This window comes from Ciconia boyciana, chromosome 3 (assembly GCF_034638445.1).
Source record: "Ciconia boyciana chromosome 3, ASM3463844v1, whole genome shotgun sequence".
Taxonomy (NCBI): domain Eukaryota; kingdom Metazoa; phylum Chordata; class Aves; order Ciconiiformes; family Ciconiidae; genus Ciconia; species Ciconia boyciana.
In genome coordinates this window covers 56,953,213-57,241,570 of record NC_132936.1, presented here as the reverse complement: position 1 = coordinate 57,241,570, position 288,358 = coordinate 56,953,213, and the positions used below count along the sequence as shown (strand labels likewise).

At 40.1% G+C, this 288,358-nt stretch overlaps 1 protein-coding gene across 1 annotated transcript; it reads left to right on the top strand.

The window, feature by feature from the left end:
* The first annotated feature begins 62,318 nt into the window (after positions 1-62,318).
* Positions 62,319-218,582, top strand: MAN1A1 (mannosidase alpha class 1A member 1). Its single transcript, XM_072855762.1, has 12 exons — positions 62,319-63,209; positions 102,037-102,133; positions 112,676-112,791; positions 124,669-124,749; positions 150,774-150,868; positions 184,418-184,541; positions 186,897-186,990; positions 191,138-191,253; positions 207,840-208,059; positions 208,866-209,038; positions 214,522-214,637; positions 215,595-218,582. The coding sequence occupies exons 1-12, from the start codon at positions 62,610-62,612 to the stop codon at positions 215,719-215,721; spliced, it is 1,959 nt and encodes a 652-aa protein (XP_072711863.1). The 5' UTR covers positions 62,319-62,609; the 3' UTR covers positions 215,722-218,582.
* The last annotated feature ends 69,776 nt before the right edge of the window (positions 218,583-288,358 follow it).

Sequence of the window (288,358 nt, the reverse complement as noted above, 5' to 3'; positions counted from 1 at the left end):
AACTCATGGGTTGAGATAAAGACAGTTTAATAGGAGAGCAAAAGCCGTGCATGCAAGCAAAGCAAAACAAGGAATTCATTCCCTACTTCCCATGGGCAGGCAGGTGTTCAGCCATCTCCAGGAAAGCAAGGCTCCATCACGCATAACGGTTACTTGGGAAGACAAAATGCCATCACTCCGAAAGTCCCCCCCTTCCTTCTTCTTCCCCCAGCTTTCTATGCTGAGCATGACGCCATATGGTATGGAATAGCCCTTTGGTCAGTTGGGGTCAGCTGTCCCAGCTGTGTCCCCTCCCAGCTTCTTGTGCCCCCCAGCCTACTCACTGGTGGGGTGGGGTGAGAAGCAGAAAAGGCCTTGACTCTGTGTAAGCACTGCTCAGCAATAACGAAAACATCCCTGAATTACCAACACTGTTTCCAGCAGAAATACAAAACATAGCCCCATACTAGCTACTATGAAGAAAATTAACTCTACCCCAGCCAAAACCAGCACATCCAGTCTACATCCAAACATTTAATCAAATGCTGAGCAAAAGATCAAAGGGAATTAGAGATGTATAGCTCTGAAAGGAAGACTGGATTTCTTTCCTCTTTGCCTCCTGTGATCCCCAATTCCTTTTAAACCAGTAGGAATTCCAGAAGACTCTTACCAGCAACAAGAGCTGGTTCTGTCTGTGCTCCTGAGCTTCAAAAAGAAGCCACTCTCAAAGTTCAAAACCTACACAGTCCTCAGAAATCTGTATATTCACTGTGTTCTTAAACTTAAACCTACTAAATGAGCAAAGCACTTTACTTGGCTACTCAAGAGAAAAGCAACTCACACGAGGTAAGTAACCAGGAGCAAAGTGAACGGTGGAGCATGGCAGCTGCTAAGCGTAGTCCCAGTCAGGATGCCAGATTGTTTTGTCTCTCCCAAGCCCTGTGGCTCCCCTTAATTCCAGGGAGGCGGCTACAACTCATATTGCTCCCACAGCTGTTGCAGTCATGGGCATCATCCCTGCAACTCCTTCTACTTCTGCAAAAGGTTATGCATGAGCAAAGGACTGCAAGGTGATCTGTTTCTCCCTTGGGAAGAATGCAATCTCACTTCTCCTTAATGCAATAGCATTAGCATAATCTTTTAGAGAGAACTATCAATAAGGTTAGGAGCAAGCACCCTGCCCAAGCCAGTCCTATGCAAGGTAAAAGTATTGTCCGAGCGATAAAAAGCCCAGAGGCAGAATGCTGGCTGAAGGACGGACCAACGTCTCAAAAGCACAGCAGTTGGAAAGCTTAGGAGAAGTCTTATGAAAGTTCTTCTCATTCACTGGGATATCTGAATTAGGGACACATTGCCTGGCTTGTTTTTCCTCTCTGCCTATTTGCACTATAAATCTAAGGTCTGAAATTTAAATGGCTACTTGACATGTCTGTTTTAAGCAATTTCACCTCAATGGACTTCCTTCGGCTTTGGTTGTTTACCAAAGCTCTGACCCTTGAACTTTATTTCCTTACTAATCTTATCTTTTACAGAACTCTAGGAGGCTGACTTATGGATCAGTGTCACCAGAGTGACTGAACAAGGTAAACTTAATAATCCAGTCTGTGTTTTTACATATTTACATAGGAGGGTGAAGCAAATGCAGGAGACTAATCTATGTTTGATCTTAAAGGACAGGAGAACATGCTGTCCTGATTTTGCTCGATGGAGTCCTTCTACTTTCTCTGTCTCCTTATTGCAAAATCCTAGAAGCGATATAATAAACATTATTTGAAAGATAAATGAGTAGTCTGTTTCAAGGCAATAGCTGTATCCTTGTCTAAATAGAAATTCGGTAACAAAAGGCTGAGAAGTTATTTACTCAAAAGTTACCGGCAGGTTAAAGCAAGTATCTTTAAGCTTCTTTTTCTTTATTCTGAAATATTTCTGCCTCTGAATATGCCTCCTCTGCTTCTGCTTCACAAACATTGAAATAATCTTGTTTCTGCTCCTGATCACAGCTGATATAAGCAGTGGAAAGAGAGAAAATGTTAGGACGGGTAGTACAGAGGAATAAGGCAAGATTATGCCTCCTTCCTGTCCCTGTTCCTATAGACCTAACTTCTGTTCTCTTCCCATTTACTGAAGGTTAAAAGGAGAAAAGTCAACACCTATCACCAAAAATAAAGTGTCAAGAAAACAGTGGAAGCTCTCTCTACATTTGTAAGAAATTCAGATTAAGAAGTCAAGGTGGGAGGGCAAGGAGGTACTTTCCTCCAAGGCAAAACTTAAATGTCAGTATAGATTATCAGTTAAAGCTGTGTTATTTTGTGCTCATTCCTATGCCAAAAAATCCAAGCACAAGCTTAATTATAGTAACAAAAACATGGATACAGGATAGGTTGCCAGTGTTATTTTCTTCAGGGAATTGGTATAAACAGTATAAGAAATCTCCCTTTGCTGATAAATCTGCACCTACATTAGAACATTTTGTCAATATAGTTATAACAGCAAACCTTTCCCCGTGTTGGGTAAGACCTAGTTTGGAAATCAGAGGACAGAGAAATCCTTATTTATTTGCCAATGAAAGGGCAGAGAAAATACTTACATTGATCCCTGCTTTTAAGAAATGTTCAGCCCTTACACCATGTACATGAGTTATATCTGCAACCATTATTTACATATGTTAACACACAGCCTCTGCCTTTTTTCCTGTAGCCATATTCTCTAAATTCAAGGATAGTCCTGTAATCAGGGAGACACCAAGGCCCAGGTTGCGCAGCTCAGAGTTTGCATGTTATGCTATAGGCTCATACTGGAGAACAATCTGGTAATTTTATAAGCGTCCCTAATTTGCAATAGACAAAAGTAAGGCTAAAACTTATTAACCGGTTGTGCAATGCCAAGGCAACTGAGCTGGCCATGCTGGTGTCCATCTGCTCTGGGCATGCTGCTGTAGGTACAAGGGACTGCTGTGGAACACTGTGTCACAAAATTACAGACAAGAATGTCCTAGCGCTTCATGTCCTCTAATGACTGACATTTCCTGAACCAGGCAGCATGGAGGGACTTGATACCATGTCTAAATCACAACTGGGCACTTATTTTTCTAAAGTATGTCATTCCCTATAGTCTCATTGAGAAGTATTATCAAAACAGAAATAAAGGACTTGCATAGTCACTACCCAGTTATTTCCAAATAAGCATATAACGATTGTGCAAATCATTACTATACACTGTTTTTTATCATTTCTTTCCTACAGAATTTCCCCATATCCACTAATATCTCTTTCTGATTGCTATCAGAAACAGTGCTTCCACTGTCCACCTCCCCAGTTTGTCTCCATTTTTCTCACCATGTGAGAAAATGTCTCCCAGCCCCAAAACCCACAAACGACTTCCTTGTAAATCTTCTCTGATTTCATGAGAGCAAAACATTGTGACAGCATAGGAAAGGGAGATAGAAACTGGGAGCATGCAAAATGCCAAGCTTAAGTCTTCATCCAAAACTAAAAAAAGAGCTTTGGGTTTGGGTTCTATTTTTCAAAAAGCTCCCACTTTCAGCTTTTCATTTCCATTTGATTTCTAGTATTTTCTGGTGGAAAAATACACAAGATCAGAGCCAAAATAAAGCAAGAGCTGATCCTAATGGCATGCTCAGCGCTTTTGGAAACAGGAAGTCCCAAGAATTTGGGTTTGCAGTCAGCTTAGGTGGTTGGAAAACATATTCATATTCTTTAGGTGTTTTTTCAAACAACTTTCAATGCCTTTGACATGTAAGCTTTACCGAAATAGGTACCTTCATGTTTAACTGGAACCCTAATCAACTCAATGCAGCTTTTTTAATCATTACGCAGTATTGTGGTATTCACACCACTTTTGCCTTTAGAGACACACAGTCCTCCTACACTTCCATAACAGAGATTAATGTAAGCGTAAAATTAAATGCCCAGTTCTACCAATTTAACACACATCCCATACAATAAACTGTTGGGCTTCAATCCCAGAAACTTTTACACAGCTAAGTAAACCAGTTTCCTTGAATTATATGGAAGAAATGAGATACTTAAAAGCTTCCCCCTGCATGTTTTCAGAACCAGGTTGTTAGCCACATGCTCTTTATAGATTTTATAGGTAAGGAGATGGCCATTTATCACTGACTTTTGCAGTGACAGGATGTCACTCATACTATTTCATTTGCAGTAATATCTCTTTTCACAATCTGCTCTCCTCAGGGAGGCTTGTTTTGAATCTCTTATTAGTTTTAAACTAAAGCTCATGTGTTTTAAACAAAATAACATCTTCCACTGCACTTCCAGCCCCTCCTTGGCATGTCCCTGCCCTCGGTGGGGCACGAAGGAGCCCAATGCCTCCCCTGCCTGGCTGCAGCTGAGACTGACGTGCCAGTGCAAACTTGTCCCTCCTGGGATGTGAACAGTGACAGCCAGGTGCCATCACATATCCATCCTGGTGCTTGGCCACTGCTGATAGTGGGTTGTGGAGACAGCCAGACCTCTAGACAGGCACAGAGCGACTGTTTTTACCTACGTTTGGTGCTCCCACACCTCAGACGGGCAAGGAACAGCTCGCAGAGGAGTGGAGGGCTTGGCAACAGTGATGTCTTAAACCACTGCAATTAGGTCTGCCCCAGCCAATCCGTCACAGCACTGAGCTCCCTGTTTGACAGAATATCACTGTTCTGGAGAGTAAAATAAAAGCAAGCCACACAAACCAAGCCATTAGAGCTAAAGTTTTCACATTTGCATGAATCTCAAAGCAACATCTATCAAGGATTATTAGTGCCACAGTGAAGAATTAAAAACCTTACCATTAGGATTTCTCAGTCACTGCTGTCCTACTTCCTCCTATCCATTGCCCTGTCCTAATATTTTAGTTTTGCAATTATAAAGCCTTACCTCATTAACCACATCCCACTTACTAAATCATTTTACCTTCCTAGTACAGTATTTTATCATCCTATTTCTATTGTCCTGTGTTATATTGCTTACCATCTTTTATCAGATTTGATGGTTTTTATCCTAGTTCCCTGCCTTTCATTTCTATTATGTCACACTGTTTATGCACTGTGCATGTATTTGCATTGTCCTCTGTAGACTGTCTTGCATACACAGAATATTTAAATGAGAAAAAATTCAAGGACGAGTAGAGTTTACACCAAGTTATTCTACAGATTCAGTCATTTTTACTGAGCTAACTGAACAGTTGTTAATAGTTTACAGCATCAATACAATTCCCATAGAAAACACAAAGGAAGACTTGTTCCTTGCCCTGCCAAGTTTTCTTTTAAATTATTAATCAACAATGTAGTTAGGATATACTAAGGATATATTATAATGAGACATAGTAAAAAAATTGCACTTAAATCAGGTGGTTTCTTAGGAGCCTCTTACCCAGTTGTGCCACTCATATTTCATTCTTCAGTTTTTCTTTTATAATTTTTTTTATGATTAGCAAGAGAATGATTCTTTCTGGAAACATCTAAGATGTTTCCATACTGCAATGAAATTACCTGGTTTTATATTATTATCTAAACTAATTTATTGATGTTGTGGTACAGACCACCTGATGCTAAAGAAGTAGTAGATGAGGCCTTATTCAGGCTACTGGACGAAGTCTCACACTCACAGGCCCTTGTCCTCATGGGGGACTTGATCCACCCCAACATCTGCTGGAGGGACAGTACAGCAGGAAACAAGCAGTCCAAGAGGTTTCTGGAGTGCATCGATGATAACTTCCTGACACAGAAGAGGGGCTTTGCTGGACCCTGTGCATCAGTACATGATGGGGACCAACTGACTGGAAAGCAGCTTTGCAGAGAAGGACCTTGGTCCTGGTGGACAACAAGCCAAATATGATCTAACAAAGTCCCCTTACAGCAAAGAAGGCCAAAGTCCTCCTGGGCTGCATGAGGAAGAGCATAAGCAGCTGGTTGAGGGAGGTGATCCTTCCCCTCTACTCAGCACTGGTGAGACAAATCTGGAGTGCTGGGACCTGTTCTGGGCTCCCCAGTACAAGAGAGACAGGGACATGCAAGTCCAGTGAAGGGTGACAAAGGTGACTAAATGACTGGAGCATGTGTCATACAAGAAGAGGCTGAGAGAGCTGGGACTGTTTAGCCTGGAGAAGAGAAGGCTCAGGGGGATCTTATGAATTAGGTGTATAAATACCTGATGGGGGGCAGTAAAGAAAACAGAGCCAGACTCTTCTCAGTGGTGCCCGGTAAAAGGACATGAGGCAATGGGCACACACTGAAATACAAGAAAGCCTATTTAAAAATAAGAGAAAACTTCTTAATTGTAAGAGTGATTGAACACTGGAACAGCTTACACAGAGAAGTTGTAGACTCACCATCCTTGGAGATATTCCAAACCTGACTGGGCACAGCCTTGACCTGCTCTAGGTGACCCTGCCCTGAGCAGCAATTTTGGACTAAGGAATCTCCAGAGGTGCCTTCCAACCTCAGCCTTTCTCTGTTTCTGTGAACTATCTTTATTTGAATGCTCAATGACTAGGATCCAGTCACCCAGCCTTAGGCATCCAATTTGCACTTCCTCCAGTGCTCCAGAGGTAAAGGTCAAAGTTCCTTCTCTAATCAATGGAAACAGGCTAATGTCTCCAGTGACAAATTTTATCTGACTAAGCATGAGGGGCATCTAAGTTAAAGAGGTTGTTAGCCAAATTACATAGACTGGAATTCTTCCATTGATTTTTCTGCTGACCAAAGGCTACAACTCCAAATAACCTACTGAACAAGGGAATTTGACCAAAGTTCAAGTGTTGCGTTTATCAGAGAGTTATTATTCAAATAACTGGAGCTAGTACAAAGGTCTCATCCATGGCTGAGTTTATTGTATATTACTGCCATTCAGCTGATGCACTGTAATGTCTTACCCTTAGGTAAATTGTGCATGTGTCTGAGTCAGTTCTGAGTATGCGGTTACATGATGCAGATGAGCCCATTTAATATTTGCTGTGATCAAAAAGGAAGTCCAAGTCCCCATGCAAACCCACATTTCTGCCTACGTCACCTTTCCTGCCCCCACCGGGCTATCTCTAGAGCACATCTGAACAAGCAGTAACCAACTCACTAACACAGAAGAAAAATATGCTTTTTTTTTCACTAGATTGATTTTCTACTAGTTGAGCAAGTTTGCATTGGCTTGGAGCAAGATCAGAGGAAGCACAGAGAGGTCAGGATTGCAAGGCGAGGAGCTGTAGCTAAAAGGGAGGAAAATGGAACAGAGAGTGAAGGGGTCGAACTGCCCTGGAGGCACCACTGAACCTCCAGACTGGTACAAGCCCCCTCATATAGCTTTACCCTTAGCAACCGGCAATTGTAATTCATAATGCCCCCAGGCATAATCAGGTGACAAAAATTAGATTCTCAGTCACAGACGAAGGAGAATATGGCATTGGAAAAATGAAACCACAATGTGAGTTTTCTTCTTTAAGCACACGGACAGTGCAGCACAATGCGCACAGGTATTGTCACATCCAGGGGATGCAGGAGAGCAGATGATCAAGGCTAACATCGCTAACAGAACAAGGCAGGGCCCCATGTCATGTTGACAGGAGAAAAAGGCTGAGCAGGACCAAACAGGAGAGAACTTTTCTGATCTACACAAATGGGTTGGCTTGATATACCACAAGAGAAAAAGCCAAAGCTGGGGAAGAAGTTGCTCTAATGGCTGGTGCTTCATTTCAGGCTTGCACTCATTTCCACCAATATTGTTAAGCTTTAGACAAAGTCTCACATAATCAAAACAACTGCTGAGAACAGAATGCTGTACCAGGCAGTACGTAGCTCTGGTCTATATCTCCCAGGTCCTCCTGCAACAAAAAAATTGTCCTTCTCAGTGGTATCATGGCAAAAACATAAATTTGTTCAAGGTAAAAATATGAAATGCTAAATGAATTTTTTAAAATCCAGAAAAATACCATGTCTGTTCATTTAATTCTACACATAAACTTTTTTATCCCAAATCTGAGAGGTTTAACTCAGGTTAAAGAGATAGAAATGTAAAATCTAATATGTCATTTTTGTTTCACTGCCCTGCATAAACAGAACTGTATATTTTTTAGTGTTTTGTCTATTCTCATTTAAAACACAGCCTGGGAAGAAGCTGACAGCTCTCTCCATTTTTCTCTTGATATTCAGCTGTTGTTCTAAACATAAATTGTTCTTTGAACACTTATTTGTCCACTGTGATGAAATACACAGCTGTTACTGTTGAATTTTATTTAAAAAATAGCAACTTGTCATTAAATTTTTCACTCTTCTAGGAAAAACATTGTCTTCCAATTATGTGTTAGGTAAAACTTTTGGAAAACCAGAGCTTTGGAAGTTATTTAAAATGAAGTTTTCATTTGTAACAATGAAAGCAGCTTTCCCATTCAGCAAGGATGTCCCTGAATAACTAACAGCAGGTACATTTTCTTGGATTTGTATATGCAAAAAAGCAGTGGGTGTAGAAGTAGTTTCCTAGCCCACGTGTCTGTTTTGTTTAACTATTTGAGTGCCCCGGGCATGGCTTTGTCTCATGCCAGCCAGTACTCTCCTAGGTAATACACAGGCATGATTTGGATTTGGCAGATGGTACATGCTTGGGACTAGTCTACATAGATACTTTGAACACCACAAGCTCATCCTGGGGCAGAAGTGAGCTTAAATATGGCGAGAAGAACCACGCTGTGAGGGACAGAGAACAGTCCTTGGCCTGTTTCATTAAATATATTACAAGTGGCCATAGCGTCCCTGGAAAGTATTTTGAAAAACTACCAGCCTGCTCAGTGATAGTTGTTTGAAACCTACATAAAACAAAAAACTTCACTATAGTGGCCCTTGCAGATCAGCCAGTGCCTGTGCCCTGTGGCAGATAGTGCAGACATATAACATAAAGACGATCTCCAGCTAAAAATTATGAGGTTTTTGGTCTTGATCTTCCTGTTGTTATAATTTACTTGTTTTAAGCATTTAGTCCAGCATCTGTTGGGGAGAGGGGGTTCCAGCTAAAGTTCACTTTCCTGAATTTATGATTAGCAAACAAGAAAATAATCAAGGCAAAGACAGATAAGACAACTGCAAGTAACAAAACACCAGATAGCTATAATTATATTTGTTTGCTTGATTAGATTGCAAATAGGTGTTTTTCTCTCACCCAGTAATTCTGTGAAGCGAGTGAATCAATAAAAATAAATAAATGATGGTAAGGTAGAAAGGCATTATCTGCAGCATGAGCCTGGGAGGGGTGAAATGAACTTATTTAGATAGATCACATCAAACAAGTGTTAACAAAACTTTTAATACCTTTCCTGCCTCTTTAACTATTAGTAATTATGTGCTGCTAGACAGCAGAATCTCAGGATTTTAAAAACATGTTCACGGTTTTTAGGATCCTTTGGCAATTTATGTTTTAGTTTTCTATATTCGTAAACCTAGGTACTCTCATCACAGCCTCAGAGAGCCACTGAGATCCCTGAGTTCAACGCAGTTCTCACCAGGATAGCATGTTTCTTAGAGCCTTGGTCGTGACATTTCATGGAAATAGCACCTTGCATTAGCAAAAAGGCTCTAGGATTCACATTTGTGAAGAGCATAGAAACACTGTGCCATGCTCCTTTCCAAAGAAAAGGAGGCAAGAAGAAAGGACTTCACAGCTGCAACGACGCTTATCAGCAAGTACTTCATAAAGTAATCAGGGGAAGGGCTCATGATTTAGGGAATAGGTTTATTCATAATGAAGCTACAAGGAATGAGTTTTGATGTCCATACAGTAATACAAGAAATGTAGTCAATAGTCAGGAGAAGGAAGTCTTAAAGTGATTACACTTCTGATTTAATTGCTGCAAAAGACCAAGTGAACTGGTGCACTTGCCTAGAACATAAGCATTGACAAGTGACTGAGAGCAGCCCTGCGGAAAAGGACTTGGGGGTACTGGTTGATGAAAAACTGGACATGAGCCGGCAATGTGCACTCGCAGTCCAGAAACCAACCATATCTTGGGCTGCATCAAAAGCAGCGTGGCCAGCAGGTTGAGGGAGGTGATTCTGCCCCTCTACTCCATTCTGGTGAGACCCCACCTGGAGTGCTGCATCCAGCTCTGGAGCCCTCAGCACAGGAAAGACATGGACCTGTTGGAGCGGGTCCAGAGGAGGGCCACGAAAATGATCAGAGGGCTGGAACACCTGTCCTATGAGGAAAGGCTGAAAGAGTTGGAGAAGAGAAGGCTTTGAGGAGACCTTATTGCAGCCTTTCAGTACTTAAAAGGGGCTTATAAGAAAGACGGGGACAAACTTTTTAGCAGGGCCTGTTGCAATAGGACAGGGGTAATAGCTTTAAACTAAAAGAGGGTAGATTCTGACTAGATATAAGGAAGAAATATTTTACAATGAGGGTGGTGAAACACTGGAACAGGTTGCCCAGAGAGCTGGTAGATGCCCCATCCCTGGAAACATTCAAGGTCAGGTTGGACAGGGGTCTGAGCAACCTGATCTAGTTGAAGACATCCCTGCTTGTTGCAGGAGGGTTGGACTAGATGACCTTTAAAGGCCCCTTCCAACCCAAACCATTCTATGATTGTAAGTACAGCTTCTACAGGAGAAGTGTGCAGGGAAAAAGAGCAGTAGATATTACCTTACATTTGAAATGTAAGTTGGGTGACTGCATATGCAAAATAATAGATAAGCAGAACTGTCTGGCTAATTAAGGACAACAGACTTGAAAAAGGCAAATTTTAAGAAATTCTGAGAACTGATAGCTAAGATCCAATAAATCTAAAGTTCCTCAAAGAAAAGGAAACTATCTCAGTGCAGAAAACATAATAAACTGAACAAGGGTAGGTGGGTAAATGATCAGTCCTTCAGTGATCTTAAAATCAAATCACATAGAAACTGTATATTAGACAGAACTAATACAGAGGCATTTGAAAGAGCATACACAGACAAAAGGAAAAAAGTGCAAAGACCAAGGTCCAAAATGAGATATCACAAGCAAGAGAAAACAAGCATATTAAAATGGAAGCCCAGGGAACAGTTTCCTGCTCTGTGGTAAGTAGGCACTTATGGTCCAATGTTGCCAACAAAGAAAAAAATGCCACTGTCATGTCAGGCAGTTAGTGTAAGTAGCACCAGTGAGAAAGGAGTAAGAACTCAGATGCAGCAGGGGAAGAACAGACTAGAAAATGCTTTGATAAATTAGCTGTTTTCACATCAGTTGGGTCTAATGAATTTCACTCTCATGTGAAAAAGAAGTATCTGAAGTATTAGCAGTTGTCACTGAGAGCTCATGGAGGACGGAGAGGTATTCCAGGAAATAAGGCAAATGCAATGCTGACATTCTTCTGTCTTATAAAAAAAACTGAAGGGAAGAATCGGTGTGTAAGCCCCTAGAAAATAACAATGAGATAAATAGCAGTCAAGAACAAATCAAGTCAAGATAATCTCCTCTCTTCCTGTGACAGCGTAATGGTTCTCACAGACAGGGGAGAAGCACTACCTTTGAAATACTTTTATTTCAGTACGGCTTTTGACATTGCCTCACATGATTCTCATAAGCAAATGCGGATTAGAAGGTGCGCTACTGCACTGAAGAGGTGCATCTAATGGATTCCCTAGGGGTCTGCCCTGGGTCTTATGCTTGCACAACTTAATGCTTGCACCGATGGTTTGGATGAAGGAATACATACTAGATGTGCTGCAGGAAAGGTTGCAAACACACCAGAAGACAGGATTAGAATTCTAAAGCCTCTTACCAAATACGAAAATTTGGTCAGGAAGAAAAAAGATGCACTGCAGTCAGGAGAAATAAATAAAGGTCTGTGCTTAAGTAGGAATAATCCACTATATAAATACAGAGTGTACAATAACCACTTCAGCAGCGACCATGGAGAAAAGGATTTGGCACTATGAATTACCATCTGAACTTGAGTCAACAATGTCACAAAGTTGCAAAAAAAGGCAAATAGCATGTATAAACTAAAGGCAAATAAGATCTATAAGCATGCGTATCAGCCATCAGCACAGCCAAATGCTTCTGTTAAGCCACAGTAGTATATTAAAGCACAAGTACAGGACAGGGGAGGACCTTGTCATATCGTCCCATTGGAGGCTTTAAGCGTAAGTTAGACAAGCACCTGTCAGGAACTGTACAGCTATGGTTGATCCTGCCTTTGGGCAGGTGATTGGACTCCATGGCCCTTCAAGGTCCTCTCAGCCTTATTACTTATGAGTTCTGTCATCAGTGAAACTCTCCAGAACAGCTTAACATTGCAGTGGCAGCACTGCTCTCACCAATGCTGTCCTGGCATTAGGGCAGCGGTGAGTGCTGAGTGCTGTCCTCCAAACAGCACACACAGTGAAATGATCCCTTTTCTCCTCTCCCTGCAGGCTCTGGTTTTAGAAGGGAACTCCACTCAAATACTGAACCTATGGCGTAGTGTTTTGACACTTTGAAACTGAGTGATAGGCATACATACAAGGCAAAAAACATTTGCCTTGCATTTTTGTCTCAGGATTTGGGAGGGAGGAGGGAGAAAGCAGAGCAGCCTGGCATCCAATCAGAGACACCAGTGAAACACCTGCACAGATGAGGTGGTTAAAGCAAGCAGAGTCAAATCAGGACTTGTAGGCTGTGTGGACAAATTTGACTTCCATCCCCCAAAGAAATGACAAAATAAATTCAAAATTCAATTCAAAAATAGTGACAGAATGAGTTGGGTAGATAGATTTTGGAGACTCTGGACAAAAGAGGTCATGAGAGTTGTGGGAAGTCCCAGGGCACTGCAGGTGAAGGCTTTTCTCTTTCTCTCTCTGCCTCCCCTACTTCCCACCCCAGCCCAGCAGACCCCCCTCTTCCTTTCCCAGAAGGGACTGAACCTCAGCATCACCTACATTTCACCCACCCTTCAAAATCCAGTCATGCCCAAATGACTCTTTATCTTCCTCCCCCCCCAGGAGCTTCCTTCCTGCTCCCACTATGCAGCCCTTCTACCTCCACCCCCAGCTTTTCGGATGGGTGGCCCTTGCACCTCTCCTGGCGGGGCTGGGCAGGGGCTGGCATGGCCCCTCTTGGAAGCAGGAGGCAGGGAAGGGAGTGGGGCATCAGGACAATCTGTGCTGCCCGCAGTGGCCTCTCCCTTGCACCACCCCAGCAGCAGCAGCAACGGCAGCAGCGGCGGTGTTTTCAGGTGAGGAAAGAAATGAGGAAAGAAGTTGCTACCTTCAGCCCTCTGCTCCTGCAGGCAGTCTACAGGTGCCTACATTGAATTTATAGAAAGCCCGTCCTGGCTTGTCTGGTGACATACAGCAGTGCCTGCTGCCTACAGCCTGTGTGGTAACAGCTTTGCACCCTTCCCTTTGTTCTCAGGGAGCAGCTCATCCCTGTCATGCCCAGACCTCTTGGTTTGGGTTGGTTTGGTTTTTTACCATGAAAGAGTTTCAGTCTGTAGCAAAGCCTGTATAATGGACCTCCTGATGCTGTAGACAACTTCATCATACAAAGCAAAACAAACAAAGAATTTGAACAAAATCATCAAGAAGAATATGATGCTTCTTTGAAATTATTACTGAAGAAAATCCCAAGGAAAATAAATTAAAACTTCCCAAACTCCTACTTACTGAATGAAATTACATAAATAGTACCTGAAGCAACAGGTACTGGAACAGAGCTGTTACAGCTAAAACAAACAGCTTACATGCATTTTATATATAGAAATTAGAATTCTTTCCATCATTGCATTCTTGAGTCTTACACACTAATTTAGCTACAATGCAGCAGAGCTCGTGCTGCAGTAATAGAATATTGATTGTACAATGTTCAGAGACAAAGAACTCATGTTGCTGAACTTTATACACATGCATGTTGTTGCAGCAAGAAATCTGCATCAGTATTCCTTGCCAAATATATCCAACCACCACTGTGCCTGCTGGTGCTTTAATTACAAAATATAGAATTTTTGGTGGGACACAGTCAATTTCACATTAAACTAAAATGTCAGTAATGGAAATGACCTTGAGAAAAGAAAAAGATTAAATGTTCAAACCCGGGAAAGTGTGATGTTCATTTAGTTCTACTTCTTTGCTAGTTTATTAATATATAGGAATATACTTCAGAGTTGCCAGGAATTTCTGTAAAGATGAATAATGTCGCTGTAGTGCAGATTTCACATCCTAATTCAAAATAGTTTGCTTTTTTGTAGGTCTTCGCTGGTTTGAAGCCCACTGTTAAATGAGGGATAATGAACCAGTGGTCACTATGCATGCATTATTTCTCAGAACAGCTTCCCAATACACTTCTTCAAAACAAATCAATCATAATACAGCAGTAATTTGAGAGTAATGCAGGCTACTTGCCTCACTCTCCTTGATCCTACCTCTCCTACAGGTCACACATCCCACCCCACAGCTGGGGGGCAGCTCCAGCATCCACCACTGCTCCGTTCCTTGCATCTGTTTCACCACTGAATTTAATCATCCTCCAAAAGATCCTCTCTTAACTCCTCTGTGGGATTTCCTGACAGTGCCATAAATGTAGGGCCAATTTTACATACATTTTAAGGCAATTTCTATGTAATGGTAGTTACACAAAAATATATGCATAGTCAAGTTTTTCTTTGAGGTTTTGTTTCATTGTTGTTGGTGGAGAGAGGATTAGGCATTTAATCAGCTAGCACTGACAACTCCTAGACAAAATACTGGACTGATGGTCTGATCCCCTAAGGCAATTTCCATATTTCTGTTTTCTCATTTGGAAGAGAATAACATTATTCTATTTTGTTCACTGAGCAATATCCTATCAATGATGTATTATGAACATACATATCCATTGAGCATATTCTGGGATTGTAAGTTCCTTTAAAAAGTCTTTACACTGTTAAAATCACCGGAAATAACTTCAAGACACTCAGAACACTTGCAGTAATTTTTTAACTGTGCAATGCACAGAACTTTATAAGCAACTTGCATATTGCCACGGTTTTGGCTCCAGATGTATTTCAGTACGCCATGGATGCAGTCTACTGGTAAAATAATAGTACAGAAATAGAGTGAGATCCTGCCCCTATCCATTTGCTTCTCCTCTCTCATTATGCTTTTAATGCCCTTTCATCCTGCAGAGACAAATGTTGTTGACTTCTAGGTCATGTGTACTGCTCCCCACCAATTACCATTTCCCACTACAATATACAGCGGGGGAGCAAAAAATATTACAACCTATGTATTTGTAGTCTCCCCTGTGTTCCCATTAACTGTTAACCACAAAATTTGATTTATGATTAATTTTAATCCTTTAGAGGAGGAGAGCTCAGTACCACTAGTTGTTCAACTTCAACCTTCCACCAATAAAAAATATTTCCTTTAAAATGCTTATAATTATTTAGAGCCTAAACGCGTCTTAATCTTACCTAAGAGGAAAAACATAGTATCTGTCTTTTTGATTGGTATTTATTATGGTCTACTATGTAATTACCTTAAAAATGTTTACAGAAGATACTGCTTGCAACCAGCTTTGTATCCCTTTGTATTGTCCCTTCAAGGCATTAGTTTCATATACTATAAAGCACAAGAAAGATGCCTTTATTACCACAATTCATTAGAATGTGCTAAACAGTGCCAAATGAAGAAGCATTTTTTCATAGACAATTATTGTTATTACCTAGTGCAATTTACGTTTTGCTGAATAGAAAAAAAAGAAAGTTATCTTTTAAAATTAAGCTTTTGTGAAAAATAAGTTTGATTCTAAACCACAGAGCAGAAAAAGCCTGAAGGCTCTCTAAATTTGCTACTTTGTATCTGAAATCCATTAACCTGCACCAGACCCAGCTTAACTAATCTTGAACATTTTTGCAGAAGTGTGCCAGCCTTATCTACCATCTAAGACACCTGCATACAAGAATAAAAGGACTTCTGCTGCAGGAGCTGATTTCCAAAAAATAATCTTCCCGCATATGGAAATATTTTTTTAGTGGATGGACAAAGGACACTATTTAATAGAGTTTTCATTTTGCATCCCACATTTTAATAGCTGTCAGGATTCAAAAGGTAAATGGACGAACTCCCTCCTAAATTGTAGTTGAGCTATTTCTGAGGGAAGAAAATGCTGTAGAAGGGCCTATCTGGAGTAGTCCCCTTAGGATTTTGGCTAGTGGAAGAGGAAGTCCTCCACAGAGGGGCAAGGAGGCTTCATACAGGGTGGTGTTCTTAAACCATTTGGCTAGGTGAGGGGATACCTTCTTTCGCTGGTCCAAACCCTGGTACCAGAGGAAAATTACTGCTGGTAAACAGCAGGCTACCTCCTTTTATTTCTCCCTGGGGGGAGTACAGAAGGAAGAAGTTGTAGGACAAGAGATTTAGTCCCAATTACCCAACATGGCCAGCTTTCTGGGCAATTTCCCCCACATGCACACGGTCTGCTGAGCCCAGCATTTGTTGCCAGGCCTCTTCTCCAGCACAGAGAAGAGGTCTGTCTGAAAGACTCTGTGTTTGTACAGGCAGAGTTCAGGGGTTAAGAGATGAGCATCATAAGACTTCAGTAAAAGGAACAGAGCAAAGTCACCACCCTCGCATATTGCGTGTAAAATCAATAAACTTTGTCCCAGTAAGAATGACAAAAGCTGGAGAAGGCTCTGGGGAGACTCTGAGTCAAGGAGTTCTGCAAAAATATAAAACAAATTATGAAAACAGCTTTCTGTGTCTCGGAAACAGCAGCTGCAGTATAGGTGATGGAAGAACCACACAGAACGAATTTCGGAGCTCTTTAGGTTCAGTGAACAACAGCAATTCACAAATAAAAATAGCACATACCCAAGGAGCTGAGATGCTGTGGCATGATGCTTCTTGAGGACTTCCAAAGCAGAGAGCTGTTATTCACACTGGGAAACAATCAGTTGCTTTTAGCTACATCTCAAACAAAATAAATGAAAGTGATGAATCTGCAGTGTTAAATATCAACAGTCAGCTATGATGGCATCACCAGAACTGAAAGCCCAGTGAACTGTAGCACTGACAATATTCTTCAACATATGCTCAGTTGTAAGGGTCTTTTATGGAAAGTCTGAGTTCAAAACCAATGGGGCATGGAAATCACTGGCTCATCCTTACTTATGCTCTTCCTGCACTAAGGTATCTGAGAAGTTGCTTACATTTTCCAGTGTGGTTTCCCCCAGAGCCACATTGATCCTTTGTGTATTGGATGGACATCTGCATCATCTCCAGAAGGTCAGAGAAAGGAGAAACTCTGACATTAGAGGAGACTGCAATTTATGTGAGGGAAGACAGAAAAAGAAGACCAAAGAAACATGCATTAAGAAAGAGATGCCTGTGTCTGGTGAGGTATTACTTTCTTTTCAGTGACAAAGTCTTCTGCAGTTAGTTCACGAATAGAACAAAGGAAGTAATTGAGGCAAACCTAAGAGAAGAGTAGCCTGGACTTAGACCCAAAAGGTGACATGTCAATCACATGTTTGCTCTGAAAATAAATATGAAAGAGACTGTCCAATAGCAAAAACCACCTGCCACAAATGTCAAAGATTTAAAAAAATATTTGGCAGCCTGTGCTGCGATTGACTCTGGACCATCTTAAAGTAAAATGGCGTGCTGATAAAAACAATTACCATCATCAGGGTTTTATGTTAAGGTGCAGTTTGTGTAATCAGAGAAAATACAGACTTGATAATTTTTTAAAATGGTGTCAAATGAGGGTGTGTTTCTGTTTAGCACTGACGCTAGCTGCACTGTTAGAACAAATGTACACAGGGTAGGCAGCTACAACACTGGCACTGCCCATCTTGACTGCACATTGGAAGAATAAGAATTTAAATAAAGACATTGCTCTTCCCAGTATCAGAGGAGCTGATTTGCAAGCTGTGGCCAAAAAAAGATAGGGTTAAAGCTACAACAAAATTTCATTTAAAAGGTGCACAAAGATTCAGAGGAGCACGTTCCCCTCTCCTCTTTCCCTGAGTAGACACTTTGCCAGGGCCCTAATAGTTTAACGCAAATAAGCCTCCTCCCTCCTCACGGCCCAGAAGAGGGCAGCTCCCTCGCTCTCTGAAGTCCCCTCACATGGAAGAGAGGCCTAGTCCTTGCCCAGCTCTTCCTCTCCGACATCCTCCCCCAAGATAAAGTGCTCCATTACGACAAACCCATATAACAGAAGAAATCAGATTACATACTTTGAAAGTGACAGGATTTTTTTTTCCCCAGAAGGGAAAAACATTACTAATTGGTAAGGCCAAACTACAGGCCCTCAATCCTACTTCCAATTTAACATACTGATGTGAAGCCTGGAAATCTACCCGTGCACAAGAAGGCATCAAAATGCCCTCAGAAGCACATAAATCAGGAAAATACCAGGCAAGTAGGAAATTAATTTTTAATGAATGTTATAGCTGGCCAGAGAGTTCAACAGCACTCTATTTCCAAACGTATCTGGAAGGAAAACACCTGGGACATGTCAAAAATGAACGGAGAATCTGTCAACGTCAGTGTATCATTGGGCAGATAAAGGGATGTTGAGGAGGTTGATGGACAGCCATCTGTTAAACAGCGCTTTGAGAGGAAACACTACTGTTTTAACAACAGATAAGAGCAAAAGGATGCAGAAGAGTGAACCAGCCCAGACCATGCAGGCAGAGCTCTGCCTGTGCTTAAAGCAATGTTTGGCCATGCAGGAAAGATTCAGAGCTGCCTATTGGCATTTAGGATAAACGAAGATTTAATTCATCATATTGCAGTAACTGATGCAATACACTGACTTGTAGTCAATTCTAGGAAGCTTCTGGGTGTAGTTTGTAACGAAACCACTGAAAAATCGAGTTCAAGAGTAGTCAAAGGGAGAATACTTGAGCAGACAATCTATTCTTGCATCTGCGGAGATTGGAGCAGACAAATTCCAGCCTCGTGAGATGTAATAGAAATTCCATTAATTTCGAAAGCATCCAATTGTCTTACAGTTGCAAAGCAGACCCTTAGGGACAGAAACAGAAACAGGACTCTGAACAAGAAACTCAAGATCATTTTTCCTTTTTTTTAATTACCAACTCCTTTAGTCATGCAAAAATACCACTTGCAACTTAGCACAATTCCTTGCTAAGGAAAGCAGTCCTCCCTCTTTAAGTATTTACAAAACATAGCATTCTAAAATAATCAAGATTCACTTTGGAAGCAAATCTCTGCATATTATTTGATATGTGCTAACATTAAATTAATGATATTGCAGTTCTTAATTATTTGGAACAATTTTAGAAAAAAATATTTTCTGTGCGATGCTATACTTCCTACTTTTGTGTCTTCTTTTCTATAAGTCTGAATAAACAAGGACTGTAAATAGAACACTGAACTGGCATCTTTACTGAATAATTCTTTTAATGTATTCTTGTGAATGCTGTAGGTGTATATTTTTTCTTATGGATTTCAGTAGGTTTTGATCTCTTTTTATTAGCAACTTATCTGAATGGCACATTCATAAAAAAAGTATTTTTTCTGGTTTTGCAGATTGTGTAAATTTAAAGATAATGTATTCTGTACCAGCTCCCCAATAAGATAAAACATATAATGACATTATACAGTAATTTGAGTATTTTACTGACTTTATATTCTGGCAGTATGTTTCATGCCTCATTTGGTAGAAAACTCATTAGACTAGTGCAAACCATGTTTTAATGCAATAGGTTGAGACTTCTTTCCCAACTAACTTGAGTCCCTGCCTATTTTCTGTACTTTCATGCTCGAGTTAATAAATTGCAAACTCTTAACTCTTCAGTTGGCTCTGGTCTCCTTTACATACCATTTATTGGTAGCTCTATATTTTGAAAGAGAAGGAAGAGATGAAAAGGAAATTATCCCCTTGGGCTCATGGAATAAATTTTGCCTTCATATAATCTGTATTCTTATGGGGCATTATATTTTATTGAGCTCTCAATTTGTGACAAGAGTATTCACTGAAACACAGAAATATCAATAGGGAAGAACACCTAAGAGCAAACAGCTGAGAAGTTTCAAATCCAAACAGTGTTTTAGCCATGGTTTCGGATTTGATAGCTGAAATCAATTGGAAGATCTACTGCTAGGATCTAGTGTATTCTAACATCAGACATAAGTAGTTTGCTAAAGTGCTTATAAATTGTAAAATACCATTACCACTGATTAATTATAAGTAAGTGGTGCATATGCATGCATATAGGTATGCATGTGCAGTGATATGTGTCCTTACACCAGGTTTCTTGGTTAACCGAGTGAGTATCCAACTAGAGGGAACTCGGGAGTGGGTCCTTCAGCGACGCTGTGTTGCAAGCTTCAAGACACCTAAGACAAGAGTGTGCCATGGCCTTGCGTCCAATGTTCAGATAAGTTACTGAGTCTACACCTGAAAGTACATACAGTAACCAGCAGAACAGCACTGAAATCTTATTTAGGTCATCCAACAAGAGTGCAGTCAGCAACATATTATTTGTGATTACAAAGCAAGAGCTGACAGGACTGTGGTTGCATCATGCACATAATAAGAGGTGGAAAACGCCAATTCTAGTCTTGCAATGTAATTACTTGGGAACAAATTTAGAAATTTTTGGAAGAGGATAAATTTACAGCCTCTAGGACCTGGCTACGTTAGAGGATCTAGAACACACAGAATAAAAGCTTCTCTAATATAACATTTTTTCCTAAAATTACATCCCCAGATAGGCTCATAGGATCAGAGAATCACAGAATAGTTGAGATTGGAAGGGACTTCTGGAGGTCATCTGGTCCAACCCCCTGCAAAAGCAGGGTTACCTAGAGCAGGTTGCCTAGATCCATGTCCAGACGGCTTTTGCATACCTCCAAGGAGGGAGACCCCACAACCTTTCTGGGCAACCTGTGCCAGTGCTCAGTCAATTATCATGGGATAACTCAGGAGGGTTGCCCTGCTGGCTCAGTGAGGAAAAGCCTTTTGAATATGATTAAGGGGGTATCCCCTACATAAATTCTGGAGCAGCCGTTGGACCCCCACAGCCACTGGCATCTCTCTTATTGCAACTCTTTGGCAAGGGTGGAGCAAGTAATCCACATCTAAATCCATCCCAGAGAAGTATTGAGAAAGTTTTATGAGGAAAAGTATATGTAATTATCTCAACTGATTTTACCAGGATTTGGTATGTCATCACTTCTGATGCAAGTTGTACTTTTGCCTAGGGTTCACGTGTACAGAGTACACATTACTGTCAGCTATTAGTGAGATTATTGTAACTAAAAAGTGCTGTCACAACAGCACAACTAGAGAAACAAAATTATAGGAGTAATTTATAGGTCAATAAATATCACAGCTGAAGGAAAAGGAAAATGAGCTTGTAGTTACTCAGGATTGTCTACAAAAATTAGAGTTCGAACAATAATGTAAGCATGCATAGAAGTGATAATTTCACTTTGTGCCTGTGATACCACCTGCACTCTTTTTACTAAACATTTCAGAACAAAAGCACACAGCTGTATTAAAAAAATAATTTTTAAATGATCTGACAATTAATTACTTCCTTCTTCTTCCCTCGAAGAATACATGTCTCCCAGGACAGAATCATTCAGTTCTGGACCAGTTACAAATTTCTGAGATATACATATATTTAATGATCCAAAAATCTAGTGGATCTGCTAGACATTGTCTTTCCACCTCACTCCTAGTGAATTCTTCTGGCTCCTTTGGCTTTGAATTCCAATATTCTGGTTCTTCCACATCATGGCATATGGTTTGTTTGGATCTACATCATTGCTTATGTGGATCTAAAAATAATTTCAGGTTCCATAAATCTTATTATACATAAAATACCAACCTTTATGTACAAGTAGAAACAAAAAGTCTCAATAATTAATATAAACAATTTTTGTGTATCACATAACAAAGGACAGTCTCTGCCTAAGGTTTGTTTGGTACATATTGGGACGACCTACATAATTTAGCTTTGGCTTTTGCTTCTCTTGAGTAATGCAAGCATCTCATACTCATGCTGATAAATTCTTTATATTACACCACCATGTCTTCCCTTTACATAATGCATCATGCATGGCTTGGGTTTTTTTGTCATGTGTTTTATACACAGTCCCATGCACTTCTGTTTTCCTGAGAGAGATGGATTGAAGAAAATATGCAAACAGGAAAGAGAAAGTGTGGGCACAGCATAGCACTTACTTAGTTATGCAGGCACACACAGCACATGTTCTCTTTAACTTAAGTTGTGCAACAGTTGAATAACTCTGGCCCAGCACATCTGGCTTAAAACATTGGAACCACTTAAAAAGTTATACATAAAGCAGGAGGGGGAGAAATGAAGACAATATTTACTCCAGGGTCTTCAAACACTGCACATAATTTTTTGAGAAATATGTATTCTGCCAACCTGATTCTCCTTAACTTATTTATTCAAATTCAGAAGTTACAGGTGAAGGTCACATCTGTAAAATCCTATCAGGAGTTTTGAGTGAAAAGTCATTAAAGAGAAATTGTCTCCCCAGAATATGACAATGCAAAGAGCCAAGTTTATTTGCTTTTCTCAGTGTCCCTCCTATATACTCACTTTGCTTCCCCTATCATGGATGATATTTTTCAAGAGCCCTTAAGGTACTGTGACCAAGCTGCAGTATTCTGAAACTAATTAATCTGTGGCGCATTTGTAAGAAGCAACTGCATCTCATTATAGATATATATTGCTGTAGAGAAAGAGCAGCTTAATCTTTCTAATATCTAGTCTTACAGGGTTTATTACACAGCTTCTGGCATGCTAATTTTTCATTGTTTTGACTATTTCTCTAATGATTGATAAACATTCTTGCAAAGGTGCTCAGGTGAACTCATTACTCAGTTTTAAGCTATTTAAATTGTAATTATTAATGCCTGTGAAGCGTAACCGAGACTAATGCGCAGGTGTGAGGCCCGGGTCAGAATCATAGGATGTGGCACTACCTGGTGTCCTGCCACAGTGACCCACGGCTTACTGGGTGCTCACCAGCTATGCTGAAATATTGCAGGTAAGCACACCAAAAATAATAAGAAAGGGAGAAATAGGGCTGTGGTAATAAACATTATGTGACTGCAATAAATATTAAAACAGTATCACAAATTACTCTGATTTAAGGTAAGATAACCAGCCATTTGTGACTTGCACAGATCAGGTGTTAAAATCTGAGGTTACAGAACAATAAAACAGTACTGAGTTGTACTCCATTAATCTCACTGAAGATAAATTCTTCTCCTTCCCATACCCTCTCTTCCATGCGCTAGTATTTTTCCAGTGGTATACATTAGTAGCTACAGAATAGAGTTCTTTGCAGATGAAGTGGAAGTCTTAATTTAAAAAAATGAGAGTCTACAGTTAGGTTCTGAAATTTTTTTTTTTTTTTTAAATGTTGACCTTTCAGTATTGGTGTGAAAACCCAAAGCTCTAATTCTTCAATGCAAGCACCACCTGGATAACTCGGATTTTATATTTGTGTTCATATCTTCATATTTTAAACAGTTTTTATACGTGACTCATGTTACCTATGGTATCATTTTCACAAAAAAGATCCTGAAAATAATTCTTGGTAGACCTGAATGTTTGGAAAGTGGCTGTTTTACACACAAATACCTACAGCTGTCTGCATGAATACTATCAGTATGTGAACAATATTTGTTTTGCACTTCTTATAATCTTGTTGTTTGGTTGGTTTGGGGTTTTTATCCCTCTACTTGTTTTGTTTCAGTTACCCTATTAAGGACCAGATCCAGTACCATATGACAGAAATTTTTGCACATCATAAATATTCATTGAGAGAAATTGCAAACAACCGTAGTACCTAACAACTATTCAACCAATTTGGCAACTGATTATAACTAACAAATACTTTCACAGAAATGAATGCACAAATCATATAGAGAAAAGAAGACCATGTTTAGCCATAACATATTTGCAAGGAGTACAATACCCAGCTCCAATCCCTATACAAATATTTGCCCCAAGTGTAGTTCCCCCAAAATAGTTATTTTTGGTTTGCTATCAGCAATAGCAGTATTCACAGTGCATAGCAGAAAATAGCTAATTTAGGAGAATGAATCACCAAACCGTTTCACAGCCTGTCAATATAATATCAATACTTACAATTGCTATTGTTTATGTCATTAACAACCCATTCAAATAAAGCTGCTTAAAGATACGTTATCAGGTGTGGTATGTTGCCATGACACATTCATTCTCAGTTCCTGAGATGGAGAGATGCAGAATTCAGAGGGAAATCTCTCCTTACTCACTTATCAAGCAGAGTTGTTGAAACCTTGACACTTCCAATTTGCAGAGATCTATGCAAACCTTTCTCTTGGCATGGATTCAAGCCCCCTGAATGTCACTGTGAGCTTTAGGTTTGAATTAGTCCAAACCCCACAGTAACACTCAGCCAAAATTCTTAATTTCTGCCAAATTCAGAGAGCTTTGAATGGTTTCCATTTCTTGTTAAATCAGTGCTGCACAGCTGGCTTAAAAATTGGTTCAGGTTTGGCACTAAACTCTCAAATTAAATCTGACTCAGTTCTGTACCCACACTAAATCATGCCTAGTAAGTGCAAACCCGCACGGGGAAGGGGGAGCAGAGCTCCCACTGTGGGGAAACTCTCCGAGGAGCAGCCCAGGGGCAGGTATGAAGAGCACGCAGCCCCTTCAGCTGCAGCAAGTGTCCCCTTCTAGCCTGCTCTTTGCTGAAATGACTTACTAAGAAGCACTCATCAGGGCAAGCATACCCTGCTGTCTGCCACGGAGATTCCTCCTTCCCAGGCACTGTCACGTTTTCATTTCTTACATTTTGTGTAGCTGTTCTGTCCTCATTATTATAACAATCAATATATCCCTATCATCTAGCACTGACTAAATTTCAAGGACAAAAACCTGCAGATACCATTTTTCATCTGGATTTGAGCTGCCTGAGGCAGATCCATAGCTGTGCCAGCTACCTGGGATTCAGGGCTCTGACTGACAAATGAGGACTGTCTACCTTGGGACAGCGATCGTGGTTCCCACTTCCAGCTCTCTGCTCCCCCTCTGTTCCTCCACTGTACGGGTGACAGAGACGTTCATGTTGAGGCTATGATGTACCACGTATCAAGGTAAGCTGGTACTCATTTCACCTTGCCTCAGAACAACAGGCTACAAGCTATGGGAGCGAAGCAAACAGCGGCGCCATCCAACAGGAGGGGTGATAAGCTCTGAGAAGGAGTGGGCTGCACAGACGGAGCCAGGAGCGACTGTGGCTTTCCCTTGTTGTAAGTCTGCATCATTTCTGAAGGCAGCAAGTCAAGTGTCAGGAATATTAAATCACCCATGCTGGATCTGGATTTTTTCCCACAAAATGGAAGATGGGATTTGCTAAAACTCAGACACACTTTTGGAAAATTAAGATTTTCCAATTTTCCAATAATAGATTTTCCAGTAATATTCTCCAATATAAAACAAAGTACAGCTAACTAACAAATTTAGTTTTCTGATCCAAAATAAAGCCTTTGACTTGCTTTCAGTGGGCTGTGATTGATGTATATAAGTTTCACCACCATGAAGAAAAAAGACATATTAAAATCTTTGCTTGTCAAGAGTGGACTCCTAAAACCATTTCAAAAGCACTCTAATAATTTCTATTTACATTTTATTACAAAAAGAACATTACAATAAATCTACCTCCTATTCTGCCCAAGCTCATTTGTAAAATATTCTCTTATTTGACACCATTCACAACTCCTAAAAAGCAAAGCATATTTAACTGCATCATAAAGTCAGCTGGTTTAGAAAATTCCAGCTAATGCTTAGATTAAAACTAGTGTCAGTGGCAACCAACTTGAACACAGTGTGCACCCAAATCTAAGCTGCAAAATCATTTGACTTAAAACAGCAGCAAAGTAATACGAAAGGAAAATAAACATTAAAAAAACCTTTAATCTTTGAGTTTCCTTTACGGGATTGCCTGGGTAAAGTACACAGCCTCTGTTTCCAGATGTGCTTACAGTAAGCAGTGCACCTGCTCGTTGTTTCAGAGCAGTGCAATGCAGATGAACATCAGCAACTGGTCTGAAAACAGAGGGTCTTCATGTATTTTTTATCATTTTAATAGAAAGAAACCCCATATCTTTGCCTCACAATCAATGTCTTTGCTAGCAAACTCCATAGGCAAATCAGTGAGGAAACAGCCCTGGAAGGAGACCTGCCCCACACCCCAGGAGGAGTGTGCTTTGCCTGGCAGGCCAGACATCCCGAGTGGGGCCGGTGGGGACACCTGCAGGACCAGCCTTGTGTGGCCTCCACACCACATGGTGGTAGTTTCTGGGTGGCAGGTCAATCATCCATGTCACTCACAGGATAACGCTCCGAAAGGGTCACACCCAGAGAGTTGAGTTAGCTTGGCAAAAAAATAAGACACCTGGTGTTTTCCTCTCCTCGTACCACATTAGTCCTCTTTCTGCTTTCCCCACCCTCTTCTGATCTCTCCTTCTTCTCCCCTTCTCCTCAGCTGCCTTTCTGCCTCGGGCAGATGTCAGAGGACAACTTTTACCACACGAGACCTCAACCTGTGTATGGCTGCTAAGTGTCACCTTAGTCAAAATAGGTATTGCTGATAATGCTAGTAGTGATGAGGAGAACAATAGATTTTATAATTGAAAAAGTTGACTACGTTTAGGAAATGGGCAGGGAGAGAAGAAAAGCCATGTGGCAGGGAGCTGATGGAAGACGAGGGATCCCTTCCCAGGGGGGACCATCCCCATCCCTTTGGCAGGAAAACAGGGACCAGTGAAGACCCTCTATTCCCATGCTCCTTTGCTTTATGCTTATCCTCCACCACCTTCCCATTTCTGTCTTACCAGTCCTCTCCCCTTCCTTCCTCTCACGCTCTGCCCTGGTATTTCACACTTCATCCTCACTCTCCTGTCTTCTTGGTTCCTTTTTTCCTTCCCACTTTCTGCATCTTGGCAACCTAATGTTCCTCACTGTGGAAAAGCCCGTCTTCCTCTCCATGCTGAGAATGGATGCAATTTCCCTACCTGAGCTGCCCCATTGCTCCCCCAAACCTGCCTCCCCAGGTCCTGAGGGACCGACTCCTAGCACAGGAGTGTCCTGCTCCCCCAGAAGGGCTCCCCCAGAGACTCCCCCACCGGCGCTGGCAGCAGATGCCTGGCTTGCTGGGGTGCGATGGGCTGCCTGGGAGCTGTGCTCGCAGTCAGCCAGCATGCAGGCAGTTTCACTGGAAGGGTGGGCAGTGGCCCCCAAGGACCCATCAGCTTCTCAGATTTGCAGATGTTAGAGCAAAACACTGATTTGTGTCGCTGCAATGAAAGCTGATGGAGATGCAGTGATGGGCCCTGAAACCAGTGCACATTCCCAGTTACTAGAGATATGTGTTCTCCTTTGCGGTGTCTCCACGCACATCCCCTCAGGGATGGTACCAAAGGAACGTCACAGAGAGAGCCCAGCAGGGCAGCATGGATTACACGGGAACGAGCACCAAGGAGGAAAAGTGTGATGGTTTCTAAAGGCACGCTGTGTGCCTCAGTCTGCCTGCCTTTTGCTGCTTACAAGAAAATACTCCTTAATCAAATTCTTGTATCGAACGGATCCAAATCATCCTAACGGTAAAGTAGTGCATTTAATATGTTCTTGGTATACTAGGACAGTTTCCATTAATCTTTCACATAGTGTTAAGATTTCAGTCAACAGTTATTCATTGTATTAACACATCCTGGATTTTCTAGTCATTACTTTATCTCCTACTGTTTAACACGCCACCAAGCATTTTCCAGTTCTGCCCTAGGATCTATTTCCTGCTTTATGCTAAACTTAAACCTTTTTCACATTCATTTTATAAATTCTTATTTCTTTTATAGAATTATTATGCTAATTCCAAGTCAATTTATGATCATTTAAGGATGCAGTTGTGATAGTATAACAAAATGTTATTGCTTTCACTGAGTTGTAGCATTTACAATACAGCTATTTTTATGAGAGATTAAACACCTCTAAATTTATGAAGGCTATTACATTTTTAACAACAAAATTAAATGATAGTGAGAAGAGATAGAAATCAATACATACAGATCAGGAGTAGATAAAATCTGGAATAATTCAGCTGATCCCTTTTGACAGAGAGAAAGAGGGAACTCATTTTCTACAGTGTTGCACAAGCTTTACATCAGGATAAGCAATGCATGTCATCCAACAGAGACATTTCTGGGTTTCCCTGTCATTAAACTGGAGACAAATTGATGAGAATCCAGACCAAGAATTTTCTTCAAGATTTGAGGACATAGTGTGTAGCTTTGGAAAAAGGACAATTATTCCGTAACACTTTCTGGAAGGCTGTTCAGGCAGGAAGTTATTCCAGAATAGCTTGATTTACTATACATTCGTGTTGGTCAGTTTGTACATGTTGACAGTCTCTTACAAACAGGAAAAAAAATGGGTGGAGAGAAAGAGGAAAAGAGCACAAGGGGAAGAGAGACATGGATCTGTGAAAGTGAGACGTTTTGAAGCACAAAGAGTAAATTTGACATTAAAAATGGTGAGCAAAATAATCTGATCATGCAGGAGACATTATGACCACCTGTGCATATGTGCAAAGGGATGTACTGTTCCATGTATGCTGCAATATGGAAAATCATGGAAAAGGGGAGACTGTAATGTCCTCTAGCAATTTGTAGAAGAAATGAACTAGTGCATTGCTCTTTGCACAGCCACTAATACTAGTATGCTCCCAGCAGGAAAGAGGAAAGGGACCAGTTGAGCAAGAGCTGGGTTACAAGTAAAAATGAAAAACCCTAACTCAAAAACTCAATGGGAGCAGCAAGACCCTGCCACTCGCACAGGTGATGCCTTGCTTTGAGGAGGGGCAAGGGGGCAGCCCCTGAGCTCTGAGCGTGGCCGAGGCCGGGGACCCTGCACACGCAGAGGCCAGGCCAGGCAGCGGGATACCCCGGGGCTTTCGGCCACAAGCCCTGAGGCTTCATGCCTCAACGAGAGAAGAGCACAGAGGATATACTACCCCCAGAGAGCTCTTGGAGGCAGTTGAAGGGGAGTTTCCTTCCTTCCAAAAGGGGAAGAGAGGCCATCCTACAGAAACCAAAGGATTTATTGATTTTTCATACTTCAGCAAGAGACAGTGTGTTTTGCTTTCCCTCTGACATTGGGTGTATGAGCTATCCCAACAGAAATGCCCTTGCACCTCTTCCCTTTTTTTCCTGCTGTTTTTCTTACTCTGGTCACACAAAGGTAAATTAGTATGCAAGGTGGAAGGCAAAGGGGCATGAGGCAGTCATAGCAGATTTATAAGAGGAGACTTTGGCATCTGGGACAATGTGATGCGAACAAGAATTCTGAAGCACAGAAAAGAACTAGACACCCACCCTGCCCAAGAAGAGCACAAAGATAACAAGTCAAAGGGGAAAATTAGTTTCCTCAACACCAACCAAAGGCAGGGATATGGACAAAAAGACCTTTACATCTTGTTACAGATGATACTATGAGTGTACAGTTGAGAATCGTCAGCATTAAAGCATGAGATATGAAGGTCACTTATCTAAACTTCCATCCAGCCCTAAGCAATGTAGATGTTAATATACACTCATTACTTTGAAAGCTCAGATGACTCAGAAAATGGGACCTAAAATCTTCCATTTCCCAGCATCACTGTAGCATTTTATTAGTTAAGACTATAATACGGAGCAAATTCTCCCCATCATCAACATAACTTTTTTTTTCACGCTATTTAAGCAATGAGGAGTTAGCAACAAAAGCTCTATTTCATTATTGTTAATTTTTTTAATTAGCTGCCATGTTTTTAAGCTGCCCCATCATCCTCCCTCTCAATTTCCATCAGTTTATTAACAAGGAGCCACGCTACTGCAGCTGCTTTCTAAAATATCACAACTGTTAGTTGGAACTTCTTAGTAACACCAAGGATCAAGCTTTGATTGCTTTGTCTCAGAGCTGCAGGGGCAGGACTTGTCTCCTGTTATGACTTGTTATGACACCTAAATGTAGCTATTTTACCTACCAAGTTCACATGTTGACATCTTCAGTTAGGTATCTTACTCTGGAGCTGAATCGCACTTTAAACTTTCACTAGTGGGATTACAGGGGACTTTTGTTAATATTCCAACATTATGCATGGCAAATTCCAGCAATTCTTATTTTTTTCTAGGAGAAGACAATCGAACACAAGTGCATATGAGGGTACACATGTTGATTGTGCACAAGTACATATGCATCCTAGAGGGTAGCAGCTCTTTTCCCTGTAATGATAAAACTAATTGAGTTTGTACAAGTGTTTTTCTTATTTATTTCCACCCATGAGAGCAAAATGATAGTAGTAGATACCTTTGCTATGACATTACAGCTTTTTCTCTTCAGTTGCCACATTCTGTCTGTGCTGTTTTATCCTTGTCGTGGACGTCTGTTGCCATCTCTCTTGCAAAAAGCCACTGGCACCACTAGAAGCAAGATGGTAACAGGTTAATTTATCACTGTCAAAGGTATTTTATTTCATTCTATCTAGAATGACTGTTATTATTAAAGCTCTTTTCTGATTACAAACTATTTACATGTTCACTATTTGATACTAAGGAAATCATTTGTGGTTTTGCAAAAGAAAATTACCAGGGTCATGTAACTTTCTCACATCTTATTTTGTATTGTTAGGTGGAAACACAGCACTCTCTTTCTCCATACAGAATAATTGCTGCCTGTAAAAGGGAACATTTGCTGCTCCCACTGCAAAGACCATAGTTTTCATATTGATTTATCATTTTCTGTGGGCCAATTACCTCAGTGACTAGTAACTCCTGTGATTCTTTTAATGTGACCCTACAAAGCAGGTAACGTTCCCACTGAAGGTGCCCTTTCACCGAAAATCCACCAATGCACCTCCATTTCCCTACACTGAACACTCAGTCCTCCTGCAGAAGATCAAATCCTGCAGAAGTCAAATCACTCTGGATCACACTCTCAGCTTACTCTCAAGCTTTTATATCCTCAGAGGATTCCTGTAGTTCCATCTCCCTATATACAATAAAACCTTACCTAAACACAGATCTTTGTGGAACTTCCTTTATATCTCACTTCATCATCAAACATATGAAGTAGGGATATACGAAGTATACCAGAGTTCTCCACGAAGATTGGTTTAAACACAAAACCAAATGAAATAATTTGGCAGCACTGTGAGATCACAGCTTACCTGATCATCCAATGATCATTAACGTCCAAATGATGTTTGTCTGGCTTTGAATGCAAAGTCCTTTGAATGGAGAGAGTCTTTGTGAGTAAGTTAGACTATGTCTTGGGAACAAAGGGATAAAGAAATTTCTTCTGTACTACCAAGATTACAACTGCATAAACCAAACACCAGCCTTCTTGGTGAGCAAACTAGCAGACCTTATTCCCTAGGGCTTTCCACCAAACTGACTTGCTGTTGATGTGCTATGGGAAAGGTTCCCTTGGTCCCCTCTCTTCCTAGACCCCCTGTGCAATGTGAAAGAGATGGGAACACTAACACAACCACGGCAAACATTGAGGAAGTTGAAGTGCACAGCCCCAGCCCCTCCCCATGCCCAGGCAGAGGACTAGCAAGGTCCATAAAATTAAGTCTGGTCTTGACAGTTTTATTGGGTCAGTACTACAGTGCTTCGTGCTGCACTGAATTCAGCTGCAAGCCTGACTGATCTCTCTGGCTTGGCTCTCACCTTCAGCAAGGATGCCTACGGGAAGTTTCAGCTCTAGTTCACACTCACACCAAGGAAATGGGCCGAACATCCAAGATGAATTATTTTGCCTCTACCAATCACTTTCTGACTACAGTGCTGCTTTGGTAGTGTTCTGCTTTTTTCTGATTTGACCCTCCCCCTCAAAAGTAGTCTTCTGCCAGTATATAATCTTGTGCCTGCTGACAACACAACAACAATTAAAGCTGGTTCAGTACTGTCATTAAACTGTCATCTAGTATAGCCAAATTTGAGTACACACTCTTTGCATCTACAATACATTGGCTTATCTGTACCAACCAGAGGCTCCTCATAACACTTTATTCTTCGTATCATGCCTCAGGTGGCAATCCCTCTGCCCCTAACTTCCAACCTGGGCACTCACTGCAAACACAGTGAGTGTCTGTAACACCTGGTATCATAACAAGGGTTCTGAATTTCCGGTTAATTTTTGTTGTTGTTGTTAAACGAAGCCTACACAGGCCTATCAGAAGTAATTTGCAATCTAAGAAAGTATAAGCAGTACAAGAACTCTGATGGAGTAGATCTGCAAGTCAAAGAATTTCTTTGAGCCATATCTGTCTACACTGACAGGTGATGGGAACATTGCACTTACTTGGCACACGTAAGAATAGTGACTGGATCAGTCTCTCAGTGCAGAGGTGGTCTCTCAAGTCCAGAAATTGTGGAGCAATATTTACACCAGCCAAACCAAATAGCATTAAGGTGATGAGTAACGGCAACAAACTAAAAGGAAAGCATTGTGCTCCCTATTCCTTGATGTCTTCTGGAAGTTATGCGTTAATCAAAGAGTTGAGCTTGGCTAAAGAACTGGAAGAAGCTCACACCTTGACTTTCATAAGAGGCAAAACTAAACAACCTACTGATTTATTTTTCACTTTAAGATCTAAGACTACCTGTTCTAAAGCCTTGTATAAGATCAAATTCATATTGAGGGCTTTTTGTATGTGAAGATACAAAAAAAAAAGCAAACTCCTTAACCTGCCCTTGTGCTCTGAAAGAGCAGCAGAGTCCAGCCTGATGCCTCCTAGTAACTCATTGGCGCAGTCTGCAAGTAAAAGTGAAAGCACAAAGCAGACGGGTTTCCTGCCTGCCAGCCCAGCACAATTTTGTCCTTCCATCACACACAGCGGTAGCGATGCAAAGGTTAGCAGGCCAACGTGTGCACATGCAGGAAAAAACAGGATCTGGTCCTTTTGCCAGGTGTCCTGTCACAGCAGGGGAAAACAGATGGGAAAATCAGCAAAATTTGGATGCACAAAAAATCTGCTCCATCGGGCAGCATGCTACCTATTTGAAATTATGACCTTCCAGAAGAGAACTTCCCGCTAAAATCACTAGCTTAACATTGCTTTACATCAAAAGTAAATGTCAATGAAAGAATTTGAGGTAAGCAACAAGTCTGATACTTCTGGGTTTGTACTTGAAAAGGCAAATTTACAAATGAATCAGTCATTATAAAGTCAATTTGCAGCTGTGACAAACAAGCAAAGAGCTATTCAAGTCACGGTATCACCAATAGTATTAATGATCTTGGTAATGAAAAGCTGATGACTTTTAACAAGTGTTATCTGACACACAAGATAAATACTATTAAATATTAAAAGTCTCTTTAATTACATATGCAGTTCAGAGGCTTGTAAAAAACCAAGCAAATTGGTATGCCGTTGTCTCCTTTACCTGTCACTGGGCAAAATAATGCCATTGCTCAACTACTGCCAGCGCCACCGATGCCTGAGCCCTGGCTTCCCGCGACACGTGGAGGCACGGGCTTCTGTTCCAGATCTTTCCATCAGGGGACTGTAGCTTCAAGGCAATTGCATAAATAGTGCTGAGTAGTTCTGTTAGCAGAGGTGGCGCAGGTTCACAGCTAACAAAGATGTCACCGCATTTAAAGGGTTTTAACTGTGTTTTTGTTTTTCCTGTGCAAGAACCTTACAGAGCTGCCTATGTCGTGTTTTTTCGCTGAGACACTGATAGCCACAAAGGCAGACTGTATCTCTTGAAGAAGAGTTAAAAAGGCACAGTCCAACAGTCAATTCCTGACCAGGTTTGTAATTTAGAATTCAGCAGGCTTTTGTTTCAGTGCCCATGATAAACACTCTGCTTAAATGCTTTTAAATGCCCATCCTGCTTTTCACTGAGGTGGTAAATGTCTGTTTAAGAAAAAAAAATCCTTTCCAACCATCACATGTCTTTACACCTGTATTTTTATACCAAAATTTACAACAGCAAATAAAAGATGAGTCTTTTTCATTTTAATAGGTAACGAGCTTAATATTTCTGGTGATTCTATTAAGTTCTTTTGGTGAGTGAAGTTTAACCTACCCTCGTGAATAACAGAGCCACTTCCTACTACTTCTACTCTATATCAGAAGCACAGGAGAGAAATATAATTTTCTAAAATTGCACCTCCAGCTATATATTCTACTCCAACCCATCAACAGACCTGTAAAAGTAGTCTCATTTTGACCTAAAAAAGCTAAGTCGTGTTCACACTAGTCTGGAGGGTAGGCCTGGGCTGCAAGGCTTCTCTCGTGGGGAATGGGAGGAACCCTCCAGCCACACAAGGATTAAAATCTCGAATGAATGATTTTCTGTGCAGTATTTTCTTAAATAAATCAAATTTCAGCTTTGACTAAATTGGACCCTTGGTCCATTTATGTCTCAAAGACATGTATAACAATGTGATTTGTCAAAAATATGGCATATATATAAATTAAATTTTAATAGTATATACACAGTTACCATTGACATACTGAAAACCTCACAGTTTCATTTAACAGAGAACTAAAGTAAAAATACTCCTAAGGCGAGGTCCTCTGAGCACCTGCTATCCAACCTCCTTTTTCTGTTTTCTGAGGAAGAAGAAATGAGCTCCTAGTAGGTATGTATATAAGATGCATATAAAAATATTTGGGGTGAGTCTGTATGTATGCCCTCCCAAAATTCCTGGATCCACTCAAATAGGAAATAATATTTCCCATTTGATTTTTAAAATTTTTTTAAATTAAAATATGACTTCATACTTGATTGAAAACAAATTCTAGCCATGGCTGGAAGAAGCGGGAAAGAGAAGGGAGGGAATGGGGTAGAGAACAAATTCATTAAGTATCTTCACTTCACTTACCAGCTATTTGAAAACAGCAGTAAAACCTGCTTCTCCTCCCTGGCTTCCTGAATGGCAGTTTAGCTGTATTTCTTATCCTGCTCATTTTCACTTCTCTGCCACCGGCATTGGAATGCTTTTGTGGGAATCATGTAGCGGTGCTTTGAGTAGTCATTTGTGTGTCATACGGGTAAGCATCTAAGCTGACAAGCACTACCCATGCAAACTCCAGTAGGGACTGAGGCTGTTGTACCTCACAGGACTGATGTTTTACATTTGGTGCTGCCACTTGCCATGGAGTCACATCTGGTTGCTTTTAATAGGATTATGCAGTACTGTACAACGGACTCTACTCCTAATTGGTAAAAGTTCCACAACCTGACCTTGCAAAATGCAGCATTTTCCTTTGAGATGTTCCTCTCTATTGCTGCTGGGAGCCGAGGACCCTCAGTCCTTCCAGGAGTTACTCAGCTCACTGCAGGATCCAGTCTGTTTGAGCCTGTTACCATTCCCTGTGTATTAATTATCATCGCCATAGAAACAGACATAAAGTGCATTTGACTTAAGAAGGAAGCACGATTAATATTTTGTACTTCCAATTTAAAATGTTATTAACCTTTCATAATCAGAACCAGATACTCTCAAATTTTGAAATGATACAGTATTTTATTAAGTTTTGAAGCTGCCTCCATTAAAATCACTGGAGGTGTTAAAAGTATGCCTTTGACTTTTAATGGGAATGAGGTAAACTCCTAAATACCTGAACTAACCATAGGAATTTTTTATGAATTATGGGGTATGATGCCCCCATGAGAACAGGGAAAGAGTTTCACATCTTTACAATACTAAAGAGCCTTGCCGTATTTATTACTCACTTTCTTCTGGCCTAAGCCAGGAGGCCAAAAGGAGATGCTGAAAAGAGGTGGGTCAGCAAAAACATGCAGCATGAAAATGGTATGAGGAGTGTCAGATTATCAGAAGGAGATTAAAAGTTTAACATATTTAATTCTGGAATGTTCATGGAATTTGTAATCCAAACCATTGGCCACCTTTATTTTGCTGAGCAGAACCAAATGCTGTTAAGCAACTCGTTAAAAACATAGCACATAACAGTGTGTCCAAACTGGTCAAACTGGTCAACTGGTAACTGTATGGTCAAACCTGTCTGCTGATACCCACCTTGGTCTACTGGAGGAAGCAATACACTGTATTACTAGAACTGTCTTTGCACAATGTTTCTGGGTGGGAACACGGATTAAACTTTTTTCATCAACACGCAGCTCCTGGGCAGCTCACAAGCACTGTGGGAAGGAGATGAGCTGCCAAACTGCACGATGAGTAGCTACAGCTATGGAGGCTTTAGCATCTCATTCTGAGCTCACTGTCTTCCTTGGGGAAAACCACAGTGTAAAGACAATATGCTCTGTGGTATGTTACCGTGCACTGGATCTTTGGGTGCCTTCAGCTGCCTGCCAGTGTAAATCACCATTATGAACATACACGTACACATGGGATAGACAATGTGCGAGTTGTCCTGAGACCTCTGCAGCAGCTCAGCTGACATCCTCGATGCAGTAAGTAAAGCCAGGGAAAACTTTATAATATCCCGGCATTTCAGTTCCCTTCGCTTGTTGTAAAGCTACACCCCATGAGTTTAGGAAGCTCTTTGCCCAGAAGGCACAGTCAGAGGACCAGTAGAGCACAGAGCGTGCTTACTGCAACCTCCATGCCTACATTTCTTCAAAGCCAAAACTCCTGCCAACTCCAATGGTGCAGTATTAGGGGGAAGGTTCTCCTCGATATCATCTGGAGATCTGGCCACCCTCGTTAGGTGTAATAGCACAGATGATGCACAGACTCCTGAAACAAAAACATTTTCTCTCTCAGGAAATGGAACTGTAAAAACAAAGTATTAATAAATGGTTCATCTGGTAAAAGCTTCACAGCATGTTTGATCACACAACAGTCAGAAACTGCCTTAAATTTCTCTCTGCTTTTAGTGCGAAGTATAACATAAAGCCTCCAAATGCAATAAAACCCCATGAACAGAGAAATACCTCATGTCCGTATACTTTTACACAGATGCACTGTAATTTAGACAGACTTCATTACGGTTTACTTTTTATACAACCCAGCCTTAAAATCACACCTTAAAGTCGTGTGTAGATTTGTAACTATGAGTAAATGACATGAATACCTGTAAGCTGCATTGCAAACAGAATGTGAAAAAACAACCAAAACTTAATACCTAGAGTTATAAACTGCAGGAATATTAAGACCTTACCTGGTAACAGCTTCATAGTATGCTGTCTGGGAAATAAACACAAATGATTGTGAGTATTTATTTTTCCCAGTCTAAAATAACCCATTGCATTTTTGGGGTGAAAAAACAACTGCTCAAACAAACCCCGCAAGGAATCATCAAAAGTTGAACATACATACAAACACATACGTGACTCTATCTATCTGTCTCTATCTACTCATATGATATATGATGTAGTTTTACCATCTTTACTCCACTATGGAAAGCAAAGTCATGAAAAGCAATAAATACATGCTTATTTAAAATGGAATTACATTCAGCTCAGAACCTGTTGGCATACCTATAGCCATACTCTTCATTTGAGTAATATTTAGCATTCTTCCACCTATTTCCACGTTTACATCAAAATGCAGCTATTACCATCATTCTAAAGCATCCCAGGGAAACTGAGGATGTCTTACCCCTGTTTTATAGGCAGTTGGGCAGCAGAAACAGAAATGTATCAAGCAACAGTCCATAGGCATAGCATGAACCAGCATTAGAGGCAGAAACCAAATTCAGAGACCTGACTGGGGGGAAAATAAAGCATAAAATCTTGATTAATCAAAACTGCATAATTGTTGTAGAAACGTATTGCAAAAGATTTCCCAGTGTCTCCCATGGGGCAGGGCGGGAGTTGGGATTTTTGTTGTCATATTCAGAGATAGAAGAGATGTCTGCTCCAGAATGGCCGAGCAGTTCTGTATTCGTATCAAATGCGGGCAGGAAAGGGTCTTGTCCCTGGGGTAAAGTAGATTATTAGGGTTTTCAGTATCCAGTGGGAATGCCCCAAATACTCAGCTACTACTCACTGCTAGTGTCTTCACTCCATAAATAAATTAAAAAAATGAACACAAAAAGGTCTCATTTTCCTCTCAGTATAAACCAGGAAAAAAGAAGAAATCTCAAAAATTTTCATGGGAGGTAAAATATCCACTGAGCTATATCTGGGAAGTGTGAAATCCCAAACAGGTATTTCTTTCTCCAAACCATGCTACTTCTGTACGCTATTACTTCTACATCTTTCTATCAGAGAAACATGGAAGCAGTAGGGCTGGGAGAATGCAGCCAAGCGCAGCCACCTGCAGATACTAGGAAAACCACACAATATTTCCTGGAGCAGCAGATGCCAATGTTTAACTTGCTACAGAGACTGAGGAGAAACAGGGGAGGGAAGGCTCAAATAGGACAAAAACATAAGAAAAGCTTCTGTGCTTAATTTACTGAAGGATGGAGAGATTAAATTAAGAGATGGCTAAATAAAAATGTAAATCTGGGTTCATATGTCTTTTCTGGGAGGTGTAAAATGTGCAGAATAAGCAGGAATGTATAGATTGTTGTTTTCCCTTGATTCAAGTCCACATTAATATTTCTGGTCTCAGAAATCTTCTCTCTCATTGAAAATGAGGTGCTCCTGACAGAAGGAGTTTCACATTTTAGAACTGTTTAGCCTTAGGGTCTGAGCTGAAGTGAATATGAGTCAATAATGCGAAGTGAAACAAAGTAAATAAATAAATCAATGGAAAACTCCCACCAAGTCTAGCTCCCAGTGGACTACAGATCTGGCTGTAAGGCAGTAGGAATACACACAGCACAACAGAAATCCTGAGAGGAAAATGTATTTAGGAAAAAATGTTTCTACATTTCTTAAAGTGATTAAAAGCCACAGAAGGAATTCAACCATTTGGCATTACAATGTCCCCCGTGATGATGCAATGACCTACCTCAGGCACTGCTGAGGCTAGTAGGAATGTGCTACGCTTGTGCAAGAGAGCAAATTGTTACTGGGGAGAGAAGCTATATTCCTTGATTGTTGTGCATATTGGCAATAAACCCATATTTTCTGTCAATAAAGACTTTTAAATTTAGTTTTCAAGGTAAGAGGAAAAGAAAACATGTTCAGTATGAGAAATACAGTAGGAGGAATGAACAGATAGTACTGTAAATAGGAAGAGGTCAGACCTTTTCTTCTACTTGCTGATTTGTTCTCAACAGTTTCATTAGAGCAATGTCTAAAAAAGCTGAACGATTTGTAAAGGCTGATTAAAAAGCAATACGGAGTCATTTGAGAAAAGTTGGGTTATATATGACCACAGAAAAGGAAATGAAATGTACTAGTAGTGTAAAAATATTTCTGCCTGTCATTTAAAAAAAGACATCTGATTACCTCCTTTTTCATAATTTGCCTTTTCCTGTTTTCCAGTTCAGCAGAGTTAAAGGACCTTAGTGGGTCCCTTCAGCTCCTTCAGCTGTATTTGGCCACAGCTTTTAGAGGATCCAAAATTGCCAGGTATTTTTCTGGACAAGAACTATGAGCTGTGGGCTGCTTACCATCCAGGTGTCTTAGACAAAGAAGTAAAACACAGACTGATTAAATGACTTGCACAAGGCAATATGGGAAATCTGGAGCAGAACTGAGAAAGATACCCATGCCTCCCCAGCCAGGATTCACCACCATAACACCTAGACCACAGTTTTGTCACTACCTCAGTGTTATCACAAAAACAGAACAGGAATTAAATTCTGACATATAATCAATTACGTAAGCAAGGCAATCTGTCCTGAGGAAGATATGTTTTAATCACCAGTTTCCCTCAGTCTCCAGCCAAAGGCCTGATGGCTATCATATTGCAAACCAAGAGCTCAGATCTGGCAGAATAATGCAGAAAAAGATACAAGTTCTTTAGTGTTATGACTTAACCTGTACTTCATTGAGGGTAAAAAAATGCAATAATTGTCCTCTGCGTAACTGAAAGGCTAAGGCTCATTGGAAATTCAGGGGACGAGTTCCGATCTCTAACTGGTTGTTGCTTCCCAGTTCCTGGTATCCTGTTAAGGACAGGAGAAACACTGCCTGCTGGTCACTCTTTTGAAATGATAATGAAAAAGTTAATTCTCTTGGAACTAATCAGATGCTACACACTGTTCTGCAATTATTATATTGAACAAAGGTCTGTCTAAAGCAAAAGTAGTCTAACACCTCTAAATGATGCAGTCACATGTATTTTCAGGTGTCATAAATAAGAGATCTAGTCACCCTCTTAGCATCAATTTTTGCTGCATGGTTTTGTGGAAATAGTTCTCTTCAAAACTCGTAAGATCTCTGTGTTCATTTAATTTCACCTGTTCTGAAGAAAGATATTCATACTTTGGCAAAGATACAGAGCTCATTGTTTGTAATGAGGACTGCCCAATAGCTGGATGAGTTCAAAGGATCCCTGCCTTTTTTAATTCAAGACTGAATAGCACTATATCTTCTTTTGAATGCTTGGCTATAAAACCATCTGCCCGTACAGTTGTTCTAGATTTCTCGTTGTTTTAGACTGCATACTATGTGTTTGTTATTTTACAGTGCTGTAATTCACACCCACTGGCATGAGAGATGGAAACTGAAAAATCTTAATGTCTACTAAAGGCTGATGTGCTCAAGGGAGAGCAAGAAGCATAAACAAGTTGGTATTAATGCCCTTGTCAGTGATTTTTTTATAGCAGGTGGGTTGAAACTTGTGCTTGCTGATGATACATATATTAAATCATCATGTCTGGAAGCCTTGACTCAACACCTCCCGGTTGTAAGGCTCTGCTGGCCCATCTTGTGGCTCTAACACAGCGTGCAGAGTACTTGCACTGTGCTGCAATGCACCCAAAGATGAAGGAGCTGCTACCAGGCACTCTCCTGGTGATGGACACCAGCGTAGCTGCTTTGTGAATCGAGCCCCCAGAATTTTCCAGACTGACCAGAATAATGCAACAACTGATATATATACAAACAAACTGACATCCTGTGATGTTCCTGTTAATATCTCCTTAAGAAAGTCCCACCATATTCATAAACTAATATGAAATGGCCTAGGAAGGAAAGGAAACACATATTAAAAGACAAACAAACTCCTTGAGGGAATCCCAGAGGTCCAGACCTGGTATAGTGATTTTCTCTGAGATTTCCAGCACAGGTGAAGGGACACTGCCTTTTTCTTTCTCACCTGCATCCTACCGAGACCCACGAAAACATCTGCCTACAACCTTGCCACATGTTGCTAAGAATTTTCCATAAATCTAGTGAATTAAGATATCCTGCAGTAGAAACCTGATGGCCTGCTCTAACTTTCTATTGCCCCTTCCTGCAAATAGTGTTGAATGTCCACACAGGGCATCTAGACAAAAATGCAATAGCTATCACATTTTTAAAGGTGCAGCCTAAATTGTTCTATATGTATTTCCTTGTGTGGGCAAGCCTCTAATTCAAGAATGTTTATACAGCCTCCCTAAATAACTTAAAAATTACACTTCTGACGAGTGGCTAATAAGCCACTAGGGTTAGCACAAACTTTTTCCTAACGAGAATAAACTAAGAGTGACAGAGATATGGAAACTGGTTTAATTAAATCATAGAATACCAGCTTTATTTAAACAAAGTTAATGCTGTCTGTAAAAAGTTTTCAGTGTTTAAAAGCTGGAAATATTGGTGAAGGGTTCAGTAAACTACTTGTTGCTTCTGTTACTGGACTCTCAAGGGACAAATCTGGAAAAAAAAATGCACATCTATGCAACACGCCACTACACTTAATCAACAGTACACTCTGCTTTAAAAATGGTATGGAAGAACTCAGCTGGAAATTGAGTGTCGGTGTTCTCCAGCATTGACCACAACAACATATTTGTCTTAGTGCTCTGTCAGTCGAACAAGCAGGCATGCATGAATGATGGTTAGGGATGGCACTTGTGTAGGTAATGTTTCCCAAAACCTGTTCAAGGGTATGTTATCCTTGGAACACACAATTCCTAATTCTGTCAAGTTTGGTGCCTCCGCAGGTTGTCTGCCAAGTAATTGTCAGTTCTTCAACCTAAAAGTGTCTGGGGACAACTTCAGAGACCAAGGGGAACACAGAGATATTTTGGCTTTCTCCTCTCTGCACACTCACCTCCCTTCAGCTGCAGGTTTTCCCCACATCACACCCTGCTTTCATACATCTACGTCCCCATCAAATGGTGATCCAGCCGTAACGTGGAGCAGTACAGGGCAGACCTGAGCTAGCTTACACTGAGCACTGCACAGCCAAGGTGACCGTGGTGCAAGGCCTGTTACAACAAGCAAATGCTGCGAGCACTCCCAGCCCTCGCCCTAGTCGCCTCCGCGCTGCTGCCTCCGTGTCATCACACTTCCACTACTGCTCTCACCTCCAGCTGCAAATAATCTGCCTGCCCTGCTCAGCCTCCTCCATCCTGCTTTGCTTGGAGGGTTCTTGGCTTCACCCCTACGTTGCACTCAATGCTGCACCACAGCTCCCAGCAGCCAGTCCCATGGCCACCTCGCCTAGGGCTCAGACTCAGGTCTCACTACAGCTTTGGGAAGAGGTATGCAAAAAGCACTGATTACATCCTTGGAGTACAGCAGTGCACCTCACTAACTACAGCTTGATCACAGGACTGGACAGACCAGAAAACACCAAGCATGCACACTGAGGGCATGGGAGGCCAATGGCAAAATATGGGGACCCAGAGCTGCCCTGATGTCCATAAACTGACCCTGCTTCTGAGCAATGCCCCGGGCACATGTGCACAAACTCACTGGCAGGGTCAGGAGCACACGTGCAGGCCCCAGGGGTGAGCAGACATGCTTCATCTCCTTTTCGGTCCAGAAAGGGATGACACTCATCTCAGAGGGACCCGTAGCCCTGAATCACCTCCTCTTCTCCTTGCACTGACTGCCTCATAGTACAGCAGGGTGAAGGTGATCTGCATGGGGGAATGAAGGGACAGCTAAGCATATCAGCAGGGTGAGGTATTACTATGAAAGATTTGGGTGAGGTTTTACCCTCTAACTTCAGCTGTGACTTTTCAAGTGGTGAAATGGTAATTGTCAGCTCACTTGAGTTGTCTGCTTCCCTCGCCTCACCCCTGCTTTGAAGATACAGACGAACAGAGGTAAAAATGCCATGCCACAACTGTAGTCTTAAAGTGTTCAGAATATCATTTTTCTTATGGTAGAGAAGTAAAAATAACAAGCTTTATGTTTGTTGTAAAAAATAATATGCCATAAAATGTTATTAAATGCACCTCCACCCAAATAGCATTTCATCTAAGTCTCTCTCTCCCAAAAAAGAAACTGAAGATTAGTTTGATCCATTACTGGAAAGTGATAAAATATCATGTGCTTTGCTCAGTAAAAATTAGAGGTGATCTCTGCAATTTCTTGTGAAGACTAGTCTCCCTGTTCTATCCTTGTAATTTGTTATTTTTACCCTGTCGCTAACCCAGCTATCTGCTAAAGATGCAGAAAAATTCCCTTTACACAAACAGAAAACAGCTTCTCTTCACAGCCCTCGTTCTGCTTCGCTGCCAGGGTGAGAGAAGAAGGGGAATGCCATCCTAGAGATGGAAATCAGGTGGTCCCCAGCCAACTTCTGCACCAGCCTTTCAATGAGGAAGCGGCTGCAGGAGCAAAAGACATACTGCTTTGCCTGCCTCTGGTCACATGGGCAAAGGGGACCTGCTCCTGTCGCACCTTCCTGTTTCCTCCTGCTGCCTGCAAGCACACAGACTAACCCACAGCAGTGCCCACAGCACTGCCTGCAGGCACTGAGTACCACAGGGCAAACCATGGGATGCTCCATACCGTCTATCCCACAATCCTACATGTGATAAGGTGGGGATGGAGAGAGGAAGCAGCCTGCTGACACGATGGGGTAGCTATGCTGTAGTGCACTGACAAATGCGTTCACTACCACGCTGTTGCTGACCTGTGGGCAGACAGGAATTAAGATGTGGCCTTCTGCCTTATTTTCTGATCTGTAGCTATAAGAAAAAAATCATTCTAACAGTTTAGGAAAGGGGATTCTGTTCTTCCCACTGCTGGAAATAAAGCATTTATTGGAAAGTAGTTATGTCTTATAGCTAAAAGCATATGGGGTTTTTTTACAGCAAAAAGGCATAGTGCCCCTTCAACCTGCAAAAATAAAACAATTGCTTTGTAGTCTCAATTATTAAGACCCCTTATATCAAAAACCTTGAAACTCAGGAGTAAGGAACATCACTATGCTCTGTATGGAATGTGCCCACACTGGACACGAGCGTAGCACCTACAAGGCCCTCCAGATTGTGTTCCTTCATACACTGCAGTCAACCTAACAGGAAGGAAAGCTGCTCTGAATGAAAATCTCTCTTAAGTTGCTCCAAAGTTTGGGTTAAAATGTCGACTGAAAATCCAGAGAGCATTATATAATCTCACTCAGGTTTGTTAATAAATGCTATATATTCCAATTTCTGTCTCCTTCCAAGAGAGATATAAGGTCATTCTGCCATCTTCCATTGTTCTCTATGACTTTTACCTTTATATTTATGGCAGATTGGAAAGGTTGAAAAATTAATCTGGCAACAGATTTCACTTTCATAAAAACAAAAAATGCATTCAAAATAAGTTAGGAAAATAGGAAATGTGGGGTTTTTTTCACAGATCAGTATTTTCTGACTTGAGGGGAGTTGTGCTACTACTGGGGTGTTCTGTACAGTGGCAACACAGTAAACAAAATTCATGAAATACAGGCGAAAAAATCTGTAGCTGGGACTGGAATTGTGGTCTCAGATAAAAGGCGTTGACTAACAAAAAGATGAACTCTCATGAGACATTCAGAGAAACACTTTTGTTTATTCCTTTTCTAGAAATATATCAATGCAGATCTCTATTTCACCTGTGTGAAAGGCAGAAAACAATGCTACTCTACTGCTTCCAGATCAGCAAGTGCCTTCTCAGTTCACTTCTGGTGCCATCTTGTTTCCCTTGTGCTCTGCTTCTTTGAAGTATCTCTTTTTTAGCTATCTGGCCAAACATCTTTTTTCCAGTTAAGGAACCCATGTGAAAAAAAAAAAGAATGCCCACTGATTTTAAACTGTGCAAATGAGACATCCATCACTTTATTTTCTGGCTATTCTATATATGCTGACACAAAGTCAGCTCTTGTAGAATATAAGTTATTCATGAAGACAGACTCATTTGCCCTAAACAATGCTCTGCTTTCAATTACACCATCACAGAACAGCTGGACAACTCTCAGGAGTCCATTCCGAAATTCTAAAAAAAATGCCTTGGCTCAGACAGCACTTCTGTTTACTGCAAGGCTGTATTTAAACTCTGTATCTCTATATACAGATACATACGTAGTTAAAGATGCAGATAACAGCTCTGGTAGTGGTGCCACTTCTTGGCTGGTGTTGCATCAAAGATGCAGTTGCCTCTGTGTACTCCTTCCTGGAAAGCAGAAACACAAGAACACGATACAGTTGAATAAAAAAAACCCCAAACTTAGACCTTGCTCCTTCCCATGGTCCTTCCCACTTCAACCCCAAATCCTATTCACTTGGGCCATATAAGCCCCACTGCTATAAAAGGTGTCCAAATCTGCTTCTGTTTGTGTCAGTTTATTTTCTCCCAGATCTTTATTTGGATATGTAAATGATGTACCTTAATGATACAATGATCTGTTCTGGCTCTACCTATATAGTACAGCAGAGGTCTTTGCTCTGTGCTCCATAGTCCTGTTCCCCTAATAATGCAGATATGTTAGAGTGTGATTTCCTTGGAAACTAAACTACAGAAAAGAGGGGTGAAGTGTGTGCACGAGTATCATGTCCCTGCAGCTCACACCTGAATCAGTTAGATGGGAAGAGCCCCTGGGTGGTACACAGGCTTGCTCTTTCCACAGGTTTCACAGTTATTTAGGATAGCAAGGAAAAATAAACAATAATTTATTAGGTAAAGGGTTTTTTAACTTCTGTGAGACTGTGATATTGTTCAGGCTACACTAAGCCTGCCAGTGAAAAATCTGTTCCCTGTAATAGCAGATATGTAAACTGTAAAAGATCTGTAAATTACTTTCCTTAGCTGAAAGCTGTGACCTAAGTCTTACTTAGAATACTTTGATAACAAGAAGCTTCCTTATAACTCATTCAGAATGGTGATGTAACGAACAGTAAATTACAACATATGGAAGACTGAGATGTTGGAGTCTTAAAACACTGTGCTGGTTTTGGCTGGGATGGAGTTAATTTTCTTCACAGTAGCTAGGTTGGGGCTATGTTTTGGATCTGTGCTGAAAACAGTGTTGATAACACAGGGATGTTTTAGTTGTTGCTAAGTAGTGCTTATACTAAATCAAGGACTTTTCAGCTTCCCATGCTCTGCGAGGTGCATAAGAAGCTGGGAGGGGACACAGCTGGGACAGCTGACCCCAGCTGACCAAAGGACTATTCCATACCATATGGCATCATGCTCAGTATATAAAGCTGGGAGAAGAAGAAGGAAGGGGGGGGACGTTCGGAGTGATGGCATTTGTCTTCCCAAGTAACCATTATGCGTGATGGAGCCCTGCTTTCCTGGAGATGGCTGAACACCTGCCTGCCCATGGGAAGTAGGGAATGAATTCCTTGTTTTGCTTTGCTTGTGTGCGCAGCTTTTGCTTTCCCTATTAAACTGTCTTTATCTCAACCCATGACTTTTCTCACTTTTACTCTTCTGATTCTCTCCCCCATCCCACTGGGGGAGAGTGAGCGAGCGGCTGTGTGGGGCTTAGTTGCCGGCTGGGGTTAAACCATGACAAACACCCATTGAAAGCCTTTCAGAAAAAATCTATTTTCTTGCCACAAACCTATAATGCAAGAGAAAAACCAGACTGACCGATTAGTTACAAATTTAAAAACTGGCACTGAAACTGCCCTTAGGTCTTGTTGCTGGAGTATCACCTCAGCTGTAGAATCAGCTCTGCAAAACTGTCTTCTGATTAGAACCTGCCAGGATGAAATTAAGTTACTTTTCACTAGTATAGTGCCTAGAAACTTCACACAAGGCCCAACATTTATTCTTAAAGAATTTTTGAGGTTTAGAAGTCTTATTTTTAAATTGTGTTTTGAAATAAATTGCTTCACAAACATTGTATGCATTGTAATATAAAAAATAAATATTACACCATAAAATAAAGATTTTGTTAAAGAGTGCAATTATGCTGACCTTTGTCAATGAAATGTTTACATGGGATTACATTCAGTCCTCAGAGATTTAGCTGTCTGGTTCTTTCAGTCTCTGTTGATATAGAGAAGAAGGAATTGCGTAGTTCTAGTAATCTACTTTTAACCTCCAAATAATATTTTCTAATTACTTAAGTCACTGACATTCAGATGCCTGAACTTCTTTATTATAGTATAGGTGGGGTTATTTACTCTTAAATCCAATTTTCAGCCCAAACCGCCTTAGTTGTTCACTGGTTTCCAGTGAAACAGCGTCAGATATTCTCACAACTAGCAGTTCCCTGCAGTTTTAATATCTCGTGTTAGAAAAATAATTCCTTCCACTCAAAAACTACGCTTTGTGTTTCATATAAAGCTGTTATAATTACAAATAAGCAAAGATATCTCTTACTAATATCTATTCTACCTTTTCACACCCCATACAAAACCAGCATATAGCACTTCCCCAAGGAGAGACTTGGGAGCTTAGCCTGATATAAATTCCTGCCTCAGTGCAGCCTTTAGGAACATACTTAACTTGACTTAACACAGTTAAGTCAAGAAGAACGTGACTGAAGTTTTGCAGGAATCAGGGCCAAGAAGACTAGTGCCCATCACTGCAAAGTGATGAATAAGCATACTAAATTTGCTCTGCAATAAACAGTAGCTTTCAAATCACAAAAGACATGTGAAAATCACCTTTGTGAAATGAAAGAAAATATCCGGGTACTAAATAAGAAATCCTTCAGGGATTCAAATGACTCCGTTAATTAGTAACGGAGTCTGAAATTTTAATCTCTAGGTCACCCATTCAAATCCAGCTAAATTCAGTAATAAAAGGTTATTGCTGTTTAATGACAGCTTCCTGAACAAGCAAAAAGAGTGTGTTTAAAGGTAGCCTTAAAGGAAGCCCAAGAACAGAGGGAGTCCTTTGATTGCGAATCCACTAATTTGAAAGAAAAGAAACTTGCGTTACACCAGCCACAACACATCACTATTTTTCCCCACACTAATGGGAAAACTACAATAATATTATATTTGAGTAAGCTGGGAAGTTTTTCCCTTTGATTGTGTTAAATTATCTCTGTTCTTCACAGTGATCCATAAGGAAGGAGCTTCCCCACATACAATGCTTCTGTTTGCCTGAGTCACTGCACAGGAGAGGCTTTACATGGAGATGGCTTTTATAAGAGAGAAATTATTTTGTGAGGGCAATATAACAAGCAGTGGCTCGAGGGGAAAGGAAAATATCCAAGGTATCGGGGGGCTGACTCTATTCTTTCTTACATCAGTTTTAAAAAAGCTGAACTGCACAGGCTTTCAGTACTTAGCGTGAACATTTCAGAGCACATGGGCACTGCCAGAACAGACTATGGATATTCTATCACCTCTCCAGAGGGTAAAAAATCCTTGCAAAGGTGAAAGGCAAAGGATGGTCAGAGCTATAGGATTTATCCCCAATAAAGGACAGATGTATATCCTTGGGGGGAAGAAAAAGATGACCTAGCAGCATTAAAGTCAAGAACACTGATAATGAACTGCAGCTCAGTGCATCTCACCACAGCTTTTGAACCAGCTCTGTGATGGGAACCTGTCAGAGTGCAATTCAGTTACTTTTCATTAAAGCAATGACTGGAAACTGCATACAAGACCTAATGTTTTACTCAGTGTTTGTGAGAGGATTGTAAGAGAGGAAAGCCTGTTTTCCCTAACAGTTCATGCTTTATGAACAAGGATACAGAGCTACTAGCACATATTGCTGTCAGGCAAGAGCGGTCTTTCTCTTGATATTATATACCAGCTCATTCACTTGCCTGCTTCCCCCATCTGATTCAGAAAACAAAATCTCCAGAGCTTTCCTACACCTCTGGAAGAAACCACTGGTGCTTGTCTGCTGCTCCTGGGCGATTATCACAGGCATTATTCTGTAAGTTCCAGGAGTTTTCTCTGTTGCTGATGGAGAGAGATCATCTCTTCCGGAAGAGATTCAGAACAAAAGCCCAAAGCAGCTGTACTTTATCACATCTGAAAGGGCTTATCTTTCTCCACTGACTACAGAGGAGTCCATGGAAATGGCCCTTACGGTAGCCTTGCACAATACTCCCCTTCTTCCTCCAGAGTGTATCTTTCCCATTACTTTAATCGTCTTTGTTTATAAGCAGCCAGAAAAGGAAATAGAAAACTTGACTACCTACAATTCATTTTGCTTTGTAGGCTTTTTTTTTTTTTTGGTAATGTTTATTAATAGCAAATTATGTTGACAAAATATTTTTAACATATATTTACTGGACTATTTAATCTCTTGACCTCCTAAATCATAGGCAAGAAGAACAACAAACAGTAACAGAAGAAAAGAAGCATCAACTGATTTTAATGTCCATATTAAAACCTACTAATATTGCCTTTGGAAATAGATTTTTCTAAGACAACAAGACCCAGACCATTTACAGAATCAAGGAGTCTATACCAGTAGTTTACGTTTATTCTAAAAATAGCTAGAAGCTATTTCAGATCATGGAGTATGGCAGAACACTTTCTGATACCTAGATTTGACTGCATCCCACATTGACTGAAGTTTCTCAGTAGCTTTTTAGTGTATTTTAGTCTAACAAGGACAATAATTAGGGTGAGGTAAAAGAGGAGGGAGCAGTGCTCTTGACTACCCATACCTGGGCACAAGGAAGAAACTGGAGATTTAGTGGGATCACAGATCAGGACTTGGTTAAGAACCACTCAAAAAAGGGTCAAGCATAAATTTTCCTCTTCGTGATGTTTCTTCACTTATCAACATTATTTCAGTCCTATACTGCACCACATCCTGAAAATTCATCTTCACCAAGGCCCAAAGAGAGCCAGACCACTCTGACTCAGTACTTGAGATGACTGAGTGAAACCGAGACACATTTCATCAGTCTACAGAGCACTACAGCCTGACCTCATGATCCCTTCTGATGATTACAATCAACCTGAGTATAATTGATTGCAGGATTAGATTTATGTTTGTAAACATCTGAGTTCTGCACTTAAAAAAAAAAAAAGCATATCTGCTTGTCCATTCATTGCTGTTTCATGCCTTTGAATAATGTCCACAGCAGAGGCTTTAGTGACAAGTTATAACTAATAGATTTCTATATAGTGTAAGATAACTTAAATCCTTTATTCATTTTTTTTAATTAAAAGCAAACAAAAACAAATGAAAATCAGTTTTTATGGTTTATTGCTTTATTGTTGGAGATGTGGGAGGAGAAAGGAAAAAAGTGAGTAAAACGAGGTGACCTCTTATGAGGGGCCAGTACCCTACTTGGAGACAAGGCAATCTGGTGTACTTTACCTATGGTTATGCAGGGCTTGTTCATTTAATCCTATAAAGCTCTTTTAAGAAAAAGCCTAAACTGAACCAAAATTCATTCAAGTCTCTTTAGCGATACCTTGCTGAGCAAATAGTTCAGTCAGGGAACTATGTTCTTTCCTACTACTTCTATTTTGTTCCTGTGGGAAATGTTTAGGCAGGACCTATTGTCTCTGTCAGGTTTGTACAGGTAGTGTGAGAGAGAAATTTTAGTACTGGCCAGTTGCCACCTCATGAGTTTCTCACTAGTATCAGTCTAACCTACAGTAATGGAAAACACACTGGCAATGGAGTGGTAAACATTGGAAATATCATATGACTGGGTTCCTAATAGCCCTTCAAGTGAAATTTATCTTTGTAATTTTTTAAAGATTATTCATATATTATTTTATTACTATTATAAAAGTATCTGGCTGGTATTTTTTCATTTTAAAGCTGGTTACTTCCCGTATTCCCAAATGCTTAGACTTGCTTTGGTACCTCATCTAGTTCTCCATCTCAATGATAGGCAGCTCATGATAAATCTCCACAGCTAAAAATGGAAGGAAAGCAAAGGATAAGGAGTACTAGACAGGCCTGACACAGGACGCAACTCAGCAACTTCTATTTATGGATCCACTTTCCATATCCACCCATCCTGTTTTGGGAAGGACAGTGGAGTAACTCATTTTAGGTTAGTGCATTAACCTAAAGCAACCCATTCAGATTTCCTAGTTCTCAGTATTATGTCTGCTTTTCTTATGTATTTAGGCATTCAACTTAGTATTTAGTTCACTGCGTTAACCATTCAAGAGCCATTCACAGACAAGCATGGTAGCAACCCTGGTGGCTTAACCTCCAAGTCATGCTTACAAACAGATTCAGCTGCAGGGAAGAGCACTGCTCCTATGCAGAATTTGTTGGTCAAGGCTTCAGAGCACATGGCTGACACTCATTACACAGATTATTTCCACATCACAGTAAGTAATCCAATTGACTAAACTAGGACGGAATTAGGCAGTATCTAACAGCAGTAATGGTAATAAAACTGGCTCTAAGAAAGACCTTACCCATAATTTTGAAAGGCTTATACCATGGCTGTACTTTCCCTGGTCACTGTGAACCATCCTGGTCAACATCTGGATGATCGCAGGTCAGTAAGGCTAAGAAATGCTCGTGTCCAGAAGAGGTGAGGGATAGCTGTTTCAAGGTCTCCTTCTTGCCTCTGGCTAGTGCAAGAGACAACTATAAAGATATCTTGTCCTGGACAATAACTATGGGTTGTGACTCTAGCTGTCAATAAATAATGTCTCATGACAATGTCTGGTTTCCTGACACAGTGCCTCAGGGACAGACCTTTGTTCCCAATTGCCTGCTTTCTATTCCTTTCTTTTCATTCCACACACATACAGCCCTAAGAATTGCTCTCTACCTTCATCCTTCCAGCAGTCCCTGTGCCAAATGGTCCATATTCCATAGACAAATCATCCATATTTGTGTTGTCGGTCCTGAATTATTCTGGGTCAGGCCTGTAGTTTCCCCTCATGGAAGACAGCTGCTGAATCAGACCCTTGCAGGATGTGCCAATGGGGCCAGCTCCAGGCTGGGGGAGATGTCTTCACAGAATCACAGAATCGTATAGGTTGGAAAAGACCTTTAAGATCATCGAGTCCAACCGTAAACCTAACACTACCAAGACCACCACTATACCATGTCCCTAAGCACCTCATCCAAACATCTTTTAAATACCTCCAGGGATGGCGACTCAACCACTTCCCTGGGCAGCCTGTTCCAATGCTTGATAACCCTTTCAGTGAAGTAAAATTTCCTAATATCCAGTCTAAACCTCCCCTGGCGCAACTTGAGGCCATTTCCTCTTGTCCTATCACTTGTTACCTGGGAGGAGAGACCGACCCCCACCTCTCTACAACCTCCTTTCAGGCAGTTGTAGAGAGCAATAAGGTCTCCCCTCAGCCTCCTTTTCTCCAGACTAAACAACCCCAGATCCCTCAGCCGCTCCTCATAAGACTTCTGCTCTAGACCCCTCACCATCTTCGTTGCCCTTCTCTGGACACGCTCCAGCACCTCAATGTCTCTCTTGTAGCGAGGGGCCCAAAACTGAACACAGTATTCGAGGTGTGGCCTCACCAGTGCTGAGTACAAGGGCACGATCACTTCCCTAGTCCTGCTGGCCACACTATTTTTGATACAAGCCAGGATGCCATTGGCTTTCTTGGCCACCTGGGCACACTGCTGGCTCATATTCAGGCAGCTGTCTTCTTCTGTGCAGGCTAGAAAAGGATGGGAGGGTACCAGCTGGCTGGTCCTTCAGGACAACCAGATATAGGGGCACACAAGGCAAGTCTTTAGCCTGAAAGTCTGGCACCAGCCCATGTTCCTAATCTCCCATTTTTGCTATGAGGTGCTGATAGGCAGTGGCTTAAATGAAGCTATCACCTTTCTACAGGACAACGGGATGGCTACGTGTGGCACAAACACATCAGTGATGGAGTGAATAGCCAGAGGTGCATCTTTACCTTGATGGTAAAGATGTGGTCTCTGAGATGCCTTGTGGAGGCCTCTCTACAGCCCCAGTAGGACTTTTAATAGGACAGGACTGGTGAGAGGGCAAGTCAGCACGAGCCTTCCCCAGTGCAACCATCCTTTTGAGAGACCGAACAAAGCAGCACAGCGTTGGTCAGAAAGTAATTCCTTAACTTTCTTTCCACTGTATTCAGAGTTCTTTGCAATTTTTTCAACTATTCTGATACAACTTTGGCAAATAGGGTGTTACTTTTTAGTAGTGTTGTATAAAAGGTTTTCCATTAACATTCTGGGGCAAACACTTGACTATTAATTTTTCCAGCCACCTGAGTTCTGCACTATCAAATTGAGGAATAAACGTGAGGCAACACAAGACAGAAAATCTTTCTTTGAAGAGAGATGGCAAGGTTGTAGTAAAAGACAGCATGACATGAAACCACTTCTGATAAAGATCTTTAAAGACAACCCCATTTGTTTTTTCAAAAGCAGTATGTTCCAGCTCTCGCAGAAGGCATGGCGTAGGTCATGCCAGCCCAAACTGTTAGAGAAACATGACTTTTCCCTGCTTGCTAGGTAGGATGGATTTATTCTTTCTTCCACTCCAAGTAGAGAGAAGAATAAATTACTTGCAGCTGCTTAAATGCTATGTGGTAAACTTTGTTGTCTATCAATCAGGAAACACTCCATACTGATAAAGAAAAAAAAATATCCTAATTTTAAAGATCTTTTCAGATCTTTTCAGTTTGCAAATCAATGTCTTCCTAATATAGATCAAACAATAGGTGTATGGCCATGAAAAGAAACTGCCTCTGCACTAACCTTTGGGGGAAAAAGGTGGAACAACAAGGTAAACCTATATTTAATGAGCAATTCTAGGAGCATGACAACCTTACCCAGATGCCTCATTCTGCTGTTTGGAATTTGTCCTCTGTGTTCATGTACATACGTTAACAATTAACTTATTTTGCTGTCTCTCATCTGTTGATTCAAATACATAAGGGGAAAGACAAGCCAAATTGTTTTCAGAGCAAAATAGCTGATGCCAATGACAAGCCAAAAATAAGGAACAGACCATGATTACTTTTCAAATGTAGCCAGTTACTGGTTAACTTGAAAAAATACCAGATATTACCTCTTACAGTAGATATATTATCTAAATATATCGATGTTCAACCACTGTTACAAAAACTAATTCACTGTCCTCATTTGCAACTGCCCTGTAGGTTTATCCAAGACAAAGGCAGGTTCCCACCCTGCTGGCAGGGACATTAAAGGAACAGACTGTATAAAAGAGAACTAGAGAAACATACAGAGGCAGGAAACTATGAAAAGCTTAGATGGCCTTCTCCCACTTGTACCCCACTTTGTAGATTTGATTTACATGTAAATATTTACCCTTTTCTCAAGACAATACTCTATATGCCTGAAGACCTTCATGCCACAGATAGATACCAGTCCAAAAGTGAAAAATACATTATTCAGTCTTCATAATCTTCTTTGAGTCAGGAGGGTTTCCTTAAGAAACGCTTGCTTCTGACTCAATAATTATCTTCCCTTTTCAGCCTTGGATATTTTCCTGAGTCTCATCTTAAATAGAAATCTGCCTGTCCGAAAGCTGCTTGATGCTAATTCACTCTTGTCATTCTTGAATCTGGGATCCCATACTGCCTGGTGCTTTGGGGGGACATAAAGCACTCAGGGATTGAATTCAGAAAACCATTACACGCTGCAAGCTCAGGATTGCCGTAATGGACCAGAGATTACACTGAAGCAATACAGCTGTCAATAAAGTAGAATGCTCAGGGACAATTGGACATATGTGGAAGAGAAAGGAGACCTGTTTTTCAGGAAGACAGCCAAAAAAGTGAAATGAACCAGAACTGGTCTAAGATAGATGGTCAGTGGTGTACTACAAGACCTTGGATTAGTAACTGAACATTGAAAACTAAGAAGAATTTAATTTCTAAGGAAAACAAAGCAAAACTTTGCACCCCAAAACAACATTTCATGTAAGGATATCAAAGCAAACTCCATACATTAGGTCTCACTGTGAAATAGGTTAGCTCTTATTTTACAGCTGAGGAAACTAAGGCTCACTATCATACAGACAAAAAACGGCAAAGCCATTTTTCTTATCTAGGTTTTCAATAAGATCCTGGTTTAGCCAAACAGCAAGAGCAAAGGTCAGATTAGCTCCTATTTTTTTCTGCATCATTTAGCCCAAGCAGTAAATCAAACAAGGGAGTTTCAGTAGGATAAAAGATTAGATTTGAACTGAGGCTGAAACTCCTGGATTTCATTTAGAGAAGACAAATAATTCACAACTGTGTAACATCTGAGCAGACACGGGTGTGTTGTGTGCACACACACCAGCTGGCATTATGCAGCTGAGAGACACTACTGTGGGAGTGATTTTACCAGAAAAAAAATTCACACAGCCCGTCAGGTGGTAGCTGGACACATCTGACGCACTATCACTACGTGTCAAGGTGAGTCACAATGCACATAGCACAGACAAGAAAATAAAAAAAAATTAATTCTCTGTCACCAAAAGGCTTCTGTGGCCTGGGGTAAGAGAATCTGTCAACGACTGACGGAACCGGCCACAACAATTTTGAACAAAAGTCTGTGAAGAGGAACCGTGTAGTGGTCCTCATCAGAACCACTGGAAAAAGGTGTACCACTTTTTTTTCCAGATGACAGAGCCAGTAAACAGTGGAATATTTTCAATAGGAAAGATTAACTAAGAAAATAACTAAATACATAACCTCTGCTGCTTATAACCCCAAAGCCATGTAAGACCTACAGAAAGAGAAAGCAGCTTTAAAATAGACTCGAAAATAAAGTTGGAGTAATGCCTCACTCAATCAGGGTACAGTTAGTAAGCCACACCTGTGCTTGTTCTGTTAAAACATGCTGTTGAGCAGAATTAACTCATCTAGTTAGGGAAACAGCCATTGGGAAGAGAGAGGCATGAGGACACCACTTCAACTATTACATGAGGGCAATTTACACAATCCACATGGCATCACATGTGGTTGGGGTGATAAAAGGTCAGGGACATTTTCAGCTTTGTTTTTTATGAAATAGCCGAGGAGCCATTAAATATGGAATTAAAATCTTGTACAAATCAAGCACTCCTTATATAAAGAAATAAATTAATAATTCACAGGGTCCTTTCTTTTTAAGATCTCTTGATACTTTCAATCATCTATTATAATACGCTTTTCTTCCTTAGCTGGGTTATCTGGTTAGTAATCTCCACTCTAACCCTTTTCCTTGGGGCTATATACTAAAAGAGCCAGCTCTGGTTTGCAACCAAGATGTCCAGTTATTCCCATCATCTATCTGCTAAATACAGCTGTTAAATAATGTAAACGGCCATGTGTTCTTTTCTGCCAACACTTTTCCCCTCTGGTTCAGGAAAATGATGCCACCTCAGAGAGGAAAGTAAGTCTGCTTTGCAAGGATCCTCTCACAAATTTTTGCCTCCTTGTCTTGATTTAATCTTTTCAGAATAAACTCCAAGTTCATACCTGTAAATGCAGTATACAAACTTGATGACAGCCAAGAAAGCGCTGCTGGGAGAAAGCAGTTGCTAGGTCATAGTGCTGGCACAAGATATTTTAGTGCTATTAGAGATAATTAAGACTAAAGGAAAGCACAGTAGTAAATTGTTTTCAGTCCCTCACAACCCACTGAGCTTTGTCCCTTAAATATATGCCATATCTGGTGGCCTTGACCTTTGCTGGGGATTGTGGGTACAGAAATGGGAGACTGGAGGTAAAAAAAGATATCAACCACTATGTAACAGCAGTCTTTTCAATTCTGAGGGACAAGGGAAGAGAATAGAGGTACCTGTCATGGCTTTTAATAATCTCTTAAAGATCTAAGGTCCAGATGGAATTTCATGGGATCTCTCAAAACAACTTCATCCTTAATTGCTATGAGAATAATTAATGAGATGCCTATCTGAATCTTAAATGGTGAAATACCATAAACACTAACTTCCATTTCTTAGCTCAGTAGCTAAAATTCTCTTCAAGGATGTGAGCATTGATAAACTATTCTGGAAAGAGGGACGAAAGTTTGTAGCTCTTTTTCTGTCCTTTATTTTCATGCCTCTCCCTTGCACACATAACACCATGGCCTTGTTTGCTTGCTCTGAGGGACTGCCAAGAGTCTATAACAGAAGCAGTAAAAAAAAGATGAAAAGCAAGGAGTAACTTAAGTGAGATATTCTCAAAGATGCCATCTAGGGTTGAGTATGATAGCTTCATGCAAGTACTGAACACGATCCTGTAAGTGGTCAGAGGTCAAATTCTAGACTCAGGCTTCTTGCAATGTTGAAGAAAATGCTTTCAATCTTTCATGGTTTTATAGAATGAAAGTAAGTCAAATATTTTCTTCAGGCAGCATTTCCTGCAGTTCATCTTCTGCGCCTTCTGAAATCATGGAGAAGAGAGAAAGGGCAGAATTTTTCTGCCCTTAGCTGGATGCTTAGCTGGACACTTTCAGCCAATCCTTCCAATAAGCACCGAAAGCTGCATGCACTGCAGAGCTTTCATTTTGAGAAATGAATGATCCCCTCCCTCAGGTGGGGATGGAAGGAGTTATGAAGGATAATTCCAAAGATACTGCTAGAAAAGAGACCTTTCATAGCATTGATGGGCCATGTCAGAAAAGAGTTGAAGGAGTGGAGTAAGAAGTTCTGCGAGCTTACAGCTTCATATTCCCAGTACATTTCTACAGTATTTATAAAGGTTGGATATTAGCCACATTCATCTCGTGTTTAACTTGAGGAAATGTTTGAGAAAGGCTGTCACAGAATTTAATTTTCTTTCTTCTGTTTTTCATCCTCAAATAGGAGAGCAATCTTCAACACCCGTCTCATTGGGAAGGGAATAAACTGGTGCCTCCCATCTCTCAGATTAGTGCCCTAGCTCTTAGGCTGTAGGCTTCTCTGGGAGTGGGGTGTTCTCACTTCAGGGCTGTTGAACAACACTCCTTACGGAAAACTTTTCTCCTCTTTGCCTTCAGAGTCTTGCACTCCTCTCTGAGTCATAGCACTACTTCAAAAGGAAAGGTGATGGGGAATGTACACGTTCTCCAGGATATTACTGCAAGGCAAAAGAGGATAATTTGAATCCCCTGAGACTACAAAATGTGCTGGACACAGATCTCCAACTTCCTGAGCAAGTGCTCTAACCACAGACCTCCTAAATAAGTGGTCAACACTTCTCTCTTCTGAGCTCTTAAAGAAAAGCATGAGGCAGTTTCTTATTCTCAAAGCACTGAAGATCAAGCAAAGTTTTTGCAGCTGTGAATCACGCTTTCCTCACATACTGAACTCAGAACTGAAGCCAAGTGCCAAAATGGGAGAGGCAGAGAGCATTTCATACACATCTGGTCCTCAAATGGCTGAAGCCTCCTTCCAAACAGCATGCTGGGTGTTATGACTCCAGCTTGTGAGCCCTGGGAACCCTAAGTCACGCTACTTACTTACTCTATGAAGAGCTGGATGTCTAACTTGGGTTCATGAATTACATTCCCAAAGGCAAGCCTGTTAAAAGTACCTCCGAAGAGCTGGGTGAAAGAATTGCATTTCAAAAGGAAGGTGTCAAGGAATTTTTTACAGTAGTCTTAACCAGAACACAACACTGGGAACCCCCTGTAAGGGAGCGGTACTGTTACAAACTTGCTATGCAAAAAGATGTGTCAGTCGGTGTCTCTGCTTCAGCTGAATGTGCCTAAAAATGGGCCAACTGTTAATACCCTCCTTATCTGTTACACATATCTTTTAGACCATGCAGGCTAATTCCCTATCACCAAGCAGGATCTAAGGCTAGAACCATGACAAATTAGGTGTAGCTGATTAAAAAAATACGAAAAGAAACGAGTTATTTTTTACCAGGCCTTTCAGTCAATATGCAGCAAATTTGCCCATTCAGAACATTTATTATAGAAAAGTGCCTTGTCCCTTGATTATGCAACTCTCCCTCTCACCACCTCTCATGTATCAGTTCTACCTTTCTATAAATGCCTGACCTGTGCATGATTGCTGGAAAATGATTCCTGATCCTGCAGCTGAACCTGCAGAATAGGCATTTCCCTCTGCAGGAGAGATGCAGTCCAGTGTTTTGTTGGTATAACCAAACTGGATGGGACCCAGCCTTACCCAGCATAGCAAAACAACTGCCTGAAGACTTGGGGTTTTTTTCCCATTTAGCTGATGTCATCCAGGAAGTAATGCAGCTCAATTAGCAAAAAAAAAGATTAAAAAAAGAAAAAAAAACCCAACAAACCAAAGTGTCAGCCAACTCAATGTTTCCACGAGGTGGATATGCTGACAAAGCTGCATTGAAAGAGGCTCTTCCAGTGCAAGCCCTGGTGCAGGCGGGTGGGCTTTCCACTGCTGTCACTAGGTTATTGCAAACACCAGGCTTTATTTGTTCATGCTTTATTTGGGGTTTTTGACACTATTTAAGCACCTATCAATGTGGTTTAACTTTACAGCTCCATTGCCTGTTGGATACAGCCAGTCGAAACTGAGCATGTACAAACCTTTGGTTCTACTACTTGCATTTCAGGTATTTTTTTCTGAGATACTCCCTCTATTTTCACATTCTTTGGAATATCTTGTACAGTTCTGTATTGGGCCTAAAGTAAATTATTGACGAAAAAACAAGGGACTTGTATAGTGATGTTGGGTTGAGGCAGTTTTTTTTCTTTCAGTCTCTATTGCCCTCATCTTGTGAACAGCTCTGTATGCCAGTAACTTTACATGCATCAATAGTCCCACTGAATAGTTCCCACGTGACTTTGCAGGTAACTGTGGCATTAGGTGTTAACAACAGGGAAGCTCTGCATACAAAATTTAGGGTCCTGTTCAGAGGAGGAGTCCCGTTTTAGGGCCTAGATTATCATTGTCCTTGGAATGATCATCTCATCACAGAGGCTAGAGAATTTAACACTTCTGTCTTTGCATAGAAAATACTGGTTGTTGCTTCCCACATGCTCAGGAAATGAGCAGGATGTCCCAAAGACAGTGACAAGGGTGGCAGTGAAACCCCTGGTGTGAATTCACATTTAACCTCTAGCATTAGGAAGAACACCAAAAGAAGGTGAGAGGCTGGTGAGTTCAGAGGGCTTCAGTTCAGGAAGATGAGACACAGGAGCAGAACCCCGTGTGATGGCATTTTCAACTCTTGCATCCGTTCATGAAGTGCTATAGAAATATGGCAACCTAAGGAATTACTTCAGAATACTGAAGAAAGGTACTTCTTCCAGCAATAAATTCTGCCCTCAAATATTATCACATAAGTAGTGATGAGTTTTGAGGGCAATCTGTGAAAAATATTATATGCCCACATAGACGGCGACTGAAACAGAATACGCTCGCTGAAGCTGCAAGTGGTATTTCACCATTTAGGAAGCTTTTCATTAGTCAACTGACTTTCAATAGCTGAACTCCATATTTGCTACTTCACTGTTGCTTTTTTTAAAAAAAAAAAAAAGCAGCATAGATTCTTATCTCCTTTTCCAAGCAGGCTGAATTCTTCAATCCTAAACAGTTTTATCTTGGCACTGCTATCAGGCTACGTTACACATTTCTGGGAAACGCGTGTCAAAATCAGAGTGCTTATTGTTTAGTTTAAGGACTAGTTTCACATCTAAATGTGGGGAAATGCAACTCAGGAAAAAATAGGATTTAAAAGAAAACCAGAGTAAAAACTAAAGGAAATTACTGATTTCGCTGGATGCAAAATTGGGCCCCTGATCCTTCAGTTTCACGTATAATCCTGAAATTTTACAGAAGCATTTGCTCGTGTACTTATGGGAGCTTTGCAGGACTCAGTCCAACATTTCTATGTAACTGTCTTCTCTAAACCTGTTTTTAATTAATGTGTTACATATTCTGACTTCTAAAGAATGGGATTTAGAAAAGCACTGGGCAGCAGCCTTACTTTATTCCTATTAAGTCAATGGTAAAACTCCCCTTAATTCCCCTGGGAGCAGAATTAGGCCCATGCCAAGCCCATTTTCAAACTCGTGTCTCTACAGCTTATGCAATGCCTTCTCCCTGCCCTTGTTTAAAGCACAGACTTCCCTCTACCGTTTTTTTTTTCCCTCGTGCAAAATAAAGTCATGCAAATGCACAAACCAGCCAACCTCAGCATCATAACTTCTGGGAACAACATCTCTCGCTGTTTTCCTCCTGACTCTGTGGTTCACACTTCGGAGGAAACATTTAAGTTTACGGTGCTGAACCGGCTGTGAAAGTCTAGGTGGGCTCCAGGTACGTCCCCAAAAAGTTGGAGATAAGCCTCTGGGTGTTGGCTGGATTCCCTTTGTCAGTTAAAGTGACCCAGCATTTTACCGTGTTTCCCTGCTTCTCACATCCCCACTGTTTATCGCATTGCTCTGTAACGCGAGCAAAATAATAAATCGCTCTTTTTTTTTTTGAAACTTTTCCTCTCACGGAAAGCTTGGGGAGCTCGATGCAGCGATTCGATCAGCTATCAAATACGACGTTTCTTTGCGCCAACACTTGTCGTGTTTTCGCTTGCGCTGGCGTAGCTGAAAAGTCGAATTTTCACACTCACGCGGACATATTCCCCCTACCTCCTCGCAACAGACGTACCTTTCACCTGCAGGACAATGACATTAAACCCCTGTTCTTACAAAGAACACGGCTCCTCCCGCAACAGCGGCACGGAACGGCGCCCAGCGCCGCTCAGCCGCCCGGCCTGCCCCCGGGATAGCCGCGCCGCCGCCGCCCCCCCTCGCACTGCCCCCAGCCGCGTGCGCGTGAGTGTGCGTACACGCGTGTGCGCGTCTGCCCGTGAGCGTGCAACCACCCGCGCGCACCGCTGTGGGGGCACGCGCGCGTCTGCACGTGTGTCGCTGCGCGTGCATGTGTGCCTGAGTGTGCGCGCACAGCCGGGGGGGAGGGGGGGGCACGCGTGTGTGTGCACAAGTGTGCACGTGGGTGCGCGTGTGCGCGCGTGCCTGCCTGCCGGCACGTGCCGGTGCCGCGCGCCCGCCTCGGGCCGCCGCCTGCGGGGACGAAGCGGCCGCAGCCGCTGCCGCGGCGGCAGCCGCTGCCCCTGCCCCGGCCGGGCGGGCCCGGCGGCCCGCCCCCCCCGGAGGGCGGGCGGCTCCTGGGAAGCCCGCCCCGGGGCTGACCCCCGGGACCCGCGGGTCCGGCGGCGCGGGAGGGCGGCGGAGCGGCGGCGCCCGCGCCCCGCCCCCGCCCCGCCCCCCGCCGTTGGGCCGGCGGCGGCCCCGGCCCGCCCCGCCCCGCCCCCGGCTGCCCGGCAGTGCCGCGCGGGCGGAGCGGGGAGCGGCACCCGCGGCGGCGGCCCGGCAGCATGGGCTGGAGCTGACAGCGCCCGCCCCGCAGACGCCGAGCGCTGCCGGCCGGGGAGCGGCGGGAGCGCGGCCGCGGGGAAGGGAAAAGTTGCCGCGTCCGCCCGGAGAAACTTTCTGCCGCCGAGGCGGGGACGGGGCGGCGGAGCCGGGCCGTCCGGTGCGGTGCGGTCCCTGCGCGGCGGCGGCGGCGGGGCGCGGTGCGGTGCGGTGCGCTGAGGCGGCGCGAGGGCCATGCCCGCCGCCAGCCTGCTGCCGCTCTTCGGTAGCGCGGCGGGGCCGGGGGCGCTGGGCGGCCCCGCGGGCGGCGGCGCGGGCGGCGGGGGCAGGAAGGCGGCGGGCCCCGGCGCGTTCCGGCTGACGGAGAAGTTCGTGCTGCTGCTGGTGTTCAGCGCCTTCATCACCCTCTGCTTCGGGGCCATCTTCTTCCTGCCCGACTCCTCCAAGCTCCTCAGCGGCGTCTTCTTCCACTCGGCCGCCCTGCAGCCGCCGCCGCCGCCGCCCGGCGGGCAGCCCCGCGCCCCGCCGCAGCCCGGGGGCGGCCCGGCGGCGGGGGCGGCGGCGGCGGCCGCGGGCGGGGCGGGCAGCCTGGAGCGGATCCGCGCGGACCACGAGCGGGCTCTGCGGGAGGCCAAGGAGACGCTGCAGAAGCTGCCCGAGGAGATCCGCAGGGACATCCGCCAGGACAAGGAGAAACTTCTGCAGGACGCCCGCGGCAGGAAGGAGGCGGGCGCCCCCGGGCTGCCCCAGCGCCTCTTCCGCCAGCCCGTCGGCGCCGTGGGGCAGGAGCCTGCCGACCTCGCCGTCCGGCAGAGGAGGGCGAAAATCAAAGAGGTGAGTGGCGGCGGCCGGTCCCGCTCCCCCTCCCGGGGACGCGCCTCGGCACCCCCGCGCCGGGCAACAGGTCGCTGCCGGGGCTGGCGGCGGGGTGTGGGGGGAGCCCGGAGCCCTCCTGCCTCCTCCTCCTCCTCCCTGCCGGAGGGGGTCTCTCTGGCCGGCCCTCGCTCGGCAGCCGCCGCGCAGGTCAGCTTCGTCGCCCGCGGTTGCACCCTCGCAGCCCGCGGTGCGGCCGCGGAGCGAGCGCTGCCTGCGGGCCCGGCACTGCCGGCGCCGGGCGCGCTCCGTGCCGGCTGCGCCTCCCCCCGACGTTACCGGCCTGCCCGGCTGTTGCACCGAGACCCGGGGAGGAGGCAAAGCCGGGCGAGCGCCGGCAGGCTGCGGGGCGCCTCTGCGGGAGCCGGGGGCCGGGCGAGGGCTGGGGGTAGCGGCGCCGGGGAGGAAAAGCGACGCCCGGCACCCCCATCGCCGCGCGGGTCCGCCTGCGCGCCCGTGGGCCGTGCCGGGCTCGGCCGCCGGTCGGTGAGCGGCGAGCGTCCCCCCGGGTGCGGGGAAAGGCGGCCTCCCGGTGCCGCGCTGGTGGCAGAGGAGGAGCCACCCCGCGCTGTCCTGCGCGGGCCGAGCGGGTGCGCTTGCGAGTGGGAGCTGTGCGTGTTCTGCGGCGCTTCGGAGATGCCGCGGTCTGCCTGGGACGCGTGCGGTTCCCTGTTCTGTGATACCGGCTGTCTAAAGAATTGAGGGTATTTGGCAAAATACAGTCAGTTTAGGTTATAGCGGTAAAGCATCTGAGCTGTAATGTGTTTTGACAAATTCCCTCAACTGTCTTGTTTCTTCGTGCTGCTTGGTTGGTTCAGGTACCGTTTCAAAGTCCTTCCCTACAGAAATTCTCCCAGCTGTGTATAGGTGAGACTGTCGTGAGCGGAGCTTGACAGGATCCTCTGACAGAAGAAGAATTTCCTTGATAATATAGTTCAACTTCCCGTCGTTACTGGCCGGTTTATTTATCGAACTGACAATTTCAGCTGCCTGCAGAGATTAGGGTTTATGAATTAATTAGTAGTATATGTTTCCTGTTCTGTGGTGATGGAAATGAGATAGGAGTGAGACTGTAACTGCTGAGTATTTCTGTGTTTGTGAAACATCGTTAGCCTTATTTGGTCTGATTTATTTCTATTGCGTGTTCATACAGAGCGGACTGAAAAGTGAGCCCTGACATCACACAGAGCACCAGATAATAAGCTCTCACAAATCGCAAGTTGTGTTCTGTGCTCTGGAGTCCTTGCATCAGTTTAACTATTTTAGCAAATTGTGCAGCAGTCATAAGCAGTAAATACCAATGCAAAGGTATTTTGAGGGGAGAAGCTCTAAGGAGTGCACGGTACAGAAGACATCTTGGTGTGCGGAGACTATGTTCTCTTCTGGTTTAGTCATACAGCCTCCCTGAGGCATACAGAACAATTAGAAATACCAGCAAAATCTTTTCCCAGTTATCTTGAAATGCCATGTAGAAGCATTTAGAAGTAATGAGGCTCCAGACCTGATGTACGTGATTCTGTAGTATAGAAGACTGCAACAAGTAAGCAAGCAGGAGGACCAAGATAAAACTTAAGTATACAACTTAAGTATACTGCTTTTGCTGGTCCCGCTCTGTGCCAGCTAGTTCAACTTACCTTTTATTATATATGGATACATGTGTGTATGTGTGCATATATTTGTATGCTTGTGTATATATGTGTGTGTACATACATACGTACCCCAGCGTCTCTTCAATTTTTCTTCCTCTCTTTCCATTCCATCACTCTTCTTTCTCCTCTACTTCTACACAGGAGCCACTGACAACACAGTAACTCCCCAAAATGGATTTTTGGCCATGTAAGCATAGGACATGACAGAGACACTGCACTTAGTTTCCAGATCTTTATTTTTCCTTCATGTCATGGTATAATTGCTCAATACTATGTGTTGTTTCTGGGAGTTTCCTTTCCTCCTGATTCAGTATGTGACTGTAACAAGTTGTTTACTTAATTGCTCTTGCATTTTTGCAGTACCTTGACTGGTTTGATTTTTAATTTTTAAAGAATGTTTTCTTTTTTTTTTTTTTTCCCTCCCTGACTGTAAAACAGTGTTTCCTATTCTGTGTTAACTTGCTTCACATAGTTTCATGTGTTGGCCTTTATGTTGCTTTTCTTTCTGTCTCTCTGTCTTAAGCTCTTATCTACTTTTTTTATGTTGATACTTTACTGTCAAGCTGGAATTCTAATCTGGAGTCTTTTTAGAAATAGTTTTAAATTGTAACTTTTTAAAGTGTGAACTTTTGTATGACACTGTACATGCACAGAAACTGGAATTATCCCTTAAAGCTCCTCTCCTTGTGCCTGGTGATTGCATGCTGGAGCTGCAAACGTAAAGAATCTTTCTGCTTTCATACCTTTTTGAGCCTGGAATTTGAGTCTGCATTGTATGATGTATGTTGTATACCTAAAACTCAAAATTTGAAGCTATTCCTGTGGATGTTTCTAACAGAAGGAAGTGGGCTACTTTAGAGGGAAAGAATGCCAAGAAACAAGGTTGTTCTTCCCTGCATTTCTGTCCTGAAAGAGCTCTGTATCGTTAACATGCTGATACAAAGCTGAGAGGGAGAGAGCTTAGAGATGTTTTGTTCATTTACTGTTTTAAATTTCAAGTTGAAATAAGTGTTTAGAAGTCTAGGCAGTACTAATATGGTTTATGATCACAAAACAATAAAATGCCATGACTTTATAGCACTTCTTAACAAAGTTTTGTTATAGAAATTTTAACCATTTTTTCTATGGCATACTTTTTTGTATTTAAAAAAAAAAACAACTTAAAAAAGGTGGGAATATAAAGACTCTTGAACTTCATTTAGTATCAGAACCAACATAGTATGACAAATAACTAGAAAAATAAGTTGCTAGAAGCTTATCGAGCAAGTAAAAGACTTGTGGAAACACAGAGAAGTGTTGCTGTCACCACCTTCCGCTCCGCCAGAACGGAACAGTGCGGCTGCTCTCAAGGCCTGTGTGGTAACCGTCCCGCCGTGTGACACCCACAGGGCCTGCCTGTGCGAGGTGTGCCCGTACGGGTAAGGGATGTGGGCCAAAGACTAGAGATACTAATGGGTGCTGCGATGTTCCTCTGTTTCTCTTCTGATGATGAGTGATGAGTTACAGGCAAAATCAAAAGAAAGGGTCTGGCAGTATGTTGGCAGTGGGGTTTTCCCAGTACTTCCTCTTGTAAGACCGCTGTCAGTTGCTTGTGGCTGCTGAATTTTTTTACTGGCTGACCTAATGTTGCCTGCTTTGACTGTCTTCCTCATGCCAGTTGCTTCAGGAAGGCTTGAGCAAAGAGGCACAGCTGCTTTTGAGCATACCAGCACACTGGTGTTTTGTCAGAACTTGAATTCTTTGGGCAGTTCCGCTGGTGCTCTGGTGTCTCCGTGACTTGGGGCAGAGTCTGGGTACCTGGTACAGCTCACACTGGTCTCTGTTTTGGTGTCCTGATAGGAGCCCCAGACTGCAAATGAGGAAGCTGTGGTTTGTATTCCTGCTCTTCCACTCATTGATTAGAGAGGTGGCCCCTCTTTTGAGCAAGTACCTCCTGTGATATCTGTTCCCCATCTGTAAAAAAGGGGGAGTGGAAGGCAATGATGCCTCTGTTCCACGCAAACTGAAAGTCTTCCAGTCTCCACTCTTGTCGCTGTTGGTTGTGGCTGGACATCATTATTTCTGATGTCCAGGGAAGACTTGCAGGTGTATAGGCAGTTTGGAAAAGGTGGCAGCTTGATATAACGAAGTGATTAGCAGCGGATGGTGATAGTGGGGACAGGCTATGGAGGCAAGAGATACACTGTTTCAATTAGGGAAATCTGACTTTGAATCTTTTCCAAGTCTCATTCCTCTCTCTTCCACATTAAAAAAAAAAAAAAAAAGATTTAATTATTTAGGTGTGAAGGAAATAGCAAAAACTGAACTCTTTTTTTATTTCGGAGGAAAGGAATAGAAAACGATGAATGAGCTAGCTCAGGTACTAGAAGCAATATAATCACATTAGTGCAGTGCTCTGCCCAGGCTAATTAATCCTGCTGAACAGCAAGCTATTGGTGTTGGTGGAGTACCATACTAATGCAGCTGTGCTGCTCTTGTACAAGGTAGCTAGCTTGGAAACTGTACGCATTATTGTTTGGAGCTGTTTGGGCATGCTTTTGGGATAAAAGCCTCCTTGGTAAACTGGAATCGATGTCCGAAGAGCATGATCATGTGGTGCTCCAAATACTTGCACAGCTCAACTGTTGCAGTCATCTAGAAGAAGTCCTGGAGAGGAGAATTTTATTTACTGATTCTACAGTCATTCCCGAGCACTAGTCCTTTGAGCTCAATGGGGCAATAGTCGCAAGTCAGCAGAATGGGCTCCGCAGCTGAAGATTATGTCACACTGTCTTTCTGTAAGGAACTGAATTGAGGTTGCATTGGCAGTGTGAATTCTGGAGCTTCCTAAGTCCTCAGCATTCATTTTTTTTGTTTAATTGTTTTCTATGGTGGCTTTTATGCAGTTTAGTTGGAAGTCATTAGGTTAAGCAAGAAGTCTCAGTAATGTTGCAGGGAAGTTCAGAAGTGTCTGGAGGAAAGAAAGCTTGTGAGCATGGAAATAAAGCACTAATCAGAGACCTAATATGCACTTGACATAGCAGTACTTGGGCGTAATCAGAACTCTCTGATAACAAGGAGGAGTGATGGCAAAATTATAGGAGGTGGCTTGCTGCTGACAAAGGGCTGTCAGCCCCCTGTGCCTTCCTCATGCTTCCACTGCTTGCTTTCCTACTGCCTGGTATCCTGGTGCTGCTGCTCGGAGGGGGTCCAGTGCTAGGTTGAGGGGAGATTAATTTCATTTTGGTGTTTTTTATGAGACAAGGTGAGCTCACTAATACTTGTTGCTGTCAAAAGAGGCGGGGAAGTCTCTTCTTACCTCTTTTGACTGCCTTCTCCCACTGTCTACTTTGCATTAATTCCACTGTAGCCCTACGCTACTTCAGCTCACTAAACCAGCAGAAAACTGCCAGAGCAAAAAAAGTTGGATAGTTTTCTGCCACGTTGGTGAGTTGAAAGCCTTAATGGAAGGGCTGACTTAGCGCTAGTTTTGACGGTGGTGAGGGAACAGTACTATGTGGATGAAAGAGGTGTGAAACCTCTGTCAGTAGCCTTGTTTCAGGAGTTGGTATCTGATCTGCTGGCCTAGCTTCTCCATTAAAATTGAGTCTCCACAATGTGACATTTGCAGAGCAATGGTTCAATGTACTGTAATAACCTTCTGTTGCAGGCTGAAGTGCTGTGCTTCAGGAGACTCTTACCTCCCAACCCCTTTTCTCAGAACAGAAAAGGGGAAAAGAAACACAGTGGCAGGAATGATTTGAAGCCCCAGCTCCTATAGACCAAAATTCAGAGTGCTCTTACTGGGAGGAAGGTTGTGGGGGCCTTCATGGGAGGGGAAGGGAAAGAGTTAAAATGCAGCTGTAGAAGTATTGAGTGGTTTGGGTTTCAAACAGAAAAAGCCACCTTCCCTGATGGTACATTTCTTTAAGAACAAGATACAGTGAAAGGAAAGGAATTGACATGTAATGAGTAAGCAATGTGGTGATTCCTGGCAACATGCTGATGATTGCAATACATTTCGAAAGAAGTTTTCTTAAAGTACTTCGTGACCCTAGTGCTGACAGCTTGTAGTTGTCATTCAGTTTGTCGAAGGAGTTTAAAATGAATCTTGGTTTTTTATGTTTTTTTTCCCCAAAGCTTTATTTACCTACCTAAAATCTTCAATTTTGTATCTCTAGTTCTTTCTGAGTGTTTTGCAGTGCTTTCCTTCATGATAAATACTGTTGGGGTTTTTTGGTTTTTGGGGTTTTTTTTGGTAATGGTTTTATAAAAGACGCTAAGGAGGTGAATTAAGTGCCTAAATACAGGGAATCAGATACGGTGTATAGGTAGGTACCTTATACCCCTAAGTTAAGGGCATCCTTATAGAGCTCGCAGACATTCTCCCTGGGTTTGTTGGGAGATTCGTGCTCTTGTGAAGTGGCAGCTGGAGGTGGCAGGGGTTATCTTATGGCATCTAAAATGTCACAAAACAGTAAGTTAAATTGCTTGCTTAGGGATAATGGCACTACAAGATGCAGAGAATCACAGAATAGTTGGGGTTGGAAGGGACCATTAAATGTCATCTAGTCCAACCCCCAGAGAAGCTTCGTCTGAGTTACTAAGAGTTCAGTGACTCTATTAAGAAACCTTTTGTTTCTGTCATTTGCCAGACCCTATGCAGAGCCAGTTCAACCTGCCAACCAGACAGAAAGCTACCCCTGCTTTTGTTGTGTTCCTGGCCCGGTGGAGTAGGGAGCCAAAATGGCTTAGTGGAGGTCTGAGCACAGTGGAAGCAGTGGACCCCCACTAAGCCAGTGCATTTGAAAGGAGAGCAAAGTGGAGGAGAATGGGCCTGAGGCATCTTCTTGTCCACAAGACATGAAATAGCGTATGCCTTTTGCCAAATTAATGTTCTTTCTGCTGGGAGCCCTTAAGGTCTTTTTAGGGCAGGACATTATTTCAGGTGGGTTGCTTCAGCTGCCTTTTTTTGAGAACCTGGCAGCCTCTTCTCAGTCAAATGACTTGAAATTTCTGCCATGCAGGCAAATGCCTGTCTGATTTGAACATCAGTCATGAGATGGAGGGATGTCTCGGTGTGTGGCAGTGTGTGTATTTGACCAGAGTAGGGTGTGTTCCCATTGCTAGTTCATGTTTTTTCAGCCTTACCCCTGTTTTCTGTGAGCTAAGAATAATGTTTAATTTTCTTACATTCAGACTTGGTCTACGTTCTCAACAGGTAAAATTACCAATGTAACTGGATCCTCAGAATTGTGGGGAAAATGAAAAAGCTTTAAATATTCAGTGGAAAACATCTGGCTTTCACAAAAAAATCAAGCACATGATTAATTCTTTAACCAAAAAGAATTTTTTGTAAAGGCAAAACCTAAATTCCAGACACACAGGACTATTTTTGTGAAAGCTAAATAAGGTGATGTAAAGGCATGAGGTAAAGCTTAAAATGGAATGTCTCCTGCATTTTGGTAAAAGTTATATTCTCATGGTGATTATTTTGTATTTAATGTTAGTATAGCAGCCTATGGCAGCCATTTAATATAAAGAAATAGAGTAAATCATAATGTTGGTGAGTACAGTTGCTTAAGGCGGTAGTTCTGTGGGCAAACTGAAGCAGAAAAATTCCACCTGTTTATTAAAATCTGCCTTTAAGGCCAAAAAATGTCTTATCTCATTCAGGGGGAAAATAAGAGTGATAGACAGCCAGGCTTTGATAGCTTCTTTGAATGTTAATGAAAGCACAGGACTATGAAAAGGAAATCATGGACAGACAGGAGGCAGCACTTCTTGTGGAAGGTAATTAACGTCGTTACAGAAGCACTTGTATGACTGTTGGATGGACAGACCTTTTCTTAAAGCTATCTGAAAAATGCTGCTGTAAGAATTGTTCAGTGTGTTAAATTTCTGTTTGGTTGGTTTGGTTTTTTTTTTTCCTAGCTTGGGGAGCCAGCATAGGTGTAAATTTCTGGAGTTTTCATCTTAAATAGAGTATGTTAGCAAGTATTTCCTTTATTTAGAAATAATAAATTTTGTCTTCCTAACTTATTTGGCAGAATAAGAGTCTAATACTTCAGGAAAGTGGCTTTGATTCAGTGTTTGCTCCTGTCTAACGGTGCAGCGCTTCTCTGGCAGTAAACTGCTGCCTGAGATGGTACAGAGATGATGAAACACTCTGGTTGTCTGCTTTTCTGGTAACAAACTCAACTATTCAGATGTGTCTCTGTATAAAGTATGTTTTAGACATTCAGTTTTGAAGGATTTTGTGGTCTATTTCCAAGTTATTTCTAGAACTGTCATTTTACAAATGACAAAAATAATTGTTTAGGTGGCCCTATGAATTAAGCAATACAGGCGGTATACCGGATACTCAATATACTGGTTCCTTCTTTTGTGTGAAAATCTCCTTTATCCACAAAATTTGTTTAGGGTTTTTTTTGCCCTTTTTTTTTTTTTTTTAAGTATGTGATATAAAGAAAGACACTTCTAAGAAGCATCTCGGTTTGTCTGTTTTCCATGACTTTTTATAATCAGGTCTGCAAGTCTGTCATGAAAACAAAATTGGTGAGTAATAAAGCGCATGCTTGCCTGAAGCAGATTAAATGAAATCTTTTACAGAATCGTGGTTAAGGTGCTGTTGTATCACAGTGCTCGACAGCCTTGCCTGCAGAGTCCATAAGACTTTTACCATTACGAGAAAGCAGTTTGGTTTTCCAGGAGTGAGAGGGGTCTAGTGACTTGTGCAAGATTGCACAGTCTGATGGTAAAGAGCAGAGCTTGACTACCTGGCTCCGATTTGTTTTTCTCCCACTAAACCAGGGGCTGTTGTTGTGTGCTGTGCGCAGGCTCCTACCCACACTGCAGGTCTCTAGCCTGGGCGTGTCAGCTCACTAGGATCAGTTTAAACCTGGGTTTTGGAGCCTGGTTCATGGCTGCACATGGGCAGCTGTGGTTTGCCACTGAACTGCTGCTAATCACACTGTTTATTACAGGGGGAGGCTAAACCTGAGACTCCTTGGTTCTATGTTTATGTCACTAGCTGTAAGCGTCTTAAGCAATACTTGAAATCAAATGCTCTGGTCCAGTGCTGTTTTGAAGGAAGGCAAGTAGGGTAGTAAAACTCCCAGTTTGCCTTTCTTGCATCTTGAAATCTTCAGTTTGAACACTGTTGTAACCAAGAAATGCTTGTACGAAATAATGTGACAACTTGCTATAACTCTGTGCAGTAAGCTGATTGGATTTTGTAGCTGGTGTTTATGAAGATACAGGTATTGCTCATTCTGATGCCTCTAATTTTAAAAGCTTTTCAGACAGATTGGATGAGCACATAACCTGCTGTTACATTCTTATAACTGTTAAAGTTAAACATTCACAGCCCTTGTGGGAACACTGAGATATGCAGTCTCTTATGCAAAGGTAACTACAAGTGTAAAATCTACTTTCATTTGTCCTCCCACTCCCTCTTGGAAACTGTATGTACCTTGGCTTTTAAATTGGCTTAGGAATAAAAAGCAAGTGAATGGAAGTCTGGCTTTTAAGAAACTTGGGCCCTTTTTTTTTTTTTTTGTAATGCAAATCTCTAATAAGGTAAGAAAAGAAATGAAGATCATAAGAGATGGTAGGCAATATTGAGCAGAGGACCAAAGTGATGTTGTGCAATGGATGAGCTGATGGCTCTGGAACATCTCGCTGTTATAAGACTTCCTGTGCACATCTCAAATTATTTCAGAAGAATCAACTTTTTTCTCTGATGCTAGGCAGAAACAGAAGTTGCAATTTTAATGTAAAAACATGCAGCTTTGCACTTCTCATGTGAAGATATATATTGCTGGCATTTAGGTTAGAGGCAGTACTGTGTATTGTTTATATGAATAAAGTAGAAAGGAAAGAATGTCTGATACTTTTTTCCAGAATTGTACATCATCTGACTTATGTGGGGGTGATCTTACTACTTGGCAACATAAGCCCTCTTTTTCAATTATTTATTCAAAGTCAGTATGTGCTTTTAAAACATTGCAATAAAATTGCATTAGATCAGTTTGGCTTGTTTTTTTAATTAGTATTCAGACCAATGTGAGGCTATTTTTTTTAAGTATCTGCATATTTTTCTTTTGCTTAGTCCACTGCATAATAAACATCTCTGTGCCTTTTGAAATTTCTTTTGTTCAGGGACTGCTTTCTTCCAAGGAAATAGGAAGCAGCTCATGTGAAAGAATACCAAGCTAAAAAATGTTTTGCTTTCAAAGTGTAGTGCTTAAGGAGATAGTAATTTTACTATTCACTGATAGACACACGCAGATGCAGACCCAGCCTTTAACTCCACTGTCAGTTTTCTCACTGCCTTTGAGCATTGGCATCTGTTGGTGCACTGAATGGTGATACTAATGATAAAGCTTTGCCCATACTGCTGTCTGTAGGGAAATCTGCTGCTTGTTATTGTGGTTATAGTTCTCCACCCATCTGTGATTTTGAGAATTGCACTTCAAATTTTGTGTTGGACTTAGGTAGTAATACTAGATTCTTTAAACTAAAGCTTAAAGAAGAGAAGTAGATGTTAATCATTTGCAGTGATGGATTTCTAGCCCCTGCCCCACCATCATGTGACAGAAAACCTAATTACCATTTAGAGAGTAGAAGAGTTATACACTTTACATATTTAAAAAGTCATAATACTTGAAAGCTGCATGCTGCTTTCTTTGTTCTAGTGAGATTGTGTGAAGAATCACCACGGGAAAAACTGTGCTATGTAAAGACAAACTGCAAGTTGACTGATATTTTTATGTCTTACTCTATAAAGCTCTAGAGTAAGCATGGCACTGAACCTGAACTGACTCTTCATAGAAATGCGTGTGATCTTGTCAAGGGCTGAAGTGACATCACAGATCAAGAAGGGCATTTCAAAAAATGACCTTTCTGAAGAAAAGCCCATAAGTCTCTTCATGCAGTTTCTTTAAAAAAAATCACTGTATTCATATATTGAGACAGAGATGTATTCGTATCTCTCTCTGTATATATGTTTTACATAAGAGCCAAATATATTGTACAGTTGGTAAATGATAAATTCTGTTGTCTGTAACTGAAGATGTAGTTTGTTGGGGGCAAGCTCTGCTCTGAATAAACACCGTGAAAAAAGTAAAAGACATGGGTTTTTCTTTTTTTACAAATAGTTACCTAAATTGAAAAGGTAATTATACATATGCTGCAAGCAAAATCCAGAACATTAGGATGGAGCAAAGAAATCCTTGTATTTCAATAATCAGTTGTGCTCAAGTTCTTTTTTATTATAGAAACCTAAACCTTGCAGAAAGTAGATGCTCTGTGAGAAAGTTTTCTGACTTCATGGAAACAGTTTTCATATGCAGCCTGATCATCTGAAAGCATTGTGGAGACATGGTTGGTCTGCATTTATGCACACTGTAGTCCTGTTTGTTCTTTTTCCCAGCCTTCTGCTTACCATATGATTTTGTTGTTGAGAGATTTAGAGAGATTTAGACTCGCCACTGGACCTCTGGAGGCCTGATCTCTTGCTTGGAGCAGGGCTCACTTCAAAATTAAATCGGGTTGCTCAGTCTTGTGCACTGAAGTGTGGAAAATCTCTGCAGAGGGAGATTCTACAGCCCCTCTGGACAAACATATTCCAGTGTTTGAAGACCCTTATTGTAGGGGTTTTAAAATTATTATTGTATCTAGTTAGAATTTCTCTTGCTGCAGCTCATGACCACTCCCTTTTCTCCTTTCATTGTGCACCACTGAGAAGAGCTTGGCTACCTTTTCTCTGTGGGCACCCACTAAGTCATTAAGAAGCTTTCTCTTCTCAAGTCTGATCAAACCCAGCTCCATCTGTCTCTTCTCGTCTGTCATGTGTTCTGCTTTTTTTTTTTAATCAATAATTGGTACAAGGGAGCTGAAAACCAAGAACAGGGCTCCCATTTGAGGCATCAGGAATGTTGCGTAGAAAGTGTTAATTGCTTCCCATCACTAGCAAGCACTCTTGCTAATGCAGCCTGCTATACAGTTAGCCTTCATCACTGCAAGGATGCCTCTCTTACTTGTGTTCAACAGGTTGTTCACCACGACCCCCAGGAAATTTGTTGCAAAGCCTGTAAGTTCCCATCATGTACTGTGGCATGGGATTATTCCACATTAGGTATAAGATGTTTGCATTTTCTTTTATTGGGCTTCAGGAGGCTTGTCAGCTCACTCCTCCAGCTTGTTGAGGTCCTTCAGGTGGGAGCCCTACTCTCCAGCTTCTTAATTGCTGGAGTTTGGTGTTACCCATGAAGTTGGTGAGGGTGTCTTCTGCTCTGTTGTTCAGATTAACCCCAGAGAAATGTCACTCGTAGCTAGCCACTAGTTAGACTTTGACCTGTTTACTGCTGTCTTGAGCTTGTCAGTCCAGCCATGCTTTTCATCAACCTTGTTGACCAGTCATCTAGTCCATGCCTTTTTGGCTGCTGTAGTGCTAAGGGGGACTGCGTCAAAAAGCATGCTAAAGTCAAGGTAAATGATGTCTGCTGCTCTGTCCTCATCCACAGAGCCAGTAGCTTCATCACAATAAGTAACCGGGTTGGTTGAGCACATTTTGCCTTTGGGAAATTATGCTTGCTATTCACAAAGGTGTTTCTGCCCTTCATGTTCCTGGAAATAGATTCAAGGAGGATTTGCTCCATTTTCTTCCCAGGGTTTGGAATAAGGCTGCCTGGCCTATAGTTCCCTGGATCTTCCTTCTTGCTTTTTTCCTCAGTTACCGGCAACCTCCCTTGGTTACTATGGCCTTTCAAATGTGATGTAGAGAGGCCTTGCAATGACATCAGCCAACTCCCTCAGCACTGTCAGAAGCATCTCGTCTGGTCCCATGGACTTGTGTATGTCCGTTTTGCTTAAGTACTCCGTCCCTAACTTTGTCTTCATTTACCTGACACCTTTCCCCAGGCCCTTGCCACTAAGCCCCATGAGTATGCCTGGCCGGTAAAGACCAAAGCAAAAAAGACGGACTGCTTGAGCCTTTTCATGTCCTTTGCCACTGGTTTTCTCAATCTGTTGAGCAGCAGGTCCCTGTTCTGCTTGGTCCTTCTTTTGCTGCTGATGTACCTGTAGAGGCCACTCCTGTCCCATGACAGTTTCCAGCTGAGCTTTGGTCTTCTCTCCACTCATGCCTGGGCAGCACTTCAGTACTGCCGTGGGGCAGCCCCTGCCTGCTCCCACTCCGTGAGCTTCTCTGGGGGCTTGGGCTCAGCTGGGTGCTCCCCATGCAGCCTCCTGCCATGGGCCATTCTCATGCTTGAAGATCAATGAGGTCTCCTGGGTGCCTTTGCCCTACAGGGAGCTCTCCCATGGGATCCTGCAGATCAGGTCCCCGAACAGAATGAGCTTGTTCCCCTTAACTCTGGGGTCTTTATTACTTGTCTTCCTCCGTTCCTTCAGGATCTTAAACTCTTCTGTCTAGCATTTAAATAGGCTTGGGGTTTAGGCATTTCTCATTCGTGCATTAATTGTTTTGAAGTGAGCTTTTACTGTGGGAGGTGGGGTGGTGGAGGAAAAGGATATGTGGCCTTTTCTGACTAATTTGCATCTGTGCTACCTTTCTAGCTCAGCAGGTATTTCAAAACTTTTAAAAATGAGGAAATGTTTACTGGACAAACAGTAATACTGGACAAACAGGTTAATGTAGGGAATTCCAATCTGAATTTTTGAAATACAAGCTATTGATGGAAAACAAAACTTGTAGTTGCAGCTTTTGTCACTTTTGTGGGTGTAAATGGGTTACTAGCATACTGACATGGGCTGGGAGATGGGCCATCAAAGAATCGTACGCTGTTTTGAAGCTTCTTCCCTCTACATACCTCTGATCAAAATATCAATCATCCGATGTTTATACATGGCAAATACGAAACTAAGGATGTGGAAGCTAATATCGTGTCAGTTAATGTTGAGAAGTTCAAAGTTTGAATTGTAACTGAAATGGATACCACTGAATTAGATTTAAATCAGTTCTCTTTGATTTCTTTCTTGAGGGTCTAACTTCATTTGTAAGCACTTAAAATTAGCAAATACTTATTGCTAGCTTACAAACTTGTGGGTTTTGATTAAATTTCAGTCTGTTTTGTGTGACTTACTGTGTGGTTTACAACAGGCACTGTAAATATTTTTACAGTAGGGTTGTACAATTGCATTGCACTACCAATTCATGACAGTCCAACTCTTCAGCATTTGATTTTCTGTCACTTTTGACACCACAAAGAGGTATGGCTTTACAGCACTTGGTTTTGAAAATTAAGTCTTTCTTTATACTGCCTCATGCTCAGCGTCCAAACTCACTAGTCACTTTTAAAAGGGTAGGTTTCCAGCATTATAGCGATACATGAGCATCCCTTCAGCTTGACATGCCTATTCTGATTTTGTGATGTGAGAAGCAAAGTTCTTTCCAGCTATAGCAGGGACTATATAACCTTCCTTTTGCCCCACCTTTATGATCCTTTGTTATGGGAACAGTGATCATCCGTAGTTTTTATTTGGCACTTAAAGCAAAAGTGTGAAAAGGTAGCTGTAAAACCTACATTAGTACTTTTGGTGGGAATAAGTTTGAGGAAAAGGCCTCTGAGTTTTGGAAAGGAGTCAAGCTTGTTTGAACTTTCATCAGACTTTTTTCCCTAAATTATCTACTAAGTCTGTGTATGGAGGTTTCATTTCATCAAGAAAGTAAGTTATTTTGAATCTTGTTTAGCAGTCCAAAGCGTGACCAGTGGCTGCATCTCCACTTTTACATTTTTGATCTGTGACTTGAAGTAAAAATTCAGCATTTCATTTTGGAATGTAAAGCAGGTCCTGTGGTCTAAGCTATTGAAGGTCACACCACTTGGGTCTCTTGCATATGAAAAGAAACTTTAGATGAATGGTCTTCTGGTTGTATGTGCTGGGCATTGAAAAAAATTTTTTTTTTTTGTTATCTTGATCATGAGAACTTAGCAGGACACAACTATTACGAAGTTATTTTAAACACACAATAGTGCACTGCAAGACGTTACACGTGTTCATTTCAGAGTGACTTTATAGTAGCTTCCTGGTGTGCTAGTCTTCTGTCTTCTGTGATGGGGGATTTTGTGGAATTTTTTCTTCCCTTCTGTTTGAACACAGTATTTTTGTGATGTCTGTTTTATTCTTTATTTGCCATGAGGAGTCTTATCAACTTAAAATTCATGCCACTGTTTGAAAAATGCGTATGTTTTATTTTCTGAGGAAGGAACAAGGCCAGCAGCTAATGTCAAAGACAAGTCTCCAAAACAGCTTTAAAAGTCCTCTGTGTTCGTATGAACAATGCAGTGCAAATAAATGGGGATGTGATCTAGTACCTCAATGTGAAACACACCTAGGTCTGTTTTACCAGCCCTACCTTATGTCCACATGGAGAAACATTTCCTAAGAACTTTGTGGCTGGTTTTACTGCAGCTTCACCAATAATGATTCTCTTGTACTTGGTAATTCATGCTGCTGTTAGTCCTGTTATGTGGGGAACTTCTGCAGGCTGTAAAATGAGCTGTGAATGTGCTATAATCAGAAAGAAAATAACTTATTCATATTTTCTCTTGGATATTCCTGCTGTGCTTTAATATTCAGTTTCAAATATGGTGTCTGTAGGAAACATCCTGGGTGGCATTGTATGTGCTGTAATCAAAACAACGGGGAATTTGTTACGTGTTATCTTTTCTACCATCACCATGCCCCCCTCCCCAAAAAAACCCCACTCAAATTTCAACTTCTGTCTTTTCCTTAAAATAGTTAAGGGCTTGACTGAATTCCCCAAAGATGTTACATAGGAGGAGGAGAGAAACTTTGTGGGTTTTCTGACAGCATAAGGAACAAGGAAAGTATGTGAAGAAAATCTTGCTCATCTTTTATTTGAAAACTAGTAACTGGGAACATCACTGATGTGCCACATTTTACCAAAGAAACTAGAGTATAAAAGAGTGTTTGGAGTGAAGTGGAGGGAGCTTTGTGTGTGTATGTATGTGTATGTATATATAAATATGTATGTGTGTTACTGAAAAAAGACCAAAGAAGAAGCTCATACCTTAGTATGTGGAATTATTGCCGAAGAAGTAGAGCCAAACTGTAATATTTACCATCCTTTTAAATGTGGTAGAGATAGGGTTGTAGCACATTTTTCTCTCTGTATTTGCTCTTACTGTAGTTAGCGTGAACGTTTCACAGCCATTACGGCTTGTATGTGAGACTGAAACCTGGGAAAGGCCCTTGTTTTGGCTGGTGAGTAGGGAGGAAGTGTTTGGCAGCTGGGATAATGAGAGGTAGTTCTTGAAGCTTACTGTATAGCTGTATATGAAGGTGTACTCATTACTTTGTTGTATGAAGTGTGATTAAATTTTTTTTATTCATATTTTTTACCTTTTGCCTTTTGGACTGCTGGGGAGAAATAACATTTTTGTTCTTCAAAAGTGCTACTACTAATTAAATATAGACCTCTTTGGGTAAGAACAGTATTTGCTTGCAAATCGCAACATGTTTAAAAATAAATTTTATTCACTATTTTATAGATTACTAAAAATCCTAATCAGCAGTTCTCAATCAGCTTTTTATACAAAGAATTTGATAATTAATTTGTACAGTTAATCCATGTAGTTAATCCCTCTAACTTTGGGACATCACTCAGTTTCATTAATGCTCTCCAGCTTTTGTGATATGGTTAGTGTTACTGAAGTAGCTATGACCTCAGTAATACCTCCAGGGGAATTTAGAAATATTTTGGTTTTTTCTAGCAGAATTTTTGTTTCTTTTAGCATCTGTCACTAAACCTATTTGATTCTGTTTCTACAGACAAATACTAAAAATATGTATTGTGAGGGAAAACAAATAATTTTTACATCTTCACAAACTTTTAACATATATACAGTCAACCACTTTCCCAAAATCAGCATAAACCCATGTTCCTTCTTTCTCCCTTGGGCTTTGGCAGTACGCTTAAAAATATAACCAGCCTTGGCTCCGCCAGATCAGAGCTGGAGGCAAATTAACCACAAACCCAGTGTTTTTTTGGCACACACCTTGCCACTGAAAAACACCTCTTCCCTGAAGGCAGAGTGCACATGCTGGTGTTGATCATAGAAGAGAAATGTGTGCACTTGATGCCAAGCCTTTTGGACTGCAGGGGCCAAATGTATCTGGAAATGCATGCAGATTGTGGACTACTTGTACTTTTTCTTGAAGCTTTGGTCATATGATGAACGTATATTCCTTTATTTGCTTTAGAACTTGGCCGAAAGCCAAACTAACCAAAACTATAGTGCACTTGGAATGATCTGTAAAAACATACGTTGCATGAACAAATTGGTTATAGTAGTTTGCTCCTAAGAGAAATACTAATGTACACATATGGGATCACCAGCACATCCCTCCAGCTGGGGCGAGGGATTAAACTCTCCTGCTGTCTACCTTTTAAGGATACCTGTGGCATGATGGCATGAAACTGTTTTTTCCCAGTGCTTTCTTAAAGCATTCTAATATACCTTCTTCCATTCTAATATACCTTCTTCAATACTGAGAATGGAAACAGATAAGAATTGGGGCACTGCAGTGGATGAGTGCTTCTTTTTTTACGGCCTTATCTGTCAGTTTCAAACAAGGCAAATGCTACTCCACAGGGACTGCCGTTTTCTTCTAGAGAATGAAAGCAGTAAGCAACTTCTCTTAAAATCAATGAAAAAACCACCAGACTGCAAATATTAAACAAGTTTTTCAGGGTGTGTGTTTTGGATGACTGTAATTTTTGAATTTGAGTTTATTTAATACTGTCAGGAAACTTCAAATGCAGATGTATTTCTGATGTGTTGCCTCTCTTGCAGACCCTTCTTTTTCCATTCTGCTTGACACCCGCTTGGGTTCAGTTTGCAGTCTGATTACAGCACTAGCTTGCACCAGCAGGCGTTACTGAGTTTTAGAAGCAGGTATGTACATTTGATGCTGACTTTAAAACTTCCTCAAAAAATGTAAAATACTTGCTCCGTATTTAAACTTGATAGTTTCTTGCTGTGGCTTCTGGTTATTACCTATTAGCAAGTAGCAGTACATCATATATAAGGTAGGCATGGAGTCAGCTAGAGAAATTGAAAGTCTGAGCTGCAGTCTGAGCTGCTGCATATTTTAATTACACTGATGTGTTTGTGGGACCAACAATAGACCTACTCTCTGGTTTTCAGTCGTTGGCCAGAGGCCCTGACACAAGACCAGCTCTAGTAGCACCACACACCAGAGCAAAGCCTTCTCCCCTGTATTACACAGCCAAAAGGCTTTCCTGCCACATCTCGCTGCTCTTGGTTGGGACGTGAAAAGCTCCAGGCTTCGGCACTTCAGCTGTGGGCTCTGAGTGGTATGACACTTCTGGAGGGGTCTGCTTTGATTTAGCTGGAGCAATGGTTAGTGACCTATTTCAGAGTCAAGTAGCAGATGAGCACACTGCCTAGTAGCTTTTGTCAAAGCTACTATGCTAGTACATGTAAAAGGACTAGATTCAAAGCTGATCTCTCCTCAAAGAAATGACAGGCTTAAAAGAATATAGGCTATTAATGGGTACAAGTAGAATACAAGGAAATGAGTCTTTTCTGTTCAGCAGGGTAAGGCAGTGATAGAGTTGGCTTCTTTGTTTTTATGACTGACAGATGGCACAATAAGAGTTCCCCTTCAATATCCACATCAGCACGTCATTGCCTTCCTTACGTAGTGCAGGTAAATTTTTAACTCTCAGTTAACCATGCCAGCTAAAAGTCTGTAAATAGGCTTAGCCTGGCCTGGTTGTAACTACATGTAAATCTTTTTGGGAGACAGCTATTACTGTTAAGAGCTGTTACTGTGGCAGCAAAATCAGTGGTACTACACTAGCATGCGGCACAGTGTTGAGTTTCCAGGTATGGACTTCTGTTGTTGTAGATACAAAGCATCTCTTCCCATCCTTAGGTAGGCCGCTCACTCATTACTTAAAGAAAAGTTTCCACCTTTAGTGAAAGGTTTAACTTTTACTTAACAGATCTCACAGAATTGATTTTTTTTTTTTTAAATGACACTTTAGACCAGTGGCTTTTTATTTTAAGTGACAAGCTAATTCTGTCAAGTCTGAATCTCCTGGCCACGCAGCATCCTGCGTTTTGACTGCTATTTTAGAAGGTAATTTGCTTGTTAGAACAAGTTCCACTTCCCTCTTAGAGAGTAGCATCTTAATTGTATAGAGGAGTCAAATTTTGATTTTGACACACATTTCTTTGTGCTAGCCCTCAGCTCATATTTCAGATACATATGGGTTTGCTATTTCATGAAACACTTATCAGATAAGTGTATGGAAAAGGCAGGAGTGAGAGTCAGTGGACTCTTGAATTAAGTCTCATACTGTCTGTCCATGGTGGACTGTAGGTTGCTTGGGTTCTAAATTAATAGCATACCTTTTAAAGACAAATACTTCCTTTTACTTCTCCAAAATGCTGTATATATAGGTATGTCCCGGCAATACTGCATTGCTAAAAATTAAGAGCAATGAGGTATTTTAAGGTATTCTGCAGTAGCTCCTAAGAACACGCTCCAAATCAAGAAAGAATTGTTACAATGAACTTGTATATGCCTGAACAGAGGTCTCCAGGTTGCCTTTGTAAGCCTTGACAGCCAAAGAAAGAGAGTCCTGAAATATTCCGTGTGCTTGGCAGACCTAAATCACTGGATGCAGAGGGTGATGGGGCTTGCTTTCTATGATTAACAGGAAACAACTAGGATACATTGTGTTCTCCTGTAAACAAGTGATGCCAGGACCTTCCAAAGTGTCCTGGTTTTAACACAAACAAACAAGCAAAGAAATTACTGTTACGGATCCAAGTCATGATGTGCAGATGAGCTCTCTATGTGTGGTCAATCGTCTCTTGTGCATGTGGAAAATATAATTCAGCATTTTGTGAAAGTGGGCAGACAAGACAGACTTATGGATGTATCAGGAGGGTTTTTTTGTGATTGTTTTCTTTTCAGGTGGTCATTACAGGATGGAAACCTTGGAATGAGAAACCGACGTAACTTTTCTGTGTTAGTGTCAAGCATTTGGAAGAAATGAAATGTCTCTCAAATTCTTTGATGTCAGAGTGAAACATTTCACCTTTTTGTGAAAATGTAGTATTAGAATAACAACTATTTCTTCCCCTTTCATTTTTGAAGGGAGACGTTATGAAAGAACAAGTTCTAGCAATGAAACGTATTGCAGTTTTGAGAAGACTGTAAGAAGCTAAATAGCTTGTATGTTCAACTTTTGTGCTCAAAGAGGGAGCTTTGTATAGTTCTGGAGAAAAGTAATATCCTTAAAAGGACTGAAACCTTTGTTGTCCTCAACTGTCATCTCTAAAGTGTGTTAGTTTAATGTGCTAAATATTGTATTTGATCCTTAAAAGTTAAAAGCTCTGGATTTCTGTAATTCGATTCTGAAATCAATAAGTGTATGGAGGCAGTGAGATCATAGGCAGGTAACCTGCACGTCAGTATGAGTTAAAGGGTGCTGCTCATGAACATGGTGTAGAAACTGGATGCTATGATAACACATGGCTATTTTATGTAAGGTTTTTATGGATGGATCTTATGAAGCGTTTCAGAGAAGATCAGAACTGCTTCCCCATTTTAGAATGCAGGAACTAAGGCAGATTTAAAGCACTTTAGCTCCTTCTAATACATAAATAGTAGATGATTAGAAGGAAGCTAAATTACACATCTCTGACAGTCAGTCTATTCTCCACTACAACGATCTTTACCAAAATACCTAATAAAAGCATACTTTGTTTCAAAATTTTAAGATTAAATAGATTCAGTGTTTTCCAGGAAAGTAATGTAATTGGGAGAAAGAGGTAATAATAAGACATTGATTTTTATGGTGTATTCAGTGGTGTTATTTAAGGCTATTCTAAGAAGTATTCCTGTTTGTCGAATATAGGGCACATCAAATTAAACTCCTAGGTTACAAAATCAGAACAAATCTGTTCTTTACACATTATGTCATAGAGCTGTATAGCTCTTTCTGCAGGATGTTGTGAAAATCAAAAATTTACACATGTTCAGAAAACAGCTGAGTCATTTCATGAAAGAAAACTCTACTGGGGATTACTAATCATACAAGCATCACATCTGGCTCTGAAAGTCCCTGACTCTCAAGCTCTGAACACTCCTCTTACTCATAGAAAGTATTTCTGTTTGCTTGTCCTGTTCCTGAACTTTTGTTAGGGATAGGAAGCTGTAGTAGATACGCCTTTTAGACTCTCATCTAGCAGTCATTTTTTGTGTTGGGGATCTTCTGAGAACCAGAGTCGTTGTTGCCTGGCTTGTAGTGAGAGAAATCTTACTTTTGAGAGAGGAACAACAACCAAAAAAAGGCCCTGAAGATAGAAGCTGGAATTATTTTAGAGTGCACAAACAGAATTCCTACCTGTCTTAAATAAAATTACATTAGTATTTCCCAAATGCTCAGTTAATGAGCTATAAACATGGGGAAGGCTCTGTTCCATCCAGTACGTTGTTAGGACATCAGGAGGTCCCCTCTAGCTGTTCCCTCACTGGCAGGAGGGAGAGCACCCAGGTTCCCCCTCACTGCGTAAGTCAGATGCAGATATGACCAGAGCAGCAACAGATTTATTGTCCTGTTCCAAGATGTGTTGATAATGTGCCCTCAAACACCTGATTTGTTTCCCCTTGTATTCCCTTCTCCCATTTTTCACTTTCCATGTTCTTTCCATTTACCATCCTCATCGCTTCCCAGTTAAACATCTCAGCCCTGTTTCTCTTTCCCCACTGGCCGCAGTTCTGTTGACTGGTAAATTCTGTTAAGCTAGCACTCCCCTTCTGTTATCTCTAGTGCCTGCCTGCCCTTTCTCGTGTTCCTGTTTTGTTAGTGGTGCCACAGGACAGGGTGAGCCATCTGCATATATGCTGCTACTCCTCTGTTATCTGTACCGACTCGCACTTGGTGGTGGTGTTATCTTGTCAGAGGCACCACAAGCCTGGGCGTGCCATTCGCATGCTACCCTGACGTACGGAAAGTCTTGTAGTCTGTAATTCTTTGTGTCTGTGCCGCAGAGAAGATTGCAGAATAATATAGTTGACACATACCTCAATATTTACATAACTGTAGATGTGGCTGAGGATTTCTTAAAGTCTTTATATCGGGATAACCATAGCTGTTTGCACTGGAGATTAGGGGACTTGGTAGCTGGAAAAGGGTAGACTTGGAAAAGGGATCAAGCCCAGAGCTGGGTAGAGAACATTTCTTGTGGAAAAAATTGAGATTTAGGGAAGAAATGTGAGACAAAAGAACAATTTATTTATTTTCCAGAAATGTTTCACCCAAAAATAGAATCTTCAGAATTTACAAAATTTGCTCATGGGCAGCCAGTAAACCAGAAATGGAAATTGACAGGACCTGTCAAGCAGGCTCAGTCCCTGCCTGCTCTGCTCCTCACCCATCAGCCTGCCTGGAAGGGACTTGTCGAATTCGGCTTTCTATCCGCAGCAAGCGAAGTTGATGTGGTTTTGCTTTTTTGTTTGGTTGGTTGGTTTTGGTGGGGCAAGGGGGTGCTGGTTTTTAAACATGGACAGTTGGATTTTCAACAGGGAACTTCTCTACCAGCTCTACTCTACCAGACACTTTGTAGCTCAGTGACTTGACATAGGTAGTATGTTTTGGAAATTATTATGATGATTTGGGTGTTTTGTTTTCACTTTTGCCACATAATTGGGCTTATCTTTGAAGTATTTCTTAGAAACAGCTGCAGCAAACTCCCTGGATTATTTTGGATACTTTAGCCTGAACTATCCAAAACAGTTGAGGGAGAGCAAAGACTTTGTCTCTTCTATATTGTAGTTTTAAGTACAATAAATACTTTGATTGATCTCCTTTGGGGAACTTCAAATAAAGTATGGAATCAACAGAGCTGATCTGGGAAAAATGCATGGGTTTACATACCTGCCTGAATAAAGCAAGAGAATTAAAAGAAAGGAGTAGTGTGTGCTGGAAGACAAGTCCCATCCATGGTCTTTCCTTTCTCCAAGCTTGCAGGTCTGTTAACTCTATAGCTGGCTTCCCCATTCCTGCTTAGGAAGGCACAGAAATTTCAGATAGTTGCTTGACTGCTTTGTATTATGGAGGAGCAGCCCATCTTCTGTATTTTTTTATGATACCTCACGTATTTGTATGAGGCACCATATATGCTGAGAAACTGGTAAGTTTAGATGGCGGTGCAAAGCTAAAATTTTTGCCCATTGTGGGAATAAGACTCTACTCTGTTAGGAGGAAGATGTCTCCTCCTAATAACGCTACACTGCATGAAAGTCATCACGCCATTAGCTGTGTTACAGATAGCGCAAACTGGAATTATGCTCCATTTGCACTGTGAAAGCTGTAAGGCATTTGAAGCAGTTTTTGTTAACAGCTTAGGAAATGCAGTATGAAATTTGGGCCACTATGACCCATCTGCTTTCTCAAATCCTTCAGTATCCCATTAAGTTGTCACTGTCTGTATCTTCTGGCAATGATTGCAGAGTGTTTACCTTTTCAGTAACAAACCTAACGTTTGTGTTTCATTTTCTCCTTTTCTCTTGTACAAAGATGTTCAGGAGAAGCCCTTACTTTCTGTATGCCTTTACTTTTATCTTATTCTCTTTTTGTCCATTTACAAATAAGTAGAGCTAATTTTTCAGCCTTTCCATTGAGGAAAATATTTTCATGCCTCTTAATTGAATTCTTTCTATTTCTTCTGTATCCTCTACTGCCAGGAGGTGATTGGAACAGACCACTAGCATTCATCTTGGCTGTTTTAATTGCATATCAGTTTTATGGTTTTCCATTCATTTCCTTGTACAACTGAGCATCTGATTTCTTCTGCCTGTCACGAAAGCATGAGCACAGACATTCTCCATAAGCCTGCGACAGCTCTTCTCAAATCCATGTAGAGCTGATGAAATATTAACAGTGCTATAATTTGCTCTCTCATTTATAAAAGCTTCTTACTGAGCAACATTTGGATATATAAGAAAAATATTGTGTAAAGCATTAATATGCTGTGTACAGCACTGGAAGAGATGCTACCTAAGGGTTAAATTACTTCTAGTACATAAAAGTAGATTTGTATAGATTTTTAAGGTTGTTTTTAAATTGTATCTTTCCACAAAAGGATACACTGCATATATATACTTTTCAGTATAAAGGTGTCATTTCCAAGCTGTCATCCTTAACTCCAGCTTGAATGAAGGAAATTATAGATAGCAGTAAGTACATTTCATGTGTTGGGCATGAGGGCAAGTGTCTTATTACTTTTTTGCAGATGTGTTTATCTGAACTGGAAAGCTAACTTACAAATCTGGTCACTGTTCTGTAACATGTATATACTATGGTAGTGGAATTAAGCAAAAGGTGTAAGGTCTGAGTGTCATGTATTTTTGGAACTTCACCAGCACTGGTTGTGTCAGGATCCACAGGCCAGGTAATCACATAAATGTTTCAAGAGGAAAACAAATGCCACACAAAGAATGGTAATGTTTAGGTTTACAATATCAATTTTGAATGCTGTGATAAAACTGCTACAGGAAAATAACCAATATGCATTTTCTGTTGTGGTAGTTCTTTCCCTGTTCATACAGAAAGCGATGACTAATTTACAACAACAAATTTTCACCTCAGAATATTTGCTACAATACAGCCCATGTTTCCTGGAGATAGTTTGAGGGCTGCAGAAATAAATCTTTCTTAAAATAATTTTCTTCTGAAATCAGATCCGGCCCTGGGTAAGCTGTTTGATCAGTCCTGACCAAGATAAGTAGATGTAAAGGTGAAATGGGCAGAAATCGTTAATTCGTACATGACACTGGATCTTCATCATGTTTCGCCAGGGTCTGATTATCTTAATTGTTCTTCTTGAATCTTTCTGTACTAAGGCAATAAGTAGATAGCTCTTAACTTCCTGTCAGAAATGAGCTGGCAGTATTTTGCATAGCTGAACTAGTTTATTCAATATAGAAATAAGAAAATACCTTGAAATATTTCTGAGGCTGGAAAAAACCTTTAACAACTCATAATGCTCATCTGGAATATTTTATTAAACAGCCACAGTCTTGGGTTGGAATTTGAGTTGTGTCCTTGTTGTCAATGGGGAGAAGCAGGTCAATTTACTTGCTCTGTAAAATGTAGGTAAATATGTGCAATCCATACTGAATTTAATGGGATCGCAGGATGACTCGGTCTGGATGTCTGAGGAGGTCCCTGGCCCGGCCCTGCTGCAGCAGGCTCAGCGCTGAGGTCAGACTGGGCTGCTCAGGGCTGTGCCCCGTCCCAGCTGGAAACCCCCCGGATGGAGATCAATTCAACCCTTCATGGCTGGTCATGGCTCAATTGGACCTTACGTTCAACGCCCCATCTATGGTGCTGATGTTAATGGCACACTTTATGACAAGCATGTAGATGCGTGGAATATTGGCAGATGGAACACGATCCTGGATATTGTGGAGAATGAAAGCGGCATAACCATTGAAGGAGTGAATACTCCTTACCTATATTTTGGCATGTGGAAAACTTCCTTTGCTTGGCATACTGAGGACATGGATCTCTACAGTATTAACTACTTGCATTTTGGGGAACCCAAGTCATGGTACTCTATCCCTCCAGAGCATGGGAAGCGACTGGAGAGACTTGCGAAAGGTTTCTTTCCAGGAAGTGCCCAAAGCTGTGAAGCGTTTCTCCGTCACAAGGTGACCCTCATCTCTCCATCAATTCTGAAGAAATACGGCATCCCATTTGATAAGGTGACACAGGAGGCTGGAGAGTTCATGATAACCTTTCCTTATAGCTATCACGCTGGCTTTAATCCTGGCTTTAACTGTGCTGAGTCTGTGTGGTCAGCCATGACCTTCTCTTCAAGCCATGACCAGCCTGGTCCCCCCTCGCTGGACTCCCACTGGTTTATCGGTATCTTTCCTGTACTGGGAGGTCCAGAACTGGACGCAGGATCTAGATGTGGCCTCCTGAGTGCTGAGAACAGGGGGATAATCCCATCCCTTGATGGATGGGCCATGGACCTGCTGCCTGGGCGCTGCTGGCATGTGCACAGCTCCCTGTGCACCAGAGCCCCAGTGCCTTCCCTGCAGAGCTGCTCCCCGACCCAGCCCTCCCCAGCCTGTACCATCATCAGGAGTTACAGACTTTGCATTTGTCCCCGCTGAATTTCATGAAGTTCCCGTTGGCCTGTTCCTCCAGCCTGTCCTGGCCTCTGTGAATGGCAGCCCTGACTCCCACATGGGATTTCCCTTCCCCACCCCAACTTGGTGTCACCTGCAAACTTGATAAGGGTGCACTGCATCACGTCCTCCAGATCACTGATAAAGATGTCAAAAGGAAGAAAAAAAAAAAGATTAATAAATTAGTGTCATCTGCTTTTGACCTCTGTGTAACTGGTTTTCAGCTGTTGGGAAACAGTCCAATCCTTTTGTTCTAATTTCATGCTATTAGGCTGAAGATACTTCTCTGAGGGTAGTGGTAATGATGCAGACTTAGCCCTTGATCCATGCAGCAACTGCGTATCAGATTAATCTATGTAAATGCTTCTCAGTGAACAGGCTCTCTGACTTCTGAAAGTGCAGTTTCACCATGGCCACAATAATGAGCTCTAGCAGTGGAGTACTTCAGCTGCTTTAACTGGATGCTGGAGAGAGGAGAGGGGAGTGGAAAGGAAGAACTCATTTGGGGCAGGGGAAGAGGAGAAAAATACTTACAGCTGACAGTTAGTGGCACATGGATAAGGATTTGATATGGTCTGGTCTGGCCTCTTGTCAAGCCTGAGGATGGGGAAAGTATTTATTGCCAGTACCCAGTATTTTTGAAAGCTCAAAGTGCCCTGCACTTTGTGAATTCAGTGACAACATCAAGCTTAGTAAGTTTCTCATTAACTGATATCTGATAGTTTTTATAACTGGTTTGTGGTTTTGCTAACTGTTATTAACTACTTTGCTAACTGTTATTAACTACTTAACTAGGTTGGTGATAGTCCCAAATCTACTATAATAATGCATGGCTCACTGTTTAATTTTTTTCCTTAAGAAAAAAACTACTATAAAAATTTTTTAAAAGTAATTGCTTCAAAAGAATGTAATTAAATAAAATAAAATACAGTTAAAGAAAAATTGCACTTGGAAAATATATCTGAAACTTTGCCTTTCAATGCCAGTCTGGAATTCCCATCACAACTAAAACTTCTTACCAGTGAGGATACTCTCTTGTCCCTCTCAATTTCTGACATGTGCCCTGGTAGGGAAGCAGGATTGTGGGATGAATGTAGACTCATTCTACAAGGGGGATAAACTTCTGGTGGGTTGTTGTTGGGTTTTTGGTTGTTGTTCCTGTTTGGTTTTTGTTTTGAGAGACATCCTGGATATACCGATGCTTTCCATATAATGGGGTGGACAAAAGTTTGTTCCTTACTGACTTTAGGCAGTAAAACTGAGTAGCATGGGAGGGAAGATTGTGAGTTCAAAATGTGGGAAAGAAAAATAAACAGGTTCTTTAAATCCACCTTACTTCATTTTTGTGGATTTTAATTGTGCTCTGAAACAGCAACTTGAATCACCTTGATGTTAATCACTTCGCCTGGATGTGTTGTACTGCATAGCACTGTGCTTTTTTTTTTATTTGCATTACCCCTGCTGAGACTGGGAACTTCGGTAGCAGCATGGCTATGTGGTGCGAGGTACCTAACCAACAAGTAGGAGATACAGTCCGTGCCATGAATAATTTATAATTCATTAGAAGCAAACCTTATCAAGTAACTGTTTAAAGAACAGTAGGAAAAAATAGAGAACAAAAGCATGATTGTATCATGTAGTTGCAGGAGCCTACCTGTTCACACACTTCAGCTTGGAAGTTCTTGGAAACTGTCGCAAGTCATAAGTAGACCAGGGAAAAAAAATGACACTGAGTGGGATGAGTCTATGTATACCATTATTCTTCATAAGAGCAGTATTTCCACAAATTGCTTTCTTTTTTCTTTCCTGTTGTCATGGTTTAACCCCAGCCAGCAACTAAGCCCCACACAACTGCTCGCTTGCTCGTTCCCCCCTGGTGGGATGGGGGAGAGAATTGGAAGGGTAAAAGTGAGAAAACTCATGGGCTGAGATAAAGACAGTTTAATAGGTGAAGCAAAAGCCACGCACACAATAAAGCAAAACAAGGAATTCATTCCCTACTTCCCATGGGCAGGCAGGTGTTCAGCCATCCCCAGGAAAGCAGGGCTCCATCACATGCAACAGTTACTTGGGAAGACAAAATGCCATCACTCCAAACATCCCCCCCCTTCCTTCTTCCCCCAGCTGTATATGCTGAGCATGACACCATATGGTATAGAATAACCCTTTGGTCAGCTGGGGTCAGCTGCCCCAGCTGTGTCCCCTCCCAACTTTTTGCCCCCCCCCCCCCGCCTACTTGCTGGTGGGGTGGGGTGGGGTGAGGAGCAGAAAAGGCCTTGACTCTGTGTAAGCACTGCTCAGCAGTAAGGAAAACATCCCTGTGTTATCAACACTGTTTCCAGCACAAATCCAAAACACAGCACCATACTAGCTACTGTGAAGAAAATTAACTCTATCCCAGCCAAAACCAGCACGCCCTTTTATGACATTAGTCAAATTATGCATGAACTTCAGAGGCTGCTACTAATTCTGCATAAGATCAAAGAAATATATTACTTTTGTACAACTCCACAATGCTTTTCTGCTTTAAGTGAAAATACTTTGGCTTTCTTTCTGGTTATTGACAATAACGAACAATGACTTGAGTTCTTGCACATTACCTTATGATGTGATATGTTTCTCTTTTAATGGATGTTTCACTAACGCAAAACATCTGTGTGATTTTATTCTTTAAAAATTAGCCATCAGTGACTCTCATTAGAAAAAAAAACAACATTGGAGCATCACTGATTTGTCCATCACAGAGATTAAAAAAAAAAATAAACCCAAACTGCTGAAATCATAGATGTATGAACATCGTCTACCTCTTACGCTAGTAATAAGGAAAGAATTTTTCAGTCTGTTAAAGAGTCCATCTGATTTTTTTGTTAAGTGTTTGAAGAGGACTTGGCTTCGAAGAAATACAGTGGTCTCGAGTGACAAGCTGTAGGCTTCAATTTTTTTCTGAAATGTAGATCTTGGTAACAGTTGCTAAGTCGTAAGATAGGGGCTGTATGGCTCATTCTTTAGACTGCTCTTTTGTTTGTAACTAGATGACTTGGACGGTTCATTTAAGATTTCCATCTTGTGTATGTATACAGATGTAAATGGCAACTGAAAAGTTGAAAATAGAGCATCTTCAACATTACTGTCAGCTGTGCTCAATTTCATAATGCTACACTTCAATGCTATATTTTAATTTCTTTTTCCACTGGTGTAGTTACTGAGAACATGTCATTGGTTCCCCCACTAGTAATTGAGAGTTGGAGGCCAAAGCAGTTCGAGAGCATCTTAATTGATGCTTTCAAGGCAGATCTTTTCAGGAAAAACTCTGAAATTGCCTACAGAACATATTCAAATCCTAGCTTACCTGGGAGGAGAAACAAACAAATATGTCATCCAAACCCCTCAGTTTTAAAAGGAAAGAGTGATTTCTTTCATATCTCTTTACTTTCTGTACGTTGGACAAAAGATAGCTGAAGTTGAGCAAATGAATCTAAAATTGAGCTAAAACTTTTCTGTTTTGGGTGGTTCAAGGTAGGATGAATGCTATTATAACAGATTTGGGTAACTAAATGGGCAAGATTTTTGGACCACACTATTTTTCTTTCCCTGAAATTGATAATTTCATTTGGCTGAAATTAGACAAACCTTTGGCTTCAGGAAGTGCAAGGACAGCGTTCTTTGTGGGGAGGGTCACGCGTTGCTCTTGCCTTCCTAGTTTTTGTTCAGCCAAGGAAGGGATCTCAGCTAGGATGCTTCTGTGCTGCACCACATAGTTTGTTTTTCTTGTATCTGTGGTGTTGGAATGGCCAGGTAAGAAGCAAACTGTAGATGTCAGCTTGTGCTGAATGTATTTGGAGTATGGACACAACTCTGGTCTTCCTTCAAGTTTCTCTGACTTCTCACCCCGTGACTTCTACTAAAATGAACTGTGCGATAGTTAAAGCACTGTGGCCCAGCTCTCACTTAGAAACTGACTGTAAAGCATTCTGGTACCTCGAGTTTTTCAGTAAACTTGTACTTTTAGAAGTGCTTTACTGTTCAGCAAAGAGATATGCCTGACAAATGAGTGAAACGTAGCTTGTTATCATTGAGTAGTTTGGTATGTTGTACAATCATTTTCAAATGAGCTCCTTTTTTTTTTTTTTTTGATTCAGACATATCAAAGCATCGGGGCTGCAGTTCTTATTAATTATTTCTTACACAAAATAGTCTCATTTTTCCTGTGTGCTTGTGCATTAAATAAAATATGCAGTGATAGAATAAGTGTAGAAAATACCTTACCTGCAAATTTCTTGTTCTCTTTAGTTACCTTTTAATTAGAATTCTTGTTACAGAATTAATAGGATAATTTATTCCTTTTAAAATGTGTAACCGAATGAAGCACTTGAAACATCTGTCCCTGGTTAACAAATGATGCCCAGAACAGCATATGATGAATATTAGTTGGATAGCTTAATACACTACTAAAGAGGCTTACAAGCTACTGTGAGGAGTAGAAAATATAAGAATAGAAGCTTATCTGTAACTTAACATAACACATGTGGGAATAATACTTAGCATTTCTGTCAGGCTTTCTGTTTGAGGATTTTGAAGTGTTTTGCAATACAAATGACGATTTAATCCTCAGAATAGTCCTTAATGTTTTTATTTTCCCTCTTAGTTCCTTTTTTATATGATGCAGATATTAGATTTTTTTTATTCTAATTTGTTTTTGCAGGCAAGAAATGAATTATTTGTAGGATCCCGAAATGCTGAGGAGTAGCAGGAGTTTGCTCACATACTCCTTTAATACAGAGCATTAAATACAGAACCATATAACATATTTCATGATATGATGTGCATGTTTAATGTTAATGGAGAATCCTGTGAATCAGTTTGGCTGCCTGAGCTCTATTGTCATTTTAGGAGTTGTAGGTATTTCCCCCACTCGGTTTGCGGCAATGCCCTACGCTGTGGGTAGCACTCTCGGACGAGCTTCTGAGGGAGCTTGTTAACAGTTCTTCGTTCCTATCACAGTGCAAAACGAAGCTGTGAGCTAAACGGCAAGCACCTAAGTGTTCCCAAAATCCCTAGCTGCTGCTTAGTGGAAAACAGCAACTGGGAATTCTTGTTACTGGCCCATTAACAAATACAAAAGTCTCCATCGGGGGTTTCCTCGGCTAAGTGGAAGTCCCGTCAGGAAGCAGGAACTCCTCCAGCCTGCATGTGCTTCGCAGCATGGTTGTCATCTGCTAAATTAGAAACGGTGACACTTTGGCAGTGACTCTTAAACAAACATTGACAGTGTAGCTGGCTTTTAACTCGGGATGATGCCATTAGGAAATGAGGTTATAAACACCAGAAACCTGTCAAGCTCCTGATTTGCAATAATCTTCCTGCTGACAGATAAGAAGTGGTTATATATATATATGTATGAAGCTTCACAGAGACAGAATTTATTTTACGTGTCTTGAAGGAGAAAAACAAATTTCTGTTGCCAGTAGGGAAAGGGAATATGTTGTCTTTCCTATCTTCTCCTGTCAGATTCAAGGAAAAAAAGTACAGAGTATCCAATGAGATTAACCTTCTTTGAATATTTGAGATTTTTTTGTTTTTTACAGCTTTGTTTCTGGAATAAGAAATAGTGACTAAAAATGAAGAGCTTGGAATAAAATTCAGTCAACTATAATTGCTAATTTTTAATTTGAAATCAAACTCTAGACACAATTCTACCAACAGAAAGCCTGATCTGAGTATAAATCAGTTTTATCTACTTTTCTAGTGAATCTTGGTCTTCGGTCAAGAAGTTAACTTTGAATTTTTGTTTTATGAAAAGTTGCTTAAAACTAATGTTTTCAGCAGTCTAGCATAACAGTAGACAGTGTAACTGAAAAAAACCAAAAGCAGACATGTATCACTCTTAGTCATACCTGCGTTTCTACTTAGATAAGGTTATGAACTAATTAGCAAAGAAGTAACTGCAGTAGAACGCCCTACATCTTCACCTAGAATTTCCACTATAGAGCAAGTCTGAACAGGGTAAAAAGCTGCAAATACTGATAAAAAATACTTTTAAAATCCAATTTAATTTTTTTAAGGCACTTCAAGGCAGTTGTTAGTGATCAAAACACTTCCAGATGGAAGAGACATTGGAATGTTATGATTACATGCAAAACTGCAAGAAAAGATTGAAATAAAGGGTTTGAAGTACTACCAAAGCAATAATAGTAAATAATGACAAAAGTAACAAAGATCATGCTCTGAAACAAGGGAAATTGTCAAATGATTTCACAATGTAGTTGTATTTCCTAATCCTAGAAAAAAAAGTGTTATGTTTTGAGATCTAGAGGAAAATTCACCTATTACTTCGTGTTTCCAAGATGCAAATTATTCAAGACAAGATCAGTAAACTCAGTTAATAACTTATATTTCTTTAGAAGTGCAATGTTACACTAAATACCATTATGAAGATGATGAAACACAAATGTAATACTTATGATAACTAAAATAAAAAAGACAGATTGTGTATAGCCAAAAATTACTCACTATGATAATCAGTAGATTCTGTAAGAGCATATTAGACAAAGCTCTTACATATGCAGCATGATTTTTTGAAAACTGGTATCTGAATCAGTTGAAGGAGATCATACAGTTTTTCACAGAGAAATCCTGATTGGTGACAGTACCTTCAAAGGTACTGTTACATTTACTAATAACAGATTTCTGGAATGACTGTGAAGTTTTTCAGCTGTACTGCAATTTGGCTGGTACTTGGGGACTGTGACAACAGTTGAGAATAGGTCTTTCAATGGGGGTTGGGCAAGATGGCCTCCAGAGTCTCTTCCAGCCTCAACCCTTCTGTGATTCTGACTCCCTGAGTCTCATTTAGGTTCAGTTGTTGGTTAACAGTAACGGGAATGGAAAGTAAGAAAGCAAGGCTTTCTAAAGCTTGAGGTTTTGCTAATGGTTAATATAATACTGTCATCAGAGCGAGGAAACTGGCTGGGGGCTGGGTTGTGGTCACAAACTTCCTGCACTGGAGATACTATATGACTGACACTGTGGTGGGTTCTCCCTGGCCAGCGGCCAAGCACCCACACAGCTGTTGGTCCACCAGGTGGGCTGCAGGAGAGAACAGGACGAATGAAAGCGAGAAAACTGGTGGGTTGAGATAAAGACCGTTTATTAGGTGAAGGAAGGAGGGGGCAGGGACAAGTGATCCACGGGCAGTCGCTCACCACCTCCCACAAGCAGACTGATGCCCAGTCTCTGAGCAACAGCCACCTTGGAAAACCCCTCCTTTTTCTTCCTCTGCCCCAGTTTCTATTGCTGAACATGATGTTAGGTGGTAGGGAATATCCCTTTGGCCAGCTGGGGTCAGCTGTCTCAGCTGCGTCCCCTCCCAGCCTCTTGGCCGCCCCCGCATCCTACTTGTCAGGGGGAGCGGGAAAGGGGCAGGAGTTGGAAAAAGAGAAAGCCTTGATGTAGAAGCACTTGATGTACAACAGTACAAGCACTGTTCAGCAATAGCCAAAACACTGCTGTGGTATCAACATTCTTTCAGCCACAAATTCAGAACATCATATGGGCTGCTGTGAAGGATGCTGACTCCATCCCGGCCAGACCCAGTACAGTCATCAACCATGAAAGTTGATTTGTATGGGAGGAAGGTTTAAGTGGAACGTTTCTTACTATTGCTAGGGACTTCCTTCATTTCCCTTGCTGATACTGTGAAAGAATAAAGTTTTAGTTACATCAACAGGAAGAAGATTCAGGGAGACTAGACTGAGTGAACATGTAATTCTGGTAAGGAGAAGTTTAAAAGGTGAGAATAACTTAAAAAATTCAGCGTAAACTGAGAAAGAGATGGTTATTTAGTCTAGCAATGAGAGTTTAGTAGAGATTAGACAAGCAAACTGTTATGTTTTCTTCAGAGTTTTGTTTTGGTTTGTTTGGTTTTTTTTAACTTGTCTCTTCATTTCTTGGGTTTCCAGTACCATGGTCTTCTGCCTTCCTTCCTTGTCTTGGCATGGTTTAAATGCCTTCTGTTGAAGGTCAGGATGGTACTATTTCATGCAATTAATTTTTTTTTCCTTTAATATCCCAGTTCTAGAAGGTGCATGAATTCTTTTCCTGACGTCCTCTTTGACATCTCCCCAGCTTCTATGTAACTGCTAAAAATAAACCTTATTAAGTTCTTATTGTTTTAACTCTACCTGGTGCTGCAGTAGTTTGCATCTAAATACCACTATTACTGTGCTGATTCAGCATTGCTCTTGTTTTCTGGAAACATTTCGTGCCTGAAATCTTGGGTACTCCTGTTTGAATAGAACTGTATTTTGCACATTTCAGGTGGCTTATGTGTCCTCTGTAGACGTTGTGTTAGAGTGTTTTGGAAGATGGCAGTAACTAAAATGCCAGCAAATGGGAGTGCATTGTCATCATCTTTTGGTTGGCCAGCTGTGGCTGTAGAAAGCTACAGAAGCTGTAGCTGTAGAAAAGGTCTTTGTTTCTGCTTCTGGAGAACAAATTGATTTTCTTTTTTTTTTCTTTTTTTTTTTTTTTAATTTTCAGTGGGTTGAGAAGGATTTTAAAATTATATTTCAAAATGCTTCCTTTAGAGTTAAAGAAAAAAATGCACAGGTTCTTTTGTGCATAATGTCAGACCTTCACCTTTTTCTTCGAAGTGACTTTGCTGATATCAGTTACAATAGCACACTTTGTTATTCCTCAACAGAGGTGGGGTAGTATTTTGGCATTTTCTGACTTCATAAGTAAAAAGCAGTGCCCCATTTTTTTCTGAAGATGTAAAAGCAGCCAGCTTACTAGTGAGACAGTGCTAGCTAGTCAGGCATTCGGCTGCCACTTCTGATTGTGAGTGACCCGAGGTAGAGCTCTGTTGGAAACGGACTTTGCTAATGTAGACACGGGGCTTCCCAGTGAGCTGTCAGGCTCTTCTGGAGTTTGAGGTTCAATGAACATATCTTAGTAAAACTAGAAGGACTGAGGGATACACCTATGCAAATGTAACTCTGCCTATTGACATCCTGGAGGACTGGTAAGGAATTATTTGAAAGCACTCGGGTGAAATAATTTTATTAGTTACACTGTAGAGGAGTTTGAGAGTATCTGGAATCATCTGGACAAAAGCCGTTAGACTCTTCATCATTAGGAATTTATCTTTTTAACAGGATCCATAATGTTATGCTGAAATACAGATGTTCTCAGTAACTGATCTTTATTTAGACATTTCAAGTGATCAACAGTACTTGTACAAGTAGTCAGAGACGTGATCAGAAGGGCCTTTGTGAATTAAAAAAATCTGGAGATACTGATTTGGGGATGTCTCATGCAAACAGAAAGGTGAAGACTGCAAAGATAGATGGATTTCTCCAAAAAACTGTTAAAATTCATTCCTGAACTACCAGTGCTAGGAGTTTTGCCTAAGCAAAGGCTTAATTATCAGTGGGCTGAGTCTATTCAAATTGCTGCTCAATATTTTAGAACTTTTTCATTTGTATGTAGAAAATAAAGCTATTATCAAATAGGAAATTCATTTAGTGGGAAACTTAATACAGTTTTGTAATTTACACAGGGGGAAAAGCATGTGGAATATTTCTGATGTATTGAATTCTAGAAATTTGAGACTTCTTGCTAGGTTAGAAGCACAAACTCACTTGTCCAGCAGGCAGTGTTGATTAAGGTGGGGTTTTCAGGCTACCATATCTATGGGCTATTTGCACAGTAAATACAGTAACACTGAGTCCTAGTAACTTTTTGCTAAATAGCCATTCATGTTTGTGTCTAGTTGGAATAACTCCTGTCCTTTTGAAACACTGTAGGGCTCACTGACTGCTTTTGGAGTTGCATTTTGCTTTCAATGTTATGTCTGTAAACCTCCGAATGTCTAAAGCAAGGATGTTCTAAAGGTGTATTTTCTTAGGAGGTTACTGGCTTATTAAGCTTGGTGTTTTTCTCTAAATCTAGACTTTCTGTAAGAGTTTTAAATTAAAACTTTGATTAGCCAAAAGAGATTAATTAAATCTTTTGCTCAGTAGATTCTGGTGGGTTTTTTCCCCACAGAAGTTTTCTTAAGGTTTCGGGTTTTTTTTTCAAGTGACTGGTTTTGTCTGCTTGGCTTTTTGGATTCATGCATTATAATTTCTTAAGAAGCAGTTAGACAAATGTACGTGAGTAGTTAGACTCAGCAAAATGGGAGGACATTTGGGGGGGGGGCAGGGGGAAGAGTTCTCATTAATATGTAATAATAATTGTTATTAGAAGGTAGTGTCTAGTGTGTGGGTTAGCTTCCTGTCTCACTATCTAGGGGTTGACTAACAGTAAGGTAATTGGAGTGGTCCTTCTTAACAGAAGTTAAGAACACACGCATGCATGTACAATGCAATATGATAAAAATGTCAAGCAGTTAGAAAAACTAAAGGCAACTGAGTACATATGGGATATCTTGTAGTGTGCACTTTATGACTGTTTTGGTTGAACTGAAGTGGGTTTGGAGCTGTTCTGCCATTCCCACTTGGTAACTCTGATACTAAGATTCCTGAACTGATTTGGTGTGGGAATAGATGAGCACTGCATCTCTTATGCAAGAGAAGGAGCAGGGATGTGCTAGGAGAAAAAGGAGGCGAAAAGGGAAGGACCACAGCAGTACTGGCTTGAGCAATTTTAATTTTGTTATAATACCGCATCTTTAGGCACTTTGATTCAGACCATGTAATTACAACTTTGATTTAAAAAAAAAAAAAAAAAAAAAAAAAAGAGCCCTTCTGTGTGGTGTTCCCAGATTAAGATTAAACAAATTAAAAGATTCTGATGTGATTTTATGAGAAAATAAGCTTTGACAAAGCATAGCAAATGTCAGGTTCAGTGCAGGGCAGGATTTAGCCTGCTGAAATCGTTGAGAATTTGTGCTTTAATATCTAAAGCTGAGCTTGCAGGTCTGACACATGACGACAGGGCAGACTAAATCTTTCTTGTATAATACGCAAAATTACTGGAAAACTTCAGTTGGCAAATTAGAAAATATGCTGTGGCCAAATGATCGGTTTCATATGATCTTGATCCCTGTAGCCAGGGATTGGGAATGCCCTATAGACATCAAGTCTACCACTTGACTGCCTCTTACCAGTTCTGCACTGGAACAAAATACCCTGTCCTTGGAGAGCTCCTAAGCCTTTTCACAATGAAGTCAAGCAGGGGACACCTCTCCTGCCATCCGGTGTGTCGATGCCATCTGTGGCCAAAGAGCATTTCCAAACAGCCTCTTACTTGCTGCCTCTCAGCCGAGATCTGACAACAGGCTAACCCTCTGGTTGAAAATGGTCACGTATTAAATGCAGATACCAGATTTTGCATTTGTGAAGCTGGGCCTGTAAGGGCTCTAGAGTAAATTAACATCCCTGAATTTTCCTGCAGGATAGATGTGCATTTATGCTTCTGTAAATAGCAAAGAAACAGTTATTTTCACAAGTGTAGCAGTACTCTAGAAAATCTGTTGTCATTTATTATAGTCTGGCTTAATGCAGATTTTTAATTGACATAATTTCTCTATGTGATTTGAGCAAGGAAAGCGGAAGGAAGAAAGTGCAGGATTACTATTACTATTATCAGCGAGTCCCAAGGCTGTTGCTTTTAAATTTAGGATTATAACTGTTATTTAACAGAATTGTCCTTGACACACATGGCCTCAAGAAGAGGTCTGAAAGCAAGGGCAGAGCAGTGTTGTCAGCTGACAGCCTGAAGCAATATCTTTGAAAAGGTCTGAAATTGTCACTTTTTGTCTCGAAGATGGCCTCTGGCATTCCCAGCGCTGCTCTGCCTTGTGGAAGAGAGGAGGAGGGACAATGCGGAGGCAAAATCTTTCCTCCTGTTACATAAAGTCAGGCTGCTTGTGGTGGCCCTTAAAGAAGTACTCTTCCTGAACAGGCGCTAAAGGTGGTGGTTGGTAAAGGGAGGTGTTGGACCTGCTGGAGTGGCAATGGTTCTTCACCAGGCCTGCAGAGCTGTGTGCATTGTCCTCGCTGCGTGCTTGGGGAGGGACAAGCGTGCTCCTGGCCACGCTCCTGGACCACCCCCAAAAAGGACAGTTTGGGCTAGGTCTGGCTGATGGTGGTGGTAGGGAGTGTGAGGTGTCCTTGAGTCAATCTGCTGCCCCAGCTTCCAACATACATGTCCTCTGCTCTTACCACAGCGCTGCTGCGCTGGGTTCCCCAAGGCAGTTTCCCAAAGCAGTATTTATTTGTGGTGCATCTCTTTATGCAAACCATGTTTTTGTAGTGATATGTTTAGTTGAAAAAGTTCTTGGCTATTTGTGCAAAATGACATGTGAAAGTAGCTACAGATGCATACAGTAGCATTTATAGTCATAGAAGATTATATCATAATAACCTCAAAACCTCTCCTAGGTGTTCTGCCTGCCCACTTTAGCTTCCTTCTTCTGTTATTAGCCATCCAGAGTTTGAACCAGCTAGTTTTATGCAAGAAAGTCCCTGCCAGAATCTGAAAACTACTGTGAGCTTAATTTTGACCTTAAAAGTTCCTGCTCTAGGAGAAAAAACTTCTTTAAAAATGTTTACTTCCTTCGGTTTCAGAGGTGTATGCTTTAGAGAAATAAAATCTTATTTGAACTGATATATAACACAATAAATTCCCTTCCTAAAAATTAATTAATTTTGATTAAATTATTCTTGATCATAAGCATGCAGATAACAGTAGAGGTGGATGGGACAGACATGGAATTCTTACGGTAACCATCCCATTGCCACCTGGAAAACAGTGCCACTGTTATTCTATATTGAGTATTTCATAGTTCTAATGCATACAACATGAATTTAATTAAGCATTGAATTAAATATGTTTAATATTGAGAATATTCTGAAGTCAGTATTTGCTGTGGCTTCTTGCTAAATCAACATTATAATCCTGCTTTCGTTTCCCTACAGATGATGAAACATGCCTGGGATAATTATAAGCGTTACGCATGGGGATTAAATGAACTGAAACCCATATCTAAGCAAGGACATTCAAGCAATTTATTTGGTGAGTAGGTGTATTTTTGTGCTTAGTGACGTTAGCATAAAACAGTAAATCAGCTGAAAAGCTTGTAGGTGATAAACGTGTTCTTTCTACTGTCGTACAGTGTGGTGTTTCTTGCTTATGTTATGTATAAAAAGTAACAGTAAATGAAGGTGATGCTTTCTATGACTTTTATAGATTCTCTTCTGAATGAGAATAAATGAAGCATGTCATAGCTGCATGATAAAGATGTAGTTTTGTTGCATTAAATATTGCCCTGCCTTAAACTTTTCCTGTGAGGTGGAACTCATTGACACCGCATTCAATAAGCAGGAAACAAAAACTATAAGGAGGGGGGGGGATAAATCCTGTACAAGGAGCAAAAGATACTCTCTACATTATGAAGGTAGCTGAAGCTGTCTGCAGTTCTCAGGAGTTTATTTCCGTTTCTTAAAAAAACTTGTTAGTCTGTACCAGTCAGGCTCCATTATCAGGCTTTCTCTTTAATGAATATAACCATTATTTGTACCTCTAAATGTTGCACAGGAGATGCTTAAATAACGCCCAAGCTGTTATCAGTGTAGAACAAATATGGGGCTGAAAAGTTCTAGTAGGAGAGGCACACTGCAGAAATCCAGTGTAATGAGGCAAGACTTTTTCAATGTCCAGGTGGGGCATAAGGCTGGATAGATAGCAGCTGAAGAGCAACAGCATTCTGAGGAAGCGTGCAAAAGCAGTCCTATGAACTGTCATCATCTTCAGTTTTGCAAAAAAATGAAGAATTAAACTGTTTGACAGCAATCTTTGTATTCAAATAGCTTCTGTTTTCCAAACAGAAAGCTGAAAAATGAACTAATTTCTATAGCTTAGACAAAATCAATATATTATTTTGATTTTAACAGGAACTTATTTTGTTGAATGTTTGGAAAAGATAGTTTGAAGTGGAAACAGTTCCTAAAACAGCCTAAATAGAGCACATATCAAATCCTCAACTATATTTGGAAGTTGCTAAGAGACAGCAGTTGTGATTACAAAAATAATTTTGAAAATAACAACATCTACATTGATCTTGCTGCACTGCTTGTCTCCCCAAGGTAACATCAAAAATGTTATGAGGTAATTATTATAGAGTTAGTTAGTGGACTTTAAACATTAATTGGGTGCTTGAAACCGAAGTAGTTTGGGTGAACTTCACAGTTAAGTCGGGCTTCTGTTTTCTTGAAAACTAAAATTTTTTATTATCTTCATTCAGATGAGTGATAGTTGTGCAATTTAATATCATATTTGAAGAACTATTTAATGCAATTTTGTTTGCTTTGTTTTCTTGGAGGACAACAAAATGGCACATGATGTCTTGAAAATTAAAATGCTTAATCTAGTTTCATTTGGAATCAGAAGTGGTATAAAAATTTACGAGGTTTGAGTCCATGTTGCATGGATTTGCAGAAAAAGCTGTAGATGTATTGACTTGTGAAATTCGTAAGCAGGAGTTCTGTGGATGTTGCATAAGAATAAGTCTCTGCAGGCAGTATTCAGTGTGAAACAGGACAAGTGTTGAATTTGAAAATAAAACTGCATGTAAGGGAGTAAGAGCCAGAGTCAGTCTAAATGCAGATCACTTTCTCATCATGGTCATCTAGTATAAGATCTTACTGCTGAGGATATTTCCTTAGAAACATCTTTGCTCTTATTGATCTTGGTGGCAAATCAAAATAAGCATTAGGTCCTTTTCTGCTGAATTGCTTTACAGAATACTAAAGAGCAGCATATCTGCCAGCAGTTCTGTCTCATGAGCTACCCTTTCCTGAATCCATAATCTCCTTTTGTTTTTTAGAAACAAATCCTTGTTTCTGTAATAGTGTCCACAGATCGTTAGATCTGATCTGTATCTTCATGTTTGTATTCAACAAATGCCACCTTTTTCATAAAGCAATAAAAGGATGATCGGGTTTTGCTTTTTTTTTTTTCCTGTCAAATAGTTGAACTTCTTTTTCCTCCTGAAAGGACAAACAAGTTTCCTTATCTTCTTTGTTTCTGGCTCTTATTTTTTTTTAAAAATGCAATGGTTGCATTTTAAAAAAATAGCAAATAGTTGACTACTTTTAAGGTAATTCTGAATTAAATTAGTTGAGAATACATTACCTACATCTCTGTGTCCCACGAATCTCCTTGCAACCTTCAGAAATCAAGTTAGACCTTCAATTCACTGTCATCCATCATAACTATCTCCAATTTGCCACAGTCATCTTTTCTTCTTGATTCCAGGTCTCAATTTTTCAAAAATACAAGTTTCTGATTGTCTTAATAGCGGTAAGATATAGCATATTTCATGAGTCAGGTGTTTCATTTTGAACACTTCCCCTCCTATGAATTGATTGGTGCAGTTATGGTACTTTGCATATATTGGGAGTGTCTGTTATGGGATAGAGACTTTAGTACCTCACTGTGGGGAGCAGCAGGTTCCAATGCTGTGGCTCCCTGGTGCTTAATGTTGTATAGGTTACAGACAGTATAGCTCTCCTGACACAGAAGGGGAGAGTTGTTTTCAAATTATATTGCTTCTGAGCTTAATTTTGAAAGTATAAATGCTTCAGTCCTTGCTAGCATGATAAGACATTTTGTAGATATATTATAATGATAGTTGTGTCTTGATGGCAAAACACAACCATCATGATGTGTTTCTCTGAAACACAAAAATAAGATGGGCTTTTAAGAAGTATACACATAGATGTGACTGTTAGGCAATACCATCATTAATTTGGCAACTATACTGACACTGTTGTTAGGCTAGGGGAAGAGGAATATGGCCAGTGGGATGATGATGGGAGAAAGGATAGTGACGACTGGTGGTTCTGACCTCGGGGGAAGGAAAAGCATCCTGCTTTAGCACCTCATACAAATTAAGAGTAGTAGAGCTCTTCTGTAGCTGAGGACTTCTTGACGAACTTTGAAATGACATTTTATTTGTCCTAAACCCAGGCCATGAAATCAAATTTTGAAGACAAGGACCTGCCTTGATCTTGCTGGTATTCTGTGAGCAGTGTGTGGATGGTGTATTTGCTAAGTTGAGGGAGTCTTTAGACTGGTAGACTGTAGACATATTCATGTTACGAGCAGAAGTTTCTTCCTCTCACATGTGCAAACTAAAAATAATTAACTTTTAGAGAAAGGCTGAAACATAATGTAAACTGAAATACTGCTGTTTCAAGCCAGAGCCACGTACTTGCCTCTGACCACTGCAAAGTCTTTTCAGCACATCCATGTAATGTTTTGATTTCCTTTTTATTTGCCACTTTAGCTTTTACCATGTTGTCTTGGCAAGTAACTAGAATAATTGTGGGGTTTTTATAGTTTACTCCAACGGCAAAGAATTCAGTTACAATAACAACTATTTGAAAAGGCAGATGCAAAAAGTCATCAGTTGTTGTCTCTGTAGCATTCTTATTAGTTGAATTGCATGAAGTGTACAACTATTTCTAGACTAATCAAGTAAATTGGAGTAGCTAAACATCTGTTTGCACCATACCTGTGCATCAGCAAAACGAGGCATGTCTCCTATGCTGGTATGACATCTGCTGTGAGTACTAATCGTTCTCTGCCCATACCTGGTAGAAAGGAGGCCCTGAGTAAGTGCTGTTAATTTTTAATACTTCAGCCTTTAAATTTTCAGATTACTGTTAACAATGTTTGTTAAAATAGAGCTTTATCCATCTACCCTCCTAGTGTGGAAGAAAGTAGCAAAATCACAATTTTGCCAATTTTTTTTCACAGCACCCCACCACCAGCCCCCCAACCCAGGAGCTATTCCTCTCTAAGCCTTCTGTACTGATTTTAAAACTAATGAGCATTGCTGCACTGGTGGAGAGCTTTTTCTAGAAGTGGTTTCTGCACTTAAGTGAGTGTTACTGAAGGGCTTTTTAAATTATCTGTAACTGTATTTCATGTGCAGTATTGCAAGTTTAATAATATTGTAACTTGTGGGCATAGTATAATTAGTCTCTGCAAGTGAAAAAGGACCTTTTCTGGAGGGGAGAAGGGAGGCATTTAATAAATACAATCTGCAAAGCCAAAGTACTATAGTTTAGCAAGATCCTGTTCCTCCTACTTTGAACTGATTTTTGTAGTTTCTTGCATGGAGTATTGAGGTGTATGAAGATTTTTAAAGCCTGACAAAATTCATATTCAAAACTGTCTTGCAGTATACACCAATGTGTATTTTTAAACTGTAAGTTTATTAATGTCATTCTAGAAAATTAATTGTACGAGTATTTAAATAATATGTTAATTTAAATTGAAAAGCTTCACCATCTTCCCTCTCCCTCCCCCCCATCTTGTTTCTCTTCACTTTTGCTGCTGGATTCCTTGGAATTTTGGATTTCAGTATGTGGTCTTAATTTTGGAAGTAATCCTGACATCTTTCCCGACTAAATTAATAGAAACTCATCTAAAGAATAACATTAGCAGATACGTGGATGAATGACAACACAGCACTTGTGAGAGGAGGTCATGCTGCACAACTGCTGTTTTTTCAAAGTTGGTCGGTATGGAGACAAGGAAGTTTATTGTCTTTTTAAATTTCCAAAAAGCATTTTTCGGGGTTATTACTGGCCTCTTGCAGGGATCCATTGCTGCTGAGGCCATGCTCTCAAATTATTTATCACAGCGCTGGAAAATCAAGTGACCAGAGTGACAGTTTGGCAGCGCTAATAAGTTATTCAAGGTGGCTACAGCAATGGCAAAATGCAAGCGATTCCATGAATGCAGAAGGATTCCCCGACAGATGATAATTGCTTTTTAATAGCAAATGGGGTCCAACATACCTAAACTTAAACTGGCACATAGTGGCATGGGAGATACAATTCTAAGTTAATACACAGAACTAGCAGACTTGAACTCAAAGTAGTAAAGATGGAAAACTTTTCAGTATAATATATGGAGATGCATAGAAAGTGGCATAGACTGGGTGAACAAGGATTTATTGTTCCTAGTGGGGAACAATACCCTTTGTAAGGGGTGGAAATATCAAATCAGTAGGCAGCATGTTCAGACAAACAAAAGAAGGTGGTTCATAACGAAATGTGTAGCTGAGCTGCATGGGTGCCAGAAGCGTGGTGGATGCCAAACGCTTCCATGGAAAGCAGAGACAAGCAACGGAGGAAAAATTCATCAAGTTCTATTAAATACAAAGAGATCAGAGCTGGCTCTAACATGCACAAATGTACAAAATATTAGAGATTAGAATAGTATTCTAGAAATATCACAGCATTGTTTCATGTTACACATGAAAAGCTAGATCTGTAAAAAACTGAAAGTATTGTTTCTTTTCCCACTCTTACCAGCTGGTAATAGAGACTGAAATTAAAAATGCTAGTGTTGCTGAGGGTTTGCCGGTACTTGAGTAAGAGTTTCATGTTTTGGCATAGCATGCATTAATAATTAATCACTCTTGACACTTTAAATTGCTAATGATATTGGATAGGAACCTTTTCAGTGAACTTTAAAGGAAAACACTGTTTTAAAGTCTGAGTCAGCTTTTGAAACAATGCTCTAAGAAACCTATAGCTCTGATCAAAATGTTAATTTTGTCAAACCTATATGTATTCTTGAATATGTTGAGAATAATGTAGTTCAGATTCATTACTGTACGCTGTATATGCATATAGAGCTGAAAAAAATTGGATGCTTGATTGATTTTTTAAATTTGCATATTTAATGTTACAAAGTATCTGGTCTTATTCCCCATGTTAAGAAAATCTGAACTGTTCTTAATGGCCAGATTAAGAAAAAAATGTGACAGATTATATTTCTGTATTTTTGGCTGGAATTTTGAGTCTGAAATGACAAACTGGAGGAAGATTTCACACAATACATCTGTTGTGACTGAGCTTCTTCAACTTACAATAACGGAAGGTGACAAAACAAGTTTGCCTCACTGGCTGAAAACAATGAAGAGTCTAAGATGATCAGGGTGGGGCTGACTGCAATTCAAATATAGCTATGTATAAAATTTTCTTTTTCTTTTCCACAGTAGTACAAAGTAGCCCTAAAAAGCAGTTCTTCTGACAATAATAGAGGAAACATCTTTTTGAACATTTGCATGTTTTATTTGTATGTGCTGAATTTCCATCACATTACAAAAATTACAAATATGAGTGTCCTATATTAATTTTCATACTTAGTATCAGAAACACAAAACTGTAACTGGTTTTCTGGAAGAAAAAACAACATTCTACTCATCTTCTACAGTCATGCAAGAACAAGAAATCCTAGTTTATGACACTTGTTGGATGGTGAACTGTTACAGGTGAGGGAGCTGATGTATAGCATGACCTGAGGCCACTTCATAGTTCATCTTTCCTTATCTTCCATTTTTGTCATATGCTTTGCCACAGTTTCCTTCCAGTCAGAATATGACACAGAGTCAGAAAAAGAAAAGCAGTGGAATTTGAGAAGAGTAAGGGGCCTGGCTTTCATCCTGTTATAGGCAGTGCATTAGGACTCATGTCTGAAACTTTTCTCCATGTAATGTTCTGTATGATATGCTTGCAGATAACAAATCTTCGTGTGTTTCACATATATGTATGCATATATATGTGTGTGCGTATGTGCGTATATATCTCTCTCTCTCCAAATATATTTGATGGCGAGGAACATGGATGTTCTGGGGAACCAAACCCCAAACTCACTATACAAGGGATGGGAGGAAAGTTGTGAACAAACTATTAAGTGCATCAGCATGCATTGATTATGGCATCCTGGCTGTATTCTATTTCAGACTCTTTTGGCAAAAATTTAAGCCATGTCTAAAAGCCTGGGCTAGACAAATAAAAGCTTCTTTTGGCTCACCCTCCAAACAGTTTGGCCATAAGCCAGTTGTAGTTCTTAAACCATATGGTCACATAAGCTCAGTCACAGAGCTGTGCTAATAAGCTTGTCATCCATAGCAGTTCTCCCTGCAGTGACAGCCTGGAAACTCATAAAAAGTTATTCATCCTCTGATCAGTTTTTTTATTCTGCTCTGCCCACCCCCCCCGCCCCGCCCCTGAGGCGCTACTCTCTTCTCTAATGTAATCTCCTTTTCTTATTTGTGTGCACATACCTCTGCATTGTTAGATATTAAAAAGCATGCTGATTAAATGGACCCACTGTGTACTACCCAGGGATGATCTAGACTGCTCTGTGCTTTATATCACACTATTCTGAAATGCTGGGTAATCAGTCATCTTCATTAATCATCCACAAATCTTGTTAGAAGTAGGTTATTTTTATTTTCTTCCAGATCATTGCTAAAGATTTCAAGTGTTAACCTGGAAAGGATGCTCTGTAGATGCTGCTAGATAGCCCACTTGAAGTTTCACGTTCACTGATTTCTTTTGCTTTCTCTTCAGATAACTAGTTTGTAGGCTAGTTTACGTGTTCTCTATTAATCATTTACATGGAATAAATGATGCTGTTAGTGAAGAGGAGAGAGAAAAACAGGTTTAATAAAGGAAGTAAAATGGAGCATATATGAGTACTTGGTCTGGAGGTTTTGGTAGAGACAAATAATATTTCACTTTGGTAGGCTTGTACATCTGGTTATCTCTTTTATCATCAAAATTACTCACTTCAAGCTTATGTTTTATGACTTTCAAGTCCTTTTTCTCTACCTTGAGTATACTATTTTTGTATTACCAGCAAAATATATCTGTAATTACCTGAGGTGTATGAATTGGCTCCGAGTATTGCTTGTGATATCTTCCTTCTGCCTAGGGCAACTATGAAACTCTACCATGGTGACTGCAACTTTGCTGGCACTTTTTGTAACCCAATGCTCACTGTTAATCAAATTTATAGCAGTACCTTAGGTGTATAACAAAACAGTCCTCCTGTCCAAATATTCTGTGTCATAAGAGTATGTATTGTAATTGCCTAGCAATAATCTTTGCCTCTTGTAGACCATGATTGCTGTCTAATTCCTTGGGAACGTTGTGTAGGAACTAACATGAATGATTAACTGTATTTAATAATTTATGTGGTGTACTTTGAGAAGCATAGCATATGTAGGTTTGTGAAATATTTGGTCTTCTTCTGTAATAAGAAATGTTCATTTAACTTCTTTGCATTCCTTTTTCTTACACCCCCCCCCCCCCCCCTTGTTTGTCTAACTGGTTATAAATTAGCTGTTCAGCTACACAATTTCCTTAACACTCTTAAGTTTGGATTATCGTGTTGGCTAACTTAGCGTAAACTGCAGTTGTTCACAAGTCATAATTCTGGCCTCCAGACTGACACTTTAAAAATGCATTCTGTGTTCTTTTATCTTTCATCAAGAATTTTGAAGTATAACTGTTAGAGACAAACTTGACTATTTAATTGTCACATTAATTGCTCTATTCTATTTTACGGAGACTTCAGAATAATAGCAAAAGTTGTTTCAAAGATCTACTTGAAATTCTTCCATTTTCTTCTGTCTTCCTGCAGAGAGGTCTATGCTCTAAGCAGGCCATATAGGCCAGATTCAGAAAAAAAGAAAAAATCATAGGAAGTGGCAACTCCGCGGGCGATTTCTCAGTAAGGTTGAATTCTCCTCTTTTTCTTCTGACTCAGTAGTGAGTTGCAGCTCAAGTACTAATCCATAAAATTGAAAGCTCAACTGTTTAGAGGTGGTGTTAGCTGTATTACAAGAGGATTATCACAAAGAATGTCATTGCACGGTGAGCCTATCTCAATCCACTCAAGCAAATCAGGTTATAGATGATTTTTCCCTAAGTAGAGCTCAGTTGTAAAAGTTCACCAGGAGCTGCTTTTGTTGTACAGAGTTACTAAACATCTCCAGAGCCTTTGCAGTAGTGTTCTTGAGCACATGTCCTCCAGCATTTTTCCACAATCGCTCTCACTTTCTCATGAGCTCGGGAAAAATACAAGTTACTTAACCGAGTTTAAAGGAATGCTTTTCCTTTAATATGAGAGAAGGGCAGCCAAGCTGCAAATAAGCTCTGGGAAGATATGATGTCCTTCTTACAAAAGTGTGCTGTAGTTTTATTAGTGGAATATCTGGGGGAAAACATAGATTACTTCCTTCAGAGTAGGAAAGGGACATTCCAAAAAGGATGGTATAAGCAATTAGCAGCTGCTAAAACAGAGAGAGCATCTGGTTTTGTTAAATGTACCAAGTAACTGTTACAATAATCTCAAGTATTATTTTGTTTAAGATGATACAAATGGAAAATTATTTCCTACCTGGAAGCTTAAGTTAAGAAAGTGATGTCAATCCTGCTATATGGAGGTGTCCAATCACTCCTCCATTTCATGAGGAAGCAGAAAACCTTGATGGTAGTAAACACCAGAGTTGACTGAAATAGTGTATTTCCTACTTAAACATGAATAATTAAATTCTTATACTTGATAAGTCTACACAACTAAGTTTACTTTTTCATCAGGTATTTCAGAGGCAAGATGATAATCAAGTTCTGTAAAGTTAGTTGTAGCTACTGTCTTGTTACTCGCCCAGTGCAATCAATTCCTGAATGAGTAGTCAACTATCCACCCCAGTCATTAGCCCTGCTGGGAGAGAGAGAGATTGGACCTAATGAGTTCCTCTGTTCCTTGCAACCTAAATTATTCTGCAATTCTAAATGTTTACTTCTGTATCTGAGGTCTTCTCTGAAGAATATCTTAACAGTAGTTTGCATTCATAATGAAGATTTTCTTAGATGAAAACAGTGTTTTAAAAAGGTCATTGTAAATTTGAAGGAAGCATGGGAAAGTCATTTGAGTGGCTTTATTTTCTCCCCGACCCTCCACATTACCCTTTCAGTACAGGATCGTGAACATTTAATCCATGCCAAAGTGAGCATACTGATGATGTTTCATCTTGCAACACTAGGTGAAGGCTAGTAAACTGACTCTTATCCATCTCGATAAAAGAGGCAGAAGGATGCCACTTCTGCAAACAACCAGCACTTGCTCTGAAAACCGATGTCTGGCAGTCTGTCCCGAGCTGAGAAATTCAGATGTGTGAAAGTTTGCCTTTGCTCCCCCAGTGCTATCTTGTGCAGGGTACATGGTGATGCAAGGTACCAGAAAAATTGTTTTTCAGAGAGGGTACTTCTTAAAGGGCTTGCTTAACTGAAAGGTGATCACTACTTATGAGCTTCTTAGAGCTTTATGTGTGTTACTGAGTATAAAAACAAAAAAGCAACTTATTTTTTTCACTCCAAACTGGAAGAAACAGTCATTTGTCTGTTTATTGAGATTTATTGTCTTCTATGAATTACATTTTACAGTGAACTGTTCCATCAGTGTTTAAAAATGCAAAATCATGGCTGAAAATGCATTACATCAGAACCGCTCTTCAAAACTTCATTACTGGAAGAAATACTTAAACATTATGATGCTGTGTTGTTGCATGGGAATCAAAGTTAAGGCTGTGAATTACTAGTTGCCCACTTGAATGCTGATACACCCAATTTTTAATTGGTTAATTGAAATTGGATTTTGAAATCAGAATTAATTTAAATTCATTAGATCTAACTGAAAAGCTTTCTGTTGGAAAGAAAATCACTGGCTCTTCATGTATTTCAGGTAACATTCAAGGAGCAACAATAGTGGATGCTCTTGATACACTATACATCATGGAAATGAAAGAGGAGTTCAAGGAAGCCAAGGAGTGGGTTGAAAAAAACTTAGATTTCAATGTGGTAAGTAGTGTTGCTGATTAACATGTAATGCTCTGTTTAATCTCCAGGGGCCAATTGAAAACTAATATTGCAAGCATGATACAAGGCTACAGAATTTAGATCATTGATAGATAAAACAAGGCAGGAAGCAGAAACATAATAAACTTACTGCTCTACTCTATAAGCAGTTTTTCAGTCTGAGAGATTTAGGTAGATAGGAGGCAACAACCTGGACTGAAGGAAGGAAAAAGGAATAGAGTATTTACCATTGTAAAGTAAACAAACTTTTCAGCCCTTTTGCATAGAAGAATCGGGACACTTCAAGCATTAATTTTTTAGTTATGTAAACACTTTACATTTTCATTTTGTGAAATCTTCCACAAATTAGATTTGCATTTAAAGAAAGCTGCACGCCATACATACCATTTAAGTTCCTTTGTGTATTCTAATAAAGTTGAATCCCATGAGTTAGGCTGAACTGTTGGCACAGACTGGGCTGCTTTAGTCTTATGAGGCACTGTGAGGCACCTGGTCATCACAACTGCACGTATAAATCATCCTATTAACTGGTAACTGTGCAGCTGAGAGCAAAGTTCATTGTTAAAGTTTTTATTCTAGAAAGGCCCTGAACAGGCAAGAACCTTTGTAAAACTTCAATTAAATTGAGAGGTCCTGGTTTGGGTTTTTGGGGGGTTTTTTTTTGTTTCCGCTGTCCGTCGTGTCCCGTCCCGTCCTGTCCCCCCCCCCTTTTGTGGGCCGGAGTATGTATTGTAATTGCTGGGTACAGAGAGCTAATGGAGTACCTCTGCTGATCGGTGTAGTAAAGTAGGAAAGCATTGTAGGCACAATACACTGAGCACTTAAAAGCTCTTGTAGTTGATGTGCATAATGGTAGAAACACTTTCTGAAAACAAAGTACTTTTTCTAATATGTTATGCAAAAGTCAGGATTAATTAACTTCTCTAACATGCTTGAGAATTAATTATCATTTTAAGAAGGAGGAGTTAATAAGAGTGGATATTATATAGTTTATATAAGCAGCAATTTAGTGTGCATTTATGTTTACATTAATAATGTAAATACAGGATATTAAACTGTGTTCTGAGTAGTGTCAGATGTCTGAATGACATGCTAACTTTATCTTGTGCATAAGATACTTTTTTTCTAAAGGAATTTTTGCAATATTAAATTCCTGTCTTACTAGCTTAGCATTATTAAGATGTTTAAAAATGTAAGAGCAAAACATCATAGAAAACAGCAAACTCCACTTTAAAGGAAGAGCTGAGCTCTGCTTGGAGGAACATCATAAAGCACTGTAGAGTTATTTACATTAATAACACTAAAATCTTTGGGTTTTGTCACGGTTTAACCCCAGCCAGCAACTAAGCCCCACGCAGCCACTCGCTCACTCCCCCCTGGTGGGATGGGGGAGAGAATCAGAAGAGTAAAAGTGAGAAAACTCATGGGCTGAGATAAAGACAGTTTAATAAGTAAAGCAAAAGCCGTGCACGCAAGCAAAGCAAGACAAGGAATTCGTTCACTCCTTCCCATGGGCAGGCAGGTGTTCAGCCATCTCCAGGAAAGCAGGGCTCCATCACGCGTAATGGTTACTTGGGAAGACAAACACCATCATCACTCCAAATGTCCTCCCCTTCCTTATTCTTCCCCAGATTTATATGCTGAGCATGACGCCATATGGTATGGAAAAGCCCTTTGGTCAGTTGGGGTCAGCTGTCCCAGCTGTGTCCCCTCCCAGCTTCTTGTGCAACCCCCCCCCCCCCCCCCCGCCTACTCGCTGGTGGGGTGGGGTGAGGAGCAGAAAAGGCCTCGACTCTGTGTAAGCACTGCTCAGCAGTAAGGAAAACATCCCTGTGTTATCAACACTGTTTCCAGCACAAATCCAGAATATAGCCCCATACTAGCTACTGTGAAGAAAATTAACTCTGTCCCAGACAAAACCGGCACAGGTTTACCTAAATCTTGCTATACTTTGTACTGGAAACTTCTGCTTCTAGGTGGTATTGCCTACAATTTCAGCTCCTCTTGTTAAGTTATGTACTTTTTAAAATTATGTAGCAATTACTTATTTTTTTCTCAGTAATGTTTAAAAGCTATGAAGTCTTTCAAAATGTCGGAAATTTTGTATTGTGTTACTTCGTCAATGCAGCAATCCAGCAGATTTACCGAAACTACTTTACAGATAATACTGATACACATCAGGAACAATGTCTTGTTCCAGATATTCCTGTAAACAGCTTTCTTGAGTTTGCCACCTCACAAAATTATTTTCATAATACTTCATAGTCATATAGAATTGAATTTTACATTGGCATCAGTAATGAGTAGATGAATTTTCCCAAAGTGGAATGGGGAAATGAAAATAAATAACTGCAACACCAACTTTAATAATTGACAGCAGTTTGTTTACTGGATGAATTGTTTGAAGCTATTCAACTTGTACTCTTGTTTAGATTTCCACTTTAAATACAAGTTCTAGTTTCAAATGCTGCTTTGTATTTGTATCTTATAGTTTAAAGTTGGAAATTAGTTAACTCAAAGAACAGCAGGGCCCTCTCTTTTGTGTTTAAGCATTTATCATGTGTCAGGCATTACTTGGCACTTTCTGCATTGATGTTTTGTACACTCGTACTTGCTCCTGTGTTAGAAACCTTTCTCCCATGAAAGTGATTTAGTTTTTAATAACTGACACACTGACATATCCTTAAGTGTTATTTCTTGTGAGTAGCATAAAATGTGTTTCTGTTTGATGTTTCTGGTCATTTCCTGGGCGGTGACTGCTTAATCAGCTTTTGGGGAAGCATGTTTGGCCTTTAATTGTATAAATAAGATTAGTTTTTCTCTCCATTTAATCTTAGAACTATGCTTTTTAAATCTTACATTTTCTTTAAGATGTTCTTTACGAAAATAGCTGTGACTGTATTCTGTGGCAGAATCTTTTCTCTTTATATTCTATGTCAACACAGCTGGATAAAGCAAGTTTTCCTCTCCTGAAGTTTGTAATATGTCAGATACTCATTGTACATGTTGAACTATTTGGCCAGCACTCGATCGTTCTCATCACCTGATCATAAAAGTTTCCAAATGTCACTTTGTAAAGTAGGCACTAGTTTATCTACATAAAAGGATTTATGGAATAAAGATGACTTGATGGGAAACGGCATCATCTCTTCACATGTTAGATTTCAGTCCCTCAATTCAATGAATTAGTTGTCAGGGTTACTCTTGTTTACCTTTCTGAAGAAAGCAAACTGTTTTGATTTTGAAGGAAAATTCTAGATAAGTAAATGCCACCTTTCTTGGCAAACTTGTGAATTTTGGAAAGCTTGTGAGTGGACATGTTCGGAAGCTTCCCCTTTTGGAGTATAACATGCTTAGGCTGCTTTTATTATAGCTGGAGCTGGTAGCCCTGTGATTTTATAACTGATATCTCCACATTGCAATACTTGGAGTTTTTTTCCCTCATAACTGCTGAAATTCCTCGTATTTGATACCTTGCTGGAGTTTCAGCCAAACTGAGTAGTCCTTCAGGAATTAAGTTGCATTTTCTGATTCTGTCAATATTTTAAGAGATTTAGACATACCTTTGGAAAGAGTTGACATTTAGCAGTGGCTAAACCCATGGTCTTGGCACCATGAATGTGTGCTCTGTTTTCCATTAAATCACTTCATCTCTGTGGGGGTGTATCTTTGCTCTTCAGTTAATATAGCTGAGGATTTGGTCCGACCTCCCCATGCATGCTGCTGCCCACACACCCTTTTCGCAGTGCTCGTGGATGGCCCTGCCCAAGGCTGCACTGGGACGGGTTGTGTATCAACACGTTGCAGCAGTGGAAAAAGGAGCCAGTCTTTCATGGGATCACTGGGGAGTTTGGCTGTTTCCTAGCTACAACTACACACTGCTACGTGCTTCTCTGTTTTTATTTTTTCATTATTTGCTTTAGGACCTGCACACACACACAGCATTCATAGCTTTCTGAAAGAGTTTCTGTACCACCACCCAACTTGTGCTTCGCGCTGGGGAGGAAAAAGCTATCGGTCTCTGCAGTGCAAGGGGTGAACCACAATGAATCCATACTTGCGAAGAGAGACTGGAAGATGGATCTTAATGAGACGGATGAAAGGGTCAGGGGTCTTGGTAGTGTTAGGTTTACGGTTGGACTTGATGGTCTTAAAGGTCTTTTCCAACCTATACAATTCTGTGATTCTGTGGATCGGGGAGTAGTGGTGCAGGAGCTGAGCCACTTGGCATAGCAGTGAAGGGTTGGGAGTTGTTAAGTACTGGAATTGATGTTGCTTCGTTTCTACAGCCAGACACACCCCAACTCCTTTAGGATGAGAGACTAACTGATCCGTCCCCCTGTTCTTCAGCCCTGCTAAACTCCTTCCCTGCAAAAGGACAATCTTGCCCATACTGCATACTGGGAACAGTCCTTGGCCTACATGGTGTCCTAAAGCATGCCTGGACGTTGGCTGGAACAACAGGGGCCCAAACCAGACCAGAAGGTGCTAACAATTAAATGGCATGTGAGACAGTGCTTGAATTCATGCCCTGACCCACTGATCAGCCATCTGATGTGGGTGTAATCAGGGAGGACCAGAATGGGAACAAGGTATGGAGCAGGAAGCCATGCGCTTGTTGGGAGAAGAGGAAAATGGTTTCTTCTACCAGAATATTTCTGAAAGGTGAATTCGGATTCAAAGTAAAATACCCTTTCTGTTGGTTATTGGTGGATTTTGCTTTGTTTGCCTCATCCTTCTCTATTTTTGGTCAAAATGGAGGATATTATGATTGCTCGGTCAGATGAAAGTGGCAGTGCTCTGTCCAATAGCTCTATCTATGTGGATATAATTTAGTTGACTTTAGTTGACATTTTGTGCGAGCACTGACTTGTTGTGCATTATCCATCTCCTCACAGATACCTTCCCTTGTGAACTGCACAGGATGGATCAACCTAGGAAAGAGTTGATGTTGTGCTGTGGGGAAAGCATGAAGATCATTTCATTATTTCCTGTCAAAGATAGGTACTAAATGAGTTGAGGAACTGCGTAAAGAGAAGGGAATGAGTAAGATGGCAAGGATATGTTCAGTCTTGTGTCCTGCCAGCACTCTTAAGCAAAGCTGTTTCCAGAGGTCAGTCAGTCACTGTATCTGATTTTATAAGCCACCCTGAAGCTTGAAGGCTTACTTACCAGTTCTGATTTTCACTTTGTACTTTGCTTTGCAAATTTGAATATCTTTTAAAGAAGCTTTGTGTGCAGCTTCACGCAGTGTAGAAGTTTTGCGTGTAATATATCTACTGTTTTGGGAAGTAAAAAAGAGTGGGAAAAGTATAGAAACTTGGGATTATGTTTATCTCTACTGCCATGTATAGATTAATATACCGCTTTTCCAAGATTGCAGAATAGCAAATATTATTTGGATGTAATTATTAGTGCTTCCAGCATTTATCTTTAGCCCAAATCTGTCTGTGGTGTGGCAGTCAGTAACAGGACAGACTTTTAGAATCCAGATTGTTTATTTCAAACTTCAGCATTTACAAATTTAAATCCTACTACTCTCAAACTGTAGGTATTATGATTGACTTGTAATTATATTTAACAGTCCATAACCTAACATTCTGGCTTGGAGGCAGATGGTTTTTTGGTGCTTTATTCTTGGTGTTTTTTTCTCTTTAAGTGAGAAAATCAGAACGTTTCCTAATACAACAATTTGCAACAGGATAGCTTTCCTATTTAAAAAAAAAAAAAGTTGTGTGGGAGGTATGAGTAAATGGACTTCAAGTAAATGTATAATGGGTCTGTGAGGAAGCTTAAGAAAGCCAGCAGTTGAAAATGGTTCTTTAGATTGTGGGACTATTTGTTTACTAGTTTGCCACATAACTTGTTAGTACACTCTAAATGCCAGACTTCAAAGTGACTTGATTTTGTTTTGATTATGAATAAGAAATTATTTTGATGGGCTAAAAGGAGATCCTGCAAATTTATTATTAAATGCAGTTCTTTGCTGCTAGAGTTAGTTAATGCCTTCAGTAAGACTTTATTTTTGTGCCTGTTTAAGATCTTACAGTTTGCCACGTGGGGACTTCAGCAAGGTTAAATAGCATGTTATGCAATAACCAGGCTTTGACACTTGCAATAAAAAGGTTGCTAAAATTGTTTCCTTTGTCTACGGAAACTGAGTATTTTAGCAAGCTGCCACTAAATTTCATTTGTGCAATATGAATGAAACTTTTTCCCCCACAATTGCAAGTAATTAAAATGTTGTTTAATTACACTAGCTTAAAGTGAGCTATTGTAGTGCTCTTCATGTCTCTGTCATACTTCCTGGACTGCTTGAAAATGCTGAGATTTGTTGTTGTTCCCAACCTTTGTGCTTCAACAGGGGGATATTATTATTTAATAGTAATAATAATTACAAATCCCTCTCATTTCACTTGAAATGTGGGCCCTTTGTGTCAATTTTTCAGTCTAGAATTATATACATTGTTCAGCATTGTTTGGTGTAGGGTCCCTGGCGTTCTCTTGCACAGCATGTTAACCTGCAGGGTATGGGCTGTTTGCAATGGTATGGTATGGTACGTGGGCGTGGGGGGAGTCACCATATTCCTTGTACACAGGAGCAATAGATGGAAGTGCAGATGAGGTGACTGAAGTTTTATTACACTCTTGATGAGACAAGAACAGGAGAACTGAAGGAAAGAAAGTTTTGGAAAGAATCTGTGCAATAAAGACTGAAACAAATTGTTTGGTAGGATTTGTGGCCTTATTTGGATCTTTGTAAAAACTAAGAGAGTAAGCTCTTTATCAAATATAAATTAAGGTGGCTTGATTATTGTGAATACATTAATCCATAGAAAGAGCACACAGTATTTTCTCCAATTGAACTATGAATGGCAGAGCAAGTACCAGTGCTGATGAGTGCCAGGTGGAAGCTGATACAAGATAAATAAAACTGGGTTGTATTTGTAAGTGAGGGTGACTTCCCATGAGAAAACATAGACGGAAATTGTTTTGGCCTTGGTCTATGAATTTGTGGAGAGGAAGACTTTCAGGAAAGAGATGCGTTAAGGAAATGATCCAGAAGGATGTGAATACTGATTTTTGGGAAGCTGGAGGAGTCCAACAGGAGAAGGGCTTCAGGAGAGCCCAGCTGACAGTAGTTTTGTTGGCTGAACAGTGCTTTCAACATTAAATTCAACCACAGCTGGCTGAAGCTTCAGCAGTTTACCAGTTGTAGACTTAATCCTCTGGTTTATGGAAGGCTGAGGGAAGTGAAGTGGTGAGGTGCAGCTGAGATCAGACTGGCCCTGTCATAGGTTTGCAAATAAAATACAAACGCAGAGTAACACAAACTAGCTAATGTAACTCTTGGCGCTTTATTTTTTTTCCTCCTGTTGGGCACTATTTGTTGCTTTTTGAAGGTGGGGCTTCCTAAGGTATAGTCAGCCTCCCTTTCTTAAAAATGAGTTAGTTTAATAGGTTTACTAGTTAAACCTGTCACATTCTGCAGCTTCTTGAGTGTTTCTGAGCTAGGGTTCTTCTCTTCCTTAAAAAAGCTTATTTTAGCATTTCTCCTTGTCAAGACAAAATGTGGTAACACTCAGCTGTTCCATCCTTTGATTGTAGAGACTTGCTTATTTGCATAGCCTGAGTTTGAGAAAGAGCAGTCTCCACCATATGTAAATAGGTTCACTTTGGTGTTATGTGTCTAGCCAGCAATGTAAAGGATGCTACATCTGTTTGTCAAAATAATTTTGTTGTTAGAAGCTAATCAAGAAAACCAGATGAAATCCCAGAAGTTGTCACAGTTTTGCTCTTGCAGCACGTAATGGATACATAAATTGCTTTTGGTTTTCTATTTCTCTAAGTGCAGTGAGCAGCAGTCACAATTTCCCTGGATTTCGTATAGTACTTGGACTATCCCATTTATGATTCACTTATCATAAGATCAAATGGTGAATGATAAATTATTGATCAAATGTAAGATGAAAGACCAAATTATTCATATACTGCAATTAACATAAAAGCCCTGGAAGTAAAACAAAAATACGTATCACTTTCCCAAGCATCTACATACTTTCAGAATCCTTTATAAAAGGGAGGCCTCCAAAATTAGCAGCCAGAGCAAGATGATATTGCATAGGAACAATAAGAGCTTAGCACAGGCATGTACTAACAAAGGTGTTTCAGATATTGTCGTACACGGCACATGGCCATGCAGTCTAATTGGGGTACTAATGAAAAGACTGTAAAATTTGAGATTATATCTATCCAGTTGGTCAGAGTCATCTTATATATTTGGGATCTTACAAAAGGAACATCATAGTTATTTTAAAATAAGCACGTCCAGTCACTTCTTACAGAAGTTCCATTAGATAAAAAGGAATTAATTCAATCACCTCTCAGACTTCCTATGTAATGATACAGTGATGGTTTGAAAGAAAAGGCTAAGCTTGAAATAAAAAATAAAGTAAAATAATTCTGGCCTCTTCAGCTTCTGAAGTAGAAACTTTGGGAAGTTCAGATAAAGGTTTTTTCTATATATTTTGGCACTGTTAAATGGAGCAAAATAAAAAATGACATTGCTTACTTAGGATTCAACTGCTGAGTAGAAACATACAGACTTATTTGCAAACTGTATGTGGATGATGATTAAAAATATGAAGAGAGGGTAATGATCAGGGTGTGGCGTCTTAAATGTGTAATACAAAAATTTTTAAAAATCAAACCAGAAAGAAAGGTAAAGTTGGTGTAGCAGAAATCTGCTTCTTTTAGAACAAGTTCACTTTTTTTAACAGATTACTACTACTTCACACAAACTTTCCACGTAGAGATGAATGTTTCTTTGACATGAAATTATAAAACTTCATTAACTCTTTTGCAAATTGCTATAATTCCTGTGCTTTCTGAGAATACTGCTAGCCCGGTATAATGACTTTAAGAATGACTGTGTATTAAGCATACAGCTTTCAAATCTACCATTAGTGAAATGTTTGTCCATTTCATCAATTGCATCCGCTTCAGTGGCTTGTATAAAGATTTTAGTAAGAGATGAGGATTTTGAATAAAGGTTCAGAGATGTATGCAAGTGAAGTATTGGAAATCTGTTAACATTAAAACGATGTTTAGCTTCAAGAAATGTCGTGAAAGATCACCACTTCAGCAAACATTCAGGATTATAGTGCAATTAATCTTTGTGGTTCGACAGTAAAATCTTTATTCACATTACTTCAAAGTCTGCTTTTTGTCTATAACTGAATTCCAGAAGCAGATGTCAGTGCATACATACTGAGCTTTTCTTAAAGGGCCATTGCGTTCCTTGAAAGATAGCAATGGTTTGTGAGTTAAGTGGCCATATTAAATCCAGAAAGGCAAAATATAAGGTTCTGGAGTAAAAATATTCAGCTAACATATCACTCAGTTTACTTCGAGCAATTCAAAATCCAAAAGTAATTTAATTCAATCCTTACAGGAAACACAATTGTCTGGGATATCCGATTAACTCATTTCCTTGTCTAATACCTACCTCCTTACAGCTTCAACTTTTCCACATCAAAGAAAAGTTCTTGGCGTGTGCTGAGGCTCAGGATTGAAATAGAAAGAACCTGAACTTCTGAAGAAGGTTCTCAAGTAAAATAGTATTTCTAGGAGTTTCAGCTAGCTCAAGTTCCAGGGAAGAGAAGCTGCCCCTATCACTCCTTTAATCATCCTTTCTTCAGTCAGATCAGATCAGCCTTTCTTAAGTCAGATCAGTTCCCTACAAGCTGTTTTATGCATTGGATTTAGTTAAGGTCAACTTCTTTATTTAATATAGAGTTCTTACATCGGTAGCCTGCTTAGCAGGTGAACAGCTGTATTGTCTAGTTAGTTCAGATTTCTAGAGGATTTATGTGTTCTAGAGGATTTAAATGTTTTATATCCATCTTCCCAGGTTTACCATATATCATGATATAATAAAAAGAAATGCACAGAAACAGCACTAGTTAAAGTTGAAGTGAATACCTGTTTCCAGTTACTTCATTCTCCTTCTTGGATTTAGTGAGACAATGACTGAACACTTGGAAGCAGAAATATCGGATTAATTTTGGAAACAGAAATTAAGCCTTTTTTTTTTTTTTCCTTTGTAGTTTCTGTCAGAAAGAATAAGAGTAGACCAGTACTGGGGGAGCAGCAAGTGAGGAGAAACTGCAGAGTTTTAGTATACTTAAAATAAACTTGGAAAAATCTTATGTTCTGACCAGTGCAAGACAGCAAGATAACTTTTTCAGTTTGCAGTCTTAACACGTGATGCCAGGTCTGAGTTTTCAATAGGTAGATGTGTGTGATGGCTTTACTTTGCCCCTCTGAATTGTGCTTGTGTATAAAAAAAATACACAGACACACACATGTACAATATATGAATTATATATTAATCTGAGCAGTTCTGTGGATGAAATTATACCCTCCATTTTTAGAGGGGGAGGTGCACAATAGATTTTAGAGGAGAAAAGTTAAATGCCTGAGGGTAAGTGGACAAGCTTGTAGGAATGCAGTGAGTGGTTTTTTTGAAGTCTGTACCTTTACAACTGATGAAACCCTGAACAACTCTTTGCAATGTGTCTAGATACCTTTCCTTAATCAGAGTGCCTTGCAAACTGAAAAGCATGAGGTAATATTTCTAATAAGTAACCTAGTGCTGTTTTCTTCTGCAAAGGCTGTTTACTAGAATTTAAAATCTGTAGAAAACAGGGAGCAACTTCTTGCCTCCTACATAAACTGACATCTGAACGTTTAAACTGGAAAAGTACAAAAACTAGCTGAGTGAGAAAAGCCTGCAAGCCCTTTGGAAGGAAATCCCGCAGCTCCAGCATGCATTGATTTATACTGAATATAGCTATGGTGTATGTCAGCAAATAGAAGATGGAAAAACGACTCAACAGAAGCAAGAGCAACCCAGAACACACGAAAGTCAAACACTTTATTTATGTGCCGAAAAGTTTAGAAGATTGACTGCTAGCTACCATTTTTCTACAGAAATACAAAAATATAAAAAGTAGTATTACAAAAAAAGTTAAAATTAAGAAACTTCAGTAGATCAGCTTTTCAACTGAATGCCTTTTGGATGGATTGGATGCTGTGTGTTGGGGTAAAACTGGAATTGACTTGGTAAACAACAAGAGAAGGTGATCACGAGACTCAGATTCTTCATTTAGGTTGAATTTTAAAAGGCAGAGAAGAATGTGCTTTTAGTTTTGAAATAGGTAATGGCTGTATTTATACTGCTCAATACAACAAACCCTATCTCTGTCATTGGTAAAGACCAGGCCAGCTTGGGAAGGGCTGTCACTGTAATAGGGGAAGATCATCTGCTTCCTAGTGAATACAGACGGTGATTACATTTTTATCATGAACATGTAATTGACTCATTCTAATGTTACCTATCATTTTACAATAACCTGCATTTAGACTTGAGGTAGGAAAATTCTTGCTATGACATTCTGATCAAGAACTTCTTAAAAGGTGCCTGGGAAACGATGGTGTGGGGTGAGGTAATGCAGGACAGAGGATCTGAGAGCACATTTTGTGTGTGAACGCAGAATCTTCTGCAGGGAGGTACTTAGATATGTGGATTTAGAGAATGTCTAGGTGGTAGAGTTGAAAAATTAAACAGGATGAGGATAATGGAGAGGATTTGTTGTTGATGTGAGGAAGAGCAGGAAATACTTTAAAATGCCTGAAGTTCACTTATGTTGGCTTTCCCTACATCATCTGTGTTTTGTCATTTACAGCTGTTGTAGCTTAATACATGCATGTATATATATAAAAAAAAAAACCCAAACAACCAAAACCATACAGGAAAGTATCAGGGAATAAAACTATGTTTGTTTATTTCAACAGAATGCTGAAATTTCGGTATTTGAAGTGAACATTCGTTTTGTCGGTGGATTACTTTCAGCTTACTATCTTTCAGGAGAAGAGGTAAGATATTTTCACATGGCTTATCTGAAATATCATCATCTGGATAAGCAGTTAAGTTCTAGTTTAATAATTTTATTTATCAGAATTAAACTTGTTTAGAACTTTGAAAATGGCTTGTACAGCAGAGACCTGTCCAATACCTTTTCTTGCTTCTACTACTGTTGCTTTGTGTAAGTCTTAAAGTGTTAAATGAATTTTTTTTTTTCCTGAGTTGAAACCATACTCAGTACATTCTTACTGGGCTTCGTGCTGGAGTGTCTAATTACAGAGTTCCTGTGCCATGGTAGTGGTAAATTTGGTGTATCAGGTGCCTGCTTCACAAATTGATTTGGAGCATATTCTTTAACTCCTCTAAACTATACTTCTGTTGGCCTTGCTGAACTCAAAGCTTCAACTCACATGGAAAAGACATGTTGAGAATGAAAGGATAACTGGTAAACCTATACACGTGAATGTCTTTAAAGCATTAATATCCTATTAATCTCTATTGCCTGTCATAGTTTCTGGAGAGGATGAAGAAGCAATTTCATCTAAGAGCTTTGACTAATGCAATTATTTCTGTAATATAGTTAGAGAAGGCTATGCTAAGTCACAGGTACTGTGATATTGTAAATTTTGAGCTTGACACTTGAAAAATCTTTAATCTTACTAGTTTAATTTCTTGTTCCTGTCTCTGGATTATAGTAGTATTTTACTGTAGGATTAACACAAGTTAATACTCTTTCATTGTAAATTGAATTTATCATTGGATTTCTTTAAATCCAAAGCAATTACTGGTGGAAACTATACAAAACCGTAAAGATGTATAATTTTCTGTCATATGGAAATTTCCCAAATACTGGATAAAGCTCTGTTTTGAACCTGTCACTTTAAATTCACTTAAATTCTATGGTGTGTGTGTTGGTTTTTGTTAAAATTTATCATTATGTTAAAGCTGTTTTAGCAGGTATGATTGGGTCATGTACCTGACAAAGCTTTTATAAGGAGACAATGTTTCTCTGACACTTTACGTCTTAAGTAGTAGAGTTACCTGTTTGTTTCCCATGGTCCTGTCCTGGGTGTAGGTAGCATTGAAAAGACATTAATGTTTTAGAATATACAGGTTTTTTGTATTTTAACTGTCTTACAATTTTCTGGGAAAAAAAAATCACTTAGACCCATTTCAAGTTCACACTTAACAGTAATGAAAAAAATTGAGAGGTGCTTGGTAGCTGGCTTCTTCATCTTTACTAAATATTGTTTTACTTAATGTTTCATCTCTAACTCCTGAAGGAAATCACTTGTCCTCCTACAGTAACTCAGCAACTAGAAATAAGCATATCTAAGGATGAATAGAATTGAAAGACCTTCCTTCTGCGATTAAGTAGTTGTACCTTTCCCTGCAGATCTACTACTTGCAAACAGGAATGAACTTTTCCAGTATAACCTATTGCTATGTTTTAATTAACTGGTTCTGACAGAAGCAGAGGATGCTTCTTGGCAGACAGCAAGCTGGTAGAGGACTGCATGTAAGCCTTTACATCAAGCGGCAGTTGTCTGCCAAGAAATGCCTGAACCATTTGTCATCAGTGCTGTTGATTTCATATATATGTTGGTGGTTTATATCTTGTGTCTGTTAATGTGCAGGCTCACTTTCAATCAGTGCATATAGTTCCTCCTAAATAACACCTAGTCATTGCTTCTCAACCATTCTGTCACCTTTAGAGAGGCAGTTTTACCACCGCCTCTTGGACTAGATCAATAGCAACACTGATGTTCAAATAAAACTCAGTTGTACAAATGAAATGAGGAAATATTTAAAACAAAAGAAGGTGTTTCACACTGCATAATTAAGTGGAACTCTTTGCAGTGGAATATTAGTGATACTGGATGCTAATGGCCGTTCTAGAAATGAACAGACTCATTAATGAAAGTAAAATGGGCCCCTAAACACAAAGATGATGTGTATGATTAAGGAGGGTCCTGAGCTCTTGCAGGCTGGGAGAGACACTGTCCGTGCTTGCCACTGGTTTTCATACTCTTCGATAGACATCTGCTATCCAGGACAGAATGATGTTCCTAAACTAACAGTTGTCTCCCAGTGCCTTAGAGAGTGCAGCTCAGCATGCTCTGCCTTTATCAGATTTGGGGAAACTTCCTGATTTGTCTCCTAAATCCAAGGCACTGAAGCAATGGCCAGCTGCTGCCTATGGGAGGAGCGGGATGTGGCCATTCTGAGGACAGAGCAGCCGTGCAGCAGTGTGAGGTTTCCCATGTTGCGTGAGCCAGTCCTTCACTGGTGCTGCTGACAGGTGTGGAGAGGACTGAGGTCCCCAGAGGCTGGCTGCCACCGTAGGAAATATATCTTTCATCATCCTTCAGTCCATTATATTAGTGGGCGTTCCTAAGGAGGCAGAACAACCTGTATGCAGGCTGTTTGGAGTATTAAGCTCTCTCAGTTAAAAGCTCATTTTATTCTTTATCAGATTAACTATTTAAAAATCTTATATTTGCTATACACACTTATCACTATCTTAATTAAAGAAAGCTATGTTTCAGTAAAAGGAGTGACGGAAAGAATTATTGTTTGTACTTCTGAATTACATTCCATGGGTAATGATCCAAAGCTGCAACATATTGTATGTTCCATAATCATTTGTAAGTCTAACTAATCATGATTAAAGAATATCCTGTCATACTGAGTAGTTCCTAAAACATCCTGCTCACATAATAGTTCATTTAGATAAAGGCACCAATGTGAATAATTTTTAAAATGAACGAATTGAATACTTTGCCTCTTGGTAACTGTGTGTGGTGCTTACTTGCAAATAGAGCTATGAGATGCATTATATTAAACTTCCTAGAATTTCTGCCTTACCAGAATTAGTACAAAATGCCTAAAAGTGCTAGAACAGTGTCATATACTTTGTCACATTTTTTCTTATTTTATGATTGCTATTTAAACCCAAGCTAGAAAGAATTCCAGTCAAATATCAAACTTCATTTGTAAAACAGCTACAAATACAAAAAAATTTGATTTCAAGGTAAGTAACTTTTTAAGGATTGCTCTTTTTTTTTTTTTTTTTTTTTTTCTTTGAAGTCCCTTATAGTAATATTACATGTGAATGCTTCCCTGGTATTTTTCCATGAGTCAGTGGCTATAAGGGGTTATTAAAAATAAGCCTGGCTCCTTTAAAGCAGTGCTAGTATTGATTTTGTTTGTTTGTTTCTATGAAAGCATCTGGAGGAGCCTGTAATATGGTAAGTTTAAACCATAGGAACAGGACAGATTTATTTGCAAATTTACTTGATTGTTTTGTTTAAGTTAAGCCTGAATTCATTAGCAGACATGTGATTCCTCTTCTAAGCAACTTGGTATGTGATGTTTTTCGGTTTCGTACTGGAAAATAAGATGTCTATTAAGAGAGAGATTTGTTTTACAAATGCTTTGTGGTACTTACTAGTCTGATGTAAAATTCTGGTATACCAAGGGTCAGGAGTATTGCATGCAATAAGATCCCCTGTTCTGCAGACCCAGATAGTTTGGGGTTTTTTTTCCCTCTTCCTTAAAGCACACTTCCAAATGTAGTCATATAAGGAGATAATTTGTTAACTTTTGGAGGAGGACAACACTGTGTCCTCTAACAGCAGCTAAGACCTTTCTTGGAATTCATGGAGATGACAAACATTATTGCTGAGCACTGTAATCTTCATTGTTGGGAATAACTGTGATACTGGTGCTGAAAGTCATGGTAAGTGTACGGCACTGCTTGTAGAGAATATACGAGCCTAAATACTGATCTGAGTAGCTCTTCTGGTTTACTGATAGCTGGTCCTTGCAGGTACTGCTAAAGCTGTGTAATAAGGGGACTGTTTTACTTGAAGGTGTTTCAAATGAGTGATTTAGATCGCTTTAAAAATCACTGTCAAAGGTATTAGCAAAAGTGGTTTTAATATGATGTTGTAAAACTGCAACTTAAAAAAGTTTGATGGCAAGGTTCACTCTATTAACTACCGCATGGAAGAAACATACACAGGAAGATTGGGCTGCACTCTAGTTAGAATGATTCACAGAGAGACCAGGGATACAAAAGTGTATGGAGGACCCTCCCATTGAGTCACGAGGTTCAGAGTAGACCCCCTTGCTTCCTAAATTCCTGATGGAGCTTAGGCGCGGCTAGGTCCAGTCTTAGTCTCAGACTTGGGCAATGGTTTACGTCTAAGGGATTATATATGCAAAATTTGTCAATTCATCATGCAATCAAGTTACCAAGTTACCAGGTTACAAAGTTACCAAGACAAAATCAAAGTTACCATACTACGAGGTTATGCGTGATATCGGTTGCTTACCAAAGATCTGCCATTGGTAAAAGGTCTCTCTGCCTTGAGGAGCAACCTTGAGAGGTATCCCAACTCAAGGGGAGATCACCGCCATGCAGCCACGCTGCCTAGCAGGGAGAGCTCAAAGAAGGCTCACTTAGGCTGTCATATTTATAGACAAAGTGGCTGGCTCATAGTCAAATTACATGCAATAGGAAAGATATGCATGAGGCTCCTTGTACCCACAACTTTCTTTGTTCCTTGATAAATGAGTCTTGGAAAAGCCATCCGCTATTCATGTGTCAATTGCATGATCGGTGTTCCAAGCTCATATGCATCGATGCTCACTGTTTCACTCAGCTTCTTTGTGGGTTCTCAGAGAACAGATCAGAACCAGAGGAGTTCTTGGCCAGGCCACGGCTCAGGTCTTTACCTCCTTTGGAGCCTGTAACAAACTATTGCTAGTTCGGTTAAGAGGTCGAGTGCATCCATCACAGCAGGTTGGTTCCACAGTCAGGGAACACATTGCATAAGCAGAAACAGAAGGAGCTTTTAATAATCGCTGTTTGTATGAGTAGCAAAAAAGTAAATCTAAAATACTCTGAACTGAATAAGGAGCATGTGAGTTTCAGATCCAGCTGGTAAGTTCCCAGATTCCTTTGAAGCTTTTTGATTTTTTGAATAAGATGAGTATTTCCCCCCCCCCGCCCCAGAGTTAAAATATGTTGGATTCAGCAGCTGTTCTTCCTGCATAATATAACCTTCTCTTTTCTAGGACTAAAGATAGTTATCTTCACTGGAGGAAGACAATATAAAGTTGATAATGATATTCATATTGCCATTTCTCTCCATGGCATGAAACACAAATGTGACAGATTTTTTTTTTTTTCACCCTGGCAGTATATCCTGTTTGAAGGAACACGAATTTATCCTGATCAGGATGAAAGAATAAAAAAAATCACAACAAAGTGTTCTTCATGATGATAAATGTTGGACATTCTGAGTTTCATCTATTACTCTCTACCAACTGTTAATTAGAAGTAAAAAAGAGAAAAAGAAGAAAAAAAAAGTTATGACATCACCTAATTAGTTTATATCTGCATTTAGAATAGGAGTTAGTGCCACTATTCAACCTCACTTGATGATCTTGTCCTCCTGTCTGACTTTAGACCTAATCATTGCCCACTTAAAACAACCATCCATCAGTGATGGTAGTGCTGTCTTATTAATGAGGAGCAGGCGTGAAATAATGATGCAGATGCTATTGATCTAGAGCTGCCTTTGCCAGGCTGACCACAAAACATTGCTGACTTCATATAGTGCTAAGACATTCTCCAGAATTTAGCTGTAGCTATTTTTATCTGGCTCTCCCTCTCTTGTAGAGGTCTCCCTTCATAGAGAATGTTTAAATTCCATAAATATAAAAAATATAATTCATCATTTAGCAATCTTGAATAATAGGAGGATGAAGTTTGTCACCTATACAAAGGTATTGGCCTATGTCTGCAAATCAGGAATGTAAGTTCCAGTATAGATGCCTTGGGGATCTTATCTCACCAGTGTGAGAATTGACAGCATGTTTTATCTCCCACTTCCTTTCACTTAACTTGACACTAATTAACAAGAGGACTTCTGCTTTTATGTCTTGGAAGCTTGATTTCTAATGCTGTTTGAAACTCCAGGCATACTGTATCAGCTTTAACTTCTGTGTGAATGCCACTTAACTCCTCCTTAAGCATCTTCACAGACTAGCAGTAGAATTCCCTGTTCGGTAGAAACTAGAAGACTGCAATTGCCTGTGGTTTTCTGCAGCCCTGTATTCAGATTTGGGTCCTGTTTGCCACCTACCATCCATCTGCTGCCACTTTAAGTGATACATCAGTACTTCAGTGGTGTCATGTTTTAGTTCCTTTAGAGCTCTGAAATGATCTTGATGATTTGTTTCATTTTTATCGATTTATGATTTTTTTAAAAACTTCCGTATTTCATAGAATCTTTGAGTCATTCAGCTTGGAAAGGACCTCAAGAGGTCGTCTAGTCCAGCCTCACTATTGAGACAGTGCATTAGGCTTGTCCTTTTAAGAATCGCCTTGGATGGGAACCTGCCTAGGCTCTTCAAGACTGAACACTGGGGCAAATTTAGCTTTTCTGCAATGGCTTTGTTTCATGCACTGTGCTCTTTTACACATACATCTCTTAATTGTTCCTCCTGGCTCTCTAGCAGGCCTCCTGTTTCTCTTTTTGTTTTTAAACTTTAAAAACTTGTTCTTCAAAAATTACTTTGAGCCTGACTTAATAGTTTTTCATTTAACTTGTCAGACATTATCAGTTTCTGTATTCCTTAATCAGACTTAATATACTTTTGCTTTTAATTACCTTCTTTACAGTCACACCAAAATAAGATAGAAGCCATCTGAGCCTTTTGATTTGAGAATCTTGTGACTCTGAACCTCATCTTTTATCCTGCAAGCATTTATCCTCCAAGCTTTTTACCCATTTGGCTGTTCCTTTCCAAGTTCATTTCAGCTGGTCTTCTTGATTCTCTTTCCAAACTTAAACATTATCAGAGTGAACCTTCTGCTTATAGCAGCACGTTGAATTGGAGCATGTGGCCCCTGTTAGACAGTAATATGTCAAACTAAGTCAAGAGCTACTTTTTCTCTTATAGACTCTGAGTTTCTGCAAGAAGCTATCATTACAGTGTATAAAAGCATGGTTTATATCTGCTCTGATGCAGCACTTAACAGCCTACTCAGGGACAGAGAAGGATTTAAAATCTCCTCTGTTTCCCACAATCACAGTCTGTAATCTCCATTAGTATTTCAGTCTCTTCATCACCTTTAGTAGATCTAACACTGGTCTCTTTCTGTGCTAGCTGCATCAAAATGTACTACAGAATCCCTGTGGATTCACATTGTGGAGATAACCTTGACTCCCAAGATTTCCTATGATGTAGGCTGTTCTTCTGCTGTTCCAAGCAGACTGCCCTTCAGTCTTCTATTTCTGTCTCTTAAGTTCCTGCAGTGCAATTATACTGTCGCTGTTGATGAAACCCATCTCTGTTAAACAGATTCCCTATACTCCAAAAGCTTCCTTCTTCCTAATACTTCTGTCCCCTTTCTCCCAGTGCTACTTGCTCAGCTGCTCTGTGCAACTCTGCCTCTCAAGCTGGCCCCACACATAATGCTGAGGAAACTTCAAAGAATGGTAACAGATGCTGATTTCCAGTCTTGCACTTAATTCGAATTTTGCTTCTTGGTTTTCCTTCTCTTCCCTCTCTGCTTTGGAGTTACTGATACCACGTATACATACCATGACTGGGAACTCTTACTCAGCTCTAAGTACCTGAAGCCTTGTGGAGCCTCTGCCACCTGTACACGAGGCACACAATCAACTGCCATCACCAACAATTTTTGTGCCTCATAATAAAGACCCTCAGGCTACTCTGCTAACGTAAAGTGAAAATAGTGGCAATTTACATTAATTCAGTGAATTGCTGTCTGCTGGAGTTCAGCAGTGGGTACGTTTCTCTTTCAGATGTCTGTCATCAGCGTGAATATCCACAGCAGGGGGACAGAGCAGCTATGGTGATAGCCTGCTGCAGCTGCCATAACTAAGCCTACTAGCCTACTGTGAAACCAGGAGCCAGAGCCCTGATTTTGGTCTGAGAAGCACGAGTTTAGAACTCTGACCTGTACATAACCACATTCTTCACTTCTAGTGGTTTGCCTTTTGCAGTTTGTTTGAGGAATTTTTTCAAAACAACAAACAAAATTGGTTTGTCCCATGGCGAACTTATTTGACATGATTTTGCATTCATGCATTGACTTTAGAAATAACTGAACAGAAATGCTTTATTGTTCATTACATTAAACAAAAATGCCTGCATACCTCCAGACTACTATAGTCTGATGCTAAAGCTGATAAACTGTTAGAAAGGATGATAATGAGAGCTAAATAATATCTGTGTGTGATTGTAACAGCTGGTGTGTTTGACATGAGCTCGTGAGCTATATTATTAAGTAGAATTCAAGCAGCTGAGAGGGAGCGGTTTGTTTGTTCTGAGGATTTGGCTCTCAACCAGCTCCTGCGGTTTCACTTGATTGTGGTTCTACAGAACAGTTGGAGAGGGCATGTCTACCAGAAATACTAGTGTGAGGGTTTCCCTTTGAGTAGCAGCTCTAGATAGACCCAAAAGAAGAATTCTTTGCATGTGGGTTAATACTCTATACAGAAGAAATGATATGCTATTAACAGTCTGTCCAGAGTCACCATGCATCTGCAAAGAAATTCAGTCTCCAAGATGTTTGTCTCTTTCATTTATCTCAGTATTCAGTTCTGTCATTTTGCAGCATCAAATGCAATTGCAATAATAAAGCAGAATAAAAGGAGAGTAAAAACATATTGCCTGAAGAGTTAGTGGGATTGTCCTGTTTCGCAAATTTAATAGACAATGTACAACATATGGTTAAATACATGGTTCTGTGGAACCATTTGCAAGCAGAGTTGAGATTGTTGCAAATATACTATCTGAAGAATAATCCTTATATATAATTTTACGGCCAAGAATCTGCCTTATTTCTGCAAATGAAAGCAACATAAAAATATCTCACTCGGTGCTGACAGTGGGAATAGATCAGCATTAATTTATCCTCCTTTAATTCTAGGCTATATAAAATATTTGGGAAAGTATATTCTCTCTGTGGATGTATTATAAAAGTTCAATTAGCTGATAAGTAGTAAATGTTATTGAATCATTGTACTGAATTTTTTTCCCCCGAAAAGTACAGGTAAAAATAGTATGTACTTGCATTTTACTCTGGGCATGGAGTAACTCTTCATTTCTTCATCTAAATCTTTCACATTTAGCTAGTTTATGTAAGATGCCATTTTGTGCTTTGTCTCCATAGACTCAGTCTGATCCAGAGGTTATTTTTCATTGAGTTGAGAGTTAAGCAGATGATAATGTCCTCTCCTTATTAGCTTAGAGAAGATAAAAGCATAAACCATCCAGTAGAAGAGTCCCATGATTTTCATTTTATTGGCAACTACTAAGGCATTCCATCAGATTCCCAAATCTGACTTTAGCAAAGAATCCTTCTACTTTTGTATCTTTTTGCAAAAATTTAAATTGCTTCCATTAAAGAATATGTAAGCATTAATTAATTCTAAGTATTTTAAATACAAATCAAGTGAATAGACATTTATGATGAAATTGGGAAAGCTCCTCATCCGATTTGCTGTTTGAAGGATCAGATTAGAGATTCATTACAAAACACCACTTTGTGCCACGTACAAGTCCTGCTGCTTCAGGCTAACTGAAAATCATTGAGAAAATTGAATGCCTGAAATCGGAAGCAGACATCATTGCTGTTCTTGCATGCCTTTCATGCCTCCAGCAATAGGTACAGATAATGGCATCTTTGCTGCAGAAGAATCAGATATTCTTAGTATCCTTTGGATTTAGCAATACATCTTGCTCAGCAGATCAAACCTGAAACAGATACAAACAAGGTTCACTGGCTTTAAGTTAGCATGAACTCTTGGGATCAATTTATGGAGACTGCTAATTGGCCTGTGTACTTTTTTGGCAGGATCTATTGTTTGTGCTTTTGAAACAACAGAAATCTGAAAGATTTGAAAGGAAAGATACGAGGAGGGAGCTCTTTACCAAGTCTTTCGGAAATTGCAGGAATCCACATGCTATTTGTTTGCCATTTGTTTTTAAAAAATGCAACAGTTGAATAATGTTGATGAATGTTGTGGTTGATAAATGAGTGCAGTTCCTGTCTCTCCTGTGCCAAAAGCTTCCCTCTGCCATACGCAGACTGTATTTGCACCCTATGTGCAAATGACTGAGAAGGAATTTGGAAAAGATGTTCACATGAAAAATCCTTTGCCACTTCCAGCACAACGGATGCCAATGGGAATTTGGGTTTTTGGCAGGTGATTGCCCCTGAACAGAGCTGTCATGAAGCATTTGAAAGACAAATCTTTGTTTTCCTCCAATCAATGAATATAAGGGCTCATTTTGCATAGGCCTACATGCACAGAAATGGGCAAACTGCAAAGTTTTCTTAAGCCAGTGACTGAGAACAGGATGAACAAAATCACTTCCATGAAGATTTGAAAGATGAGGAAGAGGAGTAGTATGTAGTGCCAGTGTTTCATATAAATGTTACTTATTTTCCTCAAGGAAAAATAGTTTAGGATGTATTTAAACAGCAGAGTCAGTTTCTTAGCTCACTGTTTATATTGCAAGTCTTTTGTCAATGAGTATTATACTTTTGTATTCCCACAGGTGTTAGCTGGTCAGCTATCTCACTGTTTAATTTTTTTAGTAAAGCATAAGATATAAGAGAGGTCAGGAGGTGGTAAGATATTCTGAAGCACTTGGATTTTGTTTGATGTGGTCAGCTCTGATATTCTTCAGTCAACACCTTTGATTGCTTACATTAACCCACCTGACCTTGGTAACTCCTTCAAATAGTAGCTAATTAAGACAGTACAGTATGAGGGGACTCTTGTCATCCAGCTACATGAAGGCTGAAAAGCTTATTTTAACATCCAAAAAAACCCAACCTTATGTAAACTGACAAAACTCTAAAGCAAACAAGGAAGATCATTGCAACAGCGGTGTTACTGGAGTAGAGTCAACCTTCAATTAACAGAAAGCAATCTTCCTTCTGGCACCAAGGGCCAGTTCTGTCGTTTCTTATGATTCAGATGCATTTAACTACCGAAAGGCTCTGTAACGAGTTAATCTGAAGAACTAGATGTGTCTGGTTTGTTTCTTTCCTTCAGCCTTTAGGCAGTAATCTGTTTTTGCAGGCTAAGCAAAATAACCACACTAGTTGTTTTTGGAAGCTGGTTCAGTCTAGTTAGTGCTTTAAAGTCATGTTGTGCCTTGGGGGGCAAGTTGTCCTTAATTTTTGCAAGCATGACTAGATAATTTTACAGTCCAGTAGATCCTCAGGATCATCATGTGAAAAGGATATGCTGTGAAATTCATTCTCTTCCATTTTTCTTTGAAAACTCTTTTTTGTTTTCTTCAAACCAACAGCTGCAGAATAAAGTCAGCAGCTCACAATGCCGTTTCTTAAAGGATGCTATTTTCCCCAACTTGTTCTTAAAAACACTATTCATAGTATACAGACAATTTCAATCTTTTTCCTTTTATCATGCAAAACCAGTGAATAACTCAAACCTTCTCATCAGCATTTGCTGCTTGTAGGGTATCTCTTACAAACATCATTCAGTCTGTGCTCAGTCTTTTCTCTCCAGAGTTGCTTTTATTTCCATTTATATTCTGGAGGGAAGAACAAACAGTCTTCCTGATTCCAGGCAAGATCAATAACTGCTATGATGCTCTGGGCAAACATTGCCACACTGCTGCAGGAGACTATGGGGATGGTACTCCGCAATCTGGGCAGACTTACTCCGATGTTAAATGCCATCAGCCTTTCTGATTTGGTTGAAGGTTGTGTGTTAAGTTAATATGGTTAGTAACTGACCCAAGGCCAAAAGTAAAGACTTACTGAGATACCAAGAACTCCTTGCTCAACCAGTTTTTTCTTGATGGACTACGACAGTTGGTGATAGAAGTAATGAGTGTAGCTGGTGCTAAGATGCCCCTTTTCTAAATCATACTTTTTAGACTTTTTTTATATCTAGTTCCAACTTGAAATTACAGTTAAGGTACTGTAATGTTTTAATTTACATACCATCAAATGTAAAAATAATTTAGTGAAACCTGCAAAGTATTCTCTCTAGGAATGGCTGTATGAAGTGTTTGGTCAAACAGTAAAATAAAACACTAAAGCCATGTCATGAGTTTTGGTAAAAACAGAGAGAGTTTACATGACTGTCATGTCTTTTTTTCTTTCCCCTTGCTTCAAGTGGGGGATGGAAAGCAATGTAATGATACCTATATATGCTAATATGCATACTTGAACTCTTTATGAATACTTCTAACCATGATTTCCTACAAATATACACAACATTAAAAAATAATGTTAATCTTTGGAGAGAGCACCTTATGGCTGTTTAATTATAGGAATGATTTTGAGGTTTAACTGTAAAAAAAGTTTTGACTGCAGGGAATTCAGAGAAGCAGTTGAATTGCTCATAAATTTATGACTTGCTGGCAGCACTGCTCTTCAGTCAGAGCACTTGTTTCTGACTCTTAAGAATTGGCAATGTCTGCTTGCTTCCTTATATTTTAGTCACTTCAGTTTTATGGCTTGTCCAGTAAGAGCAATAGTCTTACAGTAAACAGAAAGGAATTGAATTAGTCTGTCTGATGATTTAACTTACAACATAAAAGCAGCTTCTTAAATCATAGTTCTTTCTTGAGCCCTCCTGTTTGGCTTACATAAAAAGAACTACAAGAGAGTACACATTTCTTATATTTAATTTAAGGAAAATACACAAGCACTTTATTTAGGGTCATTTTGGATGTGCCTGTTATTCATCAGACAATCCAATGACTATTGTCTTTCAGAGAAATCTCAACAATAAGAAAGAAAGCACTGAGTCAAGAAACCATCATCTGCTTTTCCTGCTATACAAAAGAAGTGTTTTCTTGTTACATACTTATATAAAAAGCCAGCTAGACGGTGTGTTAGAGGTCTTGTGGAGAAAGGAACCTGTAGAGTATGCTAAATTTTAACATGTTGCTCTCCCCTAAAAAATAACTTCTTAGGAACGCATCATCAGTGCAACTGCTAGTGTTACAAAACTCACCTGTCACCGAGTCAAGCAAAGCTGTTTGCATAGTTGCAAATCCAGGCTGAATTTACCCAAATGGCACCTTCTCAATCCCATTGTTTTTAATGGAATTTACCAAAACAAATGAAAGAAGTAGTTTCTATGATGTTAGTGGTTGTGACAGTCATCATAATTTATTTGTAATCTGAGAAACCACTGAGACATTAGGGCCAGAACAGATAAAACTCTTGGTTCCTTTTCCATATATATGAAAGTGAAACAGAAGTAGTCTGTAACTGCTGGTGGCAGAGAAAGATCAATGAGAGATTTTTATGATCAAATGTCTTGTTCCTAAGTGATCCATGCTGTAAATCTAACAGAGTGACAGCTGGCACTGTCCTTGTACTTGTGATTATTTTACTTTTTAAGATATTTATGATGTTTCCAGTATCTGAGATCACAAAATCTGGAAATGCCTGTGTCAGCTTCAATCCTAGTATAAGCATCAAAAGAAGCGCTTTACTGTTTAAACATGGGACAGCCTTAATATACAACATTAATTTTCAGCAAATGCTCATTATATTTGATATATGTTTAAAGAGTAAAAGAAGCACTCTAAAAGAGTAGGTTTTAATTTATTCTTTTTGTATCCATGAACACATCAAATTAATGGTCAGTGGAATTGCCCATGCTTGAAGAGGAACAGAGGGTCTCTGGTGAAGGACATTAGAGTAAACTTTAATGCAAATGAGACTTCTTAAGCTTTTTGTGTTTAATGAAGACTGTGTAAAGCCTGGAACTCTCTAACTCTGTGCCCAACATCATGACTTGTTTTTAAAACTTCGGTATTCAAACTTGTCAGTTTGGATTTGCATCCTGCTTTGTTCCTTGCCCTAATCCTTTTGTCACCTGCCTTGCACGTAGTTTGCTAGTTATTAGTTGTTCTTATTATTGTTATTATTATTAGTTTACTGCTTGCTTCTTTCTAAAGCAAGCCACTACTACCTTACAAGAGGATACTCTTGTTGATAAATAATTTGTTCCAGTGTCTACTGAAGCTATAGCTTGGACAGAAGTCACTTAGGACTATACTGTGGTACTGCCCTGTACATGCCATAATGCTGTACCACAATATATGTATAACATTTATATATAACTTTCAGTAGAAACTGAAACACAGGAGGTTCCCTGTGAACATCAGGAAACACGTTTTTACTGTGAGGGTGACCGAGCACTGCACAGGTTGCCCAGAAAGATTGCGGAGTCTCCATCCTTGGAGATACTCAAAAGCCATCTGGAACAGTCCTGGGCAGCTGGCTCTAGGTGGCCCTGCTTGAGCAGAGGGGTTGGACCAGATGACCTCCAGAGGTCCCTTCTAACCTCAGCCATTCTGTGATTCTGTGAATTTTCACTCACAGCTTCATGAAAACACAGCCTCTTGGCTATCTGGAGCACTTTGCGTGAAAACAACTGGGAAAAGGAAAACTCCTTTCTCAGGGCTATGGCAGTACCACTGCAGACCCAGGACAATTGCTCTACAGCAATAGGAGTAACTCTCTCCAGAAGGGACAAACCCTGAGCTGGCTGGAGAAGAGCTACTCTGTGCTACCTGGTCTGAGGACATTGTCAGTATAAATTTTAAACCATTTGAGGACTGGCCTCTGAGTGATATATATATAAATACCTGACTTAAAATACCTGTGATCGTGTCAGATTGAGACTATGTGGTGATTCAGGAAGACCGCCCTTTTGAGGGGGACCAGAGCAAAAAGATGGAGTAGTTATTTTTTTCCACTGGCTCAGTGGGCTGACCAGGTTTGCTCTGCAGGTACACATGAGCTGGTGGTCGGTTCAAGGAAGATGGCAGAATATGGTAGATCCTGAGCCTTGGACCCTTTTGTCCAAGGACTCTTGATTCCAACTGTTGAGAGTCATTTCGTTAAGCTATTATTCTGTCATTGGAGTAAAATATTAAAGTGAGGAAGTGAAGTTAGAAAAAAATGAGCGGAAGAACAATTAAAGTAGGCATACTTGGTATCCTGTTCACGTTGTTATACTTGTATATTTGAGAAGGATAATTTAAAACTCTTTCCATTAACAGCTGGAACAAACTTACAAGTATCATGTAACACTGGCTGAAACAAACAGCTCTCCATTTGCTGTTGAGTTAACATTAAAAAGCAAATAGAATGTCCTTTACCTATGCAGGGTGATTTTAGCCTTTTCTGTGCCTGCCACCATGGTGTAAGCACGTACTTTAGACTGAAGGCATCACTCTAAATCACTTAATGGTATCGGAATTAAAAGATACAGTTGAATTTACAAGGCCAAGAATGAATCTTCTGTTAGCACTTTATGCTGCCTTAAGTATGTAATCATCGATTCACCATGCAAAGTTTAATAGGCTCCTCCACCCCACCCCCTGCTTTCACACAGATGGTGCTGCAAATCACCTCTCAACGGTCACCTGCTTGAAAGGAGAGTTTCATATGCAAAGTGCTATTCTTTGTTTAGATATGAAAGCTTGCAAGATATAGAATGAGGCAGCTATTTAAATTTGTTGTTACAGCACTTGGGCTGGGTACACAAGATTAAATAAAAAGAAAATTAGGAAGCAGATGCTTGTGGCTTAACAGAGGAGTTGTGCTAAAAGATACTCTTCATTACTGGTGGATATGAGTAATTTTACTAAGGCAGCTGTTTCCTTAACCAGGAAAAACACAAACCTCTAAGATGACATCCAGATGTTTTCCGTATCGCTTCACAATATAATGAGTTTCCATTGTGTATGCCATATTTTTAATTCCATTCGTATTTACTTACAACCAATATATTTTTCAAATACATGTATCATCTTCCTTAACTGTAGAAGACCTGAGCGCTTAATACATGACATATTTTGTGCTCTTGGCATCCTTGCCTGGTGTTAGTCTACGAGTTGCTTCTAGGGATGACAGTGTCTCTCACCAGCATCCAAGCATGTGAATATTGGACTTCTGCAGGTTTTAGGGGGGTTTGTTTTGTTGCAGATGGAGGAGTCTTGGGAAGGAGTTTTTTAGTGATAGTGTCTGTTCATCCTTTAGTTGTACGGTTGTATGGTGCCTCTTACAGTGCTGCCTGTTGTTCAGAGCAGGACATACCATAGTGTTAATACATACATGGTGGGTTAATATCCTGTTCCAGTTATATGGATATCAGGTAAAAACAGAGATTTAAAACTTCCACTAGCTCTTAGGTGTAGGCTCAGTCCTCCATCATGGGTTGCTGACAGTTTTAATGCCTGCTAGCTTGCCATCTGCTTTCGCTAGAAACACATGCTTTATTTGACTGGAGACCTGGGATTCCAAGCTTTCTATTGCTGACAGGATGCAAGACGGGCATCCCAAATCTTTGACACTGATTTACTGACACTGAGCTGTTTCATAATTTATTTATCTGGGGTGGTGTGGGATTTCAGAACCTTAAGATTTGAGCGCAGCTTTTGTAGGCATGAGTCTTGTTACCTGTGGTTTGGGCCTCAGGAGCCAGCTGCCAGCACACAGATGATCTGCACATATGCAGCAAATCCAACTCATTACTCATTGTGAATGCTGTGTATTGCACCTTTGAAAAATGAAGGCTGCCCTGAGTTTGGGGTGAGGAATTCTCAAAGGCTTTTATACCTAACAAATTCCTTTTATTACAGGCAATCTGTAAAGTTTGTTTACTACATTCATTACCACCTTTTCTTGAATTATCACAACAGAGATATTATAAAGTGGTTGGTTCATGAGCTTTCCAGGTACTAATGGGTGGTAGCTAAGCTTTTAGTTGTGCAAGTATACCTAAGCTTTAAAAAAAACTAATGCTTTCTTGACATTAGTAGATAATTTAGCAGTTACTTTTTCTCTTGTGGTCTAAAAGTTCTTCCTGTTAAATAGTTCTTGGAGTTTATGTCTGTGTAAGCAATCTTAAATACATACGAATAGCACAAAAGGAAATAATTAAATATAACTGAAACAAACTCTTCCTTTATGATTTTTTAATTCTGCAGTTATTTAGCAAAGCCTGCCTTCATTCTAATTTTAAAGTCCAAGTCAGATATGTGTAAGTTATTGTACATTAATATTTCTTTGTTTTATGCCTTGCCTTCTTTCTGCCGGTTTGTACCATTTATTACTGCCCTTCCTAAAATAAGATTTTCAAACACAATATATCTACTTAGAAATTCCTTAGTTAAAAAACAACTGAAGTAATTACATGTGTTAAGCTACTGCTGATAACTTGAGGGGTTTTGTGCTTGTTGCTATGTACATTTGGATTAAATCTGGAAATCTCTCACTAATCCAGTTACTTCCATTTGATTAAGTTTTCTACAGTCTTTTCTACAGGGGAGGACTCTTCATGGTACTATGTGACTTCTTTGGTACAATAATCAGCTAGAAAAGGAAATTAATTTTCTTGCCATCAGTGAAACCATAACAAAAAAGGCTAATTGAATAAAAGAAGGGATTTTTTTTTTTTTTCCCAAAAATGTAATCTAATTTTTGTAATAAGCATCTTTTTAAAGTGGATTTGCTTCTACAAGCTGGTGACCAGCATACTGGAGTATTGTGGAAAATGCAATACAAATCTAAAAGCTTACCCGTGTTTGTTATTTTCTCCAGTTGTGAAAAAGACACGTATTGCTCTAGCAGTTTGCAGGTGAGATCGAGTTGTTGCTCACAGGTACCACAAGCTGCCTGAGTCTCTCCCGTAAGGTTATTCGCATACTTCTACAATAACAATTTTCAAAAGCTGGAGACTTATGCGCACCTTCCTGAATCGCCACGTCATCTTGGGTGCCAAGAGCTTTCGCAAAGTTTGAGCGCTCTGATGCCTGCTGCTCTCACAGATCTGTCACATATAAGCTTTGGATTCCTGTACTGAAGATCTCATTATAAATACTACCCTGTGGCTGTTTCAGCCTTAAATTGGGATAGAAAGTACCCTTTTACTACAGGATCTATATTTTCCAGGCTGTCTCCACTGAAAACCATTTGTCTTTTAACACATTCCAACCCAGCACTGTATGATGGTAGGTGCTGAGCAGGATTGTGGGAATGGCTGCAGATTGCCATTGTTTTTAAATGAAACATTCCTCCTGCTGTATACATCTGTGATATTGTTTATATGTGTGAGGGAGAGATTTGTATGAAAACTAGTGCTGCTTTGAGAATTTTAATGAGAGAGGAGCATCTGAGATTATTTACCAAACTAATTCTTTTTTCTTTAATTTAGTCCTTTTCCTGGAATTTCTGACATCTCCAACCCCAAGGTGCCCCTGTGCTGTGTAACAGCTTAACTTATGCTCCCTCTGCCGGCATCCCGATGGGATAGAAACCCGGGTTTGCTAATCTCCAGGGAGGGGGTGACTTGTTTAAATTCTCAGTAAAATAAAATGCTGCTCTGTCTGGTCAAAATTCTCGGGTGAAGGTGTAGCAAACCATGCTTTGTAAAGGAGCTAAAGCACACTTTGTTTCCTTCACTGTGCATTTATGGAAATGGTGCTGATTTAAATTTCCAGTGCATAGTCAGCTCTTCACTGCCCAGGCTGGATGTGCCTGGGATGCCCCGTTGGTGGGTTTGGCTCGGGCAGCACAGGCAGGGTGGGATGCTTTAGGGTGTTTAGTGCAGAAGCACCCCATTTCCTCTGTAGGGAAACTTCTTGCATCCAGCCAAGCCTCTGAGCTCCAGGTTGGTGCAACCCCAGGAGAGCCAGGCCTGCTCCTCTCGGCCATCAGTGACCCTCTGAGGGGAGGCTTATTAGCTCTGAGCAAAGTGGGTACAGATGGGCAAAGGTGCTTTGGGTCTGACGCTACGCTTACAAACCAGAAAGCTTTCCCAAAACTCATAGAGTGCTGAAGAGCATGGTGCTCGCTCTGGTGTCAGCATGTGCAGTCGTGCTGATTAGCTCTGGCTTGTCTTTGACCACTGTAGGTGCAGCCTCAAGCAGAGCCACTCGTTCTTAATGCACTGTCCTCTTCTGTATCCTGGTAGGAAGACATGAGGTTGGGTGCAGCCCTGGGCTGGAGGTGCTGTCACGTGTTGGTGTGGCATTTCACCTGTGCTCCACTCAGGTCCAGCAGGACCAGGGCTGGCCCAGAGCTAGCAAGTTGGTCTTGGACCCAGTCTGTTTCCTGGAGAAAATGCTCAAAACACACTCTCGGCACTTCTGGATCTGGGTGTACAATAAATACTACTACAGCTGTGAAGGTCCTAAATGAAGTCCATTGGGCTCCTTCTGTTGGTACTGGTTACCACACTGACGTGACCCATTACAACACTTGTTTCCAGGAATGTTATTAACTATCTCCTCACCTTGTAGCACAGATAATTCATAACTGACTTGGCTCAGCCAGGAGTAAGTGAGGACTGAGTGAAATTAAACTCAAAACCACCTGCTAGTATCAAGGTGACAGTAATTGTAAAAGCAGTAATTGCTGCTGAATTAATGCTAGCAGCTGGGTAACTTATCCAGGTGTCTTAAACACTGAAAATATGTTAGAGGAAATGGTTTTAAATAATATGACACTCAAGTGTGGTATCGCTTGGCATTGAAGGTAGTGGAAGAATTCAGCTTACACTATTGCAAGCATTCTGGTATGTCAGGTGGAGTGCCACAATTTTTGTAGCATTTCTAATCTTTTATTGTAAAAATAAAACAAATGCAAACATAGCAAAAATCCTGGATTGTCTTTCAGTGAAGAAGGTATTGGAACAAGTTCTTCTAAGACAGTTCTCTTTTGTTAGCAGATCGCTTTAAACCTAAATCAACATTTGTTACGCTGAAAGGATTTCTATTCAGTGTTCTGAAGGGCAGCAAAGCGGCCTGTCCCTGTTCATTTTTCTGCTCTCGTTTCCTGTTTTTGCGCTGAAATATTCGTTCCTTACCCTACTGGGAAAGGCAGTCAGGTGCAGGAAAGCAAGCAATAAATCTTACTTAGTGGCTTGTCAGTTTCTGTCTGTAAATATAAAACAAAAATGAAAAATGCTTAATTTGACAGAATTAGAAATGTGGAGAAAATGTCTTTGTCAATTGGAAAAAAAAAAAAAAAGGATTGTTTCCTCTGGTGTTAAAATTTAACTTCTGGTTTCCCTTGTCTGGAGGACTTTTTAAGGCAGAACTCTGGCTGTTCTTTAATTCATGTTATTGTACCATGTTATGCTCTTTTTTAATTATACGTGCCTTGTATGCAATTCTAAGATATTTATTTGTTTCCTGTGTTTTCTTTTCTTCCTGATTAGCTACAGCAATTAAATCTATGATGAGGTAATCTAACATTTTCAAAGGGGTTTGTCATTCCAGCTAGAGGAAATGTTTTTGTTTATCCGGAGGAGATAACGTTCTTGCACTATAATGAAAGCCAGTGCTCATCAAATGACAGCTCTGGTCTTAGCCCTGCGGTTGCATCTTTGCAGGCAGATCCTCATTTCTCTGTGGGAACACTGTTTTCCCTAATAAGATTTGATAATGGACACGAGAGTCTGCAAAATCTGATTGATTGTGGAATTGGGTCTTCTAATATAAGCAACGCAGTTCTGAATGTATGACCTCTTTTACCAATCTCTCTTAAAAGAAAAAGAATTTTTCTCTAAATCTATTAAAAAAGATCACAAAACACATTTTGATATCTGCATGCCACAAGATTGTGTAGAGAATGTAACTGCTTTAAATTAAGTGAGTATTTGGAAAACTTAGTTTATTCAGTTCACAACTTCTTTTCATCTAAAGTTTGTCTCTGTCCTAATTCATGCCCCAAACCTCTGCATTTGCATCACTGGCACAAAGTAAGCAGAACCAAAAAAACCCCACGCCCAAACTGCTTTTCTAAGCAAGAGTGCCTCACTGAATTAAGGTCACATTTGAGAGAAATAAGGAAATTTTTATGAGAAAACAATTACTGTGGGAAAACTGCTGATGGAAGTACTGTATATGTAAATGTGGTTACTTTCCTTACCTTTTTTAGTAATAGTGCTAGCAGTCCTACTAGAATGAAAGGTGCAAATTATAGTTGCTGAGGAAGTGGATTAGTCTTGGCATTGGGAATCACGACGTGCGCAGGTACGGTGTTGTGCAAAAGCATACCTCCTAGCAGCTTGTGTGGTGGTGGTGTGGTAGGGGAAGTTCCCAAAGTAGTTTGTTCTCTCTTACAAAAACCAAAAAATATTTATGTGTATTTCAAAAATAATTAGGAACATCTAGTGGAGTGAGAAAATAACGTTTTCCTCCCTGGCGTGGTATGTGCGTTGCCTGTGGAATGAACAGACAGTAACAGGAAAGCTGCATGTGCACAGCAGTGAGGTGGATTTCTTGTTTACATGTTACTGCATACAAAGAATTGCTGGCTTGGAGTAATGGTGATAGGGTTTGATGTGACTGTTGTGTTTGTAAGGCACTTGAGATTGGCAACTCAAAGAACAACAAAGGTGCTGCTTTACTGAGCATTGAGCTTATTTTAACTAAGAATTCGTAGCCTACTAATATAAACAGAGTTCTCAATAGAAAATGCAGTAACTCTATCTTCTGTATAATCTATTATATGACTATAGTAAGTACCTGATTTGCTTTAGTGCTAGTTTTGAGTAGGACTGCAGAGTGTGAAGGAGTCTGTGTATTTATTCCACGGAGGAGACTTTCTTACACAAGACCTTCACACAGTGAGAATCGATATCATACAAGTTTGTTGGAGATCTTATATAAACCTTTTTTAAAATGTTAATAATACTTTGAGTTTAAAAAGAAGGATTACCTTGCATACAAAATCTGCCTTCTGGCAAAAATTAGGTTAGAGAGAAATGCTTGAGAAAGCTTTTAATATCCTGCCTAACTTTATAGTGTTACATACTGATCATGTATTTCTGACTGGTTTCAATTATCATTTTCTTTCCTGAATCACAGTGCTTCACTTAGAATAATTTTCTTTGTTGTAGTATAGTATCTAGCTGAGTTAAATGTCAGTGCAATTTTTAGTGGTTTGGTTGCTTTTTAAAGGTAGCCACAATACTTTCCTCTGAATCCTCAATTTAAAAGAAGGGATTGATGGTGGTGTGACTTACTCATTGCATCACCTGATGAAGGGACAGCTGATATGTCAGGGAAAGAACTCCACAGTCCCTCTTCCTTAAAAAGTATGCAGTCTAGAAATGATAGAGCAGTGGAGCAAGTCATGGAGGTCTTGGGAGTGGTTTGTAGACTTTTAGACTTCTAGGTAAATATTTAAACCATGAGAACTAAGTGTGGGGTGAAGGGTGGGTGCAGGCGTGGGACCGTGACAGCTTCTGCCAGGTCTGATCCAGTTGGAGTACTTCGTGCAAGTAAGCCTTCATTCCTGCTGGCTGAGCATCCATGAGGAGGGGCCAGGAAAAGTCCTCGAGCCTCTAAAGATAACTACTGGGATGGGAAATTTTGCTGTAGATCTTTTCCTTTATTATATATAATGTCTCTTGTTTTTGTGCTCTGTCATTTCTGCCTTTACTCTGTGCATCTCAGTAATGGCTGTCATACTTTTTGCTTACCAAAAAATGACTTTACTGAGTGATAGTGGGGAGAGATTAGGGCTTGGCAAAAAGTTGAAATTCATGTCAGCAATAGAGATATTAAGTAGAAGTTTCTATTGTTTATTTACTTTTATTATCTCAAAAAATATCTTGCCCTCTACAATATTTATTTTTTGTCCAATATTGGAAGTTTCTGCAAAATAAAAATATGCTGAACATTGTGGACAGTATGTAATAATTACAATACCCACTTTTCCTATTATTATTTTTTTAACCGTTGAAGCCGCAAATTGAAAAATAAAGCAGTTCCTTTATTAATCTTCACCCTTTTATCCTTGCTGAAAGAGCATAATTTTGCTGCGCGAAGTTGATATTTATTGTGTTCAGTCATTCAGAGTGGTGTTGTATTCTTGTCATTCTTGCCTATACTGTTCTACTTAATAGGTAGTGATTTAGCAGTCAGTTGTTCAGCCATGTTAAATTAGCCCTAGAGATAAAATTGGATAATGCCCATAGTTGATTTTTTTTTTAACTTTGGAAAGGGAACGAAAATCACTAGCATGCATTAGTAGTAACCTGTTGAAATTCTCTTGTAAACAAGAAGTGCATCTTCACCTTGACTTGTTCCAAAATTGTATGATGGTTTAAAAATCATTTTTAAATTCTCTTTTCCTAGTTGCCTACTAGGAAAATTCTTTGCTACATTGGAAGAGGTCCATTTTGGACAGGAAAGAAGTTAGAACGCCTGGCTTCACTGTGTGTTCTAACATTGGTGTTCAGAGCACTGTCCTTATCAGGAGTGAATTACATTTTCCTTGCATATCCATATGTGGAACAGTATTTCCTTACTGCTTTGTACTGGATGTGTTTATTTTTTGATAATCATTATTTTTGACATTTCCATTAAGTATGCAATTTTATTTTGAAAGAAATTGGGTTGTTAATTTATAAAAGAAATAAAATAAATAGAAGTGAAAAAATATGAGAGTTGGTAGAAATATTTGAAAGTAAAGCATTATTGCTGTACATCAAACCTTTAATTAAGATACTAAAATGTTACATTTTTGTCCAGAAGTAATTATTGTAACAGACCTCTTTCTGAGCTTTAATGATGAAGGATTCATACGGCCTGTAAGGTACAGCAGTTACTGAGCCTTGCTGCCACTGCTATGGTTAAATATGTATGTGCTTTTTGAAAGGGAGATCTCTTCTTGTCCTTAAATACACATCTAAAAAGAGTACCTATGGCACCTTTAGCCACATTCCATAAAATAAAATATCCACCCCCTTTACATGTGGCAAAAGGTAGGGTTTTACGCTGCGCAGCAAATGCTTCTACAGAAATTCGGGGTCCTTGTGTGCCCATTGCTTGGGAGGGTCATCGTAACCGCTCTCCTGTTAATACTTCAGTGTTTCAGGGCAGAGATGCTAAGGTAAGCTGATGTTGTGTCACACCATATGTTGTGAAAGGCTGAGGACACCTCTCTTGTGCTGAAAGAGCAAAGCATAGGTTTGGGTTCAACAGACCAAGGTGAAAAAATGTGGCTGCGTAGTGTAACAAGGGGAGAGCTTGTGTGCTCTTGGTGGGATTACTGTCGCTGGCTCCTTTCAAGGAAATCTAACAGATAATTATGTTCTGCACCAACTGTTTCTGAGTGTCCCTCAAGGTTTTAACTCTTCGGGAGACTGAATTATGTGCTGGATGAAGATCACAAATCCATAACTAATTCTCAGCAGAATCCACACAATGGGTAAACCAGGAAGTCAGAATTAATGTGGATTATGAAGGGATTTCCCAGCAAATTGTTTTCCCTACTGCCTGCCTTCAAGTTTCTCCCAGCACTTACATGCAATCCACTTGAAAAAGTTTTCTGACTCCAGCCATCATTTGGCTTCAAATTACTTAACCTCCCTCAAACTGTCTTGTACTGTAATTCTAAATCTTGGACTGTTGTCACAGAAATCTTGAGATCTGTGTCATATGAAGAGACCATGGGGTAGTCTGGACCTTCTTTATGGTAATGTGATTATCCCAGAGTTTTATATTGTCTCCTGATGACGTATTTTTCAATAATAAAAACCTTTACTAAAAGTGAGATTTTATAAATAGTATTTTATTCATATGGAAAGAAATTTCTTCATTACCTTGTTTTGACCAGCAAATGTCTTTATTTATGTATTCATATAAACATATATGCATTTTTTTTTCCTTGTGCAAAAATTTGCTGTACTGTACTTGGCTACACCGTGAGATGCATCAGATGTACAAGCTGATTTCTAATACATAAATAACTAAAAATTCATCATAAATATGTCCTGAGAGGGGAAAAAATGAATTGAAGGGAGCCATTATTAGAAAGAGAGAACGATGAAGGTGACTTTGCTATTTTGGCTACTACACCTGGGATAATCCCTTTCAGTGTTGTGCATGATCCCAGTGTAATTCCAAGCAAATAGGCCTTGAACATCCACATATTGAAATCACTAAATAGGTTTCTATATTTAAGTTGGAACAATGTTGCTTCTAATGAAAAACTGTCTTACTAGAGCACTCAGTGCTCAAAAAGTCAAGTTAATGTAACCTGAGTTGAGCTGGCAGTTGAAGGAGAGCAAAATCCTCATTGATCTAGCTTTGTAACTGTTACTCTGAACATAAAAGTTCTTGATGTTAAATTGCTTGTCATTCTTGTGGGCACATGTTAAGCAATTGGGGTCTTTCCGCTTCTTGTTTTTAAGATGAAATCTGAAACTCTTTACATGCTAACGACCACTTAAGTCTCAGTTATCCATAGGGGTATATTCCAATTTTTTGATTAATCATGGCATTGATACCCATCTGGGTATGAGCCAGCTGAGTCCATAAGACTGTGGTGCTGCAAAAATATCATTTTTCTTTTTTTTCGGGGGGGTGGGGTGTGCTTGTTTTTGCCGCAGACTGCCCATGCAGCACATTTGCGGTACAGCAGGTATACAGTGATCCAGCTCGGGTTCCCACGGCACGCTGAGCCACCGTTAATAAACCTCACACAGAGCAAAGGCGGCGTTTGTGCAGCCGCATCCCCGCTGCTCTGGGAGGAGGTGTTGCTGGGGGCAGGGAGCTGCCTGCGAGCCAGCCTGGATCCAGCAGCGTGCCTGGCTAATGGCCCCCCTTCCCAGCCCCCCAGCACCTGGCAGGCACGGCGGGGAGCACGCAAGCAGCTCTGCGCAAACCAGAGCGGGTCTGACCACGCTGATGTCTCTGGCTTGATGCTGGTCATGCCAGATGCAGGTCTTCTGGGCATCGGCACCGTATGATCCTGCTGTGTGAGTTCTCCCATTACTGTGTGTAATGGAAAACAGGTTGTGCTGCTTCGTTCCTTTGATGTCACTAAAAATACCAGGGACAGTTCATTGTGCTGAGATGACTTAGACTATATGCTCAATAACGGTATTATCTAAATTAATTCAGTGGGAGCAACAATGCATTTTCCAACACTTTGTTTCTTCTTAACTTCCAGGTTTTCCGAAAAAAGGCAGTGGAGCTTGGAGAGAAATTGTTAGCTGCTTTCAACACTCCCACTGGGATACCTTGGGCACTGCTTAATATTAAGAGGTAAAACAACTGCTTTTTGGTGACTAGACCATATAAAAAAGTTATGTTGAAATATCTTCATCGCAGAACTATTACCATTGCTGCAGAGTTTTTGTCTTTCCAGCTAGGTAAAAGTTGACATAAAATCCTTGGTTCTACAGTTTAAATTAGGAAATTTAAGTAGATATACATTGTACACACAATAATGCGTATAGAAATAGATTTATGCACCTCAGAACTGGCTGCTTTTTTGTCAGTTAATATGTTGCCCATCACTTTTCCTGAAGTCCTCCATTGCTTTTAGCGTTGTTATATGTAGGGTAAGGGCCAAAGGACATGTGCTACTCTGAAAGGGTAAAGTTTCCAGCCACTTTGTACTCATATTTTTACCTGTTCTCAAACGTAGTATCAGTGTGTCCTTCAGTAGCATATCAAGAAACAAGAGTAATACCTGCTACAAGTGACTCACTGTTTTGCACCCTCTCCCAAGGAGTGGTTTTGCTTTGGCCAGCTGTGCTTTGAAGACAGCTGCACGTTTGCTGTAGGAGACACATGCTCTCCTGAAGTCACTCTGGCCTCCAGTATCTGATTCAACAGATGTCAGCAATTCCTTGGTCTGCCTCAGGCCTGCTAGCAGTGATACTGTGCTGGTAAAGAAAATGTTTTCTTTGCACTGCCTGGGGAAGAATATTGAAAGTTACACCTGTGGGGTATATTTGTGTATTCATAAGGACACATCAGCTTTCTTCATACTGCGGATAAACCCCAGCACACCCGCCACAAGAAAGTGAATCAAGGAGAATTTCACATGTGCATGTGTTGTGTTTTTTTGCGTGATTCCCTCCTTGACAGTCAGCATCTTCCACTGTTCTCTGCTTGATCTGTATTTATGGGTACACCTTTTTCCCAGAGTGGGACGTACATTGGCATGCTTGCTTGGTTGGCTGTGTTTGCTTCAGGCTTCCCAGCAAACTGCTCAGAGCCAGTCCTACAGAAACCCCTGGTACGTCAGTTCAGACAGGCTTATCTTCTGCCTCCTTTCAAACAGAAGTGAGACGGGAGGCAAAAAGCACGTCTGTGTGCAGGAGCAGGAGGAGTTAGTGCCTCCTGAAGTTTCTCGTCATTGAAAGGGCTGATTAACTGCTGCCCAGTGATGATCTTTGGACTTTGACTGGTTACTTACATGCATGCTAATGATCTCTTCTCAACAGACTTTAATGAGTTCTGCACAAGTTCAGTAGCACAACGGCTTGAGGTTTGTTAGTTATTTGTTTTTAAGCTGTTACAACAACTTTCGAGTACAAAACCCTAGCATATGTTTGTAATTGCAACACAACAGTACCTTATTCTACATAGTATATGTAAACATGTTTAAGGTATTTCAGCTAAAAATTTGTCTTATATGTAGCCCTTATTTAAATCCCTGCTTATCTACTAAATATCTCAATGGTTTTTGCAAATAGTTCAAATTCTGTGTAGGTCTTTATGATCTTATTCCTAGCTTCTCACAACAACTGCTGTGGTGCACTGCAAATGTCCGCCACAAAGACTACAAGGTGGTGATACAAAAGGGATTAATTTCTTAATCTTGCACCAAAGTGGAAGAGGATCTCTGCTGAGGTAACTTCCTTTGCTATGGCAGGAAGAGTTACATTAAATGCTGGGTTCTTGGTTATTCATTCTGAATTCTTGAGCATCTGTCTAGGTTTGACCTTCAATAGATGACTCTTTCGTAATGCTGTGCGTAAACAAATACGCTGTCATCCAAGCTTAGGAAATGCTAAGCCACTGAAGCCTGCATATATTAGAGATCTAATATGCCTCATTTCTGATTAGTATTTTATTTGATTTTATTTTGATTTATGCTTCAAATTGGAGAACTCTCACAATAGATTGTGAGTGTCAGTGGTTATTTTTAAATAACTATTTTTGGATTAACAGATGAGCTGGATATTTGTTTCACTATGCAAATGTTCTTTACAAAACAGTTTGTTTTCTCTGCTCGTCCTGTATCATCATAGCCAGACTTGCTCTCTTCTTGGGTGCCTCTGTGTGTAAACGTATATATGTGCTTTTGTCTGAGTGTGTCCTTACATACCAAGGGCATCCACCTGAAGTCTTATACCCTTTCTCTTCTCCCTTGTTTTTCTTCATCCTGCTTCTTTCCGCATGACTTAATGACCATGGGACACTTACTGTCTGTTTGTGGAGCCCTAATTATCAAATATATTAAATAGTTCGCTGTACGATTCTTCAGCTAAAATTATTAGCCAGTTCTTGAGTGTGTTTGTAAAATTTCCTTTTGTCTCTGAAGTACATTTTAAGTAAATAGACGGGTAGTTTGTACTAGGATTTCCTTTTCTTTCTTTCTAAATGTTTCAGTTGCATTTCCGTATTTCTGATGTTCTTGATACTGCTCTGTATCTTCAGTTCATCTTCAACATCTGTTTTTCACTTCTGCTTCTACTGCCAGATTTGAAGTTCCTTTTATGGCTCACTTGCTTATTTGAGTAACCAGTGTTGTATAACACTTGTTGACTATTCTGGCTGAAAACATGGGTACAGAGAGAGGCTGCAGAGGGAGAATGTGTATGAAGCGGTGTTGGCTTGACAGATAGGTTGGAGTCTTCTTTTGGGGATAAGGAGCACAAGCTGCCAGAGCCACTTTTATTTATTTATTTACTTACTTATTTATTTTCCTCCCTCACCCAAATCCTTTGTTTAGATATTTCGTCTTCAGTACTTCTAAAACAGCATATATAACAGCTTCTTAAAATACCACTAGTTTATGATCCTTTATTTTTCTTCTCAGTGAGCTGTGACAATCTGGCTGCTTCATGTTAAAATTTTCATTTCCCTTTCTCTCTAAAAAATTCAAGTAATTTATGACTGAGCAATCAGATTGCTTCTGTATTTCTGTAATATGCCTCTCAGATTTATAGAAATAAAAAAATCTGAAATTATAACTCTCTTAGTGAGTTAAGTAATCTTAACAAATACACAGCTTGCATCATGTTCACAGGATCAAGTAACCTTTTTAATGTATCTGTTTATTTTTACCCCTGTAACTATTAAAAAAGAAGCTGTATGGGGCTTGTGTTTATGGGATGATGCCCAGCTGTGAAATACAGAGAAGAATCCAGATTGTTGTTAGTCTGTTGGATCAGTCAGGAATAAACTTCTGAGTATAAGATCCTGTACAATATTTTTTCCTCTTTTGGATGGAAATTGTCTCTTTATTTCACTTTTTCCCCCTTTGAAAGCAGACCTGTATCCTTTTTTAGTCACTATTAGTTCCAATAAGACCCCATTACTACTTTCTAATAAGCAACCCAGAAGCATTCTTGTACGAAAGAATATATTGTCCATAAAATGTTTGCTCTCTATCCATTGACCAGTTGAATAGTTGTTTTAAGGTTATTTATTATCCCGTATGTGCTACTATGTAGCAATATTGTTAGACATTAAGGTGCCTGGCTTTTTATGAAGAATCAATGTATCATATAACCTTTAAGTGCATCTGGAACTTTGAAAAATAGTTATGCCTTACCTTAATGAAAAAGTTTTTGACTGGGCTAAATAATATTTTTATTTCTGGAAACATAACAAACTGGGAGTGAGTTTTTTTGGACATCCAGCCTGTTTGCAAATGTTGTTATGGCTAAGGGGGATACTGTGCTTGTTCCCCTGGCTCAGTGACAAAAGTAAATAATGTAAGCATTTATGGATATAGGGACCATGGGAAGTTCCGTATAGATGGAAAAGCTATGAGGTATGGGTGGAGTGGGTCAGAGCAGGGAAGCTTAACAGAAGCCAGAAAGGAGGAGTTTGAAATAAATTTGATTAATTTGTATTAAAATCAAACCACAGGGAGTGATAAGATTTACTCAACATAAACATAAAATGTTTACTGTGTCTGATGTCAGCCTAGGATTTTTACCTTTTACACTTTAGCATTGCTTATATGTAAATGGTGGACCCGAGTTGAAGTCAATATTACATATTTTATGAAGTGAGATAACAGAGGCCTTGCTAAATTGTTTGAACAAAGTAGTTACTCATTTGTAGGTAACTGGGGATGGAAGTGACAAAACTGCAATATTTATGCTATTGGGATGATTTGTCAGCATGATTTTAAAGCAAGGTCCTCTTTTGATTTTTTTTTAATTATTATTGTTTTTTAAATTATCATGTTTGGTACAGAATATTTAAGTTATGCCGCAGGCCTTCCCAGGCCTCAAAGTGTTCCAGGTTTCAACAAAAGTTTCTTGGAGCTACTGAGCCCTTGGAGCCACTGTGCGGATTCAGAACAAGAAGATATACCCACAGAGCAGCTTCAAAAACAATCTTTTTTCTCTTATATTGTTTGAAAAAAAGAAAATAACAAGGAAAAATACACCCATAGTTTTTTATTTTGAATGCTTAGTTTTACTACCAGCTAAGATTCCTGTTCCATGACAGTAGTGCCAAGCAGGATGGCTCTCCCCCACCAATCTGGCTTGCCCAACAGAGCCTGGCTGCTTTGGAGAGGGAATTTATGCTGAAATGCCACAGTGTCTGCCAGAGTGACACAGGCACAGGTGTTGTTCTCTTCTGGGGCACATGCTCTGGTATTTCAAAGTACTGGCAGTATTTTAGGTTGCGGGCATTTAAAGGAGCTTATCTCTCAGCACCTTCCACCTAGGAGGAAATGTAGCTGACAAACCAACCACCGAGGTATGAAATATTGGTCTTTAGACAACAGAACTTGCTTGAAAATATTTTAAAGTTTTCAAAGTAATTCCCAAATTCAAAACATGTTTAAGGTCTCATGTGCCTAAATCACTTGAGGAATAGATGGCCTTCGAAATGTCTTTAATGTGCTACCTCATTAGAAAAACTCTAGTATTCCTAAGAAAAGATCTTAACATATAACAGAACAGTTCTCTTTGAGTTCTGGGACTTCTTCCAAAACATGATAATCAATGCAGGTAAGAGTATCTTCCTTTATAGTTTGTAAAGGAATCTTAATGCATTGAGAAAGTTTGAAAATACAAAGAAGAAAGGATCCAAACATGTAAATTCAGTAAACCTTTTGGACAGCTTAATTCCCCCACTTAGGCTATCAGAAATGTCCGAAATGTGATTGTTGCATTATTTTGCAAACTTTTCCTAAGCATCAAGTTGTTTGTATGATATTATGTTCTTTAACAGAATTAGTGGTTCATGCTTTTACTTGTCCTAGTGACTCAACAAGCACTTTCTTGCAGAGATTCAATCAGGATGGCTAATTTGAATTTTTTGTTTTTCACTATTAACTCTAGTGTCTAAATTAAATTAAAAAAAGAAAGACTACAGAGTTAAATAAACTTGTTCCTCAAATTTTACTATCTTTGGCAAAAATAAACCTGTTTTCTAAAGGGGTTTTAAAGTGGAAAAACTTATATTGTCTGCACAGTTTGTCATTGTAGGACCATGCAGAAGTTGTGTTTAGATGAATCTTTAATTTTGTCCCTCTGCCTAACTTGGGCATAATTTTAGAGGAAGAAATCAAAACTACTTAAGAAAAAAAGCTAAAAGTAGTCTGGTTTGCATGCTTAATAAAGGCTTGGTGTGTGTGGTTTTGGCAAATGCTCCACTGATGTAATAAAGTAAAGTGGTAATAGTAACAAAAAAGATTTGGATATTGTGTTAAACACCAAGATTTCCCCTGTAGCAAAACAGACTAATTGAAACCAGACTTTTTCCTTCAGGTGTTTGGATCACAGTGCGGGTTTGTATTAGCACTGGATGCAAAGAGATAAATGCTAGCTGAACTTTACCTATCTAAAAATTCTCTGGTGTTAAACATATGTTTTGGCATAGAATGATTTGCCTTCTACAGATACTGATCTCTTTCCATTGACTAAAGAAGACCTTAGGCAAATAATTGAAAGAACTGACTTTTTGAGCTGAGGAAATTAATTCCTTCCTAATTTATAAGTAAGTAGTGACAAGGATGATTTCAGCAAAGCGTGTATTTTTTCAACACTGCCATTTCAGGTGCCGGTTAACCCACTGGTTCATTGCATGATTCATAAACAAGTTTACATTTCTTGAGTCAGTACTGGATGCAAAATAAACATGAAAAATAGTTTTGTGTTTGGGGCATTTTGATATCACCATGTTATATGTTGTCTGATTAGCAATTTCATTGTTTTAGAACATGTTAGAACACCACAGTAAGCAAATTGCTTGCCATGTCTTTGCTTCATCTGAATTGAGTAGCCAGTTCTGCATTGCATGACTAGTGCTTTATATTCAATAAGAATCAAATGAACTATTGTAAAATTACATTTAATTAAAAAAAAAACAAACAGCTTTCCTTTTTTCCTTTGAGTTTCCATAAATAATTTTTCCATGGTCACACATAAAATTAAAAAAAATTGATCCAAGAGTGTTATTAAAATTGGGAGTTTCTGATTGTGGTTATCAGTACATGTCAGCGCGGTTTTCAGGATAGATGCTTTTGACCTGTGGTGGTGTCTGATTTGCTATTGAGCATTCATTGTAAAAATATCAGAAAAATTCCATAAGATAGTTCAAGCAACATATCTGTTTGGCAGGAAAAAAAAAGAACCAAGAATAATATAGTTTTGGTGATAGCCCATAATGTTAAGCTGTATTATTCAACCAGCAGCTTGAATTCAATATTGTAACGCTGAATTTGTGTGGGAGGCTGCCCTCTGGCAATAACACAGGACCTATTATTGCTACTGCAAAATATCTTTCTCAGTTCAAGTGCTTTCTTTATAGCAAAGGAAAGAGATTCTAGTCCCAAATTCTAAGTTTAAACACTAACTCTTTCCCCACAGTTTATTAGTGCACTATAAAATGAGTATAAATACTTACAAGTATTATCATGCTACCTATCTGTGTAAAACCCTATGTGGGTATTAGTAATGTGATTCCTCAGCATAAAATGTATGATTGCAAACACCTTCTAGAGCTCTGTGGTGCTAACAATAGATAGTGTTCTCTTATAAAACAAAACAAACCTTTTGACAAACAGTCCCACAGAAGCCAGCTGGTTACAGGAAGGTCTTGGTCTTCACTTCGTAGGTTTTGGCCCCCTCCACAGCAGACACTATCTTCAGGGTATCAAAATCTTCCCCAGCTATCATAAATTTTTGTCTTGATGGCTTAAAAAAAGTGGGAAATGGGGGTTTTTGTGTGTTATTTGCGAAGAAGAGATGAAAGTTTTCTGCTCTGGAAAGGGGGAGGGATTTGAGTCAGGACAAGCAGGTTGCACTGTTTTGTGTTTTGCTTTAGAAGAAATTGGGAGTAGGAAGTTCACCCCGGTCACCTATGGCATGTACCAATAGGTGACATGTACCAACCAGGTACTTCAAATTTTCTGTTAGTCTGATTGTAAATTAACCAGGCCCTGGCTGAAACACGGTGACACAGGGTGCATAGTGATGACCGTGGGAAAGTTGCATCAGATCCTCAGTTTACTTCCTGATAGTTAAAACTGCTCTTGCTCCCCAGAGAAATCTGCCTGCAAGATTTTGAAATTGCATTTATTGAAAATAGGATTTTATAAATTAGTATTTAGATGTTGGTGTTGCTTGTGCTTTTGCTTTATTTGGATAACTGCCGCTATCACCTCAATACTGACAGAGAATTGGGAGTTATTTGTATGACATACTTTCCCACTGCCTAGGAGATGCAAGGGAACCCTTAGTGTTGAGTTGCCAAACATATCTGAGAGTTGGAGTTGTACATAAAGATGTGCAGGATAAGGCTCAGTTCAAAATGAGACACGTTTGTATGTTTTACCAGCGCAGAAGGAACTAGCTCCTGTTACAGTCGTTAGGGAGCCAGGCACTACAAAGTAGCATGAGGAGCAGTTGTCTTGCCCCGAAATAAATGCCTAGTGCCTGGCCCGCTGAGCTGCCCTTCCTTGGCTGTATTGACTGTGCTGGGAACTCCGACACCTGAATGTAGGCACATTAATCTTTGCACTGGTTAAAGATCATTTCCCTTTCAATTGCTTGTATCGTGTATGTCCTAATTTTAATCTGTGTCCAGTAAATGATAATCTTCTAATAGACAAAATGGGACTGTTGGAATAGGCTTCCTTCAGAGGGAAGGGAATCAATTTGTATTTATTTAGTGAAACGTATTCATTTCACTAAATAAATAAAATGAGCACAAACACTTCTCAGTCACTTCCACCACAATTCAAGTCACCTCAGGGAAACACTTCATCTAAAAATAATAGTTGCATTAGGATTGTTTCTCGAAAGAATTTTCTAAATGAGAAATTGTGCAGATACTTATGAATTATTCGCTTTGTGTATTTGATACAATGTATGTACATTTGCAGGATTTTGCCTGCAAAGTCCATCGCTCCATATTTCATTAGGGAACTCTTTAAATGGCCATGAGAAGGGGAGAACGGGCATTTACAAAGTGTTTTGCTTGTGTATTTTAGTTCAAATTGCTTTGATACTTCTACCTGGATAAATTTGAAAATGGAGCATGTAATTCTTAAAAATAGTAATTTCAAAAGAGAAGGTGGTTGTTGGTTTTTTTCCTACTCTAGTTTAAGCATCTTTATGATGTGGTGGATAATAAGGATTGAGATCTACCAAGCGCTATACTTTGACTGTCTGACTAAATTGTCGGTGATAATATGCCTAAGGGTAGGATATCTGTTCAGCATTACAAGACTGGATTTTTACCTAGCATCAAAAGTAAGGATTATTTTAGATTCTGAAATAAGCACTAGTTTAAATAGGTGACTAATGTTTGTAGTTACTCTGTATTATTATTGTCCTAAAATAATGAGTGTGAAGAAGAGTTGCTAACTACATTTTTTCAGAAATCATTACTGAGAACAGATTCTACTGTCCTCTCCACAAAAGACTACTTTTTTCTCACTAAAGACATTTTTCCCTTCAATACTTCTGTAAGCGCATTAACCTTTTAATATATCTTTCATTATAGACATGCACACGCGCATATATGCATGTGTGTGTGTGTGTATATATAATAGATATAAAAATATGCAAATCTTTATTCATCATTATACAGTTTCTCATTGCTGCTGATACGAGAGGATCTCTTCTTAACCTCCCCCAAACTATAACCTCCCAGCTGGACAGCTGAAACCCTACCTGTAACTGATGCAGTTGTGATGTGTCATGTATATCACAAATAACTATTTCACTTGTCTGGATTTTAAACTTCTCTTTATAGTACTTCATAATCCCATTAATACTGTGAAACTTGAATTTTATGGTTTTCAGTTTCATTATATCAATGCTGACAGGTGGTTTTTATGCCATTTTTGTAAGCATGTTTACTTTTAAGCTGACTAGTCATAACTGCCTATGACATCTTTTGTTCTTCTGAAATTCATGGCATATCCATTTTCATGGATACATCAGATACTCTTTCAGTGCAGTTTTCCATTTAATCTTTTAGAGTGACCTTAAATAACAAATCAGCATAAAATAGATTATCTTTTTCTCTATAAATCAGTCCGATATATCAGAATAGTAAGAACATTCATGCAGACTGATTTTTATCTTTAGTTTTAGGGTTCTTTAACAGAAACTAAAGTTTATTGTTTGTTAATTGTTCAGTCAGGTTTAGCATTTGGAGAGATTTGCGGAGTTTCCTTTCTTTTCAGGGATCTTAAAATGATGGAAGGATTACTGGCTTCCTTGCTTGCATAATTGCTGACCATTAGTTGGATTTTCTCAGGTTTATGACCAGCTTCATACGTCCAGCTGAATACAGAACACATGCTTGTTTTTCAGTAATAATCACAGCATTAAATACAGATACCTGAAGTGCTGTACTTGTTACTTTCAGTTGTCTCGGTGTTAGCCAATGTGATGGCACAGTTTTTGGTTGGACAGCAGCTACGTTGTTTCTCGTAGTGTCTCTTTGGCATCCAGACCTTATTTGAATCCTTATTCTAAGTTGCAAGTTTTTATTACAAGCTTCTGAGATAATCCAGTGCCTTTTAGTTGTACGTTTTCTGTAAATCAAGAACTATTGCAATCCGTCTTTGATCCTGTTCTAATTTATGTATTTTCTAACCCTGATACTCCTCTTCCATGCTTGCTGCCCTCTTCTAATCCATTTTTATTTTGGAGGAGAAGCACACCAGTAGTGATTTTCAGCTCTGATGGATGTGTTTTTCTACTGAACTGTGATTCTGCCCGTGCCCCCACATCTTCCTTAAGAGGAATCTGAATCCTGGATGCATCAAGTTTTCCAGATCTATGGGTTGCTTCTCTGAGTCTTTTTTCAGATGTTTCAGTTTCATAGCTTACAAAAATTAATGTTTGGGAACTGTACTCAGTGTTGTCCCACATATGTCTTCTGAGACTTCTGGGCTGACTGTTTTTCAGCCCCTTCCTCCCTCCCTCCTGTGTTTGAGGCTGTCGAGTTGATCTGCTTCTCTGCCTCTTTGCAGTACCCAAAATGGGACATATGCTAGAGTTGCTGCCTTAAGGTAAGATGCTTTATGGAAGAGTTGATCCATGAATCCTACTTCTCCTAGTGTATTATCACGTAATGCACTGTTCCTTAAGGTCTTGAATATGTTAAAGTACTTGGATATTCTGGAAGATGTGATAATCAAGCTATTCTTAGGCATATTTTAGTATACATTGGGGGGGGGGTATATATGTATACACACATATAGATGATTTAGATAGATAGAACATACTTAAATTTTTATATGTATATATAACATTTAGCAGTCTAAGGCAAATTGGGTTGCTTTAGGAAAGTTTGGGAGAAAGGATAAATAAAAAAAAGGTTGCGCTTGGCTTTGTTGCTGAAGGCTATATATTCTTCAAAAATCTCTTTTCCTATCTTCAGTTTCTGTCAAATACAGAATGATGTGGATTTTACCATCCCCTGGAAGACTTTAGGAACATTAAAAAAAAAAAAAAAAAACCAAAACATTTTCAGCCTTCATTTGCTATTGAATATTCAGTCTTCCCTTTCTGACACCTAAGCTGACCACGTGAAAACTTCTGTTAGATCAGAATAAAATAGGTTACCGCTCTTTGGAAGCCATGATGTCATAATTCTTGTATTTCTACATTTGTTCTTATCTTTTACACAGGAGGGGATAGCAAGGGGAGAAAAGAAATAATTTTTAAGCAGCAATGAGGCTGGAGAAATAAAACATCTTTCGGGCATAAATGGAAAATGAAAAAAGGCGCATTCATTTTACTCGGTTCTCCTTTCCTCACAAGAGAACCCTTGAATAATCCTTTCCGTTTTATAAAATCACCTTTTGATATGGACACAGAAAGATGTATGCTGCTTGAATGCTGCATTAATTATCTTTGCAGTATTTATAACTAAACACTCTTGATTAGAACTCTGATGAACTTTAGTCTGTATCTTTATAAAGTTGTTTTCCTTTACTAATTATTAAAATTTCTTTCAATTTGTGCTCTGCGAAGGCCAGACACATATGGAGCACTTTTAATGGTTTCTAATGACAAAGTTAGCTGATGAAAAAATTTAAAAGTCTCAGCAGTGAAGTCTTTCAACAATGCAACTACAAGTAAAATCTCTTTTCTGGTTGAAAATATATTGAAATACTATGCACCTCTGAATTTTGTCATTAAGAAGATTCTTTAAAAATTAGGTTTTAAGCTTATGTAGTTTTTCTGCTAACTATATTAAGTCACATTATAATTTATAATTTATTTGCCTTATTACAACACTTCATTAAAATGTCAGAAGATACAGCTTCTAGGCAGGGTATTACACCAAGAACTATGCATGAGGTGCTTTTCACATATGGAAATAGCTACAGCAGTTCTGTTCTGCAGCGTGAATTAACAAAGATTGATTGCAATCTGTTTTTATTAACTCAAGGAAGAAAAGCAGTGTAGTGATATTAAGAAAATTAATTATAACTTTCTAATCTGGTAATTAATGTGCAGCTGGGCATGAGTGCAGTTAGTGCAATTCAGTGATTTGGCAGTTCTGACAAATTAACATCATCTGTTTTAAGGTAGACAACTGGTTTTTAATCTTTGCTCAAATTTTCATAATCTTTTCCATTTCAGAACGGTTTTAACAATTTAGATGTTAGATATGGCCTTTTACTATAATAATGTGAAGTGAAGTTCAGTTGTATCTTTTAGGACTGAAGTTCAGTTGTATTTTTTAGAATGCTCTTTTATTCTTTTCCAGTGTTGTACTGAAGTTTCTTATGAAGCAGTTATATGAAACAGTGATTACTGGTAATTGACCTGCATATGTTGAATAATCTTAAAAAGCTACTGAGAATTTAATGTACCCTGTAAATTGAGATGCTTCCAATTAAATAGAGTTCTTAGGATAATCACTTTCAAAACTAATCAAGTAATATAACTATGTTACTAAAACTCTTATTGACTTAATTGTGACAAATTAATAAACGTAACCAATGCAATTACTGTAATGGTCGTATTAGTTTGCATTTTTCATAACCTATCTACAAATGTTTTTCAGAAACACAAAGGGAAAATAGAAATTACCTAGGTGTATTGAATTAGCATGACAAGGTCACTTGAGCGGGGGAGTGCCTGTGCCCTTCTTGCCTTCTTTATGAGGCATGAAGGTTATTGTGGATCACCCCATGTTCAGTGTCTCTCATCTATTACAAAATCAAATGCTACTGAACAAAAATTAGAACTAGGATCCTAGCAGTGGAATTGATAAGCGAAAATGCCCTTAAGCAGTCTGACTGGTTTTGCTACTATCAAGTTTGATCTAAAATACACCGGTGAACAAAGCATTGTAATCTTGTCAATAAGGTTTATCTTTTGTGTTATTTTTAACAACGAAATGGGAAAAAGCACAAAGTATCTATGTAAATCAGACTCTGAAAACTGTCCAAAACTATTCAATATCCTTACACTGTCACTGAACAGATGGTTAAAAAAACCTGTTTTGTTTACATAAGACTTTCTGGGGGCTTCCTTGTCTTCTTTAAGGGCTTTTGTTGTTGTTTAACCATTCATTAGGAATGCATTAGAGAAGGCGTTCTGGGAGACCAAAAGCCAGGAGTTTTCAGCCTAGTTAATCTGTCCTTTCGGTTGTTTTGTGACACCATTTCAACAGGAGAAAAGATGGACAGCCTTTCCCAGAACAGCTTCTTGCCTAGTACTTAAGATGTTCTCCAGGAATTTAGCAGGCGTGGGTTTGAACCTCCTCAGCTGGAGGAGAATTGAACTGTGGTCTTTCACTTCTTGGACATTTGCTTTAGCTCCCTAGGTTATTGCTTCCTTTAAAAGAAAGCATTAGCTATGGAGTTTAAATCAGTCTGATCTTACTGATAGATGAACGGTCGGTATGTTATGACTTAAGGGCTTGTGAATAATTAAGATCAAGGAATCAATGTGGATGTCTTCGTTAGCAGGTTAGTTCAGCTCAGGAGTGAGCTTCTGAAGTGTTTCTTCCAGTCTTCCCCACTTGCCATGCTGTGGTTTATGGTTAAACACAAAAGTGCCTAAAAGTGGATGTTTGCTTGGCACCTTTGACCTATTTGTTCTCAGGACACATGGGGATCACAAACCTGGTCTTAGGTACCTACAGTAAAACAAAGCCTTTTATGTCTTTTGTCTGATCCAGCTCAAGCTGAGCAGAGAGCCAGATTATTCCATAGTGAAAATAAATATATAAGAGGTGGGGGAGAAAGTTGTTACTGAGGCTCTAATCAAATAAAAGCCTTGGAATTTTATAAAGGACCTACTGGGAAATTCAGTTGTTTTACTGGTAGAGAGTAAGATATAGGCAGATCTCATATTGGGTTTGCTTTATGAATAACACCTGGAGACACACACAAAAAAAACCCCTACCCAAAAAACCCTCAAGCACAAAGAGTGGAACTTGAAAATTGGCAGAGGTTTGTTGGTTGTCGTTAATGGTTGTAAATACTGCATGGTGGTGTTCACTGTCTTACTCCTTCTTCTAATTTGTGTTTCACAGCCAGTGCCATATCAGTGGTTTTAGGATCCTGAAATATTCCATATTGTTCTCCACATCAAATTTTCATTGAATAAATTAGCTTGTATTTCAAAATAAAAAATAGGCAGCAATGCAGTTTATTGCATTAGTCATATTGAACAATTAATTTTGGAACAAATCAAATGAAGAAAGAATATAGCAAATTTGGCTTTTTTTTCTTTCTGTTTAGTTCCATGGTTGTGAACAATTTGTATTTTCATTATTTTTGTCTGCTTCAAACCATTTTGTCAGTATCTTAAGTTTTTGTATTGTTTTATTTTCAAATTTGCTAAGTATTTTCTTTGCATTCACCAATGTAACACAACTTTCATGAGTATTCATAGTAATAAAGCTCAGTTTGCACATGGAAAAATAAGAGTAGTCACATGAAACGCAGCTATTTGGAGAAAGAGATATTTTGAAGTGTCTTATGTATTCCTTGAAGTCATTCTGTGGTGGATTAGACACTCCAGTACTGTAAATCAGTTTGATCATGCTGTAACTTTCAGTTAGATCAGCTATACTTTCATTATATGCTTTCATGTACTACCAGATATTACAGCTGACAAAGAGCACACATTACAGAATTAGTTTGTAGATACGTAGGACAAAATACAACCCTAAATTATATCCAGTGGTATAATTCATTCAGCTGTGCTGACAAAATGGATGGTTGCAGAACTGACATGGGTAGTGAAGTCTAAGAGATGCTCCAAAAGCAAATACAGTCATATATATGAATGCCTCAAGGCTTTTTGTAGCTATCTGTGGTTTTTTCTTATAGCATTAAAAGGTATGGAACGTTAACCACAACACTTCCATCTTTCTGTCCAGTTTTGATAGATAGGTTGGCTTTTAATGTCTCTCTCTCTTCTTTTTTTTTTTTAAGAAAAACTTTTTACTTTTTTCTTTTTAATCTTCCTGATTGCTGATCAGTTGCATGTACATACAACTTTGAAAGCTGATCCTCTGTCATATTGTTGGGTTTTTGCTATGATGGACACTATGATATTCATATTGAGAAAGAAGCTGAATTCTTCCATCAGGAGAAATAAGGATTACCAAAGAACCTGTATCTGCTGAGATTGTTCTGGATTTTCTCTATGCTGTTTTGCAGTGAGTCGTTGCTAAAAATCCTGTATGCATTTGTACTAACTGCATGGCATTATTGTATCAATGTTATGGCTAGGTGAGCGTTTCAAGTGAGTGTGCCTCTTGCTACCGGTGCCTGCCGGAGTTAGGGTGATTACTGGGTTCTGTGTAGGCTTCCATGATCATGTTCTGCTCTGACTGACCTTTAACTTATTACAGGCTGACTTGTGTAAAGGTAGAGAAGAGTAGGAATTCACAAGCATATCTTTGTGTTGCAGAAAACAAGCAATCTGACTTTTTACTCCTTAGTCCACTGGGCTGATGTGGACTGTCTTCTTTGTGTTGGGTTAGGTGGATGCACCTAGCCAACATCCCAAGTATGTGGTGTTCTCCCATGTTCTCGCTGTTATCTCATATTAAAAAACCAGCAACTTCATGTTTGCTGCTTTTTGATGAGCAGACCTTGCTCACTGTAGTACACTATAACCTAACTGAGTGGACCTGGCTTAGAGGATATGATATAGCTGAATGTAATTTTGAAAGACTTATCAGAATAGTCAGTTTGCTCTATATTAAACAACCCGCTGCCCACCAACAAGCAGTAATAAAATCCCAGCGGTAAATGCCATAGACACATGGATGTCGCTGTAGGAATCCAGATAGCAGAATGTAGAGACAAAATGAGACTTGTACAATGGTGCGGTACTTTGAGAGCTATTGAGAAGGAAATAAAAAGAGGATAGTGAACCAGCTAAGCAGTTTGTTCCAGAAATTTGCTTTCATTGGTTTAAACTTCACGTTAAAATTACATTTTTATTGTTGCAACACTGACACATCTTTACAAGGAAGTTAATAGGAGGGAACAATCTTTCAGCAAATTAAATGAAAGGCTACTATTTCCAGCTGACATCTGTGAAACTGCTGCTACATTCCTTGCAGTAGTGCTTAGAGAAATAAATGAGCAAGTATTCATTATAATCGAGCTTTAATGGTATCCATATGCTATATATCTTGTAATGGTGCTCATGTTGTGTGGTTTCTATGTAGTATAAAAAAATTGAGTATTAGTCTGTCAAAAGCCCATTAACGTAAATGTCTTGATTCAATACTTAGCCTTGGTGAGGCTCCCTTGTTTTAAGTATATCCCAGCAAATCGTGGTTAGTGCAGCAAATCTGACAGTCTTTCTGGTTGACCTTTCAGGTTGTCCATTTCATGTCATACAGCATACTTTCTAGATAATGAAATCTATTGGAGCAAAGAAGATTTTAAAAGTGTTTCATTTTGATTTTAATTCTTTTGAAATTAATATATTCTAACAGACATTAGAATGTGCAGTCTTTCAGCAATGTTGTTTCACATCATGTTATGATATTCTACTGAGGCCGTAAAGAGCCTGTTTTCTCTATCTTCTATCCAGAATTCATCTTGTAAATTAATTGAGTTTTGCTTAACTATGTTTTAGTCAGCATTGTTTTAACAGCTAATAGCTTTTGGACCTGTCTTTGAAGGCTTAAATCTGTCCTTTTAGTATTCAGCCTGTTGCATGGTTAAGGTTTACTAGCATCCAAGGTTTTCATGAGCAGTACAAGTTCACAAGCCTGCTTTTGAGTAACTAAACTTTGGACAGTGGTTCAAACTTGCTTCTTTTTCTCCACTTAATGAAGTCTAAACTGTCCAATTTTTTGCATGATAGACTGGTTCTTCTGAATGACGTACCACAGATGCTTTGATAAGGCATACCTCAAAAATTAGAAAAGGACTCTATGGGCTTTACTTGCTTCCCTCCTCCTTCTGTAACGCACAAGGATGGGATGCTGTAAAATTTTTATTACTATTTTTAAATAAGCTTAATTCATCAATAATGTATGATTTAGCTTTCTGTTGCTTTATTTGATGTTTTTGGGAGGTTTCAGAAATGAAATAATCACAGAAAATAAGGCAGAATTCATGTCATCAATCCATATGTTCCAATACTGAACACCTAAGCTATGCCTAAGTTATCCCAGACGGATGTTTGTCTAGCCATTTCTTCAAGACCTGCAACATGGAGATTCCATGCTTTTCCAAGGAAGCTGATTCCAGTGCTTCTGTGTCTTCACTACTGGGAGTTTTTTGGGGTGGGTGTTATTTTCTCTGATGTCTATCCTGGAACTGAAATACTTCACTATTTCAGTGGAAGATTTATCCCCTTTTACGTGTTGGAAGAAGACTATTACCACGTCTAATCTATTATATGTTAACAAGATCACTCTTTCTCTCCTCAGCCCTGGAGCAATGCTTTCTGTATTCCTGATAATTCTCGTTACTCTTCTCTAAGCTTTCTAAAATTTGTCCCTGTCTTTCTTGAAATGTGATTGGTGTCTGGTATTGGATATAGGTCAAGGAAAGCCTTTCCATGAGTGAATAACATACACCCTTCAGCACCTTCATTCCTCAGTTCACATTTAAGCCACGTCATACACCCCGCGACGTGCCTTGTTTGCATTTCAAGTTAACAGCCTGCTCATCTCTAAAACCTCCTTCCCCACGCCTGCTTCTCCAAGCTTTTTGTAATGCCTCTGTAGCAAATTCTAATCCTAGGTAGTAGCTTCAGGAATTCTCCAGGCCTCTTTTCCATACATATTTTTTGATTCAGCAAAATACTTGTCTTCTCAGAGCAGCTCTGATTTACACTCAGCATCACTTACCCTTATTTCCCTCAAGTACAACAGAAAGAAAACATTGGACAAAGCCATGGCATCGCCATCACTTTTATGTATTTTTTGTGTTATTCTGTACCATATCAGCACTTGATTCTCTGATATGGGAGACTTTATGTTTCAGTATCTCTTGAGCCTCTTTGAAGTAAAGAACTGGTTTATCTTTTCTTCTTTTCCTTTTATGATTCTTTGTAATTGTATAGCTTTTTGTGTGTGAGCCAGATTGGTTTGTTGTTAATCAGTCATGTATTGACTAAACATGTCTTAGGTACTTCAGAGGATTAGAAAAAGACCTGTTGCTGTCCACAGAGAGAGCAGCTGTAGCAGAGGTTGTTCTTCATGCTTGCCTGTTAGGGAGGAGAAGGGAGCCTGGCCTTTTATATTCCATCCCTGCATTCACCCACACACCAAAGACAATTTGGACTCTGGTTGCTGGCTCTTGAAGACACCCTTTGGAAATCTGCCTACCTGAAAGAGATGGGAGCGAGGAAGGAGAGCCATCTCCACTTTTGTGTTTACTCTGATTATTTTGACTTGGGCCAGGGTGTTGCTCTCATACTCCCAAATTTGTAGTATAATAAGAGTCAAGAAATAAATCATTTTGATAGAGTAGACAGACTTTAAATAAAGTTACTCATAAGAGACCTAAAAATAGTTTATTTTGATGGCTTTTGAGTTCAAAGTCTCTCTGGTTCCCAAAAGACAATTGTGCACCTTACCAAAATACTTATTTTGACTGACTTTGTCTTTCAGCAGTGTCAAAAAGACTAACCAATATGCCATATCTATCCAGAATATACTCCATTCCTGACAAGGTCTTCATTTTAGTTGAAGACCAAGTATGGCACTTCTTACATGATGATCCTTGCAGGATACTCCATGCTATACTATTCCAGTCTACAGCTGGAAATACAAAAAAGAAAAAAGAAAAAAAAAAAAAGAAAAAAGCTTAAAATACAGATTCTTGCACTAAAGCCATTAAAAGCAGTGAGAGATTACAAATAACATGTTTTTAAAACCTTTGACCAAATGCTTTGCTGGAATTGGGACAGAAACCTGATTTTCTTAAATGCTTTATAAAACTATAGTATCATTGTTCTCATTGATAATTTAAAAAAGAAAAATAGCAAGGTACCTTCCCTGTGTACATTGTTTAATATGCAGAAGCTTTTTCAACGTGGTTAATGAAACAGCGTGTACTGGTGCAGGAACAAAAAGTACACATACTGTCTCCAGCAGGATTCCAGAAGTGTGTTTTTTTCCTGAGCCTTTGATTGTTCTTTCATTTTAAATAGTAGTCCTTTCATGCTGATTTCACTTCATCCTTTATTATCTTATTTTCACTGTATTGATTAAAATCCCATTACTGTGAAGAAAAGATTATTTGACTACTTGACACCAGCCCCTTTATTATCTGATAATCTGGTTTACAAAATCGTCCAAGGAACATCTTAAGTGTGATCATGAGTATTAGTGCATGGATTGTGATTATTTTTTAAGAAGTACTTTTAGAAGAAATGATTGGTACTTCTCATTTTTCTGCTCTGCCAAGGTAGCGTAGGTCTTTCAGCCTTTTTCAACTCTATTGAATTATTAGGTAATTGGATGGAAAAGTCCTTTCCTTATTCAGGATATTCACTACTTTAAAGTATCATTGTATCGTAATTTAAAACATGGATTACTGCAAAAAGATTATGGAACAAAATTACTTTTTCTTTAAAAATACAAGTCTTGCCTAATTTGACTTTACTGAGTTTTCAAGGTAATGTTTGTCCTTTTTTTCTTCTTCTTCTTCTTCTTCTCTTTATGGTATAATCAGATTGTCCTGGATCATAATTTTTAGTGCATATCTGAGAATTAAGCTGTATTGTGCTGTGCCTTGCCATCTGAGATAGTCGGCATCATTAGTTACTTGTAAATAGCTCATCTGTAAGATGAGCAGTAGCTGTGTAAAAGTATTTGTTGCTTGAACTAATAGTAAGTAGATTAAAGGTGGAGTTCTGGGTTTGTTCTGGAACAGAACTGAATATCTGATAATAGAGACTCTACCACAGGAAAAGTGTAATGGGGATATTTTCCTCTGGTGAAAATCAGGTGCATATTAGATTATGTGCGTTTTTTTTCCCATCTGCCTGCTATACAGTAGGAAATATTCCTATTTAATCATACCTTAGTTAATTACTTTGATCATATTTTAGGCATTGGTTGATTTTCCTTGATGACACAAACAATGAGGGACTTGATTAATTTATAAATACGTGATGCAATGAAATCACATTTAATGTTTATTAAACCATATTGCATTATGTTTGGAGCACAAGCATAACATTCAGAATCAGAAACCGATAAATAGCATGGATATCTTCCACTAGCCTAGTGCTCTGCCTGGAACTAGTGTCATTTGAGAAAAATCGGGATAGCTCTTTATCGTTAAATTGACTGGTTTATACTGAATAATATGTATCTTCTATAAATGTATAAAGTGGGGAAAAAGGAATCTGTAAATTGCATGTAAATAAGTACTTATTTTTTTTTAGTTTTTAAAGTAATTTTTTCAATTAACTTTTAATTAACTTTTTTTTGTATTTTAAAGTAATTGACCTTAATCTTGATTTTTCAAATAGTTAATAGGCATTGAAGGATAAAACTGTGCATAAGCAAATGTGTCATGTGCTGGGAAAAGAAACCAGAACAGTCTTTTTTTTTTTTTTTTTCATTGTATTACTGATTTCCAGAGAGAGAACCAGTTCCCAAATCTGTATGGTGTTAATGGAAAGGATTTCTACAGTGATACTGGTGTTTCGGTCAGGCTGCAGGGATTCCCTGTATTCATATTAACCTGTTGTCTCTGCAGTAATTTTGATGACAGTTAGAGGATTTTAATGCTTGATCAGTGGCTGTTGAACCCACCAGGAGTTTTTCTGTTGGCTATGAGTAAGGATCAAGCCCTTAGTGACTGGCACTGAGAAAAACAAATGTTTATCTGATCCCAGAACAAATGGATTTATGACACAGCAATGTGTGGGTAAAGAGGAAGGAGAAGATTGAAGCACACTGGAAAAAAGGGACATTTATACTTTTCTTAAAGCATTTGTCAAAACAGATTATGTCTTTAGCAACACTAGTCTGAAAAAGACTACTTCAGGTTTTTTATCTGGAAAAGCTGTCCTTTTCAGTGAACCAGAATGCCATTTCAGTAGTGTTTCATACAGCTGTCACAGCATCTGTGAAAGCAGATACTGAAAAGAGAGGTTTCCCTCGACAACAGTGGTGTCTCTGTATTGTACATGTTTAGATTGATACGCATATCTGTAAATGCATATGCAAGTGTAATTTATGGCATTTGTAAGTTAATATTGTATCAGATGAGTATCACAGCTGCAGTCTTGTGACAAGCTGTCCAGTATCTGAAACCACTGTCGATCCAACAGCTGTATTGAAAGGAGAAATAATTGACTGTCAGTCAGAAAGTGTTTGGCGTAGGCTCCTTGCGATGAATGGTAACTACAAAACTGCTTAAAACAGACCTTTGCAACTTGTCAGCCAATTATTTTTAATAACAGAGCCATGCAGTTAGTGTAATGATTTTGATTCTCACTTCAAACATTTAATGGTACCACATGCAATATCAAGCGCAATAAATGGGACTAAATGCTTTGAAAGACTTTTTAACTTAAATGACTGTGAATCCACTTAAAATATTTCCTTGACATGAGAAGCTAATAAAAGCTAATTGAGTTCAGAAAAGTAAAAGATTAAAAACACTTTTTAAAGTTACCATCTGGTGGTAAGGAATTAATATGATCCGGATAAACAAGAGTGATACAGATATATTTAAAATTACCAAAACTGAGATTAGGACAACCTAGAGTATTTTATAATCCTCTATTTTATAGTACTCTAGATTGGGAAAGTGGGAATTAGTGGCTGGGAAGTTTCATATAGCCTGTCACTTGCCATCTGTTGCTTTGTGATGCTTTGAATCTTTACCTTCTCTGAAAAGTCCTCATCAGACTGAAAAGACCAAATACTCAGATTTTGTCCTGTCCAGAAGATCAGTAGTGGCTTTCCTTGAAAAAGTGACTCCTGCTCTTCTGATAGAGAAGCCACTGTTTTCACAGTATTTCAGTACACTAATATTCTTGGTTGGGTTGTGAGTGTCCTTAACCTGAACTGGAGGTGACCGCTGCTGCAGGATCTCCACCATAGAAGCGCATCTTGCTTCTTTCCACTTGGGGCTGTGTGGAGACAACTTAAAGATCTCAAGTGACTGGCAGTAGAGGGAAGAATATCTGGTACCATGGAAGTCGATTGGCAGAGCAAGAGAAGAGTTGTGGGGCCAGAAAGAAAAAGCAGCAGCAAAAAAAACAACAAACACATCAAGAAGAAAGAAGAAATGGGGAAGTTCTGGGTTCTAGCACCGATTCTCCACACCGTTTCTGTGTTACCTAGTTACCTCCAAATGGAAACTGCTCAACACTCATCCTCATAACAAATTATTTTATAGACAAAGGAAATTAATAATGTTTATTTGCACTTGGACAATGCAATTGATATGACACAAGAATAATTTAGCAAAGCTCGAATATCAGTTAAGTAGAGGACTTCTGATATGGGAAAGAAACTTACTGAAGTCAGAAGTTAATGAACTAATCAGGATGGAGGGGGGATTTATAGAAATCTTCAGCAAAAAAAAAAAAAGATAACCTAAAGGTTGAATGTTGGAAAAGTGATATAAAAGTAGGAGCAGAGTCTTACAGAGAGATGTACTGAGCAAAGTAGATCAGGAGTGCTGATTGCCATGGCTATGGTGGTTTAAGGCAGCAAGCACTCTTATTTAATGTGAAATGTAAAGTTCTGAAATAAGCTTTAGACTTAAAGTTAGTTCGTCTTTCAGTATTAAAAGGCATGGCAGAGAGGAAGGGAATAAATATAAATGGTGTTTCCCGTGGACTCTTCCGAAGTTCGTAATTATTTTTCTTCCCAGTGAATCTGTTAAGAAGGTGTTTTCCATTGACTTCTCAGAAGCAGGAGGTTTTGGAGTTTTTCTTGCTTTGGGGGTTTTTTTGGAGGTGGAGGGGCTTCTTGTTTGGTTGGGTTCAGTTTCGGGAGTTTTTTAGCCTGTCACTAACACAGAGTTATAGCAGTTGCTGCAGTAGGGAATTTCATTCTAATACCTTCTTCTTTTACACCATCTAACTTATTATCGCATGGATGGCAGAACTGTAGACTTCTATTCATGACTTTTCATTTCCTGTTATTTTCACTTTTCTTCAGGGACCTGATTAAAAGTAGTCTATGCTGGTACTTATTATCTAGCCTTGCTCTGTTGTGTTGTATTCCCTCTTGCTTTTTTAGCCCTTGGAAATTGATTAATTAAACCTTTAGTGCATAAAGTAATAAGAAACATGAATTGTTCACTTTATTCATTAGTGTGTTGTGGGAGACGTGTAGGTCTGTGCTGTGCTCAGATAACTTTTATCAGAAATTATTACAGTAACAAGTACAGTTTTAGATGGTGACACTGAAAATTACCTTTAAACACTTGACATGTCTCATAGTGACATTTCAAATCATGTACTGCTTGGCTACTAATTGTCTCTCCCTGTCTCACACTCCTCGATGTGGGTGCATATGCGTGAGCTTACTGCTCTGTTGGTTTGCCGCAGGGTGCCAATTCCGCAAGCTTTGATGCCCCTTTAGAGCACCAGTAATGTGAAAAGTGTCACAGGGCAGACAGCCATAAGGAAAGGATTGTACGAACCCTGCCAGTAAAGTCCTAAAGAAATTCAGTGTTTTTCCACAGAGAAGTGCTGCAGGAATCTGACATAAATGAAGCAGCCCACCAGTCTGAATGGACTGGTGAGAATAAGATACTCTGATTATTTTAAGCATCAATAGATACAGTATCACTAGATGCAGATATTCAAAACCCATGTGTCAGGTCATGAAAGAAGTATCCCAGGGTGTCTGGTGGTGTTCAGAGCCTGTGGAGGAGCTGTTTTATTTTTTATTCTCAGCAGCTGACGGACTTCAATGTGTACAGTAAAGCATGATCTTCCCACAGGCAATTTCACTGGCCTTTGCTTATTCTTTGCTGCTCTCCAGAGGCAGATGAGATTGTTTCCTCTTTGTCTTGGTTCTCTCTGGCATTTTGGTTTCCAACTGCATCTTGGCTCCTCCTGCTCCCTCTGCTGCTGTTTCCATTCATTTCAGTGTCCTCTCACTTCAAGTATTTCCCCAGGACCCATCATTACTCTGACCTGATCATGAGCAAGTAGTTTTCACCACAGAGGGGCTGGTCCTGTTGCCATGACAGTGAGTTTGATGGTGGTGTTGACCAGTGTCTTTTTTTACTGAGCAAAGAGTGTTTAGTGGGGTTTCATGGACTATGCCTTGGACGTGGAGCAGACATTACTCTCTAGCCTCCTCTGTGTGTTTATATGCACACTTCTCCAACACCTTCTCCACCACTGACTTGATCCTTCAGGGAGGTAGGGACCTGTCCTGGCAGAGGCCACAGCACAGGTTGATACTGGAAATTTCATACTTCTGTTTCTTTCCCGCTTTTACATTAACAGTGCTGTTCAGTCTCTGTTGCTGTTCTGTGCGGTTTCAAGAGAAATTGCCTGTTGGATGGTCACCTTGAGGAAGATCAGCCCACTTGATAGCGTTCCATGATTGTTGAGCATTTTAACCTTTTGCCTGCACGTACAGTAAGGAAATCGTGACCATTCTAGGACAGCTTTAAAAGTCACTGGGTAGCTTTCCTTACAAAGGTGAAAGGCAAAAATGTTGGGAGGATAACTTTTGTTCTTGAAAAATTTAACCACAGACAGTGCAACTGATGTACCTAGGTATGGTAGGGTCTTTAAAACAACTGTTGATCTTCAAGAACCACAAAACTATTCTGACTGGTTCCATCTTCCTAAAATTGACAAGGGGAGCAAGGAGACTGTTTCCTCTTCTTCTGCCCTTTTACAGACAGACATCTCTAATGTTTGGATGGGAAAGTGTGCCGCATACATTGCCTTTGAAGGACCTGATGAACCTCATGGAGAAAACTGGGGATCTTGTTTTAAGATCTGTTTCATACTAGCATCTTTTTCGAGCTGTGCTCGTATTTTCTCACACGATGAACGGTCAGCCACAGTAATCTGACTTTTTCTACTCTCATTTCCAGCCAGATGATGATGTGCATGTGCCTCCAATACAAATGGATGCATCTCCTGTACTGGCAGAACTGAAGTGGCCAGGAGATCAGCATATATTAATGCTGACACTGCATATAACTAGGCAAATAGACAAAATTAATGTTCTCAAACTAATAGCTCTTAAGGCTATACCTCTTCATTATCTCACTTGTTACAGTAAAAAAAACATTTGTGTTCTGTCTGACATTACAGCATAGAAATTTTTTTTTCCCTGTTGTACTGTAAAATTGAGTAACCACTTTTGTTGTTAGTCTTCATACTGCAGTTGCTGATGGTACTAATTCACTGTCTGCCTCCTCCTGCTAAGTCAGCATCCCTAGAAATCACCTCACCAGGTAATAGCTGGTATGGGTCAGTCTTCAGAGAGGGTAGCTCAGCTGAGCAGGAAGCTGCCAGCTGGGCCATGATTAGGGCAGGGCAGTGGTTACACATTCATTGTCACAGCTGAAAAACTAACCAGCTGTTAGCAGTTGCCTAAACAACCCTCCTAACAAAGAGGAATAAAACAGACATCAAAAACTACCACATAAGCTAGCTAGCTGATTTAAGTTTCTTTCTCTGCTGTCTCCAGCTGTCAAGGCATTGTGTGAGAGATGCTTAACCAGATTATAATCACTTTCCTTTCTCAGAAAAGGGATACCGTGGAAAAGTCAGAGCTCCAGCAGGGGTCTGATACTGTCTGGGGGGAGACAGGGACCACATAGGCCTGCAGAAAGTTAATTGCCATGTGTTGGAAGTTGGACAGGAAGGTGTTTCACGCTTGCTACTGGGGCTAGAAATACACAGCTACTGTGCTAGCCCTGTCACGGCTTCCCCCATTTGACTTTGCCCACAAGGTGCTGTCCTGGCAGCTCCCACCACTAGACATGTGTGGAGGAGCTGAGTACCAGTGGTGTGCGCAAACATGGGATTTCTGTGTTCCTATCTTTCTTCTGTCAAATAGGGGTACGGATGGTTTGCCAGATATGGGGAAAACAAAAACACATTCAATATCTTTGAAGTGTTAACAAATAAATCATCGATTTCAGTGCTTGTGAAGACAGACGCTTACACCAAGATCCCATATCTTGTACTCTTGGGGGCGGGGGGTGAAGGAAATTTAAAAAAAAAAAAAAATAAATCTTTTCAGCATGTAGTTTATCAAATACAGTAGTTGAAACTTTAGCAAGCATTGCCTGTGTGCTCCATGGTTGGTTTTTTTGGTTTGTTTTAAAAAGTATGAACCTCTGATAAAATAATTTCATTCTTCATCACAGCTTCTTTATAAAATCATAAACCATAGTTGATTAGCACTGTTAGTTAGCTGCAATGCTAAAAGGAGAAAGATGCAGCACAGGAGTTTTAAGGGAACCTCTTCTGAAAAGTATCAACAGCAGATCACCCCTTAACTTCCCCAGTTTGGTCTATAGTATTGGATTTAGCTTCTCTCTTGGTAAGTTATTAGCAAAGGATGTGTGTCTAATGATCAGCATTGGTTTCTGGGAAGAGAAGAAGCTGCTCCTCATTTATTTTTGTGACATATTGACAAATGGTTCCATTCAGGGCAAAATAAAAAATCGTTCTTATGAAAGTGTTTTCAGATGTGGCAATCCTAAGTAATGCATGAAAATTGGATATTCTATGAAAATGACCTCTGAGTATCATCCTTTTGGCTGCCATAGTGGCTCCCTTAGCTAGGGGATCACAGTATGCAACTCTAGTATGCATGAAATATTTTTTCCCATTATTTGCTTATTTTTATGTTGGGGTGTATGTCACGAAGTATATTTAGAACATATTAATTGTTTGGTTTTGAGTTCATTCATTTGCCTAGGAAATGCTGAAAGTAATTAAGTTTTATTTAGCATTTTTAAGTATTTTGTGCCATCTAGGGCTCTATAGCAACTTAATCTTTTAAATATATTTTGTTTAAAATGAGAAATAGATACCGAGTATGTAAATGAAAACCTGACCCTTTACTGACCTCTCTTCATTTGTTCTAAGGAGACTTAGTCGACCTGATTAAATTAAGATATTATTATGAAAGACTGGTAGTGGCAGAAAAGAAATAGACTGAAGGCTTTTGCAATGTATAAGCACTTTATTAGAAATGCAGTGACTGGCATTGTGTAGTTATACTGACTTTTTATAAAAGGAAGACATTTGTTTAAAAAAAAAAAAAAGTAATCCATAGAAATAATGACCAATTCTGCCAAAATGGAATGTGCCTTTGGAGATTTTTCTCACTGTATTGAAATATGTCAGAGAAAATAATAATAAATTGACATGTGTTAACATCTGTGAGAGAAATTTTGGACATAATGCATTGTGTTAACTTGTTTATTTTACTAATTCACAATATGTGGCACAGTCTGAATGGCTTTGCCTGGCTAGGTATAGAAGATTCATGGACTTTGAGGTATCCTTTTCATGTCACAGTACTGCAGAAAGGTTTTCTGTATTTATTTTTGAAGTTTAATCTGCCAAAAGTTATCTTGCAATATTTTATTAAAATGTCATGCAAATGTGGCCAGTACAAAAAAGGACCATTAAAATAAATTGTGAGCTGGGAAAAACCTTATTTTATAATTATAAGAATTAAAAATATAACATTACAAAGTCTTTATCTCCAGTCCTACTTTTTTATATGTATATTAGCCTGTAGAGAGTTAAAAAATACATCTGATACCTGTGAAGCTAACCAAAATCTTGGGGAGATTTGGGCACCTGGCAAGGGGTAACTGTAACACTTGGGGGTTGAGACTCAAGGAGAAGCATGAAGTGTGTCCTGGGGAACTGGGAGGGGGAAGAAGGACAAAAAAGCTGCAGGAAAGTTGTGTGGTCTTTGCATCACCCTCCCCCTTTTTCTTGACCTCCATTTGGGAAGGTCCCTCTCCCTTGTGGGTGTCAGAGGGGTGGCTGGTGGTTCGGAGCGAGGCGAGCGAGCCAGGCGCTGCAGGTTGGGCTGGGCAATGCTCTGCTCATGCGGGTTCCTATTAAAAAAGGATTAAGCCCAACCAATTCCAGTCATAAGTTGTCTTCTCCAGGCAGATCCCCTTGTCCCCTCAGCACTCCTGGAAGTAACAGGCACAACCTGTATGCTCCAACTTAAGTCTCATGGCTCTGGTGAATTTAAATGGACCCTTCATAGTGCCATGTTTTCATTTCTCTGTCGTAGTGTTTTGCATTTTCACCTACCATCATAGTTGGAGTAGCTTTTTTGCAAAAAAGATCAGCATTAGTAAAGTCCAAAGGGGCTATAGGGAGTTATTTTAATATTTAATCCGAAAACATTTCGCAGCAGTGACTCTCGGACACTTCACATTGTTGCTGCTGGATCTCTTTTATTCTCTCCTTTCACCTTTTTTACTGGCTAAGTCTGCAGGAGGATACTGACTATTAGGTTGTGCTTTTGCATTTTGCATTAAATATTGCAGTTCTGAAGTCTTGCTCTGCCTCCACCTTGTGGAGTTGTCCTGGCAGCCTCCAGGAAAGACTGAGGGATAATAAACAAACTGTCTGCAGAGACTGAAACAGTTCTGCTCGCTGATGGCAAGAATTTTGATTTGGTAAGTGTTTTGACCCTTTGAAGTATTTGTGCAGTTTCCCTGAGAATTTGCTGTTCCTTTCAGTTGAAAATTATCTGCTGCTTTACGTATTTTGGGGATGTAATGTAATTCCTTAAAAATCTTGTAAATATTGTTGTGCCTCTGAATTTCAGTAATTAAAAAAAAAACAACACCTTTAAATATTTATATTTCCTCTGTGGTTCCCTCTCCTGGTATGTTTCCATACGTTTTAGAAGAGACACTGATCTCATACTTTCTGTTCCTATGTACAGAAGGACCAACAGTGGTCTACTGGAAAAATACTGAGTTGAGTTACCAGCAGCCCAGGTTAGTCAGGCTCATATTTCCTGAGAATGAATGACAGTAGAATTACAAACACTGTATTTCAGATTCTGTGGCACTCAGTGTTCAGTAATGAACTTTATAAAATAAATGGGAAATATCATAAAACAGTGATGGTCCTGCTTTAATACACTTTTCTGATCCAGAGCCTCACTTCAAATTTCCCTTAATTACATAATACTAGTTATAACACTAGTTATAATAATATAGAAATAAGTTCTAAAGTTCTATTAATATTTTACAGAAAATTTTTATGGGTTTTAAGTAGTATAAACAGTATGATTTTAGACACAGTGATTTGAGATACATTAAAATAGTGCCCTGTAAACTGAAATTATTTTAGTGTTGGTCTGGAACTTCAAACAAGTTTAAGTAGTGTGGCTTCTCCTTCCTCCCTCAAGTGTATAGAAGGAGTTTTGTTTCCAACTCTGATGTCAGTACATGACTGACACTCAGTATAGGTTGTAGTGACTATCAACATAGGAAAATTGAAAAATACAGTGGCAAAGTAAATTACAAAAAGAAAGCAAGATAAAGGAATGCAGCTAATAGAAAGGGTGAGTGTCATACCTGGGCCCCCTTTGCTGTCCTCTACCAGTGGTGGTATGTATCTATCTCTTTCTGAAGAGTGCATTTGTCAGCTTACGAGGCATTTGGGACATTAAACCATTTTGAAAGAATAACTGAGTGAAAATAAGCTGCAAAAAGTTTTCAGTGCTTTACAGATTTTTCTTTGGTTGAGACAAGTGGTCTGCACATAAGTTTGTGCAGTTCACAAACAGAGCCATAAGCCACAAGCCACCATTTGAAAATCCCCCAAATGCCCTCATCATTCTTTGGGTTCAGATTGCTGCTATGGTTTCTTGACCTGAGTAATGGGTGCCCTTGGAAGAAAAACTCCAGGAACTTGCAGTGTTATACATAGTTTTGCTAAAACTTGGAGTAGAAAGAAAACCTTTCACCAGAGCCCCAGGCTTGCATCTCAAGAACTTCAGGAAGACAGCTCATAACTTCATAACTGAAGAGTAAATAGATACCCAGCATTGGCTTTATGGCTGAAGAGTAAATACGTACCTAGCATTAGCTTTTTTAACTTTGGATAATTTTTTGATCACCCCAATAATAATATTAGTGAAAAGCTTGAAAAAATGTCTGAGTTGGGAGCACTGGATGTGTTGTCTCGTGCATGGGCAGAAATCAGTATTTTACTATGCCTGGTTATTAAGATTTACTGAGCTATTATACTTATTTATTGCATGTTATTTTCTAGGGCACCTCATGTCATTTATAAATGTACTCATTTTTTATAATCCTTGACACAGAAGTCTTTTTTCCATTTCACCATATCCCTTCATCTGTTCAGATTCTCTCTTGCTTAAGGTCTGTTCTGTTTAAAAGTATACAATATTTAGGAAAATTTTTTTGGGGGTGTGGTGGAAAAAGAGCACTGTCTTCAGTTTCCTTTTTTTAAGCCAAGAGACTGTTAAACAAAAGCCAAAGTCTACTTTCCCGTGTCCAAAAGGATCAGAGAGTATGAAATCTCTCTGATTCTGTATGCTGAGAGCTTTTTTGAGTATCCCCTGGGCTCTAGTAATGTCTCTTCAGAAGCTGGCTGTCTACATAGCCATGCATGCTGGACTATCGCCTTAAAATAAGGATAGAGTTAAAAGGAACCAGGAGCAATACTGTGGCTGCTCCAGTTAGTATGAGGGAATATGGAAAAACTTACCTGTTTCTTTGCTCCCAAAGATAAAATAAATGTATGAGAGAATATCAGACATCCATGGCTGAAAGTTGCATGAAAAATAGTTAAGGCACTGAATTGCAATTCTTGGGTTCTACCACTTGTTGAAACAAGCTTGTCAGTTTTGACTTAGAGCACCCGTCTGAGACTAAACCAACAGATATCCTCATTATTTTGCAGATTTGCCAGAAATATGTTGATGCCTTTTTTTTTCCCTAACTAGCTGTCCCAACTGAAAACAATAAAAGCTACTTTAAATAGCACATAGATGCAACATAGATGTTTCTTTCTACTTTTCTTGCGTTAAGAGTAAAGAATGCAAGTTTATAGTTTTCAAACCATCTTAAGCAAGAAGAATCTTCCACTCACGGTAAAACACATTGCTGCATGCAGAAAACCTCTCGATAGCCATGCTTGGAAATTTTTCTGGTTAACAAAATGCAGTACATGAAAATGTTCTGACAGGTTGTGTTGATATCAGCAGACGTTGTGGTGGAGTGCAAGTAGGGACTTTATTATGTTTTCTGCTAAGTTTGGTTGATGCCTTGCTGCAGGAACCACTCAATGTTTCCACTGTGAGATTTATTGAGAAATTTAATAGGAAAAAAGTGGGCTTTTGCCAGTTGCGCCATAACATGGTAACTTTTCAAAACCTTGAAATATTTCACTTTTTTTTTTTCTGGCAAGCTTTATTTACCAGTAGTGTCTTATGTCATCTCTTTTAATCTGGGTGGTTTGGAAACAAGCTAAAATATTTTCATCTAGAAGTCAGCCGTTAGGCAGGAGTTGGGCCAGTGTGCTCCAGAGATGGTGCCTGTTCTTGGGTGAATAATCAGTCTGTAGGTGTAAGCTCTTCAGTCTGTAGATAAGAGATTTCCAGACATGTTGTCTGCAGTACTCACCTTGATCTTACTTTCTGTAATATCTGACGCTTTTATGTCACCATTTGGAAAAATTCTGACCCACAGTAGATTGAAGTGCAGACAGCCTGTAAGCCAGGTGGGTTTTTCGCTTCACTTTTGTTTTCATCAAATGTAAAAAGCACTCTGATCTTTGTAAGATTGCTCATAAAATGAGATATTCAGATCCCATAAAACTTGTGTTCTGTTTCTGTCGTACAGATATCATATCAAAGTTGGATTGCGTGCATCTTTGCTGTACCCTGATTTCACTATGTCATTGATTTTGTCTGCAGCTATGAAGATTAGAAACATTTTTCTCCTTTGGAGTTTTGGGCAATCATTTGCATCAGAGGACTTCCATATGTCCCAGCCTCTTGCACCTTTATGGTCAGCCAGGGGAGCCTCATCTGATCTCTTTCCTTTTGCTCCGCCATGTTCTCCCTCCACTCAGCACTCAGATAAGCTTAGTCACTTCAATGCTTTATGGTCTGAGAAAAAGAAAATCTCTAGCATACCAATGGGGAGTATTTGACAGATGCTATGGTACGTCAGAAATGGGACACTGTAAGTCCACCTATCAGTAAGTAATATTCTGGGTTTATTTTTGGTGGCACTCAGTGAGTTCCAGCAGTGCCTTCAGCTCAAGGCCAGGCAGCCAAAGGTGTTGCACGATTTAAAACCGTGACATTTTAGTAGAACACAAATGTGCTCTTTATTTGTAGCCTTTACTCTGCTTTTAAAGTTTAATGACTTGTTTTTGTTTTGTGTGTGGCAGAAATCTCAAAATAATGTGTTAATATAGCTAGTGGGGAAATGAATTTAATGGAGTCTTAATTTCATTATATTGGTTAAGCTTCAGTTATAGATACTTGACCTTTTGAAGAAAAAAATTTAATACATCATCAGGACCTCCATCATGATGAACTAAAGATGGGGTTTCTTGGTTTTCTGCTTTGTTTTGTTTTTTCATAATATGAGCGACATTTTAACTCGGGAAGAATACCTGATTTTCACGGTTGTGCAAGTGCTAACTGATGACTGTAGTGGCTGCTTATGTATAAAAGTAAAGTTAAATTTTTATTTATATATATGTATGTGTTTAATGCTGTTTACAACTTGAAAATAAGGAAGACATTCCAGTACCTAATAAGTGTATTTCTATCTAACATTCATGCTAATAATATGCCGGTCTAGTATGTCGTTATTCACCTAGATGCTCCAGAAAGTTGGCTAGCTTTTATTCAATTTCAGGGTTTTTTCTGAATATTGCTGCTGGAAATTTCAAGGGAAAAAGCCCCACCTTTTTGTAATGAAACTTTAGCAGACTTTTCATCCTGAATCTCAACCAGCATTAGTTTCTAGGGGGGATTTAGCAATAAATGTGCTTTTCTCTACTCTCAGCACAAAACCTGAGATTAATTTTGCTGTGAAGTATCTTTAGGTCTTAATTAAAACTGAAGTTACTCATCCTGGTAAGAGTGCTCAGACACACAATGCCTACATATCCTACTCTATTAAATTGTCAGGTATTAAGAAGGATATACTGCATGCAGTACTTTAAGTTAAAAGCCTATGCTGTATATATGCAGTATTTTAAGTTAATAAACAATTGCACTGTAGAAGGAAGAGTTAGAATTGGAGAGTGTTGTGTTAAATACAGGGGAAACAGGTGAAGTATGAGAATGTTTTCTCATACTCAGTGTTTTTTGTAGTCTTTAAACATGACATTGTACAGTGAAACACTGGTACAGTGATATGTGTAATGGAGCTATTCATGAGCTAAAAGACTGGCTTGTTGCAAAAAGCGATTTTACAAGCCGAAGCAGAACTGGACCAAAGTAATTCAAGGTCCTGTGGTGAAGTCATGGAAGGCTGCCGAAGCATGGTTTCTTATGCAGATATTAAGTACATTTTAAATTAATTATCTTCTCTTGATAACAGTATATCTACTACCTGTTATATTTTATTAGCATTGCCTTATAGATGCTCATGGTTATTTTCTCTATTTCTGTTCTCCCCCATCTTAGTGGAATCGGTCGAAATTGGCCATGGGCCTCTGGCGGCAGCAGCATTTTGGCAGAATTTGGGACTTTGCATCTGGAGTTCATACATTTGAGCCACCTGTCTGGAAACCCTGTTTTTGCTGAAAAGGTCAGACTGTTCAGTCAAAATCATGTTGTAAAAGATAAATCACATGTTGGGAGACTAATATCTCTGGGGAGAGATTCGGATTTTCCTCAGTTGTAAGCATTTGTCACAGGAGATAGATATTTTTTAGATGGTTCCCTAATCACCTTGGCGTGTTTTTGTATTATAAAGTCAAAAATCTGTTCCAAAATCATTGTGATGCATCTTCTTGTATATAGCACTTACCTGGCCCTCATTTCTGTTTATGTTCTAAATTACTATCACATTAAACAATCAGACCATAGAGCTTTCTTCAGGACTTCACCTGAATGTGGTGAAAACAAAAATTGACGTTTTATTGGAGATAATATGTGATGCCTAAAGAAAGCAAAACACCATGGCTACCTTGTGTGATTTCAGCAAGTTTAGTCTTCAAAAGTGCTGTATAATATCACTGCTGTCAGTGAGGTCAGAAAGCCCTTCCATTGCACTGACCTTTAAGAAATGTGCTTTGAACTTTCTTTGGGGGAAGAAAAAACCAAAAAAACCATCCTTTGACAAAACAGTTGTTGTGCTTACTGATTCTTCCAAAATTTAATAACATTGTCTTCTGGATACTTTCTATTTACGTGAGCCCTGGAAAGCAACTCCTCTTCTCCTTCCCTCAATTCCCACCTAAGCAATTTTGCTTTGCTCTTTGATGTGTAAATAGTCAGAGAGTCCTGTTCTTTATAATACACTGTATCATTTTTCTTCTTTTTTTTTTTTTTTCCCCTAATTAAAACTTCCACTTGTTTTGGTTTTGTATTCTTACTGCATCTGCCCCATGTTAGCTACAACTGATATTATCTATCTAATAATCTAATTAATAGTGGGACTCCAAATGTTTAGCAGTAGGTTTAAAAGCAGTGGTCAAACCTAAAATGAATACCAGTTGTACCAAACTTAAAGGACAGAATGACTTTGCTGCAATACCATTGTCAGCACTGGAATAAATTTTGTGAAACAAACTCCTAGCAATTTTAATGTATTTAGGGGTGAATTTAAAGACAGAGTCTCTCTTTAGCAAATCTGAACTGGGTGGGAGAGATGTGGGGGTGGCAGCATCCAGGAACAGCCAGAAACAAACTTACTAGATAACTTAATTATCTTTTGTCATCGATGGTATAACATCTGTTCTACTAAGAGACAATTAAAGTGTGATGAAAGTGCGTATGTTAAAAATCCTAGCCTATGGTTCTCTTCCAAAGTGGCATTGAGCTACAGATGCAAGATGCTGGAAATCTGTTTATGTAAGCTGCTCATAAAACCCTTTAGAGATTGTGATTCCACAGCCCTCCAAGGCAAGCCATTTCAGGGCTGGTACGCTTGATAAAGAAGAAGAAACACTGGAATAAGCTTTGCAGGGAAGTATTCATAGAAGAATTCATTAAATGAGGTCTAGAACTCGTTGCAGTCTGCATTTGGGCAATGGCTGTTAGCAATGTAGCGTCAAGATGCAGAAGGCAGTTTGTGTCCCACGACAGAAATCCTTTTGTGGCTTGGTGTAAGCTAATTTATCTTCTTTCTCAGCAGCTAGTTCACTTGATCTCTAGGCATTCCGGGTGTTATAATGAAGCTGTCAGTACCTTTTTGTTACGATTTCTGGTTTGTGGTGTTCAGGATCTTCATTCTCCCAAGTTGCTACATTTTCTTTTTCTGTGAATGTTAAAATTTGGTATAAATTATTTCATGTGCTCTGCAATGGATTGTGCTGCTGGATGACTCCAGCTGCAGAGCATCTGGACTGTAATTGTTTTCCTGGGCCTCTCATTTGTAGCGAGCTCCTTAGCAGTGCCGACGGAGTGCTCAGGGCTGCATGGGTTCCTGCTGGGCAAGCTGGTTGTATGAAGCTCAGTTCCAGCAGTGCTCTCCTTTCCAGGCAAAACTGCTTTACAGTTCACTTCTACATCTGAACTAGGTGATAGGCTTAATATTTAATACCATTGCTGATTTGGGTATATGAGGAATATAATGCTGAAGTATCTGAGCTTAGTTAAGGCAAATAGCCTCCGTGAATTTCAGCATCCTGTGGAGGGGCGAGATACTCTGTATGGTAAGTCCTGAAGTTCGGAGCTTGCTTCTGTTGTGTTGTTTCATTACTGACACTTGACACAGAAACTCCAGAGGTTTTGAGGAGTTCATTTACATGATGATGTCAGCTTAGAAGATATTTTTTAATAGTAATATGATTGCACAGAGGTATTCAGGTCTATGTGTTGACTAAGACTATTTTTTTATTTTTACGGGCATTTGCACTTTAAGACTTTTGTACCAACACTGATTTATTTTGGGGGAGAAAAATGGATCAGTGCTCAGTGTTTTGTACCCTTCCAATAGGTAATGAATATTCGAAAAGTTCTAAATCGACTGGATAAACCAGAGGGCCTTTATCCCAACTATCTGAATCCCAGCAGTGGCCAATGGGGCCAGCGTAAGTAGATCACTTCTTTAGTACTATGACCTGTCCATCAGTGTGCTGTTTGCAGTCATTAATTTCTTTCAATCACTGTCATGTGGTTTTTGTATATATATAAAGAACTTTTATAAAGTATAAAAACTCACATTATATCTGAGGTTCTATACAATGTAAAAAATACTACAAATATAAAAATAATCCTACTTGCTGTATTTTAATGTACTTGTCTTTGATCTTTCAGCATGGCTTGTGCAAGCAGGGAAATGTCTGATTACGTATCATTTTGGAAAGGAATTACAAAAGTCTTTTATTCAAAAATCTAAAGTGCTCTCTAAAGCAGCTGTTTAAGGAAACATTATCAGCTCGTCTGAATCAAATTCCATATTTTTAGAGTGGTGTGGCTCCACTGAAGTTTAAAAAAAAAAAAAAAAAAAGAAGTCTTTCCAGTTAATACCAGCTGTGATTTCTGTTGAAGTTTAATGCCAACAACTGACAAAGCAAACTAAACAGAACTGTGTCATGGCATTAATCCCCTTGGAACCATTACTGGAGACACCAAAATTAGAAGGGAAAGACTGTAATAAAATGCTTGAAGTATTTGAACTTCTTAGCCTCTTCCTGATGACCGAGCCTTTTCTTGTTGTACATTGCCTTCTCTGATCTTCATAACATGTTCAAAGCCTGCGTAGTGTGCAGGATCACAATTCTAGAGACCCTACTTCTTATTCCACTTTTCCTACTTAGGTTCAGTCTACCACCATCCCGTTCATGTGACTCAATGTTCTCTTATTTTTTCCTCCCTACGTTATTGAAAGAAAACAAGCAAGATATGCTGTCTTGGTCTGAAAAGACACAGGCAGATGAGATGGTCCTGTAGAATATCAGTGTTGGAGCAGGTTAGACAATACAAGAGAGAGAAAGGACTGGAGAAGTCTTTGAATGATAGTTTGTTTAGGATGCAGCTAAGGTGGAAGTGAGGTTCTGGAGTCCTTATGGGACTGGCCGCCATCTGGATAGATAAGAAAATTTTTGCAAAGGCAAAGAACAGGTGTTTTATTGAATGAAATATATTTTTGAATGCTTTGTGTCAGTCTCTGAATTAAAAAGATGTCCAAAAAGGTTGTGCTGGTCAGTTGTATTGTCCCATCAAGGCAAAGGCCTAATTCCCTTTATGAATTAGAAGTATGCCTGTCATTTTAGAAAGCCTTCTAGTCTGCTACGCTGTGAGGCTTCCTTCAGGTCATCGTGCTACAAGGCCTGTGGCAGCTTAGCGTGCATAACCATCAACTCCAGTTGGCATGTTGGTATAAACTCTGACATCCATTTACAGATCTGAGAGATGTGTGCCCACTACTTACCCATCTTGGTTTAGCACAGCTTTGTAAAACATTAAAACCTCCCACTGGAAGTGTTGATTCTACAGCAATAGGCACTGGGTTTGGTTAGAAGGCCACCTCAGCATCTGTGAGCCAGGTCCAGTTACCTCCTTCCTCGGCTTCAGTCAGCCACAGAAACTCAGCTTTTTGGTGAGCTGCATGAGAGCAGATCTTTCTAGTGGCTGACACTGCTACTGGCTCTGCCTTATTTATTTTCAAGCAGTCAAATACTTACTCTGCCTTATGGCCTTTGCCACTTTCCTATTTTTAATATAATTGTGTCTTATGTGCTCCTCGTTCACATTAAATGCCAGTTTTTGTTGGTGTGCACAGGAAAACTTACAGTTCATACCAGCATTGCTTTCCAATAGCAGGTAGTACTGACAAAGAAATAGCTTCCTGCACATGCAAATGATGGGCACAGATGTTGATGCAGGTCAGCCCCTAGCATGCTGAAGCAGCAAAAGCAAATTCAGTCTTGTTGCATCTCTTCCAATTCAGTTGCCTCCGTTCACAGACACTGATTTATCAACTTTTTTCCCATAGTAGAAGATCAGAATGTAAGACTTGAGAGATGTTTTATTTGAGATTGCTTTTCTAGGCTGTTTTCAGTTGATTACAACAGGGGGAAAAAAACCCTAGCCTCTTAATTGGTACAAGACAGAAGTATTATCTCTCAAACATCAAGTGGGCAGGGAGGAATAGTTTCCGAACATTTCTTCTCTAGCAATGCTGTAACTGTGAAGGACACTGCTGGATCACTGCCATTGTTCCTGTAAATTCATTTAGCCCTTGTTATTTTGACAGTAAACTGACAGTGATTTGCTGCAGCATGCATCAATTGGATTTGTCTACTACAATAATGTATATAATAACAGGGCTTATTATTGATGAAACTGTGCTTGTGCTATTTAGTTTGCAAATGTCAGAGGTTTCTATGGTAATTTATTTAGGAAACCATAAAGGTCATTTAAATGCTGCTGTTCAAAGATCAGCCTTCGATCACAGAAAATGTTCTCATTTTTTTTAAGAAGCCTTTTTTCCTTTTGGATCATGAACGTTTAATTAAATAAATGGTGTATTCTTTCCAGAAATTTAATATATCTCATTCAAAAGAGGAGGGGGGGAGAAAGCTGTTTATAACCCAGGTTTGATGGTACAATGTATTTGTTAGGCAAAGGGATAGGATACGCTTGGAAAACTAAATTATTTTTGTATGTCACAGGCTAGTGGAGGAAAAAGACACTTAATAAAGTTTGAATAGAAAAAATGTATATCTTCTACATTTGCATGGCTTTGCAACCTATTCAGAAGGTGAAAGGAGGCATTCCATGAAGAGAAGATACTAAGGAGTTTTAAAATAAATTCTCTGTGTTCTTTTGAATTCCACCAACAGAGGCATAACTTTGAAGCTAAGATCAGAGTTAGGTGTTGGGAAGTGTGAGTTCTGTACCACTAATCCTTCTGCATCTCGCTTTATGAGCCTGCATTACCCCATGCATGTTTTGCTTTTCTCATACCCAGAATTTTGTGGTATGACCAACAGACTTGCTGTGTGATATATGTAACCAAATCTCCATCCTGGGTGTCTCGGGTGGAATTAGCAGACCCCTTCCTCGCTGTAAAATTAACGGTTATAAATTAGTAGTCCTGGTAAAGCACTTTTAAATCCTTTCACTGAAGACCCAATAAATGCCAAATCCCTTAATGTTACCAGGCAGCATCAACTTAAAAAAGAAAATGTCTAGCTAGTGTTCTTAGTTTAATGGAGCTTAGAGAAACACTTTTTACATATAAATATATATATATATATAAACACTTTATATATATATGTATAGTTGTAGTATTTCATGTGTTTAGGGGATCTATGCTGAAATCATATGATAGCCCATTAAAATTTTGCAAAGAATCTTTTCGGCTCTTGGACAGCAAGCGAGTGCAACCTTGTGCAAGCAGCTGAGAGCATCACTAACTTTCACGTCACTGGTGTAACTGACATCCAGCGGTCTGACTCGGTCGGTATTAGTGTTTGCAGGGTCACGTCCTAAACGTGTGCAGCTGAATAATCACAGCATCTGTAGTACCAGATCATTTCACATAGTAAACGTAGGGCAGAATAAAGCAGTGTGATAGCAATAATCATCTGTAGATGTGGCAAAGTCTTTTTTTTCCTGCTAGAACCACTGCTGATTTCTGAGAGCAGCCAGACGTTCAAAAATATAATATTATTTTTAAATATATGGGTTGGCATTTTGAAATACCATAGAATAACCTGAAATTCAACTCTGCAGTAAGGAGCTAAAACATTTTGGCCTTTTTAATGAAGTGACTTAAATGGAGCATTAGTGAATAAAAGACCAAATAAAAACAATGCCTGCATGTTAGGAGGGGAAAGCCTTTATCAAATTAGAGAGCACTTTCTAATTTTTTTTTGCTGGTTTTAAAATAAAAAAAAACTTAGGTTAACACATTTTTGTATGGGATAGACTACATGAATTAGATGTTAAACATATAAATTCTTGTTTCTTTGCCATGAACTCCTGTGGCACGTTGTGGATATTAACTAACTATTGTGCTTTAGCCTGATGAAAAAGTTAGCAATTGAAGAAATAATTATCTGTATATACTAGTTAAGTTTTTCCTGAGGTTCCTGGCTTACATTTATTAAAGATTGTTGCAGGAAGAGATGTTTAAATGCATTAAATGCACTGTTTCAAACTGTAATCATATTTTATTGCCCAGGCTGAAGATGAAATTGCTGTTGAATCTCTTTCTTCCCTTTTTAGATCACGTCTCCATTGGAGGGCTTGGGGATAGCTTTTATGAATATTTGCTCAAGGCATGGCTGATGTCGGACAAGACAGATGAAGAAGGCAAGAAAATGTATTATGATGCTGTTCAGGTAAATAAGCTATTTAAATCTTCCTTTAGATTTTAGATTCCTTAGATTCCATAATAATCTAATCTATAATAATCCTAAAGAGACAGGCTCTGGAGACAATGTGAGGGATTTATGTCTTTGTCACCACAGCATGGTTTTTTTAAAGAATTAGTTTCACTTTTAAAAAGACTTCATCAAATATAAATGCTAGAGGAATACAGATACTGTGGGAACGGGGAGAGTCTTGAAGTATACCTAATTTTTTTCCAACTGACAGTCAGTTCTCTCTAACACTGGAGGAGAAAAGTATAAAATACGCAACAAAAAATGCATCTACAAGTAGCTCTCAGATAGAAGTTCAATTCTTTTTTCCTCAGTTTTCCCTAAATATATTCTTTCAGTCCTTTTTCCTTATATCTAGGAGGGAGTTCCTTTCTTGTGTTTCAACCTCATATTTCAGCCATTAGAGTATTCTGATTGTGGTCAACACAGGGATCAATATATTATGGTAGATAATTATAAATGAAAATAGAAATTTTTGTTGCACAATGACTTTTTGTTACAAGAGGCATATATTTGCCAGCTTCAGTGAAACAGCGGATTATTCAAATTGGACACAAGAGAAGTTTTCAAAAATCAGAATTGTTTATACTTCCATTTCTATGTGGTATTTTATTTATGATCCTTCTAGTCTGCAATTTGCTTTGTTATTGATGGTATTTCCTTAATATACTCATTTGGGAGAAATAATGGTTTTGTTGCACTGGATTGAGACTCAGGAATTCTTAAGTTTAAATCCATATTTACAGGCTTTCCTTGCATATGGCCTATTTTCTCAGTTCTTTACTTTCAAATATCTATAAAGAAAAGGATAATATTACTTCTTTTTTTCCCCATCCTTTCATCTGTTTTGACTGGAAGCTCTCTAGGGCCAGGACTTTTATCTCATATTAACAGTATGTATGTACAGTGCCTCTGTAGGCAAGGCTTCGAGATCCTAAGCAATATCTGCTTATTCTTCCATACATCTGGAAATGTGCTGTCCCTAGGGAAGAGACATAAGTCTCCTTTTACTTTCCACACTGAAAAAAGTGGTGGCATGAAAAAGATACAGCCCTGGCTCATTGCAGCTTTTTTTTGTTTTTTTTTTCATTAGAGAGAAAAGTCATATGTGGTGATTTGAGGGAGGGTGTGATCTCTGGTGGTAGTAAATTTGACAACCAAATATCCTCTGCTAAGAAAATCCTGCCTTTAATTTTGTAAGTGCACATTTGGATGCAGTCAGCCTCATTTTCACCGCTGACATGGTTTCGGCTCCTGAGCAAAAGGTGGATTTTAAATCGGGTTTGAGTGCATTTGAGGCTATAACATAAGAACAGTGATACTGTAATAGCTCAGCCATTAGGTTGGCAGCCAAAAAGAGAGAACAAAGTGTCTGATAATACGATATCAATTCATCTTACCATGGAAGGCATTTTGAAGCACCTCAAAGCTGCTTCAGTCTTCTACTTCCACTGGTTTAATAATGTTAGGTTTTTCTTTTCAATACATTCTTACACAGGGTAAGCGCTAGTGCATAGACCCATGTGGTAAAAAATGTGCTTTTGATAGTACAGCTATTCGGGAAACCGCTGCAAGTAGAATATCCCAAACGTGGTGTGACGGTCACCCTTGGCGGTGGGACTGCGGGTGCATTGACTCCCGTTCTGCCGGGGAGCAGCAGGGGTGCGTTGATCCCAGCCGATAACAGAGAGTCTGAGAGCCCAGTGTCTCCATGGCCGGTGCTGGGCTGCTCCTGCTAAGGCTGAAGGTTCACCTTCCCCTGGCTTGAGCACAGCTGGAGCGAGGTACAGCAGGAAGTCCCTCTTGCCTTATGCCACATGAGCAGGTGTGCTGTCCCATGTCAGCTGTGCGGTGGCAGTGTGCCTGGGTCACTCCAGCCCGAACTGCCCAGCGGGTGAAGAGCTACCTGCTGTTAGCTGGTCATCGGGAAGAGGGCCAGGAACGCTCCAAGATGTGTCTGTGCAGGGTGCAGCAGCACGGCTTTATTTAAACTCACACCTTAGCTATACCAGGATAACAACCTCCTCGGGTACGAAAGTTGTCACAGGCATCCTGAGGTCCTGGCGGGGAGCAGAAGTGGTGATAGCCACCACACCGCAGGGCCAGTTCTTCCTGCTCAGGATTGAGCTGGGGAAGGAGAATTGCCTGGTCAGCAGCATCACTGAATATGGCAATGTCAGTGACAGGGTCTGAGCCCTGCTCTATATGACTAAATTTAAAGTACCTATTATCTTAATATTTTTTAGTAGTACTAGCTCTTAAGCAGTCCAAGCATCGTATCTGTCCAGAGTATCAGTGTTTGAGAGGGCCAAATGAGAGGGTTAAAAATGTGCTAGATTTCACCATGCTGCTGGATGAATGCTGTTTCCAGTATTTTCTGAGCAATGGCGTTCATGTTCTCTGTTTTCTATACCGAGGTACATCTCTACCAAAGCTGCAGGTGTACATGCAGCATGTGGAGGTACAGCTTGATGTTGTAATGTAGCTTGTTCAGAAAACAGCAGGGAAGTTGCAGTCTCACAGAAACTGCAGACTGGTTGGGCCCCATTGAGATGCCAGGTTCTTCACTAGAGTAACTAGCCTGCTTTGAAATCCATCCTGATATTGTCTTTATTGCTGTCGATCCCACTTCTTAGGGAATTCTGCTGCCTCCCTGGGGCCTCAGTAAAAGATGTGAAGAGAAAACTTCCTACCCTGGTACAGCCCTCAGATTACTATCCATTATTGATTTTTCAGGTAGGCAGCGATGAAATTGCTGCTAGAAGTCCGAGGCCAATCAAGAGAGACTTCAGAGCATTGGGATGACTGGTTAAGGGATCAGGAGCACCAGTAGTGTTCTCCTCTATCCTTCCCGTTGCAGGGAATGATGAGGGAAGAAACAGGAACAGCCAGCAGATCAATACCTGGCTCTGAGCCTGGTGTCACCAGCAGAATTTTGGGGTTTTGGTCATGGGTTGGTCTACATGACACCAGGCCTGCTGGCAACAGACAGGGTACACCTGTCTCAAATGGGAAAAAGGGTCTTTGCACAGCAGTTAGCAGGGCTCATTGAAAGAGCTTTAAACTAGATTTGAAGGAGGAAAGGGATAAAACCAGGCTCGCTAGAGATAAGCCTGGGGGCGGCACACCAATGTTTGAGGGACAGTGTGCTAGCGAGATCCTTCAGTCTGCCGTCTCAGTGGAGGTAGGGGATGGAGATCCATGCAGCAGCAAAGATGAAAGTGTTATGGATGTGTTAGAAACCACGGAAGCGCCTGAGAATGGTCACTTAGGAATTAGCGCTTCCCAAAAAGGTGGCAGGATCAATAGCCCAACTGAAGCGCATCTACACCAATGCACGCAGCATGGGCAACAAACAGGAGGAGCTGGAAGCCACTGTGCAGCAGGAAAACTGATATAGTTGCCATCATGGAAACATGGTGGGTTGACTTGCACAACTGGAGTGCTGCAATGGATGGCTATAAACTCTTCAGAAGGGATAGGCAAGGAAGGAGAGGCGGTGGGGTAGCCCTGTATGTTAGGGAGTGTTTTGATTGTCTAGAGCTTAATGATGGTGACAATAGGGTTGAGTGTTTATGGGTGAGAATCAGAGGGAAGGCCAACAAGGCAGACATCATGGTGGGAGTCTGTAATAGACCACCCAACCACGATGAAGAGGCAGACAAAATAATCTATAAGCAGCTGGGAGAAGTCTCACAATCGCTAGCCCTTGTTCTTGTGGGGGACTTCAGCTTACCAGATGTCTGCTGGAAATACAATACAGCAGAGAGGAAACAGTCTAGGGGGTTCCTGGAGTGTGTGGAAGATAAATTCCTGACACAGCTGGTGAGTGAGCCAACTAGGGAAGGTGCCCCACTGGACCCGTTGTTTGCGAACAGAGAAGGACTTGTGGGTGATGTAATGGAGGCCATCTTGGGCATAGCACTTACAAAATGATAAGAGGTTTCTATTGTTGGAGCAGTAAAGAAGGGGGGTCAGCAGAACTGCCACCTTGGCAGACTTTGGCCTGTTTAGGAGTCTGGTTGACAGAGTCCCTTGGGAGGCAGTCCTGAAGGGCACTTCCCAGTCCAGGAAGGCTGGACATTCTTCAAGAAGGAAATCTTAAAGGCACAGGAGCAGGCGTCCCCATGTGCCAAAAGATGAGCCAGCAGGGAAGAAGACCGGTCTGGCTGAACAGAGAGCTAGGGCTGGAACTCAGGAAAAAAAGGAGAGTTTATGACCTTTGGTAGAAGGGGCACGCAACGCAGGAGGACTACAAGGATGTCATGAGGTTATGCAAGGAAAAAATTAGAAGGGCCAAAGCCCACCTAGAACTTAATCTGGCTACTGCTGTAAAAGACAATAAAAAATGTTTCTATAAATACATTAGCAACAAAAGGAGGGCTAAGGAGAATCTCCATCCTTTATTGGATGCTGGGGGAAACGTAGTGACAAAGGATGAGGAAAAGGCTGAGGTACTTAATGCCTTCTTTGCCTCAGTCTTTAATAGTAAGACCAGTTGTCTCCAGGTACCCAGCTCCCCTGAGACAGGGAAGGGGAGCAGAATGAAGCCCCCATAATCCAAGGGGAAATGGTTAGCAATCTGCTACACCCCTTAGACACACACAGGTCTATGGGGCCGGATGGGATCCACCCAAGGGTACTGAGGCAGCTGGCAGAAGTGCTCACCAAGCCACTTTCAATCATTTACCAGCAGTCCTGGCTAATGGGAGAGGTCCCAGTTGACTGGAGGTTAGCAAATGTGATGCCCAGCTACAAGAAGGGCCGGAAGGAGGATCCGGGGAACTACAGGCCTGTCAGCCTGACCTCAGTGCCAGGGAAGGTTATGGAGCAGATCATCTTGAGTGCCATCACATGGCACGTACGGGACAACCAGGTGATCAGGCCCAGTCAGCATGGGTTTATGAAAGGCAGGTCCTGCTTGACCAACCTGATCTCCTTCTATGACAAGGTGACCCACTTAGTGGATGAGGGAAAGGCTGTGGATGTTGTCTACCTAGACTTTAGTAAAGCCTTTGACACTGTTTCCCACAGCATTCTCCTGGAGAAACTGGCTGCTCATGGCTTGGACAGGCATATGCTTTGCTGGGTAAAAACCTGGCTGGATGGCTGGGCCCAAAGAGTTGTGGTGAATGGAGTTAAATCCAGTTGGAGGCCAGTCACAAGTGGTGTTCCCCAGGGCTCAGTATTGGGGCCAGTTCTGTTTAATCTTTATCAATGATCTGGATGAGGGGATTGAGTGCACCCTCAGTAAGTTTGCAGATGACACCAAGTTGGGCAGGAGTGTTGATCTACTTGAGGGTAGGAAGGCTCTGCAGAGGGACCTGGACAGGCTGGATCGATGGGCCGAGGCCAATTGTATGAGGTTCAACAAGGCCAAGTGCCAGGTCCTGCACTTGGGTCACAGGCTTGGGGCAGAGTGGCTGGAAAGCTGCCCAGCAGAGAAGGACCTGGGCGTGTTGGTTGACAGCCGGCTGAATATGAGCCAGCAGTGTGCCCAGGTGGCCAAGAAGGCCAATAGCATCCTGGCTTGTATCAGGAATAGTGTGGCCAGCAGGACTAGGGAAGTGATTGTGCCCTTGTACTGAGCACTGGTGAGGCCGCACCTCGAATACTGTGTTCAGTTTTGGGCCCCTCACTACAGGAGAGACATTGAGGTGCTGGAGCGTGTCCAGAGAAGGGCAACGAAGCTGGTGAAGGGTCTGGAGCACAAGTCTGATGAGGAGCGGCTGAGGGAACTGGGGTTGTTTAGTCTGGAGAAAAGGAGGCTGAAGGGAGACCTTCTTGCTCTCTACAACTACCTGAAAGGAGGTTGTAGCGAGGTGGGGGTCGGTCTCTTCTCCCAAGTAATAAGCCATAGGACGAGAGGAAATGGTCTCAAGTTGCTCCAGGGGACACTGGGAAAAATTTCTTCATCGAAAGGGTTATCAAGCATTGGAACAGGCTGCCCAGGGAAGTGGTTGAGTTACCATCCCTGGAGGTATTTAAAAGATGTTTGGATGAGGTGCTTAGGGACATGGTTTAGTGGTGGTCTTGGTAGTGTTAGGTTTACAGTTGGACTCGATGAGCTTAAAGGTCTTTTCCAACTTAAATGATTCTGTGATTCTATGATCCCTTACTTATCTAAATTAAAGCTAATTTAAGTGTCTGCACAAGCTGCAGTCTTTCTTTGTGACTAAGCCTACATGGTTTGGGCACTCTGAGTCTGCTTCATATTTTCTTAGATAAATTTCCACCGAGGCTTTCAGAATCTTTTTAAGACTATGCCAAAGGGAAAGGCATGATTATTCCTGGCCATTCAGTCCAGCAGATACCCACGAAATTCTGAAAGAGCGATGTGAAGGTTTGATGCCTAATTCAATATCTTCCACTATCCAGAAACCGCAAATTAAAATATATGGCAAGTTATAGTTCACTGTTAAAAGCTTAAATTTATTTAGATAAAGCTTCAGGGTTATTTCTTACATTGTTCTGTAACTCAGAAACAAAGAGTTCTTTCTGTTAGAATTTTTGTAGCACCTATAGATTGATTTATGGCTTACGTTAAAAGCAATAACTAAGATGTCAAACTAGATTTAAAAAATTTTCTGCTTGCCATGAATAAGATGCGTATTTGACTGATGCCATTTAAAGAAGAGTTTATTTCTAATGGGAAAAGGGACAGAGATAGTCTTATTTTGAATACCAGAGCATAATATGAATGTAATTATAAGGCCGTCAGAGGGATTCATAAACTCTACAATTTGCACAAAAAGGCAAGTGAATGTATTTTTAATGTAAGTTATTTTTCTCTTTTGAAACACAATGCATATAATGTTCTGTTTCACATAACACAGGAAGTAAGAAGTCTTCTTAAACTGCTTTCAATGCATAGCATGCAACATTTATTTACAGAACAAAAGTTTATTCAGATTTTAGTCATATTTTGAGGATGTAACTGGCCATAGAATAATCTATCAGTTTTGCAAGTATCCAGCACAGGAGCCATCCCACTCTTTTCAGTTAACACAGTTGATCTCTGAGACACAACTGAGTAGGTTTAGTAAGAGAACATGATAATTTAGAGCAAAAATGGACCTTCTGGATTCACTTATGTCTAGTCTAGCAACAGCGGTGTCACAAGCAACTGCATCAAATCCTCCCCTCTTGAATGTGTCAGCCCTCATTTTCTAAGTTGAAGGGCAACTTTCCCACTACTCCTGTTAATAGGTTGTCTCACATTTGATGTCTGATGGTTAGGTATCTTTTCCAGATTTTCCCATTACATTTTTTTATGGCCATTGCTGCAAGCTTTCTGCATCTTAAATATTTCTCTCTCTCTCTGGTGCTGCCTTCATCCCCTCCTCAGTGTTATTTCTAGAGAAGTGGCATATCTAAAGGCTGTAAAGAGAGCAGTAACTCAGCCCAGAACTTCACAGGAGGACGCAGAATTCCCTCCCCAGCACTTCCCAAGCAGCTCGGTTCAGTGCAGCCCACGGTGGCCCCGTGGTATCAGAGAGGTAAAGCTCCTGCGATCTGCAGTTTTACCTTTAGACAGGCTAGTTTACTTTTAGATATTTTGATTCTTTAATTTTTCTTACTGGATAACAACTGCTCAGAAGATTGTAACAAGAAGACTAGTGATTTCTGGAGAACCTAGCACGTGGAAGTAGAAACAATGGAAACAGCAAAAAGAAGAATAGCTGTTGTGAAGCGGTGCCACGGACCTCCTCTGCCAGATTTTAACAGCACTTCTGAAAGTCAGCCTGCTGCTAGACTGGGTTGCACAATTAAGGAATGCAGTAACCTTTTGTGGGTATCAGAAGGGGAAAAAGTAATTTTTGGCCTCAGGATTTTGCATATTCAGACAGAAAATATATAGGATCACTTTTTAATCTTTTATAAAATTTTTTTTGGCACGTTGATAACTTTTGAGACTAGCCTTGATATACTCAGTTTGTACTCTGCCAAAGGAAGCTGTATGGTTTTGATTTTGGTTTGGGGGTTTTTTTGGTATATTTGTGAGCATTATTAAGTAGTGAATATTTTTCAGAGCTGTTGAGATTTCAGCCTTTCAGATAAATAAAACAAATCCATGTAGCGTCCTTTCTCATTGAAATGAGGGAGAGAGCAAAGTGTTGTTAGCAAACTGAAAACATGATATTGGCAGATAGGCCCTTTTCATCTCCAGAGTTTCATGAGGGTCTATTTAACTGTAGCGACAGCCTGGTGGCTGGTCTGTGCTGATTGCAGTTTCCATTAAGTTGCTTGAAGTGGTTTGCTTTGTGATCGTAGTGATCTTAAAAACTACGTAACTGATGTGGACAATGACAGAACTGCAACAACGCAATTAGAATAGTTTGTCATACTGGGTAAAGCCAAAAGTATATTAAATGAATTGAACATTCGATACTTGAGCACTTCTTGGCATTGAAGGAAATATATAAATAGGGCAGGCAGGGTGGTGCAATAGGAGCCCATCTTCAGGATGAAACGGTTCACGGGATCCAGCATTCCGACTGCATACATTTGGCGGGGGGGGGGGGGTATTGTCTGTAACTTAAATGTGTAAACGTGAAGAAATATGCAGTTTATGTATATATTTTGTCAGCTGTCATGTTTAAAATATTTATCACCCAGCTGCACTGGTGTTCTGCACGTAGCGATAGTATAGCTGCATTATGTAGGAACACAAGATTCATTACACTTAACAGATGAGAACATCCAGAGGACTTGCTGCTCCTTTTTATTCTCTTCACTATATTTCCCGTCTTGACAGGAGTTTTGAGGATCTCTACAACTGCTTACAGAAAGCATCAGGACTAAAGACAGGCTTCTGCAGATTTTAAATTGTTAATGATTTACTTATAACTGCACAATGTCTAGATTTTGGACTACAGAAAGTACTTATTAAAATGTTTGCTTGTTTATGGACTGTCAGGAGAAGCAGCAAGCTATAACGTTAGAACTCTTTAAGGAGGATTTTAACTAGAAAAGTCCTGGGAGAGAAATTGTCCCTTTTTTGCTCGTGGCTTTGCTCTTGTTGTCAGAGCAGCTGTGTCCTTACTACTTGTGCTATTTTCCCTTCCTTTTTTGACAGCAAAAAAGCTTATCAGGAGCGATAGATATTTATTCTGGAATATTTAGAAAATACAAAATGTAACATTTTGAGAGTCACTTGCTTTGATGTGTGCCATTCCATTAATACTGTTTTAAGAATATGAATAAATCTAGCTTTCTGGTAGCAGACAGCATTAAGTACATTTAGTGCAAGAGCATTGGTGCTCTTAGAGACACTAATAGATCCATGCAGGGGAAAAAAAAACATAAGTAGATTTTCAGACAAAAGTAAATTATCAGTTTTCCCCTAGAACTTAATCATCTCTTTAGTGATCAGATGGATAGGTATCACAGTAGTTAAATGCTTGCCAACATTTCCATTTTAAGAACTTAGTCATCTCCATTATAAGCATTCATATTTCATTTCACATATAAGCTTGTCTGTGTAACATGTCTTAAGTCCAAAAGCAGTAAGTGCCTTGTTACTTTCAATATGTTTCTTATATATTGTGTTTAAACAAATGAAAGTTCTGTGTTCAGATTTCAGTTTTGATTTTTAAAGCACAGTTTAGTAAGCAGTGAGGACCTCAGGATAAGATGCCACTTTTCTTTGGCAGAAGTATTTAAATATCTTGTAACAAAGGCTTGAACTTCCTATTCCATCCTAGTTTTTCTGACTGTGTGCTTTCACGTGATTCATGCATCTTGTAATACATATTTAAAACCTGTATGAAAGACATTTCAGAAAACAGAATCAACTAATAAATATAAAATAAATTTTTTAAAGTGCAATGTTTTTCTGCCGTCTCCAAAACAGCTGTAATAATGGAAACAATGCAAATCTTGAACTTTTCATAACAAACTAATTGGAATTTTGGATAAAGGATAAATTTGATGAATTATGAAGATTGCTGAAGAAAAGTATCTATTGCTTTAGATCAACTCAACAGAGAAAACATGAGGGAAGTAACTTAAAGTCAAGAAAACAGGCAATTGACTTATAAATTCACAGCATGCAAAACCACAATAACCTTGACCTGCCTGCTGTGTGCTGTTTCAAAGCAATAAAATGTATTGGTGCAAGCCATAAATATGAAATAGACAATTGACATTATACATCTTTGAATTATTGGAAATATCATGTGGTAGAATTCTCTTTCATAGTCACTGTTGCTTCCAATTGTCAAAATACGGTTTATGAAGAAGATTCCTAGGAGAAGAAAAATATATTAAAAGTTTGGACTGAGATAATTTGTAGTGCTTTGTTGTAGAGAAGCCTGCAGAGTTGTAATTATCCACAAAACAAACATTATAAACCCTCAACATTTAGAACTAGGATCATATTTTTGAAGCTTCAAATTTATTAAGGTATGGAAATATGTAACTATGACTTGCAAGACAGTTTTATCTCCAGCTACAGTGATGTCTTGAGGTGGGAAATGAAACACCTGGTTTTTGTTGTTAAAACAGCAGTAGTCATTGAAATTCATTAATCATAATTAAACCATTATTGTAAAAGGAGAGGTAAAATGTCTACATGCTAGAGGAAGTAGAACTGCAGTTTTACATTGCATTTTGAGGTTTCTAGTTTGTTACCCTTGCTCCTTTAGCAGAATCACCTTTTTTGTGGCATGTGTTTATTTTGAATCGAGCAACTTGGAGGTGCAGAACATTTTTCCTGAGAAGCCTACATCTGTGCTCTGTAGGCATTTCTGTTAATATTTTTATTACCTGTCAGCATAATCCACCAAGAGAATACCCTCTATTAAAAGCAAGCTTGTTAATTGGGTTTTTTACTCACTTGAACAGTGAGATGACTTCAGTTCTGTATGCTCTATGTTTCTCTATCAGCAATCCAGTTCAACATCCTAAAGAACTCGAAGGGTAAATGAAGGACTTCCCAATCACAAAATCAAGTCAGGGATAGAGGAAGGGGGTGGTGAAGGCAGCTTTTAAGCTGTGTGAAAAGCTTAAAGGAGTGAAGAACTGAATGAAGGAAAATGTGTGTTTAGGAAGGTCCAGTTCTCCTTAATTTTGCAAGGGTAAGGACTGGCAGTATACTGTAAAGGTTAAGGAACAGGCCGATAAGGAGGGAACACAAAACATACCGCCTTAAGAAAGGGGGCAGGAGGGGGAGGAGGTCAGGTTAGGAAAAATTGAAGAGTTTCTTTTTTGTGCTGTCGATAACAGAGATTAAACACACATGCAATGTGCAATCCTGTAACCTAAACAATTTATAATGTCTCATTCACTGCAGTTCTTCCCATGTGACAGATCGGCCAGGGCATAATTTTAACATGTGAATTCATGAGAAAGATGCCAGGAGTAATACAAGGTGCACTTGAGTCACAATTCAAACCATAAAAGGGACTGTTAGTGTTTCTAATTGAGTGCTCAAGCATTTTTACAGTTGTTGTACAGAAGGAATAATTTCCCACAAGATGGGAAAAAAAGTAATTTAGCTAAAGGCTTTATTGCAGTGAGGACTGTAAGCAGAGCCTTACATGAAAGCACAAAAAAAATAATTGCCAGGAACTGTATCAGCCGTAAAAGTCAGTCTGGCTGTAGGAGTTTGCAGGTATACTACAAACCATATGCCATATCAGCTTTACAAGTAGTAAATTTATTTCTTTAAATATCTGGCAAATGCTGTTTATTTTCCTTTGGTTTCCCTTCCTCCCTCTCCTTTTTTGTCTGCTACAATCTAAAGTGAAGTTGTCTCTATTTTGGGGGGTTTTTGGGTTTTTGGGTTTTTGTTTTTTGTCACTCCCAGGTAGCATCTGCTGTTACTCCCTTTGGGAACATACATTTGCAGCCACTTTTTTTTGGCAACCTTTTATGTTGCACAGTCTCTCTGCTTTACCTTGATGGAAAGAAAGAAATTACTATTTGAATTGCAGAAATACATTCTGGAAAACAGTAACATGAAATTTCCATTTACTTAAAAGAAAAACTGTACCAGCTCCAAACAATTATCCATCAATAATGTATTTTCAACTAATCAAAGGCCACATTCTTCTAGCTTTTTTGATTCTTTGCAGATGTCGTATATTGGTTTATACTGAGAATATTCATTATAGTAAAATGAAATAATAATCACTATAGTGATAAATATGACACCACCTGATCTGCCAGTAGAGCAGGAAGGAGTTATTCGTAGGTGGGGACCAACTTGTAATAGAGCTGCAATTCAAATAAACATGTCCCTTTTTAAAGTGTGTATATAATTATATCAAAAGCAAAGTAAATTCATTCTAAGTAGGAAATTCAAAATTAATTCTACCAAACAGAGCTTTTCACTTGGGCGGATCTCTGTCACCATACTACCTGCTCTCCTTTTATAATAACTTGTTTTAGTAACTTGAGTTCCCTGCCAGAGCTGTGCCTACACCACTGCAGACAGCAAGTAGCATTTCACTATGGGATTGTAACCCTGCCTTTCCATTCTACTGCTCAAGTTCAGAGACCCTTACTATATCTTCATTTAAACTGATAGTATTTCTTCCTCATCCTAGTACTTTCTCAACTTCGCGTTCAAGTTTTTTTATACTTAAAACAATTGCCCATGTATTCCAGCTAGTGATTTCATCCTGCTCTGGACCTCAAGCTTATTTAAAAAATGAAACTTTCAGAAAGTTCAGTCCAGCTTGGTGGCACTTACAACCTTTGTGAAACTCACTGAAAAATATTTTGATGTGATGCTCACAGAACTACATACCGTTATATTATAACCAAAAAACCCCTTAAAAATGTGAATAGCAGTTTTGTGAATTTCCAATAGATGGATGATAGATGGCACTTTGGCAGTTTGGCTATAGATTCAGAATTGATAATTGAAAGAGTACTGATTTTTTTTTTATTGTTTACTTTGAAAATATTTTATTATACTAATGCATTATACAAATGCATTATACAAACATTATACATTCCAGAAGTGGTGCTTTAACAATATTTAGAAGTAAATTCTGAAATTAAACTATAGTTAGGTCAGACTTGTGGCAAAAAGGAAGGTTTTACCACATCTTAATGCTGCAAATACTGTTATCGATACAGGAGTTCAAAATTTCAGTGAATACGTTCATCACTAGTTAATGTTGGGGAGTTTCTTTTATATGTTCTACTCATGCAGCTTATACATTTTTTTAAGATCAAAAGTATTTATATTTTTGAGGCTTTCTAAATATGCTGATTTTTTTATAGTAACTTTTTTTTTAATGTTGAGTTCCTGAAACAACTGGAACACACCTAACAAATTTATTATAATCTGACACTTTGATGCCATGCTGGAATTATTCCAGACTTCATGCAACTTTGATACTGCAGATTCGTTAGCAACCCTTTGGTGAATGTTGTTTCAGGGCAAGCGGCTAGTCTCTCTGTTCTCAGTCGGAGGGTAGATGAATAGTGATGAGAGAAGGGAAACCTATTTCTGACGAAAACAGTTTGTCTAGCTCAGACCAAAAATGGCCCATGAAGAAACTTCTCAGATGTAGTTGAAGCTTTTGACAGGCCCACTGTAGGCTCCCTGGCAGTGGTTTTGTGAGCTCTGCTGGTGCACCACCCAGTACCACAAAAAGAGCTACCAGCCCTCTGGGAAGAGACGCTCCTCTGCCTTTGACACCTTATGAAAGCTGTTCGGTTGAGGTCAGTTTGCTTAAATCATGTAACTTCTACAAGCTATTACTTCATAAGCATATAACTTCAAATGAAGTTTAGGCTTTACCAAGTTACAGTAGTTGTTTTCCTGTCTTGCAGAGTAAGAGTTTGTTGGGACTTGCAAGTTCAGCGCACTTGGGCTTAGGGCTTCAGAAGGTTATTTGTACATAGCAAAGGTTATTTGGAGTTCATGTCTAGGTAGAAATGATTAGTTACCTAGCATGCTGTTAATAAAAGTATATACATCGGTATAGGTATTATCTACCACTCATGGACCCATGATCGTACAAAGTATGACAAGGCAATTTGAGAGTCTGTAATATATCAAGTAATTACCTAATAAAAATAGCTTTAAATAAGACGCTTACATAATAAAAATAACTTTTAATAGGCATATGTACTAGTTCTTAATAGGACTCATTTATAAAACCAAGATGATTTGCTTTACTAAACATGAATAATTAATTTGGAAATATATTTTTATTTTGTGACATTCTTAGCATCAATTAACATCAATTTGTTAGTTTCTTAACACCAGTTAGACTAATTTTAAAATTTCCCAAGTGGAAGTCATCCTTTTTCAGCCTGAACTTTAATCTTGAGCCAAAAGAGGGTAAAAAAAATCTGAAAGACTAATTGGTATCGCAAAATCCATTTTCATAGTACAAGAATCAACTCTGGTCTAGTTACTATAGTTCTGAAGGTGCATGATTCCTGTTATTTCTTTCAGGTACAGTAATACTTCAGTCTGTCTTTAATAAATTCTTTACTTAAAAAATTGCAATATAGGTAAATTTAGTCATCAATCTATTTTTATATTTGTTTATTTAAAAAAAAAAGTCTGACTCAACAGCTAAGTGACCAGTAGAGTTATCAGCTGTTGCCAGAATTGTTGATTTGGTGAGATGGGGATACCATGCTGAAAGGTTTAATGAAATATCATTAAATTAAAAGTTTTTCATTTCTGAACTCGGTTTTAGGTAGCTTATTTTTTAGAATGCCTAAGTAGTTCGAAAGTTATTTCCCACAAAATTTTTGTGTGTTTGTAACAATAAGACATCCTATTACAAAATATAAACCAGTTACTAAAAATGCAGAATTCTGAAAGATTCTGGAAGTTTTCCAATTATTTCTATCTTCTCATAAATTTTGCCTGTTTATGCATTAATACATTTTGTAGCAGGTTCTTTGAACCCTGTTCTGTCAATTCTCTAATTATAAATTCAAATATTTTATACCCAAATGGGCACAAAAGACATGTTTTAAAGAACATTATTTCTTTTTAAAGTACCAAGATATTCCTCTACTAGTTTTCCAATCTGACAGAAAACCTTTTTTATAGGCACTTGGACTACATGACCACCAATTAGCTTGACACCAACTTGGCCTCTGTAATTCTTTCATATTCCACAGTGGGGTCTGTGGTTTGGATGCTTAAGCAAACTGTTTTCCCACCTTTCCCCTTTCATATTTAACTCCTCTTTTTATAGGTTAAATTATGCAGGATTTGTTGAAAGCACAGGAGTCTTCATTATTTACTGCTGCTTTAAAATTTAGGTATGCTTTTCAGTAGGTACTAGTGCTAAAAACATACAATCAAGGAGGAAAGAAAGGGATGGAGGAGTTTTCTGAGCCAATAATGGGTCTGGAGGTGGGCAGAAAACATCCTTACTAAGTGCTTTGCACTGATATTAGTGGAAAACAAAGTGTAGTTTTCAATGTGACTTTCTTGGCACAAGAAAACTACTTGGTAAGTAAAACTTGTACAATTATTCTGCTGATGCTTCTAGTTTAGAGAAGATTTTTCATGCTTATAAAAACAACCTTAACAGATGGTTAAATGGGAAGAAATAACTACAATCAATACCTTCTCTTTATAACACTTTTTTTTTAATCCTGGCTTTTTTGTTAATAGTTCTCTGTACTGATATTTTATTCATGTTTTTTCTCTTGTATAATGCATGTTGAGTACTGTTTCTGGATCTTATGATTTCAATAGAATAAACCATAGTACTGCTGGATAGCTGAATGCATGGTAGCATTGTTTGTCTCCTCTCCATTACCCTTTAAAGAGTAATAGCTTACTTTCTGTGTGGGCTTCTAATTAATGTGCTCTTCTGCATCTCCTCTGTTGTTTTAATTCTGTTCCTCTCATAAGGGAAGGTTGTTTCCCTGGATTTCGTAATCAGTGACCGTACATTGCCAATGGCACCAACTTCTAATTCTCTCTACGAGATTTGTATGTTTTTATTCTGCTTAGGTTTTTTTTTTTCCAGACCCTATTCTTGACTGATAACTACAGAGGAATTCAGTCTGGGGGGAGAACTCATTGGACTGGGGGAATGCCATATAGACTCAGAGGCCTAACATCATTCAGTGCACTCACTGAGTCAGGCGGTTTGAATATGAGTTATGTCTGCATATAATTGACATGAAATCATATCAATAACCACATCCTTTAAGTCAGAATTACAATGGGAAGTATGGAAGCTGAAGTGATAGCTAATCACCATTAAAAGTGAAATTACCTGAAATTTCTCAAAGTAGAAAGGGAAAGAAATAAAGAATTTTAAAATGGAATTGTATTTTTTAGGTCTTTCCAATGTTTTTTGTAAAATGTACTGCATAAATTGCTCAAAGTTGTAGCAAAATTAATCATCGTTACTGATGTATGCTAATCTGTGTTGGTTTGGCTACACTTTGAGGTTATGCTAGCTCATATTATCCATTTTACTTTATAAGCAAAGGCAATATGGAGAAAAACCAGCCAACATACAAGATAGCTTTGTCTTTGTCCTTCATACTTTACCAAATGGTACCAAAGGGTTTGAAATCATGTACTTTTGCAGGCCATAGAGACCCACCTCATTCGCAAATCAAGCGGGGGGCTGACATACATCGCTGAGTGGAAGGGTGGACTGCTTGAACACAAGATGGGACATCTCACTTGTTTTGCTGGAGGCATGTTTGCTCTTGGAGCAGATGGAGCACCTAATGACAAGACAGGCCATCACATTGAGCTTGGTGCTGAAATTGCTAGGACTTGCCATGAATCCTATGATCGTACAAGTAAGTACTGTATTGCAGAGTTTAGTTTCGCAATTTGATTTTGTGAAGGCAGCCATCAGTATTTTTGCGTAATGCTGAATGAAGGTGGTATAATGGTGAGAACTCTTCATCCTTTCTCAGCAAATGCTGCTTTGCTCTGAGAGTGACTTTAAGAATGGCTGCTCTGTTTTATAAATAATTTCAGTGCACCCGAATCATATCTACTCACTCTAGTAATTAACATGACAGCTTTTTTTCACTTTGCCGATTTCTGTATAGCCGAATACAAATAAGAGAGGGAGCCTGTTCATTTATGCATCAGTATAGCTATTAATCATGTTTCATGCACAAAAAATTATTCTCAGTTCTCTTGGTAAAATGCTGCAGACAGTAGAATTGCACAAAGAAAGTGGATTTCTGTGCAGGAAATTTCTTTGGATTCTTTCATCTTCTTATAAAAATAACCCTGGCAGCATTTCAGGTCCCAGAGTGTATTTTCCAGTTTGATATAGAAAAGTAAATATCCTTGTCTTTTAAGCAAAATTTCACATGTTGCTAGTTATATGAAGTCTTCCAGAATGCAAATGTTAGCATCACTATTCAAACTGGAACTGCCGTTTAAGGCATTGATGAAGAACAGCTCTCTCCTACTCTGGATTATTTACAAAATATTAAAAACAGGAGGTGCTGCAGTATCTTTCAGAAATTATATACCTTTTGGGTAACCTGGCTTTGTGCCATGTGAAAGGATAGTTGATTTGGTAGGTTACGTAATTTAAAACCTTTTTTAATGCCTTTATTTTAGCATGTGTTTTTATATTGGCTAGGCATGAAACTGGGACCAGAAGCCTTCAGATTTGATGGTGGTGTTGAGGCCATTGCTACAAGACAAAATGAAAAATACTACATCCTACGACCAGAAGTCATAGAGACCTACATGTACATGTGGCGGCTCACTCATGACCCAAAGTACAGGCAGTGGGGATGGGAAGCTGTAGAGGTAACGTTCTATTGGACTTTTTTCATATTAAATCCTAATGCCTTGTTAAGTGAGCTATTGAATGATATCTGGATATTGTTGAGCAGTTGGAGAGTAAATATTTATTTTAAATCCCTAGTATCAACTCAAATGTCCGGAGATTCATTTACTAAATAGATGAACTGAGATCATTTTGAGTAAACCAAATACTGCTGGTATTGTATATTAGAAAAATACCTTGTGATTTCTCCTTCTTAAATACTTCTCAGATCAGGGTCATATTTGGATGTGCTGCTCAAGATGTTGGGTATTGCTGCATGTGAATGGAAAGTGCAAACATGTGTCAAATTCGAGTCTTGGATGTGGAAATAAGTTTTATGAAGTGTATTTTCAACAGTAATTGTACAAAGGTGATTTTAATTGAGGTGATGAAGGCCAAGATGAAGTACTAGATAGTCCCAAACATTTAAAAAATGGGTCACTTTCAAAAAGCATAGGTCATCTGGACTGAACTCCATTAATAACAATCTCTTCTAGATTTAAATTTCTGTGTCCCACTAGTCTTTGAGCTTCAACCAGTCATGCTGAACCTAGCTATTTTTGTTTGTCTCGCACAAGGCTTCCAAGGGGCCAGTTAGTCTATACTGCAAAAATTGGTTTGCCAAATCCATTGTTTCCCTTATTTCAGTGGTTAATCACTCGTACTGTTAAGAGATGAGAGCCTTTGGAATTACCATGTTTCATCCTCCAGGTATGGGTCCTTATTACACTTCTAGAGTTCACTTATTTTCTCCTCACATGGATGTTCCCCTTGCTAAATTATCTGCCTTTCACTCTTACTTTGGAATTTCTAAGCAGACTGAGATCTTACAAGAGATATAGGAAGCTGAAGAACATTATTTTTGTGGCTCTGTATACTTATGAAAAATGCAAAAAAAAAAAGAAAACTAAACTCTGTGCAGTATTTTGTTCACAGTGACCTCTCCTTTGCAGAGTTATTGTTTTCCAGGATTTCAAACACGTCCTGTTTGTCAGTTTGCCCAACACCTCTTGTTTCTAGGAGTGTATGATCACAACTTTCTTGGATGGGCCTACACCGCTAGTTGTAGAAGGTTGCTCTATAGTAAGGGAAGAACACATAGACTTCGTGCAGTTTCTCATCCCCGAGGGATCCTACTAGAAAGCTGTTACTGCATTATGACTCCATATACCTGGCTGCAACATGACATCTGCCAGTTACCTGGCTCCCTCAACAGCAACCAAGATCTGTAATTGTATTCAGTATTCACAGTGTGAGATACTGAATGTATCGCAAATGTTGTACAAATGTTGTTGTGTGTTGTGAAAAAAGAGTGTTTCAAGTTTCGTTATTAGATATTCTTGAAGAATGAAATTTATGGTAAAATCTGCTTTCCATAAAAGAATAGCTGCCAGCATTAACTATACTTCTACTCTCTGACTCCTCCTTGTTTGAACATTCACAGCAATTCCATATCTGCAGTCAACACTGTATTCAGCTAGGTGGACTGTAGTTATTTAGGACATTTTATTTGCCTCCTTCAGGTGTTGGCTCTGTCAGCCCGAAACAATATGCTTCTGAGTTAATGATTCCAAATCAATTTTTTTTTTTAAAACCTCTGATTTAGAGTGCTGTTCCCTTACTTACTTCTTCGCCAACACCACCCAGAGACGCACGTTTTACTACTGGAATCTTCCCAGGCAGATTATAATTGGAATATTTACAATGGCTGTTTATGGAAGTCACCCCACAACGCTTCTAGCAATTCCCAGTGTTCCTTCTCCAGGGGATGTTTTTCCTGACTCATTGTTGCTGCCCACACTGATAACATTGTTATAAACAATCAAAATGTTTTCCTTATTATTATTCTTTACCCTGATGGTTCAGTTTGTTTGTGTTTATTTCAAGTTCATACACTCGTTTACCTTCTTAGCACTCCCCATGTGTTCCTGGTTTAACATTCTTGTGGTTACTCTCGTCTGGCTATAACGCAGTGGATTAGAGCCCGTGTGGGGGAGATGCAGCTGGTCCCATTCTGTACAGGGCCATCTTCCACTGTCCTGATGTGCAGTTGTGTTTCACAAGAACAAATCTTACAGCTTCACAGAAGTTATACAGTCAGTTGTAGGTTTCAAATAATTTTTTCTCTTCTTCCTTGATGTTTATAGCCTGTACAGCTCCACCTGATACTGTATTTTTTTGTTCCAGCACATGTCACGATGGCTTACCACAACTATTTCATAAATTCTGCTACCTCTTGCTCCAGAGAGCACCTCACTCCACCCTTTTGTTCTTGGGGAAGTCCCTGACCACTGACTATGGTTGGTTTAATTACCAACATCTGTTGCACAAAGAGGAAGCTGAGATTGAAACAAGAAAAAAGGGGCAACAACCAGACCATTTGTTGTTGCCCAAAAAAGTTGTTCTTCAGGTGTTTCATGTCCATTTTCAACTCATGCCACTGGCAATAAGAACTCAGTAGGTTTGTTTCCCAGTGCCCTTGTAGTAGAAAAGGAGGCTGCTCTATAGGTCGTGACTTCTAAACTCTCCAACAAGTCTATTAATTCTTTCTCTAACTTTTGTAGACTAAAAACATGCTCTAGCTGCTCCATTTTTTCTTTGGAAACTTGCTTTGCTGCTTTAATTTGAGTCCAAGATCATTCTGTATGTACTTCAGCAGCTGGAGAAAATGCAGTTATGACCAACAGCAATATCCACTGTTACTGAGTCAGAAACATTTTATCAGCTTAGCTCTTGAAAGTCTCCCTTTCTGCATTATAAACGCAGCACATATTTTGAATTTGCAGCACTTCTTTTGTTTTTTCCCTTTATGATACTTTGAGACTGTCAGCCAGTTTTCATTCCACTTGATGTTTTCCATTACTCTAGCATAACTGATCTCAGCCACCTTCATTTTCTGAGAACTACTAATTTAAAATGTGTTTGATTGTTCCTTCCCTCCCACCGCTACCCCACTGTCAGTGTGAACAGCAGTGTACTCTGAAACTGCAGGTATGGGCACAAAAGGCCATTACTGCCAGTCAAAGGAGGGTGACAACCAAGAGCCTTTTTATCCCACTAATGCCACGTGTGAATGTCCTGTTCATTTAGTTAAGTGGAAAGTAGCTTTGAGGGGTAAGATACTTCACATTTGCATCAAGTAGATACCACCAGATGGCTAACATGGGGCAAGTTAACCTCTTAGTTTCCATCATAGCAGTGTGTTCAGGTGCCTGTACAGCATCTCCCTACAGTGAACTCCTAACGAAGGCTCTAACTACATGTTAGAGCACATAAACCCCAAATGCAATTTGCTTTTATTTTACCTCACCCTGTTTAGAATGCAGGTGTTTCCTTGAATAATAGCCGTATCCTTCAAGTTCTCCTTCTGCTGTGCCTTGGAAAACATAATCTTGTGTTTGACATTGAAAATCCAGACACAGATTCAGCATTTTGAATTCATAGCAGGTTGAAGTAGGCGAGAGGGAAGGAGTACCAGCCAGGGGAAATGACTTGTTTAAACTTAAGTATATTTGTCACTTAGTAAAAGTGTCCAGGAAAATTAAAGAACCTAAAGACGCATAAGAAAAGACAAATAGGCCTGTTATATTTTAAAGGATCTCTCCTGGAGAAAAATCCCTTTTAAATATACAATAGGCAGCTTACTCTCCAGTGAAAACTATGGAGAGCCTGACATGCAAGATAAATATATACAGATAGCTACAGGGACTCCAGCAAAAACAAGGACGTTTAGGATACCCACTCACAGCAAAACACAGATCTTGAACAGCCTTTAGAGCAGGTGGAGGTGAAGGGTACCTCAGTAATTATTAGTGACTTTTAGTCCCATCTCTCATCAGAAAATGCTTATTCTGCCTGTTTGCTTTTTTCAGACGTATCTTCTGCCTCTTCGTAGCTTTTTGCCATATGTTGTTTGAAATGCAGCATCTTTCCCTAAATAAAATCTACACATCCTGTAATCACTTCAGTGATATTTGTAATAACTTCAGAAATGGAGGAACTAGTTGTCTTCCATCTCTCTGTCAGGGGTTTGATAAAGCTCCAGGTATTTCTGCCTGAAAGTTGTTGCTCCAATATCTGTCTCCACAGCAAGCACCAGGTTTCAGAGTAGTGTGATCCTGAGTGAATGTACTAATCCATCATGCTTACTGTCATTTTCATTGTCAGAAGTTATTTAGGGCTAAAGAGTATTTTCTGGATTTGCTTTTTAATAATGAGTTGTTTTCAATATAATCATCTTAGATTTTCTTCAGTCCTTTGTTATAATGCATGATACCAGAGCATTATTATAAAACAGAATAAGAAAAATGAAGAGGCCAAGAATAATTTTGACCTTGTTAAATGGGTCAATTATAAAGAAAAAAGATTAATGGATATTTTTAAACAAAGCAGTGGTAAGAGAACCAATATTTAAATAAAGTATTGGATAGCAGTCTATTTAAATAAGTTATGGCTCATATATGGGCATATAGGTACCACCTTTCTAATGCAAACACCTGTCTAAAAGAAAAGGAGCAACGTTTATTAAATAGTATAACTGTATATACCTTCTACACTTACAGCACCAGGTACATGGTTTTTGCCCTTCTCTATATACCCTTCATCTGATCTTTTTTCTCCTTCAAAATTAGCTGATCATACAGAACATTCCTGTGGGCAGAAAATAAATTATATTTTTAGATGTAAAATAGGAATCAATCATCTGTTTTACACCTTTTAACTGGATACACAGTTCAGAAACTAGTTAGAGAAAAAACACATTCTTACTCTTACATCTAAAACATGTTGGCATTAAGTCCAGCCACATACTACCTTTCCGTCTACTCCTGTGTAACAGACAAAGCTTTTTCAGAAAGGTATCAAAGAAAAATAGTACCTACTGCAGAAAAGAAATTGTCACAGCCCAATATCAGAGGTTTCCCATTGAAAAATGAAATAATTGCAAAGAGAAACTAAAAAACTTACATAGAAAAAGGAGAGTTGCCTTTCCTTTTTCGAAGCTACTTACGGGAGGTAAGGAAAAGACTCGTCTTTATCATGGCATTCACTTCTATCACAATAATCTTTAAGCATTAAAATATGACCAAGAAAGGTATATGTGACACAATCTCTGAAGGCTGAGAGACAAGCCTGTGAGAGTCTGTTGTTATTCCTATTAAAAAGAGAAAAAAGAAAATAAGTGAAAATCCATATATCTTGCCTTCTGAAAACTGGTTTGTGCTCACTTCTTTTATTAATTTATCATTTTGCTTCTCTTCCTAAATGTAAAATTAGACATGTGTGCCCATGTCTTTTTAAAAGGAGTTTTTTTATCTAGAGCTTTATCTAGTTTTCATCTCTTTATCAAAAAAATTGTGACCTTTTTTTTTTTTTTGGCTAGTTTAATTGTCAAACAAAGAAAAACTGACAGATGATTCATTTTGTTAATCCCACTGTCTTTTTTTTCCCCCCCCTCCCTCTTCAGGCACTGGAAAAACATTGCCGAGTAGATGGTGGCTATTCTGGCATTAGAGATGTTTATAATCATCATGAAAGCCATGATGATGTGCAGCAAAGTTTCTTCCTTTCAGAGACACTCAAGTAAGTTAAGAAAGTTGACTTTCATTAATATGAAGTAGTTCTATGTATCAACTTTACAGATGTATTTATCATTAGTACCCTTGACATTCACGTAACAAAATCTGACTGAAATAGTAGAGCTTTTCTTAGGTGACGGGAAGCCAAATTGCCTTTTTTTCCTTCTATATCAATAAACTAAAGTCTATGACTTCTGAAAATTATCTTTACTTTTGGTAAAGGTACTTGATAGAATGCGTTGAGAAGTTACATCTCCTAGATCAGAATTAGACCAAGAAAAGCCTTCAGGGAAGGATGGTGATTGAGGAAAAAATAAAATTTAATTTGCTAAGCAGACTTTCATCCCTAACCAGACTTCAGTAATCATGCTACAGTAGCTACCACCTTGTATCATGACAATAAATAAAATGTTGGATTTGTTTATTGGTTACTGCTGGGTTTAATAGACCCTGTCTTAGTAAATGGCTGCCCAAGCTACTGGTCTAGTGCTGCTTTTCTTCTTTAAAAATCCTAAGCCAGAGGTTGTTCTCAGAAGTAAGACAGCATTGGACTACAATATTTTCATTCTTACACCTTGATATATGTGGAGATTCAGGAGGAAAAAAATTACTGTGGTTGTATATTATTAAAACAATACGTAATAAAATTACCGAGAATGAAATGGAAGTGAAGTGAACTGATGTTTAACCTTGATAGCCTCAAGTTCTTTGTCCTCTATGAGGATAGAGACATTCTTCTGTTGGTCTCCAGTTGCTATTGCCCTTGAGTCCCATCCGAGTTGAGTAGCCCTAAAGTTTTGTGCTAATCACTGTGATGCTGGGACTTACTGGTGTTTTGTGTTTGGTCAGCTGTTTCCATTGATACATTCATCTAGGGAAATCAGGTATTTATGTTTTCCTGAAAACTATTGTAGTTTCACTTCCCTGATGTGGTCACATTTCCTGCTTTTTTTCTTGCCAGGTACTTGTATTTACTGTTTTCTGAAGATGATCTTCTTCCATTCGAACACTGGGTCTTCAACACAGAGGCTCATCCTCTCCCTGTTCTTCACAAAGACGATGGGAATAAAGAAGAAAACCAGAAATAAAGGAAGATTAACTTATACTTTTTTTCATTCCTTATGTTTCTTTCCAGGACTTGGGCACATGATTTGGTTTTAAATTCCTGAGTTAAATTTTTAAATCAAGTGTTTTGCAGTCTGTTTTCTTTAACAGTAAATATTTATGAATGGACTCCAACTGTTTATGGTGAAAATTCATTCCTGTTATCCAGCTGAACCACTTCTTAGAAGAGAAATAGGACATGTCTCCAGATTTTGTTAGGCTGCAGTGTCATCTTGGCCAAAAAGAGCAGAGGGTCTGCATGTTACTTGTTTCCTGTTATGCTTTTAATTTGACTGCAAAATTCTTTTCTCCTCTGTGAGGAGATGTCTGCTTTAAGCTGTAATATTTTGCCATGTTGCAAAAAGCCATATTGAATTAAGTATAAAGAGCTTTTTTCTTTTTTTTTGTTCAATGTTAATTTGTTTTGTGTGTCATCCAAGACAAATCTTGTGACTGTGACAGCCTCTTCTTATGCGGGTCTATCATTACTTGGTAAAGTATCTGATGTATTTCATTGACAATGAAGTCTACATAGGAATATTTTCATCTCATGCAGACACGACTCTGAAACTGCAGTATACATTGAAGTTAGACTAAACTAGTTTCTATGAATTTAGCACATTAGTTAGCAGATCTTAGTTTTTCAGATTTTGATTAGAATATTGTAATAGAATAAATTGTTTCATCCCTTTTCTAAGTGGTGTTATTCTCATGTCTTTAGTCAGGCTACTATGGAGTAAAATAAGGTAGTCATTTCTTATTAAGAGAGGGAGTCTTACCTTCTTTCTTTATATATTTAGTCCAGTAGTTTTCATTTGGTTGGATGGTAAAAAGACAAAAAAAAAAAATACTCGATGACATTTTCCTGGAAGCTGAGAATTATACCAGAGGCCATTTGTTTGGTTTTCTGGGACTTTCTCAAACATTCAGATAGGTTCAGGCTTGACACCAGACTTCAATAGTTTATTGTCACAAAGCAATTTAATGTATCTACATGATTAAAACTAGATGTTCAGATGCCTTGAAGAAAACTCATCTCCTTAAAAGAAGATAATCATTCAGAGAGGAAATTACCCAGCATAGAACTAAAACTTTCTGAAAGCACCGAGTCTGTCTTCCGAGTGACAGAAATGCAGCGTGCTTAAAAATATTCCCTAAATGAGAGGCCTGGCTTACTAAGAAGGGTAACAGCTTTGCCAAAAATGTTTTACTTTGTGGCATCACCAAAGGGGGGAAAAAAAAAAATGAGGCACTATTAAGTGTAGTTTGGAGTGGTTTACATTATTAAGTCTACCTATGTTTTCATTTAGTGACAGGATGACTTTCATACATTTTGAGCAGGGTATAACACCTGGCTTCCCATTCTGAGAAAGCACATTATTCACGGATTGGACTGCAGCAAAACAAATATGGTTCTGAACAGTAATCTCCTTTAAAGGTATTTAGTAAGATAGCTCACATGTCCAGCATAGCTAATCACAGCCGAGGAAGCACATTCATTATTTGTTTAGGCATTAGAGAGTACATTTTGTCTACACTGATAGAGGTCTGAAATGTAGGTTTTCTTCAGTAGAAGCCAAGAGCAAAGATAACTGATTACATTTTTATATATATAGCAGCTGGAGGCTGACCCATAAACTTGACCCTCTGGAGTCTGTAAAACAGCACTGCTGCCTTTCTGCTTCCCCCGCAGACAGGGAAGACGGCGTGTGCCACATGAGCTGCCAAAGACATTTATGTAGGGGGCAAGGCAAGAGGATCTTCAGTGATGCCGATCCTTCCATCGCAGGCCTGGCAGAGTTGTGCATTCATACATGCAATTTAATAGGGGTACCCTGCTGAGCCTGGGCAACCCAGCGCTGGGAGAGTGGGTACAAATATATGTGCATCTGCCTCAGCTAAAGCCTGCTTACATGGAACCGGCACCCTGGCTCAAGACTTTTTGCTTCACTGCTTTTTTTAATTATTTTTTTTTTTTTTTAAAAGTATGGATTCCCTCATATCACAGTAACAGTTTTCTGAAACTGAATGAGCAAGGATGAAGTCGCTCTCCTCTGCTGAAAAGCAGAACTCCTGCTGATTTTGATACTCTAGAATTTGTATCTTTGGAGGACTATAATATTTCGTTGTATTCCTTCAGAAACAGTATTTATAAGGGAGCCCCCCCCCCAATACCACAGAGAAATTATAGCCCGGGGGGGGGATCTCTTCCCTCTTTAACCAAAAAGTAATAAGAGTTTTGTCTTGGTTATCTTTATTGGGTCATCTGCTACTGCCTACCAGATGGTTGCGCATGTGCTGCTATAGGCCTCGTATCAGTTAAATAACTACAATAGCTCAGACAAAAACAGCCTTTGAGAAATGGGTTTTGTAAGCCTCTTTTCACATGGTTTTCTTAACCACACTATGCTTCCCCCAGATGTGTCTAGTTATCTTGCATTTACTTAACAAGCTGAAGAGAAACAGTGGAAAACCAGATAGCTCTTCTCTGTGTTTCAAAAAGCAGGCTACAAACACACAGTTCTTGTATGCATTGGGTCCTATGTACTCAAATATAAGTGTCATCACTGTTTCCTTGCAATACAGACATTTAGTATGAATATTTTTTTTAGTTTGGGAGTTACGATGATTTGAAAGAGCACAAATTTGATGTGACTGGTATTGGTATTCAGGTTGTATGTACAAACTGCACTATACTGTACTTTTTGTAAACTAATGTAAGTAGACGAGAAGATTGTACAACGTGTAGATCTGCCAACTGTAAGAAAAAAACCTTTTCATAAACTGAGAATATATTGATTTTCCCCCCCTTTTTTTTTTAAATAACCTCAAAACACCAAAGTTAGAGCAATCGTTTTGAAACAGTCAGTACTTACCACTGCTTGTTAGATTGCTGAGATAACGTGCATTTTATTTCCTGTTCACTGGACTGGCTGCGTGGAAGTGGCTAGTGATGGTCACTTTGTGTTCCCAGTCAGTCAAAAGAGAAAAAGAAATCGGGGGGGGGCGGTGGGGGGGGGGGGCATTATCTTTGCCTAAACACACTGCCTATACTTTTTCCATGTCTTTGTAGCATAATAATGCATTTAAATCTACATATGTTAAGTCCTAAGAGGTAGATCACTTTAAATGGCACCCATATTTTTTCATGGGGAAAAAAAAATGTTTTGATTGTTTGTGAGATAAGTATTGCATATGTGTTGGTTGTACACAGATTTTTGCAATGCCCAATGGCTCACTGTTTCTATGGTGACTTCGTCATACATATTATCCATTGCTATCATGCATTTAAATTGTTTTTGATTTGTACATAGTTCACTTAGTCTTTTTGTCTTTATATAAACTGAAATTATGGAATACATAATAGAACAAGATGCTTAATTTTTAAGAACCTATATTTGTAAAAATTTCTCTATTGTGAATAAAGTCTTTTAATATATCTGTTCAACTTGTTATAGTTTTTCTTCAGTGTGTTGCAGAAGTAATTACAGGAATCTTCTGCATAGTCTGGTTTGGCTGCTATACTCACAAATTTTTGTCAGCAGATTGGTTTGATACAGTTTCGTACTCTGTGTACTTGTTAAGATACTATTGTTAATTAATGTTCGGCAGTGTATAGAATTGCTACCACAGAAATAAATTCCTAGAAATTTTTGTCAATAAAATGCACCCTACCAAATGTATTTTGGTAGAAAGCGAGCTTACTAATGAAAAGCAGGAAGCTGGGAAGTCAGAGGTGGCAGGCAGTAAGCACAGTGAAGGTCAGTCACTCCAATTCATGTTCTGCACAATACAAGCAGGCTTCAGCTAAATGCCATTTAGGAGCGAACACCAGAGCAGAGATGACAAGGCTGTCACAGTGCCCAGCATTACATGATCACGTAATGAAATGCTATCGTTAGTCCATGCTCCAGAGGAGAGAGGAACAGTTGTCATAGGAACTGTAACTACATTTTATGTCAGAAGGATGTGTCGGTAAGGTCTCCTATCTAAATATTGAAGTAACAGCTACACCTCATAGATAACCTTGTTTTCTCTGTTTAGTAGAAAGCCTCATCCAAAGAGGATAGTGAAATAAACTGCTGTGATTTTACAGAACAGTCTCAGTGGTATCAATTTCTGTCAAAGGACTTGCTCATTAGACCTGCTTAAGTCATTTTTGAGGGTAGCTCTTAGATCCGGTGTCTCATTTTTCCAGCATAGTTGCAAGTGTGCAGCTCCATAGTGCAATCCTTGGGGTAGTCAGCAGGCAGTCCCCTCCTGTAGCTGGCTCCAGGACCACACAAACTGCTAACTCAACAAGTTAAACATGAACTAAGGCAACCCTTAGTGCAGCACGTTATTCACAAGAGATGTAAATACAAGGCTGGGTTAGAATTTCAACCAATTTGATCTCTTAATTGGATGCTTGGTATGGTTTGTTTCCTGCAGGGGAAAAAAGGAACTAGGAGTGAGTTGACAATTAGTCAAGACTAACAGGATTTGCCCCGCCGTCTGCATTGCCCTATGGCCTTGCTCTATCACAAGAGTAACTCGGCAGTCGTATGACAGCATCTGCTATGGAAACAGCCCTTCATCTGATCTGCCTTAATCTTGGGATTAGTCTGTCCTGGTTGATCTCAAATGCAGGAGGAAAGATTATGCATCAAAAAAGCAGTCTGCTAAACCCAGGAAATGGTTGCTGAGACTTGAAGTTCCTGTCTAAATACTGTGAGAAGAGATAAAACACAGGGTTTTGCTCTCTCCTGGTTTTATGCATTTGTACGTGCACAAAGTGGTGGATGGAGCAAGTCACACAGCTGCAGAATCCAGTTAGAGCCCAGCAGGCTGTTAGCATTCAACAGTACCTCAAAAGCCAGAGGTTTGACCCTCATTTCTCAGGTATCTGCTCCTCTATCTGCACCAGCTCTCACTCACCCTGTAATTAAAATCACCATAATCAACCTTCTCTTTGGAAGCCTCTCTCCAAAACTTTCATATGCTCTCCAAACTTTCTGTGCACACTTTGTGGCTGATTTTGTGGAAGGTTGTTTGCCTTTCACCATTCACATACTGACGTTTTACAGGACATTAAAGACTCCTCTCATTATTAATATTTTATCCGTTCACTTCAATTGAGTGTTGCTTTCACACCATCAGAGTGGCACAGAGCTACTATTAGTCTTGAGCACCTCAAGTTAGGAAAAAAAAAATAAAATTGTCAGTGTGACTTTATTATACTGTCACATTCTGGCCATTGATTCATCTGCCAAGGAGCATCACCCAGTGACAAGGGGACTTGCTGGTACTCCAGAAGCTCAGAGAGGTGTTATGGTTGGCAATGCACATGACAGAAGAGCCCAAAGTTATTTATTTCAGCCATGGGGCATAGTTAAAGGATTCTGATGCTGCAAATAGTGATCCTACAGTAATGGTAGGTTACGTGATTTTAAAATGTTCATCAGCACATATCCAAAGGAGCACACAGGCAATGGCATACTGAGGCACCATGTAATACCCTGTCCCAGCTACTCCCAGACCCATGAGAGCCAGCCCATCAAAGGCCCATCTCCACACTCCCAGGGGAGCACAGGGGCACATAGGCAAGTGAGGGACTCAGAAGAAAGAACGTCCTGTCCCAGCCCTCTCCCAGGGCTGTCCCAGGAGACCCTCAGCCCTGGTGCCCAGGTGTTCACCCATCAGGATGAGTCCACAGGAGCAAATCTCCAGAGCACCTTTTTGGGGGTGGGGGACAGGCATTGCCAAGGAGCATGCAGGGGAAGAGGATTTTGGCATTGCACAAGACTTATGGGATGTTTAGAGGAGGCAAAGGTGGGCAAAGCAAGGGATATAGGTCATTTCCCAAGGATGGGAAAATAGAGGAATAAGGGGCTTGCATGAGTGCCAAGTACGTCTGTCCTAATCTGTGTCACTGGCCATATACATACATATATATGTTCTGTATAGGTCGGTCTGTGTGTGCACATGCCTGCTGGAAATACATGCTCGGCCCTGCTACTGGCTGGACCCAGGGCACAGAGCTGTGGCAGCCTCACCGCTGCCAAGCTGCCAGATTCAGCTGCCCCAACACGACATGGCCCAGCAGCTCTGGATAAGGACAAGGCTTTGGGGGTGCCTGCGCAGTGGACAGCTGTGTCACTGGTTGACCTCAGCTGGTTTAAACTTTGTTTTCTAAACTACATGGTCAAAGTTTTTCAGCTTTCTTGCGCTACTGTAAGATCTCAGTTGTGATCCTGCTGCTCTTACTCAGCAGTTCAGATGCTATAATTCATCTTTTATCTCTAGCTGGAGCCTACTATTAACTTCTACCTGCTAAATACTTGCTATTTAATAACCAGCACTTTCCCTCCCAAACAACTTTCTATTTTGTTCCTTGAGGTACCTCAGTTGGTATGAAACATTTCTGTGCTTTAGTCCTACTTTTCTCAACCCAGCACTTTACGTTTGCTGCTGACGGCACCTCTGTTTCCCGCAGCTCCAAGTACCTCAGGTCCCCCCAGCCCCTCTCAAAGGTGGAGGCCGTTCTCATGGAGGTGCATTCTCAGAGCTCGCTCCTCTGCTGCTGCTTGAATCTCACAAGTCACTGCTGTTTTCTCCTAGCATGTTAAATCCCTTAACTTCAAAAAAACTTAGAATAAGAGGAGACTCATAATCTTGCTGCTTTCACATTTGCTATGCCCAATTGTATATTCAACCCCATGGGAAAAATTGTTGCTATGTACTGTGAAGAGCTATATCCGTAAGCTTCATAGCGGTCCCTCAATTCGCAATTTAAAAATATTACAATGCTCTATTTCAGAAGTACAGTGCAAAGAATTGTATATCAGGAGGGACAAAGTAAGGGATGAGCAAAACCCTACCAACTACTGTATTTACAAGGGGTTTTATTATAATTTTATTATCTTTTAGCTGTTCAGCCACTGTTGCTTTCTTTTCCATTTGCTTCTGAGTTTGATGTAATTCCTAGCTCCTCTTGTATGTGTTTCAAAAATTTGCATTCAGCTTTCCAGTGGTAATAACTGGCCATAAGTGCTCCATGGTTAAAAAAAACAAAACCAAAAACCACTGCAAGACTTTATGTTAGTTTAAATATTGAGTTACATTTCTATGGTACACAAGTAAGCAGAAAGAGAACTTATTCTAAAAACTTATTTTTCATGTGCAGTCCCAATCAGTACACCACCTGCTAACGTACAGCTGCACAAGTTTCAGGATTTGTCTCAGCCGTCCTCCAAGACACCACCCAGAGCTAACAAGGGCAGCAGCAGCAAATTAATACCACAACACTCCATAGCCATTCTGGGCAGGAGCTGACAAACACCAGATTGCAAGAGAAACCCAGGGAAAGCAAAACATAACGACTCAAAATACCACCAAAAGAGTCTAACATCCAGACACATTTACTATACTGTTCCTTGGAAGGGCAGAGGGAGAAGAGACTCAAACCACCAGCTCAAGCATCACAGAGCTCCTCCTTCTTGGTTCAGGAAGCAGACAACTGGTCCCTGATGTTTTCCCTGTGTAAGGAGGAGTTTGCCATCGCTCTCCTTTGCTGCCTGTCCATGCATAACCAGTGTCCCTCAGCATGGGTCCCCCACAGCCCTGCTGCCCATCCACGTGCCACTACAGCACAGCACAATGGTGGCACCAACACCTTTGGGCCTGCCACAACAGAGACGCTGATCAGCAGTTGTGCCCCAAAAGCCTCTGCTCCCAGCTCCTTGCCTGCAATCCAGCTGAACGCTGACTCTAATGACTCAGATTTTTAACCCAGAATCACACAACGAAGAGAGGTTCTGACCACTTCCAAGCCTTCCCCGATGAATTTAAGGCTGTGGCACCTTTTAGTCAATGAATGGCTTCTACTCTGTCCAGAGGGAACCGAAACCTACTGAGATACATAGCACAAGTCGTAAGGAAGAATCCTCCATTCCCTGCTGCTACATGAAAAACTGAGGGCAGAGCTAATTAAGGGAGATTTTCTAGTTGTGAAAAGCCACAGTTCTTTGCAAATGCACCGATTTCAACGCACCTTTCAGTTACAGAAGTTTTTCTATCCACCACAGTCATCTGCTGACCAGAAATGCCATCCAGACAGCCAAAGGCTCAGGTACTCACTCAGGCAGTGAGAGATGCAGGTCAAGTGTCTGGTCTGAGTTGCAAAGAGCCCCAGACCCCATCCTATGGGGTCACTGAGCCCTCCTCCCCCCCACAGACACCTCCTCAATCCCACCTGAGGGTCCCACTGACATTTCAGAACAGGACCCAGCAACAGGAGCAAAGCCTTTGGAAGCACTCAGCTGCAACAAAGCCAGGTATTGCTCACAGCATCTCAGCCAAGAAATGCTATGGAGCTGAGCACTGCCAGCGCCATATGGGAAGCAAGGTTACCGTAACAGCTTGACTCCTCCTGGAGTCCAGTCATTTCTCTGGAAATGCTGCACCCAAGAAAGATTGCTGCTTTACTTTGTTTCAATATTTTAACATTAAGCAGCAAATTGCCAAGAAGTAGCTTCAAACGTGCTTTTGCCACTGCTAGTTATGGCGTAAAGCCAACTCTCATCATCATGATCCTTGCGTTTGGGAAGGACCACAGAGTAGAAGCGAGCACAAACAAATCAAAACTTGCCTAGAAGCAAACAAAACCTGCCTCGCTAGCAGTTAACTGCACCAAGGACTCACGATAAAACACCCCTGAGCGTCGATCAACCACCACCCATGGAAGCTGGGAACAGAGTGCTCCCCTCTCCACAGTGCCAAACTCCCTTCCTCACGTCTCAGAGCACAGAAAAGCACAAGAGCGAAATTCCTAAAAGCAAGAGCGGCAATTTCTCATGGCACAGCATAGCCGCTGCTCAGACAGCCCAGGAAAACGATTTTAGTGACTTAGCTCCAGTGCAACCCATGCCAGCAAAAGAACAAAAAGCAGAGGAGGAGGAGAAGACTTAGCAGGCTGAGAGAGCAGAAACTTGAAAGAAAGATGCTAGAAAAACCTCAGAGTCTCTAGAGAAAAAGAAACTTGTTATTTCCTCCTTTTCTCATGAAGCACCTTTCTACTCTGTCACTGCAAGAATACAGATAGATAGAAAACTAATTAAAACACACCTTCACAGTCCGATGGGATGGAGACAGAAAAAGGAAGTTTATCATCTTATTGATCACCTCTCTCAACACCCACAGATGCAAACAAAGGGGAGAAGATAAGCCAGGACCTACATAATGAGCAATTACCTGGAAGGGCTCCCCGAGGTCTCCCAGCAAGACGGGAGCAGAGCAATGCAAAAGTGCCTCTCGCAATTTCTGTAAGGGCCCTCAGCTGCTCCCATAACCATTTCCACCCTGAGAGCTCTAGAGAAAATAAGTTTACAAGTGAAGCCAGTTGGTGTTGCACCCACATCTAAAGCCCTGAAAAACTGCATTAAATTACAGGAACTTAGGCTATAGAGAAAAAGAATCCTGTTTTTCAATTTGCCAGTTTGGTCTCATGTTTATTTCTGACTGAATAACCAATGAAGTATTCTTTGAATTTCTTAGATCCAAAATTGAATACATTTGTCCAATGAAATGCTATTGTCCACATCTTACTCTAATCCAAACCTGAACATTTCCCAATAAAAAAGAGAAAAAGTGAGAGTACATGTAGACTCTATTAGCATTTTATACTAAGATATATTTACAGATACAAGCAATCCTTATAACTATCCACTTCTGCAGTAGGATTTGATAGACTGTAACACAGATCTCAGTATCTAATTCTCATTTCTTTCTGTTCCAAGGCAAAAAGGAGGAGGAAATAGCCTCACACTAAAGTGTATGAACATTTTCTGACTAGAGAATTAATTGGCTGCTCACGGTCACAATTTGTTTGGGGCACTAAATCTTCTATCTTTATACCCATGCCATCACCAGGGTAGGCTAACTGGGGAAAATTTCTTGCATCAATGAGCATTTTTCTTTCTAAAAATAACTTTAACAGCCAGAAAGCCATCTCTATTCAAGTCGATGGCAAAACTCCTGTTTATTTTTGTGAAGTCAAATATTCACCCGGAGAAAACAATTTCATAGAATTTTACATGGAGATTTATGAAACAGATACAGCCTAAGGAACACCCAAGGAAAAAAAAGCATAGATGCTCTGTCTCTTCTTTACTTACTTTAATATCCTATGGATAACCTATTTTTCAAATGTGGTTATTTCAGACAATAAACATTACATCTGGATTTGTTCTCTTGGAGCAAACTATCCATGTTCTTACCATTCAGAGCTATGTTGTACCTAGCTAAAACAAATCAGCAGCTTCAATTCAGCTGATGTTTGGCTTCTTTAGTTAAAGTGTGCATGTCTTAACATGAATAGCTTCAACAAAGTTTGAAGCTTTCTTTTCTCTATCACTCTCAAATGTTTTAATATATCACATCTCAGGCTCTTCTTCTCTCCCTCTCCCAGCACTGGCTGCCAACATACATAAAGCCAAATCTCCACCTTTCATAATTTGCATATAAAATCCTGCAGCCTCTTTCCATTTCTCAGCAAAAATTTAACAGCCAGACACAGTAGTAAGTTCCCATTTTGTGGGACTCCATTAATTTTATAAAATATGCTGCAGAACACTTCCAAGCATGCCATAAATATTATATATCAAAATAAAAGTACACTTGTCAAATAAGAGACCATTTTGCAATGCATTATTAATAACAACCATTTATACTCTGTAATGCCATAAAGGTAGAGCAAGTTATACAGACACATTCTCTTTCTGAAAACGTTTACAATAGAAGATAAGATAAATGTAAGTCACTGGGCAATTATTCAAACAAGAAAAGGGCATAGGGAGATCAGCGGTGAAAAGAATAAGGCAAAATGAGTTGCTGGAAGCACTGGCTTGAAAGGAAGGTGGTGAAGAGACAATGATGTAACTTTGCCAAGCTGAAGCCACTAAACCATGCACTTTGAACTGTGATAACAGCAAGATACTTCAGAATGGAGGAGGAGAAGGAGTCAGAGATAACAGGTGTGTCACACACACATATAAACTGGGCACTTCAATGAAATCATCTTCAGACAGGCCAAGAATTGAATTGTGGTGAAAACAGCACTGCTGTCTCAGAGATGCCTTCTCCTTTTCAGGGCTGAGGCATACAGAGCAGACACGCTAAGCAGGGCAGCTGGAGCACGCCCGCTCTGCTTCTGCAGGGGCACCGACTTCGGAAACCTAACATAAGAGTCAATCATTGAAAACATGACCTGCTAACTACAACCAGAAAAAAAACCCTGATATGACCCTGCATTGCAAACTGGCCTCCTGTCCTCTTGCCACTCCAAAATTCCCCTCCCTCCTCCCGGTGTGCCCACAGGCTCTGTGCTTCTCCACGGCACAAGCGGGTGCTGGTAGCACAAAAGGACCCAGCTGCTAGGAAAAGCTGAAAATATTCATGCATAGCTTTCCTTCCCTGGCTTATTAAAATGCAGTACGTGTTACATCCAGTTTTTGTCTTGCTCTGTGTTAAACAACAAAAGAAACAAACAAAACCTGTGAGTTGATCATTTTTTCCCCTGTTGTAGAGATGGCAGTGACAGGTTGTTGGTTGCCCATCAACACAAACATCACCCAGCAGTTTTTACCGATCACCCCAGCTCTCTGCTTAGCCTTACACACTTCACAGCCCACTTGAAGCCCTCACTGGATTTGCCCTTTTGCTGGGAGGTAGGTATCTATAGACTTTCTTCAAGTAAATCTCCTAGAGAGATGCGCACAGACCTTTTAAAGGTTAGGAGAGATGGAGATTTCCCTGAGCTCATACAGCTCTTTCCTGCCTACCCAGACCTTGAGCATTTGTACAGCTTCCTAAATTTGAATAGGCTTTTTAAATCCCAGCAGTAAATCACAGCCCAGGCTGCAAAGCATGAGGATTAGTACTCAGGGCTAGAGCGATCGCTGTAGACTTCAGCAAGTCCCAGGCCAAAGCTGTTTGTAGTGTTTAGTCAAGAGCCCCAAACTGTTGTAAACAACATTATTCACAGATTTGCAGCATGATGAGCTGATTAAAAGCACAGAAGCAGTATGTATGGTAGCACAGCCACAGCAGCGTCTTCAGAGTAATTTAGGGAAATGTTTTAAAGAGGCACAAGTCATCTTACTCTCTCCAGTTACCAGCAATAATGTGTAAATAATTCATTAAGAAAGGGCAGCCTCCACATCATAACAACTCAGAGGAACAAGAAAGCCCACAAAAATGAAAACAGTAACATGATCATTATATTAATTACTGATAATGTAAGGTTTAGCAACTCCATTTTATACTATAATATCCCAGCTTCAAAAAGACTGATAGCAAAGACCTCTTATGAACCAAAATGCCAGTAGAAATAAGCTAGTCTCATTGTTTAGCTTTCTTAAGAGCCTAAAAATGCTGAAAGCAACCTGGTTAGGCAGAAAATAGACATTTTTGGGTTTTTAATCCATTCACACCAGTAAGCAAACATTACCCATATTGTGGAACCAATGCATTTTTGATAGTCCCACAGACTTTTATAAAGCACACTCTTGAACCTTTGAAAACCAGAGGCCACGTCAGAGCCAATCCAGCTTACCCTCAAACCTCCTCTTCTCTCTCTGCCCCACCTTCAAAAATAAAACACACACCACAACAAGACCTGTTGTCCTTCACTGTGGCACAACAAATTGCTCCAAAGCTAATTTATGCAAAATCTTTAGGTCTTTTCATGCATTTTTTAGCATCCACCTTGGCCTTGCCAGGTCTCTCTCTCATTTCAGGCCATCTCTAGACCTTGAGAGGGAGCTGCTGTTCAGCCCACACCACAGAGCAGCCCTGACCATCCTTTAACCCAGGGACTTTCACAACAATTTCACTAGTAACAAGGGGATTTTTTTCTTGCATAGTTTTAGTCAGTCTCCTTTTTGCTTTGTGTTTTTAATAGGGAAGTCCGGGGAAAGAACTTCCCAGGCACACTTCATCTGTGCCTTCAGTCCAGCTTATTTGTCCAAGGAGGTAGGTACCTTAGAAGATGGTATACTTCATCTGAGTCTCATAATGCCTAGTCCCACAGGCCCTAATCTTTTTATCTTGCTACTATATATCTTTAAAACCAAAGGATATTTGCTTTTCTTTCAGGATTACATTCCACTCTCTCTGTCCCCAGGAAAGATGTGAAGGCTGAAACACACTTACGGAGCAAAGATATCAGCCACAGGAGAAGAAGAGAGAGGAGGAAAAACTCTTATTCAAACACGGCAATAGAGCAGCACCACACCGGGAGTCCTATTTTCTGGTGCTTCACATGGGGAGAACAAAACCCTCTACAAACTAGCCAAGAATTAGATCTGTATTTACAGAAGGGAGCATGTACACCAGGCACACAAAATGACTCACCCAAGGTTACAGAGCCAGGCAGTCAAACCCCCTCAGCACAGCTGCCAATTCTCAACTCCACTCCGCTTTCCAGCCACTAAACAATATTCTTCCTCTCACCCCCATGTAAGACATGAGCCAATTTTACTTTTATGAGACTAAATTACCTCTATTCATCTCCTGTCACGGTAAATGAGTTACTAGTGAACTCTCTCGTTTCTCAAAATTTTATTCACAAAGTCTTGTCTTTATAATTCCATGTACCTGTATGTGAAGAAATACATGCTGTTTATACAAGCATGAATAAATCAGGTACGATTTCCTTCACATTAAGTTGCTGTTTCTTTTACTGCAGGGGAAGAGATAAGCATAAGTAGTAAAAAAAAAAAAATTAAAAAATTAGAAGTGCAGAGATTATGGCTAATACACCTTAAATGGGAAAAAGTATTCCCAGTTTCAGGAGGCAGACTCAAAGAGACATCACCATGAAGTAGCAACTTCAGCATATGTCTCTCAACATGCAGGAGCTGGCTCAGGATGCCTCCTGCATCCTCTCTTTGCATTCCTATGAGGGAAGGAGGAAAAGCCATACACCATACAGATTGCTCCACAAGCAGTTGGGTGCAATCAGGAGTCTGCAGCACAAGAGTGTAAGAATAAAACTAAATAAATTACAAGGTGCAAAAATATACCCAAGGGGATACCAGGAGATACTTGTCTTCATCTTTCACTATGCACTGTGAGACACGGCAGCATGTAAATGATCATGGCCTGACAACGCTCCTGGAAAAACAGTACATTTCTAGCTACAATCCATTTCTAAACGGTCATTTAGTCTGCCCCCATTAGTTTGTCCCTCTCCAAGGGCTTTCTAACCTGTCAGGCTGATTTCAACCAATTTTTTCTCCAGAGATGAAGCACTCGAGTCCCACTAACAATTGCATGCCTGTAAGTTCTTAAAGATACACAGTTAAGAAAAGGAGAGCGTATTTACAGTAGCTACAGACTTTTGATCCTATCAAAGGTGGCAGTGGTAAATCAGTTGGGAATATGGAGCTACTCATTTTAGGAGAAATAGGGACCACGCAGTCAGACATCAGAAACTCGGGGCGCAGGACTGCTGGCTGCTCTCAGCAAGAGGGGCACCAGGGAGGAGGCAGCTGCACCCCAGGAGGAGCTGCAGGGTTTTGGAGGCAGCAAGGAAGGCATTTAGCAGGGGTCAGGGCCCTGGTTGCACTGTGCGAGGTCAGGTCTGGAACGAAGCATCTTTAAGCAAAGACTCTCTTCTTTACAGCAAAGAGAGGACAGGGAGCTCCTTAGCATCTGTACCTGCAACCCAGTTATTTTCACCTTGTGGGAGTGCCCAAAATGTGCTAAGTCCTTCTCCTAGCCTGAGGGAGGGGCGATCCCTCCATTGAGAGTTTACAATTTAGCAAAATTAAAATGAAATCTCAATTACTAAATAAGCATCTTGTATGCCTACAAGAATTTTGTTTTCCTGTCTTGTGACCTTTGTCTGATTTTTTTTTTCCTTTTCTGGTGACCTGGAAACTATAGTCACATTAGCATTTCTGTAGCCAAAAGTTAGAAGAAAAATCCTTGTAAGAACCAGGTAAAGGAGATGAATATTTAACAACTATGTCTCCTTCACTGAACAGAAATAAGCAAGGCCCTGGGAGGTATTTGGGTTTGAGTTTTATTTTAGGGCAGGGAAGAGAGGAAGAGAAGTGTCTTTTTATTAAAAGTAAGCCTACTACAGTTCAATGGACTTTGAATTCCCAAGTTTTTAATTAAAACATGGATCAAAGTAACAACGAATGCCAGTTGGAAAGCCTGCATTCATCTGAAAACAGAGACCAACCAGTCCAGAGCTTTCCAAACCCATCACATTCAGCAGCCCCACAAGGGATGGGGGGGGGGGGGGAACAGCACAGACCTGCTCAGCCAGCTGGGCTGTCAAGTGGCTTTTATTTCCCCATGCGAGAGAGCAGCAAAGGTGTTGAGCAGACAGACAATAAAAAGATGGGGGGGGGAGGAGGGCAGAACATCAGAGGAAACAGATTCATAAAAATAATTTAATCTAGAACATAGAATTAATCCAACAAAATAGAGGAACAGATGCGAAGGGATTTGAAACTCCTTCTTGGATCATATCCCCTTAACTTTACTATACTCACAATCTGAATGCAATCTTATTTATTCATAATATTGAAACCATATTAATTAAGCAATAAAATACTCCAGACAGCTTATTGTTAGGATTATTTACATAATGTGTGTATTAAAGGGGGAGGAGGAGAAATTACTGGCTCCATCCTGAGAGGTGACTAAACATTGGAGAAAACAATTCCTGGCTTTTTATAGCATGAAGGATTCTTCTTGCTGTTGGAGCACTTGCCACAGACAGTTTTTCAAAGAGCTTTGCTAATTAAGATATGTACTCATACAAGCAAATATTTGGCTATGTCAGTGTTGCTGTTATCTCCCCCGTGAAGCTGAGAAAACCAAGGCAAACAGAGAGGAATAAGGAGATCTGAAATATTTCCCATCTCTGACCCCACTAAGTAGGCTAAGTCAGTCATCTGCTTTAACCACGAGGTGATTAGTACAGCGACGACAAAGAGGTACAAATCTGGATGAGCCCTTGGGGAACCTGCTAAGGAATACGCTGCCTTTCTAAGCAGAAGACATACCACTCTTCACTCTGCCATATAACTGATGTGCAACCTTGGGCTGCAAACTACAGATCTCGAGGACATTGGTTTGCCTCCAAGGCAGCAGAATAGAGGTCATGTTGCTAACCTCCTCTGCTAGCTTCTGCAAGTCAGGCCTGTCTGTTATTGCAGAGCTATGGTGTGCACGACCTGGCTGAATTTTGCCTGCGCAAACAAACTCAACAAATAGAAATTAATTAAGAGCAGGAAGGAGAGGAAGGAGTTCATCGACAGAGGCTTACCTGAATATTCAGGGCAACAGGCCAGGCAATAGGAAAGTCATTTTCTCTGTCCATGCAAAGAGCTCTTTTACTTTACAACCCTTGCACTACCCTCAAGTTTAGCAGAAGTGATTCCACAATTTCTTCTAGCAGGGATTACTATGAGCCCTGCTCACCTTAAAGATGGATTCAGTTTTAAGGGACACCACTGATCTCCTGAGTACTTAACAAGTACCGGTCAGGCCATCATGCCTGTGGAATTTACTAATGAGACACCTGCATCTGGGCTCCCGGTGCCTTCACTATTTCTTAATTGTTTTCCTTTGGAGAGAGATGAACCATTACCACCTGAGCTTTTCTTCATAGTTTTAGTCTTCCTAATCCTTTGTGCCAGCCATTCCCTGCAGAGCAGTGAGGAACAAGATCTAACTGATGCACGAGCAAGTCCAGCTGAGGGAGGAAGCTGAAACATAACGTCTCTCATGGGCATGGGCTCGCTGTCCATGACCAGCGTCAGCAGAACAATGCTTGAGAGAGCTCAAGTTTTTAACAACCTCACTGACTAACTTCACAGAACTTTAGGGCTGAGTGAAAGTAAAAGAATACATCTGCAAAAAAATACACTTGCTTGTTTTAAACACTTGCCTTTTACAAATATAAAAGTCTACTCTCATCTTGGCACTGGAGATAGTAAAATATTCCTCCCCAACATCACTGCTTTTACCAATCTTCTTTAGTTTGTCTGCAAGTGACTTAAGAGAAAAGCTTGTTTTTTTCTGTAGATAAAAGCACCTTGTATGAGGAAGACCCAGTCGTGCTGGGAGCCCTACGTGTATTTTAGGGTAGTTAAGAGTGGAGACTTCATCACTGCTGTGGACAAACTTACTTTCTCCATTGTGAAGTCTAGATGCATCTTTACTCTTGGAAGAGAAAACTATTTTATTGATCTCCCTTCAGAGACTAATTGAAGGAAGAAGACTTCAAAGGGTTGGTAAGAAAAAAAATGATTCAGCCACCAGGCCATTGCTGAAAATATGCTAGGATGCTGCAATTATTCTGTCTAGCTTTTGGTACAGCTGCTCAAAAAGATCTTTCTCCCCTGAATAATTTCCAAAGATTTTGGTTTTCTCCCCCAACCAAAATATTTATATTGAAAATTGTATTCTACCTTGCCCTCAAATAAACATCTTGTCTATACATACAGCAACAAAGGAAAGTCTTATAGTCAGATTGTAATACTGAAACCCAGAAAGCCTATGTTTGGTCAATCACAAAAAGACACGGCTCTGAGGAATGAGCAGAAGAGTTTCTATCAAAGCAGGGGATTACTGATCTAACCCAGTTAGCTGGGAGGCCTGAGTCTGAAACACTATTTTAAATTGTGTCATTAGACAATAAGGAATTAGAATTATTCATTGTGTCTAACCTAACCTCATTACAGCCTCCACCGGGAATAATTATTTCAAAACGTTTCTTGCTCTTCAGAACCTAAGGGCACAATTTTTGAGTCTTCCTGAGCTTGGCTCAAATCACTTCTCCAAATTCTGGGGAGCTGCTCTGGCTCCCAGCACAAACTGAACCCACCTAGGAACTAATCTTATTTGCAGCAAAGAAACACAGGTGGGTGCTGCTGCATTCACCTATCTGCCCGACCCCAGCCAACGCCACTACACCGCAGCCCACGGCTGTGTGCCTTACATCCCTTTCCATCACAAAGATTCATTTCCCCAGGTGGAGGATTTTCAAGTCAGGGCAATGTTACTGCTGCCAAATTGTGCAACAATTTGCAAAAACAAACCTGCCAAAAATCAGGTGCTTTCCTAGTTTGTGTAACCTTGTCCTGCAGAAATGGAAGGCTAATGAAATGTGTGTCAGTATATCAATTTGCAACTTATGTATGTTTTGGAGAAACACCTCACACACCCCGCATCCAACCTCTGGCATACAAAGATTTTCTAAAACAGTGATTCATAGGGGGCACAATACTTCATTTGCAGAAAATGGGTCATTGCAAATATTTCTTTCAACATCTTGTCTGATTTGTGAAGATCAGAGTGTACTTAATACGAAATGTGATGTCAGCGAAATAAACTGCATAAAGTTCTGGCAATAATGTTAGCACAGCTGCAGGAAATTATCAAATCGCTGTTTAAAGGAGTAACTAGAAAGACTCTCTCAGTAATATTTCAGATTCTTTCCACAATATAAAGTAGAGTTCCAATGAAAATGTGTGCTGTGACTTCTATCAGTCAGGTCTTGACTTGTCTAATACTACCTTCTTTTTTTATTAGTGTAAATTAGCCTGTTCAGAGCTGACCTTTGTCCTTTCAAATATTTTTAATGCCCTTATGAAAAGATCTAGAGAGCTGCTACCCAAAAGGAGTTGAGGTGGAAGATGCTCTCCTCTGTTTTTTTATCCTGTCTGCTGAAAAAAGGCACTAAAAAAAAAAGTAGTGATGAAGCTAGAAAAAAATTCTCAAGAGTAACTGAAATCAGAAATAGAATTGAGAGTCAAGTGGAAGAGGCAATCTTTTCTCTCCATTCTTCTGAGTCACACTGGACTTCAGCAGAGTTAGTCTACCAAGCTCTTCTACTGTTTAAGCATAGGAATAATTCTTCCACAACTAAAAAGATTTAGAAGTTTCCAGAATATTACATCTTCAGCTCAGGAATGTTCTTTTGCATTGCTCTGACCTAGAATCATGACCAGTACGAAACAGGTATAAACATTGGTCCTGTTTCCCAGTAAGCTACTTAAGACTTCTGGAGACTATTCAGAACTGAAACAATCTCTCCTGGGATTATCAGACATAAAATAATTTCATTTGCACAAATAAACAGATTGTGATGCATTTCCTGATTAGCCAAAAGAGCACAGCAAGACAAAATTAAGTAAACCAACTGATGTAAAAGCAACATATAACATCTCATCTAAGTGAACTGTTGAAGTGCTGAACAAAATGAATGAGGAAAAAGGCATTTTTAAAAGTGGCCCAGTGTTTGTGTGTATGTTTTTTCTTTTTCAAAGAAGCTCTTATTATAACACAAGTCATAAATAATTATATTTTACTTCTATAGAGTTCCAGTAAACATCATTGGGTAGTTACATTTGTTATCTCAGATTTACAGGGATTTTCAGGCTACATCATTAATGCATCACACAGGTCCAAATCACATCACCAATTTACAACAATATAAATAATCACAGTATAAACAATATAAATAATATAATCACGTCACCAATTTTCAACAATACAAAACTTTTCTGTTTGAGTTTTGACCAATGTGCCCCAGAAACTTTGGTCTGCCATCTGAAAGCTGACCTCTCATTCAAAACACAGGAGACAAAGACTATTCCTGTTAATGGAGGAAATGGGCAAGGCTTCCTTTCAGTGCTCAGCTAGCTTCTTTTTAAAAAAGCTAATTTTTGACACTCATTCAGGAAACCTTTTATCAGTACTAAGAACTCTGGGTGATCCTTCAGTAATTCTACTTATTGTTTTCCTCAAAGAACAAAGAGGGTTCATGAATAATGTTTTGGACATATGCATGTCCTTACAGCATGTTACCAACAGCCCAGCACCTTCATTTCACTTAACTGGGAATGCGAGAGAGGGATATAGATTGTACCAGTTTTTCAATGGGGGATGTAGATCTGGTTTTGGTTTAGGGGGCTTGGGGGCTGGTGGGTTTTGGTTTTTGGGTTGGTTTTGCAAGTTTTAGTCCTGCACTCGGCACCGTAAAATTCCAACCTGTTCCAGTAGGACACGAAGCAATTTGTCATCTCCGTTTCTCCACGGGGGGAAAATGCAAAATGAAGCATTTTAGGGCTCCTGGAAACATGCCTCCCTCTACAGTCATGGTCCATTCCTCCCTACTATGATTCATACCAAAGATTCTTCACTCTCCCCCCAGGCTGGAGCTGGTTACAGCCTCAGTACCACAGTCGCTTGTTTACTCTTCCTCATGCTAAGAAATGGCCTGTTTGTTGTTGCCAGAACAAGCAGCAATTTTACAGTATTTAATAAGTAAAAGGTCAGTGACTAACCTCTTAGAGGCACGTTTTGTCTTGGCATACGTGCACTATACACATGACTCACGGTTTTAAACTTCACTGCCTAAGCTTAAGTCAAACAATAAGATACAGTTTAAAACATACCAAAACATACCAGGCAAACAGAAGTTATTTTTGCCCTGTTGTGAAGCAAAACAAAAAATATGTACATTTAATTAGAAGCAATTGTGTGTGAAATGTTTTACACCCACTCAGCGCTGCCGCAGCCGCTACAGTTTGTGGGGGTGAGCTGCGACAGGGCTGTGCTGCCACCCTCTGTCCTCAGCCCTCCTAAGCATCAGCAAGGAATATTGGGGCAATATTAACTTCTCGTCAATCTGGGAATCCGTGAAGGTTAAACTCTACATCATCCAAGCAGCTGATGAGTTATCAGAGCATAAGAGAGCGCTTGTTTTGCTTCCCAAGCATATTAAGCCTTGCTGAGCATCCTGTGCTATCTGTTAACACTGTGGTTACAGGACCATTTGGGAAGCCCGTGGTAAAAGGTCTTAGCTTGAAGGAAGAGTCTCGGTGAAGCAGGCTTCTGTGTACCTGTAGCTGCACTCAGCATATCAAAAAAGGAACAAAACCTGAAGCTGACCCCACATTCATAAGGAAGGACCCCACCACTTCTGCTCTGGTGATTTTGTTTAGGTTCTTAATGTCACCAGATCTGTCTTACTAGTCCACATTTACTCTGTGATAGCCTTTAGAAACAAATAAAGTTAAGCATTCTTACATACATATGTTTCCTGTATTTCAGGGTAGGTTTATTCTGTATTAGTCATGTTTGAAACTACTGGAGAAACATGCTTTCCGTTGCAGATCCCAAAATGTCCCGAAGGACCACTGTTTTGCAAGGCTTGTCTCCATAAAGAGAGGCTCAGGATCTTCCCCATCACACTGACTGGCACTGACTGGCTGTCCTGGTTTCAGCTGAGATAGAGTTGATTTTCTTTATAGTGGCTGGTATGGGGCTATGTTTTGGATTTGTGCTGAAAACAGTGTTGATAATACAGAGATGTTTTAGTTGTTGCTGCACCAGTCAAGGACTTCTCAGCTTCCCGTGCTCTGCCAGGTGCAGAAGCAGCTGGGAGGGGACACAGCCAGGATAGTTGATCCAAACTGACCAAAGGGCTATTCCATACCATATGACGTCATGCTCAGTACATAAAGCTGGGGTAGAAGAAGGAAGGGGGGACATTTGGAGTGATGGCGTTTGTCTTCCCAAGTAACCACTACGCGTGATGGAGCCCTGCTTTCCTGGAGATGGCTGAACACCTGCCTGCCCATGGGAAGGAGTGAAGGAATTCCTTGCTTTGCTTTGCTTGCGTGCGCGGCTTTTGCTTTCCCTATTAAACTGTCTTTATCTCAACCCTCGAGTTTTCTTACTTTTGCTCTTCCGATTCTCTCCCCCATCCCACCAGGGGGGAGTGAGCGAGCGGCTGCGTGGTGCTTAGTTCCTGGCTGGGGCTAAACCACGACAGTCCTTTTTGGCGCCCAACGTGGGGCTCGAAGGGTTTGAGATAATGACGGATTTGATTGGAATGTGCTAGATAAAATTTATAGCTGTTATTGCTGTTAAGCTATTAATCGGCAGGCTTCTGTGCTTGCCATAGGGCTTGCCTGCCTTACTGTATGTTAGAGTCTAGGGCTTGTTAGTGGCTGCTTTTTGCTTTCACTGCTTGCCGTGCTGCTGTACTGCTGATCATCTTACTGTGCTGTGCCTGGGAACATTTTGATAACAGCAATGGCCTTGTGCCTGGGCTGGCAGATGGCCAGGACATCTCTGCTGTTTCTGTGCTGCTGTACTGGACAGGCTGGAACTGTGGTGTTGAACTCGAGTCAAAGGGACTGTGACCTGTGGATGAATCCACGTGGGAGCAGGACACCCCAGAGCGTCTGTGCCCATGGATTAGCCCATGCCAGAGCAGGTATATCTTGAAACGTCTGTGGCCATGGTTATGTCTGTGCCACAGCAGGTATCCCTCTGAAGGGATTGTGGCCCAAGGATAAGTCCACGCTGGATAAGGTGCACCTCGAAGCATCTGTGGCTGTGGATAAAGTCCATGCTGCAGCAGGTACACCTCGAAGCATCAGTGGCTGTGCATGAGGCCATGTTGGAGCAAGTTTACTTCTGAAGGTACTACGTTCTGTGGATAAGTCCAAGCTGGAGCAGGGGCAAGGGGAAGACTTCATTGCAATGTTAAACCTGATGGTCTGTCCAAAGGGACCAGAGGTGGAGATTGCAATGGAAATACCTTTAAATTGTTGTATCCCGGGATTTGAGTTGCATGTTGTGGGAATTACTATAGCAGGAACCCCTTGTTGCTAGCCAGGCTAGGAGCAAGGGGAGGAGTTCATTGCAATGTTAAACCCTATATCCTGGTCCAAAGGGACCAGGGGTGGAGATTGTAATGGATATACCTTTAAATTGTTGTAACCCATGATTTGAGTTGCATGTTATAGGAATTACTACAGCCGGAACCACCTGAACAAATGGAGGAGAAGCCTTACAAGAAGCAGTGCAAGTGCAGCAGTGACCTGACCTGAGCTGGCTTTGGTGCCCAATAACTCCAAGAAACCACCTCTCCTGTCCTGAGTAACAACCACAAGAGATGAAGCCCAAAGTCATGGACTAAATGAACTCAGTGGACATTTTGTGGACATTTATGGACATTTTACAAATATTTTGTAGGGGTGGTCCATAGACTAAGGGAATTATATGTGTGTATTATATCAAAGGATGGGAAGGGTGATGGTGGGTAATGAGAATGTATTGGATAGTGTGAGACCTGAGCATAACGTAAATGGTATGGAATAAGGGGTGGATACTGTCCTGGTTTCAGCTGAGATAGAGTTGATTTTCTTTAGAGTGGCTGGTATGGGGCTATGTTTTGGATTTGTGCTGAAAACAGTGTTGATAATACAGAGATGTTTTAGTTGTTGCTGCACCAGTCAAGGACTTTTCAGCTTCCCATGCTCTGCCAGGTGCAGAAGCAGCTGGGAGGGGACACAGCCAGGATAGTTGATCCAAACTGACCAAAGGGCTATTCCATACCACATGACGTCATGTTCAGTATATAAAGCTGGGGAAGAAGGAAGAAGGGGGGACATTTGGAGTGATGGCGTTTGTCTTCCCAAGTAACCATTACGCGTGATGGAGCCCTGCTTTCCTGGAGATGGCTGAACACCTGCCTGCCCATGGGAAGTAGTGAATGAATTCCTTGCTTTGCTTTGCTTGCGTGCGCAGCTTTTGCTTTCCCTATTAAACTGTCTTTATCTCAACCCTCGAGTTTTCTTACTTTTGCTCTTCCGATTCTCTCCCCCATCCCACCAGGGGGGAGTGAGCGAGCGGCTGCGTGGTGCTTAGTTGCTGGCTGGGGCTAAACCACGACACTGGCCCTGGATATTTTCTATGAAGTCCAGAACTAGGATTATTTTGTCCACAGAATCCTCTCCCAGACTGGACTTCTTGAAGTATTTCAACTGACCATTTGTCACTGAGAGAGAGAGGGAGGAGCACTTAATGCAGCCGGAGAACTGAAAACCAACACAGACCCTCAACCATAAAGGCAGAGGAGCAATACCTTAACAACCAAGCAGAATGGCAAAACAACTTCCACCTTCTTGGCTAGAGTGTGCCTGGCTCCAGTCCTTCAACTCAATGCCAAGTAACTCTTCCAGTCCCATGTTTAGGCAGGTTCCACCAAGAAATCAAGAATTATGACAAGAGAGACTAGATTAATAAACTCTGAGCAGTGATTAGGTCAAATACACACCTTTCTAGCCTAGCTATAAAACAGCAAGGAAAAGAGCCCTGTGGCTGGTGACATGGGAGACCTGAACAGAACATAAACAGCCCAAAAGTGTCCTCGGTCTGTGAATCTCAGCTTTCTGTAAGAATTGCCAATGTTGCTTTTGAGGGCTTCTCTCTGCTCTGAAAGGAACGCATAAAGCAGAACGTAAAGCTGAAAACAAGGATAAATGCCAATAAGGCTCTCTCTTCTGTGTGCTTTTTCCATGGGAAGGGAAAAATACAGACAGTAATCTGCTAAAATGAGCTGGAGTCCAGAGAAAGCCGACTGTTTCTCAAGAGGTTGTCAAGCATTAACAATATTCCACCTTACAGCAGCAAGGTTACATGGAAAGGATTTTGCACGGTGCTAGCAATGCACCAACGCTTTGTGAAGCCTAGCTTTAGGCACACTTGAAATACCTTGGCAGAGTTTTACGAACTACAGTGGGGGAAATCAAAAAGCTAGAACTTCAGGGTGAGGCAAAGTTATTCCCAGGTATGTAGATATTTCTAGATGGCTTTGCAGCATTCTGCTCGCCCTTCAGTGTTTTGCTGTTTCTGTTCATTTTTAGATTGTCTTCCCCACGGCACTATTATGCCTTACAATGTTTGGAAGTCATAAGTGCCCTTTTGCACTCATTAAGCTCTCAGCAGAAAGTTGCTGTAAGTGTAAAATAAGTCAGGGTGTCAAAGTGTCTGACAAGAAAAGAAAGCAGAAAGTGTGGAAGGATTGCAAGGAAAACACAAGGGCATGTGTCAGCCCCTCCTTCCCAGGGCAGGGGAGAGTTCCTAAATTGGCCAGGGGTCACTACACAACTGCTAATGCCAACCTCCCGTTAGCGGGCTGCTAAGCTCTGTTTGGGTGAGGAGTGGAAGGGAAGGACAGAAAAGGAGACATTCCTCTCTTTTACAGTTACAGCTCCCAGACATGCCAAGCAGAGGGGTAAAAACACTGTCATCTTACATTTAGGATGGTCACTTTTGCTGGTGCTTGTGGCTTTATCACAAGCTGTAAGGGCCACAGCGAGCAGTAGACAGTTGTGTGCACACATGCACACACCCACATACGCAGGGAAAGGTAAGATCTAAATAAAGACATTCTAGCTATGCATGGACTTTTGAGGCTAAAAGGACACTGTTGAAACTGTAATAGGTGTGACTCCACTCAGAGACCTTGAAATCACAGTCCTTAGAAACCCCCATGAGATGTGAGTAATGCATGTATTCACATGCATCCCCACTGGTACATAAAATTTAATGCAGAACAGAATCAACAATTTCACTTACATCAATGACAGCCTTTTTCCTAGAGGAAAAAAACAACCCTTGTATAAAAATATCCTCTGTTCACTGACCCTAAGAAAGCAGCAAACCTTGCTTTTCTCCTCCTGTTGCTCAACAGCAGCTTCAAAATAGCTCTTAGAAGACAAGAACTTTCCTAGCCCTCTGACCCAGAACTGCTCCTTCACTTTTTCTCCTTGCAAATATATTGGTTTTCCAAATTAAACCATGAAGTACACCACCAGCATGAAGACAGCCTCTTGACTTTATACTCCTTCCCCTCTGGCTCTCAACACAAGCATGCCTGAGGCTCCACTGTTCTTAAAAATGTCTTAGTAGAGACTGAACTGAAAGAAATTCTACCCTGCTTACCGGCTATCTGCAACTACTACCTCAACGCCATATTTCTATCACAATTACCATCTAATTTTCTCCAGGTCAGCTTTCATCCTTTTCAGCACCAAAACCCCTCCTGAAATTCCAGATGGCATCTTCCTTAGCAAAATTTGTATTGTTATGCTTTAGCTTATTTTGCCTTGTCTCAATTTTTTGATTCAATTACATCCTTATTCACAAATCTGCACAGACCTGGTCATGACAGTTGAGTACAATTGCTCCATGTGGTCCAAAAATCTGTTCACAACCTCTTGTCTTCCATGAACATATTAAAAAAACAAAACAAAACAAAAATGCACTTCCGTGCAACATTATTTGTAGTTTTAGCTTCTGCAACATCTGTAGCAATGAGGCCTCCATCTTCACCATATACTGTGTAAAAGACTACTATCTCCTCTGCTCTAAAGCCACTGCCTGAGTTTTATGGCATGCCTCTTACTCCTGATGAAGATGACAAAGGCACATGAGTAATAGTTCACTATAGGAGATACACATGCAACCCACAGATGCCAAAATAAAAAGGACATTGCTCTTTCTAACCAACTTTGGCATGAGAGCTCTTTAATCACCATTATTTATAAGGTCAATTAAGCACCCAGGTTGCTTGAATAGTGTCAGGTGAGTGTTTCCCTCCCTCCCAGTCTGCTGTCCCATACTTTGCCATTGTTTGGAGGGAACCTGTCAGTGGCTGTAGCTTCTAAGCCCAGACTTTAATTTTCTTCTAGCAGTCAGAGTTAGCTGGCAGAGAAGGCGACAGCCTGACAGCCTTCTGTTAGTACTAAAGCACTGTCTAACGCACCTGCTATCAGAGGTAATTTTACAGAGAAGCCTAGAGATAATTTTTCAATTTGCTGTCTAGTGAATCAACTGCAGCTCAGTAATCAAGACAATGGCTGTAAAATGCAATGTGTGGAGTGTGTAAGTGGAGTGACGGTTTCACGCTGCAAATCTGAATCAGAGCAGAGTAATAGTATTTTCCCTTAAGCCTATGGAAACCCCAGGAGGACCTCTGAATTTAAATGGGTAGAAGCAAATTACAACTGCTGATACTCTTAAAGATTCTTCTTGCCTCTGATAAAACTGGCAGGGAAATCGGTGTAGGCAGGCTTCAGTAAAAGCAGTGTGCTGTGGAAAGGCACAGTTGAGATCATACCCTTCTTATAGAAGGACTGAAGGAAAATTTAGGACTGTTGTAAATTGGGCAATACCTCCAGTGCACAGACATCACTGTTGCTCTTCACTTAAAAGATCTTTAAATGAAACATAGCATCCTAAAGGCAGCTATGTCGTTGTCATGTCAGTAAGTCTCATGTGAATAGTTTGGAACAAGATTCTGGCTGGATTTTTGTTCTGATATTTAATATATGTTTCCTTGAGGAAGGAAGAAAACTAGGAGAAATATAATAGGAAAAGAAATAAAGGCTAGGTACCTGATACTATGACCTTAAAATGTAACAAAAAAAATCTTGTGCAAAGTCCTATCAGGTAGAAAGGGATTTCAGTTATAAGCAAAGCAAGTCCTTCCTATTTTTCCTCTGGTTCCCAAGAAACAGGGTTTCCTTCTGAGATTGTCAACCTCTAAGAGATCATTTTCAAGGCTCCAAAGTTTGGCTGATCAAAAGAAGGTTTCAATTTCACATAAAATTAGAAGGAAGGTTCTATACATTGCACTTCTAGAGATGGACAGGTCCTCCTGTATGCATTCATTTTTAATTCATTCATCATTTATGTTTTTAAGTTTACATTCAAAAGGTTTACAACCAAAAAGGTTGAGGATGTCATAGCAATCTTCTTTTTCCTTTATTCTGAATTACATGGGTAGGATAGGAAATCACATATCTTTCTAAACAAGAGAAATGAAAAAAGATTAAAAAGGAATAGATAACCAATTTCCATACTAATCTCAGAGTACAGGTAACTGAAAACAGTTCCTCTAGTGAGTATAATTTCTCCCAGAGGCAAAGACCATACCACTACATCAAAAAAAAATACATGTTTTCACTGTTTACACAGCTATGTTCTCCAGGCTTGGGCAAAGCAGCTCCTCACTGAAAAGGAAACAGAATTCCAACAGACTACACCATGTCCATACATTCAAAAGGTTTTACCTAAAGGAATCTTAAATGCTGAGCAGTTATAAAAATACAAGAAAAGGAACAGCAGCAGAAACAGGCTAGTTTGTTGCCTGCCTAGAAGTTGGTATCAGTGTCTCTTGTATGGACCCTGTAATAGACGGTCTCTGTCTCAAACAAGTTATAGCCTACTTGGGGAAGACAGAAAGGAAGCAATATTGCTGAAATCCTAACGGAAAAAAGGTTTAATCTGTTTAATTTGTCCCTAGTAACACAGGAAGGCTACAGCCAAGTGAGCAATTCTCTGACTGGTGCTTTACCCACAAGCCTATCCTTCCATTTAGCCCCTAAAGGAGGTTAAATATCTAAAAGGGGCTTAAATATTTTTCTTTTATGCTGCTGAAATGAAGCTGAAGAACTATCTGCAATTTCTTGTGGAATAGTGTAAAAATTAGCAAACCAGGATAGATGTAGGTAATACTACAGTTATTCATTACTTATTTTGCCCATGAACATTTGCAAAAAAAGAAAACAGATATTTCACTGCTTTGGACAGATGCACATTTTTAGAGGCAATAATTTAAATTCATTGTCAGAATAAGCATACTTGCACTTTACCCTGGTAATTTATCTGTCTGGGAAAACAGCTTTTGCATAGCGAGCACTGCCTACTTTGTTATCGAATGCTTAATAGAATTGACACTGCAGGCTGTTAAAATCCAGTTCATGAACACACAAGATCAAGAAAGATATTTTGGAGAGTCTTCTGGTTTTATTACTACATTGATTTGTCGAACAGCTTTTACAATCAGATCTCTGTTCTAAGAGACAAATTAAGAATACTCAATCTAAAACCACCTATTGGATTGCTGGAGCTATCTTAGTACTGGCTATTTGCTTCAGGTATATAAACCTGAAAAAAAAGCTGTACATACAATTTAAACATTTTGTTGGCTTTGTTAACCATTTGTGAACAAGCACATGGGCCAGGTATCCATCCATTTGTGTAAGTCCCATGCCTAAATATATGTCTGTGGCAAGTTATTTATGGCAAAAGGTTTTTGCAAATTACGAAAAGCATTTCTAGGCCCACAAAGGTTGTTCCATGCATCTCCCAAGACCTCCATTTTCTCACAGTCATCGTCTGCTCCATGAGAAGTGTCACTGCAGGGACTTGTGTGAGAAAATAGGCATGGCAGACTCAAACTGGGAATAATAAGTAGCACCTAAAATACCCACAAGCAGAAAAAAACCAGCAAGATTATGTGGGACAGCAATTCAGGCCAGTGCATGAGACATGATAAGTCAATTTTGATTTTCTAGTATGCCAGTATTTTCTCTCCAATCCAGCCTAACCTGTGCTTACTCACATACAATACTAAAAACCCTGAGGTCAGAGCTTGTCTCTGCAGCAGGGATAAAAACCTTAGTCTTTCACATCACAGGGGATGTCTCCCTGTTTCTCCAGTATAATTGTCTCATTTTGTCTCTTTATGTGGACTGAGCAATATGGACAGAGCCATATAGTTTGCTTCTATTGTCCAGCATTTCTGATATGTCTGACATGACAAAAAAACCCCGCATACAACAACAAAAAAAAAAAGAAGGGGGAGAGAGAGAGAGAGTCACTTACTTTATTTATACAAATCCATAAATCCAGAAGACAGAGCAGTCATCTGGTGTGAGAGTTCACGGCATCTAGGAAATTCCTCTGGCAGGTTTCCTATACCACTGGGGAAAGCTTTGACCATGGCCAAATTCGCTGCACTGAATCCCAGTTTGCTCTTGCCATGCTCTGAGAGAGACAAGCCAGCCTTCTTTCCCAGAAAGAGTTTGTAACTGTGAGCTACTTGTGGAATTAGGTACCTATTTATCTTGGCAATTCCTGATGCCTTGCTTCTCTGACTCCACTGGTGCCCAGCAATCCCTTTCCTAAGCATCTAACCACTATGCATTACCTGGAAAGCCCAGGAATGTAGCTTCAGGTTGAATATTCCTTTTGGGGGGTCAAAAGGTCACTAATGCAACAGCAGCTCCTGAACACTTTAGCCAAATCCCACCAGTCCTATTAGCATACCAACAACAATCTGACAGTTTACCACGAGTTTGTTTTCATTCCTGGAGACTAATGAAAACCAAATTAGTTCAAAAGTTAAGCCGGAACACCATATAGAGATGATGCTGTTAAAAGTGCATCCCTTTGAAGTACAGGTGACTGACCTGTGCAGTACCCATGCAGTACTTCTAGACTTTAGGTTGGTTACATTTACCCTGGAGGAGTTATTAACATTTTATTGGACCATATGTTTCACTGTGTCAAGTTCTAACAGAAAAATCAAAATAAAATGTTTTCCTTTCTAGCAAGTCAGGAAGTATCACTGCTTGTTCACTCTGTATTTTAAACAGAAATGCAAGCTGTTCTGCACTTAAAACAGCAGTTCAGGTTACTTCCCATTTTGCCTGATCAAGGTAAGAACCTCTAGAACAAGAATTTTCAGGTACTTAAGCAACTTTGTGCAGGAGGTTAATGGTCTTCATACTGAAGACCAAATGCTGCTCTTTGCCAAAATCCTTTTCAGGCAATAACTTGGACTTCAGGGGCTCTAATAGCCTCTTGAGTTTCCACAGAAGAATTTCCATAGGTTACTGAAGAGAAGACTATCTCCTTCACTGACAGGAGGAACAAGTTTAACTCCTTTGTAAAGCTTCAGTTTGAATGCAAAAGAGATAATAACAAATGGTGTCTCAGAAAAAGATAGATCCTAGCCAAAGAGATCTCTAAATAGAAAGACTGGCTGATAAGAAAGGCACAAATTCTAAGAACTCTTTTCATCATGATTTTTTTTTTTTAAGAGAGATGGGAATTTAAGTTTAAAGTTATTCAGCGCTGCCCTCCTCACCCCCAGAATAATCCTACAAAGAGGGCGAGAGCACAGCACAAAGCACAACAGTTAATTATTTGGACAAGTTCCTAGACAGCAGCACCCACAAAACCTCCTTCAGCTGGTTTCAAAGTGACAGTGACTATTCAGAAGGTAAAGTAGAAGATAGAAGAGATGAAAAACCACAGCAACACACCACTGCAGCTTGGTACATGAAATGCTCAAGGAGGGTACACAGAAGGAGCAAAGCAGGGAAACCTTTTCCCTCGGTACGCATATTATTCTGAGTATGAGCACTGTTCACCTTCAAGTATTTGATGTGTGGAAAGGCTGTAGCCATCAACCATTATTTCTCAATAGACAAGACTGAAAACTTCTGGCAGCGTCACACCAGAAGTGGGATTTGCCATAACAAATGGCATTCACAGTGTACTTGCTTATACAAATAACTCATAGGTCTCTCTGTAGGCCTCCTGTGTCCAGCTTTCTGTCCTAAATCAAATCACAGAATACTGAACTTTTGAACTGATCAATATAGTCTTGGCCTAAACACCCAGTAATTTCAGCCTCATCCTTCATCTTACCCCTCAAGGCAATTTGTCAGAGTTAGATGCACAAATATGAATAAATTATAAATCCTTCTTTCTCACCTTCCACACAAGTGCCCTAATCACCAGTGTAGGGGGATGGGTGTAAAGACACAGTCCGTTATTTCTGGTCAAGCCACTCAATGTGTAATAAAGGGAAATCAAGATTAATTGAGCCAGAAGGAGAGCACAAAAGATTGTGACTCTACATTGACTGTAAGCTACTGTTACAGTCTGTTGGGGGAAGAATTCATTCTCTTCATCTTCTCCACTAATTGTTTAATTTCAATAGAGGAAAGTCCTCAAAGCAAGGACCAGCGCCTAGAGCATCACCTTGCAGGTGAGTGACCTCATCACTATACATATTAGGCAACAGCTGAAAGAGTTTGTTATTGCAATCAGCTTCAGCTTGTCTCCTGTTTTCCAGAAGACTGCTCTGACCAGAGATGATGACTGCTTCTACACAAAAAGCTAAATAGTGCCAGAGCCCATTTTCTGGCCCTGATACCAGCTGTTAGAGACTAGCCACATCCATAGCAATAAACCTCTTTCCCTCCAGAATAGTTGTGCCCCATTGAAACTACACATTGGGAACAGTTCTTGGCCTGTGCTGGGAGAGCACTTTTTGACCCACCCAAGGAGCCAGACACCATACTAATAATTTAACATCATTGTCAGTCTGGTTCCAGTGTCCAGGCAACATTCGATTTGCTCTATAGGCACAATTTATGAATCCACTCCTCTGTCATTCAGATACAAAGCAACACCGAGAGGTTCAGCACCATCTCCAATGAAGCATGCAGACACACGCTTCTGAGCTGCTGGAAGACTTAATTTTAGAAAGGTGGTCACTACAAGTTATTTATTTCTGCTGTTGAGCAACAATCCAATAAACATCGCAAAGGTTCCTTATTGAGTCATTTTTGGTATTCACGTCTCTTTTTGGAGTGATTACGAGAAATACACCTGGTTTGGTTGCTATCGTCAACATAATTGCTTAACTTCTCCATGCAGCTTTTGATGTTTTTCTTCTTTGTTAGTTAGCTGTCCAGAGTCTACTGGATATAAACAAAAGATTAAAGCAAAAGTTTATGTATAAATTTGCGTGTTGGGAAACGAGTGAAGAAGGCAGGGCAGGCTCTGAAAATAGGATTCCCTCTCCCCCATAACCAAATACTGAAAACCCCATACTACATGAAAGCTTGTCAGAGGGGATTCAGGAGCACTCTCAGGTGTCTCTCTCCCAGTCCGCATATTCTTTGCTATTTTGCATCAATCCTCAAAACTGGGCTTCAACATTAAAAGACAAATGTTGCCTAATAGGTCTCAGAGAAAGGACTTATTTGGTGGAATTAATCCTCAAACCAAGAATCTAGGACACACACTTTCAACCACAACAATTTCCTCTCTCTGTACTCTTCTGCACTCCTCTGCCCACAAGGGAACAGCTGACCGAGGATCACAGGAACAAACCACTGCATCAATATCCCATAGAGAGCATGAACCTGGCAGCAGTATATGAACTATTCTGACTGTATGTGCTCACAGTCATCACCAATTCTCACCAATACCAGTGAGGGCACATTCGGGGTTTCTAAGGTGATGATATTTAGCTTTGATTTTGAGCCAGAAAAGGCTAGCAAAATACCTATAGAAAGTCCAGTTTATCTTTAAAACTTCTACATCAGAGAAGCCATTTTCAATCACCTCAGGTCATTCAGCCCCCCAAGATCAGCTATCATAAATTCACACCACTGGTATTTTAGAATGAAGAAGGGTTTGATTTTGATGAAGACCCAGACAATTAAAAAAAAAAAGTCAAGGGACAGACAAAATGGTTGGAATTTACCTCAGCCGTAACCAAAAAGACAGGAGAGGCTCTTCATAAAACAAAGCAGTCGACCTCCATATTTTTATAACCTGTTTTGGCACTCCTGAAGTATACCCTCTCTGCAAGGTGCCAGCTCATTGCAGTCACTTCCCTATCGATATGCCTGCCACATCTCTGGAAAGGTCAAGGAGGATGAGGGCCCTTTCCAGTGCTCTTTCAAAGCACTTCATTCCCTTCCAGAAAGGGCGAAAGCTCTCAGGTGACAGGCTAATTAATTCAGTCTTTTTCAGCTGTGCAGAACTGTGACATTTATAATTTATTATGAAAGGAAAATAAATATAATTTAATCCTGTTGAAGACATCACCACATCCCTTAAGAAAATTTTGTATTACACTGTTTTATTCATATGTGTGTCAGATTAACACTTTGTACATATCTGTATTCTGTGTTTGCCTCTTTCAAAGATGGCTCCAGTGCTGCCACATACAAATAACATATGTACTTATATTTAAAAAAGATTTACAGTAGTTCACAGCAGTGGCTACAAACTCCTAAGCTCCAAACGTCAGATAAAGGGCTTCCTGTGTACAGTCTGCTGTCTGTCAAAACCAGCAACCAGAGCAATTTTTCAGCTGAAGGTACCCTTCCCTTAGGCCGAGGCAGAACATAACCATTTACCATGCAACTCCTCGTGCGAGAAGGCCATAACAGCTGTATGGACACTGGTGCAGACAGTTCTTGAATCTAAGCCTCCTTGATAATAAATACCTCTTACTGTTTTCAGTGGCTCAAGATGTCGTAGATCCTTTGGAGAAATAACAACTCTTTAACACTAATGGCATTTAAGAATCAGAATAATTTACTGTAGCTCTTCATCCAACTGCTCTACTTATATTTCTAGAAAGACAATGTCCTTTCCAGTCCTATGTTCCAAAGTCATCAACTCTTGTCCTCTGCTGTCCCCACAGCCATATCAAATAATTTATTTTAACAGCAGATCAAGCACCAGCCAAGGCCTAGATAATTTTTAAGCCCTATTACTCCAGCTGGAAAGCTATTTCAGAATAATGCTGTGGTGGTTTGTAACGTTCTTTAGTGTTTACTAACCTTATACCCAGCTGTTCCGAGGCTAACATACCCTGTACCTTTAACTAGCCCTGTACCTTTAACAGGCTTTCTTCTATCATGATACTTACCACCTTGATGTACTTAAAATCATTAAACATTTTGTTTTTCAGTCTAATCTTCCTAAACTAAGTCAAGTCCTTTCAAGAAAATAAGCTCTCTATTCCCTCAATTCCTGATGAACTTATTCAGGTTTTAACTCATCTTTCCTGATAAAGGCTACTGGAGGTGCCTGTCAGTCATCTTATGACTGTATCTGCCTTTCCCATGGCTGTATTGGCACTGGTGACCTAGGCGTGTGGCAGTCAGCTAATACAACCTCATTTGATCAGTTTATTCCCTTCAAAATGCTTATTGTCCCCAGGTTTTCTACATAGCAACGCATGAAATTGTTTCACTGCTGTAACTCCAGTCTTACTTGTTTCTGGTCTATACACTAATCTTCCTACACACAGGCAGTAGTATTTCCTCAATTTTCTCAGCATTCTCCAACTGAAATAAGTGAAAGTATTTTAAGAGTCCCAAAAATCTGTGCTTGCAAAAATACACTGATAGCATCCTTTCATCCATAAATTTTGCCTTGGAAAAGACTCTTTCACAGACCTGTAGAATAATTTAATTTGAAAGGGATCTCCAGAGATCATTTGATCTCACCTCTCAAAGCAGGGTCAACTTGGACATTAGATCGGATGGCTTAGGCTCATCCCCAGCAGAGCTCTGAATCTCTTCAAGGGTGGAATTTTCACATTGTCTCCAGACAACTTGATCCAGTGTTTGACCCTGCTCACTGTGAAAAATACTCTTCATAACATCTAATTAGAACTTCCCTTGTTGCAACGTGCATCCTTTGCCTTTTATCCTACCACCGTGCACCTCTGTAAACAGTCTGGCTCCACCTTAACTTCACCTTCCACTGGTTCCACATTTTTCTACTAATTTTTGTCTTCTCATGTAATGATTTACTCCCTAGCACTGTATCAAGTGCTTTATTGAACTATGGAGGACTAATAAAAAACCCCATGTCAGCCTGACACAATCTACTGTTAGTAAACACATACATCGCGTTTCACCTCATTTTCAATTTATGCGCAAGTCTCCACGTATTCTTACTTCAAAGTTGGTTATAAAGGCTTCTATATTTTGGCAGTCAAACAGGTCTGTAGCAATCTGGATCACATTTGCTTTGTTTAGGAGCATATGTGCTATTTTCCCATTATTTTAGGATCACATGTAAGCTTTTTAAACCAGGTAAACTTCCATTTCCAAACATTCTCATAGAAAATTTTTATTTTAGCCTCATTTAACTGCGCTCTAACTGCATTACTATACGTAACTGCATTACTTTACCAAAAACTGAGGCAAACTGTTCCCTTTGTTCTGGTGCCATACTAGCACCACCTCTAATTGCTAGTTCATTTGTACTGCACAGTATTACTGTATCATCCCTCATTCTCTTTATTTCCTGTTCCTTCAAAGCAAGTCAGCTACAGCAACTTTTGGCCAACTGTCAGTCCACTTAATAGGCCGCATTAGTTATTTACAGTTTAGGTTTAATCCCTTTTACCTAGCTCCGCTCTGCCCCTTCTTACCCAGCAGGTCCCACAACTACTGTCAAAGATAAAATACCTCCAGGTACCCTCAGCTGCAAAGCCTCCATCTTCACATCAACGCATAGCTCTCAAATACTGTGTGAATTACCACCAAACCAAGCAAAAACCCCCATAGATAAATTAGTGTACCCTCTAAAAAACATAATTACCTCGTCAGCAAGAACAAGTTTCATCTAAACATCCTTATTTACTGCTTTCTATTCCTCAGTCACCTCAGTAACCGCCAGCTATTCGGCTTTCTAAAGCTTTTCCCTCAGCTGGCTCTGCCCCATTTGCCCTCAGCAGCTAGCTCTGAGCTATCATCAAAAGTAGGGAGTCTCATAATGTCAGCTGCAAGGTTATTAGTTTATTCATAATGCATAGCTCCCAAAAGGGAACTAAATTGCAATCAAACCCACCATCGTACAACAAACGAGCAAATTCTCTTCAACCAGAAAAACCAGGATGGCTCTTTCTTCACCCAAGACAAGCCTCAGGCAGACTCCTGGGCTCACCATGGCTTGTTCACCACACCCACCCACCCTGGGAAGAAGAAGGAGGCAATGACTGGCCAGGCAAGCCCAATCCACTCAGAGGCCCACAAAGCCAGCAGGGCTGCCGAGAGTTGGCATCGGCCAACCAAGGAGGTGGCGGGGAGCTGCTGGTGGGACAGGGCTGGAGGGGGCTATAGCAGTGTGAGACACAGGCACACGTGATGGATGGTGCCGCTGTGGATGGCGGGACACTGCAGGGGGCTATGGGGGAGATGTGTGAGGTACAGGTGGACTTCACAGAGAACTGGGGAACTGGAGGGGAGTAATGAGGACATTTGGGAGAGTACGATCTTGCAAAGCCAACATCACGTAGGTTGTTATTGTTATCAATATTTCCATAAAAGGCCAAGATCACCTAGGTAATGGTATCAGAAATACCAAATTTGGGTACAGATATAGCAAAACAAGGACCAATGTGGGAAAAGTAATTAGGTTGCTTTTTCAGGAGGACACTGGGGTAGAGAAGGGAGGATGCAAGGACAGCAAAGCCGGGGACCAGGGAAAAGGATAATGCGCCGTGCTGGTCATGTGCCTGCTGCTGTCAGGGGGTACCTGTCAGACACTCCTGCACTTGATCACCACACCTGGAGCAGGACAATAAACAAAACACCCTGTGCTGATCATACAGTAAGGGTCAGGCCTGCTCCCACAGTCAGGAATGCCAAGGCAGGTGCTGGGTGGGTGCTTCCCCTGCCTGTCCAGGGAGCACCCGGACAGATGGACCAAGCGTATCACCACATCGGTGCTCAGTCCAGGCCCGAGAGCACCAACAGTACCCACCACTTCAACACATTATTACTGTAATTCTTGTTGGCATATCTCTGCAGAAGTATACCCATCATTGTTCCTAGGATTCACAGCTAGCTTTGTGCTTCCAAAAGATGCTGGACTTGGTGAGCATGCACTGCAGAGCCTTACGTTGTGTGCAGCACGTGTACAGTAGGTACACTGGCTCCGAGGGGTGTCAGACTGGGTGAGCGCATGCTGCAGAGCTGCACGCCCAGGAAATGTTTCCAGTTATCCCATCACACAGTGAGAGCTGCTGTTTCAGAGAGCTGCCAGGTCTCAAGGAGGCCTGGGCTACATGTGGAGTCTTCAGACTTCACGTGGACACAGTTTCTAGAAATGTCGAAGAAAGCAAATATGTGGTGGCCTTCTATCAGCTTCCCACTTCCCGACCCCTGCAAACATGGGATTATTCAAATAAAATTGATACATTTTGGTTTCTTGCTTTTTGAACTCCCCTTGCTCCATGACAAAATGTATTGTTAATATTCCCAGGGACATTAAATCAAGTGCCTTGACCCTCAAGAGAAAAGTTCTCACCATTACTTATGTTACAAGACTTTACAGTTGCCTTTAAGCTCCAACAGTCTTCAGTGCTCTTCCCAGGTCTTAGTTCTATCTGTTTACTCAGACTTACATGTTTTCTCCCCAGACCACGGGGCCAGTTTTAAGAGCTCCCACTACTTTTCCCTCCTAATCTTCCAAGTTAGATGACACTTCAGGACTTTTTAGTTCTCTCCTCTCCTCCCTTCTTTTCCTTGGTCAAGCGTTAAAGGAGTGGGAGCAAACTCACCTCTTTCTCAAATGAGCTGATAATCTTCCGTTCCTCATTTCTCTCTCTTCTTATGTACATTGTCAACAGCACCTGATCATAAAGGCAGTAAAGGAGAGTTTTGCTTGATTTCTGTGGCAGTCTTCATTGACAGCTTTCCAGAAGAAAGGCAATTGGGATCAAGCAGAAGCAAAGCTTGAAATTTTCTAGAGACTGTCTACCCTAAGTTGCAAATAACACCAGACAAATTCTAACAGGCTTTAGTTTTAAGCTGCTGTGAAATCTTCTGCTTGTAATGCTCAGGCCTACAACACACCCTAACGCTGTCTTAGCTGATGACTTTTTAATTGATGTTACTGTGTTGGAAAGAAAGACTCTTTTCCTCTAAGTACTTTTTCCTATATGAAAGAACAGTCACTGAGCAATCCTTAAGGGAGGAATTTTTCCCCAATCAAAAATCGGAGAACATGGCCAAAGCCTGAACCTTGGATCTAAGTGAAGCTGTCTTTCTAAAACACATATGCTGGGTTTATGGCACATGCAATACCTTGAACCAAGTTACAAATCAAATCTTTGTGATCTCTCAGAAAGTTCATAACTCAAATTTTGTAGTACAGAACCAGCCAAAATAACACCAGCTTTAGTCACTAAGAAGCGTAATACAGAACGTAAGGTATTTCATATTTTTCTTTTATTGATAGGTTGTTGCAGGCAACTCTGAAGTATACTAGTACTTTAAGAAACAAGCAAACTAAAGCTTATTTCAGTATTTGTTTTTGTTATACTCTTTACTAATGCAATCTGGGGAAAATGGTTTGCACTATCCTTTTTTCAAGATACAATCTCAATGCACTACAATAAAAACTTCAATTTACTAGCATAGTTTTACAGAAGATAATTTTTATAGCTACAGCCTTTATGAATTCTGAATGTGCTCATCATTAGCCAAATCACATCATACATAGTAAGAGCTTTTAAAGGACACTAAGTCAAAAGTCTCAGAACATTTTCATCAACTAAACCTTATAAAACACTTGTCACCCAGGTATTACTGACTTTCTAGTGTGAAAATTAACACCTAAATTTAAACACTAAAAAGAAGTTAAGTGACTTGCTCAAGGTCCCACAGTAGATAATAACATAGCCAGAACCTGAGCTCCATGATTCCCAGATGCTGAAAAAGAAGCCTGTGCGCTTCTGCATATCTGAGGATTGTGAAGTCTTCCCATAAACAGGAAGGGGAGAAAATAAATGCAAACAAGATTGATGTCCATTTCCGTAGTGAACAGAAACAGTCCCAAATTCCCTGAAATACCTTAAGACAAATTGTCGACCATACAGAAAATTCGTTGAAACTGGATTGACAGTGGCTACAATTTCTGACCTTGATCTCAGCATGGAAACAGTTTTTATTCGTGAACTTTAGGATTGCTGTGTTAAGCACTCTTTGGAAAAAGACAAGCTGGCAAAATTTAACCACTCGTGTTTCATCTATGCACCATCTGCATAAGTAACAATCTTCATTTGTCAGAAGAAATTAAGCCATTGCTTTTGTATGACTGCAAAAACAAGCTGGCAGTTCACTCAGTGATTAAACTATAGTAATTTGATGTACTTCATGCTGATCACTGTTATATTGTACTTTTATTATATTTGTTGATACTTTAAGTACTCCAAATTGGGCAAAAGAGCATAAACTGTAATATGCAGAAAGCAAACTATTATTTGAATCATCATGTATGTTTCTCAGTTTGAGTGAAGTGTTTATGAAACACTTGCTTAAAATCTAGGGCTAGATCTTCTGTTTCTACAAATCAGTGCTGCGCCATTGGCTTCAATGAAGAAACAGTGATTTACAGTCCTTGAGGACCAGACTTATAATGCTTGTTCATTTTGCTATGGTTTGCAGAGATGAGAAAATCAAAAGAGATTGTCATATTAGATCCTTACAAGTACAGAGATTTCTAGCTTGTAAATGTGCTGTATTAGAGGAGTTAGAACCAATACCTGTGAAACGGGATGCAGTTCCTTTACTAGAGTGCAGGAAGGACTTTTAAATATTATAGAAATTAAAACTTTGCTTTCTTATGCAGACAGTCAAAAATTATTTCTTACCATAACACCTCAGTAAAGTTGCTTGACCAGATTCATTTAAAAAAAAATCAGAAAACTATCCAGCTATACTTAGAAAATGTTCACGCCACAACAATTTAATCATCTCTACTCACTTCCCTTGTGCCATTCTCATTCTTTTACGTATTTATTTACTTATTTCTGTATTTATTTGCAGGATGTGTGAAGAACTACACAAATTTCTCTCCTACAATTTTTATATGCATTATCTACAAAATTGTAAAATATATAGAAATATTAACTGGTTTTTTTTTTTTGTAAGTTATCCCAAACATCCTTTGTTGCATCTAGATTTTTCTGGATCTTTTGGTGCCTAAAATGATTGCAGTACCGTAGCGGTAAAGCTTATTTAAATTACTTTTCTTACTCTGTTCTACACCAGCCTGATACATGCAGGCTTTAATGCCTTTCTGTTCTGTACTAGGATCCACCATGTATCTCAATGAGAAAACCCACTACAGTAGTACGGGGCAAGCTACCTTACATCACCAGCTGTCCTACTTTCTTTTAGAGATGAAACAAGGAGATAGTCCAGTTCAGAAAATGCAGATGTTCAACTCTCACGCCCAAACCACTCAAGTTCTGTGTTAAGGCTGGAAAGTTTCTGAAAAGTTCCTGCTCAAACTTTAAACCGTGGGATTGTGTCGTGAGTGTTTATAGACTGGAACCTGAACAAATTGACCAAAAAGAGAGCTGAAGAGATGACTGTGAAGGTTTACTATCTATCTATCTGGATTGTCAATGAACTTTACAGCTAGAAGAAGTTAAAATATTTTTATGTAAATACTTCTCTTCCCTTTTGCTAGAGCAGGAACTTGGTAGTCAGGACAGAATGACAGTCGTTAATGCATGTCTTGTTGCTTGTCTGAGATTTGAAGGTCTTTGAAGACACTGGGAAGGAAGAATCACTCATGCAAACTGGGATTAATATTAGATTTCAACTGCAGATGGCAGCAAAGCCCCAAACATATCTGCAGTCTCACCCAGGTAATCTTTGATCCATATACAAAGAAAAAACATGCTTTAGCATATTAGAAATAAACAAAACTGTATTTAAAAATGAGAACACATCTGCTAAATTACAGGGTGACATAGCTCACAGAAACATGCAGGATTTTTTAGAAACATCCAAATGCCAGTGGATGATGAGAGGTGACAGCTCCCCCAGTGAAGGTGCCAATCACTTGCATAAAGAGTCCTAGAAAAAATGACAGTGAGCATGGGCTGTAGATTCTCCCTGCCTTCTGTCAGGCCCTCTAGCAGTCCCTGCAGCTCTGCAGTTAGCAGCAGAAGGAAGGAAGTCTGGTAAAACAGGACACTTACATGTCCTTGCCTCATAATTTAATTCAAAATAATCAGGGGACATCTACTGAGGACACTATTGTTGAGACAGATTAACAGTCAAAATGAAGCCAGCAAAATTTCCAGCCAGGAGACTGACCTCAACACCTGCACACTGGGAGTAGACCAAGAGGAGGTAATCCACACCTGCCTTTCTCAGAGGAAACAGACGGTGTGACAGAGTGCACGCACCCTAGCAAGAGACGGGCTTGTAATGAAATCGCTGAGTTGGGGGTGTGCTACAAGTAGCACTGGCAGGACCCTGAAAACAGAGGGGGAGGATGAGCTGAACCCATCTGAACCCAGCAGCTTAGTGGGTACATAAGTGAAAAGGTGATCTTGAAGAACAAGGAAAAGATTCACCCCAGGATACAGCCTGGGGGTGTATACAGCTTTTCTAGACTGTATTTCCAGGAAGTCTGAAATTGTTTAATGACCTTGGGCTATGAGGACAAGCTTGTCTCATCGGTTAAACATCTGGCTCTTTGTTTCTGTACTTTCCAGAGACAACTTACAGTGGTAGAGATATGACATTCAATCCATCACTAAAACAAGGAGCAGTGAGACAACGTAGTTGGAGACAGTGATCAGATCAGGTCTCATATTTTCACCCACAGGAAGGGAATTTGGGGCTCATTTTTATTATCTTCTCACCCAGGGGGAGCCCTGGGCCCATGCATCACTGAAGGGCAGGCCAACAACTTCTATTTGTCCATGCTGTTGACTTTTTTTTTCCTATTCAGACAGGCCTATACAGATTAAAGAGGTATATCCACTCTCTTCTAAACTGTTACGTACTAGTTATAGGTTATTATTAGCAAAGTTAATTGCTGTATAAATTGATAACTTTTTTTTATTGTCTTTTGCATTGCCTTTTACCTCAGCTCCTACCTTTACTTCTTATGTATACACTTATCCCTTTCCCTAATACAGTGGGTATTTCTATTTAAACTTCCTTTAGTTTTTATTTCCTTTTCTTTCTTAATGGCTGGGAGATCACAGGAGCTGTATTTTAATGCACCTTACCCACGATGCAAAGTTTCATCAAAAGGCAAGTTGTGCATTGAAAATCCAGTTTGATTCCAGAAATCATATAGCTGAGGGCTTTAAATCCATCAGCTGAAAAACAGGCCTATGGGCTGATTCTTATCACTTATGCACAGTTTCTTTGTAGGTTCCTCAGCACTAAATAGATCCTGTTACGTATAAGAAGATAACAGGTGGAAAAAAACATTGAAGTCAATCTCAAAATTGCTACTGAAGTTAGTGGAGTGAGGATTTCATACTAAATCTGCAATCCAGAGACCCCCTGACGATTGGTATAACAGCTTACTTTTTTTTTTTTTCTTCCTCAAATTAAAGGAAAGCATGCTGGTAGAAACTCAGCAGGACTTTGGAGTTGCTTCTTCACAAATAAGCTTTCTGCTTTTAATCCCCTTCTTGGTATCTTGCCTCAATGTGACCCTTGAGGATTGAGCCCGGCAAGAACTGAGACCCAAGAGCTCTGTCCAACCATGCCTGACGCAGGGCTCTTCCTGCAGCCAACCCAACATTTCAGTGCTGCTTCTGTAACAGGAGGAGGGTGAATGAGTAGCCAAGTCTTTTGGAATTGGTTATTGGGGTTTAGTGTTCTTTTCTCTAGGAGTGAGGGGAAAAACAATTCAAAAAAGTTTCCCTTGGAAATGTCAGGGCCCTGAGGGCACCCATTGGCCTTAATAGCCCTGACCAGCCTCATCTGGGGCCTCCCCCACCCCTGCCCCTGGGCCCAGGAGCCCCATTTCAGCTCAGCCTGGGGCTGTCAGTGCCCGCCTGGGCTGTGCGGGAGCAGTGCCAATCTCCCACCGCTGTCTCTGGCCCTGCCTCCCGAATGCACATGGACCTATGCTGTGGGCAGCCTGTCTCCTGGATGGACCCTGTGGTCATATGTGGCAGCTTGTTTCCAGTCCTGCCTCTGGCCCTGCCCCTTGCATGAACTTTGGACCCATGTTGTAGCCTTGTCTCTAGTCCTGTCTCCAGCCTCCTCTGCTTTAGCTCCTGATGGGAGCCCCTGGATGGTCTCTGGCCCTGGTTCTTCACTTTCTATATCAGGGGCTGTCCATGAACACTGTTAGGGGCCCCAGCTCTGCCCACCGTGGTCAGATGCACCCACCAGTGAGGGCATGGCCTGCAATGGGGTCACCCTCGGGTCCCAGCTCATCCTCCCATAGGGAGCAACCAGCTCTCATTGAGCCTTGACAAGAAAAAAGGCAGGAAAACTATTTCTATTTGATCATGAAGAGATAGCAATGTTGCTTCCTTATTAGCTCTCTGAGGAAAGACAAGTAGAGCTTACTCTTAGCACTGGAGTAGCAAAGACTTTTAGTGAATGCATAGTGAGGAGCAAGAAGCTCTGAAGTCTCACTGGCATCTTTGCCGGTCATCTAGTCTTCAGTCATCACTGTCTGATATGGCGTCTTCCAGGCACAACCCAATCTGTGTCTTGAATAACATCTTTAAGGCTCATTTGGGAAAAAAAAATCTTTTATTTCCACCTGCATGTGTAGAGTTGAACAAATCGGTTGAACTCTAGAGAATCACAGAATCACAGAATCATAGAATCATTTAGGTTGGAAAAGACCTTTAAGATCATCAAGTCCAACCATAAACCTAACACTACCAAGTCCACCACTATACCATGTCCCTAAGCACCTCATCCAAACATCTTTTAAATACCTCCAGGGATGGCGACTCAACCACTTCCCTGGGCAGCCTGTTCCAATGCTTGATAACCCTTTCAGTGAAGTAAAGTTTCCTAATATCCAGTCTAAACATCCCCTGGCGCAACTTGAGACCATTTCCTCTCATCCTATCACTTGTTACCTGGGAGAAGAGACCGACCCCCACCTCGCTACAACCTCCTTTCAGGTGGTTGTACAGAGTGATAAGGTCTCCCCTCAGCCTCCTTTTCTCCAGACTAAACAACCCCAGATCCCTCAGCTGCTCCTCATAAGACTTCTGCTCTAGACTCTTCACCGGCTTCGTTGCCCTTCTCTGGACACGCTCCAGCACCTCAATGTCTCTCTTGTAGTGAGGGGCCCAAAACTGAACACAGTATTCAAGGTGCGGCCTCACCAGTGCCGAGTACGGGGGCACAATCACTTCCCTAGTCCTGCTGGCCACACTATTCCTGATACAAGCCAGGATGCTATTGGCTTTCTTGGCCACCTGGGCACACTGCTGGCTCATATTCAGCCGGCTGTCAACCAACACGCCCAGGTCCTTCTCTGCTGGACAGCTTTCCAGCCACTCTGCCCCAAGCCTGTAGCATTGCATGGGGTTGCTGTGGCCCAGGTGCAGGACCTGGCATTTAGCCTTGTTGAACCTCATACAATTGACCTCGGCCCATCGATCCAGCCTGTCCAGGTCCCTCTGCAGAGCCTTCCTACCCTCAAGCAGATCAACACTCCTGCACAACTTGGTGTCATCTGCAAACTTACTGAGGGTGCACTCGATCCCTTCATCCAGATCATTGATAAAGGTATTAAACAGGACTGGCCCCAACACAGAGCCCTGGGGAACACCATTTGTGACCGGCCGCTAACTGGAGTAAACTCCATTCACCACCACTCTTTGGGCCCGGCCATCCAGCCAGTTCTCAACCCAGCAAAGAGTACACCCATCCAAGCCATGAGCAGCCCGTTTCTCCAGGAGAATGCTGTGGGAAACCGTGTCAAAGGCTTTACTGAAGTCTAGATAGACAACATCCACAGCTTTCACCTCGTCCATTAGGCGGGTCACCTTGTCATAGAAGGAGATCAGGTTGGCCAAGCACGACCTGCCTTTCCTAAACCCATGCTGGCTGGGCTTGATCCCTTGGTTATCCTCTACACGCTGTGTGATGGCACTCAGGATGATCTGCTCCATCAGCTTCCCCGGTACCGAGGTCAGGCTGACAGGCCTGTAGTTCCCCGGGTCCTCCTTCTGGCCCTTCTTGTAGATGGGTGTCACATTCGCTAATCTCCAGTCAACTGGGACCTCCCCAGTTGTGACAAACAACTGTTTGCACTCACTGGATGGTACTGTGAGACTACAGCTTCTTGAGGATCATTAACAGTATTGTCTCTACATTGAACTCACTATCTTGTTTTACAGCCTTTATCATTCTGCAGGTTACAGACTTAAACTTACTCAGTAAATACCCAAGGCTCTTTTGGGAAGGAAAAGCACATATTATAACTTCCGTCAAACCTTCACACTGAATCCTGGCAGTCTTCAGATATGTAGCTTTCCCTCAGTCTCTCAAGGCAACACATTTTTTTGTATTTTTCCTTCTCTCCTCCGGTATGTGCTTTAGCAGCAATGACCTTTTCCGTGTCTCTAAATACTGCCTTCAAACTGCTGGGGGCCAGTGCGTGAAACAATGTGGCTTTTTGGGTGCAGGACTCTTCCAGAGGGTATTCATTAGGTTGATGTGCTTTGCATTTTGAAAAATAACTCCGAAATGTATTCTGCTTAGAATGCCTTTCCCTAAACTGAATTAGGTGAGCCAGTAATAACACAAAGAAAAATGCAACCCACATGCACATCACAATATTCCCTGGGAAAACTAAACAAAACCAGAATAAAATCTGTATTAAGACTAAGCAGAGCTGATGCAAGTTTTTTTGCTGCCATAGGCAGATAAAAATTGCTGTCCTCTTTCCTTATCAGTACTCGCTCTCTTTCAAAATTTTCCACCCTGCCCTGTGCAGCTGTTACCTCTTTGGGCTCTGACAGATATCCTCTGGCAAATCATGTAGGGAGATCTAAATCCTCAGATATCTCCATGGTCCCTGTGCCAGAGGATGCTGCTCTGGCAGCAGCAGTGAGAGAAGGGAATGTGTGTCTATGTTTCTACTGCCCTGACCAATAGTCTAAGCTATTAACATGAATCCAAGCAGTGGGCACCCTAACTAATCGTAATTAACAACAAAGGAAAAAATTACATCTCAAAAAGAACAATATACCTGAAACAGTGTTAAAAACTACAGTCTTGCTCTTATTGTGTCAGTCCTTGTCCCTTTAGTCTTTGGCCCTCAGTCACCTCGTTTACCGCATACATCTCTGACATGACAGTTGAGCAGTGCCAACTTTAGAACTGATGAAAGAAAAGGTTTCATGACATACATAGGACACATACAGATATCAGATTTATGTCACATTTATCACATATAGCAGATTCTGGATATACAAAACAGGTTCCCACTTGCAGATTTGCAGATTCAAAATGCAATTACTTTTTTTCTGAGTTGCCACAGACTTCTGAAAAAAGTTCCTTAAAGTTCCTTGAAAACAAAACAGCTGGTTCCTTCAGAAGCCTCCAGGGTCTTCATCAGAGCCTCATTACAACACAAATGGGTTTAACCACAGGTATTACTGGCTGTGAAGAGCAACAGAAGGGCAGCACATGCCTTCCCCAGGCAACATGTTCTGAAAAAAAATCAATTCTCATACTCCCATGCTTGTAATTTCAGTATTATTTTAAATTCTAAATACAGTCTGTGAGACTGGGTGGCTTAAAAGGCAATTGCAGGTTTTATTTTACAGTATTTCCTGTGAAAATGTCAGGTTTTTTTTTTATTATTCTTACCACATATTGCAATTTTTTCAGATAACTCTATGGAAATTATTTATAAGTATGAATTTATAAATAAAACACCCTTAGGGAAAGCTGTGTTTTAGTATGTGTGAGACAGTAAATACGAAGAAAATAGTTTATCTTAAAATTCAGTATATCTTATATGCTTTTCAAGCACAATGCACAACTCTCTTAGAGACACAGAATCAGATTCACTCTTAAGCATTATTTTATACCAGAAATACACATAATGAGGCAGAATTTTCCCTTTCCTTTTCTTTCTGTTTTGTGCTTATTTACAGTTAACTTACTGTATATGCAATTTATTTATGTATGTTTAGCATAAGCATGTTTATGCATATCCGCTGGCACTTTTTAAAAGTAGACCTTACAGTACTAGGAAGCCCCATTGCTCACAAGATAGATTTTCAGAAAAAATCTGACTTATTTAAAGCTGTCAGCATTTATATGTTCAAGGCTGCATCTAGTTTTTGCCTATAGACAGTGAGTCAGAAATACAGCCAGGCCTGCAGTCTGTAAGAAGGTACACAGGTCACAGAACACTTTCCCTTCCAGAACAACAAAAGCTCTCCTTTTCCTGTCACGTTGCTCAGTGGCTGACAGCATTAATGTCTCACAGACTGCGGTGATAGAGCTCGGGAAGGCAGGAACACACTGGGAGGTTTTGGTGTGAACGTTAACTTGCGCACAGACTTCAGTCCTCTTCTTCTATGCATTTCAGTAGGCAACTGAGGAACATGCTGGGTTATCTTTCAAGCTCAGTGGACACATATCAGAGGCCCACAAGCACTGCCTCTGGGAAGAGAAAGCACCCAGCAGGAGGAACAGAGCAATTCACACATTGCAGAGCTCTTGTCTCTGGCTGCTTTCACTTCCGTACTCTTGCACCTCACCGAGAAGATCTTTAGGTGAATAAACCACATCACCCTGAAATGCAATTCCTTGGCAGCTTAAACCAACCTAAACTGGGTGCTTATGTGACCAGAAAGGGAGCTGGTTCAGAAGCTGGACCATTTGAAAATTAATCTTACTTAACAAGAAACAGTAGTTAGGTTTTGTCTGATCCCTGTACCAATGCAATTTCCATGGATGTGAATGCCTACAGGAAGAAGGCGCAGGAACATGCAGCCAGGAAAGAGAAGACAAGACTGCAGCAGCTTAGCCTAGGTAAGCTTTGACTGCCGTAAAACAGTTTTACTTCCAAGATAATTTAAGCCAATACAAGTCAGATGCTGCAATCCTGCCCACAGCTTTGCATTGCTCTTGCATACTGCTGCCCATAGTGTTCATATTGACCTTCTGACAAGTCAGTTTGGAAGGCTCACTTAACAGAAAATTAAATCAGAAAGAAAAACGTACCATTCTCTGCCCCTTTCACTACCCAAACTAGCTCAAAATGGGGTAAGTAAAAATCCTGTGCCAAAGAAAAGAAAGGTGAGAGTGTGCAGCTGAGGGAAGGAAGGAAAGGCCACAAGACCGTAACAGCACCAACCTGGCCTGACTTCAGTCACTATGGAGTTGCATACCCAAGCTGTGGTTGAATGAACACCTTAAGCCAGCAGAAATTGGCACTGCTACCAAAAGAAGCAGCTCTGTCCACCACCCAGCTCCTGCCCTGGCGCTGGCACAGCCAGTTGTGGTGCCCTCCAGTGGGTCTTATCACAGAATTGATCCAGGTTAAAAAAGCCATCTTTTCCAAGATGAGTTTTCAGTTGGATCTGTTCTCCAATCAGGTGTGCAAATTATGAGAAAAATCATTTTGTACTCAAGATTAAAAGCACTAATTCTGAAGAGGATGTGCTGTATTTTTCATTATAAAGTGCAAATTCAGCACTGAGCTGTGGAATTTTTGGTACCTCTCTAGTTTTGCACTATGTCCATGAAATGGGTACATTTAAATGGCCTCCACAGCAAGAACTCTGTGACTAGAGTTGCTAACAAAACTAGATACAGAAATAGTACCTTACTGTCATGTGCAAGGAATATCTCTGAAGATTTTTTAACATCCATTTCCTAAAATTTAACAGCAACAGAAAACCCATTTGGGTTTCTACATTAGGATGCAATATTAAAAGATATGACCCCATGACATTTATCAAATAATGCAACTGTGCATTTTCTATAACTGTAAGCATACTTGAGGCACTTTTTACTGACTACTTAATCCTGTATACTTACACTAATTTCATTGTGTTAATGGTCCAGTACATTTCTTATTACTTAGCTGTATTACTCTCAATTTCTTTCCTCAAGAATGCATTTAAATAACATTAACACAGTCTATGTACTACATATTTATTTTATGTTAGCTATACAACCCTCCTTAGGTAAAAAAGCAGGAGGTTAGGCAGTGAACTGTGAAACTAACTTGCACAAATAGGTGACCTATATTTGCCAGAAAATTTTCATTGCTCTTCTTTCTCTACAGATAATTTTAACATGTTCTGTACTTTCCACCTATGTGACTTCCATGAGCACTGCATAGGAAACAGTCCCATATAGTATCACAAGATATTATACTTTCTGTCTCAGGTATGAGAAAAGATGTGTATGATGTTACTTAATGGATGCGCATAAATCAAAGGGTGCATGATTATACTTACTGACAACAGGATGTGCTTTTCGTGTTATCTTCGCATGTAAACATACATCCTTCCATATACTGATGCAAAGGATTTTCCAATGGAACTTTTTTCCCCTGTTGCCAAAGGCAGCTCTGAGGAGGAGCTCTGTGAACTCCAAACGTCTGTGCATGAACTCAGCATGGCTAGAGCTACCTGCTGCCTGCAGGAATTGAAGTCACCTCAACACAGCTGACAAGTGAGCACAGTGTCAGGCACACCTGATGAGTCTGCCCAGGAGCATCGCCCAAGCAAGCCACAAGCTGGTGGTCAGGCAGTTGTGAGGCGAGATGGGAGGCACAGCACACTTCATCTTCAGCCATGTCAGAGACCACTCTTTCTGCAGAATGTAGAACACAGAACTTCACGTTGATAGAGGCAGACACATAAATATATAATTCCATAATTATGGACCTTCACCTTGAAGTTCTGTATCTCAGCTCCTCAGATTTTCAATATACTTTGTAAAAGTCACTAGGAACTTCCCAAAGTTCTCAGAAAATTCTTCCAAGCCTCCTAACTCCTGTGATTTATAGCCATATGTTTGCCTATTCTTTCTCTAAGCATCTGAACATGAATGGTCATGCCCATTCAACTGTGTGCTTTATTGATTTCAATAAACAGTTAAACTGCGAAAGTAACACATAATTTTTGAAGTCTCATAGGCTTACCAAATAGAAATGAATGTTCCCTTTAACAAGAAAATACATTCACTAAGACTATTTCATGCCACATTTTACTTTGCAATTTGGGCATCTTAACTGCTGCCTGACATGCCTTTTAACTTTTAGTTTTCAAAAGTTGCAAGTTAGTTACAGTCAAAATCATTATACCTATGATTGTATATCTATGTCCGCTTGTTGGCATTTCACCCGTTCATCAACTCAGAAACTTACTGACATTACTGAATATTGCAGATGAAGCTTTCCATTTGTTTATTTATCATTCAGGCAAAATGTATACACACATTAACTTCAGCCATTGCCTCTTTTTTCCAGTAGTATGTCAGAAATCAAGTTGAAGCCCTTATCCATTATTGTCTTCTATGTATCAGATGTACAATTATCAGAAGACACAAATTACGTGCGTCAGTGGGAAAGGACATTATTTTCTGTAAGAATAGCTGTAAGTGGGTGGGTGGCTTTAGCCATGACTGAACAAACTAATTTGTAGTATGGTACAGCAATGAGCAATCAAAGAGCAAATTTGGGAAGCCTCCAATTGTTTGTGCTAAAACTGCGTGGGCTGCCTGAGACTGGGGAGAGACACAGTCTTGAGTTCATAAAAATTTGCTTTCCCTTCTTTTCTCCCTTTGGCCACTTCCTTCAGATTTCAGATGGACCTGGCAGTTACCAGGCCTGACATAAAACCATTTTAGAAATAACATGTGCTGGAAAGGACTGGCGATAATCACAGTGGGAATAAGCCATGACCGGACAGGGGCTTCATTTCAGCCCTTCCAGCCATCACATTTGAAAAGTGTTATGCATACCATAACAGGCATTTGCAGGATGCTCACGCTTCATTGTGGTGCTTAGGTAAAGCATCTGAACTCCGATTATGAAAAATCAGAAAAAAAAAAACCCTGAAAACCAATTACTGGTAAGTACAGATATATCAAAGTATTCCAAGAATCTCTGAATGCTCCCGAGGCCCCCCCACGGGCCGTGGGTGTACAGGAACAAGAAGCAAGCAGAGCTGCGTGTTTTTCCACACAGACCAACTAAAGAACCCGCTACCCTGAGAGTCATTCAGAAAGGATTAACGGGAACCTCTCAAACTACTTTGAGAAACACGGCAAGTTTCAGCAGCACCTGGTGAAGCAGGTACCCGCCCGGGAGGCGGGTGACACCGAGGGTAGGGTAGGGTAGGGTAGGGTAGGGGAGGGTCGGGTCGGGTCGGTCCTGCCCGCCCGCCAACAGCTCCGCAGCGGCCCCGCGGAGCCCACACCAACGCCGGGCGAGAAGCAAGCGCGGGCTGCACCTGCTGTGGGCGCCAAGGCGCATGCGCGCACTTGGGGCGGCACAGGCGGGGCACAACGGGAGTCTAGCAACCGCGGGGCGACCGTAGCAACAGTGCCGGGCCGGCGGGCAGGGCCGAGCGGGAAGATGGGGACCCGCTGACGCTGTGGCGCCCAGTCCTCTCCCGCGGAGTCCTGGCGGGTCTGCGGCCCAGGGTGGGGCTGGCTCCGTGGCCGGGCTCGCCTGCGCCGTGGCGGGCAAGGGGTGGCTGCGTTTCTGCCTCGCTGTTGTACTGGGAGAGCCTGGAGCTTGGCAGCGGGCTGAGCGGGAGCGCGGCACCCGCCTGGGGCGACAGGCCGAAGGGCCCGCCCTGCTCCCCTCGCGTCGGGAACGCGTCCCGGGCTTCGGGCTGGTGGACACTCCTGCTTGAACCCTTTCTTGGAGAGGGCTGCATTAGAAAAGGACACAGAGAGAGCAAATGCCACAGAGAACTTGAGGGCTTATTTGAAATGGTATTGGAATTGCATTTTGTGCAATGAAACGGTTAATCTGAGTGGGATTTTATGACACTGTGCTTCCCCTGTGTAATCAAACCTTGCAAAGTTCCGTGTGGCATCTCCAGCGAGGTCCTTTGGAAGGTAATTTTTCATTTTGATGTGAAACGGCCTGTCCCTGGTATGTAGGCTGGCACTGTTTGTTAGGAGCGTAACTCCTGTGTAGAAGCTTTTCCACCATCTCTGGTCAGCCTGTAAGGAATATATGCAGGAGAGAGAACTAAGGTTTTGCTGTGGTGCTAGAAAATTTCTCTTAAAGTTTTAAGTCTGGCTAAGACCTTTCATATTCACAAGCATCTTATGAATATAAGCACCTTGAAAATAAGGACTGAAACCCTAATGTGTGGCTTCATAAAGGAAGCCAGCATCAGAAATGGAGAAAGGTTACTTTTGCTCATAGTAGTCACTGCCGTGGATAGGTGTTTCAGATTAGGCTGTTTCCTAAATTGCTGGCTTCAGGTACAATGCAACGCTGCAGTCCTGCAGGGACACAATAAAATTGTTTTCTAGATGAAGTCAGTTCTGTAACCCTGGATTCCATCATTTCTTCAACAGAGAATATAAAATGTTATTCATGGGTGTCATGTGCAAAGAGCTCATTCTGGTGAAAAACTTACTCCATTTGCTTCCTTTTGTCCTCTTGATGGCAGTCATATAGCTGTTCATAGTTAAGGTAGATGGACCCAAGGGTTACCTCCATATCTGTCTACTTGTTCACATAAAAACAATATAAAAGTAGACACTGAACAGAACTAGAGCAAAGATTGATCTTTCTCCCAGGTAGTCTTTAGTGTGAAATGCCAACTGTATTTTGCTCCTGTCTCCAAAGTCTTAGCAGACTACATATTAATATATAACCAGTCTAAAACGGGCATAAAATTTCCTAAAATAATTCCTTCTATTGTCAGTCAAGGAAAGAAATAATTCATTCACTGTGGCCCAACAATGTTCACTGAGACAGAGCAAAGACAGCCCCAGGTTACTGAAGTGACCTAGTTTCATCCTATATGTTCACCACAGAGCAGCATTAAAAATTCTCTGACAAGTCAAAGAAAGACTGAAATTTGAAAGTGGTAAATAGGAAGTTTTACAGCAGGAAGAGGCAGCCAAATAACACGGTTACTTTTAAAAAATATGGTAATATTACCTTGAAAAAACTTGAGTAGTTTTTATCATTGCAAGTGTTTGCAGTGGACTGTTCATTGGTAAAAAACAGTTCCCTCACATCCCCAAATGAATGCATTCTTGCTTGTGCAGGAATCAGGAACGCAAGGCTGACATGGTGCCTCAACCAAGGTTACCAGAGAGATCCCAGCTACTTTGTGTCAATCGTTCTATTGTGAATTTCCTCTGCCAAAACCTTACAAAAAGAACGGAGAAAGCTTATGTCAAGCTGTAACCATTTTTGTAGTGTATCAATACAGTATTTAATATGTTAGAAAAACACAATTTCTGATATCATTTGGGGCAACCTGAAAAATATTTTTTGCTTTGGATTCTGTCTGTCATGGTACCACTGGTATCCTCCTGGCCTTGTGAGCAGCGGAGACATGTTCTTGCTATAACCCTGAGCACAGCTGACTTGCTTTGTGGCTGTACACAGGTGACGTTGTAGAGAGGCACCCTCTTTTAGTTTTGTCCTGCACTTTTCTGTTGCCAAGACAGAGCAGAGCAGGTGACTTTCCCAGTACCTCTGCTGTGAAAGATTGTTTAAGACTGTATTTTTCATGATGAGAAAGGCTATACATTGGAAACCTTAATTTACAGGCCTGGTTTAATCTTGTAGATTCTGGGCTGTCTAGCAAATATTATAAAGGGCTATGAAGCATGATCTCTACAGAAAGAGGCATCTTTCATCTTATATGATGATTTTTTATGAAAGCATTTCTGCTATCCTGGGCAGGCTTCACTTTGGTATCATCCTGCACATCTGGAAGGGAAGCACTTCTTTTTGTTATAGAAAATTCTTTTGTGTTATACATGCAGAAAGAAATCTGTCTGAAAAAGAACCCTTCACATCATCTTTCCACCTCCCACACAGACAGAATTAAAGGAAAAAAGCTTTCCATATAACTTGACTTAACTGAAAAAAATCCATCTTTTCCTCTTTGCTCTCCTCCTTCTCTTGTTCCTCAAACCCTGGCAATAGAATTACCTCAATTCTTAATTTAAGAGAAGCAAAGGCACAGAAAACTATCAGTATCCTTAAATAGTGGTGTTTTGTTAAATTATTATTTTAAGAATATCATATGTTGTTTCAGATATTGCTCTTTGCTAGGAAAAGGGAATGTTTATCACTTAGGAGGATGAGTCAGGTAGTACGAGATGTGCTAAAGGCTGCAGGATAAATACCGTCTATACTGCTTGGTTCACCTAATAGCTACTTGCCAAAAGTGAGGTTCAACTGGTCCTAACAAAAGCAAGGAACCAGAGGGAGGGACACATCAGCTAACCCTTTAATAAAACCAAAACAAAAGCCGTAAATAATGCAAGGTAGTGCCTGTTGCTAATGCTTTCTTTTGAAGCTAGTCAGAATGGATTTGCAAATGCACTGTTGGAGCGTGTTCAGCCTGGAGAAGAGAAGGCTTAGGGGGGATCTAACAGCAATGTGCTAATACCTACAAGGAGGTTATCAAGAAGATGGAGCCTTGTAGTGGTGCATGGCAGAAGGATTTATGACAGTGGCCTAATTAAAACAAGAGAGGTTCAAACAGGATATAAGGCAAAACTTTCTCCATGAGGACAGTCAGGCAGCGTAGCAGCAGGCTGCCTGGAGAAGTTGTGCTGCCTCCATCATTGGAGGTTTTCCAGCCCTGACCAGGCAAAGCCTGGCCTCACAGCTGAGCCTGTTTGGGCCAGGAGGTTGGACTAGAGACCCCCTGAGGTCCCTCCTAACCTGAATTATTCTAGGAATGCTTAGAATTACAAACTCGTCTGAGTATGATTACTTTGTGTCATAACTACTTAGCAGAAACATACCTGAAGTAAATTGTCTTTTGGTTTAATAAAGGGATTTTTAGCTGACATGGTCTATTGACTTCATGTCTAATGTTAAGATTTCACAAGAGCTGTTCCACATTGTAAGAGCTATTAGAGAGTGGAATTGTCATCAGCCAAAAAGGGGTTTGCTTTGACACCTGGCCTTCCATGTGAAACCCTGGCTTTTCCTTGCAAGTGGCATGGGAAAGGAAAATCCATGAAATGAGTTTTGCATATAGTAACACATGAAATTCCTTTCATTCTTAGACACATTTATTGCCTTAAAAAAGAACTACGGAAGAGAAAGTTATGCTAAAATGGATTAACATAGACATATATCAATTATTTATGAGTTATATGTAATCCTGCTTTTTAGCAGTCATTTTAACAGAAAACTTTACAAGTATAATTTCTCAAGTGATTTGGAATATAACTTTGGATGCATTTCTTTAAAGCTGGTCCATGAATTTTAAGTTTAAATTTGTAGTATTTGTGTGAAATATGTTAGTTTTCAAGTGGAGACAGTGGCACTACAGTAGAAATGTTGCAGAGGAGAAAAACAGCTTACAAAGAAAATAATAATGAAAGAAATATTTTAGAAGAAAAGGATGGAAGACTTGTTCATTACGATGGTGAATTTTTTTTTTAACACGTGTGTGCAAGACTGAAAAGGGATGAGTGACATTCTGCAGTACAGAGGCACTGCTGTACAGAGGTACCATTCTTACCCGAAGTGTTTGGGAAGTACAGAAAATATCTCAGGATGAATGAAAGGATCCAAGAAAAGAGAGAAATCTTTGCTTCATTATCAAATAGTGAGGTAGTAGTATTTGGTGAACAAGTAATGTAAAATTATTATAGGGATTTCTCACTTGTTAAGGTGTCAAATCTTGATTAAATTAGGATTATGTAATTAGTCTCCTAGATCTGTTCTGCTTCTATACACTTGTCTTGAGATCATAACATGAAACTGGTATCAGAAAGAACTTCTAACAGCATTGTAAAAACAGTTTTCTCTAGGTGATACACATTGAACGGAAGATCTGAAACTGTCTTTGAAAGAGAAGGATGTTCAGTCTCACTAACTACCCTGGTATCCTGCCAAACAAAAAATAACCGTGTCGCCCATACTCTAAGTTAGCTCTACACTATTAGAACTACTGATTCTTTGAAGTGCTAGGTGTCAGTTAAAGGAGTTTGTCAGTGGTATTCTATATCAGCTCTGTATCAAAAACAATGCTGATAGTTCATTTGTTCCTTCTCTAGGAAGAAATGATGTTTGGCTAAGTTTGGATTCTCTAGCCCCGGACTAGTATCTGGTGAAGCCAGCTTCACCACTGTGCTCACTGAGGAGGAATAAAAAGCAGAAGCTGCAGGAATTCAAACAGAGGTTAATATTCTTCTCTTCAGCCATGTCAAACCCATTCCATTTTTCATACTTAGTTTCTCAAATATGGAAATAATTGGAGCTGCAGAAATAATCATCTCTCCTGAGTAAATATGCATCTTTTTTGCATATGGCTTTCTCCTCTCTCTTTTATTTTGATAAAAATGGCGTGACAGAAGAACATGTTTTCAACAGCACATTACATAAAATATTTAAAGCAATTTTTTATAAATGGATTTTAAAATTACTTGGTGTTTGGCATAACTTTTGTTTCTTTAGCATGGATCTCCTACCTGATACTCAGAAAGACAGGAGTGTGCTACATAGCACACTGTAGAAATTCTAAGATACATGCATAGAAGTGAATTTGTGTTTATACACAGCTACAAATGTATAATCAGCTGTAAACCTTATTATTAAAAAATAAATTTAGTTCAGCTCACAACTGAAGGTATGGGTAGCCCATTGATGGCATAATTTAAAAAAAAAAACCTCTTTTCCAGCCGTCATATTTTCGTAAGAGAAGTAGTTGAAAATAAGCATCTTAATACGCTTTTTAGTATAAGTCCATTGATTTTTTTCCTAAATACTTGATCTGACAAGGCTAAGCAAGTTCTCTCAGCTGCAATTTGGATTTAGATTTTTCTTTCTCCAAGGGGAAGTTTAGCATGGAAGTAAATACCATGATGTATTCCCATTGAAATGGATTTTTCTTTTTCCACCACTGAGGGGATGCACCTGCACACTAATTTGGATTCTCTTAGCTATTGTGTAGTTCTTCGAATGACACCAAAATATTTACAACCAACCAACAAGAAATATCCAATTTAACTAAATATTTATGGACTAAGTAATTGAGGACTAGGATCAAAAATAGGCAGTAGTATAGTTTGCTTCATCCTTCCTTGAAAAGGAAAATAAATGGAAGGTAATTTACAAAGCAAACACAATGAGAAGTGCATGATAATCCTGTAAGGCTGACTGATAATTCTGAAAGAGCTGTTTTGTGATGAAAATTGAGTTTGAGTGGTGGGCGCTATTTCTGAATCAGACACCTTTATCCCTGAGTGATGCTAGATGAGAGTTGAGCAGCTGAATTATGCATTATTATCAAATAAATATTAATTTCTTGCATGAAGAATTAAAATACTCTTTTAATTAAAAATCAGCTGTGTATAGATCTTCCAGTAGTTTTCATACTTTGCATATCTACCAGATGACAACAAACTCTCTATATTCTTTCCCCAAATATGAAGTACATCTTTTACTAGACTTAGATGTTCCAGATTTCTCAAAAATAGAATAAGGATTGTGCCACAGTCTTTTTACTACAAGAATTTTATTTTAGAGTACAAGTATTGTATTCGTGTGCATGTCAAGTAGGTTATAATGTGAACTGGAAATCTGCATTTACCTGTGTATTTACATAGTGTAGTTATGAGCAATAATATAAATTAATGTTTTATTAAAGTGGCCTTCCACCTAGGCAAGCACAAGTTAGTATTCTTCCCCCATACATATATGGATTATATGTGGCCCTGAAGGTCTTCTGTAACACTAGGACATTATAGAGATTTATCTTTTAGAATCAAGGCTTTTGCCACTATTTCCGCAGGAGATGATCTGAGCCTATTTTTATTACAATTCTGGCTCTGGCAAATTTGACATCTCCCCAGAGTACACACTGTATGACAGCTACATGGAGTAGAATCAGTCCCTTACTTCTCAATATCTACTTGGCCTTGCTCTCTGTTTTGGGTGGACGCCAAATTGAGAGCTGCTTGCCTCTATGATGGACCCAGTTGCGCTGCAACAGAAGCTCTAGCTCAGAAGAAAGCTTCTGAAAGGCAAATGATTTTTCCCTGAATTAAAGCAAGTGTTAGAGATTTAAGATGCCTTTATGAGGGCTGATATGATTTATAATATAAATATGTGAAGCTACCATACAACCTTTTTCCCCAGATAATTTCCCAAGATCCTCTCTAGGTAGTCATTAAGAAGGAAGTGTAGTCTGGCATCAAAAAGCTTCTGTGGCAAATAGTGCAGAAGCCAGCTGCACAGCGTATGGGAACATAGAGCTTGCCATAGACGTGGAGCTTATTCATTATCGGAGATCTTTAAAACACTTATCTGGTTTTAGTGAATGAAAGGTTATCCTCAGTTACTATTGCACAGGCACTATACTTACATATTTTAAAATCTTACAAGCAGAAACCTGGCACTTGAAATTACACAGATATACTTCCTAAAGTACTTGAAAAGAAGTGAGGGAGTTTTAAAGACAAACTGGACTGTCATAAACATTAGAATTACTGGATTTTCTTCAAAGTTGGTTTTGAATATTAAGTTTCAAAAGCCCACAGATTTTAGATTCCAAAAGATTAAGGTGTGATTATTCCTAGTAGCTTTATTGTGCTTTTTGGATTTTCAGTCTCAAGTAATTCAACTGGTTCTGATAAGCTTGGCAAGAAAAAAAAAAACAAACAACCCACCACCTTTAAACTAAGATTAAGCCCTATGAATGTCATACCTGAATGATGTTAGAGAAAGCCATGGATGACTTAACTGTGGAGAAATAATACCCCTAATTAAAACAAAGTCAAAAACCTTTTATCCTTCTGTAACAGGTTGATAAATGGAATCTCTTCTGTTTAACTAGGTCAGCTGGGAAGAGAACTGCTTGTTACTAAAAGAATGAATTAATTTTTATTTCTCTGACTCATTTCCATTCTAAAATTCTCTGAAAGTTATAGTAAGCTTGAAAAACTAGATAGCAAAAATACCTAGTGGAAGTACATTTCTGCATTTGGCTGGTAGAGTGTGTGGCAAGACTTTTGTCAGGTGAAAGCTGATCTCAAAGAGATTACTTGAATACTCAAAGCTAAGTATGTACCTGCTGGACTGAAGCTCTAATCACCAAGCTTACTCGAACCGGATGAAGACTTGGAGTGAATTCTTTTTCTTGCCCTTCAGGTTTCCTACTTCAGAGACACCACATCACTTCATCACAATCTTTGACTTTAAGAAACTCTTAGTGGAGTAACTCTTAATATTCAGATGCTGGGTTTTATTACTTTCCTTGCTAAGTGTTATAAATATTTTATTTCATTTTATTTAGTTTTATCTAGTTCTAATCTTACAGAACAGAAAACTTTTAATGTTCAAAACATGGATTTATGTGAAAGTTGATAAACTGTTGGGAGTAATTAGCTCAGCATACAAAGAACAGTAATAATGATTTCAAAATTATTCTCTTAATATCTAACAGGATATGCTTACAAGCAAGTAAACTAGATTTTATTATAGTAATTAGGGGCATTTGTAACTAAGGAGTAAAGTAAAAATGAACAATGATGGAAAAAATTACTATCAGTGATATGTAATCTTTCCAATTTTGCCCTAGTGTTCATAAATTTCAAAAGATGCTCAAGAGCATTTTGTATGCTATGTGTGAAAAAACATAGCTCTTACTCGCTTTGTCCAAAATGCCTGTTCTTAAACTTGATAAGCAATCAATTGTAAATTTAAGGACTATTCTGGTCATAGAAATCATCTGTATATTTTCTCTGCCTCTCAAGAACATTTTTCAATAAATTATTTGCAACCTTTTTCAATAAATTATTTGCAACCCTAGTAAGGGACTCCGGAGCACAGGTTATTTTCTCCTCTCTCCTTCCAGTTGTGGGCAGTGACACTAGAAGGAACAGAGGCACCCAATCTATCATCTCATGGCTCTGTGGCTGGTGTCATCGCCACGGATTTGGCTTTTTTTGATAACGGGATGGCCTACACAGCACCAGGTTTGCTGGCATCTGGTGGGATTCATCTTTCTCAAAGGGGAAAGAGAATCTTTGCTCAGGAACTTGCGGGCTCATTGACAGAGCTTTAAACTAGAATCGAAGGGGGAGGAAAATATCAGGCTTGCCCGAGGGAAGCTGAGGGACGATGTGCCAAGGTTAGAGGGAGCCGGTGCCAGCGAGGGCACTCAGCCTGTGTCTCTGAGATGTGCGGGGTACGCTGGGGCACAGCCGAAGTCAAACAGAGTTGAGCTAGGGGATACTGAGGCAATAGGAGCCAAGAGGGAAATGCCAGAGAAACACCTCAAAGCACACAAGGGGTGTTCTTCTATGAAGGAGACACAGACGAAAGCCCAGCTGAAGTGTCTCTACACCAATGCACGCAGCATGGGCAACAAGCAGGAGGAGCTGGAAGCCATTGTACATCAGGAAAACTATGATATGGTTGCCATCACGGAAACATGGTGGGATGACTCGCACAATTGGAGTGCGGCAATGGATGGCTATAAACTCTTCAGGAGGGATAGGCGAGGCAGGAGAGGTGATGGGGTAGCCCTATACATTAGGGAGTGTCTGGATAGTTTAGAGCTCGATGATGGTGACGATAGGTGGAGTGTCTATGGGTAAGAATCAGGGGAAAGGCCAACAAGGCAGATATTGTGGTGGGATTCTGTTACAGACCACCCAACCAGGATGAGGAGACTGACGAACTATTCTATAAGCAGCTGGGAGAAACATCACGATCGCTTGCCCTTGTTCTTGTGGGGGACTTCAAGTTACCAGATGTCTGCTGGAAATACAATACAGCAGAGAGGAAACAGTCTAGGAGGTTCCTGGAGTGTGTGGCAGATAACTTCCCGACACAGCTGGTGAGTGAGCCAACTAGGGAAGGTGCCCCGCTGGACCTCTTGTTCACGAACAGAGAAGGACTTGTGAGCCATGTGATGGCTGGAGGCCGTCTTGGACAGAGTGATCACGAAATGCTACAGTTCTTGATACGTGGAGAAGCAGCGAGGGGGGTCAGCAAAACTGCCACCTTAGACTTCCAGAGGATGGACTTTGGCCTGTTTAGGAGACTGGTCGACAGAGTCCCCTGGGAGGCAGCCCTAAAGGGCAAAGGAGTCCAGGAAGGCTGGACTTTCTTTAAGGAGGAAGTCCTAAAGGTACAAGACCAGGCTGTCCCCAGGTGCCGAAAGACGAGCCGGCGGGGAAGAAGACCGGCCTGGCTGACTAGAGAGCTCTGGCTAGAACTCAGGAAAAAGAGGAGAGTCTATGACCTCTGGAAGAAGGGGCAGGCAACTCAGGAGGACTACAAAGGTGTAGCAAGGCTGTGCAAGGAGAAAATTAGAAGGGCCAAAGCTGAGCTAGAGCTCAATCTGGCTGCTGCTGTAAAAGACAACAAAAAATACTTCTTCAAATACATTAGCAGCAAAAGGAGAGCTAAGGAGAATCTCCAGCCCCTAGTAGATGGGGGAGGGAACACAGTGACCAAGGATGAGGAAGAGGCTGAGGTACTTAATGCCTTCTCTGCCTCAGTCTTTAATAGCAGGGCCAATTGTTCTCTGGGTACCCAGCCCCCTGAGTTGGAAGATAGGGATGGGGACCAGAATGGAGCCCCCATAATCCAGGGGAAAATGGTTAGTGACCTGCTGCACCACTTAAACACTCACACCTCTATGGGGCCTGATGAGATCCACCCGAGAGTACTGAAGGAACTGGCAGAAGTGCTCACCAAGCCGCTTTCCATCATTTACCAGCAGTCCTGGCTAACCAGGGAGGTCCCAGTTGACTGGAGATTAGCGAATGTGACACCCATCTACAAGAAGGGCCAGAAGGAGGACCCGGGGAACTACAGGCCTGTCAGCCTGACCTCGGTACCGGGGAAGCTGATGGAGCAGATCATCCTGAGTGCCATCACACAGCGTGTAGAGGATAACCAAGGGATCAAGCCCAGCCAGCATGGGTTTAGGAAAGGCAGGTCCTGCTTGGCCAACCTGATCTCCTTCTATGACAAGGTGACCCGCCTAGTGGATGAGGGAAAGGCTGTGGATGTTGTCTATCTAGACTTCAGTAAAGCCTTTGACACTGTCTCCCACAGCATTCTCCTGGAGAAACGGTCTGCTCATGGCTTGGATGGGTGTACTCTTCACTGGGTAAAGAACTGGCTGGATGGCTGGGCCCAAAGAGTGGTGGTGAATGGAGTTTACTCCAGTTGGCGGCTGGTCACAAGCGGTGTTCCCCAGGGCTCTGTGTTGGGGACAGTCCTGTTTAATACCTTTATCAATGATCTGGATGAAGGGATCGAGTGCACCCTCAGTAAGTTTGCAGATGACACCAAGTTGGGCAGGAGTGTTGATCTGCTTGAGGGTAGGAAGGCTCTGCAGAGGGACCTGGACAGGCTGGATCGATGGGCCGAGGTCAATTGTATGAGGTTCAACAAGGCTAAGTGCCAGGTCCTGCACCTGGGCCACAGCAACCCCATGCAACGCTACAGGCTTGGGGCAGAGTGGCTGGAAAGCTGCCCAGCAGAGAAGGACCTGGGCGTGTTGGTTGACAGCCGGCTGAATATGAGCCAGCAGTGTGCCCAGGTGGCCAAGAAAGCCAATAGCATCCTGGCTTGTATCAGAAATAGTGTGGCCAGCAGGACTAGGGAAGTGATTGTGCCCCCGTACTCGGCACTGGTGAGGCCGCACCTCGAATACTGTGTTCAGTTTTGGGCCCTTCACTACAAGAGAGACATTGAGGTGCTGGAGCGTGTCCAGAGAAGGGCAACGAAGCTGGTGAAGGGTCTGGAGCACAAGTCTTATGAGGAGTGGCTGAGGGAACTGGGGTTGTTTAGCCTGGAGAAAAGGAGGCTGAGGGGAGACCTCATCGCTCTCTACTACTACCTGAAAGGAGGTTGTAGCGAGGTGGGGGTCGGTCTCTTCTCCCAGGTAACAAGTGATAGGATGAGAGGAAATGGTCTCAAGTTGCGCCAGGGGAGGTTTAGACTGGATATTAGGAAATTTTACTTCACTGAAAGGGTTATCAAGCATTGGAACAGGCTGCCCAGGGAAGTGGTTGAGTTGCCATCCCTGGAGGTATTTAAAAGATGTTTGGATGAGGTGCTTAGGGACATGGTATAGTGGTGGTCTTGGTAGTGTTAGGTTTATGGTTGGACTCGATGATCTTAAAGGTCTTTTCCAACCTATACGATTCTGTGATTCTGTGATTCTGTTTTTCCATAATAATTAAAAATACTCACATTTCTGTGCTTATAAACTAGCTTGATTATGCACCAAACAGGATACTATGCCCTTTATGAAATTTATATGCATGATATACTGAAACACAAGTTTATGCTGATTTTGGGAAGAATGTATTTCAGCTTTCAAAGGTAGCCCATTCTCAAAGCAAATCTCTTACCTTGTTCCAGAATCAGGCCTGTGCAACACTAATCCTGATCCCTTCCAAATTTTTAAATATTGTCGAGGGACTTTAAATTGTCAAATATTGTTTAAATATTGTTCCTGCCAAGAACTGTGAACCCAGCATTCTGCTGAATGCAAGCTGTGTTGCATTGATTTGAGTTTGAGCATAGCGGGACATTTTCAGGCCCGATGCACTTTAATCCAGGTAGCAGATGATCCTGTAGTCCTCACTATTCAAGTCAAACCTGGATGTCTGCCAAGCAGGTCTCAAAACATCACTTCTGTGAATGATAACAGTACAGTCGCCAGATAATAAGCACAGTCACCAGAACTTACAGTTCTAGCAGGTTATCTTATTCAGGGCAGATAAACTTTGCTCTTTTCCCCCTGTCCCTGATGGTTTTAGTTACTGTATCAGTTTCAATAGACTACACTACAATCAAAAGGTATGCCTCTTGATTTGGACAGGTTAACTGAAGATCAGTAATAAACTCAAAGTGCTTTTCTTTTTCCTCCTTTAACCACAATTTTTATGGAACACTTCTATAAAATGGAACTTCCAGTGAGCAACCTACATATGCAAATTCATCTTAAAATATTGCAGTTTTCAATACATTTAATTTCAAAAGAAGCCTTCAACTATTTGAAGGTAATAAAAACTTTACAAAAGCCATTTTTGTTTGAATATTGACCCTTGTGCAAAGCTTTTAGGGCTTCGACACAATTTTAGCAAAACCATAAATCCACCACTGTTAATTTTCTGGAAAGATGCCAGTCTATCTTTCTTCCTTCTTGAAGCATACCCCAAATCCTCTCTAGTCTCCAAATCAGTATGCTCAAATGCTCCAAAATACATTGGCAAGATGCAGCGATTTGAATTCATATGTGGCGGGGAATAGACTGGCGATAACTATGTGGACCAGAAAATCTTGAACCAATGTTGGAGATTGATTAGCCGCATTCAAAGTAAAACCCTTCAAGCAACCAATCTCTCCATTTCCAGTACCGTCATAGTGAGAAATACAGATTACATATGTTGCCTGTGTTGCTCTGCAGAATGACCCTGAGGCCAGGATCAGAGCTACACCAGCCATCTGTTTGAACTTCCCTACTGCAGCATTCCTGTGGCTGCTTCCAAGTGATCCCGTCAGTACTGAGGGAGAAGGAAAACCTGAGCAGTCCCGGCGCTTTTGGTGCCTTTACCTGCACTGTAGATAAGACGTGCCAGTCTGCAGCTTTCACAGCTGTCCCATCCAACCTTCCACTGATGACCTCAAGAAGAAAAATATATCTGTATTTCATCCATTATGCCTGTTGCGAGACTGCATGAATTTTACAGGCATCCTGAAGTCTGAATGAGTAGATATGCGGGACAATATGAATGCCAGCATAGAAAGCAGCGAACTAAATCCTCGCCCAGCTTAATTCTGTTCCAGTGCCCCTATAATGAACAGGTATATGATGTTAGATCAAGCTGCTGAGAGCAGCGACACTTAAACTGGGGGCTGTCGCTATAGCTGCTTTTTCCTACTGATTTTTTCCCTGTAGATGAATAATATTTTTATCAGTCAGAATTATTTTTATATTTTAGCCTATAAAGCTGCTTTTCCTCCAAAAAGAAAACAAGTGCATTATATTTCTGTACAAGTCCAGCATATTTAAATAATGTCAGGATTGAGCTAAGCAAGTCATACTAATATACCAAAATAATCTTTACCGGTTGTTACTAAAAGGCCATGGCAGATCTCTTTGTATTTGTCTCCTTTTTGAGTTCATTGTAACATCTGCATTAAAACAACCCAGCCCTACTTAACAGCACTCCCTTGTATTTAATTCTCTCCTTAGAGGAACGTGACAGAAGTTAGCAAGGTTACTTAATGCATCCCTGGAGGAAGCTCCGATAATATACCAAAGGTCACTGCTCCTTTCAATAGGAATGCTTTCATCCTAATGAAGATAAATATGAATGTATTAATTGAATTAACTGAAATGTATTCATTTTTTAATCTGAACAGTCTCCTTAATGAGTTATTGTCAGAGGAGTGTAAGAATGTAAAAGACCAACAGTCTATGATGAAGACCTTCAAAAATTCAGCTGTTACTTAATACATCAATTTTTGTCTTATCTGCCATTTTGTCCATGAGCAAAACCAAACACACTTTCTAACATCCTTGGATAAAAGTGTCCTAGGCAGCTGCTTAAATTTATATTCTAGTGTAGAAAGCAAGACTGGATCCCTCCTCTGCAGTAGAGAAGTCAGCATAATAAGAATTATGCTAAATTTAGCATATATTGATAAAATTGTGTTTTCTTGTGCAGAAATATGCCTACAACTTGAATTTGAGCAGAGAAATTAAATAAAGCTTTCTTTGCATCCCTAAATTTATTTGTAGCATAAATCTAGAAAGATTGATTTGAAACACTGAGGTCACGATTTGGTCTGCTGCATTCCAGGGAGTGGAAAACAAGGTTGCTTTACACAGGTTGTGCAGAAAGGGATGGCAGTTCTTTTAATGTCTGCCAAAATCCCCATTATAGTCCTGCTTAGCAGACCTGGTTCGAAAAGCAAGTTCCTTGACCTCCTATTCCTCGCCATAAAGGCCAACCCTGCCCCAGAGGGCCCAAGCTTACACAACAAGACCTCTCTGTTCCCTTCCTCCTGTCCACTCACCATTCCTCTCAAGTACTTGCTCCCAGCAGAGCTGCCAACTTCCCTGGTTTAGGTCTATTTTTTTTCTACCTGAAAAAACATGCATACTTCAAAAAAGGAGAACAACATAAAATGAGAAAAGTTGTTAAGAAGAAGCTTGAAGCGGTAGCTAATATGTTAAACCTTTGCAGGTGACGTGAAAGGCTATAAGGACTATTATATCCTGTTTCAGGAATTTATTGGGAACTTAGAGCAAATGCATACCATTTATAAAAGAAAAATCCTTGAGAAAAGGCAAAATTAAACATTATTTAAAGTAAGAAGGCTTACTTCAGAAAATATGTTTTGTCTGCCAAAATTACTCTGGAAATGAAGTGACTAATTACTAAAAGCCTGTGTCTGAGAGGTTCCATAGGGTTACATGCTACATCTTGATGCAGGTGGCTGGTGCAAAATATTCTGTAAGGCTACTATTAACACTTACATGAATTTTCAGCATGAGCTCGGCCTTTGTAATGACCAGTTGCCTTATTAATTTTCTGTCCAGTGGTGAGCACTGATAGGTTTAGTTCTCTGTTTTGACAGGAATAGCACAAAAGTTTTTTTTTTAATGTGTCTGGGTACTTTCTCGATGTTGGTAAATGCCTACCTGTCCTGGTAAATTAGCAAGGGACTAGACTGAAATAGCACTTTACAAAGAAAAAGTTATGAATTAATAGAAACACTAAGATTCACACTTAACTGAGGATTCATCCAGTTTTCCTCACCTGTGCTGCTAAAGAAACAGAAATGTACCAGATAATCTTTTCTAAAACAAGAAAAAAAAAATTTTATACTAGGTAGACTCTTAAAGCATCTTTTACCCAGCTGTATCTCAGCAACTTCCAGAAAAGCAGTAAGTGATATAGCCAACACTTACTTTGTGCAACTCCCATCTCTAAAGGACAGTCATGTGAAAGCAGTGGGATGTTTTGCCAAGGCATTAGTTTTAATTTGTTCCCACTTCTCCTGCTTTTTTTCTTTGTCTATAAAACACATCTGTGCTTTCTCTGTAATTTTTTTTTTATTTTCTTTAAAACATAACTTCTCTGCTACAAAAAAAGGTGGATCAAGCTTAAAAACCAAAGTTAAACTATAAGGCAACAGAAGTATTAAAAATGAGAGCTGTATCAGAAGAAAGATAAAGGCTTACACTTTTCATATTGGTCTTTTTCCTTGTCGTGGTTTAAAACCAGCTGGTAACTAAGAACCACACAGCTGCTTGCTCACTCCCCCCTGGTGGGATGGGGGAGAGAATCAGAAGAGTAAAAGTGAGAAAACTCGTGGGTTGAGATAAAGACAGTTTAATAAGTAAAGCAAAAGCTGTGCACGCAAGCAAAGCAAAACAAGGAATTCATTCACTCCTTCCCATGGGCAGGCAGGTGTTCAGCCATCTCCAGGAAAGCAGGGCTCCATCACGCCTAACGGTGACTTGGGAAGACAAACGCCATCACTCTGAACGTCCTCCCCTTCCTTCTTCTTCCCCAGCTTTCTATGCTGAGCATGACGCCATATGGTATGGAATAGCCCTTTGGTCAGTTGCGGTCAACCGTCCCAGCTGTGTCCCCTCCCAACTTCTTGTGCACCTGGCAGAGCATGGGAAGCTGAAAAGTCCTTGACCAGTGCAAACATTACTTAGCAACAACCAAAACATCTGCATGTTATCACTATTATTCTCATACTAAAATCCAAAACACAGCACTATACCAGCTATTAGGAAGAAAATTAACTCTATCCCAGCTGAAACCAGGACATGGCTTTACACTAGATTTTTCCATCCTTAACTACTGCTTTGTGCTTGAAATTAAAATAATATAAAAATCTTTACTGAATGAAAACAATTGAAATAAAAGAGTGGGCTATTGTTAATTTTTCTAATGAAAAGCCACATGACCCTAACCACGTATTTCCATGTAAGGATAAAAATGTCGTGCAAGAGAATACACAGGTGGATTTCAAGAAAGAAAGAATTATCTGGAGATAATTGTTCATGGGATTTTTTCTGTGTGCCAGTGTCCATATCTACAGAATCTGGAAAATTAATTTCCAAAGAATCATCAAAAAAACCTAACCGTTCAAATATGTTTGTTCACAAGTTGCAGCCAAAACATTCTCTCTTCCATCGTATCTTGACAGCAGTTCCAGTTTGGACACATGAATGAGGTGGCATTCCTTTTAGGTATTGGCGATCTAAATTATTTTCCACACACTAACTGTTTCGTAGATGGGCAACTAGACATAATAAAGGACACAACAGCTTCATCTATATCAGATTTATGTTCACCATTCTCTGCTTGCTTACTTGAAATATTCAACTTAACACTAGGCTTCTCGTACATGTTAGTTCAAGACTTGCAGGGGTTGAGTCTTTCAAGCTTTGAAGGCCAAGGCAGCGTACAGCCACAAAATTATAAAACCCAGAAGCTGTAAGGACCAAAGATCTACCAGGTAGAGACCTAAACCTGTATTTGTCACCCTGTACCACTGACTCATTATTGACTAAAAGCTTACTTGCATACATAGAGGCAAGAGGATAATTGATTGAATTACTCAGATGAGTGTCCTGAAATGTTGACCCCATTGTGCATCTTACATAAATCACAGTCTTGCTAGCCCACAAATTAAAAGGTCATGAGATTATTTCAAAGTTATTAGGACATTTAGTTTTTCTTTTTGTTTGGTTCTTCACCTCCCCCCTGCATATCCTTCATGATTACATATGCAACCATAGCAAGGCAATTTTGGCTACGCTTTTGTCCTTTATAGATCTGAAAATATACCCCTTTTTACATCATTATCTACAGCTAGCAGAAGAAGCCCTTGTTACTTGCACACTTTCAAAACACAATTGTTTTGTATGATTTCTTACACAGAAGTCTCAGCATCATAGATTAACCTCAGCCTTAGCAATGAGGTCTTTATGTTAAAGTAGGACATCATGGGCTTATTCAGTTATTATATTCCATCAGGTTTGTTTGGACCAGAAAATTAAAGCAGGAATGACAGATAAGTTTAAGCTGAATTGTTATTTTGAGTATTTTATACTATTCTTTTAAATGGTGAATTATTACTTTATGAAAATAATTAAACCTGTATATAAACTCAAGGTAGGTATATAATAAATGGTTAGTTTAGCATTCCAGTAGAAATAGACATTTTCTTAAGAGTTTCCATATTTTAAGTATTTAGTTACTAAATACCTGCATAATTCAACCATTCAATGAAAATGAAAATTGTGATATAAGTACCTTTGTTCATACACATTCGCAAAAAATTTGAAAACTCACTGTTCAGAGTTGTAGCTGCAAGCTTACAAATTAAACAGCAGAAACCTGCGAATACCAGTAGGTCAAATTTCTTGTTAACTGTCCTTTCAGTAAAAGCTGCCGACTTTCCAACATCTTCCGAGTTGTCAAAAGGCATTATCATAAAGCAAGCTTAGCCCTTGTAACACTTTCTGTCAATAAAAGAATCAGAGAGGGACTTTTGTGCCTATGGCATGAAAATAAGGCATACAGTGATTGCACACATTTATCTTAGTCAAAGCTGTGATGAGATAAATAAAGGGGTTTTTTGTACACATGGAAATCTGTAATCCATAATATTCCCAGCAGACTGAATGTAAATGAAATTCTTTCCTGGTTTTGCAAACCTCAGTAATGATATTGCATAATTTTAGAAAACATATACACCTACCAGAACATATGAACATGAAATATGCAGATAAATAGATAAGCAGTAGAATACAAAAAAGCACAGGTAAATTTCCACATAGGCAGTGTTGTTGCCTTTACATCAGAAAAAGCAAAACTATAAAGTCATTGTATGTCTTGCACATATGCTGCTATATATGCATAGCAGATACATAAAAATGTATATATTCTGCACCAATATTTTCAAATCTATAAAATCTTCCATATACATATACCAAGAGCACTCCTACACAGTGCCTACACTCACATGGAGACACTGGATAGATACAAACTGTATGTCACTTACGTAAACCCATGGTAATAGAGACACTAAAGTTTCACTGTATGGCTTTCACAACAATGATGCACATCAAGAGCCCTGCCTCATTCCGTTGCTTTTTGCACCCTTCAGCAAACCCAGAGCACTGCCTCGTCATTTGCCTCTGGATGGCCTCAGCCTAAGCCCTGGGAGACCTTTGGACCTACAGATGCTACTACACTGATGAGACATGAAATCCCACCAAGGAAAAAAAGCACTATGGTCCTGACTGTTCTGCTGCATAAAGCCTCTTTTCAGCAGCAACCTTAAAAAAACCAGGCTCTATGCTACACATGCAGACCTGACTGGAAAAGAGGTTCTTAGCAGTCACTGTCTGAGCTCTAAAGGCATAAAATGTGTAGAGAGAACCTTGAAGACAATTTAAATAGGAAAACTACTACTAAAAGGCACATGAAATATTGACAAAGAATATCTAATCACTTTTTTATTTAAAAGCACTTAGACAAAACTTAGTATTTAGCAACTCAGTGCAAGGAGACAAAAATTAAACATATTTGACTGTTTTGCCCTAGCAGATATAAAGTCACTTCAAAATGTTTCAAAACAATGATTTAGGGACAATATGAATGACAACAAATATTCATACTCCTCAGAAGAAACCAAAATAATAAAACAGTGAGGCTTTTTGTCTCAGAAGAAATGTCGATAAATCCAAACCACTCTAATTTATTTGAAAAATAAGTCTAGCCAAAATATTTGTGTAGATTAAAATCTAAATAATACTTTCTGTAACTTTTGAGATTTCTAGGAGCAATAACAAATTGAGCCAGCCATTCCTTCGTATCAGAGGCATTATTAGGTACACTAAAGGAAGTGCCCTTTTGCATGAGAATTAAGAAGCTTGCTTAAGGTCACACAATCAGCCAGACACAACCATTAACTGCAACCAAGCCTTCACAATCAGTCTACTGCTTTAATTAGTAGCTTGACCTTCCTAGATGTGAAAAATCACAGTCTCCTCTGCCACTGAATTATTTTTTAATTTGATAAAACTGAATTAACAGTATGTGCTATTCATGGATGTCATCTATGGGCACAGATTTGATACAGATGCTCCTAATATTCTTTCTTCCCCTTATATTTCATCTATATGAATCACTGCCTGGGTAGGCACCATCTGTCCTTTGTTCTCTGTTGCCAGAATGGGCCACTTCAGAAGGAAAAAAAAAAATCAGCGTCAGAATTTCCTGAACAATGCAAATTCTGAGCTTAAGGCAACACAGCTACTTAAAGACTAGATTAAATCACTGTTTAGACTCCTCGCTATTCAAAATAGTTTGGGTTTATTACATCTTTCAGTAGAAGAGTCTTTTTCCAGAACCTCTGTAGTTCTTCTAGCCCTTTTTTGAACACCTTTCCAGTGTGTTAACGCATGGAAATTACAGACCCCAGACCTTGATGCAAGCATTTCTGTTGTACTCTCACAAACACTCAGTACAACAGTAGCAACATCTAATTGCACCTTCTGGTTAGTGTCCCGTCTATACATCAAAGAATTTCACTTGCCCCATGACATCAGGCTTGCGGTGGCAGCTCATGTTGAGTTGGTTGGTTGTTGTACTGTATGAGCGTGAATCTCTATAAGCAAGTGAGACACACTGTTCTGTAATACGGATCTCCTCTTATAATTTATTCCACCTATTCCTATCATTTGCAAATTCTAAGTAATACTTTTCTCCATACCCTTGTTGAGAACAACAGACTTAGCCCTGTATTTTTGTAGTTTACCTCTTTGATATTTCTGTCTGCCTACAAAGAAGGCAGGCAGAGATTTTTAGAGCAGAAAAAAAAAAGGGCAGTAAAAAGATTACTCAACAGAGAGTACCAAGGATTCTGTACAAGATGAGTGCAGAGGCTGTTAATCAGGAAATCAAATGTGTCCAACCATATTAATATATATATTCTCACAAGGCCAGAGCCTAGCAAAGAGACATTAAATTGTTAAAGAGGGTGGCTATTCTCAGGAGTTGCACAGGATGGAAGCAGAAGAGAGCAGCCAAATCCAAGCTAAAGGACGTACTAAATTCAGCTGGGAATTCCTTCTGGCAGGGACCTCTGTTCCGT

What these genes read in the sequence shown, in the direction of transcription:
- MAN1A1 (XM_072855762.1), top strand. Translation starts at nt 62,610, where the DNA reads ATGCCCGCCGCCAGCCTGCTGCCGCTCTTCGGTAGCGCGGCGGGGCCG. An exon ending in GGAGGGCGAAAATCAAAGAG is followed by an intron (nt 63,210 to 102,036) that starts GTGAGTGGCGGC and finishes GTTTCCCTACAG; the next exon opens with ATGATGAAACATGCCTGGGA. An exon ending in CAGTGGCCAATGGGGCCAGC is followed by an intron (nt 186,991 to 191,137) that starts GTAAGTAGATCA and finishes TTCCCTTTTTAG; the next exon opens with ATCACGTCTCCATTGGAGGG.